Genomic DNA, 288358 nt, shown 5'->3' on the forward strand with positions numbered 1-288358 from the left:
TTTCTCTGCCAGTAGAGATTAACTGATTTGTTAACTCCTGTGTGTGTTACTAAGCAGCATGTGAGCAAGAACGGCTTGTAGCCAACAGCTTGGTATTTTGGCATCTGACCTTGTTGAGAAAGAGAGTGGATTGTCAAAGACATTAAACTTGAGCACAGTGTAACAATAGGAACAGTTGAAATCCACTGATGGCACAGGATGAAATTCTGGTCTTCACCCACGAATATGAATCCATGCCAGAGACAAGGGTCAGATCTCTCTCTCTCCCCATCTTTTTTTGTTTGTTTGGTTGGGGTTTTTTAGCCAGAACAGTAGGAATAGCAAGTTTGTGATTAGACGTTCAGAAATGTGCAAATACGATGTACTGCAGGGAGCTGGCCTGATCCCATGTACCTGTGCAGCAACACCAAGCAGCCAGGCTCATTAAGGATGCATAGGAAACTGCAGTCCCTCCTCTGTGATCCCTCCTAGAACCTGGTGGTTCACCTCAGAGCACCCATGTAACACCAGTGAGCTGCAGCCCCCAGTCACTGCCCAGACATGCTCTGGTTCTCTGCTCACTGGCCAAGGCTCTGCCTGTCCAAAGAACCTCTGGCAAATCATGCATGCAAGAGGAATGCCCTACCAAAAACTGGGCCTTCATATTTAAAGCATATGTGCATATATTGGAGAAAGGAGAAAATCACAGAACTAATGAGCTCTGATTAAGCTCAGAAATAATGGTTTCCTGCTCAAACACTGAGCTCTGTCTCTTCTTAGGACAATACCTCATCCCCAATTGTGTCTATTAAAGACAATTACTGGGGGAGACAGATATGTGTAACCAGATGTGGAAATAACAGTCAGTGCCATATGCAGTTTAAATTCTTTGGGCCTGAACAAGTTACATAAAAAAAAATTGGGTATGTGTGTTTGTGCATTGTGGAGCAGCTGTCAATGGGGAAATCCCCTTAGCCCACTTTAATCCTACGTTCCACAATCCCCAGGGATTAAACAAATGCACTAACATTATTTACTGTAATGCTCCCTCCCTGGGGGGCTTCAGTCCATGAAATCCACTCCAGCATTTGCAAGTTCCAGTTGTGAAATAGGCTGTGCACATTCTATATTTGGTAGCTCACAAGTACTCTGTCAGTTGGGCCCAGAGTGATGAAAGGACAGGAGTCAGGAATTCAGCCCAAGCAAGTCTCAAAGGGACCAGGCTCAGGCTTGGAGCTCATTTCTCACTGTGCAGGTCTTGCACAGGCACTGAGGCATTGCAGTGACTGCTGAGAGGGGACAGTGATCACAGGAATCTACAAGATGCTTCCCTAAAATTAAAGATGCTGCCACAGTATGAGTCCTCCTATCTATACTCTGGACATATGAAATGAGGCTTTAAACCCAGAGTCACCAGTAAGGCCTCACACACCTCCCACTTTCCTTTTCCTTTGATGAAATCAGTGCTCAAACTTGGGTACAATCCCTGTGAAATTAGTGACAGGGATTCCCCTGATCCAGATGCATAATCCTCACAGTCCCAATAAGGCTGTGACAGTGCAAACTGCACACCACTGAACTCTTGTAACCATCTGGGTTCAATTGATAGCCACAATGCCCAGCAATAACACAGACAAGATTCAGGCTCCCAAAGACCCTCTGACATACTTGCAAGGCCAGCTGATTGCTCCATCTCTTGCTTAAGCTTCCTGTCCAAGTTTATTACAGCTTCTTCAAAGACAGTAAACATCACATTCTATATTAGGCTGTCCTTGCCTTGAATTCATATACAGTTTAAATTCTTTAACTTGGGTGATTGTACCTACTCAGCACTAGTTTGAAGCACCACTGCCACAAATGAGCTGGCAAGGCAGAGCCCCAGAGAGCACCCTCTGAGGGAGCCACTCCTCTTAGTGCAGGGGATGGTTTGGCCCCGTGTCCTTCAGACACAGCAAACAGTAAAACTTTAGAGGCAAAGAAGTTTTACAGAGTAGCTGAGGCTGAACCTCTGGAGGTCACCTGGTCCCACCACCTGCTCAAGCAGGGTCACCTAGAGAAGGCTGCCCAGGGCTGTGTCTGGATGGCTTTTGAATTTCTCCAAGGATGGAGACTGCACAACCTATTCCAACATCAGTCCTGCTCACCTGGAAAACTCTTCCCTTAATTTCGAATGGAACCTCCTGTGCTTCAGTGTGTGCCCTTTGTCTCATCCTGTTTGTTGCTGAAGCTTTTGCACTGACCTGGTGTCTCAGGCTGGCCTCTGAGCCTGGCTTTGTCACTGTAATCACCAGGCCTGTGCAGCTGCACTGTGCAGAGTGCAAAGGCAATTCCTCTCCATGACATTCAGAGAATTGCTTAGGTTGGAAAAGACCTTTCAGAGTCCAACATTAACCCAGCACTGTTAAGTGCCCCACTAAGCCATGTCCCTAAGCAACACATCTTTTAAATCCCTTCAGGGAGGGTGACTCAAACATTTCCCTGGGCAGCTCTTTCCAAGGCTTGGCATCCTTTGGGTGAAGAAATTTTTCCTACTATCCAACCTAAGCCCTCCCTGGTGCAACTTGAGGCCATTTCCTCTTGTCCTATTGCTATATTAATCCAACACCTGACTCTGCTCCCATGGCACTGCATTTACAAACATATCATTTCATCAGCTCAAATAGATTTTTTTTTCCCAATTTACAGAAAGATCATCACAATAAAAGCTATGCTCATGTTACTGCTCTTCATCCTGCAACAGCTTGCTCACTACAGTGAACTTCCTTCAGTGGTAAAGGCAAGCGTGTATACAGATAAAGAGAACCCTGCACACAAACCTTCCAGGCCTAGGCTCTGATACTCTTTCTAATTTTTTCTCATATATTTTACAGCCAGGAACATAAGAAAGTGCCTGAGAGGGAGTCAGGGAGAAGAGCAGGGCTTCTGTGAGCAGCAGGCCCTGTGCTGCTGAGGTTAAACAGGCTGCAAAGAAGGGATTAGTAATCTCCCATCCATCCATCTTGCTCCTCCTTCCCTGCATAATTGCAGGTCATTTGAGACACACTGCCTGCAGTGTCAGCTGGCATTTTCTGGGTTCCCCAGAAGCAGTAGCTGCCATTCAGCACCACTTTCTTAATCTAAAATCTGTTTCACAGGTTCTCTGGGGAAGCTGAGCACTGCTCTGCCCTACACCAGCATGGCACTGAGGACTCCCAGTCCCTCTCGTGGGTGCCCTCGGAGCTCATTCACAAAATCCTGCGGCTGTCATTCCCACTGGCACCCCAGGCTCTCAGAGGAGCAGCAGCATTGCTGTGCTGGGCCCTCCATCCTTCCTGGTCAGGTAGGAACACCTTGACCTGTCCATTAATATCGAATTACAGATGACAATAGCAACCTTGGGGACCTGTGTAAGAGCTGCTACTCCTGTAGTAAAGCAAAAGTACAACTGGGTTCCTCACAGGGGAGCTTCCCAACTGCTCCCCTCACACTTCTGGAGAAGAGGACACCAGTAGCTCTGTCCCTTGAACACAGAACAAGGATTGTCACTCTGTCTTTCCTACAGTGACATAAACAGAGTTTTCAAGGGGAAAAAATAATTCTTATTTCCTAACTGACTGTCATTTTTAAAATTACTGAATTCTGCAGCATTCAAAGGATTACTATTCACATACACGTACCTGCTCCTCTGGCAGAACAAATCGAGTAATTTCTGTTTCTGCTGGAGCTTTCAGCATGCAGACAAAAACATTTTTTATTCATCAGTGGTAAAAGGCTACAGCCATTTGACTTTAAACACAGACATGCTTCTGGGCTCTCTTCCAGGAAGTCTGTGTCACCCAGGCTTTAGATCGATATGTTTGTCTGCAAAGTCACCCTTTTGATCTGTAATTTTTCATTTTGACACAAGAAATGCCTTTTGGTCAAACTTCAGCAGTCCATTAAATTCCAGGCATAATAGAAATGAGAATCACATTCCTGTAGCCATGTGAAGATTTCCACAGTTTGGGGTTTATTTACTCATGGGTTAATTTACTCTGCCATATATTTGGGACTCAGACAATACTGCAAATACTGTTCTGTGCATCATCTGAGCTCACTGCTTCCTGCCCAGTCTGGGGTGGTCTCACTGGCACTGGCAGCTTTATAAAACCCTTTGTGTGTTTAGTTGTCCAGCTTGCAGGAAATGTTGTTGAGGTTTTGGACTCAGCACATGGAGCATCCTCCCACCCTGGTTGTGCTGTTCTCCTTACAAAGAGGGGTCTGGGCTGCAGGGACAGCCCCCCACAATGGGAAGGCAACTGTGCCAGCCCATGGCCCAGCTGGCTCAGCCTGCTCACCCCTGGCACACCATGCTCTGTTTGCACAACCCAGCACAGGCCTTTTCTTTCCAAGGTCAAGGTTTCAGGGTTTGGGTGGCTGGGTTTTTTTCCTCTCTCTTCTCCCTCCCCCCTGTTTTTTTTTTTTTTTTTTTTTTTAAGGTGACAGCCATCCCATGGAAGAATAACCCAAAAAGCAGAGAGGTGGAAAATCAATCCAACACATTATTAATGGGAGAAGAGGGTCTGCCCAGCTTTTGGGCCAATCCCCCTGCCTGGCTCCACTCAGCAAGGTCCAAGCAAGGCTTTCCAATGATCTCAGTGCTATTTCTGACCCAGACACAGCTCCTGCCATGTTCCTAACACCCTGTCTTTGGTTGCTGAAGTTTGACCCAAGGGAGGATGCAACAGACACTCAGGAGAGTTGCAAAGTGCTGAAAATGTTCATATAATCCAAACAAACCCCATTACTTTCAATGCCCATTCACATCTTACCTTTAAAAAGCAAACATTTTCTGTCAGCCTATTAAAAATACATAACTCAGAAATACTGCTAAAATTGAAAGTTTACAAGAAATACTGTTAAAATTGATTAATTTTTATACTTATTTTAAAGCAGTCAGGAAAAGGTCTGGATTCTGAATAACTGGTTTGTCAAGCAAGAGAGGACAGGGAATTCTGTTTTTAAATGTGGCCAAGATTTCCAGCAGTAACACATCTTTTAAGTACTTTAATTGTAATATGGTTTTATTAGGTAATTAACAGGGGCTTCATTTTAATCCTCATTTAATAGCTCCTCATTTCATAGAGGTGTTATATTCAGAGAAAGGCAGTTCAGTATTTTCTGGAAAAAAAAAATCAAAGATGTTAAAGCAACTCAAAAAGGCCACCTAAAAAATTTTATGTTTTCAGTCAGGACTTGTGTCCAAAATAAACAACTTTTTCCTCAACCCACCAAAAAACCCTAAGCCAAGCCCATCCCCAGCACAGCTATGATCAGATCATAAATGCCTTGATTAAAGTTCATTGGCTGGCACTTCAGGACTTTAGCTACTAATTAAAGCCAAAATCAAATTTATTGCCTGAGTGAGAAGAGGGGGTGGGAATTTGGGAGGTGAGCAAACACGTGACCTGCCCAACACAACCCTGCCCTGGAGACACCAACAAGGGCAGGATGGCCCACACAGAACTGCCTGTCCCTGAACAGAAAGGATCCTGCTGTGGTGTTGTTCCAGAAGTGAAGATGCACAACAGCAATCCTGGGCCAAGGCTTTCCCATGGGCCTCTCCCTGGGAATTCAGCAGGAGCCTGTGCAGGACCTTCCTCACAGACACCTGGGAGCTAGAAGGGAATATTCCAGTTCTGCAGAGACTGAAGTTAAGCAACTGGTGAGCTGCCTGGATGTGTTATGGCCACAGAGAACAGCGATGCCAGAGCTTTATTAAAATACCTGGTTCACAGTCCTGGGTTCGTGGCACACGTTTGGGCAGGACCTGACTGCTCGACTTTACAGGATGGGAAACCTGCTCCAGGGAGAACCTCAGTTTCACAACTGGTTTCGACCAGAAACAAACCCACAGAATTCTGAAAATCTCTGCAAAAGCAGCAAGATGGCTTTTGAACCAGTAGAAACATTTTGGTTTGACATTCCGCTGTGAAATGATGTAGGGGGAAAAAATAAATCAAAAGAAGGTGTTTCAAAGCTGGAACTTTCGTCCTCAAAAACCTCCAACAAAGGTGATGGGATTTGACAGCACTCTATTTTGCAAGTAAAATAGTGTCTGCATTTTTCTAAACAAGTTCTAAACTGCATTTCCTGCCTTTATATCAAAACACACTACAGCTTGTTTTGTGGCTTGCTAATAACATCCTGCACAACCATTTTGTACAGACCTCCCCAAACACCTCATGCACACACACTTCCAGTCCCTGCTGAGAAAGGCAGACAGCCTCCTGCTCAGTCAGGTCCTGGCCAAGTGTGGCACGGGAAACAGCAGAACCAGCTTTTTCTTAAGCATCAAAGGAAGCAGCAAGTTGTTTCAAAGAGGCTCCTCTGCTCTGCCCAGATATCTGGCTATTGCTGATTTTGCAATACAATAACTCTACTCTTTACATATTTCAAGCTCTCTAAAAGCAGCAATAACCAAAGTGATGTTCTACAGAGGCAGCAGAAATGCCCTTGCACATGTGTCACGCTTTGCACAGACTGATCAGGAACCAAGCAATTAGGGTAAATTCTGGCATAAATGGTACAATCTCATGGAAAGGGTGGTCAGACATTAGAACAGGCTGCCCTGAGAAGTGGTGGAATCACCATCTCTGAAAGGGTTAAAAGTTGTGGATGTGGCAGTTGAGGACACGTTTTAGGGGTGAACATGGCAGTGCTGGGTTAATGGCTGGACTCGATGATCTTACAGGGCTTACCAATCGCATGATTTTAACTGCACTAAGCACTTCCTTATTCCAGGATTCAGCCCGTGTGTCTGTGAGAAGTGAATCAAACCCAGCACGTACAGAGAAAGCACCAGCAGGAGGACTCCTCACATCGAGCGCACCTAACACCTGCCCTGCAGCATCACAGCGCAAACATCTGCTTTGTTTCAGCTGTGATTCACCCAGTCCAGGACACAGGTCCCGAGGCAAAACGCCGAGAAGTGTCTGCAAGGATCTGGGGTGCCGGGGGTGACACCGGGGCCCCGGGGACTGCTCAGCCACGGGCTGCCCGGTGCCACCCGCAGGCTCCCGCCCTATTCTGCAGCACAGACACGCGGGACTCGGGGACCGGACCCGGCCGGCCGCACGCTGAAACCCCCCCCGTAGATCCGGAGCTTCCTCGCGGGGATCCGGGGCCGGATCACCGACACTGACAGCAAAAATGAGCCGCAAACGAGGCGGCGTCCGCGGCCTCCCCGCGGCGGGGCTGCCAGCGCACCGCGCTGCCTCGGCAGGCACGGACGGGGTTCGAACCCGCGATCTTCGGTTTACGAGACCGACGCCTTACCACTTGGCCACCGCGCCCGACGGGCTGGCTGCACCCGCGCGCCGCCAGTGGAAGGCAGCGAGCGGCGCGGCCGGGCCGGGCGGGGACGGGACGGGACGGGACGGGACAGGCCGGGCCGGGAGGGCGGCCCGGGGCGGTGGGACCGGGGCGGGGCGGGGCGGCCGCGCCGTGCGGGGGCTCCCGCGGGCACGTGCGGGCGCGGGGCGGAGCGCCGGGAACGGGAGCGCGGGCGGGCCCTGCCCCGCCTGCAGAGCTCGGCATCCCCTGCCCCGTGTCGCTGCGGCGGCGCTCCTCGGAAAGCCCTTCCCGCTGCCGCCACCCCCGCCGTGTCCCCGGTGTCCCCGAGCGCCGCTGCTCCGACACCGCGGAATCCCCGGTGAAGCTTTGCTTTCCTTCCTCCCGGTGTTTCTCACGGCAGAGGAACGCGGAGCATCACTGCGAAATCACAGAGCTGCCTCGGGAGACAAACAGCCGCTGTTCGGAACGAGGAAAGTCCTGCCAAGCTCGCACACACCTCCGGCGCTGCCGCTCGGTGTTCCGGGCCCTGCTCCCGGTTTGGGGCCGGGGAGGATCCCCCGGGGCAGGAGGCAGCCCGGCGGCACCGGCCCGGTGGGACACAGCTGCCCGGGCACGGTGGGGACTGTCCCGGCACAGCGCGGCTCCGTTCCGGCACTGCCACCGCCTCCTCCCTGAGAGCCAAACAGCGGCGTTTCCACCCCTTCCCTTGAGACAGTATCAGGCAGTCTATGTTTCCTGATATTCAAGCTGAATTTTCACGTTTTATTTCAAACCCATTATGTTCTGTTTACATAGTCAAATCATAATAGCATAAATCATAAATACAATACTGGATTATTAATATTTCCTCCTTTGGGTTTCCAGCTACCAAATATTTAGTCTTATGGCTAACACTTGGTTAAAGCTCAAGAAATGAATCAGCTCTCGTTTTTATCACCACTAGCTGTAGGGCAGGAGGGAAGAATTTGAAGGTTGTGGTTTTGAACTATTATTTAGCTTTGCATTGAAATTTTTCATCCTGGTTTCTAATTTTGAACCAATGTTGGGCAGCAGAAAGTAATCTGGTATTTTTTTGGCTTACATACTCCTCCTGAAAACTACAAGCCAAACCAAACAAACAAAAAGCAAAAAAATCCAGGCACAGTTAGAACCAATCTGACATAGTAAAATCACTATTTTCACTTTATGAATTTGTAACCAGGCCCCACTCTCTGCTGAATCAGATGAGTTACACAACCTTTATTACAGGGATGCATCCTGTATTCACAGTGTGCTCCGTGCTCGAATAAACCAACCACATGAGGCCTGATTAACTCATTCCAAAGAGAAACAGTTGCTTTCCTGAGGGTCCCATTTTTAGGTCTTCAAATAAATACTGCAACAAGCCTATCCAAAAAAAGTAAGGTTTACTTTTTGAGGCTACAGTCATTTGGGAAGTCAGGGTTCCAGAGATATTCAGATCCTGAAAACAGCAGGGTGGCAGGAGCTGCTGAGGTTGCAGAACTTGCAGATGTTTTGCACCCTCTGGCCCTGGACTTTGCATTTCAGGGCAGTGAAAGATTCCTGAGCACAGGACAGCCCTGGCAAGGCTCCTCCTCTCTCCTCTGCTCTGGCAGAGTGATGGGAAGAGCCCGGCTGTTTTCTGCTGCTCTGCTGTGCCCATGGCCCGGCGCTGCTCCTCCCTGCAATGGGGCCACTGAGAAGGGGCTTCAGGACTGCACCTTTAATCCAGATTTACACAATATTTCCTAGAATGAAAGCAAACCCCTCTGCTGCTGCTGCTGCTTTTCTTCAGGGCACCCCCCATTCCCTGCTGTGCACAGCCAGAGCTAAGGGACAGGCTTGGGCAGGGTTATTGCTCTGTCAGGTGGGACAAGTGCTCAGGCTGACCAGAGGATTCCTAAAGGGCTGAGAGTATCTCTGCCCAGTGATAGCTCAGGTTTCAAATAAAGGCCTGAGCACGTTAAGAAAAGCCACAGGATGGCCAAGAGAGACAGTGCTTCACAAAAGAGAGCCAGCAATTTTCTCCAGTACAGCAGGGAGAGACAAGCACAGCCTTTCAGCAGCTGAGTTCCATCATCTGTTGGTGCCACAGCCCAACTCCTCTGTCTTTTCAGCAACGGTTTGTACTTGAGTCATAACGCCTGTTACACACTATCACATCAAAATACAAACTGCATCCTCATCTGCTAAGGCACAAAGGTCCCAGTGTGATGGAAATTCAGATTTAAGCACCATCCCGGAGGACATGTTGACATATGATCATTGCAAAGTCATTTAAAAAACACCAATAACCCAAATAGTTCTAGTTATATATCTGGGACAGTCTTCAATTTACTGGTCATATGCATCCAAAAAGCAGTTGGCTCTCAGGACAAATTTCACCCTGAGTTACGCAAGCCACAAGAGCCCCTGCTGCACTGCATGTGTCAAAAGGCATTTAGGGTGGAGTGACACACTCCAGATCCCAGTCTGCCATCAGAGATTCAGGACAACATTGAAACATGGGCCATCACGAACAGTGAACAGAGCAAGGGAAAACATCAAAGTCAGGGCCTTGAGACTGTTATGCTGAAGAAAATGTGTCAGCCAAGACAACCTGAGCAGATCAGAGCCTGCTGCCAGACTACAGGAGCTGGCTGATGTACTCCCTTGGTGCTCCCATGAGATGTATTTTCTCTTTGTGACAGTCCTCCTTGTCACTCCCCAATTCTCTTGCAATCTCTTTCCAACTCTGCTACCACCCCAGTTAGCCTCTGTCTGCCTCCAAACCCGCTTTTCCTCCCCGATGATCAGAGCAAGGCAACAATCACCTCCCAGGAGTTCTGAGCTTTAATTCCTGACTGTAAAATGACCAAAGGGTCTTGTGTCTCACCAGCCCAGTGAGAACAGCAAAACTTGCTAGAAACTATTACAGACTTTGTGGTACAAGGTGGGGATGATTCCTGCCCCCAGAGTAACACGTGATTTGCTTTCCCACTGTGTCTGTCTCATGTACTAGCAAGTAACTGCTGTGCAAGTAGGTCAGTAGCACAGCACATTAGACTGAGGTGCTGAGGTTTGGGAACAAAACTGCTCCCTGTCTCTCTGGTGAAGTCGTTTAGCATACACAGTAGGGAGCTTTCTTTGAGCCTGCTGTTATAAATCTGAATATCCAACATCTCATTGCTGGGAGGAATCTGGGAACAGGGAGCCTGAGAAGATAACACATGGGTACATTGCTCCATGGATTATTCGTACAGTATCTTTGCTCTCATTCCCCAAATAGTCCCCAAATATCTGTGCCCACTGTGAGAAAAGCTACCTCACAGCCTCATGGGATGATACTCTAAAAGACATATACTACATTTAGAGACTATTGTCAGTCAAATGAAAGCTGTTTGGTAGAGTATAATCACTTGAAGACCATAAAAATGTTTTTGAAAGGAAAAAATTTGCCCTGCAAGGCTTGAACTGACTAGTGAAGTCTTTTCAAAACTCCCTTTCCTCTTCTGCCTTGCCCCAAGCCCAGCTGGAGGCAGAGATCTTACCACCTTAAACTCTGCTTTGTATTTTAAATAACATGCCATAGGCTTGGTTCCCTGGCTACCTTCACTATCTTTCACACAGGTGCAAAATGGTCACATTTTGTTAGCCCAAGGACATGAGGTGGCACTGGAGGTGCAGGCTGGGGGTGGGAGCAGCAGCTTCTCAGGAGTCAAACCTCAAACCTACGAAACCCCTGTGGAAACACATCCCTGACCCACCTGCACCCCGTGGCTGTGTCAGGGTGGGCTTTGCTGACATTCCCAGGCCAGCCCTGGTGGTTTCATCCGAGATGCTGCTGGGCAGCTAGGACAGGGCAAGGAACTGCGCTGGGCTGCTTGAGGGGACACCTCACCCTGGAGTGTCCCCAGCACATAACAAAAAGGCTCCATTTTTCCCTAGTAAGGAGCATCCAGCATTTCTCTGGGCTGACAGTGTCTGCCCCTCTATCAGCAGCATTTTCCCAGAGCACTGGACCCCTCTGTTGGGCAATGTGCCCACAGACACCAGCTCAGGACTGGCTGCCCACAGGGACCTGCCCATGGCGCACTCCCCCCCCTCCACACAGATCTTGCAAAAAGCAGCCTGGAACCTAAGCTGCTCCTCACTTGTCATTCTTTTGACTCCAGCATTAAAATAAAGCCCAGAGAAGAAGCCAGCAGGTCTGATGGCTCAAACTGAAGATTAAAAGAAAAAATTACCTCAGAGTGTGGGTCGAGCAGGCCCTGGGTGTGTCCTCCACCATCGCACCTCATGCAGAGCCTGTTCCGCCTGCTCGGGACGTGGGGAGTCCTGGCCTGAGCCCACATCAGGCTGAGGGTCCCCCCTGGTCTGTACAGCTGGCACCTGTGACAGGTCCTGGCTCCCAGTCACAGCCAGAGGTGTCCCAGCACTGTCCCGGTCCCTCACGAAGGGACAAAGCCTGTGGTGCTGCTCCCAGGATGGCCCCCCAGGAGCCTCGGCCTCTCCAGGGGCCGCCCATGGCAGAGTTTTCCCTCAGGACTCTCCCGGGGGAGCTGCTGCCTTTGGCTGAGGTGTGAAAGTCCCCTCAGCACGTGCCCTGGGGTGGGCACTGCTGGCCGTGCCAGGCCAGGCTGCCCCAGCCCCGGCTCCCCCAGGACGCAGCTCCAGGCTGTGCCCTCCCCACAAACAGCTCACTGCTCCTCAGGGAGCGAGCCACAGCACAGCAGTGCTCATTAGCTACGGTGGGTCAGTAAATAATTGTATTTAAGTCACATAAAAAAGCTGCAAACAGCTCCCAGCTGGAGTTCCCATCAATTGAGAAGGGCAGCACTGTTGGTGGAAACATTAATGGGTTGGTCCTGTGAAGCTTGGGCTTCCACAACTGTGGATGTCAGGTAAGGCATGTACTGAGCAAACATCTTCCCTGGTGCCATCTGTGTAACTTATGCAAAGTGAATGAAGCTGGTGTTTGGGCAGGTGAGAACAGAACTGGGCAATCTTTCTTTAAATGAAGCACAGAAATAGAGGTGGAGCAGGGAGGAAGGCAAGGAGGGACATTGAATCAGCCACCCGCCACAGACAATGCTTTAGTCATGCAGGGAAAGCAAATAATTTATTTACACATCTGATTGTACATTACAGCTACCTGAAGGATCCACATCAGCAAGGACAGCTTTATTGTCCCCAAAAAGTATTTCAAGAAAATACAGAGAAAATAGTGTAATGGCACATTGCAACAGTACTGACATCACTTCACTGATGTTATAAATTACAGAATGAGATTAAAAATAGTCATATGCCACTTTTGCTGGCTGCTTTTTTTCAGTAACAATGGAGCAAGTGAACTTTGCTCATTTTCATACCAAGCAGCCTTTGAAATAAAAACAACACCTCCTTGCTTCTAAGGCAGCTTTTTTTTCTGTGAAATGGGTGTCAAATTCAGTAAAAAAAATTTGCTCTGTGAGAATGGAACATATTCTTTTATAGATAAAAACTTTGTTTTTTGGAAGATTTAGGGGATATTGATGATTTTTTCCTCGAGACTTACCACAGTTTATTATCTCACTGTCTGGGGGCTGGTGAGTGGGGTATTGATAAACAACAAGGTTTGAGAGAGGGAACAATTTGAGGATCTCATCAGATGAGCAGGGTCAACACTCCAGAAATGAAACCACCAGCTCAAGAAGAGGTTGGAGGGAGGGAAGGACACTTCTAGGACCAGGGCCCTTGCTGCCAGTTACAGATGTCCAGGTTCACAATGCATCTACACAGCTTCCCAAATGCTGTGGGAGAATGCTGTGCTACAAACCCCAAGGGAAGGAGTTTGTTCAGCATCTGCCAAAATGTGAAGAGCAAGACACCCAGTCTCTCACATCTGCAAGAGGAATGCAGACCCAGGGTCTGTCCTTAGGAAATGCTGCCACAGAAGCCAGGCAGGGAAGACAAGGAGTAACTAAAACATTTTAGGCACTCTAAGATGGAGAGTCTATCAATTGGTAATGCTATTTCTTTTTCCATTTCAATGGTCAAAGTAAATCACTTGCCTGATCCCACAAAAATAATCCCAGAATGGAAGTTAACCTGAAATGGGCAATGTGTTCAAATGAGGTTTTGGTCTGGTGCCCATTTCAAGTATGAAAGGAAGCAAATTTGCTTTAATGGAAATAAAAACTATAATCACCAAGTCAGGACTGTAACATTTAATTAAGTGTTTTATTATTTTGAATTAACTTAAGCCAACAAGTGGATAGAATTGGTCTCAAAACAATACTAAAACAATAAATCTGCAGAGTGTGTGTGACATTGCCTTACAAGAGACCAACCACCTGACACAACATTCCTAAAAGAAGACAAAGAACTGCTAATTATGTTAAATTTCATTTGCTACGTAATTTAGACCATGACCTAGTGCTTCTAAAAAAACCTGTACAAAATGAATATTTTTTACATCTCAGAGGCACATGAATACAAATCTGATCTATTTTATATATACACATGTACATTACAAGAAACCAGATGATTAAAGAAGTGTATATAAAAAGTGTCCAAAACCAGATGATAAAATGTGAAAATAAAATGTATCCTCACAACAGAGAAGTAAAAGGCACAAGTACTAAAATATGTAACCATGCAAAAAAAGTGACTAGTCTGTGCAACAGAGAAAAACAAATGGCTCTCACAACTGATTTTACAGTAATTCTGAAAATGTCTCGGCATTTAAATATATATCAGTGCAACATTTACTGCCCTGTAGTGTACTGAAGTGTTCACAGGATACTAAATTCTTGGTTCTCCTTCTGATGTCCTTTCTCCAAAGCCAGAATAATTTAGCTATGGATAAGGTGGTAAATAAATCAGGGCTGATGCTGGGGAGTGTGAGTTCATCACTGGGAGGAGGAGTGTCTGCAGCCCCCTGACCCCTGCACACATGTGTCCCCCAGAACAGTCACCTGCCACCCCTCACTGGGGCACAGCGGCTCTGAGGGGTTTCCGGGGTGTCACTGTGCCCAGAGCAGTGACAGCCAAGCTGACGGCTCAGGTGTCACAGCTGCTCCACTCACAGCACCTCCATTCCAGGGCTAGGTGTACAAATTACACTGCAGAAGCCCATGTTTGTTAATGTTTTCATTAGGTTTAAAGTCAAGTAAAACCAGATCTCTCTAACAGGATGTTTGACCAGGTACTGCTTTTGCAGTTGAACAAAAGCCGCAGACTGAAGCCAGCAGGCTGAAGCCCGGGGTGCAGAGAACAGCAGAGCCCTGGCAGGTGGCTCCACACTGTGGCAAACTGGGGTAGCGTGGCCCTGCCTGCAGATTCTGCCTGCAGATCCTCAGGGGCTGCTGCTGTCACCTCTGTGATGTGCTGGCCTCGCTGAGCTGCAGGCCTGAGCCTCCAGAGTGTGCAGTGGGACACCTGCACAGAACCGAGGCACATCCCAGGGATCCCTCACCTGGATCACCTTCAGCTTTACTCACCCCACCTGCCTGTATATCATGAGAACCAGCTACAGTTTTGTCATGTACACGGGACACAACCAGTTTTCACAACCACAAAAAAGGCAAGGACAGGACTGGCCTGCTAGAAAGACAGGACTGAAATTCTTGCCTTGGTAGCTAAAGTCACACTAAAGCCAAGAATATTGAATTTGTCCCTCCCATCTGCTGAAAGTGCTGCCCCAAGGCACACAGACACCTGATGGGGACAAGACCAAGAATGGAAATGTCAACAGAACGCTGAGGAAGAGTCCCAGAAAGAAACAACTCTCTTGCACATCAGACCAATTCCCAGTGCATTATGCAGAATGACAGGATTCAGACCCAGCACTGACTGCAATCTTCATCAAACTCTAAAGCTACATGCAGAGTTTCATTAACTAGAAACCCATGCATGATTTAACAACAAATTGCTCCTAGGACCAATATTTTGTATTCAAAAATACTGAAATGCAAAGGAACAAAATGTCAGAACTGTGGTACTATGTCCTTTAAAACTAACCAGTCATGACTTTTTGGCAATGTTTCTTGAGTAACAAATGACTTGACAAGAATATGAGCATTGCTGCTTACACCAGGAGCTGCTCAGTTAAAGTCTGAGTCAAGTTTTCACTTAAATCAGTATAAGCCAAGCCACTGATTTGGCAAGTGTTTGATCAGCTGCTACTTCCTTCCTTCCTTGGAAAAAAATCCCTCAGATCACACCATACAGCATTTGTTTTAAGAGAAAACCATTGCATATTCACTGCCATTAAAGAATGTAAAAAAAGCATTCTTTTATTTGTAAATTCTAGTTCTTAGACTCATCACATGTCACAGGAACTGTGATGCACAGACCAGTGAGCAGTGCCTCGTGTAGCAGCCCACAATATGTGTTTATATATTAGCTTCCAAGCCCTCATTTACAAACCAGATTAGGGAGCCTAAATACTGCCCTAGATCCTCTCTGGAGAGCAATGCAGTTCTACCAAAGTAAATGGAGCATTGCTGCACTCAGACAGCAAAATATTTGTTGATACACATCTTTGAGAATTAATAATGCTGTGTTCAACTCCCTACAGAGCTGGCTGAGAAATATCTGAATTTTTCCCAAAGACCGTGAAAGGAAAGTTGGCAACAAAAGTTCATTGGATGCTGGGTTTCTTTGAAACTTCCTACATATTTGCATATTTAAAATTCCTTAAAAATGGGATAGTTACAATTCATCAATGTCGCACTTCAAGAAAAATTCTTTAACAGCTTCAGTCTTAAATAGAAGCTATTCAAAATGCTGAAAAATTTTCTTTTGATGTCAAAGCAGTTTTGAATCAGCATCATTCTGAAATCAGAACTAGGCAGCAGCTGAAGACTGAAGTCTGGAGGGAAGCAGCCAACACCAGAAAAATCTTGAGAGACTGCATTTCAGGTACTCTTTAAGTGCAAGTTTTGAAAGAGGTAATTTTTCTGCAGTACCTTGCGTGGGATTAGCCTGACCAAGGGCAGCTTCTAGCCAAAAGCCAGTCTTATTTTCCACTGTCCAGAAATACCTGTAGTAGTTTGCAACAGGTTTGACCAGAATATCATTTAGCTTTTCAGAATCTAAGGTCAAGACACAATACCTGGGATTGTGTTTGCACCCCCAAGGCTTAAAGAGAACCATGGGTTTGACACAGGAGTGTTTACTGCATCTGTGTATTGCTAGAGAGATGACAGCACATTTCTGTGTCTGAAGTGAGTTACCCAGGGAAGGGAGGCCCTTGGTCCACCAACAGTAACACTGACAGAGGCAGGCTGTACTTTCCTGGCCAGCCTGGGAATACAAAGGATGTCCACAGCAAAGAAGTAAGAAATTTATCAGAGAACAGACAGCAGAGTTAGTGTCTCCCCATTTGTAACATCTCCTGTCTGTTCTGCCAGTGTCTGTCTGACACTTATCAAAATATGCACTCTCTGCAACACTGGTATCAGATTACTCTTCTCCCTGCCCCAGTGAGCCACCAAGTGATCCTTTATTACCAAATTACCTGCCTGTCATAAAACACAATGACTTCTTTTCTGGGATAAAAGGGTTCTCCAGGGCTTGAGCTGCAAGATGAGTTGCTCTAATATCTGTAGTTACTCAGTCTAAGAATGCAATTGCTAATTAGTATTTTTAGAGGTGGATACCTTAGAGGAAAATATATTTGCCAGTGAAATGCCTCTCCCACCTCCAACTCACATTATTTGTCAAACATAGTAAGTATCTGGATATGATTTCCACAGTAACAGATGGCAGTACCACACTGAGGGCCCCACAGGAGCAGAAGGATACCTCCTTTACACAATAAAACACAGCTACAAACACCACCAACATGGTGGTAAGACATCTCTTCAAATGCAAACACTGGAGCAAGGAAGAGTTTCTAAATACTTACACAGCTGGGTACAGAACTGAACAAGAAGTCCTGCAAGATTCAAGAAATTTCCACTGCTGAGTACCCTTGGCTAGAGCATTCCTTTTGGGATATCAGCCAGATTTGGTGACTACATGTCACTACTAGTGACTGTTCACCTCCTACATATAATTATCTGCACAAAAACTTGGCTCTCACTACAACGTCTTCTGTTCAAGTCCATGGGCTTTGCTTTCAGTGCAACAGTCCTCAACACTTCCACCCTAATGGGACTGGGCTTTAGATTACTGAAATTTTGAAGCCAAGTCCAGTTTACTTAAAAATAATTAGGGGAAAACATTCAGTCACCAGCCTAAGCTGCAAGAGCTTCACTCTAACTGAAATGCTCTGCATGAGAGCAGGACAGCAGTGCAACACAGCTCCAGAATCAGGGCTGCTGGGTCACCCAGCCCTGCTGGTCACAGCAGGTTTGCAACAGCCCCCTGACACTGGGGAAGAGTTCTCTGTGGCCTACAAAGAGTGAAGTCTCTGGCAGAACCCACAAACAGCACCAGGCAGAGGGAAATGCCATCACCAAAGTGCAAGTGAGGAGTCCTGTAGGCAGGAAGCACCGAGCTGGCTGAACTGCTTCTCTCCCACCTTCTGGGCAGCACATCCAGAAGCAGCAGCAGGTGGGAAAGGTGGATGTGTGGGGTTTCCATGGGGTTCCACCTACTTCTAAACAAACAGAAGCTGCTGCAGTGTTACATCTTACACCATTCCCAGGTGGCAAAGGAGTGGTCTTTAAATCCTTTCCTCCAGATTACCCCAGAGCCTCAGGAACCCAGCCCTGTGACATGACAGACTGAACCAGACTGCCCCATTTCTCCCAGAGCACTGCAGACCTGTGTACACTGGGGTGTTGTGTCTCAGTCATTCCTCTGGTTCCTCTCTCCTTCCATTACTTTACACCTGCTATGCAGATACATAGAAACAAACTGTTTTTATTTTCTTGCCTTCAAGAAAGCCTGATTTCAGCACGCCCCCTGCTTCCCATCACTCCAGTAACACATCACTGAAGGCAAGAGCACAGAGATTGCAGAAAAAGAATTATATATATTTACATCCCTAACTGAATACAGTTTTATGTATTCAAATTCAGGAAAAATGCATCACATATACACACCAAGATACATCAAGAGAATACTAGGGGCAAGACACTGCCAACAGCAAGAAATACACAGAAAAGCACAGTCATTGCTACTGTAACATTCTCCTGGGGAGTGTATTTAATAGAGGAAACATCTCTGCACTGGGGAAAGCCAAATACTCTGGCTAATTTTTCTGTGCCAGTTGGTGTGAATCAAAAGTGTGAAACTTTTACTTTAAAAAAAAAGTGCATGGAATAAAATTTGTTTTTAGCATTCAACTACCCAAACAATTCCATAAGCTCCTTATATAAGCTACATTATTAATTAAAAATGTCCTAGCCCTACAGTATAGATCCAGCTCTGGAGAACACAGGCACATGTTGAAGTCATCCCTATTTAAGGCAGCATTTAAGCATACACTCAACTTTAAAGCTTAATGTTCTGTCCCACTGACGTCCATGAGCAGATGCAGCACACACCTAAAGTCAAGCACAACTGCTCATCTAAACTGGGATGTGCTCCCTACTCAGAGCTTTAGATATGCACGTGTGTGCTCAGTCTGGCCTGGCAACTCCTGCAAGATGAAGCTCTTTTTCTTTTTCCTGTCCTATAGGTAGAAGCCACTCTGTCCCAGACTGTCCTCCACTGCTGCGCCAGGAACCAGCTGTTCCTCTGCACAGCCTGCCCAGAAAATGCCATTCTCAAAGGAGTGCAGCTGTCTGGGGTGAGAAAGCAACTCAGCACATCATGTGGAGGGCTGGTCCTCCTCCTCCCCCTAAGGTGAGATATTTCATGCAAATATTTTCTTGTTCTGTTTCTTTTTTTTGGTAAGAACTGGAATGTGTTCCTTCAGTGAAATCTTTAAAATCAGGGTGAGGGAAAGGGGCAGAATCCCAGAATTCATTTTAATGGCCCATAATATACCCCTGAAAATAGGGGAACAGATTTGAAACCTCTTTGCCTCAATGCTACAGGGACCCTGACATAAAAAAACACACATGCACACACACTAGAGAGCAGGCTCAGAGCATCTGAAAGCAAGTTCCAAAGTGATCTTACATGAAAAACACTTTGTGCTGACAGTGGCAAACAAATGGATGGTGATTTTTTATAAATAGCAAAAATTCTGCAGTATCTTCCTTTCCTTCCCATTTACTTTGTGTATTTTCCCAAATTTTGTGGGTTTTTGTTGTGTTTTTGTGGGGTTTTTTGTTTGTTTGTTTTTTTGGTTTTGTTTTTTTTTTTAATCTGATGTGTGGTTTAAGTACTAAAACTAAATCAAATAGGAAACTACAGTCAGCACCAGTCAGGAACTGAACCTGGGTATGTCAATTGGTTTGTGGTACCCAAATTCCTGGAAGAACAAAGAAAACAATTCTTGCTCCTAAAGTTAGGGCCACATCCATATGTTTCCATTGTCTATTTTTACAACTAGAGGTAGAGTCATTTTGTCCAGTATCTAAAACAGCATGATCCAGTTATATTGTTATTACATTAATATACAGTGTCCATCTCATCACAGGTATTGAAAGTGCATGGAGAAAGTCTAACCAAGCCAATTCAATGACAAATAACAGTGTACCAAACATCATATAAACACACCCACGCACCCACACTCACACCTAGTGTGTATTATATCATTTATAGATTCATTTACAGTATCAGAGTGCTGCTTAGATCCAGTGGCATGTGCAGAAATATCAGGCAGTTGCTGCTTTTCCTTCTCATATTCTCTTCAATTCTTTATTTCCAAGATAGATGGATTGTGGTCCAGGATTGCCAAAATTATCTTGTCCATATACTGTCGCAATCTGTAATTTATCTCTTCCTGTTCTTTGAGGGCTTCCATGAGCTAAAACACAACATTTCCAAGTTACTCCTGAAATATTCTCAGTACTTTATGTAACAGCCTGAAATTGAGACAGGTGAGAGACCAGTGCCTGCTCAGGATCACCAATTCCTTTTGTGACAGGTTTTCTAACTCCAGCTCCTCCCTGTATCTGTACTAGAAACAATTCTGTATGTTACAGATCTTTGCTATCAAAGAAAGCGGTGAACAGTCATCTCCAGGGATCTTCTGGCAGGTCATTTGAAACAAGTTCCCCATCTAACGTGCCAAACCATCCTGCATCCATACCACTGCTTCATCTCAGAGCAAGAGCTTCATGATACTCAATTTTTTTCATTACTACTGAAATCTAAAGGTGTTTGCATGAAAGGCTGCTGAACCGAACAAATATTTCAGTGTTTTGCACCAGGAAAAATATGTGCTTCCTCTGGAATTCCTCTGGATTTCTTTGAGAGATGTGCATACTCTCTCTCAAAAAAATCCCCAAAACAACCACTACATACTCCACAAGAAAAACCCACTTGCTACTCAATGTTCTGTATTAAATACATGTGTTTCACCAGATTTTTGGGCTGCAAAAGGCCCCTCAACCTCTCTAAAGATGAAGACTGGTTTGCTTTTCATCTCTGAATGTTTAATGCCAAACTGAAAAAACTGCCAAGGCATGTCAGAGCTCCAGATCCTCCTAAAGCTCATATTATTTGCCTGTCCATTTTCATAAGACTTCACAGAAGTCCCACCCTGAATCTGCAGATTGTTACCTTTGTTCTGATCATACAGGAGAATGGCACAAGGGGAACAGTTTATGCAGGTCTGTGAGGTTTTGCTGAGTCTGGGCCACAGCTTTCAGGCACTTTCCTCCTTTAAAGGGGGAGTGCTGGATACTCCCCACATGAGCCAGAGCCACGAGATTGAAAGGGACAAAGTCAGATTTTTCTTGACAATAGCAAAAGCCAGTTTGCTTTTACCTAATTACAGCTCTACAAGTAAACAACCTTTTTTCACAGTGCTCTGGTTCAGAAAGAAATTAAGTTCTCAAATATGTAATTCAAGGGCCTTCACTTCAAGGGCCTGCCCAGGAGCTAAGGCTGACAGGTCAGTTCAGTACAGACTGGGTAAAAAGGACTTTTCTGTCTCACAACTTTTCTTGATGAAGAAATGGGAAGTTCTGTCTGGAAGAGATAGAGCATCAAGGACAAACAATTCCTTTGATCTCCTTCACCACTAACCTGTCTTCTTCCCTGGGAGCTCTCATGTATCCATTGGCCTGATCTCACAATCTGTCCTGGAGCTCAGAGGAAGCTTCACCAGCTGCACTCAGCCCACATACAAACGGGTTCCCCAGAATATTTTTCAAAGCATTACCAAGCTATTATTTGCACAGAAGTTACTTTCTCCAAGAATTCAGCTCTGCTACAGGGAATATATAGCTCAAATATATAAGTAAGAGCTTGTTAGTGAAGTAACATGAACTAAATCTAGAACAGAAAGTAAAAATTAAAGTAACTAGCAATGACCATTTTTGTATGAAAATAATGTCATACTCTCACATTACTCTGCAAGATACAAAATGTTAGAACTGCAAAACAGTTCATTGAGATCTTAATAATTCAATTTTTTTGACAGAAAAATGGGAGAGTTATAATATAAGGATACCAAAACAGTGTGAGATTTAAGGCAATCTTCTAACACCCTTGAACTCTTAGCAGAGCAAAATTTTCTGTCGTTCATTTGTCAGCTTCAGAGAGTTCAACCTTGACAGTTAATTACATTGAAAATTGCACATTCTTGGAAGTAGTACCTGATTAGAAAAGCACATTACCTCATCTCTCGATGCAGAATCGATTTCAGCAGCCAGTGACTGGGCCTTTGTTTGCGTTGCAAAGAGGTTTTTAGCTTCATAAAGACTGAGGCTTAGAATCTGTCCATTCAGATCATCATTTTGGTCACGAAGTTTCTGATTCTCCTATTTAAGGATGAAAAGACATTGTTTTTTAAGTTCTTTTTACAAGGTTTCATTAAAAAAATATTTTAACATCACAGGTAGCTTGGATGACATACAGTGAGGCTGCAGCTGACAGCAACTCTCACCTCCAGTGACAAGGCCTCCCTGCCTGAGTTTTCCTGGGGCATAATTTATATCACCAGTGCAAAGAAGTCCTGCACAGATGCACTGAGGCTCTTGTGCTTGTGTGAGAAAGGGGGGGACAAAATCTAAAGGCAGAGTGCTTGGGCTTGCATTTTTCAAGGTATTCCTGTGCATTTGATGTGGATTGAGAGGCCCTTCCCTGCTCACCTGCTTCAGCCGTTTTATTTCATGCTCCATTTCCACCTCTCTGGTTTTGGCATTGAATTCACTCAGGCTGGAGGAAGAGCTTCTGCCACGTCCAGGACGCTCACATTCCAGCTTGTACAGCTGCAGGTGCTCCAGCTCCTTCCGCAGGTCTTCGATGAGCTGTGGGCAGCAAACAGGCCCTGTCTGTGCAGCCCTCCCTGCAAACAGCCCCCTCTGTACTCCAGCAAAAGCACTCCCTGAGCCTGGCTGAGGCCAGTCCTACAACACAGCCTCTTCCTCTTCCTTTGCAAGCACAGGTCCCCTAAACTGCCCCAGAGCTGGCAATGGCTGTGATTGCTAAGCTTCATGCATAATTTCCCTTACAAACAGAGGGAAATGTTAGGGCACACAGTTCTCCAAGAGCTGTAAGCCCTTTGGGTCAGGGATTGGCACTTCTTAAGTATTCTTGCAGCATTCATTGCTCTGTGGGCACCTTTCCCACAGAAACACAATCCAGCAATAGCTTCACTGGATATGGTGCTCTCAGTGCTCATCCTGCCCATTCCTTCTCCCCAGGGCTTCCATGCAGGTGATATGAGACTGCCTGGTCTTACATCCCTCTTCACACTTGCCTCCTGTGTGGCTTCCCTCTCCTTGTTGAATTCCAGCCTGTTCTGCCGCAGCTTGTCCATCATCCTCTTGTACAAATCCATCTCATCCTTCAGTCGCAGACTCGTGTCCTCCAGCCTGTCTGACATGCGCTGCCTCTCCTGGAACCAACAGGGAACTTCAGAACAGGCTGGCAAGAGCAGGACACAGCTCAGCTTCACAACAGGAACCTACAGACACAGCTGGCCATAAACTGCCTTGTGTCTCAGGATGTTCCTGCCCCTACAGGTGACCAATGTTCCAATTCCATCAATAATCTGGTTTATGGAAGGAAAATTTAAGAAGCTAGGCCAAGCAAGAGTTTGCTCTTACATAAACTGCTGTTAAATTGCTTGAGGACTCAGGAGTTTTGTTACCTCATCCAATCTCTCTGTTTGGGATTTCAGCCGTGTGACAGTGCTTTTCAGATCACCATTTTCTTCTTCCAGTTGCTGAACCCTGTGTTAATAACAAAAGTCTTACAGCAAATACCTCTTCAAGAACGTAGACATGCACAATAGTGTGCTCTAAAAGGCCATCTCACTTGAACTGATAGAAAGACCAAATAGGGAAAATCTTTCTAATCATAGCACTTTTTAACATGCATTTTTGCTTGTTCAGTTCTAAGGCCCAAAATGCTACCCTGACCCTCAGGTTCTTGTGCTCCTAACAACAGGTAGCTGAAGAAATCTAGTTTGGAAAAAACAAACGCAGGCACAAACATTTGCTAGAACTCATCACAATTCCCTCCTTGAATGTGTGCCAAATATCCAGTTAAGCTGTCTACATGGGCCACGTGGATTAAAGCATTAATGTAAAGCATCCTCCAAGCTTTTGGGCATTAGACATGTGACTGCAGAGCTACTCTACAGAGCTGCCAACCTGCCACCATCTGTGCACTGTTGCTGGTGAACAGCCTACATTTACAACCAAAGTAAAAACAAAGAAAAGAAGACCTTTTGCCCTGTTCAGGGCAGCACCAAGATGTTTGTTACCTTGTATTTAGCAGTTCAATTTCAGTGCCTTTCTCTTTTTCATACTTGCTGTAAGCTTCTCTGTGTCTCTTTATCTCTTCTTCCAGAGTCTGTTCTGCTGATGTTTCTTGGTCTTTCAATAATTCCTCTAGTTCATGAACTCTAAGGAAATCAGATCTCATTTCAGTAACAGCTTCAGAAGCAAATTCATTGCCTCTCTCTTTCCTGCCTACTCCTTGTTTCATTCTAATTCACCATCTATTTTGGCATTTAACATCTCCCAGTATCTCTCATATTTACTAATAAACACAGAATTAATTTCTGTAGCATCAGTTCATCTAGTATTCTTTCAGTCTCATGAAGCTGGGACTAAGACCCAGCCTTCTACTCTTGCTACAAGGAAGGAAAAAACCCCAACCTTCAGGGGTAACCTCTCTTACAGCAGAAGCATTTTCTCTGTACAAGTCAGTAACATCTCTGTCAAAAACACTTGTCTGCAGGCCTCTTCTTGCTGAAAATTCAGCAAGGCAGTCCTATTCCACCTGGACTTCTCAGATGAAGCCTTATTTCATCTGTCAGCATTAAGGAAGAAGACTTGATCATACTCTAGAGGTAGAAATATTCCTTCCCCACAACTGTGCTGGTTGTGGGGAAGGAATATTTGTGCTGAAGAGACCTGGCTCTGTGCTTTGTTACCTGTGAACCAGCTGGGTGTTCTCTTGTTTCAGTTTGCTCTTCAGGTCACCATTTGTCAGGCTATCGTTCTCCAGTTCTGTCACCTTCTTCTCTAGGTAGGTGACCTGGAAGGACAAGCAAAACAGACTGAGTTTGAGTCTCTCTTCAAACACTCCCTCACTGTTCTAACTGGCATTTAGCTACTCTACCATTTTAAAAGGGGACATATTTCTCTGCAAAGCCAGCAGCAAAATTAAGCGCCTCAATTCTGAGTTCTCCAGACCCTGCATGTTCCTTGAAGGTGATCACTGCAAATACACCATAAAGAAGTCCTAACACAATGCCTAGAGCTGTGCTTGCTCAGTTCTTGCATTAAGCCTGAAAAGTTGTAATAGTAATGGAACATGAAGGACATTTTGAAATAAGCTACTTCAGGTCATGGGTAATTCTGAGCAAGATCTTGATCCCCTGATGCTGGGCTGCAGCAGGATTTGGCTGGGTACATTACTCACGGGGCACAGAGATTCTCACCTTTTCAGTGATATCATTATCACAGGAGTCTATACTGTCTCTGAACAAGTCTTCTGTGCTGCCATTACTGCTGCTGAAGTTACTGTTGTGGAAGAGTTGTCTGAAAGATCAGAAGGATCATTACTTTGCTTGATGAGGAGGGAGGACAAAGAGTCTGGCTTCAGACTTTGAACACCCATGGTAAAATCTGTGCAATCTTTTCAGTTACAATTACAACTGTTTAAGCCCAAGCCTTACAAGAGACTGGTAGCTAAATGAAGTCATACTGAGCACAGTCGATGACATTAGTTCTATGGAATGAGTTCTTTGTTGCTTTTGATAGGATCTGCCACTAGCATTAACATAGTTTTAAAAATACTTAAGTCTTATTCACACTATGCACTGAATTGTATTTGCCTCATTACAAATTTAAAATAAGGTCACCACTGCACATTGGTTGGTACAGTTAAGCTAGAAAATTTCATACTTAAATGAAGTAAGTAAGAACTTAAAAAAAACAGAAAAAAAAAGAAATATCAAGCAGTTTCCACTGCAGAATAGTGTCAGAATATGTAACACAGGAGATTATCTAAAATGTCTTTGAACCTTACAGCCCTCCCCAGACCAGGGCTGGTTCACTCAGTCAAAGGAAGATGACAATTCTGTATGTCCTTTTTAAAGGGCTGCTCTTGCTTTCCTCCATATTTTAGCAACAGCAGCAAGGCCCACATTATGAGGGTTAAAGAAGCAGCAGCTGGACTGATTAAATAGCAGTACAAAGGAATACATTTGGCAGACAAGGAAGCAAAAACTATCTATATTTTTAACAGAGCTGTTTCCAGTTCAGGGGCCTGCTCCAAGAGTAACAGGGGCAACATTCATACCCAAACACAGGCCCCTTCCCTTAAAAACTTATTTTGGTACATTTTTGTTTTTCTAAAATTATTCCTACTTTTGTCTCCCACTCCCACTTATGGAATTGTTATGGCTGATTCCACAAATATTCATACAAAACTTGAAGACTCTTACCTTCCAAACGCTGTGCTTGATATTTTCCTGTTAGGGCTACATGGAAACAGAAGGAATGATATAGGAATTTAACACTTATTTGCTTCAATTTCAATTGCACAATGAAATATAATGGACTTTTTTAGCCTACTCAAAAGATGATTCTGTGAACAATATTCTTTAACAACTGAATCAAAAGCTGCAATTACTAAGAACACAAAGATGAGTGAAGCCACAAATTACTGTGATCATTAATAAGTCAATTTGCAGATACTGTTACATGTAGCAGAGATTTGTCAGTGTAAATCAGAGTGAAACTAACATTAGAAACACCACAAAGGGACACCAAGTTAGTGATGGACATTTATTCTGGATTTCCAGTTTTTAGATGATTTTATGAACAGTTAGTTTATCCTTCCCCATAATGCTTCCCAGTTCAGCACAGGAAGTGAGGTCTTTCTATTTTTACAGTTCCCTTGTGCAGCCAGAGACTGGTGCTATCTAAATGAAGACCCCTTTGCTGCAGACAGCACTGGAACTAGATCAAAAATATCCTGCTGCATCTCTTGGTAAGAGGATGTCACAGCTCTGTGTGCACAGACACAGCTCTTGGTCAGGCATATCCAGCCTCTCTCAGAAAATTCCCAAAGCCCTGGCTGGTCGTGGTCTGGATGTTGGCAGACCCTTGCAGGGCAGGAATATTGTTCATGGCAGGTTCCACACTGCTGTGCACAGTGAAGAGCAGCAGGGCAGCGCTGCGTCCCAGGGATTACACTGACAGGCAGGACTCATATCCAGTTCTAGGGGGAGCTAAAATCCCACCAAATAATTCCCTTCAAAAACTCTAGGTGATTGCTAGAAGCACTTTTTAAGTGCTCAGCACAGCTTAAGAGTGATCGAGTGGCAGAGAAAGAAATGTAAGGAAAAGGCTGAAATTGCAAAGAACTCCAAAAATAACTTCTGCCACAGGATTTATCATTTTTCCAAGTTCTGTTGACATCACAAAAAAAATCCCAGAGAAGCCAAGTACCTCTGCTGACCAGTAGCTTTAGGAGAGGTGTATGTAAGGTTATGTGCATTAGCCAAGGATCTGGAGATCCCTCCTTCCCACCTGGAGAAAGCAGGAGCTAACTGTAGATCTGCACTAAGCAGCACAGCAGATCCCACTTCCTGGGAAAAATTCCTTGAAATATCACTCTCACTCTGCAATCAAAGAGCTCATTGGTTAAAATATTTGAGTTTAGCAATGATGTCTGCACCTTAAATCAGAAAAAATATTTAAGAGCTGATGAAGAACAGCATTTTGGTTTGGGCTAAATATCCAAGTCTAAATTTCTTACTGTTTTGTAAGAACAACGCACGTGTAAGATGAAATGGGATACAGAAGGGAGAGGGCTTGCTCTCCCTCTCCTCCTGCTATAAGCCAGTCCCATGTCAAGGGGGCATTGCCAAAAGCAGTGCAATGGGCTGCTTACCTGTTTGCTTTCAAGTTTTTCAGCCTGGCTTCCAAATCGTTGAGGAGATTTATCTTTTTGCAGCACTGTGAGCAGTAAACATCCAGTAATTCGCTGTTATAAACATGTCTCATTTTTCGGGGGGTTTGGCCAGCACTGTTTGCAGGAAAGGAGAGATGTTACTGGCTGTAGTAACCAACCCACAACAGGTTTTCCTTGTGTCTGTGTGTCAGAATCACAGATGAGGGACTCGAAGAACCATCTCTAACTACAGTCATCTATGTCAGAGCTGATGATGGCCAGTGCTACTCTTAGGGCAAGTCCACCAGTCTGAGCTGAGGCCTTCCAGAGGATGTGGATGTCTCTGGGTGGCAGTGGAAAGAATCAGTTTGGGTGACCAAAAGAAAAGCAAAAGGTACATGTGGTCCACTGTGATGCACATAGCAAAGGGAGCTACATGAGTATATTCAACCTCAGCAATGTCCCCCTCTCATCTTGCCCATCTTCCCACTAGAGCCTGGCATGCAACCTGAAGAATCTTCTCTCCAAGAGAAAGGCAGGAAGATGAAAAACAGAGTGGTCTGGTAGGAAGTCACATGAACCCCCTCAGATGGTAGGATGATAGGAACCCTAGAATGAGGAGGAAGGGAGAAGTGGACCCAGGTCTATAGAGGAGATAGCAGTACCTCTTGGCATGATAAAGAGAAAATAAACTCAAATAAAAGACAGCAATCATGGCATGATGTGCACTGAGCCCCAGGAATGAGAATGGAAAGTGCTGCATAAACCTGAGGAAAGAGGGGATGAAAGACAGGAGCCATCACCATGAAGGGGCAGTGGAGAGGGGTCTGGCTCTGCATGCATGAGAGACATGGCCAGGCAGGACTGCAGAAATGCTGCACACACGGGGAGCACAGGGGGGCTGCATGCAGAACAGAAGGATGCAGTGAGCTTGTCCTGTGTCAGCAATGAAGACAAGACCTCCATGTGCTATTGATCCAAGCAGACTAATCCTACAGAATCTTCCTTCAGCTCTTCCCAGCCCTGCTCACCCATTCCCTTGCCTGGGGGAAGGACTGCACAATCTGGACCTGCCTTGGCCACAAGATGTAAGAGCTGCAGAGACTGAGGATACATGCAGGAGGCAAGGGCACTGCTGTGGATTTGTAGCACCTAACAGACAGCAGCTCCTTGCTTATGTTTCCCAAGACATTCCAAGTCAATAGGATGCTTGTTTCAAATAACCCCCTGAACATATTGCAGCAGTTCCCCTCACAGATTAGTGCTAAGGATTTGTAGTATCAGAATGCTAAACAGAAACAGCTCTCTCTTGTAAGTCTTCACTATACCAGAGTGGGTACATAATGTGAAGTTGGTTTCCTTTGCAGCAAATCCCTTCCAATACTAGCCCTGAACTGTGGAATTATTGTCTGCAATAGAAAGAAATCTCTACAAGTGAAATAGACCATTTATTTCAACAGAACCCAACAGAGGTTACCAGAAACAACATATTTGCTATAGCTCTTATTATTTCATGCAGTCTGTCAATTAAAAGGCAGGAAATGAACTCATCGTATTTTGCTTATAAGGTAAGTCTACCTAACCAGTGTAAACTCTGCTATGGTCAGAGAAGAATAAAAATGAAAAATTGTTTGTTAATGAATAAGGAGCAACCTGGAAGATACAGATGAGCCAAGGTCAGAGTAGGCGTTGGTTCTGGTCTCATCATCAGGACATGGGCTACTGGGAGTAAAATCCACATCATCTCCTTCCCCATAGTCTTCAAACTGTTCTTCATTACTGATCAGGGAGGCGGTGGAATAAGTGGAGAGGTCAGATGCTGCAGAAGGGTTGTGAGGACTTGACCTGAAACAAGAGGTCAAAACATCTCGAAGGCCGACTTTGATAGCACCTCACCTCATATGGAACCTTCCACCTTCACAGGCTGTCCCCTCTTTGAAGCTGTAACCCACTTCTGTGCTAAAGCCCTGAAGTGCTCAATGTACCTGATGTGCAGCTGACAGAGTGCCTTGAGAGACAAGAGCATGAGAATCTATGAACAAGGTCCCTATGTGACAAGTTTGGATCAACACAAACCATTTTGCTTTAAAGAGCACACTTTGATGATCCTCAGCCACCACGTCCATGTGAAGACCACATGGGGATTTCTGCTCTGAATGCAGGAACCATGCAGACAGCTCTGAAATGCATGGGATAGTGAGAGGAACATGTATAAGACAGAGGCTGTCACTCTATTCCACAATAGAGAGTTTACCAGCAATCCAGATACACCCTCTCCCACACCCCAGGAATTTCAGCCACTCTCCTCTGTGTGGTCAGAAAGAAACCTCTGCTCACCACTTACCAGAGTCACTAAAGCTACTTAAGTGACTAATGGAGGCTGGGTTCCTGCCCCTCCTTCCATCAGGACAAATTCTGTCTTGCAGAGGATATATGGACCACAAGAAAAGGCTGTCTAACTACCAGAAAAGTACCTAAAATGATGTTAAATGGGTAGGGAGTGGCAGGACCCTGTGACTTCAGAGAAAGAGAGCACATAGGTAAACAGATCAGCAGAGTCAGGCACCACAGGAAAGCAGCTGGCAGAGCAGTTTTGAGCGCATCCAATCTAATAAAACAGAGCAAGGTGGCTGCAGAGGGTGCACAGGGTTCACCTGCCCAGACTCCAGACTGCCCTGTGCAGTGCACCTGCAGAGTGCAGGTGTTTTACACAGGTTTACTCAGCTCCCACCTTGGTGAGGCAGTCAGACAAGCCAGTAAATTCACAAAAAAGTTCTAACAAACAAACTTCTCCCTCCAGAAAACGCACCTGGAAAACCTAACATGGACGCTCAATTGTGAGGCCCTGGCATTGCCCAGCTGTTCCCTCTCCAGCAGAATCCAAGGCCTCTGCAGTACAGACCAAGCACTAATGGAATCTGCTGGCACTTCATGCAGATCAGGTTAAGATTTTCTCTCCCTCTGCTTCAGTGCACGGTGCTTGTATCTCCAGCTCCACCAGCTGAGCCATGGGACAGCAGCTCCCAGGTGACATTGTTCTCCAGCAGCTCAACAATATTTCCCCCTAAACTTCTTCTGAGTCTACCTTGAGCCTCTCAACCTCTCTACAGGGAGAGTCCTCTTCCTGTAATACTCCACTTTGAGCTGTAAACAAGAGATGCACCAGTGTTCCTTTGGCGGATGGTGCAAGCGTCATTTGCATATCCCTTCCCTCCAAAAGCAATTAGTAGAAGAGGAAGCCTGCCAACATTTCAGATGTATGCTCTTTTGTTTCTCCTGTTTTGATGAGATCCATTTATAACCTGCAACTCATTTATCTAACTCACATTAACAGAAATTAGGGCAAGTCAAGCCAGGCACACTATTGAAGGATAAAGATAGGAATACTCATACAAGAAATAGATGAAACTTATCTAACAAGGCTCCTTGGCTGAGGGATTAGTGAGAAGCTCAACATATCACACTAACATTTATTCATGAAGTGTGCCACAGACATACTGTGTATTGGTAAGTTTTTGGGAGATCCTACAATCCTACTGCTCTTTGCATCTCAACTGCAGTTACACCAAGTGAGTTTGGGAAGAAGCTCCTTGTAACACTTCCTCCAGCATTAGAGGAAGTGACTGATTTTCCTCATTCTAACACTTTCTGAAGGGAACTTTCAAGTGTTTGGTGCTTTTTTTTTTTTTTGTTTGGGTTTTTTTTTGTTTGTTTTCAAAGGTAATCTGTTCTTCTCCAGAGCAAGATTTCAGAGGCCTGATACACCTGATAACAACCCACCTGCTTCTTCAGCAAGCAGCAAAGTAAATCTCTCTATTGCCCAAATAAATAGCTCTATTTCCTCTTTTAACACAAATGCATGAAGCTTCTCATGTTTTTTCTCCCCAAAAGATTTACCAAAGCTGAGGAGGTCTCAGAGGATAAATCAAGGTCTATCTGAGCACAGTAGCTCTTGGTAGCTCCTGCCTGGCCTAGAAGAAGGGTACAGGAGGCACAATGCCTTGCCCACCCCCTTCACAAGAGCCTGACTGGCAAAGCTGAGAAGGAAAACATTTCAAATACAGCATGGGAAAAAGTCAGTCACCAGAAGGATGGGGCTTTGGAGAACCGGGAATGGCAAGCAGAGGAGACAAGCTTGATAAAGAGCTGATGGAAACTGTAATTATCTTGATAAAGTCTCTGAGGTTGCTTGGGCAGATGGGAGAAGGCCAAAACTCAGCTAGCTGAGAAATTCAGGAGGAGGGCAGGAATGAGGCAGCACAGGGAGCACCCGAGGAGGCCCAGGAGAGAGAAGAAAGGCTGCCTTAGCAACAAACAAAGCTCAAGAAGCACAAATCAAGATGACAGGCCCAAAATAGGGAAGACAAGGCAGAGGCTTACAAAGCAAGCCCAGCTGAGCTCTGTCTGGTGGTGACTGCATTAATTCAATTCAAAGCAGGATTAAGCCAAATTAGGTTCTTTTCCCCCACAACCATCTTTAACCAGCACTCCCAGGTACACACCTGGGAACAGTCAAGTTAGGGTTACAGAGACACTGGTGTTAACAGCAAACTATGGTTACACACACATATGCCAGGACACCCCGTGTTAAACACAATTTACTGTTGCACAATAAAGGTTATGGAAAATTAGAAACACAGAGAATTAACTTGGTACATGAAGTAGCAAAGCAAATCAGCAGAGCCCACAATACCAGGCACACAACTAGATGTACAAAAGACTGCAGCAGTATTCCCCATACTGAACTGCTTCGCAGGAAGTATTGTTTAAATTCCAGCATATAAAGCTTATGGCAGCAGAGAAGCATCCCCCCCCTATGTTTTGGGGGATGTTATTGCAGTGATCTGTTCTGGGGATACCCAATGCTTTGACTTCAACACACAACATGCAAGTCCTGTGAGTGCTCACAGAACGTGCCAGAAGGAGCCAGGACCAAGACTATCTAAGCCATTTAGAGGACCTGGACCTCCATCCCCCTTATGTTGTAAATGGATGTTAAGTTTCTAAATCCATCAGCCATCCTCAGCCTCCCCCAGGAGGGATTAGCCACATAAAGGCTCCTTCCTCCCTGGCACCACTCACTTGTCCCCAGGCAGGAAGAGGCCACCGAGCCCGCCGTCCTTGTCCTCGCTCCGACACACGTCCGAGGCCTCGGAGCTCTGGGCGCTCTCGATGGCACTGTCCATGTCAGACTCATGGTGAACCTCCTGCTGGGCCAGAGTCATCCCCTCCTCATCAGGAAACAGCTCTGACTCGCTGTAGGTGCTTTCGCTGTCCAAGTAGGCGCAGTCCTGGATTTCACTGCCCTGGCACAAGGAAAATCAGGAGTCAGTGCAGATCAACCCTGAAGGCAGTTCAGCAGACACAGGAGAAGCAACAAGACAGTCTCTGGATGCCCTGGTAAGCAAGAGTGATACTGAATAAAAGCCATGAAACAAAAAGCTGACCTGCTTTACAAAGCCAGCTCCTGCAAGCCAATAAAGTAGCCTGTACCTTCCAGAGGGGCTCATGTACTGCCTCTGACTTCACAGGAGAGAAGGATACAACACCCAGCTCTAAAATGCAGTCAGTTTTACCCTAATTCACTACATTAAATAATATGTAATAAAATGCACTTGAAGTAATAAATATCCTCAAAGTTTTATAAAAATTTAGGCATCTTTTGAGAGATGGCAATATATTAGTCACCAAGAGTTAGTCCTCTAATTAATATTACAGATTAAACGAAAGCAAATCAGATAAGCCCTGATCTGCTTATCAGTTTACCCTGTCTTTGAGGATGGACAAAAATTTGTAAGATGAAAAAATAATTGGCAGGCATTAAATTGTTTAGAGGAGGTCTTGGTGATAATCAAAGATATATGAGAGCAGAAAAAAAAGGGCAAAATCATCTCTTCCTGCTTCCTGGAGCCACATGTCTTGATTAAGCATCAACTAAAATAAGACATCATTCTCATTACTGCAGCTCCTTGCTCTTGCTGTTTGCCCTCTCCCTCCCCTTCCTGCCCCACAAATACTAAGAATAGCCAAGACAAGCTGGGTTCTATTTGCTTGTCCCTGAGGCACAAATAAAAATTCTTAATTGAAAAAATAAAGGCTAAGATTTTACTCTATCCTTTGATAAGCAGCCACACAATGCAGCTTTGACAATTCCCATCCAGCATGACACAAATAACTCAGAGCTGCAGAGCAAGTCCTGACTCAGAGCTCTACTCCAAAGCTCATCTGGAAGCTCCACAGGCATCCTGACCATTGAGCTACTGCTAGCAAGTGAAGCTTTTAGAGCTGAGTTCATTGGCACAAGGAATGGAGCATTCCATTCATGGATATACCTCGTGTTTAGGCACAACTGTCATCCCACCCAGGAATCCCAAGGCACTGCCACTACCACCAGCACTCCCTGCCCTGCTGGTGAGCACGTTTGACACTGGCCCAGTGACACCACTCAGCTCCAAGTCCATCCTCACAGCCTTTGGACACTCTTCTGCTGGAGCCAAGGAGGCTCAAACCCACTTTTGCAGAACCAGTGATGTTCTGTGCTGATGACACCATTTGTCTTTTCCACTTCAACGGGAAAAGAGTCAGGCAGCAGCTGCAGCTTTTCAAGATTTGCAGAAACTCCTGTTAGAAATGCAGGTCTCACCATCCACCTTTTTCCTGAAATACCAATTTATATAACTCTGAAATCTCCTAGCATATGGAGGCTGAAGAAATTCCAAACAACCCCACCTGCTCAAATCTCATTAACTAATGAATACCCCAGCAGGGAAAAGGACAGCACTGCCTGCTGTGTTTGAAACTCCAGGTACACTCTCAGAGCAGACACCTGGATGCTTTTCTAGCTGAGCTTTCAACAAGCCTTCCAGATTAACAAGCACTGGCAGTGAAACACCTGGCACTATTAAAAAAGCCTTTTCCCACTTTTCTGTGTCAGGTTTATTATGCCTGAAACTTTCCTGAGGTATTGCTTCAAGAGGTGTCCCAAAGGATTTATCCTTGGTCTATACCACACAGTACTTATTGAAGCCACGCTGCCTTGTGCAATCAGATTTACAGTTCTGAGCCCCAGCCCCTCATCCCCAGCCAGCCCAGGTCTGGCAGGTCAGATACCAGCCCTGGAACCTGCCCTGCCTTAGCCCCAGGTTCCTCAGCACACCTGACCTGCACCCTCCCAAAGCCAGCAGGGACAACGCCACTGCTGCTCTTTGCAAATTACCTTGGGAGCTACAAATAGCAGTAAATCCTTTTTAGTAGGTGTTGAAAAAGCAAAGATTGCAAAGAGCAATTACAATGTTTCAGAAGTACTCAGAAGTGTTTATTTATCTAACATTTGCCCGAAGTTTCCTCCCCCACGCTGAGCCCCACAGGCACAGACATTATTTTCTTAGCAAATTTAATGCAATAAAGCCTGACTGCTATTATAGAATTGCACCAGCTGGTAAAAGTCTGATCCAGGAGGGAAAGAGAGGGGCAAGCAGTACACAGTGGATCCCTGAAGCTCCCAATAAGCACCTCTTTTTCAGAGATCTTGGAGAAGTCTCTGCTTAAGCAAGTTTTTACAGCAGGAAAATCTCTCTGGTATTAAACATATTAACACAAGAAAGTAAAGGTCAAGAAGATCACGAAAGACTCCCTTTTTGCTCCCTGTAGGTAACACCACACATTGGCTTGTTCTAATAATAGCAGCTGAGGTGCTCTCTGAAGAGTCCATTAGCAATTAAATGTGCAGTGTCATCTCTATGGGCTGAGGGCTCACTTCTCTCTGTCCCATTCTGGCAACCTTCACAGCTTACTTGTATGGGAGAGCTGATCTACACCTACAGCACACACTCCACTGTCCCCAGCCTGCTCAGTGCCACGGATTCTTTTCTAAAGTGTTATTCCTCTATTCCTGCACTTTAAAGCCTCCTGGGGAAAAAAAAATATGCATATGTGTATATATATATAAATAGATATAAATATAAATATATAAAAATATAAATATAAATATAAATATAAATATAAATATAAATATAAATATAAATATAAATATAAATATATATATATATATATTTATTTATTTATTTATATATATAAGAGAAAGAAAAAGGAAGAATAAAAGAAATGAGGCTTTGGAGGCAATGGTCCATCATAAGCCTCCACACCTGCTTTGCAGCTCCTGAAATGCCTCACTGCCAGACTTGGAACCCCTTCTGGAAGCAGGCCCTCCCTTCTGCTGATCCCACCCTCGAGCAGTGGGAGCTCAGGAACTGATGGGGACTGGATAAATGGAGAACAGGGCCCAGCCCAGCTCCTTGGAGGAGCTCCCCCTCAGCGGCTCCCCCTCAGAGGAAGAGCAGATGCCACACCCCAGGTTGCCACGGCACCTCTTCACAAACCTGGCCCGACCCACTGCCGATGCAAACAAAGTGGATGTTTAGGAAGCACATCTCAGCTGCTCCCTGAGCAACTGGCAGCCAAATCACTCACTGAAGACCTCAGTCCTTCCAAAGCCAGCAGCACCACGAATGACTCTGTCAGGAGCAGGAGGCTCAGCTGCAGTAGCTGTCAATTCCCACTTTTAGGTGCTCAAGGTCCACCTCCAGTGGGTGCTAACACAATTCCAGGTGATGCACAGCAGCCAGGATCAGCCCACCGTGCTCCAGTCTGTTCCCTGTGGGCAGAACCACACACTGTACCGCTGAGCTTTGAGAGCTCAGGGGTGTGGAATCCCTGCCCCCTGATAATACAACATTCCTGGCACATGGGGACCCCTCGTGCAGATCCTGTAAAGCATGGAACTCAGCTAACACCACTCTGGTGTCTCTTCAGCTCCCTGGGTGAAACCAGCCTCCAGTGCAACTGTCACAATCACACATTGAATTAAAGCTTTTCCTTCTGTGGCATAAATAATGAGTAGGAGAACACAGACAAAGCATCTTTAAAACAACTTATACAGGTTTAAGTAAGCTATTACAAGACAACAGAATCAGGTCTTGTCACTGGTAAACAATATACAGGCATCCACACCTTACTGAGTAAAGCTGTAAGTTATTTGAAGCTGTAATTGTTCAGTGATCATGGTTTCTCACAGAACTGTACTTCCAATGATGACATCTAGCGCAAACTGCTTACAAACCACACCTAAGGAAATTAAAGTGAAAAAAAAGGCTGATTGCACACATTAGCCTCTCAGATTATTCCTTCATAGTTTAGGTATCTACAGTATTTCATGTACCAAATTAGAGGCTGGCAAGAACAAGTGTTATTCAGGTAGCCTCAAGAGAGCTAACTTGAGATTAAGGAGAGTTTAAGAAGTTTAAAGATGAATAGACACTTCTAGCCTGAGTCATTTGTTTCCAGTGCACATGTCATTAGCAGAAACCAGCCAAGAGAATGAGGTTCTGACGACTTGAATATGAATCACTGGGGTTGTCATTCTCCTAGCAGCTCCCTTCTTTGTTGGCTGAATCAAAAGAGATAAAGCTGCTGCTGCTTATGATCTTGGAAGATTCTCATAAAAAGAAACCCAACCCTGAAAGTTAAAACACCACCAACACAACATAGCTGCGGGTATCTTTAAAAGCCCTAAGTGGTTTGCACTTTATCCCATCGGATGCTCAAGATAACTCCAAGTGCTTCACAGGCAGCCAGCCAGACGCTTGTATAGCAACTGTTGAATATTCAGCAACAGTTTGCTCTATAGGAGCACCTGCTGCCCACAGATCCAAGGCCACTTCACAGAAACTAATGAATTCCCTTCCTCGAAAGAGGCTTTGTGTGGCTGCATTGAAGGCAGATGAGTAAGCCCAGCCTGCCTTTGCAACAGCCACCCCAAACAGAAGCAGGAGCCAGAAGACAGCGATTCCCATGGATTCCTTCTGATCCTTGTGGGGCAGGAAAGCAGTGTCAGCATTAGGTGGGTATGGGAATACAGCTCTGCCTTGCCCTGCAGTGACCCGACTGGGCTTTCCCAGGTTGGAAGCAATCTCCAAAATATGCATATAAAGCAGCTGAAAGCTAGAAACTTGGCTGACAGACAGGCTACATGACATGCCTACATTAATACATTCATGCTGAAGAGCAAGCCTCGTTAAAATTCACTCCCATCACAGCCAAATCACCAGTACCCCTGACATTTAGACAGCCTCACAGTATGCCAGAGGAGACAGGGAAGAAAAGAGGATCCAAGTATCCCACCACTCTGCAATCTGATTAGGAAGAGCTGGACACATCACACATGACCAGAAACAAGAAATACCACATGCAGACGAGCCATGGCCTTTCCTTCACCAGGACCTTGTCTCTCACCCCTCTGACAAGCTGGATCTGCTGTGGGATACAAGCCTGAGCCCCCTGCACCTTCCCCACAGTCACTTTCTTCCCAGCAAAAGCACAGGAAAAGTCACCTCACCACAACTGGAAGAGGTGCCATGTGGAGGTGTGCCAGGCTTGGTCTCAGATGAAAGTTACTTACTGTTGCACTCCATCATAAGAGAAAATCCAGGCTCTCTCATCTTTATTTAAGCAGCCACTGCATTGGAAGGCAAGTATTCTCTTAATTACTGACTGACAAAGAAGGGTGTGAAGCATTTCTCCCTAATGTGTTTTAGAAACAGCCACTCCTCTACAAACATTTGCATATTTACACCAAGTGGGATACATATTTTAAAGCACAGGTTTTCCCCAGCGTATTTCCTTTCCTTTTCAGTTGTCAGGCAGAGGTGGGGAGGTGCTGATCTGCCCTTTGATCTGACGGGAACAGGAGAGACGAGGAAGAAGCAGAAGAGGAAAATGTAGGAGCGCTAAGTGAGACCACCCATGTGCCTCCGTGTCCATGACGTGAGTGACTCTCCCCCACGGCTGGCTCCCTCCTGCCCACATCTGGCTCTCGCCCACCTCCTTCTCTCTCTCTCTCACCCAGTTTGCTGTGCCTGTGCACAGGGGAGGGCAGGCTGCTCACAGGTAGGCTGATGGGGGAGGGAGGAAGTCACAGAAACCACTTCCATCTCAGGCTGCAGCACATGGAAGAACACCCAGCCTCCTCGTATAACTGGGAATATAAAATCTCTCCAAGTTCAAGATCAGCATGCAGAGCACTAATATTCTACTAAGCTGTTCAAATATGAAGTTATTTAGAGCCAAAAGTTAGTTTGGTCAACACAACAGCTTCCTGAGATTGTTTAGTTACTCAAATCTAAAATTTGAAGCTCTGTTTAAGGCAAAGCTTCACACATTGTTGTGAGTATTGGAAGGAACTTCTAGGGGCAAGATTATTCCTAAAATCCAGATCTTGGATTGAGTGCTGGACAGCATCCTGGAAAGGCAGTGAAGAGACCCCAGAGAGAGGGCAAGCCCGTGCTGCAGTGCACTGCCAGTCTCCCTCCCTCTGCAGGATAACATCTGTCTCTCGTACAATTGTGCAATTCAAGGACAACAGGTTCTGACTGGAAGACCAAGCTTCAGCTTCTGGGCTGTTCCTGCTGAACCACCCGAGGAGAGGGCACAGAGGTTCTGAAAGGCTGCTCTGTGCTCTGGCTGGGAAGTTCTAAGTGACATCGTGCCTCTTCCAAGGCAGAGGAGAAAGGCCATGTGCAGCCAGGAGAAGGAGTCAGGAGTGTTTACACTCTGCTGTCACTTTAATTGGCCATAATGGAGATGCCAGACTTCATCATATGCAGGGTCCAGATCCAAGCACTCCTTTTCACAGGTCATTGTTTATGCTCTGGAAGTTTAGCATTAAAAGGCTTTAGCAGACTGCTAATTTGATCCTCTAAAGAAAGTAAAAAAGTAAAAAGCTCTTCCTTTTACTTTGAAGTTGTGTCCCATCACTCCCTGGGCTGCTCCCCACTACTGGACTATCATGCACTCATCAGCCATCAATGGAGGGTCATCAAAGCAAGGAAAATCCCTTTGCCGATGAAAAAAACATCCTAATTTGCAGTGTTAGGAAGAAGACTGCATTACCCTCAGCATGGACGGGGCCAGCACATAAACCAGAGTTCAGATTTAAACCCACCACATCGTTTGGCACTTTGTTCCAGCATTGCTTAAGGTACTTGTACCTCTGAACTGCAAGACAGTTTCCTTTTTCTTTCACATATCTAGAAAAAGTGGTGTGAAGTGGCAACAAGCTGACACACCACAAACATGACACAGGAAACTTCCAAGTTTCCACTGCCCACTCCAGTAAGAGCAGAAACGAGATCTAACTACTTGAAAAGTCTCTGGTAACATTTCTAGAGTGAAATGCTTGTGACTGTGCAAGCTGCCAGAGCTCCTCAGAGTGGTAATACAGCTCTTCCCACAGAGTGAACTGCTGGGACAGCCCACAGCAGGTACCCCCTGCCACCCCCTCCTCCTGGACAGGGCACCCTGCTCAGGCAGCTGTATGTAAAATGAGCTGTGGGAAACTCAGCATCACCTTCGTGCTGTGTGTGGGAGTGCTGCAGACATTGGTTTATAAAAGCTGGTATACAACTTAAAAAAAAACCAACAAAACTCATATTTGCCTAAAAAGATCTGCAGAGCAGATAATACATGTGACATAATGAACCCTCTTGAGAAGCCTTTGCCTTGAGATGAGACAATCTCATTCTATTTTTAAAGTCAGAACAGCAGTATCAGGGAGGGAGGACAGAAAATGTCAAACTCTCAGCAGGGTTTGCTGCCTGGGTCTGTGGCTCAGCCCCCGCTGAACCTGCCAGCAGGGCATGAGGGCAGCTCTGGCACACTGGGGGCAGCAGCATTCACCATTCCTTTGGCAGCAACACTTGGTGGCAAAACTGTGCCCTGGGTTGTGTCCTGGGTGCCCTGGCCAGATGTCACAGCGTTCCTCACACAGCAAACACAGAGCTGCAGCTCATGGTCAAAGGCACCCCAAAGACTCCCCAGTACAGACCAGTCTTAAGACCAAGGGTCACAGGAATGGTCAGATTGTGTTACTTTGAAGCAATGGTACCAGCGAACACCTCTGCTGACAAAGAGCTGGAGACTGCTTTCAAAAAAATGTCCTTATGCCTGAGGCACAGTTCAGCACTCACTTCTCAGCTCAGACCCCTAATTATCCAGCTCCAAGTTACAAGATGCTCTTTGCCAGTGGTGGCTGCTCGGGGGACAGCTGAGCTCACACCCAACATGTTTTCCTTAACCAGCCTCAAGGTCAGCCGGCGGGGCCTCAATAAATAACAAAACCCTTGCATCACACTTGCCCGTGGGTGCTGCAGGCACATCGGGAAAGAGCTCCCTGAGCTGAGTGCTGCCCCAGCCCCTGGGTGAGGAGGAGGAGGAGGAGGAGGAGGAGGAGGAGGAGGAGGAGGAGGAGGAGCAGGCACCTCCTGGCACCTCCACAGCACCATTAGGTACAAACAGCGTGAAGAACAGGAAGAAGCTGTCCCAGGCAGGAACAGTTCTGCCTGTGTCTAAGCTAATTATTCACAGAAACACTGGTCAAACTCCCTTCCACCAAGGAATTTGGAAACTATAATTTTTGCATTTATTTTCTATACTACTGCAAGTCTGGTCTCCAGACTTGGAGCAAACACAAGGAAATAAAGCCATTTAAAGAAAAACAAAGAAAAAAAAAAGATTTTTGTCTCACAACTCATACTTCTGTCTTGCCACCCACCCGGGTTAGATTACATTGCAGTCTCCAGCAGGGAGGGATGCTTGGGAAATGGGAGCAATTTCAGACCCCAAGAAGTAGAGAAACATCTCGACTTTCTCCACCACAGTAAGAAGTCCAGCCATGCCTGATGAGGAGTAGTTTATGTTGGCAAGCAGAGGGAAAGCATTAAGGATGTGGCTTTGCTGTAGTTTATACAGAAACACTTCCCAGAGCTCATTGGTCACTCTGAATGTAGACAAGCCTAAAAGGTAATTTACTTCATGTTTAAGAAATACTGAAGTAGCTCTGAAGAGCTCCTCATTAGGAGAAGAAAGGAGCTGCAGGACCTTGGCTGCTCTTCAGCTGGTGGCTGGGCAAACCACAGGTTAAGGCATTTCTGCTGCAGGAATAACTGGAATTGCAGCCTTTACCCAGCAAAGATTGCAACTGCTGAATTTAAAAAAAAATATTAGTCTCCCCATCTATTTATAAGACATTTTATTTATTTTTAAACAAAGTCTCTCGCATACCTGCTCTTTTTTTTCAGTGAAAAAGTCCTTGTTTTCCAGGGTTTTTTCCCCTTTTTTTCAGTTTCTACAGTGAAGTTAAAGCACTTAATTGCAGAAGGGCTCCACGCACATCATCGAGCTTCACACAGGACAAACACAAACTAAGAACCCACTGATCATAGACCCTGGCTTGGTCAATAAGCTATTTTTTTTTTTTTATTTACACAGTCAATACACATAGGCAGGAGATACCTTTGAACCTGCACAGACAAAGCAGATAGGAACTAAGAAGAAATCCTTTATAAGATTAGGCTGCAAACTGAAAACACAGTTCAAAGCAGAGTCATATGCAGAGACCCCCTACTACTAACCAGCAGTATTCAGTATTAGCTGCAACACAGTGCCCAAAGCACTGTTCTGTGCTGTCAGGAAGCACTTACAGAGCCCGTCCTGTGTTTGGTGCAGCAATCAACCTAAATGACTAAAGAAAGTACAAAAGGAGTGACATTATTATGCTGCATTTCAGAATTTTAAGGGTCAGCTACATAAACATGGTGAGCATTTGAAGATATTAATATTTGGATAATGGTTAATTCAGAAACAACCTATGATTAGTTTAATAACCTAGTTATTAAATATTTAATAAATTCATACACTATTAAAATTAATAAACTACTAATAGTTTTATAAATTTATAAAATTAATAAACTATTAAATAGTTTTCCTTAAAGTGTTCCACTAAAACACTACTCTAAAGAAAAAGTTAAGATCAAGCTATGCTCGACAAATGTAACAGTACTGGTTAATCAATAACTGGAGCAAAGCAATTCCATTATCCCTGCTATTCTGGCATGGGAAGTGTTTTGTTTTGCACATGGCAAAGATTCCCCAACTACCCTGGTGGTAAGAGCCCTCTCAAGACAACCACAGCTGAGAAACATCTGCACATCAGGTGGCTTCTGGGAGATTTGCGGCTGTGTGCAGTAATTCTTCAAATAACAAACTTAAAAGAAATCCATTACAAATGGTTTTAAAACTGCTTGGACGCTGCCACATCTTGTGTTGGGTACGGCTCACACTCCTCTCAGTTTGGGCAAACAAACAGCCAATAGAAATTCCACCCTCCTTCTGTGCCCAGTTGTAAGAACAATATTCCACACTACTGGTGGAATACTACTTGGTGGTGACACCAAGTCATTCCCCACCTCCCCCAAAAACCAGAGGGATCACAGGCAGAAAAATAACTTCTGTTGGGAAAGGGCAATCCAGTCCCATCACTGGAGCAATCCCCCCATTCACATGTCATCTGAATGGAATAAAACTATTTTCAACAGAAGTAGTTATGATAACATAGCAAAAGGGATCAAGATAATCACAAATTATACTGGCATATAGGTAATAATATAATACACTGGATACAGGTACCATTGAGTTTACATTTAGGGAGTATATTCTGAACCCATTTCAGAAGTTTTCTCCCATCTGTGCCTCCTCCTTACCCACAGTAGATAAATCAGCCAAATACCATGAGAATAAATAATTCTCTATGCCCCCAAAGCCACCAACCTTAAAAATCTGCCACAAACAATGAAAATACTGCTACTACCAAAGCAGCAACATTAAAATTCCACCTCAAAATCAGCACAGCACACAGCAATGAGGGCGCCTGCCTGCCCTGGGATCTCTAACCACACGTCACTTCTGCCTAACAGAAAAGCACAATTGCCCTTCTCCATTTCAGGGACACGACGAACTCCAGGCCAGGAACTGCTCACATCTACAAGATCTCTGCTGTGAGCTGCTTTCAAATGCTGCCAAACGCACCTCGCACAGGCCCATCGGGGGCAGAACCACCTCACCCACCGCACCAGGGCAGGGCTGGTCCCACACCAGGGCTACAGGCAGCATCTGTAGTTCCAGCACAGGCTGTCGTGACAGCCACACACCAACCACAAATCATATTTTTCTGCCTATGTCACTAGCATCCCAGAGCCAGCAAATGCATTCAGAACCACATTTGGGTATTAAAAACATTCAACAATAAGTAATGGCAATCCAAACACATTGCCAGCGCCACAGAAAATAATTACAGAGCAAGCCCCCTGCTTGCATTCATCCTTAAAAAGTACTCGGTTTTCCTCCTCTTCCCCTTTTAAAGGTTTAAATCCCAGGTATTTGGGCACCTCCAGGTTACAGAGCTGAGAGCTGTAAGAGGCTCAGCTATGCAGGAAGACATCTGCTTCTTCCCCTACATCCCCATTTCACCCCACACAGCTGCTGACAGACAGACGTTTTTAGATTTTCCCGTGTAACAACATCCCCAGGACCCGCTCACTTCCATAGCGAGCCCAACCTTCTAGCACACACAACTCCGGAGCGAAAATCCCCTCCTTCAGCAAACAAGAAAAAACCCCAGCAGGTTTCGCTCCACCTGCAATTTCATGCATTTCACGAGAACGCCGATACCGCACCAAAACCCCCAGCGATGCTTTTCCCCCTCGCTTCTGGATCCCCAGCGGAGCAGAGCGGCGGCCTCATGGATCCCCCTTCCCTCACGGATCCCCCTCTCCTCACGCCGCAGCCCCGGCGCGGGTTCCCCGTAGGGGAAAGCGAGAGCCCGCGCCGGAGCTGCGGCGTGGAAAACCCCCAGAATCCCGGCGCAAACTTCCTCCTCACCCCGCAGGAGCCACCGGCCGCTTCCCGCCTTCTCCTCCTCCTCCTCCTCCTGCCGGGCTGCCCGTACCTGGCTCGGCGCCGGGAGGTCGCTGCCGTCCCCACGCCCCGTCCCCGCCCGCAGAGAGGGCGGGCGGCACTGGAGCCTCCCCGCCCCGCCGTTGCCGGGCGACGCGGAGGGGCCGGGCCGGGCCTCGGGGACCCGAGAGCCGCCACCGCCACCGCCGCGGGTCTGGCCGTGGGCGGATGGACAGCGGCGGGAAGGGCCCCGCAGCACGGGCTGTGTGCGGCTCCGTGTTGTGCTCCGCTGGGTGTGAGTGACGCGCGCCCGACCCCGCTCCTGGGTTTAGTCGTAGTCACTCGGTTTTGCTCAAAAATAATGCGGTATTGCTCAAAATTATCTGTAATTAAAATTATGCGCAATTGCTGGTGAGAGGGGAAGATGCGGAGGGTTCCTGAGGAATGAAATGTGGCTTAAAACCCGATTAAAACCCGATTAATTCTCTCTATATTATATAATGATATATTATATAACTTTGTATAACATATATAATAAAAATTGATGTAATTATATGTTTATTATTTATATATTTACATATTTATATGTAATTTATATGGGTTTATATAATTATATGTGTGTGTAAATGGCACAGGTTGCCCAGAGAAGCTGTGGATGCCCCATCCACAAGTGTTCAAGGCCAGGTTGACAGGGCCTCCCCACCCCAGGGTTATTGACAATCTTCCTGCAGGTGGTGAGTGTGCAGGAACACATCTGAGATGGAACAGAAGAATTTTTAGAGACTGATTTTGGATATCTGATACTTCATAAGTGAAAGGATTGCAGTAGCAGGCGCTGAGGGCTGTCAGGTCCCCAGGCAGGGACAATCTCTGGGGACATCAGGGTTCCCAGGGGACAGCCTCACCTGCCCGGTTACCCCCATTCCTACAACAGAGTCACAACTGAACACGCGTACGTACGTACGGCCTCCCTGCGATGGTGACAGCCTAAAGCACCCTCAGTGTGCTCAAAGCAAAACAGATCCTGTTAGGAAGTGATGTCTGTTTTGTCCTTGATTTTAATCCCATTAGTTACAAGATAATGAGAAGCAAAACAAAAAGACTGAGAACAGTCACACTGACTTTGTTATTTTATATTCACTTTACTTCTTGGAAGTTGTGTAACTTCCTTTTTTGCAACACCTCGTAAGAGCTGTTTACTGTGCTGTATGTGCTAATAAAGGAAAAGGAAAGGAAGAAAGGAAGAAAGGAGGAAAGAAAAAGAAAATCTGTTTCCATGGCTCTGCAGCATTAGACTACAAGGCAGAAAGGGGAATACAAAAAAAAAACATTTTTCCATAAAATTTCTATCTGGGAGCCAAACCCTGCCCTTATTGACTGTCACAGTTGTCACTGCTGTGTCACACATGGAAGGAAACACCATCCTGCAGATTCAGCCAGCAAACAAACACCTCCCTTCCAACTGTAATGGCACTGAAAATCTCGGAAAAGGAAAGAATCCCCAGCCATTACTCTGCCATTTGACCTGGCCATATTCCAAAGCCTGTCTTTAATGTCACCTCCAGGTATTTCTGAAGGGGCAAAGCTCTTTGGGGTGTACTTCTGAAACAGTGTTCACACATGGAATTACAAAGATGCTGGAAATGTAAATCACTGAAAGATCACTTAAGTACTTTATACTTCTAAAATATTTTGGACTTTATTGTGTCCAAAGACAAGGCACTTTCCAGAGAGGCCCAAACGTTACTTGAAGCAAGGGATAAGGAAATTCTCAGAAAACAGAGCAGAGCAGGCAGACACAGACCCATTTACCAGTGTAACATCTCATGGCCCATGTATTCCCTGAACCTACCCTCATTTTCATCACAGCCAGTGAGTCCTAAGTGTAAACACTGCTGTTCAAAAGGAAAAGAAGAGAAAGAAATTAATCAGCCCAAATTCTTATAAATATGCAATGCTTAAAGCAATTCACCGAACTTCACCCTTTTTGCAGTTCATTGAAAGAAAATGAAAAGAATTCCATCTCTGCTGAGCACAGAAGTTTTGGAAGGGTGGGGGATGCCTGAGGTTTAGTGTAACAAAGTGTAACAGCAAGAGATGAAAGCCAAGTGCAGCTTCAGCCAGCACAGACTGCCGTCCCCACGCGTGCAAGGAGGTCACTGGGACTCGCAGGGACTCGGGGCAGGTCCCTGCACATGGGGACCCTGCAGACCCTGGGCTCCCTGAGGTGGCAGTGGGACCCCAGACCCTTCCTGTTCGAGGGCTCTCCCGGGAAGCTGAGAAGCTGATCATGAACAGTGCAACAGGAATCAAAAACTCTCCCCAACATCCTCCTATTCATGGATCTAAATGAATGGCAAAGCAATTTCTACAAGACAGATTCAGGGACAGACAACTTCACTGCTTTTTAAATAGGACACTTCTAAAATCTGCTTTTCCTTTCAGTATTTAATTTGAGAGAGACAGTTGTATGTCAGGGGCTCACTGCAGAATAAACAACAATCACACATGAAATAATTACCTGCATGGTACATTTTGTAATTGTTTCCTGAAAGATGCAAGTCAGAAGTGTTAGTATTGTTACACAGATCAGGCACTACTATGCACATTATGAAACCTGACAATTACAGAACCATTACCCAACACAGATCTACTTTCAACAGCTTGTGATGAGAAAAACATAAAATAAGCATTAAACAGATAAAGCAGCAATAATTAAAATGAATATTGTAATAGAAATGTTAAGAACATATGCACAACTGCGTGGTACACCTGCTGAACACCCTACTCAGTTTGCTACCCAGGGCTTTGATATTTATTACACAGTAATAATTGAGAAGGCACAAATCTCTCATTGATAGATGCATTTCTCATAAAAGTCCTGGACAATGTATGGACCTTAGACAATCACTCCTCATTAAGGAGCGACTGTATAAAATCTTTATTAAGTAATAACCCTAGCTATGATACAGGTTTATTTCTCACTTCATTAAAGCTAAGCCTGATTAAGTAGAGATTTTTATAAGCTGCCTTTGATCTCCATTGAGACAAACCCCTTATTTTTACACATTTCATGGTAAAGTGATAATTTTCTGTTTAATTTGATTTAAGATTTGTTTCCTACAAAGGGAAAAGCAGAGCACGCTGTCATGGCTGAGGTTGGGCAGGTGACCATCACTGGCTTCTCTTGAAGGAATGAGGATTAATTTTGGGAGTGCCACAGGCCTTTAAGTGCTTCATGCCTAAGAGCAGCAGGGGTGCAGAGGAAGGGTGTCTGCGTGTCTGCTGGGACAGCAGCTTCCGCTTGGTGCAGCTGCAGCTCAACTGAGTCAGCGCCACGGAAGGAGAGCTCATGTGATGCATTTCTCCCATTTGAGACTGGAATCTATTCTCCTGTCATGATTTCAGGCAGCTGAGGAATTTGTGCAGGTTAGTGACTGCTCAGATGACCAGAGACACTGAAATACACTCCAGGATTTGTGTGTGGTTGCACGAGCAGGCTCTGCACACTGAGACCCTCCTGAGCACAGTATTTGTGACCCCATCAGCAGCAGACTTGCTGCCTTTCAGAGGAAAGCCCTTCAATGCCTACACTCATCCATAACTGCTGCACTCAGGGCATCCCTTCACACTCAGGTTCCCCCTTAATTCATCTGGTTTTTTCCTAAGTCCCACCCTCCATATGCCACTTGTATTAAGCAAAGTACCTGTGCTGAGTCCTGTCCAGGGTTTGAGCATGGTGACAAGTAGCTGTCAACGGAGAGTAAATTTTATCCTCATTACCACAGGAAAGAAAAGAGATTGGCAAAAGGATGCTTGGCTCTGTGAGATCCCACAGATCTCCCAAACCAACACTATACATCCTGAAAAAGGTGCTTGCAGAAGCAGGCCAGATAAAATCTGAGGAAAATATTCATTATTTGGGTGATTAGAAGAAGATTGCTGAATAGATAACTGAGATATATTCACTGAGAGCCTAAATCAAAATCACTGCTGTCCCCTTCCCTTTGCAGGAGGTGAGGCACGGCAGGGAGCTGGAATGAGATGATCTTTAAGGTCCCTTCCACCCCAAACCATTCTATGATTCTATGATTTCCAGTAGCACCCAGAGTGCCGGGTGAAACCAGGGGCTCCTGGCCAGGAAACACCGAGCAGGGCACATCACTGAAAGGGTTGATGGCAGGGAAACCTGCTGATCTGGTACAAAGCACTGCAGTTTCTCTGGAGCAGTTCTGAACAAAGGCTGGCACCTCCTCTGCTGTTCCAGAGGCAGAATCCTTCCTCTGCATCTCACTAAGGCATCGCTCACAGGCGAGTCACCCTAATGACAAGAAACTGGAGCTGAAATGTGAAGAACAGAGACTAATTAATAATGAAGGTAATGAGATCACCAGAATATATATACACCAAACCTGCATCTTAATTATCTCATGAAAACTGGCAACTCCAATCATGTTTCAAAAGCCTTTAATCATGCTCTCTCTGAAGAATATTGGTGGCTATTTTACAGAGACTTACATAAAAATACCTTTTGTGTAGGTTTTTCCCCTACAATAAGAGCTAGCCAAGTTACTACTGTGTGTAACTGCTCTGCTCCAAAATGAGATATCTCAGACTTGTAATTACAGCTGGTCTGACCTTCATCTCATCTACTCTCATCTTATTTTGGAGTGCTTCCTTTGAAGGAAATGCAGTAAGACTGGCATGAGTTACTGCAGTATTATTACGAATCCCTTTTATTATGACAGAACAAACCAAAAACAATCCCTAATTAAGGCAGTTTCTGCCAAAACAGAGGGAGCGTACAGTCCCTGCCCCAAAGACCTTGCAATCACAACAAAGGCAAAGACATTTGAGGTAGGGAAAAGAGGACAGAATGAACTTGCTCCCAACTACAACTTGTTCTCATGATTTAAGGGGAAGTCAGGAGGAGGCTGAGATAGGATGAACACAGGACAAGTGCAGAGCATGGGAGCTGAAGACTGCAGAGGAGGCAGAAACAGGCTGCATTTACAGCTGGCAGAGCCTTTCCAGAACTTTCTGCAGTTTCTTCCCTGCCCTCCCCATCCCTTCATCCCTGAACAGGGTAAGGAGGTCAACTCCAAACTACAGCTGCAGGGGAACACTGCTCTGGGTGCAGCAGGCATAGCTCAACCCCTGGTCCCACTCGCAAAAAACAAAACCCCAAGTGCCTGCAGAGAGGCTTATTTTAGTAATTAAGGAGGCAGCAATTGAAACTCTGCACCACAGGGGTCTGCTCTCCCCATGACCCCCAGAGCAGAGAGCTTGCTCGTGTCCTGCCCCCAGGAAGAGCCAGGCACATCAAACAGCTCTGGCTGAGCACAGGGCTCGTCTCTGTGCAAGGTGAGAGCACCAAAGGCGGGACAGGCTGAGGGCCACCAGCACCCATTCCTTGGGCCTGTAATGAACTTGGGCCCGACTCTGGGACATGCAATTACAGCATGAAGACATTTCAGGAGACTCACCCACTGCTCTCTCCAGAGATGAGCTACTTGTAACCTCTCTGCCATCAGTAGTTTATATACTTTGGCTGCTTAATGAGGCGTTTGGAGGGATTTTCTGTGTTCCTCTCCAAAACCCCTCATGAGGGACAAGTAGTCAAGAGCTGTGAGTGCAAAGGCCAGATGATGGCACAGGATATACATCCCCCTCATCAGTGCAACTGTACCATTAGGTTTTTCATGTCAAGCTCTGAAGGCATCTCAGAATTGTAGCTGTGAATCCATGATTAAAGGACCTTTGTCAAAAGCATTACAAAAATATGCCAGACACAAAATCTATTCTATTTAACCTTTGTCAAAATGATCAGTAATAAAAAAATAAAACAAAACAGGCTACATCAGCAAATTCAAGTGAAAAATATGTAGCTTGTCCTTTAGAAATGAGCTGGGAGGACTCTGGAAGGCTTGGACACATTCACTTTGCTGACAAGAGCATAGAAGGGAAAGGGAAGTGTGAGCATTCCTCAGCCACCCCAGAGCTTAAACCAAAGTGGAGGCAAGCAGCTCCATATTGTACCAGAAAGATGGAATCACATTTACTTACCTCTCTCCACTGTGGCTGTAGGGAGAGGAGGCTTCAGTGCTTTTTTCCTAGCCAAACAAGCAACTGGCCAGGGCTCAGGTGAGCCTGGGGCTGCAGATGGAGCAGGGGATTCTGACAGCCCTTCTGACACATGAATCTGCTGGATTATGCTTTGCATGATCTGTAGAAGACAGGCTGCTGCCAGAAAGAACCTTTTTGGAAGTTTCAGTTCTGAGCATGTTCTCATGACATGTTTTTAAGCTTTTAGTCCCTTCTCTGTGTAACACAACTGGTTAGCAGAGGAAAGGAAAAGAAAAAGAATCAGTTGGCCAGGATAAGACTAATTCATGCTCACCAGGGGCTAGTATTTCTCTCATGGCACACAGCAAGGCTGCAGAACAGAACATCCAAAAGCAAGAACAAACCTGCACTGAGTTCATGGGTGCATCTTCACTTTGGTCCTATTGCTCCTTTGCATCACCACATCTCTTTAATCACACAGTTACACACTACTTCCCACTGGTCTGGAAGTGTTCAGGACCCTGGCTGGCTGGTGCTTGGCTTATCAGCAACTATTCAATATCTGCTTTAGTCTCTTGATCAAAGTGCAGCTTCATGTCTTATTTATGGCTACTACTAACAGCCTGCTCTGCAGACAGAACTATTTATTTCCCCCCTAAGCTTTTCTGTGGTGTTCATCACTCTGACATCTGAGTGCTCTGCAACGATTAATTTATCTTCATAAAGTCTCTTCAAAATGAGAGAAGATGGTATTCCCATTTTACAGATCAGGAGCTGCTGCACAGACAGATTGAGGTCAAACATTTCCATTCATGATAGGTCCTAGTATGAAATGTCTCAGATCTAAATTTTTTTAGATACCTTCAAATATAATGCCAAAAAAATGAAAACAAACAAGGTTTGAGTGTTCAAATAAAACTCTGGCTTCTTAGAAAGTCAGGTACAAGAACAGGAGAGGATTAGGGACTGTAAATGTTGGTTACCAGGAAGAAGGATGAAAACTTTCTGACCACCAGTCACAGGAACACTAAAAACCAGTTCAGACAACCCATGTGAATGTAAAATGCGTTATGAGCCTTTGACGAAGCAGCAGAGTATACTTAAAAAAATAAACACATAGGGATGTCCTCAGCAGCTTAGAACACAGGACCAGATCCTGAGAGCACAGTTTAAGATAGGAGGAATTGCAGGTTCTCTCCACTTCTTGGCCCATTGAGCATGGAAAAACCAGAAAGCTTTGTAGTGTAGAAGACCACCCTGGGAAGGAAAGGTTTTGTTTTATCACTGTGTAAAAGCATCTGTGGATCAAATGTGCCAGTATCACTTTACAGCATGAAAATGCCGCCCAGGGGACTCTCAAGACTCATCTTTTTAAATGCTGATACCTCTTTGTCAGTTTTAATAAAAGACAGCTACAAAAACAAAGTGGGCCATGTGGTCTCAATGAAGCAGAGACTGTGGCAATCAATAACAGAAACAATCTGCACTTACTCTCTGGGAGAATTTGCTTTTAGCAGCAACATTTCTATAATAAGACATCATTCAAGAGCTCCCTTCAATTTTTCTTGGGACAATGAGCCCACTGTGCCCAAAGCACATCTGTGCTTATGGAAATTTGCAAACCAGGACAGTGTTTAGACTGATAACTTGACCATGTACCATATGATGATAGATCACAGCTTGCAGGATGTTTGATCCTTCCTTTTCTGCCCTCAAATGGACAGTTTTCTATCTCAAAAGAAAACTTCTCTGTCAAAATGTTGACTTTTAATGCAACATAGGCGTTAGTTTCTGCTTCACCTCATGATCTCTTTCACAGAAGGCCTCACAAGTGCTCACAGGTCTGCCCAATACAAGCTCCTGTCTCCAGCCCTGTTTTTTAGCAGATGAATAAGGTTAGGAAAGACAACAAAACCTGGGGAGAAGAGGGACATGGAAGTTAAAAGAAAATGTTTTTCATTTGCTATGCCTGAAAGACACCAAACTGTGCCACAGGAAATGCTTTTTAGTTGAGAATCCTGATACATCGCAGGCCCCAGACTGTGTCGGATTTAGATAATCTAAATTACATTGCAGATCAAAGTTTTATTTGTTTGGAAAATTGCATCTGAGACCATTAATCTTTTCTGTCTTATCAATCCAGCACTGTCTTCATGTAGCACATACCTAGTAATGGGACTCCTGAAGCAGCTGGTCAACTATCCCAGTGCCACCAGTACACCAGTGTCACCAGGGAAAAAACACTCATGGGCACGAGGTGGCCTTGGCTCAGCCCCTGGCACTGACAGCTGTGGCCTCTCCATCCAGGCTGAGTGGAGAGTTGTTTGTCAGAGGGATGAGAAGGTTGCAAAGTGCAGGAGCTGAACTGTTTGCTGTGTTTGGCCATTTCCACCAGGTCATGGTGTGGCTCTGCCTGGGCTCTGCTGTCTCACAGGGACCTGTGACTCCTGCAGGGCCCTCCCTGCCAGCTGAGCTTCATCTTCCTGTCACCTGTGGGCACGTGGTGACAGCAGTGTCACAGCCCCCAGCCCCTGCAGTCCTGGGGTCTCCATGGATACAAGAGAGACGGGAACTGCGCTGGTTCTGTGGCTCTGCACTTCAGTGACATTGTGGCACTCGGCTGCTGCACCCCTTTTCTTTCACTTTTGGCTCTTTGCTTCACCAAATAAGGAACCAGATGTTTCCAGTTCCCTCTGATGGAGAGACACTGCCACAGTGTGAGCAGGGAGCTGGACTGTCAGGCTAAACCTGTTTCAGTAAGTAATGCTCATAAAATCATTTCAGTCTGAGCTGCAACTGCAGCAAATTCATACATGCCTGGTTCAGGATTACTTTTGTGTTTAGGATCTTGGATCATGCAGAATGTCTGGAATGGGCTCAATCGCCAGTTCCATCCACAAACAGAATTCTCATTCTTGGATATGGCTAAAAAATAGCAACCACTAAAATATTAACATGCAGATGGAAAACCCCCACTACTTCCTATAAGTATTGCCTACAAAGCATTTCAGAGGCATGGTTGGATATTACCAAGGGAAGTCCAATCTCAGTAAGAAACATACAGATTCTGATTTAAAAGTTACACAGGGACAGTCTTATCATCTGGAACATGAATTCTAGCCTTAACAATTCAGTACAGACATCAAAATGATCCAATTTCCAACCTGGGCCATCCCTAGCACATTCCTTTACCTTTGTGATTTGTGGATCCTATTTACCACCCATCTCCATTCACACTGAAATCCAGCAAGCCAGGTACTTCCATGGGCTCTGCACTGCAGCAAGACACAGGAAGTCAATTTTCTGTGGCACCAGAGAATGGCAACTCAATGCTTTCCATGACATCTCATTTTGGTGGATTTTAATCTTGTCCCTGAGAGACAAGAGCTGTTGTGGCCACTGCTGGTTTGAGGCTCTTTTTTGCAACTCATGGATATATAATAGGCAGAAGTTCAGTGGGGAGAGAGAAAGGAAACAAGATTTTTGCATGGTGAAAGTGGTGCTTTGGCAAAAGCTTCCACAACTCCAGTGAGACAAAAACACAGAATAAAAGAGAAAAGTTAAATTTGTATCAAATCTTGCAACCAGAAGAACACCCTCTTCCTCCACGCCACCCTTGCCCAGCCAGATCCAGTCAGATCACTCAGTATTTTGCTCTGGTCTGAGCCAAGACCCAGATTTGAGGCTCTCAGGGGCACAGCCCTGTACAGAGATAAGCCAGCTGTGTAAAAACATGGAGTTAAGTCAACAGAGCTCAATGAGCATTGAGAGAGTGAGCAGCAGAGGGGATTTACCTAGAAATGGAACATCTGTGAACCACCAGTTGTTTATAGGGACTAATGGACTTGCCTTGCTCCCCAGGTATTTTTACTTCAAAGGTACATAATAATGCTTAGAAAACTCTGCCTTGATACTACAGCAAACAGTCCTACAATGACTTTGACAAACTAACACCTAATGCAGATGAGAAAGCAACAAGGATTTTTCTTGTACAGTCACTCCATGTTCTGCCCTTTGCTCTGGCCCAGCCAGCTGGAGCCTCTCAGGGCACAAAAACCCCCAAGATCCCAGACCATAAGACATAAAAACATTTCTGTGCACTGATTGCCTCCTCACAATAACCTCATTATCACAGCTGTCAGTCACCAGGACAAACCAGTCACTAGCATGGGAACCACTGATAAGGGATGCTCACCCTGAAATGCACTTGCTGCCTGGAACAACACAAGGGATGGCAGCTTTAGCACCACACGAGGCTCCTCCAGGCCAACGTTGCAGGAGGTGTCCCCCTGCAAGGCACTGGAGGGGTCACATGAAGAGATTCCCTCTGGCTCAGTGTGGAACTGTTCAGCCCCTTCATTTCCACACTGAGCCAGCACTCACATGGAGATAATTGTTTATATCTTCTAGATTTATATCCCACAACGGTGATGTCCTGTATCAGGCTGGAAAATGTAAGGGCCTTTTTTCTTACAGATTTCCCAGCACGTAAATCTTGTATCCATGTGCTATCCTGTCTTAAGTGGCTACCCAAAACCACCATCACTAATCATTCACCTGGTGCATGATCTTTATTTTATCCAAGTCCTTGATGTACTGATAAGGGGTGGCTACAGTCCTGACCATGCCAACATAAGGCTGGATCACTCATATCCAGTTCTGACCTCAATACTCCTCAGCCACTGCTCAATACAGTGGTGCTATAGTGAGAATTTGATCATGATTTATAAACCTGAGTAAGTAAAACATTTTTATCAAATTTCAGAAAAATGCTGTTAACATTTTAAAGTCAGCAAAAAATCTTTCCCAAGGCAGGAATTTTCAAAAACTTACCCTGAACATACATTGCCTGAGCCAGACACTTTAACAGATGGACTCAGAAAGCTTTTTTAATATTGGCTATTAATAAGTGCAAATGTTCACAATGACAAATGCAATGTATTTTTAGTCTGTACTGGGACAGGAGCCTGGTCTTCATCAGCACTTTTTGTCAAACTTTCCTCTTTCACACAAACCCCACCTGTAAGCCTGAATATACAGCACACAATCATGAGCTCTTTCCAGCCTCACCTCCCTGTTTCACAGTAAGGTCTGTAAACACTCACACTGCTCTGACTGCCTGCCAGGTGTGCCTGTGCTTCCTTCTTGTCTTATTTCTCTCCCAGCACTCAAGAATGTTCTTATAACTGGGATTGCTCAGTGACTGTAGCTTAGTTAACCTGGAATTATCCAGTGTAAATCAACTCAGCATCAGGCTTTGCAGCTGAAATGAATGGATTAACTCATGATACAGTTAAGTAAGAGGAACAGGCTCTGTACTATAAACATCACAAATGCAAATGTCTTTCATAAAGTCGTTTTGTTGTTATTTGTCAGAGTATAAACTGAGCAGCAGTGAGGAGGGAAGGGGTGGCTGTGAGCCATCTGTCCTCAGCAGCACATGTACAGAGTCCCAGTCACCTTCTGCCCTTGTTGTGTCTTTAATTCCCAGCTCAATACCTGGGGCACAGCTACACCAACACCTCCAAAATCCAGCACCATGAACTGCCCTTGCCACGCTGTGAAGCCTGGCTGCAAGCAATGCAAATATTTTGAGTTGGATTCCTGTGGCCTTTTCCCTGGGTGACACACACAGTCTTAATGGTTCCCAAAAGAACACTGTGGTAACCATAAACTGATAAGTTTGACAAATGCCAGCTGACGTAAAATGGACCCATTGTGTGTGTTTAACTGGAAGCAGTCAGAAACTCTCATCTCGAGTTTGTGGTTTCTTCTGGGATCATTGCAATAGTTTCTACATGTCACAAGTTAATTCCAATAGAGAGTCATTTTTAGATAGAGAGCACCAGAAAGAACATGAGGAAACCTGGGGTTATTGCAGAGGGAGCCTGCACAGGTGGCTCAATGCTGCTCACCTGCAATGCTGCTGTTTTGTGAACAAACAGCTGCACTCATTTCCCCAGATGGCCCAGGAGAAGCTTTTCTCACTCACTGGCCTTTTGGAGGTGATGTTGTGTGCTGCAGGGCAGACATGGAACAAGGAAGAAAGTTCCAGGCAACACAGCTGGGATACCACCAGAGTAATTTCCTAACACCTGCATGAAAAGAAAGAGTGGTTGCTGCCATTTCACTGCAATCTGACAGAGACAGGCTGTGCCTTTAAAGGTGGTCAGACACCTACTTCCCACCCTTTAATTGCTTCTCTTCCATATTTGTGTGATAAAAGCTCAAAGAAATACAGGCTTTGCTGAACAGCAGAATACAGCCTAGATGGTCTCCAGCCCTAAAACTATTCTCAAGTGACTTCTCCAAGCTCAGACAAGAAAAGTGATAAAGTCAGGACTTAGATGCTTCTTTCCCCATTCTTGCAATGCCACCCCCAGGACTCAGTGCAGTGCCCTGCTAGGATGGATACTGCACAGGACTGGAACTACCCTCATCCTGGAAACATTTTCCTGAAATATTTGGCTCCACTCCTTCCCTCCTCCCTGAGTAATGGGCAAGGGTGGGGCGAGAATATTTCACAATTAATTTTCTGCTGTGGAAGAGAGGATGCATTTCCTTCTTCATCTCTGCTTTTGTTCACTGGTGCTCAGACAAATGGCTGAGCCCTGGGCAGCAACCTGGAGCAACAGCAGTGCTCTGGCTCCCCAGCAGTCTGGACACAGCTGTTTGTGAGGCTGCCTCACTGGATCAATTGTCTCTCCTTCCCAAGTCATGCTGCCATTTTATCATTAAATCACTATTAATATCAAAACTGGAAGTCTCCCCAAGCCCTGAATGAAGTCCATCGCAGAGTTCTCCAGCTGAAACCAATATTCCAGCTGCTGCTCCTGGGAAAAGCAATGTGTTTTTTTGACATCCAACTATGCTAAAAGAAGCTGGCCACCAGATAAAGGCAGCCCACAATGACTCAGTGAGCACCAGCACTTTTGCCCAAGCCTGGTCTGAAAGCCACTGACATCAGTAGCAAACCTTTATTTCAACAGAGATACATTTGGCATTAGCCCTCAAAACCCTCATTCAGGGTCCCAGCTACACTTCATGAACATCTCTGCTGCTTTCATCTCCCTGTTAGGTGCTGTTGTGCCCTGCCTGGGGACAATGTTGATCCCCTGAGTGCCTCTAGGCAGGCCAAGGCTTCCCAGGGCCAGGACACAATATGGAAATTTCTGGTGCCCTTCATCCACCAAGCTTAAAAGGGGACAAGACAGGAAGTGTGTCCTACCAGACTGCTCTGCTCCTATACCTTCCCAAATGCTGCCAGCCCCTCCTTGCCAGGAAAAAGTTCTATCTTCCAGGCTCACAGAGAATAAATTCTGCATTTTGGCACTTTCATGCACTTGTAGGTAGCAACTGATACGAAGTAAATGCTTCAGATACATGGCTGAGTGGCAGCTCTGCCAGGAGTTTGCATTTGTACCTGTCCTGCAGACACAACTGCTCTGCCTGCAAACAGCATGGATGCTGCAGGTGTGGTTTAAAGCTTCATGCAAGTCTTGGGGGAAAAGTGCCCTTCACCCCAGAGATAAACCTGCCCTCCTTCTCTTCCACCCCCTTTGCAGAGCTGGCTCTGAACAGATCCAGATCCATCTTCCAGGTCTTTTCACTTCTCCCATGTTTTAATTGCTTCTGTTTTACATCTGGGTGACCAAAGCTCAAGAGAAACAAGTTCAAAGGCTTTCTCAAATCACAGTACAACAGTAGGTGGTCACCCCTATGGCAATCACACATCTTAAAACCAGGAAAAAAGAAAATGAAGGAAATAATTGCAGTGTCTGCACAGGCCCCATGCTGTCAGTTATCCCTGATGGGGAGTGTCTGCTCCCTGTTTCCTTCCTGCTGGCTCAGCCCCAGGCAGGCAGAGGCAGCACTGACAGCCCAGGGATGGATCAGCACCATCAGTAACTCCTACCTGGTGTCCAGAGTGACTGAATATTGCCTTCAGCTGCCTGAATACAGACATTTAATGCCACTTCAAAACCTCAAAGTATTCAAGGCATTCACATGGATGTGACACAGCCTCTCCAGGAGCCCACACCACAAAGGGTAGGCAGAGGCACCCAGGAGAGAGGGTGAGAAGAGCCACAGCCTCCATGGGGCCTGGCTCCTCATCTCATGTGTTGAGCTGTGAACACCAATTCACTACCCAGCTGCAGTTTGCTGGGCTTCTTAGGCTGCCTGTGTGGCTGGAGCTAAAGATACCCCAGGCAGAGCCATCAGCCTTTCTATCACCTGAGCAGCCCTGAGCTGTGTGAGCCTTCCTTCCCTCAATCCCTTCTGCAAAGTGCAAACGCCCACACTCAGAGGAATGCACAAGACCCAGGGGATTGTCCTTTGAGGCTGCAGACACTGCAGGGACTCACCTGGGAACACCCCAAAGGCTACACAGGCTCCTCTCAGGACAGTTATTGGATTACTGCTTCAATGCTTTGTGCTTTAGGCTCTGCCAGACGGCTTTAATCAGCTGGTAATGTGACACTTCCTTCTATAAAGACCTGAGACCTACTTCCCTGGCAGCATGCCTTTTCCTCCAGGAGGTCAGTCTGCATCCCTGATTTCTCAGGTGTTGCAACAGACAGATGAAGGAGAAAAATAAAATTATCAAGGCAGTTGTAATTTCGATGTAAACCTGACAGGACATCCTGCTCAAAAAGGATATCTCAAGGAGCTCTTGAGGCTGGCTCATTTCAGCTTCAGACAGCAGGAGAGACTCAGCTCAAAACTCTTGACTTACTCCAAACTCCCACTGGGTTTAAGTGCTTGACGTGATTAAGGAATGAGAAGTGAATCTCAAAAGAAATCAGAGGTGACACAACAAACCATGGATACAAATTTGAGCAGAAGTGCACTGCCAAAGAGATGTTATCTACTAGTCCAGAAAGTTTACTGAATAACCTACCTTATGAGATTTCTGGAGACAGGAGTGGAGCTCAGACCTGGTGCTCAGATCCTAACTGCCCCAAATCTGCCCTCTAGTTCTTACTTCCTTTACTTTATATGTAGTTTTCTTGTCCAACTCCCATCTTTCATCACTCTCCACTCTTTTGCTAAGCCACATTTAGCAAGCAATGTCAAAAAATATCACAGGAAAAAAAGCCAGCCAAGGTGGTGCCTCTACAGCCATATGTGATCTTCACTTTGAAAAGTGTTACAAAACATCCTGAGTGAAACACTTAGGACTCAGGCTAAAAACTTGGACACCCCCATCTCACCTGGATGCACGGGTACCTTGCTTGGAGAAGGAGTTGGAAGCACTCCTGCCCCTCTTTTCACCCAGCAGACAACAGGATGAAAATTTCTGGACAGTCTCTTAGGCCACATGTGACCAGGCAAAGCCAGTCTTGTTACTGCTAGCATGCAAACTTTGTTGTCACTGCTTGCTATAAAAAAGCTTTAGTTGGGCATGAATGAAAGCCAATGACTAAAACATTGTATGAAATTGATTTAATAAGGTTCAATGATTGAAACAGGAAAGATTTTCCTTGACAAATTGTTACAGGCCAGATTCAGCCTTCTGTGACCAGCTCTGCTGTCAGCCTAATTGAAATTTGTGCAGTAAAGGGGCAACAGCCTTTGCTCTCAATTAACTCAGAAGAAAAGTAGAAATCTTTTCAATCCTTCTAAGTTATCAGCCCTTCTTTCATCTGTTTGGGTTGTTGGTTTTTGGTTGTTTTTTTTTTTTTTCCCCTGAGTATTAATACAGCTATTAAGAATATTTGGGGATACCATAATTCACAACCATAATTTAGGACCATTAAAAAAAAGCTTTAAAATCTAGGATTAGAGAACAGGAGAAAAATGGTATTTTGTTTTGAGGAAGGAGGTAGCAATTTGCTACAAATACCACTTATAAGGGCTGCATCTGGTCACAGCTCATTCTGTCCCAGACTTCTGGCTGCAGATTGATTTGGATGTATCGAGTGTTTCCTAGATTTTGGTTACAGATATAAAAAATCCAATTCTGCCACTCTTGATTATACTGACCAGCACATCCTTTGGAATTACTCCTTAAGGCTTAACTGAACTTTGTTTGTGGGGAAAAGTAACATCTCATGGTAAATGAGTCCTTGAATCTGGATACGAGAAAATTTGGGGCCAGCCCCACCTTGGATTAGGTCTGTTTCACACGAGCTAAAGGCCACACTCCCAGGAATGTCTCGACATGCTGCTGACCCCTGCTTGCCCTGAAAGCAGCAACGCGTGTGTTGTTACCCTGATGGGGATCCTGACATCTTGAGCAAGCAGGAGGCATTATCTGGGCTCCAGGGAGGAGCAGCCACCGAAGCTGCAGGCAACTTTCTGTGAGAATCTCCTTCTCAGGAAAATATCCTTATTAATAAAACAGTAGGGAATGCGGAAAAGCAGACTGATCTCAGAGTAAAATGTTTCTTGGGGAGTTCCCTGAGGAGTCAGTAGCAGCTTGTTATGGAACTAACAAGGCTTTTACTGCTGCAGCCATGTGAATGAGAAATATTTCAGCGTTAGGAGCAGCTAATAGAGGCACAAAGCAGGAAAGCTGGGCAAGCAGAACCAGTGCCTTGAATAACAAAACTCACAGCTACTGGAAAACCTCCTGAAAGCTTCTGAGTATGAAACAATCCATGACCTAATTAGGTGGCACTGTTGCTGAAAAATAGAGGAAGGAACAGAAAGAAAGCAGAGGGAAGATTAAAGTGAGAGAGACAGAGAGTCCTTAATACTCAGGAGATGAGTCCAAGCTGGAGCTGACCAAGCCTGATGCTTTATTTAACACACACAAACACTCCATGAGGGAGGAGGGAGGCAGAGATGAAAGAGACTTGCTCCTCGCTCATGGAAAGTCTCCTCACATTTTACACACTGAGATGAATGAGGGAAACAGACAGGAAACACAACAATATGTTGGGATCTGGAATTAACTAATATCCATGCTGGTTTCTGCTACGAAAAGACCACATTTTTCTCCAAAGGGAAAAAATGGGTTAGGTATCCCTAAGCAGCCTTGTAGGGAACAAGTATTACAGTGAACTGGGCCACAACATGATAAGGATGTGATCTATTCTGCATCTTTCCCACAATAATTCCCCATCAGCCATGGCAGAAGCACAGTTCAGAGGCAAACTGGCACCTCTGAGCCAGACAGAGCACAGCTCATGTGCACAGGTTACTTGGGTGACACAGAGGAGTTCTCTGCAGGAACAGGCTCAGCCAAAGCTACACTAAACCCTTGAGGCCATCACATGAGGCTGCAGGGGAGTAATCAGAAATATCCATATGGATACTGCTGTGGAGTGCTCGGCCTTTTCCAAGGCAAGAGGAAACCCCAAACCATCTAATCAACAGCAGACTACACCCAAGGAGACTACACACCACCCCAAGCACCAAGGGAGCACAGGACACACTTCTCACTCAGCAGGGCTGTCAGATTCTTTCTGAAGAAATGATAGGCCAGACTGTTAATTAGGGTGCACAGTCCCAGTGCTGATTTCAGTGAGCTCTGCTGATTTAAATGGCAAGGTTCTGGTATCTCCCATGTGCTACTAGAAGTGGAGAAGAGCGGGGCCAGCCAAATCCTTGTCACCTCTCAGCCCAAGAGCTCCCTGGCTCTGTTGCAGCTGGCTTCCCACAGACACTGCTGTGAGCAGCTCTGGGCCAAGGAGAGCTGATGAGGTGCAGCAGCCTCATCTGGCTGCCAGTCAAGTATGACAGCCTGCATTTGAACTACACACTCATTCCAACAGGGAACCAAAGCTACAGGGATTTGGCCTGAGCATCAGATGTGTGAAGTCTTTGAACTAAGTTCCTTTAAACTCAGTCCTCCCCAAAGAAAGCATTTGTACAACTGCCTGATCAAAAAGCATCGATAAATCGAGTCATGACTCCCCTTCCTCTCACTGCAGTGTTCACTATTCCCAAAGGATCAGGTCTGAGTCCTTCACTCACTGCACTCTGTGACTGATCTGCTTCATCTCCACACCAGGAGCTGCTGCAAAGTGCTGCTGTTTTGGGGTGGGTGGCACAGAGGGTCCCTGTCCCTGGCTGAAGGACAAGCAGACACACCCAGCTCCTGGCAGCAGCCTGAGTTACCACCCAGCACTGATGGGAGCTGTGCTCCTCATGATCCAGCTTTAGGCAGCTGAGCTGTGAGAGAACTGCCTATGAGGAGCTGTGCCACTGCCCTGGCCTTTCCCCAGAGCAGTACAGGTACCACTGCAGGGAGCTGGGCCAGCCCAGCCCTGTGCTGTGCTGTGAGTGCCACAGCTCTACCCTACATGTACCTCATAGGAACGAGCAACCTCACAGGATGTGCCACTGTCTGTGCACAGCTGTGCCCCAAAATGCTTCAACCAGGAGTGCAGACATCCCTGAGCCACTGCTGTTTGCATCACAGGCACAGGGAGAGGTTGCCATGAGCACCAGCAGCAGTCATGCCCACCCACGCCAGTGCAGCCCACGCAGGGACATCACATGCCAGGGAGAAAGGCTCTGTGTGGGCTCACTCAGTGCTCAGGGAGAGCAGCTCCTTCCCTGAGGCCACACTGAGCCTGTGACAGAGGCCAGAGATGGATGCAGACACCCCTATCCTAAACCAGCCATACAACCACAATCATATCCTCTCCTCTGATTTGGGATAAATCTCCAGGTTTTCTACAATCAGTTCATACTCCACTAAAAGCAAACACAGACATTTCAGAAAGCAGAAAAGCTTGGTGAGAATGAAACCTCACAATACATTCCAGTTCTGCCTAAGAAAATAGACACCTTAGAAACCAGGGAACAGCTCAGCTCAGTCTTTCTCTTCCAGCCTCTTCATCACAGTCTCTGCCTCCAGTGCCCAAGGATGGGAATGGCTCCTGTGCACTGCAGGGCTCCTGTTGCATCAGCCGTGCAGGGGGAGATGAGCAGAGCCCGGGGCTGTCCCTGCTCTGCTGTAGGTACCACTGCGCACACAATGCCACGGGCTCACCCTGAAAACAACAGGCTGACAAAGGGGGAAGGGTCAGGCTCTGCTTTCCCACTCTCTAAGGTTTTCTAAGACCCGGCTCCTTCAGTCCCACAGCACTCAGTGAATGACTGGTTAAAGCAGTTCCACACTAACTGAAAGGAGGCTGCTGTATATTTTAACTGCGGGTTTTAGCCTGATTTTTATCCCTGAACTACAGCACGCTTAACAAAGATGACTTCAGAGGGAAAAAACCATCCCTTAATTTAAAATTGTACTTACTGAGAGTGCCTGTGAAAGTCTCTACGGGAAGTGCAGTGTCTCTGAAGCCCGTCTCGGCAGCAGCAAAGTTTCTCTCCCGCCTTGCACACGCGGGATGTGAAGGCAGAGCCGGGACACGCTCTGTGCTGAGCTGTGCTGCTGCGGGCTCTCCTGTGTATCGTTGCCAAGGCTCCCGGGGCAGACTCCAAAGCTCCCAGATTGGCCCTGGCCGAGGCATTCCTAATCAAATGCTCCTTTCAGCGCGGCCACGGGCATCACACAGGGCTGGGAACAGCAGCGTTTGCTTTAACTCAGGTAAAGATAAACTTCCATTAAGCGCTCTCGTCAGTTTGAAATATGGCTTATTAGCGAAACATTTTCTATCTGGAATTGTAACATGTTAAAAACGATGTTACTTTTTTTTTGAAATAAATAAACTTTCTGCCTCACCCCCCTGCTTTGAGCTGCTCCAAGATCTCGGAAACAATGTCAGGATTGAAGTCTGCCCCCAGGTTTGATGCTAAAATCTGCAGTTGAATCAGCTATTTCTGAACAACTGTAAAAATCTGCTATGCCAAAATGTCATGATCTGCAGGTAAATGATTCTTGATGGAAACATGGAATTCATAAAATCAACTGCTGCAGAAACACAGAATTAAACTTTTGCATTATGGCAACAGGTCCTGGACACTCGGCTCTTGTGGTGCCAAGGTTTTTCTCAAAGATATCACAGTCCAAAATACAAGATGTGTGAAGTTTCAGAGAGCAAGAAATAGTCAGATAAGAGGAAGACAGAAGTCTCAAGTGCAGCAGAAACCAAACTTGTCTATCTGAAGAAAATATGACCTCTCTGCTACCTCTCAAATCAGTATTACAGGTGGTCTGTAATACCCAGAGTATTACAGGAGTATTTTGGGCTCTCATCCTTTTGAATTTGTTGTCCCTTCATAATGTGTTAATTGTGTTAATGGCTATTCCGTGCTTAGTGGTGGCTAAGATGGAAAAGGTTCACAGAGCTCATGGAAGCCTGTGCAAAACCAGAAGAGGTGAACAGACATTTAAAAATCTAATTTTCCAGTGTTACAGCTGATCCTAAATGCACTCCAGCTTCCTTGTTCAACATTAATATGTGTTTCTACTGGTGAGTCAACTACAATAAGAATGTTTACATTATGGAAGTCAGATCAAAGCATTTTATAATTATCAGTATGACTGATCTGACATGTTTTTTTCTTTTTTTCCCTATTGCTCACAAACAGGCCTGAAAATTACTTCTTGAGTTAGGGTAGGCAACATTTTTCAGTATCTTTCAAATTTTAATGGTATAGAAAACACACTTCCTGCCCTTTTCTATAATTTAATCATAAACTAGACCAACATCTATAATTCAGATTTCTGCAACAATGGAAATTTTTGAATGGTGAATTTTGCTGACAGGGGTTGCTCAAAGTGGAAAATATCAAATATTCCCAATATTTAAGTTTTCAGGGAGGATATACTTTAATCCTCTTCTTTCTTCCTACAGTTACCATTATGGGTGTGTAAGTAACTTAAAATGAACTCCTTGTACAAGACCACGTGTAGTATGGTTGGATCAAACCGGTTGAATGTCCCCTCCCAGAAGGCCTCAGTTCCTGACTTCAAATAATAGGGTTGAAAAGGAGAGTGGTCAAGAAAGTACCACGGGAAGGTAACTCTGGTTTTGCATCTGAGTTTTTACACTTCACTGTACGCCCAGACACATTCTGGAAGAAGAATAAACTGCTCTTCTGCCAGCTCCTGGCACTGCATTTACACTGAGCCCTGGAGTGCTCTGCCTCCAACCAGCTTCATCACTCAGCCCAAAAGAGATTAAGCGTGAATAGTTCTGCCAAAAGGATGATCATCTGTTAATGGAGCTACTTCTGGACACCCCAGGGAGCGAGGCACCTGAGACAGCTCATGCTCTTTGCACACAGATGCTGAAGGCACATCACTCTCAGGCAGGCAAGGCTCTGTTTCTAGGTCAAACCACTGCACAGCTGGGCCTGATGCCTGGAACATTTAAGAATACAGAGCCAAGGGTTCAGGGCAGAGGGTGAAGACAGTTTTCCAGCAGTTAGGATGTCCTAGGATATGAACTGAGAGGGAAGGGCTCCACACATCACAGCAAAGACTGGCAAATATTACACTTAAATAAACCAAGCATGTTTAAAAATGTATCTCTCCCATTCACAATTTCCATGAATTTTTCAGAAGGTCTATAAGAAGGTCTAATTCTGAAAGGGTAAATTAACTCCTTATCTCTTCATACTTAAAGCTTTTTAAAAAGCAGGCCTGAAGTCTGGAATAAATTCAGCAGGCAGCAATGTCTTGACCTTACATAGGAATATTTGCTTAATAAAACTATGGCTTTATCAGACCGTTTCCTTCTGTTTCCTTTCTGGTGGATAATGGAAGGTACACCCACCACTTCACTTTGACGGGTGTAACCCAGAAAAGCCTCAGCTCGCTGTAAAAACGCCAAGTGATACGTTTCTTTGTTAGAAGATGCCTCGGGGCTCTTGTCGCATTCTTCTAAACACGTCAGGAAAAACGAAATGCATTGTTAACAGCTAGTAGAAAAGCACTACACATTAGTCATTCTTCTCCTGAATGGAAAAGAACAATTTCTCATGAAATATCGTTCCCATTATATTCCTAGATTGCTTTGTTGGGTAGCTGCCCTGTCTTTCACAAGCCTCAGGCTGAAAATAGGAATTCTGAAAGAGAAATTTTGATACTCCTGAAAAGAATTAAAGGAAAATATGAAAGTTCTCACTAGAAGAATTTTGTAAAGACTAGTGCCAATCAGTTTCTTGAAGTATTCTTAAGGATTAAACAAATAAAAATCAAGTTAAAATGAAAAACTGAAGCTTCTACTCTTGAAAGACATCAAAATGAGAAACTCTGAAATTCACAAATAATTTCCTTTTTCCCGAGCCAAAATGTTGTCAAAATCAGCATTTTATGGACATTTCAACTTTGAGAGGAAACAGCTTTACCATTGAATTTGACACATCCAGCATCTCAGCCAGAAATGCCAATGCAAAAAGAGAAGTTGCAAGACACACAGAGAAGAAACACACCCAGCTGGCAGAGCAGAGGTGCAGGTGTGTTAAAAATAGGTTAGAAACTGCTGTAAAATAGTTGATAGATCATTAAGCATGTACTGTTAGTTTGGTTATTATATTGTAAAAGGTACTCAATGTACCATATTACACCTCAGTAAAGTGCACCAAGCGAAACGAGCCAGCCGGGACACAACTGTAATGGGCCAATCAAGCGCCTTCAATCTTCATGCACATGAAGGATCCAAAAAGAAACCAATCCAAAGGGACAAAAAAACAGGATAAAAAGAGGCTTCTGACCCACTGAATTTGTGCTGCTCCATCTGGGACATCGCTGCTGAGCAGCCCCAGCGCCGGCGCTGCAGCATCCTCGACAGGAACGCTCCTGCTCGGCCCGGGCCCCCTTGCTTTAGGCCTTTCTTTTTCTTATAATAAATGATGAAATCACTTTAGTACCGGGGGTCTGCTCTCGTTTTTAACAGGTGCAGTGTCTGTGTGTCCAGGGCTCCTCCACTGCCCTGTGCCAGCTCAGTGCCCGCTCCTGGCACAGCAGCGTGGCCATGGCAGCGCTGTCCTGTCCCAGGGGCTCTGCTGGGGATCCCTCTGCAATCAGCTTTTCCTGCCTGGCCAGGGCTGCTGGCCCCAATGCTGCTGGCCCCAATGCTGCAGGCCCCAATGCTGCAGGCCCCAATGCTGCTGGCCCTACTGCAGCTGGCCCCAATGCTGCAGGCCCCAATGCTGCAGGCCCCAATGCTGCTGGCCCTACTGCTGCTGGCCCCAATGCTGCAGGCCCCAATGCTGCTGGCCCTACTGCTGCTGGCCCCAATGCTGCTGGCCCTACTGCTGCTGGCCCCAATGCTGCAGGCCCCAATGCTGCAGGCCCCAGTGCTGCTGGCCCTACTGCTGCTGGCCCCAATGCTGCAGGCCCCAATGCTGCAGGCCCCAATGCTGCAGGCCCCAATGCTGCTGGCCCTACTGCTGCTGGCCCCAATGCTGCAGGCCCCAATGCTGCAGGCCCCAATGCTGCTGGCCCCAATGCTGCTGGCCCTAATGCTGCTGGCCCCAATGCTGCAGGCCCCAGTGCTGCAGGCCCCAGTGCTGCTGGCCCTAATGCTGCTGGCCCCAATGCTGCAGGCCCCAATGCTGCAGGCCCTACTGCTGCAGGCCCCAATGCTGCTGGCCCCAATGCTGCTGGCCCCAATGCTGCTGGCCCTACTGCTGCTGGCCCTACTGCTGCAGGCCCCAATGCTGCAGGCCCTACTGCTGCTGGCCCCAATGCTGCTGGCCCTACTGCTGCTGGCCCCAATGCTGCTGGCCCTACTGCTGCTGGCCCTACTGCTGCTGGCCCCACTGCTGCTTTTGTGGCCCAGCATTGTCCTGCAGAAAGGCTTCAGCCGCTCCTCAATGCCTGTCAGAGCACACCAGGGCTGCTCTATGGCTGAGCTTTCTCCTGGTGCCACAGCAGAACCGCGGCTATTTATGGCTACTTATCCTCTGCCTTATTTCCAGTTCCGAGCAGGGCACACAAAGACATGGATAAATGGCAATTAAATCAGCCACAATGGGTTGTGTTAACTAATGGTAACTAAGAAGCCACCTTGATCCCTCTCTGCATCTAAGATATTCACCACACGACACTGAGGCCCCAGCGCACAAAGACTTTTCAATTTCGGATTAAAGGCGTTGCGTTGGAAATAGCTCTGGTAAAGCCCAGCAGCAGATTACAACAGGCAAAGAGGGACAAATGAATGGCTGAGAGAAGCCAGTGGGGATAAGCATTTGCACTGGAAGAAGGGGTGCAACCAAACCCACTATTTTTTAAGAAGTTTTACCACCTTCCCATGGTTCTGGCACCTGCAAACTGCCTGGAGGAGAGAGAAATTCTGTGGACTGGCTGTTGTAAAAAAGCCTGATTCCACTTGCTGGAGTTCTGGTTCTTTAGGATCAAAATCTGGGAAAAAAATATGCCAGTCCTTGGGAGACTTAACCAAAAGCTGCACCAGTAAGAATGAGACTGAGCCCCAGCACAACTGGAGAAGCCAGACCCAGGGCAGGGTGTGAGCTGTCTCCAAGAGCACATGTTGGAAGTTGCAGTTTTTCATAGGAAGACTTTATTTGTTTCCAGCTTGCATGATTGCTTCTGAAAGCATGGCTTCCTCCTTTCAGGATTTTCCTGCAGAAAATTTTGTGAGTTGCTCTCCAGATGATTCACATTTAGTCCTAGAGACTATTTTTAGCTGCTTTTATTTCAGCACACGTTCTTGGAGAGCCCCTGCTATTTATGTGGTCGACATTTCCCTCCTCTTGGCTCCTCTGGGGAGAAGCTCCACGAGGCAGTTTTTGGGAGCACAGCCTGCAGATCATTCCTCCTTTTGTGTGTTCCACACAGCAGAGCTGGAGCACTCCTGAGGTTGGCAGCAGCACTTTTTATCGCCATGAAGACACATAATGGAAAGCAAATAAGCCAAGGAAAATCAAACACACTCCAGCTCCTCAGAATGTTTGCAAGGCCATTCTCAGGCTGGTTTGGGCAAAGGTCTGATGATCTGGACATTGAAGGCGTAACCATGCAGCAAATACAGAGACAGTTGTGTACAACTGAGCAATAAAAAACATGAGAAAATTGCTGCAATATGACTGGGGTAAACCTGACACCAGGACATGAAGTCACCTCTTTGTTAGGGTCACAGAGCTTTGAAAAAATGGGAGATATTAAATTATCAGTGGGTCCACAGCCAACATCAAGGTAGGCGTACATATGCTGTTCAAGCTGGACGCTGATGTCTTAGGGATTAGTTTTATAGTGTTGACACAGATATAATGGGATATAGCTAGCAACAGCCCAAATCACACACACCTAAATAATGTTTCCAGCCCAAGAGGCAGCTCTGCAATTTGGAAACTGCCTTGCATCAGCTTTCACTGATTTCTTTCACATATGGGAATAGTGCTGAAGTATGAAACCATTTTTGCACTGGAAAAGTCCCACGGATGAAGGTCTGTCTTGCTTTAATGAAACCCATAAAAAAGGCTCTTTTTATGACACACCAAAGATTAATATTGTAAAGTTTCTGCTGCTCTTCCAAGTGTGGTTAAATTTTTTGAATGAGTCTAAATTTTTGGCTGGATAGAATTTGGATTCATGCATGCACACACAGAGTCAGGACACATCACAAACACTGGGAAACCCAACTAAACCAGAAAGGAATGAGCTGGAGGCAAAGACAAAAAGCAATTTCAAGCTATACATGTTAAGCAATTGTAATTTTTATCTTTGCTGTCTTCCCTGGTTTACAAGTAAATCTCTATCATGGTGACATTCAGCACACTCTAATATACAACCCCATCTTTGAAGAGCATCCTGTATATTGATCCCCAAAGTATGGCTCAAGCTCATTATCTTATAATCTGCTAGGTTAGGAAGAGCTCCTGGGGAGCCAACATATGGATGCACTGTGAGCACATTATCAGCAGCTCAGCCCATTGCACTGAGCAGTGGAGCTGGGCACACTCTTTCCTTGTGGCCAATATGGTAACAATTAGGGCTGCTCTGTGGTTCAGTAGACTAAAAGATTTGACAGACCAAATTTATCCCAGGAGTATTTCAAAGAAGATGGAGGAGTTACACCAGGAGTCATGGCCCACTGTACTCCTCTCCTTGAAACCCCTGCTTGAAAATATGAGTTATTTGCACAGTGAAGTCTGGGCTACTAAACAGTAATTAGACAGCTACATGGGAAAGAATTACCTGATTGTGAGATGATTAATTAGTATGCTGTCAGATATGATTATCCTGGATCTAGGGAATGCAGCACATTTGTTCTTTGCTCCTTACAAGATGATGATGGCAACATGAAGCACTTCTGCCCTAAATCCCTGAATGCACAGCACAAGAGCACAGGCAGTAACACTCAGCACCCAGGGCTTTAATAAAGGTAGGAATAATCAGGACAGACTGACACAGCTCTGTCCTGTGATAGGAGGTCAAAAACAGACAAGGAAACAGCTTCACAAAGACCATACCATACTTCACCTGCACCATACCTCAAATGCACTCAATGCACCACTCCTGACATCAAGTGCAGCCTTCCAGCAGGAGAGAAGCAATTTCTGACCACCTCTGTTTGGCAGTGTAGGCACCATGCTTCAAGACCATCAGCTCCAAATTTTAGCATTGCAAATTTTTTTCAGCCTTGTAAATTTTAAAAATGCCTGTAGGGACTGGAGGATAAACAGCACACTCACCTGTGGCTCCTGAGACACCAGGGAAAGGCAGGAAGGCTGATGTGGTAGGGAGAAGCAAGATTTCCAAAACTGGCTGCTTCCAGCAAAACACAGCCTGACCTAATCAACTGAACATGCCTTTTGTACAACGGTGCAGCAAACTTATAATGCCACCCTTGTGCAGTTTTTTAAAGTAGATTTGACACCTAGCAATCTCCCTGGACCAGCAGCTTCATAGACTAGTGCAGGTAAGCAAGACAGGCATGTGCCTTCAGCACCATCCTGGGCTTTGATCCTTTCCCTGGCTGAGGCAAAGGAGCCCTGCTTTGCTCTGCCTTTCATTTGGGAAGGTTCTGCAGACAGAGGAACAAGGAAAAGCACTCTGGAAAATTATTAGCCTTTGAAATTCAGTATCAAATTCCACCTACATGCACAGAAGTACTGCTGTTATAGATGCTCAGATAGAAAAGCAGACAGGGCACTAGCTGAGCCCCAGGTACCTGTCCTCACTCATGATGGAATCTTCTGTGACCTCAGTGGTATGCAGGCACCTGGCTTATCTGGAAACCAATCTGACTCTGCCACCAACCGGGGCCTTATCCCTGAACAGCTCAATTTATCTTCAGACTTGGATGAATAACAATTTTCTAGCTCCCAGAGAAGCTGCAACAGGAATTTATTAGAGCCTGTGAAGCACTTTGATAGTATAATAATGGAATAAGTATTGTAAATAGTTTTTATGCTAATTCCTTCATCTACATAAATCTGGCCTCAGCCTCCAGGAATTTAACTGATATATGGGAGGTGGAATAAATCTCTCTGAAGTTACAAGCCTCTGTACCAAGCTTGCAGATCATTTCCACATCTCTCCACCCGTGTAGGGCCACCCCACAGTTGTCTCTGCAGGATAAGGGAAAGCAGCTGCTGTGAGATGATAATGAGTGATAGCCCCAGTGCATTGGGAATTGTGCTGCTTCCCTCAGCTTTGGCAGCGGCCTTCAGGGGAAACAAGAAGGATGGCAACCCCTTTAAAATCCCCCAATGACTAAGGCCATGCCCACCCAGCTCTCTGGGATGGAGGTGTGTGGGCAGCTTTTCCTGGCTGTTCCATTGTTCCAGCTGGGGTCTCCCCACTCCTGTAAGTAAATGTCATTAGCACTTCTCACATTCCAACTCTCCTGTTGGGGCAGCTCCTGGCAAATTCTTAATTCCAGATAAAGCAAAGCACCAAGGTGCTTCAGAACCAGCCCCTTCGGAAGCATCAGGAATAATGTCCCTGTGCACACTGGTGACACAAGGCCTCCCAGCCACCACCTCCCTGGGAGCCCTCAGCATCACCACCAGGGTGCTGAGCACACCGTGCTGAACTTGGCCTCTGTGTCACCCCTCAGCTAGACAGTCCCAATTAACAACCTTGTGTGGGCCCAACCAGCTCTAGACAATATTTTCAAATGTGACCACTGTGAAAGGAAAAAAAAAATAGGTCAAGGGGATTATGCAGGGTGACTAATGATTGCTGCATGCTGGGCTGAGATGTGAAGTCTGGCTGTGTTTTCAAAGGTGAATAATAATATGTCCTTGTCTGACCTGTGTTGCTGTTGACATTTTTTCTGAGTTGATGCCTCCAAAAATCCCCATTAGGCTGGAAGCTTGAACACCCACCATGAATGATGGCAGTGGAAGGACTGCCAAAATGGAAGGACTATCAAACTTTGCAGAACTCCCGTTTAAGTTTCACTTAATTTCTTAAAAGCCAGGCAGCAGAGGCAATTATTTAACTGTCAAGCCCTTTTGGAGTTGTTTGCTGAGGGATGTGGCTGCTGTTCCCAGACTTGGGGCAGCACATGTTAATTCCATGACAGTTCTCTGGAGCTGGACAAGAGATAAGAGGAGGGGGCTACTCTGCTCAGTACAGCTGGCAACTACAGTCATGTGAATGTGCCCTGCCAGCCAGCTTGCCATCCAGACAGTCAGAACTTATAGTTTTATCCTTATTTTACTGATAGGGAGGACAGCATGGTATATGGAGGGCATGGTTCAGCTGCTCGTCCCAAAAATCATGGGAGGTTTGTAGTAATAAGAAAATGAATTCAGCTGTTTTCTCTCCTGGTCCTGTGTTTAGCATTAGAGTCCCTCCAAATACACCTTTCATTAGCAGTGAAGGTAGAATTAATTTTTCTTGGCTGACAAATGTTCATTAGCCAAGTATTTGTATCAACTTCTCTGCCCTGGTCACAGAAATACTCCCTTTTCTAGCTACAGAAATTGGAAGAAAAAGCAACCCAGCTATAGCTCAGCCAAACCTCCAGCTCCCCACAGGAACTCTGGGCAACAAGTGCTGCAGCAGCCTGAGAGAATGACAGAACAGCCTTTTGTTTCTGTTATGGTCCCTTCACAGGCACTAAGACTATAAATATCAGCAGAACGAAGTTTCCTCGACAAACACAGACATCCCAGGAAAAACATAACCCCTGTTCAGTCTCACTGTGAACAGGAACTGGGAGACATTTGGTGTCAGACAGCAAGGCCTTCACATGGCTGCTGGCAGCCTGGCAAGAGCAGGGTGTGATGATGCCAGACTGGGTGTGCTGGGCTGAGCCTGGAGCAGGGAACAGCAGGTGCAGATCTGCTGTAGGAAGCAAGACACCTTCAATTCATACATTTATTTCAGGATGCCTCAGGGAAAACTCCCAGCTTCAGCAGAAATGTACAGCTGCCCAACAAAGCTCACGAGTGTGGGCAAGGCTGTAACAATATTAACACTATCCAGACCTTTCAGACTGATTTGCACCTTTTGGGTGGTATTTGCATTTTTACAAGGCATGAGGAAGGGCAGCACCTAGGTACTTCCCCTAGCTGCCTTTAGATTAGATCAGTTTTAACTCCCAGGTGATTCTACACTGACCAAAGGACAGAAATTCCTTGCTATAGCAACAGCAGAGCTCTGTGACTGAACAGGTATGGCCCAGGCAAGGTCTTTCAATGGGGTCCCACTGAGGCATTGCTAAGTCCAGGCTTGAGTTCCTCACTCCTGAGGTACAGTACAGAATGCAGCAGAGGATCCACTTCTGCCCCATTGTTGGGTCTCTGCAATCACAGGCTGAGAAGAATAATTTTGTACAAATTCCCTGATTTAAATCAATCCCAAAGTGACTTTTTTAAAGAAAAGTCTGCTGGAGCTAACAGTCTGATTGTTCCATAAATCAATTTCTTTCCCAAGTGTAAAATCTCCGCTTGCTCATTCCATGTCTTTCATCCTAATTAAATAGTGATGTGAAGTAATCAGCAGTATTGTCAATGGCCTGGTGCTGCACAGATACTTCTGAATATACAATATTAGAGGGAAATGAAGCTAATGAAGAAGATTCCCAGCCAGCACCTGCACCATGACCTACAGTGCAGACTGGAATCATCCACTGAAAACCAAGATACCCCATGGCTGTGGGCTGAGTCCAGCCAAGGGCCTGCAGTGCCCCATGTGCTGTAAAGAACAGGTCATGGAAAGGGCCCTCCCTGTGCTAAATATGACCTTTCTTTACCATTTCAGCGGGGAGCAAAATATCTCTAGTTACTTTTCACATTCTATTTCCATAATCTGCTCAAATTAAAACACTGAACTGCTCTTAAACACTGATCCCTGCCCTTGACACTCACCTCTCCCTTCTAATTAATCATGTAAAGTGTGGAAGTGTTGGGATGCCATGAGAATTGAGGCAGTGAGCTGTCAGCACAGGGGAAACTCTGAGAGCCCCTGAGTCATCCAAGAAGCAGTTACAGATGTGAAGTGCCTCAGGAAGCAGGAAGGTGTGTGCTCCACGTGGTTCTTGTTATCCAGGGGCTCTCATGGAAGCCTCAGGGGTGCCAGGGCAGCTCCAGCCCCAGGGCAGCCCCAGCCTCCTGGAAGTGGGACGTGGTGCCTCCCCAGGCAGACCTGCCATGCCAGCCCCAGGGAGCCATGCTAACAGAGGTGAGAGGGGATGTCCTTACCCAGTCTGAACCCCTGGGAGCTTATTCAGGAGAGTCCCTCCTCTCTTGGGTATCAGTTCCCCCACAGGAAAGAAGACCTTGCATAGGAAGGCGAGTCCATGCACAATGCAAGTATCTAAGTCAAACTAAATATGACCACTCAGTAAATCTTGAAATACTCCTACTAGTGCTGCTTTCTTCCCTTTCCAATGTCTTCCTTCTAAAACGAAGTGATCCTGTTCTCCCAGGAGAGAGGCAAAGGAACATAAGACAGGCACTATAAAAATACAATCAAGAGAGTCTGTCTCTTCCTGTGAAGGTTTTTGATTTAGTAAGACTAGACACAAGCTAGAGGAAAAGCATGGCCCTCAACAGTACAGCAAGTAATGCCCTGGCTCTAAGTCAGGAAGCATCTGATGATTTTGTTTATGGGGGAAATTTAGTGACCTTCAATAACTGCAGAGAAAGTGCTCCAGGACATTCCCCAGCCCTAGGACCTTGCCCCACAAAGCACATGGGGCTGTGTTATTCAGTACATTTCACTGCTAAAACTTTTCTTTGTAAACCAGCAGGGTATCAGTCACTCTTGGCAGGGCACCTTCTGCAGTATCTGAGCACAAACTCCTTCCCCTTTGATATGAGAACCACACCATGACACAGGATGTCTCCTGATGGCAGTATTTTCTCAGGGTGCAGTAATCTGAGAAGGCTTCCTCAGAGTTCTTTTATAGGCAAGGAATTGTAGTAGAGAACAGTTGAACTCTGAATTTACTGCACAAAACTCCCTTTTATAATTCCCCATAATATCTCACTATTGCTTGGCAGTGAGACAAACAGAAACATTTAAGTGCAGTTTCAAAACACAGTGTAAGGAGAAAGCTGATGATTTACTCTGCCACTTGACTAACAACTTCCCAGGTGACAAACCTGTGGCAGCTCTCACAGGCAGATAACCCTGCAAAGTGTGATTCATAGTGGGATGGTTGTTGATCCTCGTGCTGAACAGTTCAGAGGAAAACAAATATCTGTGAAAGGCAATATTTATCTATTAGTCTCATAAAATATTCTGCATTACTGATTTCCATAAAAATCAGATCTCAGAGGTGCAGTGAAATACTGACTTCATTCATTATTCAGGTCTCCTCACTTTTTCACAATAATAACTAGTTTGTGAAATATTCTGAGGAGTGACAAGCCATTTAAATTCTGAAACTCTGAAAACCCAAAGAGAACCCTGCCAAAGGTGGAGCTGTAAGAGTTGGAAGGAGGGATATATATGGGTAAAGCTCCTACTGTAACAGTCTCCAAAGCTTACAAGGTGGGAAAAAAACTCCCAACCAGCTCAGCAGGAACACAGACTTGTTTCTCTTATGTTCTTAAATTGATTTTTATCATCTAAGAATCTGACAAACAATTCTTCATGGCTCCCCTCTCCATTCTGGACAGGTTCCCACCTTGCATGCACTAGACCTTTCCATGATTGTGCCTCGGGGCATTGTAACCATATGTCCATCACCTGATGAAAGACACATGCCCCAGTTACCCACAGAAATGTTCCCCAATGGCATTAGACTTCAAGGACACAATGATTAAGAACTCACTGAAGCAACAAACACCAATACTTTTTTCAACATGCATATGGCAGTAATAAATGCAGAACAGTTACAGATATAGGAAACTTCTTGCGGAGAATATACAAAAATACACAAGGTTCTGTCTGTTATTCTGTCACCAAAATAAGACAAACATCCTCTCTGTCAGTTGAAGAAGGTGGCAGCACAGCCAAGTCAGTTGAGAAGCTCTCCCCGTTTTAAATGAGGTCAGGCTTTGTTAGAGTGCTATGAATAAATTTCTACTGTGGGCAAGACAATTTACCTAAATATTGCACTATTCTATACAAATGGGTAGCCAAAACTCTATGATGTATTTATACCATATTTATGTATTTGCTGTACCTATTAAAGGGTGCAGAGCCTGCAAACTTTCTCTCCTCCAGTCATGATCCTGCTTGGCTCTAGTGGTATTGCACAAACACACTCTGAGAAAGCCTCTTCCCCAGACAATCTGTGGAGTGACCAGAGACTGATGCCCAGAGGTAACAAAGGAGCAGGATTCACACCAGGGCTGTCTCCTCACCGACTCTCAGGCTCCACAGCTCAGGACAAATCAAAACCTCTTGCAAAGTCAAACACTTTGTTATCCCAGGCTGGCACAAGCTCCAAGGAATCACCCTTTTTGATATGCCTTTTCTGAGTTGTGCATTCCCTTTCCAAACCCTTCCTAGCCCTGGTGGTCCAGACTGAGCCACCAGATTTACACTGTCAGCCCAAAATACTCATCAGCATTTGCGTCAGCTCTGTGTCAACACTGCCATGGTTATATTATTGTTATTATTCCAACTTACACTTTCCAGCAGCTTATCATAACCCAGTTCCAAAACAAGCCTGGGATCAGGGTACACATCCACCCCAACAGGCTGCTCTGCCTCAGGGTCTGTTCCCCAGCTGATGCTGGAGTCAGCTGGGCATTTACACTAACAGCCTGGGTAAAAAGGTGAGCCAAATAGCAAGTTTGGCAAATTAAATCCTAATTAACACAGCCTCTCAGGGGCCTAATTAATCCTGCCTAGCTTTCTGTAAACTCAGAAAATGTAACAATTGACAGTTTCTTTCCTATTTCTCACCTGTAGCTGTTGGAGCAAGGACAGTTTCTCTCCACTTTAACCAGCGCTGAAACTGGTTCTGCAAGGAAAGAAATGATCTCCCTGTTCCATGGAGCTTAGGATGAACCTCAGCAGCCTCTTGCTGGCACATAATTGCTCAACAGAAGCTGCATTTCAGTGATTCCCATCCTAGCAAGGCCTCTGTGTCCCTGACTGAAAGAAGGTCAAATAGCCCGTATCTCTTCTTAATTTTTAATCGCAATTTCATGCTGTTATTTCAGCTGCTGGAGGCAGTGTAGCACAAATCCCTCAGGAGTAATTCCTAGATACTCTCTTGTAGGCTGGCCTACTTTTTCTTCCTGTTCAGTCACAAATTGCTTCTCTGAGCCCAGATGTGTGACAGTGCTGGCAAAGCTGCCTCCACCCAGACAAAGACATTCTACACTGCAGCATGTAAAAAAAAAAAAATTAAAAAAAAAATTACCTTTTGATTCTTCTCCAGTTTCTAAAAACAGATAGGATAATCAAGATCTCATTTTCGCTCCATCAGCCCAGCTGAGTACTGGTTTAATTGTAAACAGTTCTGCTGCCTCTGATGCAGGACATTGCCATGGTGGCACTTGTGTGACACTTTGCTGTGGCAGATCCCACAGCAGGACCAGGTAACAGCCATGCCTGGAGAACCTGGGGGACACCTGAGAGAGCAGGACAAAGACCATGTGCTTTTGTGGGGACTTTGGATGTGGCAAGAGCTGGGACTGACGTGAAAGACAAAGGACGTGGGAAAGGTGTCCTGGAGCTTTCCTAACTGGGAAAAGAATTGGGCAATTTCATGAACTGTCTGGGTCACTTTGGTGGCAATTCTTGAGGCAACTGGAATAATGAACCCTGAAACACTGTCTCAGCACAGCAACAGCTGTGTGACAGAAATGACTCCTGTAAGATTTCACCCATGGAAGAATGTTTTTATTTTAGTGGGAAAGTTTCTAGCAGTATGTGCAGCTATTGTTTTGAAAAATGAAAGAAGCTACTTTCAAAAAATGACACTGCTCTCAGGTTTGTCAGAGAAATTCAAAGGGAGAAAAGAAGCAGTCAGATCCTTTTTGTTTGCTTGTGCAATGAGGTATTTTGCTGGTTTTATCAGCTAGAACATCCCTCTGTGGTTGACTTTCTCTTTACAGTTTCATAGTAACCTGGAATCTTGGTTTTATCATCCAGCTTTTACACATTTACATAGAAATTTCTTGTTCTGAAAAAAAACAATAACCAAACCCACAAACAAATAAAAAAATACAACTAATTTAAACCAATGTTATTTACTAAAAAAAACCTCCTATACTTCAATTTCACAGCCTTATCACTGTAAATATTCCAAGAAGAAGACAACTGTGCATTGTCCCACAATCTTCCATAAATGAAGCAGAAATTTCCCCAAGCAGCAAGGAGAAATGATACAAAGTAGAATAAGAAATTAAAAAAAAACCCAACAAAACAAGTAAACAAGTAAGAAAGAACCAGTGTCAATTTATAGAGTGGAGGACAAAGGTTTCCCTGTCAAGCAAGTGTCAAGAAAGCCAGTGAATGCTCTGTGCCCTGCCCTCATAGAGCTACTTTTATTACAGATATTTTGTATTTGCGTATCAGGCAGGAGTTGCTCACCACCCTCTGACCAAGCAGTTGCATTTCTTTCACAGGAACACAAAGCAAGGCAAGTGCTGCCATAATATTTCTTTGCTTTTGTGGCTAAGAATGCTGTACTCAGGACACACCACAAATTGGACAGATTTTCAGCGCATCAAACAAAAGGAAAAAGGCACAAAACCACAAAGCCATATTTACCTGAAGGACTAAATCAATAGGGATGAGACCTCCTCAATAAAAGAGACCAACTTTTAGCTTTCAGTCATTTCACAGCTTCTACCTAAAGACTGTGCCACAGCCTAAATTGGTTTATCCAAGGATGGGAGGAATATTTTGCCATGGCAACTGACAATTTCAGAAAAAACACCCCCAAAACTGTGCTCTGTCAGAAAATCAGCAGATTAAAAGGTTGAAGATAATGACTCAGAAAGAAAATTCAGGTTGATACAGAAAATGTCTATTAAGTGGTTCTGCCAAAGAGAGGTGTGACAGGCTTCAAAATGATAAAGCTCTGAATGCTATACAAAACTCTACCTGGGTCACAGAAAAGAAATACTCAAAAAAAAAAAAAAAAAAGAGAGATCTATAGATAACAATAAGTGTACAAAATGGCTTTGCTATGGATGCCTGGAAGGATGCTCCAGTTGGAGCCGAGTCACAGCTGTGACGTCTGAACCAGGCAGTCACACTTCCCCCTGTCTCAAACCACCCAGCCAAATTTAGCCCTAAAAACCAGTAAAATTTAACTCAGACACAACCCTGTGGGGAAGCAAACAATCTTTGGCCCCTCACTGATTTATGCTTCTATTACAGTGGCTCACCTGCAAGAGCAGGTGCTTAAAATTTAAACCAGCTAACTGGCAGAATTTGTACAAAAGCACTGTCACAGATTCAGCCCAGATGCTGGATTCTCACAGGGCCCTACCTGAATCAACACTTTGCACTGAGACACTCCATTCTGAGGGCTGTGCCTTCTCTGCCCAGCCCTGCTGGCCTCAGACACTGGGGCTGCATTTGGGGTGCTGTGCCAAGAACTTCACAGGAAAAGATTTCTCCAGCCTACAGGCTCTAAGATCTCAGAGTATTTTTGTTGACCTAGCCCAGGATGAGAAAGTCAAAAACTCAGATTTCTCTCTAAAGAAAACCCAAAATACATTTTGAGAAAGAGAATAATTATTTTTGACCAGACCAGAGTGTGTTATTTCTTTTGAGTTATTTTATGTGTATTTTATACCACAACTGAGCAAAAATGAGTCAGGGGCGAAGTAATTTCCCCTTTAAAAATGTCAGTGTGTGATGTTCCACCAAATCAAAAATTCAAGCTGGTTTTAAAAAAAGAAAATAATCTTCAATCTCGTTTATGGCTGTGTTTGGAGGAGTTGGCATTTATTTTGTTGAAAGGTGCCTGCCTTGCCCCAAGTGCAGAACTGCTCATTCTCAGTACAGCAGTTCTTCAGGGCAACATTTCAGAATCAGCTTGAGCAGCCAGAGAGGCAGGTTATTTTTATGCAGGTGTTTTGACCAAGGACAGTTATTTTTGCATGTATGCACAAACCTAAAAAATAAAATTCAGAATATCACCAGGTGAAAGCAGGCAATTTCCCTGTAAATGAATGCCAAATGGTGGCACACCATGCTCTTCACTGCTCTGGGTAATTGCTCACTGGGGGTTTCTCAGCAGCTGTAGTTAATGTTGCTTTTTGATGCTCAAAAAAAAAAAGGATAAATGAATTGCTTAGAGTACTGCCTGCAGAGGTTACAATAAACTTCTCACTGGTGCAGACAGTGCACACTGCCTGTGTCAAATCCTGCCCAGGAACAGGCACTTCTTTCTCTCTATAACTGTATGGCTGTACTTAGCAAGCTTTTCTCCCACCTTACCCCTCCAGAAAGGATTCAGACAACGACCTTGGGAACAAGCCCAGAGGTTGATCTAACACCTGCCAGGGTCTAAGAAGCGTTTCTACCAATTTCAGCTGGGGCTGGGATCAATCCTGAGGCTGGGCCTCTCAAAAGGCCATCTCTGGAGATGCTGAACATATTTATTTCCCAGGGGATGCAGCAGGAGCTAAGGGGAAGGAGAACCTGGCAGACTTAGGAGCACTAGATCTAACACAGACCTCTGGATGTGCCAGGTCCCATAGGGGCAGCAGGACACAGGAGCCCCCCAGCAGCTTGGCAAGGGGAGCAACTTGCAAACATGCACTGTGTGATCCCAGGGGGGCAGAAACACCCCAGGTCCTGAGCACAGGGAGGGGAATCCTCACACACAGACACTGAGCATCTGCAGGGCTGAAAACGCAATGGGAGCCAACAGGGACTGAGAGCGTGTGGGTGGTGCAGAAAACTGGAGGATGATAAGAAAGAGGGGAAAAAAGCTTCAGTTTGATGTGTTTAATACTGCTTGTCCTTACCACGCTGACCGGCTTCTTCTCTTGGCCATTGCTTGAAAAGGCATTTCCACCTTGACCCTTGTGTGCTTTTTGTTAAGATAGGAAGGAGTGTCTCCACTATTGCTGCCACAGAAGGTGGAAGGAAAGGTGGATTTCACATTAAGATTGGAAACATTTGTGTTTGATGTTAGGAAAAACATTATCAAGAAAAACCTTCTAACAAATGAGGTCAGTTATTCTCTCCAAAAACACTGGCAACTTGATGGTCATGGTGGAGTCATTGTTTCTAAACACAGAATATATGAGATTGAAATTCAAAATACTCTGGTTTCAGGCCCTCCTGCTACCTTCTTCCACAGCCTAGTGAAAAACCCATTTGTATCACAGTGTCTTCATAAGGTCCCCTCTGCTCTGACACAGGTGTCTGGAGATATCCTCAAGCAGCTAGTGGGGGAAAAAACTTTATTCAGAAGCTGGTGAGGGACTCCTAATTGCTACTGAAAATATTTTCAAAGCAGCAGATCAGCCAGCAGTCCCAGCTCCATCCCAGAGGCAAACACAATTTATTTGTCATGTTTCAACAATTTTTCTGCTGTTCATACAGTGTAATTAATCACTTGGCAGGCAGGGGAACACACAGAGGACTGAAAAGACAGCTCATCCTTTGATATGCAGCGATCATCCTGTACTTTGGGAAGAGACAAACTCACTCTTATTTACAGATGGGAACAGAAAAAAAAAAAAGGTATGTGGCAACTCAATACAGCAACAAATAATAAGAAACAAACAGCTTTGATTGAAACAAGGACCCTGCCATTATTGTTCCTTACAACATGCTCTTCCACTGGGTTTGCACATATGGCTTCTGGCCATTGATTCCAGATGAAAAGGCAACAACTGACATGTAAAAAGAGCCTGTCCCTTCACAAGGAGCACTCAGAAGTGCCCTGCTAGCTGATGGTGAGAGGCTCCAAGATCTGTCAGTCAGCCCCTCTTCTGTCACCTGTTGGGGTGGTCTAGATTCAGGCTCCCTTCAAATCTGAACAGCCAAAATCCACCAGGTGAAGAGCTGACAAAGGAGCTCCTGTTCTGATTTCCATTTCCCTAAACTTAGGTGTTTAGACAGAAGAGCACCTAGACCCACACCAGTGCTTCTCAGGGCCTGCAGTGCAAACCTTGGCCAGAGAGCTGCAGATGCAGCCAGCCCAGCTCCCTGTGAGTCCTGTGGCCAGTGCTCCCAGCTGGCTGCGTGCCCGGGAAGGCTCCGAGCCAGCCATTTGGAAATTTGAGACACAGGCACTCTGCTTTGTTTGAGCTGGCTCAATCTGGGCCTGCCTTTTCACACACAAGCTTCAGCTGTGGATTTTGTGTTGGTTACCATCTCCAAAAGGCTATCCAAGGGCTCTGAAGTGCTACTAGATGCCTGCCACAAAGCAAACTGGACTAGGGAGACTTTTGTCTCACTTCAAACTGAAGCCACAACAAGAGTTGAGGCCATAGCAGCAAACACTGGGAAAGGAATTTGGGATTGACAAATTGGCTTCTGGCAAATTCTGAATATTTCTATTACCTCTCTAAAGGCTGTGAGAGACAGAAATTATACTAATGAACAGCACTTGACTGAAGCAGTGCCTCAAATGGAGCACAATTCAGACTTTAACCAAATCAACAGACTCAACTCACAGACAGAGAGAAAAGGTTTATTTCTATGTCCCAAAGCTGAAGGGCTCTAGAACTGCCATCTCCTAACTGCAATCCCATCCTCCTAAGTTTCTTTGGACCAGCTGTCTCTGGTCCAAAGAGAAAACACAGTCTGCAGCCTGAATCAATGCTGATGGAAGTCAGTGGGACATCCTCTAGTAACCCATAAAAGTTCCACTCTTTATGTTCTGCCTGTCACACCTTAACAGCCTTGAACTCAACAGCAGAGCTCACCATTTGCCTGTGGTATCACTCACACAGCCTCCCAATGCAGGCCATTAAAAAACTTCCATGGAATGGCCCTTACATTTTGAAATGCATACACAATAGGATTTTTTCCCTGCCTTTTTTTTTTTTTTTGACAAAGTTTTCAGACATTAAAAGCTTGTTGGCTTTTGCTCTTTGTTTACACTGAAGAAAAACAAAAAGTAAAATCAGACCATTTAAAAAATGTCAAATGAAATGCCCCAAGCTCCTGTTATCAAGGGGTTTTATGTATCCCTTTAAATTAATTGCACTCAGTTGATTTTAATTAAAGGCTGGAGGCTTGGCAGTTTCTTCTTCCCCATTTGACTCAACATATGCAAACAGCTGGACCAGTTCAGCACTTCACAGTGGCTCCTGTCACTTCATCCCACCTCTTGGAATTACCTTTACCTCCTCAGTTTGCTGCCTTTGGGCTTCAGAAAGCTACAGTACAGGGAGGGGGCTCTTGGGAGGGGAAGTAAAAGTGAAAGCAGAGGACAGGGGAAACTTCCTTTCAAGTGATCAGTGCAGAGACAGCATAACAATGAACCAGCTCAGTATTTGCCTTTGTGTAACTACCTGCCTTTTTATTCCAGCCCCTTGGATGGAATAAAAAAGATGCATTCCCTTTTAAAGTATCTATTTGTACCATCATAGCAGTTGTGTCCTTCTCCGGCCTGGGAATTTGAGGGCACCTGAGAATTAGAGACATGCAAAGGGCATACTGGGCTGAAAATGAGATTAGACAGGCCACTACATTTGTGCCAATGGGAGCTGCCCACAAACTTGATTACAGCACCAAGAATTCACACTCATGAAGGTCTGGGAGATGCAAGGACAGTGTATGTGTTTGCCATATGTTCTTCTTTGGGAACGGGGAACAAACACCATGAACGGTGACAGCCTCAAATCTGCTGACCCTCAGTTCTCCTCTGCTTCATCAGCTGGAAAATTCCAACTTCCTGCCACAGCAGAGGATCCTCGAGGCGGGAGCCGAGGCTGCTCACGCCCTTTCCCAGTCTTTAGCTGACATCTAGCGAACAGTTTCCAAACTGCACCTGGAGGACCTGGAGATGGGAGATGGAACCAGCCCCTCTGGAGAGCAGTGTGCAGAAGAGCTGTGGGATAAGTGTGGGATGTACAACAGTGCACACCATTCCCTGTTCTCTCCCCACCGCGACAGCTCACCTGGCCTGGGCAGGTGTGGAAGGACCTGGTTCTGCTCTCAGGCTGCACAAATCCCACACTGTGTCTATTATAGTGGACAAACACTGTGCAGGACCCCACTGCAGTGATGCCACCCCCTGCAGGGACCATCCAGGGGGCTGGTGGACATCAGGAGTGACCAGCAAGGCTTCCAGCACAGCAGGGTCAGATCAGCTCTTTCTGAACAGGGAGGGCCACCCTCTGCCCCCTCCCTCTCCAGAGGCACAAATTCAGCACTCAAATGGGAAACTCAGCAGCTGTTACCAGGATTAGCAACTGCAATTCCAACCCTAAGGCTCTCCTGGAGGATGGATGGCAGAAGAGGTGCAGTTTGCAGAGTTCTGCAGTTTGTCTTCAAAAGCTCCCCCCAGCACATCTTTGCATGACAGCAGATGTGAAATCTCTAAGGAATACAGACCCAACTGTCACCTGCATTCTAAGAGTGTCAGAACCAGCCTGACACATCTGCGTAGCAACAGGGGAACACTGACTGTGCAGATCCTGTTTGCATTTTGTAGCCTCTATCAGCTACTGCAAACCAAGGAGTTTGGTTTATGGCATCTATTAAGGTAACCAAGCAACAGCATGGTGGGTATCTGTGTCATCAGGTACAAAAACCAGGGGTTTAGAAACAAGGAGAGTGGTGATGGGCACTGAGGTGCAGGAAACGTCTCTGTATTTTTTGTATGGACAGTGAAACCAACTGCAGCTCACCAGCACACTTATCACATCCTTCATCAACACATGAGAATTGTCCTCACACTTCACTACCTGTGAAGGCAAAATGCTTTTCCTGTTGATTTCTGTATCATTTGCAGTCTGTAAGACCACTGACACACAATCCTTCTCTGAATGCATGATGCTCACTGCACCTTTAATCTTTACATGGGTGGAGGTGATTAAAACCAAAGTGAAGAAGGGACAAAGAGATGCTAAAAGGAAAATTTAGCAGTGCTCTACTTCTTAGACCAAAGACACTGGCAAATTCAGGATAAAAATGAGGACCTTTAATGGTTTAAAAATATGCTATACCCACCAGCCAAAATACTAGCAAAGATTTCCAATGGTATATTGTTTCTGCTTCCCAACAGCTGCTGACGCCCTGTTTATTATCTGCAGAAGGTCCCTAAGGACTTGTTCACCTACAAAGTTTGACTGATTAAATTAGATACAAACCAGTGTTTTCCACTTGTGAGGTGCCAGGGAGCTTGTACAGGGATCTCCCTTCACAGCCAGGTGAATACTGAGGCTTGTAAGAGGAACATTACCTAAATGCTAAATACTTTCCCACCAGTTAACCCGTGTTAAATGCAGTTAAACAGTATGGATGGCTTGCTGACAGCCATGAACCTAGGAAGGAAGAGTCAATAGGCCAAGTAAAACAGCAACATTTGCAATGATCCAGCTACACATCACTCCAGAGGCTTCCTCAGCCCACTAACATGAGACAGAAACAGTGCTTCTCTTACCTGGTAATAGTAATCAACATATTGTGGCTGGTAGTGCTGGGGCTCTGAGTTTTCAGGAGACAGGACATCTTTTAGTAATTCTTCACAGCCTGGCAAAGAGAAACAAGACAAAATGGTCAGGCCAAGAGCTTATCTTCTGTTACATGGACAATGGAGGAAGAAACACTGGTTTCTAGCCAGTCTGTATGCACAAAACCTTGGAAGGCAGCTTTGGGATTTATTTAAATAGATGTAACACAACTCTGACTTCAGAGTTCTGCCCAGCACACATTTAACGTGTGGAACTTGAAAAGTGCAATTATCTCAGCATGGATACACTAGCCTGCAATGAAACTGAAAGCTGAGCATGGCTTGGCTCAGTAAACTACCCTGTGGGGTACCAACCCACCTCTAACCAAACCCAGGCTCTGGAGTCAAACACTGGATTTGCAGGCTTGGCATGAGCTACCAACTACTGCACATCAGTGTCAGATGGAGCTGCTTCTAATTTTCTCTGGTCAAAATAACAAAGGGACAATGCCTAAGTGTCACAAATCCCCCTTCAAAAAAAACTTCTGTCACAGAGTGTTTCACAAGCAAGTATCTATGCACTGCAACCAGAGACTTGAAGCTTGTGTGTTTGCTTTTGTTAACAACCACATTAAGAGCTGGAAAAATCAATGTCTGTATTTCCCTCAGTCTTTCTCTCATCTGAAAACCTGAGACAAATATAGAAACACTGAAATCACCAGATGCCTTGTTCCTCATTGATTTCCAGTGACCCCACTTGGCAGGGTGAGCTGCAGAAGGCAGTGATGTCAGGCCAGGTTATTTCAGAGCACCCAGCTCACAGCCTTGGGCCCAGGCTGTGTGAAACCTTCTCAGCATTGCTGTGCACTATCCTACTTGGAAGCTGCAATTGCCCAGCAGTTATTCCTCCCTTCCATCCCAGCACTAATACAATATATTTGGCTGTGATATTACACATGGATCCCAAAGCAGGTGAGCCAGAGGAAACAGGGGGATGGAAGGAAGTGTGAACTGAACAGGTTTATACCATTAGCTGACCTTTTCTCCTGGTTTTGCATGAAGGAATAACATCTGTAGGGATGAAGACATGTTGTGGTTATGGAGAGGAGTCCCTTGCAAAGGAAAGGAGTACTTTAGAAACCAGAAAAAATTACCAGATGGAAAAGCCTAACAGGGGGATCACTGTGCTGTCCCTGTCTGCCACACACAGGTACATGTTGAGGCAGCACCTGCTGGATGGAGACATCACTAGGACTTCAGAAATGTCACATGGACAAAGGCAGCAAGACTTGTTTCCCTTTTTCAGCTTCTGCGGCAAAGTGAGAGTCTCAGGTGGTACTGGCAGTTAAATGAGGATAAATGAAGCTGTTAAATACCCACTTTGCTGGAGAAGTGAGTGGGCAAGAATGTGTGGTAGGGTCACCTCCCAAAGAGGAGTTTATCTGGGATTAACAATCAAAAACATAATCTACTGACTGACAGAGGAAAGATGTTAAACTTGTTTGCCTGGAGAGAGCATCTTTCTATACAACTTGCCCTACCTGTAACTGTCACATTTCCCACCCAGCCATAATCCTTTTCTTCCTCTTGGTTTTAACTTAAAGTGCTCTGTGCTTGCCTAAGGTTATTTGCTAGTCCTCTCACAGAGGAAAATTCCATTTATTTTTTCTACCTTTTGACATTAACAATTAAAGCTTATTGCTCATCAAACTGCCTCGTGCCAGCACCCACTGTGAGACTCATCACACGTATGAACTGCTTTGCTAAAAGGTCTCTGCATGAGATGGAGCAACCACTCCTTAAAGTGAATTACCTCCAGCCAAAAAGGAAATAAATACCCAAGTGCTACACAGTAATGGATGCAGGTTAGTGTAATGAACAGAGCATGTTTACAGTGTTCTAAAATTTCTCAACAACAATAGTTTACACCATAATTCCAAGCTTTACTTTCCTAATACAGTTGTGCTCACAACAGTGCTCTTCCAATTTTCTTTTTTTTTTTTTTTTGTGGGGAAAAGTCACAAAAGTTGTGGATCTTCAAATAAGGATTTAACTGCCCAAAACAAGGGTGTGAGAAATGTTTCTACCTTGCCTCCTTTCAAAAGGCCAGCCAGACTGGTCTGTTAGAGCTAGAGTCACAAACAGCTCCCAGATCTCCAGGGTCTGAAATGTAGAATCTTCTGTGTCTCCTCTCCTGAACACATTCTTTGATTTCCCTTGTCCATTAGGGAGAACCACTTCATGATAGCTCTTGGCCTGTCATTTATTCAGTAAAAACACTGGGGAGAAAAGCATTGCCTCCTTTGCATCCAACTGACTCAGTGCAGCCCTCACCACTTCTTCACCAGAGCACCTGACCCAGGCTTTTACAGCCTGATCCAGAACCTGGCCAAGCCCCAAATCCATTTCCAGAACATCAGCAGCCATTTGATCCAATTTGATTACCAAACTCCATAGCTTAAAATGGAAAACAAAGCCAAATCTTGCTTTTATTGTAGTCACAGGCCAAGTTTCCATTGGTGCTGGCAGATTCAGGGTGTAAGTTCATCTGAGCCAGTCTCCTTCTGCCAAGGTGAGTTGTTAGTGGGGAGGTGTCTGGGTGTGCAGCAGGCAGTATCCCCTGTGCCCTGCTCTGCATGCAAGCTGGCCTCACAGCCTGCCTCTCTTCATCCTCCTGGAATATCTGCATGTCATTCTATTCCATTAAAAAGGGAAGAAGAGAAGGAAATGCTGAGAGACCATTTTCCTCTGAGATTCCTAAACCACATCACCACTACCTTGCAGACATCTGAACCTGTTCCAACATCCAGCAAATCAATGAAAAAATATCCAGTGGTTTCAAGAATCTCAAGATTGTGCCACTTTTTTATCCCTGTTAAGAACTGAGTTTTAATAGTAAGTTCTCTGTTTTCCTCTTCCCTGTGGGGACTCAAATTGGAATCTCTTCCCTCTGGAAGAGGACTGATGCTGAAGGTCTTTTCCTTGTACCACCCCTTCTCACCAGGAAGGTGATGCACAGTCATGTGATGAATCAGCTTTCTTATTCAGTGTTTTTCTGCAACAGTGCCAATACAATCTCACCTTTTGCTCCCCTCATCTAAATATAATTTGAAATTTTCAGGTAGTCCAGAGGGTTACACAAAGGTGTAACATAAAGAGAGAACACTGGAGTGGCTCCAATGCTGTGCCATGTGTGCTCTTATCACCTAGGACATGTTCTTACTGGAACACAGCCTGGGAAGTGCAGTGAGCTAAATTAGTGTGTCACAGTCCAGACAGAAAAAACCAACAAATCAAGGTTTGTCCTGGCAAATCTCAATATGGAAATAGGAAGGTACTGGACAAAGATTTGTTCTTTGCTAGCAGAACCACTCCTGAGCAGAACCCCACGTGCTGAGGTCTGCAGAACTGCCATGGTGGATTTTTCAAGCTGTGCAGCAGTGTGCACCCAAGGCTAGAATCTGTCCAAAAATAACCCATTGCAATGAAGCAAAGGAATAATTCCTGGCTACTTTAAGGGCCTCTTGCACTAGAGATGTCCTATTATTGCTATAAATTCATTTTCCTGGAAAAGGTAGAACTGAAAGCCACTCACATGGCTGATTAGAGATATTTCATTTGGATGTCTACTTGTATCTTAAGATATTAATGTGCTCAATGTTCTCTTTCCTTTGCTGCAGTTGGGAAAATTTCATCTACATTTCTGGGCAGCACTTGGCAAGAAGATCTATCTGCACTGCAATAACAGTGAGGAAGCAAAGAGAGGAAAGAGTAAGGCAGGAATAGCTCCAGGTCCTTGTGCAGCCACTGCTGCAGCTCCACTGAAGGCTGCCCTTTATGGAGAAACAGTGTGAAAGGCTGTGCTCAGAGTAAATCACTGTGACACAGACTGGCAGCAAGCTTGTGTCTGAAAAAAGGACTAAACAATCAGATCACAAAATGGGAGTGGCCAGAAGCTGCTGAAATTTCTTTCCTGGCTAAAACCACCTGATAAGCCAGCACAGAAGCAGCTTCTCTGTCCACTCAAGAGACTCTTTGAAACATGGATGTGTATGAGTTCTAGTTTAACAAAGCACTGAGTCACTCTCTAGCCTGGTCTGACAAAATTATCTGAGTTTAAAATATTTATCCTAATACTACAAATGAAAAAGCAAACACAATTCATTTGGCCAGAACAGGGTCATCTCCATTCCTAAGCAAAGAGGATGAAAGTAATTTACAAGTCACTGAAGGGGAAGACATGAACTTTTAACTTTTTCAGTTCACTCAGGTACTAGACATGATATCCCTTATGAGATAATTTTAAGAATTTACAACCAGTTTTATTTATAAATGGTTTTCCCACCCTAACAAAAATTCAATTTGCAAACAGACATTCTGGCCACAAATAAACTCAATTTTAGCAAAGCTCTTTCCTGCAAATGCTCCAAGAAGGAGATTTAACCCATAACACATCAGACAATTTTCACAGGCAATTAAGCAATTTTAATGCTATAGGAAATCAAATCTGGTTACCTAATTGAATGTAGTTGGTCTCTGGCATTTTTCCTAACAGCAAGAGCTTTTCACTTTATCTGCCCTTGGATCTTTAGTGGTGTATTAGACTAATTTATGGTTTCAGAGTGTATTTAGTGAAGTCTTCGAAAACTCTCAAGTTCTTTCAGGAGTAGCCAATTTCAGTTCATTGAGCAGCCATGAGTAATTAATTCCAGGAGAGCTCAGCTCTTCACATTCACTGACAGTCCTTGTCCCTGGAGCCATCCCAAGCACCACCCCTGTCAGTAAGTTATTCTTACCAGAACAGATAGATCCATCAGATCAGCTCCAGTTACAGCCTCATTGAAGTTTGAGATCTACAGCTACAAACCTAAATGGGTTCATGTAGACTTTGGGCTTTTCTGATGTGCTTTACTGAAATTCCCATGCTGGTGCAACTGTCCTGGTCCTAGATATTATAGGCAAATAAACTCCCTTTTACATGACTGCAACACACCCATCTCTTAGTCCGTGCTGGATCTTCAGGGCACAGCTGGCACAACACTTTTCTCAGCTATGGGACTGCAAATTAGATTTTATAATTAGTTGAAGGAGATGGCCAAAACTTGACACTGGTTTTGTGAGAAATATGTTTGCTTGGAGCATCTGAATGAGACTCTAAAAGCCATTAAGGAAAAAAAAAATAATCTCCAGTGAAACAGAAGGCCACAAATATTCTGCTTTGGAAAACTTTGTTATGAAAAAACACCATCAAATTTCATACTCTATTATTTTCATATTATTTCACAGTCCAAATAACCTGTCATAGTCTGAGCTAGCAGAACAGCCAACATCCCTTTTGGAACATTTCTTTGAAACATTGGGTAAATTTGTACTCTTGAAATTTTCATTAAACAGTGCTAGGAACTCATAGAGAAACATATCTCCTTTTTAACTTTTAGGTGCTTACATATAAGCTTGCTTCTAGAAGCTTTCCAACCAACTGCAGTAATTAGATGCTTCAGGATCTAGGGAAGCACTGAGATGGATTTTTGAAGGCACATAATGGTCTGTGTTACTTTTTTGAAGATTCAAAGGTTGCTATTGCTGCAGGTGGGGAAGTGTATAAATTCGCAGCTGTGCTTCTTCCATGCTGTTAATGAATATGAAGGAGATCCTACAACTCTCCATTTTCAAATTCCATAACCAAGCATAACTAAAATGTCCTTAAAACTTCTACAACATGAAGGAAAGACTCCCTTGCTCCAGGAGACAACAGGCTGTATGATTTCATCTGAACAAAACAGTGATTCTGCTAAAGCACAGAGATTCAGAAATGCAGAAATGCTCTGTGCTGACGTGGCTCAGTCTCTCCCGTTTATAAAAGCCATGACCCTCCAAACACTGCACAGCAGTCAGCACTGTTTTCATGGTTAAAATAAGCTATAAAGTCAGAATACATCTGCCTTTGTATTTTAATTCTGTATTAATCCGTGTTCATACAGTACCCTCTTATCACGGTGAGCTGTAACACCGAGGGCAGTAGGGGGAGCTCCCCCTTTATTAGTCGGGGTTTGGGTACTTTTAACCAGAATATCAAAGTAAAGAGACTATTGGAAAGACAACAGAAATCTTAGAATACAAGGAACAGGTCAGACTCAATTAGAGCCTGGTCCTGCAAACATATCTGACTGTGGAACCCACCAGCCTGCAGAGCACAGGGAATTAACAGCTCCACTCAAGCTTTTAAGTATTACAAGTGGCAGAAAATATTTACTGGATCAGTACAATATAAATTCAGAGCAGCAAAAACACTCATTGGCTCTGCTGAGCAAACAGTAATGGTTCTCATGCTGACCCTGCTGAAATTAATGGGAATTCAGCCTTTGAGTGATATTCTGGCTGCTCTCAGTGTCTCTGAGCAGTGCCACAAAGCACTTAGGTAAGAGGCTACAGGTGTTATTTCATGGCAATTGCTCTACAGGCAGACAGTTATTAAAGCCCTGCAGGCAGCAGATAGAGAGGGCAGCTTGAGCACAAGTAAAACCTTCATACTCTGGCATTCCAATGAAATTGCTGCAAAGCTTTAAATTTGATGGCAAGCCTATCCCTGGCTCTGGCAAAGCCTAATTGCATGGGGAAAGCAGCCTGGACAGCAGGGACTCAGCACAGATGCTGAGGCAAAGTCCTTTAATCCACAAAAGACCAGCAGAAAAAGCAAAGCTTTCTATAAATAGCAAGCACCATACCTGTCCAGTATTCCACCCCAGAGACAAAGTGGGAAGGAGCTCCTTCAGCACCTTCAGCCCTCCAGAATACTCACCTCCATTTACACAAATCTTCTCCACCACTTCCCAAGGTCCTACTGTCAGTGAGATTTCTCATCCTTACCCACAGCTCCTGCTACTCACCAGCTGGAGGAAATGAACTGTTTTCCACCTGATAGTCCCAGCAGCTGCTGCAGAGATACATGACCCATGTGTCATGAGGTTTATGCAGCTCCAGGAGGAAACAAGTCCAACAATGGACTTGATGTCCATTTGTAGAGGAACACAACACTTCTCATGTGTACCATGCAAGACTAAACAATGCCCTGGTTTATGGAGGAGAGAGGCCAAGCTGCAGATTTTAGATCCAGGGATAGGAGTTTCTCTATCAACCAGTTACAGAGCATTAAAGACTTAGATGTTTGGGATTTTTTCAAGTTCCAGTATTTAGCTTTTCACAGAAATCCAACCCTGGATATGAAATACTCAAACCAACATCATCAGAGGTCAACTCTGATTTGAATCTGTTGCTCTTAGATGTCTGAAACCTCATGATTTAAATAAATTCAAGGCACTGAACCACTAAAAAACCTTGACACTATATCACCTATGTGCAGCAAACAATTTCATCACCATACTATAAAGGCAAGCATCTTTAAGACAAATTAATTTGAAATCTCATAAATAAGAAATATAGTAAGGCATTAGGATTGTAAAGCTTGAATTTAAACATTTGGCTTCCATTGCTAAGAATAGCATAACTTCATACTCTATTACTGAAAACCCCAGTGGATTTATAGTAGCATCTCATTTTGCTCTATTAATCTGACTGCCCCAAGCAATTGTAATAGGCTGAGATGTCAAAGAATCATATTTATAATCTGTTGCTGCCAAGACAAATTGCTTTTGTTAGATAATAAGCCTGCTACTCCCCTTGGGATGTGGCTGCACTAAAACAACATGGTGGAGGCTTTCCATTCTGAAAGGCAGACATGCCCTTTCTGAACTTTAACATAACCAATTTAATTTTTAAGGAAAATATGGCAGGTAGCCAAAGATGAATAAAATTTCCATGCTGTGAGGTGAGCAATAGAAGCAGTTTTTCTAAAGAAATGCTGTGAAAACATGCAGCACAGTGTCTTATCAGAAATAGATACAGCTGCTGCTGCTTAAATGATAAACACTTAGCACTGAGTCTGTGTAAGTGTTGAAATGCTAATGATGTGCTAAGGCAGCTCTAGGTGATGCTGCAGAACTGGGTGATTTCTCTGCATCTGTTCACAGCTACATCCTAACAACCATCACACAAATGATCTGGACCCTACATGCTCCACACCTGGGCTTTAAGCTGCTCATAAACTTGGAGTGCAAGGTACACCAGTTTGTCCTGGTCACATCTTTGCAGGATTAAACCTTAGGATATGAACACAAGAATTAGTTCCCATAAGGTGAGCAGGGATGAAAACCCCCAAGACCTCATGCCTGATAACTCAATATTCTCATGCTGTCCCCACAGTAAAGGAGATGCAGCTGCCCACTCCATCACTGAGGGTACATGGACAAGGGGACAGTTACCACGGAAGAGATGTTCTGGGTCATTTCTATCCCTTCCTGATCATATTTTGTGCATTTGTGGAATCTTTAGACTGTGAATTACGGAAGACACCAGATGATTTACAGAGCTTGTGTCTTAAACTAGAACTGAAGTTTGCTACAGCATTTTCTGCTCAAGGAAAACCCCAAGGAGAGACTTTAGGGTCTGGGCACAAATGGAATAGCTTTCTTCCTGGGCTTTCTCTTGCCTTCTCTTCACACATTGGTGTCACCTTGGATGGTGTCTCCAAAAATATTGATGAGAGCAGCTTCTCACTATAATTTTACCTAATTATACACTGTCTTTGGCTGCCACAAACTTTAATTAAAAGTACGGTGGTTTTACGTTTTTGCATCGTTGTATCTTCAAAATAATCTCATCATAGCAGACTCCCCAGCTTCTCCTGGAACCACACCACGATCACTGTGACATTCACCCTGTCCCTGAAGTGAAGCCTCTGGGCTGTGACATCACTGCAACACTTTAGAAAGAACACACCACGTGTCCAGAAAAGATGGATTATTTCACTATGGGAAGTTAGAAAAGCAATCAGCAGCAAATCAACTGAAGTCCCTCCTCACTGTTTTTTATTTGTTGCCTTTAGGCTAAGCTCTAAAGCATAACAATGTCAAGGACTGTTTCCTTGGAAAGAAGGTGGTTGGATCCACCTGATCTTAATCTTCAAGGTTTGCATCACCAACCTGTAATTAACTTATTTCCTTCCAATACATGACCCCAAGTACCCTAACAACTTGAATTAATTATACCTTTCAGATATCTCAAGAGGAATTTAACAGTCTTAAATTTCCTAGCAGAGAACTGAAAGCCCAAGGGCTCCCTAACTCCCTGAGGTAAATCAGTGGCAGCACCAGATCAGAATCTGGAAGTATCAAACCTGGGCCCTGTCGGTTAACTACAAAGCTACTCTTTATTCTGCTGTATTTGTCTTTAAACCACAACACATTTATTCTGATAAAAATTAGCAGTAAACCAATGTCCAAGCGCCTATGGATGCAGAAACTCTAGCATTGCTCACCATTAATGCATGATGAGATGCACAAAAAGGAAAAATATCCTGGCTCTGTTCCCAGAGCTGCTCTACTGTCACTACGAATAACCAGAGTTAAAAGAGAGGATGTCTTTGATCATTACATTTTCTGCAACCAGAGAAACATTAGTGGAACTGAACAGGATTATTTTTAAGAAATATGCACATACCTTTGATAGCAAAAACTCCGTGACAGAAGTCCTTAAAATTGATTCTTCCCAAATCATTCGGGTCCAAGTACTTTGCCAGTTTTTCCACCTAAAATAAAAGATGATAAAATAAAATATGTGTTGAGCTTGGTGTATTGTCTGTTGCTCTGATACAGTCTGTATCTTCTACTGAAGACTTCAAGTTGAAGAATACTCATACTGTTCACTTGAACCAGCCAATAAATGGTTCTGCAAGGAGAACTCATGTCTTATACGACCTTGGTGTTGACCAAAACTTTTTCAGCTGGGACACATCAATCCTGTCCTATGGGGATCTCAAGAGCTTAATAAGGAGAGAATCTGTGACTTATCCTCTCACCATAGAGGAGGGTGGTAACAGAATCTCTTCTCTGGGAGCTCTTGCCATGCATTCAGCTCAGAGGAATTTAAAACCTTAGTGATTCTCCACCCCTCTATCACAAGTTCTCAGGGACAGGGAAAGGACAGACCAAGATGTGCACAGCCCATAGCAGTCTCATTTCCTAAATAATCTGGATAATAGGAGAGAAAACCCATTGGGCACTTGGAATGAAACCAAACTTCCTTGACATGGCAGAGAATAAAATTTTTGTACAGGAAAATTAACAGTATGAAAATATATTAATGTGATGAGAGGATGGTTGTGCCTAGTACACTGTCACAGAGACATTTTATGAAAAATCCTTTCCTTAGGATTTTTTTTCTCCTGAGAAGCTGAAAAGCCTCAGGAACAAAATGTAAACAATGGTTATCTGCTGCTGTGGAAAGCAACAGGTGCATCTGTGATTGGTCTCATGTGGTTGTTTCTAATTAATGGCCAATCACAGTCAGCTGGCTCAGATTCTCTGAGACACAAGCCTTTGTTATTCATTCCTTCTTTTTCTATTCTTAGCTAGCCTTCAGATGAAATCCTTTCTTCTATTCTTTTAGTATAGTTTTAATATAAAATATATCATAAAATAATAAATCAAGCCTTCTGAAACATGGAGTCAGATCCTCATCTCTTCCCTCATCCTAAGACCCCTGTGAACACCATCACAGTACCCTGTGCAAAAAAGCAATGTACTTACTTCTTACAATCTCAGCTTCACAGTTTAGTCTTTCTGATCATTATTCACCAATAGAATGAGATTATACTGAATTTAAACACAGTCACCAAATTAGTACTTGCCCCAAAAATGATCTGGCAAATTTTTCGGGAAGGTTTTGGGATAGAGGAAGAAAAGCAGCCTAGACTGGAGAGGCTCTTGTGCTGTCTTGAAAAAAAAAGGAATGGAGGAACAAGCAGCCAAAGAAGAATAAAGTGAGCAGCAGACCAGTCCAGGGAGGTGAGTGCACACCTGGACCCACAGCTGGCTGCTCTTTTTGACAACCACTCTGCTGGAGCTTGTGTACATCCCCTTGTGTGCCAGTGCCTTTCCCTGTAGCACCTTGCAGGGACCCTCACTGAGGCAGAGGCAGCCTCTTACTGCTCCTAAGAGCTCACAGGCAGCTCCACAAAGCCCTGCCCTTGGCTGGGCCCTCTAGACACTGAGGAGTTTGAACAAGCTGAGTGCAGGGACAGCAGGCGTGGAGGAGGGCACAGAATCCTGCTGCAGCACAGTCTGTGTGAGCTCAGATATGTCAGCCTGAGCAGCAACAAAAGCCCAGCTGCAAAGACGCAGCAAATGAATCCAGATGACCTAGTTTCTCAATTTTCTGGTGTGGCTTTTTCCCACGTGCTAGCAAAACCCCAGCAGCTTCCCAAAGCCCTGCAGATAATTCACTCATGTGTGCCCATGACACTTCTTCTTACAGGCACTTCTCAGAGCCTATAAATTCCCACTGTACCAATAACTGCCATGATAAGCCAAAGGGCTCATTTAGAACATGCAAATCTGGATGAAAAAAATGAAAAAAATTTTACTCATTTGCAAAATTCTATACTGAATGAGAAATGCACAATTTGATCCTTACATTAAATCCTTTCCCCTCTCATTTTCCTAGGGAAAATAAAAAACGAGCTTGTATAGGCAGGGCAAGTAAGGAGCTATATGATGAGTTCAGAGCCCATGACAAGTTAGACATTTTCTGAAAACTTTCATATTGCAGAAGGCTTCCAGAGCTCCAGTCCTGCCAGCTGGGCAGCAGAGCCCAAATGTCAACTATGGTGTGACTCATGATCAAATTTCCACCCTGGCATCACAAGGAATTACTGTAACCCCACTAATTTAGAGCATCAGAACACACATCTGTGTTTCAAAAAAAAAAAAAAAAAGCTGCTTCACCAGAAACCAGAGTGTGTGGTTAATGCACCCCAGACTAGCTGAAAATCCTGACTGAAACCAATTAAGTAGAGACATGCTTGATATGGAAAATCCGGGTTGGTGTTATCCCTGTCACCTTCACAAACAACAATTGTGTTTTAAATTTTAATGCACAGATTCCTGCAGCCAGCTGGGAAGCCTCTAGTCTATTTAATATTGTGCTATAACAAGTGGTGTCACTGGGTGTTCCCAGTGAATCTGGCCCTTTATTTCTCAAAGTTGATCCAATAATTTTTGTCCACCAGCTGCTCAGACATTTAAAATTACACTTTTAAAACAAATTAAATGAGATGTTACATGCCTGGGAGTGTGTATTATGGAGGAACAGAGGATATGTTCACATTTAGGTCTAAGCAATGTCTTAAGAGTAAATGAAATTATCACCTGAGCAAAGTGCTTCAGTGTCCAGTTTCCCCTAAATCTAATTTGCAGGTTTTCAGTTGGGTATTACAATGCAAATAACTGACATCAGTGCAGGAGATGACAAAGAATTTACAGAACAGCCTGATGGAATTAATGCCAGCAGTGCTCACATCTTCAGCCAGGAATAAACACAGCTCCCATCGCAGGTCAGGGGATAAAAGGATTTTGATCACCAGGGACTCTGTTTGGGTGGATACTTGCACAGGGTTTGTGCATTAATATACACACATATTTGGTACATAAATTCCTCCATATTTGCACACAGTTTTCAAGAGCCTGCAGTGCATTGGTCATGCTTTTTTACCAATAGCTTTCTGGAATAAGGCAAGAAGCTCTTCCTCATTAATTCCAGACTGAAGGCATTGCTTTAAGTTAAATTTCAATCTGTGGCCAAATAAACTACAGCTAGCCCTAAATCTTCTCTGGTGTCCACACTGCATAAACCACCCTTCTGCCTCACTTTGTAAAGAAATAAAGTCCTTTCCTCCTTCTCAGAAAGGGTTGGCTCCCCACAGTGAATCAAAAGTTGTTTTATTTATTCATTGCCTTGGGAACCTCATGGATTTGTCAGCCTACCTGGCAGGCTGGGGGACACTGAAACACTTTTTGCAATCAAAAACCCCCTGGACTGGGGGAGTGCACAGCCCCTGCCAGGGAATGAGGGACAGCAGCTCTGTCCTTGGTAATGGAACAGGTGGCACAGCCCAGGTGCACACGGGGGACACGCAGCATGGGCCAGTCCTGGGCACATTCAGACTCCTGGGCCCCACATCTCTGGGCTCTGCTGGGCTCTGCTGATCCTCTGGCAAGGGACACAGGACCACAAAACCAACTGCTGCCAAAATTCAGTGTGAAATTAGTGTGTGATTGTTGTGGGACCTACAGGCAGCACAGGGAGCAAGGTGTGCTCCAGAGTTTAACATCAGAAGTCATCACAATGAGATGGGGCAGTGTTTTGGGCTGGGGACAGACACTCTCTGCACAGAGCAGTCCCCCACCATGTGGGATAGACAGCACAAACAAGGATTGCAAACTAGTTCTTCACTGTAGGAAGTGAACAAAGGCAGAAAAAATGAGCTGCAGGCTCAATAATCCAGCTGGTTCTTTTGGCAGCTGCAAGGGTGTCTCTAATGAACTCTTCAGCAGACATCCAATAGTCAGAGAGAAGACATAAATATAAGAGAGAAGAAATAAATCATTTTTCTTTGGGAAACAACTGGAGAAAAGCAAACCTCTGTCCCTATTGTTTAACTGGCCTGGATGAATGGGTGATTACCCTTTCAATGCAAACATGTTTCTCCACTGTAACAAACAAGGTGCTGCCTCCTGTCCCTTGGGTGTCCCAGCCATCCTGACTGCCCTGCAAGGGGATGTTTGCCCTGTGCTGCTTTCTGACACACAATAAGAGGCTGGGAACACTTGAAGAAGCAGAATGGAAAGGAGGTTTATAGCAGAGAGAGTGGATGAAGGGGAGAAAAGAGAACAAATTACTGACAGTCATCAGAAGATATTTCTTGAAACTGATCTTTTCTTGCAAGTGAGTTCAATACAGGGGCACCTGCACAGAATAGCCAAGAACCCTCTCCAGAGCCCTGGCCAGCTCTTGTACTGAAGCTGCCAAGACAGCATCAGTACTTTTTCCAGCAAAGATTTTCTGTCTGGAACTGAATCCTGCTTCCATTTGCAGGCAAGAAGAAACTCGTACCTCTATTGACCTCACTTAATTTTCTTCAAAAAGGAAGATATTTTGTTAACACAAAAAACATTTGTAAGATTTAGAAGTAATTGAGTTCAGAGGGACCCCACACCAGCTCTATCCACAGAAATCTTGCAGCAGGATCCAAATCACAGCCAGAAGATGCCATTTGATATAAACAACTTGTCTCAGTAATTTGCCTTCATACTGCAGGAGTCTGTGAGCATGTCTCACCCTGAAGTGCAAGCAGGGAGCACCTGGGAGCTGTGACAAAGGCAACACAAGCATTTGCAGGAAAAGGTCAGGCTGTGCTGTGGCAGTGACATTTGGGCAACATCTCCTGAGGCAGCAGCATTTGTGAGAAACCTCAAAAAAAAACAGCTAAAGGAGATTAAACATGTAAATGCCGCAGGGTGGAATTAGAGAGCTTCCCACATGACTTATAAAAGGAGCAGCAGAACTGCACTTGCCCTGGTTTCAACAGACTGGCCTTTCCCATATTGGAAAGGGTATGAGTTTACACTGGACAGTTGGAAATGCTGCTCTGGCTGCAGGGCTGGGCAATGAGACCACCCCATGTGTGAGAGCCACCCCTGTTCTTTTCACCAGCCCCTGGGTTCAGGTGTTCTTGGCACTGATGTGGTCCCAGATGTTGGAGCTCTTCAGTCAGAAGGGCTGTCTTTGATGAGATGGGATTTATAGATGGAGGGGAAAGTAATGAGATTTTTGTCTCTGATATTGTGGCATTTCAGGGAAGCAACACAAGAAGAGGGAAATTATTTTACATTGCATTGGAGAAAATAGCACTCACACAATTGTGGTACCCACTGCCATATGAGATGCTGAATACACAGACGTGTTGCAGAGAACTGACATACAATTAAAACATCTCATGCAACCAAAAAAAGGTAATTTTCTTCTGTTTAATTTGGCAAAAGGGAAATCAAGTGATGATTTGTTACTATGTATAAAGATTTCTGCAAGCAGGGAACTACAGGTTCAAAAAGATTGTAGCAGAGGGAAGACACAAAGAACCATAATCTGCAAAATAAAACTGAACAGACTCCAGTTAAAAGCAAAGCACAATTGTTTTATCAGCACCATTGTTTACCCACCAGAACTATAAATTAGGAACGGTCTGGAACTATAAAAAGCAACCAGAGTCCCTCATCTGAGGCCTTTTGAGAAGGTGAGACACGCCTAGAAAATTTACCTAGGCTAGAATAAGTGGGTTACAATCTGAGCTGTCATCATTTCAGGATGTCACATGAGCTGGTGCTCTCCCTGAGCCTGACCCTACAGCACACAGGACCATGTTCCCAGTCACACATGGAAGGAGTGGAGGGACAGCATTTCAGAGTCATGAGTCCAACAAAGTGCCAGCCCACTCAGTCCTGGCAGACTGTGCATTGTAAATAATTCATGCCACTGCAAACAGCATCATGAATTTCCATCAGCTGCTGTCTGATCCCAAAGCATGCAGGGACATACATCACTGCTGGAAACAATGGCTTTGAATTTGCTTTGAATTTTGATTTCAAGCATCACTCATTGCCCCTTTATCTGCGGGCTTCAAGCCTGAAAGTTGGCTTCTCTGTGAGCTGTCTGTAAATAGAAAGGATTGTTTCAGTTTCTGCTTTAACTGTGCACACCCAATTTACCAGCTAGAAGGCAGATCTTGGGACTGTGTCCTAAATGACATAAGCAAATCTGTTGAGTAATCATGGCCTCAACTTTGAGCAAATTCCTAAATCTGTCAAATCCATCATTTACTAATGGCTGCAATGCAAAAAGTCTAATCAAATCCAAGGGAGCCCATTCACTTGTCTTCCCTGGGTTTAGCATAACACATGGAATTGCATCTTCTTTCAAATAAGATCTGAGTCCATGGGGCCTCAGTCCAAGGGGAGAAAAATATCCACCAGTTATCCAGATGGAGAAAACATCCACCGTGTGGAGGATGTGAAATGTATCCATGAATCACAAAGGCACAGAAAGAAAGAGGTGGCTCCAGAAGCACTGCAGGTGGCTGAGTGCATTCAGAGGCAAAGGAAGCTTCCAGTGCTGATGTGTTATGAATGCTCTGTGCAAGCACAAGCACCTGGGCTCAGGTGGGTGACAGATGGCGAGCACAGCAGAGCCACTGAGGCGGGAGTGGCTGCGGAGCTGCGGCACACACACGGCAGGGCAGCTGCTGCCCTTCCCCAAGGCAGGGACACACAGCTCCAACCTGCTGAGCGCTGCACACAGGGACAGGGAGCAGAGCAGGGCAGGAACAGCCTCCTCTCATCTTCTGGAGGAGCTGTAGGATCCATACCACAGCCCCCGGGGCAGGCGGATTTATCCTGACTGGGAGATCCCTCTTGTGGGGAAGGACACCGCACCCAGTGGCCATGGGGCTGGCACCCAGTGGCCATGGGGCTGGCAGCCAGTGGCATTGGGGCTGGCATCCAGTGGCCATGGGCCCGGCATCCAGTGGCCATGGGGCTGGCATCCAGGGGCATTGGGGCTGGCATCCAGGGGCATTGGGGCTGGCATCCAGTGGCTGTGGGCCCAGCATCCAGTGGCTGTGGGGCTGGCATCCAGTGGCCATGGGGCTGGCATCCAGTGGCATTGGGGCTGGCATCCAGTGGCATTGGGGCTGGCATCCAGGGGCATTGGGACTGGCATCCAGGGGCATTGGGGCTGGCATCCAGGGGCATTGGGGCTGGCATCCAGTGGCTGTGGGCCCAGCATCCAGTGGCATTGGGGCTGGCATCCAGTGGCTGTGAGGCTGGCATCCAGTGGCATTGGGGCTGGCATCCAGTGGCATTGGGGCTGGCATCCAGTGGCCATGGGGCTGTGGCACACAGGGCAGAACAGCAAATCTTCCAGTAGCATGATGCTACCAGCAAAGTATTTCATCTGCCTTGGCTTTCCCTTCTTTAAAGTGGTGATGGCAATACTGACCCCACACTCAGAGTGCCCCATAAAGGCAGTGATGCTGCAGGCAGCAGTGGAAGCTGCCTGGAGCTGGGCCATGCTGTAGCTTGTGGGGTTTCTTACCCTGTCTCACTTGCTCAGGGGCTGGTGTCTGTCATCTCTGAATACACCTCCTCAACTGGACAATGGAGCAGCAGGCATGCTGGTGATCTGACACAACACACAGGTATTTCTAAACTGTGCTCTGCTGCAATGAAGTCTGCCCCACTGGGCAGACCCTTGTCATCATCTCGTTTTCAGCATTTTGTTATGCTAATAGCATTTTTTAATCTTCTGATGGGAAAAGAGTAGCCACACAGTACTGCTGAGAGAAGATATTAGGGATGGACTTGTTCAAAACATTCTAATATGCAAATGAGCTATTAAGAGAACATAATACTCCATGAACTCAATAAATGTGTATAACAGAAATACAGGCAGTGTTAGGAAAATTGATGCTCTGATTTCTGTTCCAGAATGAGAAACTACTTGCAGTCTTTAACACACGATGACACAAATCTAATTTAGGATAACAACAAATACAATTCTTGCCATACATACCACAATTTTCTAGGTATCATCCTTACAGTTAGAATGTCTAACCATAGCTGAGATCCAAAAGTCATTACTCTTATGGAACCCCTTCTCTCACACCATACATCTACCTGGTTAACCTCTCTACTTACAACAAAACGTTTTACAGCCACAAAGAATCACCAATGAAGTTTGAAACAAGAGTGCATGTGAATAGCTCTGAATCTTACCTCACCTGAGAAAGGATCATTGCCTCAAATTAAGAAGTTTCAGAACTTCCTCAGAGTACACATCCTAAAGAGACAGTTCACAGCTACAAAAACTACCCTCCCCCATTTTATCTTCAAGACAGAAACCAGCAAAATCCTGGTGAGCTTTTCCTCTGCCAATCTATACCTCTGGATGTATCAATTTTTTATACACACAACAGCCCTAGAAAAATAATTCACGTTTATTTGATCCCTCTTAATGCAATGTAGCAGCTGACAATGAGCAAGTGCCAGAATCGTAAGACCATCCTCTCTCTCCAGTCTCCCCCACAATCTATGGATATGTGAGAACTGAGAACCTTTCATTTAGTTATTTAAACAGCTGATTTAAACGGGATTCCGTTTCCCTCCTTCCCTCTGATGCTGTGTTGCAAAACAAGATATTTGGCTGGGCCCACCAATCTTACAACAGTCTATGGGGAATCCCACACAGTCTGGAATACCATGGGAACAGAGAGCAAGGCTAAAAATATGCCGAGCCATCTGTTCACTCCACAGTGATTTTTTTGTATTGTTCTGGAAACAAAGGGTTAATGTGTTGAACTGTTTTCCTAAAACCACTGATTCACTCACTTGCTAAAATAAGCAGAGCTACATTAACACCTTCTCCTCCACAGTTATCAGAACTGAAGCCAAGGCTGCCTGGGAAAACAAGGCTGCTAGCAAAAGCTGTGACAAGCTGAAACGAGGCGCAGCCCATTATCGTCCCCATTAGCATAAGTCAAATACAGCAGAAAATAGTCAGATCACAAGAGATACATGAGGCAATTGGTCATGTGGGTGCAGCATATTTTCCTTTAAACAAGGAGCAGGAAAATGTTTCCATATCATCAGGGCTTATCTACAAGTGCTGCAGCATGGATTGATTTTCAGTGAAAATATTCTTCCTCTCTGCAGCTTGTAGTGTGTGTGTGATCGTTCTCATCAGTACATAAAGGGAACTTACATAGAATAATGTTTTTCATGGCTTTCAGTTGTGAGACATCAGCCAAGCAGGATCTACTCTCAGAATAATGATCGTGTTTTGTAGTAGTAAAACTGGGGAGAGAGGTGGGGCCCGTAGTGCCAGAAAACACTTTCTTGGTGCCTTCCTTGCTGACACATCTGCAATTTAATTGAGGTGTTATGGTTTGCAAAGAACAAATTAAATACCAAAGGCTAGCAGGAAGGAGCTGGAGAGGGTGGGGAGAGCAGAGCAAGTCAGGTAGGTTGTTACAGGGAGCAGTTCAGACATCAGGGCCAGGGATACACAGCGTTCAGAGTCAAGCAGGAGCTTCAGAAAATTCATCAAACCAGAGCCAAAAGCCAGTGCTGAAATCCAGGCAGTGGCTCCAGACTTCATGGCTGACACAAATCAGAACAAGGCACTTTTGTGCCAGCCCTGCGATGGCACTTCACTCGTTCATCTCTGATTCCCAGGTCAAGAACAGGGCTAAGTGCAACAGCACTCACAAGATATTGTATCACCCAGTTTAGTCAGCAAATTCTCACGAGGCTGGATTTCTAGCCTCAAAGTTACAAAGCAAGTGTTACACTTCAGACAGCCACTTCTCTTGACTGTGTGCTTTATTGTTATATTCTCTCCTTAACACACAAAGCTAACCCAACAATATATGTAGTATATGGTAGAGATAATTCATGCTATTTATGTATAAAATATTGTAAAATCCAAGCTATGTCTCTGACCACCCCCGCCGGGAGCAGAGCCTTATTTTTATTCAATTAGTTCCCGGACAACGTTAAGAAAATATCAAGCCTGTTAACGTATGAATGGAACCTCCCTGGGCCATGATCACTGACTTCCCTGGAACGCCCGGGCCACTCAAGAGTGCTCTGCTCATCGGAGATTGCATCCACTACCAGCGCCACCCTGTTACCTGTGAATACTGACTTCTCCTGAGCGCTCTGACATCATCGGGACACCCGGAACCGGACTTTTGTCTACCCCTGCACGTGTAAGGCCTCGGTTCTGCATGTGAAGGGACACAAAGGAACATTCGGCCATCCCTGCCTCAGGCAGAATAAACTGGATATAAGCTCGCTGCGAGAAGCAGTCGGGATGAACCCGGGGGAAACCCCGACACTTTGTCGGGTCGGATCCGGGTTCACCCAGCGCCGATCCCGGGTTCGACGCTGCCCGAGGCTGTGGTGGTTTTGTTTGGGTTTTTTTTTTTTTTTTTCTCTGATCGAAACTCTGTTTTGCTGAAAATCTAACAAATCATTGCTAAATTTTCTTATAAATTTGGCTCTCGATTTGATCATTTATAACAACATACAACCAGCACACAGAGCTATGCTTCACACACATCTGCTTGCAGAAAGAATTTAGATTTTGGTCTGAGAGCCAGCCAGAAGCCCACTCAGAGCAGCATAATTTGGGCATCCTCAGGTGTCTCAGCCTGGTCTCCTGAAATCAGTTTTGAACTGTTTAAAGGGAATGTGGCTGGCTTTTGGCATGCTCACAGATATAGAGCACAAAATGTAGGCCTTGAGATCTGATCTCAAATGAAAAAGCCTGAGCAGCAGTCATGAGATTAAACTGAATGAAAGAAATTTCATGGCAAATGAATGCTTTGACACAAAAATGAGTATGGGAGGAATGAGGATGGGATGAATCCAGCTCAGGGAGACACATTAGTTAAGATGACAAACATCAGGTAGAAAGGTATGATTAAAGGAACAATATTCCACTTAGCTGAAGGGAAAGATCTTAACCTTTAGAAAAGTGTGGCTGGGAGATAATGTCCTTCCCGTCCTTCCCCGAGGACCAGAGAAGGAAATGAGCAGTGCCACTCATTGTGGTGGGATAATTACCAAGTCTGGAATTGGTTTGAACAGGTTTGAGCAGCAGCTGTGACGTTAAGACCAGGGAAGCAGGATGAGCAGGCAGTGACAGCCAGGGATGAGCACAGTCCGCACTGTCAGCGTTGACAGGGGGTAGCAAGGAACCCCCCAGCCAACAGCAAAACTACCCGGGGCTGAGGGGAGCAGGGAGCCCTTCCTGCCCAGCTCGCACAAGCAGCCAGAGCCCTGAGCAGAGCACTCACACCCTGTTAATCTTTCCTAATTCCCCCGTGCCTTGCTGCAGGCTCCAGGCAATGCAACAGCCCAGGAGCCACCGCAGCCCTCACGTTCCCATGCCATGAGCAATCCCCCTGTGGAGAAATGTGTCACTCAAACTGCAGTGGAGGAAACTTTGTATAAAATCACACAAAGAAATCCACACTGCTCTTTGATCTACACCGGGGAAAGCCATTAGAGGGAATGATAATCAGCCAGCATTTCTGTGTGGAAACGGTCAGAAATACAAAGCCTGAATGCACAGAAAAGGAATGCTCCTTACAGCCTTAGAAGCTGTACAAGGGTGCCTCATGTTACAGGACTGCCTGCACTGTGCATCCTCATTAGCCATCACAGCCTGGTCAACATTACTACTTCTAAATGATTACAAGGCTGAATGGAAGAAAGATCCAAAATGCAATAGAAAAATCCCAAAAAGAGATGAAGGTGAACAGCTACAATGGGATTGTACTTTTGTGTTTCAGCAGTGTGCCCAATGAATCTGCTATCAGTTAGTCTTGGTATTGTAAGAAGCTCCATGAGGGACTGGACCCAGCATTCCTGGCTCACTGCACACACTATTGGAAAGATAGTATCTGACACAAAGGTAATTTTCTCAACTGACACGTGATTTCACCTTTTCTTCTTATCCAGAAACAGATGGACTGCAAAGTGTGCTGGGCCTGGGGACTAAGTAGGAAAAGGCAGATTTTGAAAAAGTGATTTAGGTAATGATGTGGTGACTTCCATCAGCTGGAAAATCACATCTCTCAGGCTCAGGTAAGCAGGTCACTGTTCCCAGTCCAGCTGTCACTCAGGATAAGAGTCACTGGAGAGGCATTTCTGTGCAGGTGTGTGGCACTGGACTGTTCATGCCCGTATGTACAGCACAGAGGTTCACAGGGCTGTTCCTGTTCTGTGAAATTGTTTCCTTCTAAAGCCTTTTAAGAAGTTACTGTTTTGATCTAGCTCATTTCTACAGGTGCCTTTTCCAACTGCCTTTTAGTAGGGATGTAGCTTGCCTTCTCTGTCAACATGTGTATATTTATCATCTCCCAGTGGTATATGCTAATTTATTTTTGATATCTGTTGATGCTTTGTGTATCAGTATGTGAATTCATTTTTTCCTACATTAAAATCAAACCAAACAGCCTGACCAAAAAATTGTCATTTTGATTTTTCCAGCAAATGTAAGTTCCCTGTAGTTATTATGACAACATGTCACCACAGGGTCACAGACAGTGAAAATGAATTGCTTGGAAAGCAAAACCAACCAACCTTTCAGTGTAAAAACAAACAGGCACTGTTTAAGGAGAGCTTCTCCTAGATGGACCCTAGAAATAAGGTAACAAATGGTCACTGGACCTCAAATTATTATCTCTGGTGAAGAACATCCCCTACAAACACCAATCAGATTATGTGCAGCTCTGCTTTGGAACACCTGTACAAGAGGTGAGTGGACTGGTTTATCCTTCCCATTGCACCTCACCACAATTCCAGGTACAACATATAGAGTAAAATACTATTTCTATACTAGCTGAGTCCCTTTAAAAGTCAGAGAAGGAACTTTGACCCCAGTCTTGTTCTTTCAGTTCACAGGCTCTCCTTCATTTCAGTTACCAGTTTAAACACCCTTCACAATTTATTGATTGCCTGTGAAATCCCTAAATAGGTAAAAACTGATCACTGTGTGTTTGCCAGACCTTCCACAGTGCAACTTCTCCCAGCCTGCCAAAACTGTGCTTGCATCTATTTTCCTCCAACATAAAGGTGCCTTGTAGGAGTTACAATCAAGAGGTGAGAGCATGCAGAAATCACAATAGATCTATGCTGCAAGGCCCTCACCCAGCTGCATTTCACTGCAGTGCTGGATAGGAGAAGCCAGTTCACTGCTAATAGCTGAACATGTACCAGCCCCCCCAAAAACACAGGTTTTTGTGCTGTCCCAGTCTCTGCTGTGTGTTACCTGCTCAGAACATACCTGGTACAGTAACAAGGATGTAGTTTACCCTTCAGTGATAAGGCTCAGCAAACCTCTGTAGCAAAGGCACATGTATGAAACATGATGTGGAATGCTGAGAGCTTACATCAAAAGGAGCCTTCTGAGAGCACCTTTCACTGGACCAGTTCAACAAAGGAATTCTCACTGGGCATGGTGAGGTTTCCTCACCATGGACTAAAGCAGTTTCATGGTTTGTAACCATCTTCAGTTGAAGTGACATTTTTACATCTGTCTCTCTGCCACTGCTGACTGTGGTCTCAGCCTGGAGGGCTCCCCACAGAGAGGGCTGATGGACTGAGTCTGCCTAATGTGCTCATGGACCAGGTGCCTTTTTGTCCATGTTTTCTTAAAATCTCTCTATGAAGAGTCTGCCTGCGGGAGGAGGTGAACCTCAGGGCTGCAGCTCGGTCAGTGCATAGGGGGAAATGCTGAGGAAAAATGAGCTGGTGCCAAACAAAATGCAGGAGCCTCAGCAGCAGCAGAGATGTTCCCTCCCCACTGCAAACCACACCCTGCTCACCCTGAAGAGCCAACAGCTCCCATATCTCTTAATCCTCCTGGTTTGGACAGGATCCATGCAATTCCTGTACAATTAGGAATAACAACCTCGTGGGCAAGGTTACAGCTATTGTGGAGATGGGCACCCTGCCAGCAGCGACTCTGGGATGGACCAGAGACAAACACAATGTCCTAGCTGGATGGCACCATGTCCCCCTCAGCTGGACAGCTCTCTGCAGGTCCCTGTGTGACTGCAGTGGGCTGGAGCTGCACAGCCTGCCAAGGATGGAGAAGGTGGAAGTGGTCCTGAAGATGCTTTGTCATGCTATGTGAGCCACCTGGATGAATGTGACTGGAACAGGGCACTTGCCATTCCAATACACACACCTAAGCTGAGTTACAGTGAAATGTTACACCTGATGGCAGCTCGTCCTTGCTGCTCCTTCCAGGTGTGCATTCACATTTCTCACAAATAAAGGTTGATGCATTTTTATTAAATGACCAAGCCCTGCCCACACAGAGAGGCAGTGAGGTGGGTATCGAGGTAGTGAGGCAGCCAAAGAACCATCACATCATCAAAAGTTCACAGGACAGGGCTCACAAGGCGGGGGAATCGACAGGAGAGGGAAACAATTCCCTTAGCACCATTCTAAACCTGACCTTGAGCAAAGCCAGAAGCAAGAACCTGACGCAGGAACCACTTGTACTGTATTATACAATGAAAGTCATGCTAGAAGAACTTAATGGCCATAAAATCTGGCCATAAATCACCAAAACCACTGGCAGATTTTTAACTCTAAAAAGTGCTTTTGCAATAAATTTCTAAACCTTGGCAAACAACACTTACCCCCTTATTGAAGAGATGCTGGAAGGCATCATTATGATGTGGACTTAAATCAGATTTGTCTCAGACCAATACTTTGACTTTATCCAGGTGGATGTCACTTCCCAGCAGGCACCATAACTCAGAAATGGTCCAGCAGTCAGGACTCCCTATAGCACAGCACATCCTCCACCTTCACTGGTCCAGAACAAATCTCTTCATAGCCAGGTCTGTAAAGCCTCATTTGGCAGGATCAGTGCAAATGTGAAGTCTTGAGGATTACAAACAAGGAGAGCTTTGAATTTACACACCTGCTGGTCTCAGCAGCTGTGGGTTTTTGGCCAGTGCACTCTTGGGCTGTCTATCATGATATAGTTCAGAAATGCTGGTACAGACTCTTGTTCCAAACCTGCCTACAAAGGGTCACTTTCCACATGTCTCATGTGGGGAATTCATCACAGGAATTCATCACTTCCATTGCTTTGCAGACTCTGATGTGGTGAAGAGCCACAGAACAGAATACATTGCTTCTTGCCCAGAGTTTACAAAATGTTTTTTCTCTTCACTGTAACAGGAAATAGGAATAGGTGGTCCCTTTCAAGACCACCAGATCCACCTGCCTTGCAAATGCCTCTCAAGACACTGCAACCAAACCAGAGCCTGCCCAACTCTGTGAAGATATCCTTGGTCTCTTATTGAATGGAGCCTACAGGGGGGTTCCATGTCTCTCTGAAGAGCACAGAACAGCTCTTTCATGTAGTTTGCATCCAGCAGTGAGATCAGGGAAAGCACCAAGCCTCCACAAAAAGGAATATTTTGTCAGTGAAAAAAAAAAGGGCATCGTGTATTTGGCCAACAGTCAGGCTGTGAGCTGGCAGAGGAGGCAATTTCCCTGCTCCAGGGTGCTTTGCCTCTTGATGATAAACTCTTGTGGTTAAATTGCTTCTGGCTCTCACCATGTGTCTCTCTGCTCACTGTGTATTTATGCTGCTGCACTGGTGAGAATTAGGGAAAGGTACAATAACTGAATTACTGCTGCCCTTGCAGATAACAATGGCAAGGCCTTATAAAGGCTGCACATGCTTTGTCTGGGATGAAAATGAATAAATAATAATAGTTAAACAAAAGAATCTAAGAGCATAGTACCCATTGAATGGTGCACCAGGGAATGGCAGCATCAGCTCCAGCCAGAGGTCAGTCTGCCAAGGAAACAGAAGGCAACACTCATACAAAGGGATGAAATATCAGGAGGTGATGTTTCTGTCCTTGTTGCTGTCAATTTTATGGAATGTGGGTGTACAAAGGACACGGGAAGATGAACAGCAAGTGCTGAACTCAGGGGAAGCTGCAGAGTTTTACTCTGACAGCCTTCAACAACAGACCTCAGCCTAAAGCTGCACAGGAGCTCACTGGGGAGGTTGGCATTGGCTGAAACAAAGCAGGTGCTGCCCACCTCACCAGTGTTTTGGTGTTTTGGTGTCAGGTGGCCAAACCTCCTGTGGGCTGAGATCCCCACTGAGCCTTGCCCACCTTGCTGAGGGGTTCCACAGCAGACAGGACATGCTTCAGGGACAGCCCTGAGTCCTGAGACATGATGAGAGGCCAACAGCCAGGACAGTCACTGGAACACAGGTGTAACCCTGACCCAACTGTGGTGCGGGGCCAAAGCTCAGAGAAGTGCCCAGGATCCTTTCCACTGACCCCAACACCTCCTGGTTCGGGTGCAGAACTGGCAGCGAGGAGAAGACAATGACCAGCAAGGCTTCTCATCCCTGGTCAAACTTCTCACAAGCAGCAGCACTCAGCAAGAGAAGTGAAACTTGCCACGGGATTTGACAGAGATCAGCAGCTTTTTGGAGCTCTGTCAGAAGTGTATGCAGGGAAAAGCTGCAAACTGCAAGTGTCAGACTCCTGGAAAATCTTTTCTCTGTTCACCATTTTCTGTTGTTTCTCTTGGCAGTGGAAAAAACTTTACATATAACATGGAATATTCTTTCTCTAGGACATTTCCTTTCTGCACTACATCTCTAAGTAATTTTTCATTCTTGATCTTTCAGAGTTATCTCTAGCCTTTCTCATCTGGTTCTGAAGCATTTTCCTGTGCTTGTATTCCAGGATCAACTTCTTGCCTGATTCAAACAGGAAACCCTCCACTTGCTCCAAAAGACATTTGCTATGCAGGCTATTAATATCCTGCTGAACATTTAATAAAGATATAAACTCAGTGCTAATACAGAGTGCTGAATTAAAGCTTTGCAGACCAAAGCCTTTAAGAGGACCTGTGAATCAGGTGCAGCCAAAGGCTTTTCAAGGTTTCTCACCCTGGCCAATCCAACTTAAGACAGAACCTGAGCTGTGGTCTGATGGCTCATTTTATGCTTGGATACACTGCATATTGACAGCAAAGAGAATCTGTGGAAACCACAGCTAAATCTGGGTTGCAGGCTAGTGCCTCAGACAGACAAGACAATCTGTCACCCCTTGAATAAATTATCTGCTCAAAGAAGAATGTAATACAATGCTATTCTCAAAAAAATCACTATTTTTCTGTTGTACTTGGTACTTTAAGCTGCATCCACTGACTGCTCACCTGTGGAATTTTGCAAACACAGCTGAGGCATTTACTACCCCAGGGTCCTTCTTTATCATTCAAACACCAGCACCTTCTCACACCAGAGACAAGAAGCATGACTCAAGCCCATAATGCCACAAAGCTGCCTCTGGAGAGAAGGTGAGACTCTGAAGCTTTAAGAGCAAATGGATGGAAAATAAAAGTGGGAAGAGGAGAGGGATTTCCTGTTCTAATAACACAGTGACACAAAGTGCAGTGAGATCTCATCTGCACTCTGCACCAAGCAAGTGTCCATGCAGCAGAGTGCTCCAAGATTATTCAGTCTGTGACACTGGAAAAATATCTCCAGACAGTAAGTGTTTTCTGTACAGTTTTTATGTGGTTTTCTCTAGTCCCTGCTGAACTTACAACAAACTTCCATCTTTTACAAAACCAGATCTTTTATTGGATTCTGCTCTTGTCCTCACTGAAAGCAAAACTCTCCAGGTGCTTTTAAAGCATCTAATGGCAAGTATGAAAAAAAACTGTGCCTTGTCTGAAAGGCCCTGGTTTAGCCCGAGCAGGAGCTGCTGGCCCTGTTCCAGAGTGAGCATAACTGGTATAAAGATAATTCTGCCGGAATAAAGTGCTGAGGACTGAACTCCTTGGGAAAGTCATTTCAGACTGTTTGAGTATGTTAAAAGGGGTCAGATATTAAGTAAATACTCAATTAAGGAAGGAGGGCAAGTAATTAGTAAGGCTAATTCTCTGCTGAAATGGTCTGGATGGTATGCAAAACTCACCCCAGCACCACCTTCCATACAAAATAAGTCTCAGCTCTTGAAAGAGTAGCTCAGCTTTGAGCAGACCTGGGTTAAATTACCAACTCAGGCACAGATTCAGTTTTGGACATGGACAGGTCATCAGTTTCTTTTTGTGTCCACTCCCAAATCCCAGAACAGTGACAGTAAGTACACCCTGAGACACTCAGACACACAGCGATGACCCCAAACCTGTGTGCATACACAGCTTTGGACACATTAAAGCAAGTACTTGTGCCAATTACAGCACTCCAACAACTCTGAGACCAAGTGAATGCTTCTGTATCCATAGATTTCTTCTTGAAATAAGTCTTATGTGAAGGAATCTCATTTCTGAAAAACAGAATGTTATTCCACTTCAGGCACTGGAGCAATGCTCCAGTGGGGAGCTGGCATATAGCATGGACATATGAAAAGAAGCAAACATCTATATAAAAACCATGTATACAACCAGTGTTATATAAAAACCATTAGAAACACCAAGCCTGGCTGGTTTGAACTTACTTGGCCTCTGCTCTAATCTACTGCAACACAGCTCCACAACTGACATGCAGAGGTGGAGAGATTCTAAAAATAACCAATGCAGGGAGAGGGACAGAAGCATGAGGAGGAAAATGTTTCTTTGGCCTGGCTGACAGATTGGGCAGCAGCTCCCAGTGCCCAAGGAACACCTGGTTCAATTTCTGCTCTGTGAGCAGCCCTGCACACCATTTCTAGAATCTAAACATGGCCCAAATTCATACATAAGACATGCAAGAAGGGATTTTTTAAGTCTGAGGATAAGCCAGAAATTGTCAAATTCTCAAATCAGCCAAAAGAGAGCTCTGATGTACGACAAAATTTAGTTGTCAGTGAACTGATGTAGGACATCACCCTAATGCTAAATCAAACACACAGAGCTCTAATTCAGTAATAGGGATTTAATCTCCAGCCTGGGTGGTTTGAGCTCTCTTATATGAGGTGTAAAATTGGAACAATTAAACCCAAAAAATCCTCTGGTTCCCCAGAACAGACCACCAAGCCAATCCAAAATCCTGTTCTTGTATGTAAGGTTTCCTCCTCTGCAGGACTATTCCAGGGCTCAGATTTGAGTCACAGCATCCCATCACAAGTTTATGGCAAGCTGGAAGAAATATTGTTCTTCCCCCCTTCCCAATCCCATTCTCATTTGACTACAGCATGTTCCAATTCTTGCACAACTGGTGCTGCATAGCTGGTGCTGGGAAAAGCAGTGAAAGCACTGCAATTGTTTGTGCAGGTTTATGTCCCAGCACACACAGCCCATTTCATTCAGTCACAGAGCTATGCTTATCCAGTACCTGGGAACAATTTGCAAGGAGACATAACACCCAGATTTCATCTAACACTTTCAACAACTTTTATTTTATCATTGACATTGGCTTTGGGTTACTGCTGAGAGATGGGCAGATATGGTGAGAGTAGGAGATTAGGCATGAGATCCCACTAAAGCTGGCACATTTGGGATGTGCTGCATCCCAAATTCTGCTCTTGCAAACTGGAAGTGTGTCCTGAGAGCTAAAACCAGAGACAGAAGTCTGCCTAGATGTGCAGATCTTCCCCAGCCACCCACTAGAGTAAGATCTGAAACACAACAGCAACACGCCCAACACTGTGCAACTATCCAGCTGTAAGATTTAACATTGGCTGGAGATGATAGGAGCAAGCAACAACAAGAACAAATCCTACTTCCTTCTGTATAATCAAAGGTTTTCTTGCATTCCTTGTGCTGCTTTCCCCTACTGAAAGTAAGAGAGGACAGACAGCCTGTAGCTCTCATATAATTATCAGTTGTCAACTCATCTGAAAGACACCCAGTCAGCTCCTGCTGTGTCAGATGTACAATTAACTTGTTCTGCTCTAGCAAGGGCACTGAATGAGTGAGAGGGCTTGGAGGCTCCTCTTTCTCCCAGCAAACACACGACAAAACTCTGCTCTCAGTTCAAGCCTGGCTCCAGCCATTTTTACCTCAGTACTAGTCTCAGTCCTTCACTGCACTGTCATTGATTTGGATGGAAAAAATCAGTTGTTATCCCACAGCCTCAGACTGTGGTTAGTGCTGCAGCTCTGCGTCCTGCTCTGTGGATGCCATTTGCACACACTTCAGCCCAAGCCTTGCAGGTAAACTGCTTCTCCCATATCCAACATGTGCATGGTCCAGTCAGGCTTACAGCTTTGCAGCACCCCATTCACAAGAGACACTTTCAAGGACACAGAAAAGCTTGGAATCCTGCAGCAGACATGCTGGCATTACAGAATTTCATTTAACCTCACCTCACTATGGTGTACAATGAGCATAATCTGTCTTATTTGATATAACAAACACAATCTCTGCTGCTTCAGCTGATCAGATCTATGCTGTCATTTCATGGGCTCCTAAAAAGTCCCCTTGGGCTTAGATGTCACTTAGTGCTCTCCAGAGTATCACACCGCATGGCAGACTAATGCTCCATATTCATCCAAAACATTAGACCAACATCCATAGGCAGTGTCAGGACTGCTCAATGCAAGCCCTGAATATGGGCTCAGCACTGAGCCCATATGTGTGGATTTTGTCCTTTACAGCTTTTGGAATTAAGGGAGGGAAGCAGAGGCACAGGATATTGCAAACTCATGGCCTGTTTAGAGCAAGTAATGAGGGGTGCAGTGTAAGAAACCGAGGAGAATGGAGGATTCAGAGTGCTGAATGTGTGTGAATATTCACATGCTGTCATGTGGCAGCAATAAAACATCACATTCTCCATTACTATTGAACAGAACACTTTACCAGATACTCTCAGTAAACTGCAACAGTGGTTCCACCTGCCCACCCCAGAAATAAGCTTGTGTCACACACCAATTGCTGAGCAGAGAGGTGTCTGCAGCCAGGGCCAAAACCATCATACATCAACTGCTCCTGGTCTCAAAAGGGCAAGATTTACACACTAGACAATGTCAAGATAAAGCACTAATTAAATAAAAGTGAAAGTCACTGGAAATTCTGCTTGGCGTTGTTCACTTCATAAAGATAATGGAATAAACTTAGGACCTGCCAAAAGAAGAAAGGAAATATGCCAAAGAAATCACCATCCAGCACACAACACACAGCCAGTGAGCTCAAATTCCAACAGCAGAAAAAAGGCAGCAGCAAACCCTGTGCAAATAACTCACCAATAAAGATTTGGAATGAGGGAAAACACTTTAAGGATGAGCTGCTGAAGTCAATCACAAACAGGGATCAGTGACACTAAAATCATGGAACTAATCTAAAGTATTTACTCTCAGAAGTGGAAAAATCTTACAAATAGAGCTTTGAAAGTGCTGTGTATTTCTAAAGCACTGGATTGCTGATGCAGTCTGAATACTGAGAGAGCACTGAACACCTGCCACTGTCCCTTATTGAGATGTTTCTGCTCCTGCTCATCCACCACTAGAGCTGATCCCACCAGCATCCCCACTCCCCACTGCAGGGCTGAGAAGCATACCATAATACTCAAGTCTAGAAGCCTGTGAGCAGCCAGGGAGCTGCAATGTGCATGGGAAAGGTCTGTCAGAAGTGATGGGAGTCCATCAGCCTCCCACCCCTGGCACAGAGCCCTAACCCCTGGGTAGTAGCAAGGGATGGAGATCACAAACAATGGCAGGAACCACTCTGCCCATACCTGGGAAGAAATCCCCAGGAGCTGCTGTTTTCATGTGCAGCCAGAAAAGCCAGAGTGTGAGTGAAGTAAAGCTCCCAGTTAGGGAGGAGGCAGGCCAGGATGTGACCAAGACAAAAGGGATCACTGCAGGCCTCCAAAGGATGACTGACACAGACACAGCTTTACCCTGTGCAGGGCTGTGGGGCTGGAGCTGGATGGGTAAGGAATCCTGCACAGCACTGCAGTCAGGCATCTACCCCTGTGACTGCATCCTGTGCACAAAAATAGGGAAAATCCCAGTCAGGCAGAGAGACTGGGCAGTTTTTCCACAACAGCTGTTCATACCTCATCTCTAAGAAGCAAGACAGACCTGTAAATATTTAAAATAGCATTTATTAATCACTTCCTTGTTTCTTCTGCATAAATGCTACTTAACTGCTTTGGGAATAGGGCTCCTGATTTTAAAGTATAGACTGGAACAGCTGCTGTTTCTGTAGGAGAACCATTACAGGTCTGTTCCATCAATCAGCATTTGATTAATGCTCAGTTATACCAATGCTGAAGTAATGGAGAACAGAGTTAGACCCTTGAAATGTTCTTCAATCAAAGGAATAAAATTCCTAAAGAGAATTCACTCATTTATTCACAGGAAAGAAGAAATTCTTTTTTTTTTCTAGGTGGTTTTCCACTAGCTCACTAAAGCCTCTGTTTTCTTTTGTTCATGTTCCAGTGTTTTTAAGAGTGACAGAGGACACATAGGTTCTCCCTCTTGTTATCTCTTTCATGCCAGTAAAAAACAGAGTATGAGACTTCTGGGGTTTCCAGCAGCAAAGACCAAAGATAGTCAGTCTAAGATGAAACACCTTTGTTTTTGTTTGAAAAGATCAATCTTACCACAAGGACAAAGACATGGAAAACACTTAAACAAGTGCTCTGCTTGCATTGAAAACTTTTAATTCAAAGGTCCAGGTTTGGCTAAGCCCAGTTCAGGCAAAATTATGAATCTTGGATACAATCAGAACTGTACTACCTTCCTTCACTGCCACAGACACAGCAACCCTGTCTGTAAAGATGCAGACTTGAACTAGGTATAAGTTTTTGTTCTTCCTGAGCAAGAACAAGATCTGTCTTTAAGCAGTCAGTAGAGGTTCCAGATCACAGCTGTCACTGGTAAGAAAAAGTAAACACTGCAGAAGGATGTACAGTAAGTGCAGTGGTCACAGTGTTCAGCCACTGCTCTTTAGTCTTTTGCATTTAGCAATGCAGAGAAATCTGCTGATATCCTTTGAGACTATTTCCATCCTTCTCCCTTCTGCATTCACTACAGCTCATCCATTAACATTTCTGCTGAGTGCCCTTTAGTTGATTTGAAAGTGCCAGGACTGATTGTTTGCTGAGTCTGTCCCGTAATTTTAAAATCCAAGCACAATTTAAACACACTGAACACGCACCAGGAGAGGTACCTTATTCTCTTCCACTCTATCTCAATGATTCTGACACTTATTAATTTTCCTTGCATCTATTTTTAGCTCTGTCCTAACCATGGTCCTTGGTAAAGGATGCTCTTCTAAATACATAGCTGACCCTCTTCCCACTCTCTTCAAGGTATTTGTGACAAATAGATTCATCTCTGCTCTGGCCATCCTCTGTGGACACAGGGAACCCTCCTAAAGTCAGAGGAGCTCCACCTAGACTTTGGCAGATGACCACAGCATCTTTCTCTAACTTTACAGATTGGTTTCCAGGCAGTTGGTCAAGCTCTGGTCATGAACACTCATGGCAGAGAATGAAATGGAAAAGCAACTTATGTCAACTTCATCAATGCACATTCAGTCTTTTTACACCAGGAGAAAGTGAGATGCCACATTTCAGGTGTTAGCTTCTGACAACACCCCACCTTTGATTTAGGAAGAAGATGGGATGGGGAAAATTCACATAAGGAAAAAGCCATTTAGAGACAACAAGAGCCCTGAAAATTATGAGTAATTTGGCCAATTTCCTGACAGATGTGACACTTTCACATGAGGTCTGCTGTGCTCACTAATGCACCAAACTGTCACAATGTGTCGACAGACCTTCCCTAGTGAGGAGGAACCTGTTTATTTATTGTTAATCCTCCTACTGTAAATCGGCTTCATGGACTGGCATAAATCCTTTTGTTCCCAATGCACAGCTTACCCAAGATGCAGACTGTACTGCATAGGTAGTGCACACAATCTGTACACCTGGAGATTTTCCTGCATATCATTTCCTGTTTCTCAGTTACTCTGACTAACCTGATTGCTCTTCACTGCAAACAGCAGGGCTCTCTGGAAGCCAGGAAGTGTACTTGAAGATCACCTTAGGTGTGATGTATTCCAGCATGTTTTCTGCACCTGGGTTATTTTAAAAGGTCAGATACAATTGCAAAGTATAGATGGAGGGCACCTATATCAAAAACCTTCTCTTTAACATTTTATTTTGTGGCATGTGTATGTGAGCTTTCTCACTGCTGTCTGTGCCTCAGGTAGAGCTCAGAGAGCTTTAATAAAGTGTTATAGCAGTTAAATTTTCCAAATAAAAAGATGATTCTTATAATTCACATGATTTTATTTAAACATTGGAATATATTATGCCCAACAAGAGTCAATGGCTTGAGTCACAGTGGCTAGCACAGGGCTGTTGGCAACCAGAGTCTCCAGTTTAATCAGAAATCACTGGAAAGGAACAGACAGTGTTCTCTTCCAGACTAAGTAGGTTGTCAGAATATTTCGTGTTATCATCTAGTCTGACAGCATTATCTCAAAGTGTTTACTCAGACCTGTCTTGAAGATGCACCTTGGAACATCTTGATCAGCAAGCTCCTTTCCTTCCCAGTCCTGCTCTGCTATTCAGACTCCCACCTTGCAAGAATGCTGAGCACTTTAGCCCCAATTCAGCACAACCACAAAGCTGAACTGCCAGTTCAGAATGCTGCAGGTTCAAACCCTCTGTCTGTCAAAAAAACTTCCTGGTTCTCCATTTTCTGTTTGCTATGCCCTTAGAGCTGTCTCTCAAAGATGTGGCCCTTGTCTCATCAGGAATATGATGAGACATCATATGCTATATGCTATAGCTTAATATTGACTGATAGGACTGATTCAGTAATACCCAGGCATTCAACTCAAGTATCTTAAACATTTTACATCTACTCTCAGTAGCTTCTTCCACTGCTTAGCTCTTACAGATAACAGAATCAAACAATAAATTAAGCACCTTATTGAAGAAAACCGGTGGTAGTGAATGGAAATGGCAGATTTTTACTCTGCTTTTAGAAGTCAAGAATGAGCTGTACTTTTGCTACAGAATTCTATAGATGGTTAAACCCCAGAAAACTGTAAATTTTTACATCCCTCATGCTTTCAGATTAAATTCCTGTCAATCCTGTTAAAACGGATGCCCCAAATCATAAAGGACTTTTTGAGGAGAAAGAAATATGGTTTAAATTCAACAAATCACAGCTATATGCATTCAATTTGAGCCTTGTACTCAACCCTGCTCCTATTCAACAGAAACCACCAATGCTTTTATCTCAACACACTCAAACCCTACTAACATCCCAAGCAGCACCATCTCAGTGCTTGGCACAGCTGAGCCCTGGTTTTTCCTCTCCTTCATTGTCTTTACCAATGGTATAAACACTGTCACGTGTTTCAGACTATCCACCAGTGCCTGGCTACACTCAGGCAGAGGAGAAGCTGTGCAGGTTATACCAGACTTCCTTGCAATAATGCTGTTTTTTAAGATCTTCCCCTGCCTTTCAGAAACCTGACACCTTTTATTTTGTTTTATTTGGTTGTCTTTGAGTTGATCAATTTTCAGCAGAAGTAAGGAAGTTTATCAAGCTTGTCAGCATCACAAACTCTGGAACTGCATGCTGTAATTTCAGTGGAACACCAGAAGGTCCTGGTTGCACATGGATCATAAGCTCAGCTTTGGTAAGAAATGTGTTCCTCCTTTTTCCCCACTTCAGGAAGTGGTGACCGTCCCCAGGGCTGTCCATACACCAAGTTCCTGTGCAGGTTAACACACACCACACCTACACCAGACACATTCCAGATCAGCCCTGTCACCTCTCCCGCTTCGTCATCAGCTGTGATCCAGTCTTGGCACATGCAAAGCAGTGAAAGGCTGTGCCCAGGAGAACTTTGCTGAGGTGATGGATAGACCCTTTTTGATTAAAGATTTTCACAGAACTGCCAAATCCTTTTTTCTTATCCAGCTACCTCGAGCTCAGATTTTCAAACTAATTCCACAAAGAGCTCAGGCAAGAAATCTCTACTGCAAGCAAAAATATCGAATGCAAAACACTTGATAGTCACATTGTAGGCTATTCTTAACTTGGGTAACTTTGCACCAGCAGCTTTATTTCCCTTCCCCACCACTCTTGTGAATAGTATTAAAAAAACTAAGAAAATAGGAATTATTACAGGATGCTGAGTTTCTCAAGAGGGCCCAGGAAAGTCATGCATTTCTTGTCTGTTCCTACATGAGCACAGGCTCTGCAGTGCAAATCAATGCCATGACTCTCCCTGAAACAGGGTTTTACCACCTCAAACCTCGTGTCGCTTCAGAAGAACCCAGGGGAGCCACTTTCTTCAGCATGAACTTAGTTGGTAAGTGCTCCACCAAACACTTGCTGTAACTGCTCAGATTTGAGCGTTTTACCCTAAATTAAAATGGAGCCTGGTGCTGCCACCCTGCCTACAGGGCTGGGGTGAGCAACTGCTCCCAGACTGCTCTGCAGGCTGCTGGGAGATCTCAAATCCCCATCAACACCTGTTCAACTCCATCTGATGTCCACAAATGGTGATAACAGGACAAGTTCTGAGCATCAATACAGCATGGCAAAACCTGTCTTCTAAAGCCACCAGTTGCATGTTTGGTGTATCACACTGTTGCATTCCTATTAGCAACAGCAAAGAGGAAAAAAAGCAGGGATGAGAGCAGCACTGCTCTCTACCACCCCAAGACACTCTTTTTGTAACACTTGCTGACTGAGAGCCAGGCCTGCTGGAATCTAAGCCTTTTTTTCAGTTCTCCTACCATGTGGTAGACCCTGAATATTCATTACCTATTAAAAGCTTTGAAAGTGTAAATTCATCCCACAATCAAGTGAACTGATTTATTCACACAGCTGAGTCACACTCATTTACAGTCTGTGGCCTAAATCTATTAATCTGGCACCAAAAAACCCCCGTCTATTTTATTATTTTATTTTGGTCATATTAGTTGAGCAAAGATGAATATTTTAAAATTGTGTGGGGTTTTCCTTTCAAGCAGTGCTGACACACAGCCTGTACTGAGCCTGCTTTCCTTGCTGGTCCCAAGAAATGGTGCAGACATTGCTCATGTTATCTGGCATGGAGTGACCCATTTAACAGAGAGAGCACAAAATCTTCATGGGAATCACATCAGCTCTTTAGTAAGAGTCTCTGAAGTGCAGATAACATGGAAACCTCTCCTAAAGAGAACTATAACTCCCTCATTAATAACAGAAAGCACAACAGCCAGTTCTGACAGAGGGGAAAATTGCTCTGTGGAGAGCAATGAGTTATTGTGTCTAGCACCTCCCGAGTCTTTTCCTAGGGCCAAAGCAAAATTTTACCAAGTCTGTGCTGTACTTGGGGAAATAAAATCACATTATCAAAAATGACTGGAGTATTTTAGAGCCACTGATTTTTAGAAGAACTAGAGAATCATTAAATACAGTGTAGGGGGTAACATTTAATATGCTGTCAAAATTTAATCTTTTGACAGCCTCTCCTTTCCTCCCCATTTGATAGCTGTGATATTCCTTGAGTCCATTGCTGATATCATAGATAAGCTTCTGAAGAAAGATGGAGTTTTTAAAAGGTTGAAGTTCAGTGCTGTGCTGAAATTGCCATCACAATCTAATTACAGTGTGCACTGAGCACACACTTTGGGTCTTAAAATCCATTTCCAGTGCAGGCTGGCAGTTTACTCCTAGAAATCAATTCTTGCTTGTGGGTATTATGATACACACAGGTACTCCCTCAAACAGTGGCACTCTGTTTCACAGGGTGCAGTTCACCAGTTATTTCCTTTGCATTCATTCACTGCTGTCCATAAGTCTGCAATCCTTTAGAAGGGAACTTCTTCCCTTCTTCCCTTCCTTCTTCCCCCTTCCCAACGAGATCCTTCTGCCCAGCTGATTTAGGGAAACCACAGGTTGGAGCTGATGGTGGCACAGTGCAACTGACAGCAGGTTCACCAAAGTTAAGCAGAAGTGATGATTAACAGACTGATTGTAAAATGGGAATGTTTCTATCAGCAGCAAGAGTGGGAGAGAGAACACAGGGGAAAAAGAAGAGAAATTAAAGTCGAAATAGTATTTGGTTAATTAAAGAAATACCTTCTGTGACTGGCACACGTGTTATTCAATGAATGAACCTTCTAAGGCACTGTGAGCTATAGTTACACAGTGTGAAAAGGGAAGGGAGGTACCAGCTCAGCGAGGTTCCACTTCACTGGCACTTCAAAGGACTGAGAACACGCCTCTTTATCCAAAATCCCCGCTCCCTAAAGGCCGGCTCTGCAGCTTTGCTCTGCAGAGGGCGCTCAGCCTGGTGTCCCTGTGGGCTCAGAAAACATCTCTGGAAGCCAACAAGAGTAACTGCCTGTGTCTCTTCAGCCATCCTCTGCCATCCAGAGGTCTGGAAGACAAATCTGATGCTCATGGTCCTTCCAGAACAAAGTCAAACAGGGCAGGGGGTGGCAGGTGTGGTGTGATGTTAATGTTTCACAGCTGTTATCCATGGCAATCCTTTCCCCCTGTAAAAAGGTATTTGAAATGTGCCTCTTTACACTTCTTCCCTAAAATAGAGAAGACATCAGCCATTTCTTGCCATGGGAGGAGTCTACCCTCCTACTCTCTTCACCCTGTACCACAAATCCAGGGAAGCAGCTCTACAGAATAGTGCAACATCTACAAAATGCAAGCAGTGTCAGGCACTGAATTAGGAGCAGTGCCACCAAACAGAATGTATTGCTAAAGACCCACTGCAGCAGCCAACTGCAATAAACCCAAAGGTAATTTATAGCCACATTATGCCACCAACTCAATCAAGCAAGCTTTTCACCTGAAATGTTGTGTAAATCATTTGTGTTTACGACCACTTAGACCAATCCCTCCAAAGCTCCCTTCCCTTCCAAACAGGTGCTACTTTGCTGTAACACAACCAGAGCTTAACAATGACCCTCACTTAAACAGGAGCACCCACCAAAACGCCATGGTGAGTCCAGAATTGAAGCTGTCCCTGAAGAAGGAAGGAATAAATCCAGAGAGTAACACAGTGAGGCCAGAACATCACATTACTTTAGAGAGTCTCCAGCAGAAGCAGTGCCCAAGCAGGGCTGTGATGCTGCAGAGTGACAGTGGGGATTGCAGTCTGTTCATGATACCTCCCTTGAGGCATCATCCATCCTCCTGCATTAAATTTCCCTGCTGCCTGGTGCCCTCCTCCTCCTCCTCAAACCATTCTGTGGCCCCAGGCAGCAGACTGAGAGCAGCAGTTTGGCCCTGCTGTGCCAATGCACCGAATATGCAGTGCCCACCCCAAAGAAACAGCTGATACAGAGCATCACCAACCCCCACCACCCACTCAGGGAGAACAAGACAGGAGAACCATGAGGATGCTGCCACATGCCAGGGTTGTCAGGCTTCTGAAAACATATTTAGAATGCCACAGGGGAAAAAAAAATATTTCTCTGAAAAGAAGTGCAGTTGGCAGTAGTGAGGGCAAGAGTACAAGAAAAATATAGTAAGAGAAATCACCTGGGCTTACACACAGAGAAAAAGCAATCTGTGCCATAACCTCTGGCAAAATGCAAGTAATTTGTGAATATTTGACCTTTTCCAGAGGTTACCTGGGTGACTATCTAAATCAAGAAACAAATTATCTGAATCTGCCAGCATTTGCACCACAACAGTAACCTGACCTGTGCCAAATTCTCAGTACATAGCAAATTGTCTTTTCAGCCATTGGAAAGACATTGTGAGCTTGGTTAGGGCCCAAGCTTCCAATCCTGCTGAAAGATGTCCAGAAATCCTCTCCAGTACCAGCAGAGTCACCAGCCAAGGTGACTACAGGACACAAGAGAGGTGGTAGATTATTGATAAAGATCATAATCTGCCACCCCAAAGTCACACTGGCAGATACAGATGCACTGACCTTCAAATTTAGACCTTCCCAAATGACAGCTGTCATCAGCAGACTGCTCATACCAATTTCACTCTCTCTCTAAACAAGCCACATTTGACTGTCTGATTGGAAGCAAATATCACAGCACTTCCCAGTGAAATGCAGCCGACTGTGCAGAGCAGTTTGTGTTTGGCAAAGAGCGCTCAATTCCCAGGTGAGGAGGCAAGATGCAGTTTTCCTCAGTGGAAACTTCCAGGCCTTGTAATTGCTCAGCAGGAAAAGCAAAACTGACATTATCAAAGCTCCTTTGAAGATGTGTCCCAAAGCACTCCTCAATTCTTTATTTTCAAGCAATCCCAGAGAGAACTGAGGAATGAAAGACACAATTCACTCTTCAGGCTGGAGGCGAAAATTCACAAGTTTCCCCCATATCTGGCTGCAATAAATGAATCATAGCCAAACAAACATTCATGGACCATAATCCTGAATTCTCTTGTAGCACACTTTAAAGCTGTTCCTACTTCCTGCACAAACTCACTGATTTTCTTTTCATGCAGATTACATTGTCTAGTCTCTTACATGGCTTGGTGTTATTCATGGTTTTGCTTTACCTGTTGCTTTATTTTCCCCACAGCTCTGGACAACTGCAGCCTGAACACAACTCCATTAGGCAGAGAACTGAACAACATACTGTCCCTTCCTCCAACATCCAGAAAGCCTCTGCACTTGCTCAATACATAACTTGGTAAAAAATTGATTTTTCAGCTTTCTTACCAAGTAAAGGAAATCAAACCCATTTATTCTTTTTCATGTATTCTGATTTAAATTTCGTCAATAAAAAGCTAGCTTCAAATGAAATCCATCAAGATAGCATACTTATAAGAAACCCCAAAAGGTGAAGTTAATTACAGTCCTACCTCTTTAAGGCAAAAATAATGTGCCAGGCTCATAAAGCAATTGTTAAAGGATCTGCATAAAGTGTGCAGCAAAATTCTCCTACAGGTTTCTCCTGTTCCCTGTAGGTTAAAACACTGAGAAAAGTGGCCTTAGAACATATCCCAACATACACATCCTATATTAGGCTTAAAACTGCCCATATAGTCACTTACTACTAAACTAGCAGTCACTAATATTTTAGGACAGTTTTTCAAATCTATTAATACCATGCAAACACATGGACAAAGCTGTTTGCATGTTTGTTTGGATATTTTATCATAACAACAGAAGTGCCACTGGAAAATAATATCCCATATTCCAGAAGCCATCTGGATCCCATCAGGGAGAGTCAGCTCATCAGGAGGTGATGGAACCACCAGAATGTCCCCCAAAGGAGAAAAAACCAAGTTTGACAATGCATATGTGATGTTATGAAATACTTGAAAAAACACATATATAAGTTCTGAAATGTAGATCATTCAGAAAAACCCCTCATTTCACCAGGCCAATATCCTCTGTATTTCAGAGCACACCATTCCAGTACCCTTCTTCCTAATGTCAGGAATCCTAACAGAGAAAAGTCTCACCTGTTTCTAAGCTTTTCACTTGACCCCCCAAAACCACAATACTTCACCCAAACTAAACTGTCAACGCAGCTTTAGAATCCCAGGAGCACACTGCAGTTTTTCCTGCATTTTGTGCCCTGTGCATTGACCCTGTTTCCCTTGTTGTATTTTGACCCCACAGCTCAGTCCTGTCTCTCATTCTGAGGCTGAACATCCTTCAGAACTGAAATGGATTCAAGGCTTAGGAAGGAGACCTGCTATTATTTATGACTTTAACTGCACACAAAACCTGAAACCAGCACACACAACTACAGAAACACCTGCAATCTCTCCAAGTGAGGCCCTTCAATTGTATCTTGAGTAAAAGGGTATCATACAGTGCTTGGTTTGCACTCACACTGCTGTTGTAAAACCATATGTTGGAGTAGTAGTGATTGTGTCTGACACGCTCTTTTATCATTCATGTGCTTAATCACAGCCTGCACTGAGTTAACCACGTTCAGGGATGGGTTTACTCAGCAGCCTGTGCCAGGATCTGGGTCTGAGATCACGTGTGTTCCCAAATCCCGCATATTTTAAGAATAGCTAGAACTCCTGAGCAAACAGTCTGATGCAAAAATCAGATCAAGGATTTTAAAATGTTTGTGACTATCAGCATTAAAATCAGGTAAAATTAATAGGAAACTATAATGTCAACGGCACAGGGAATAAAAACATTAAACATTATAAGGCCTTTTACTTGTTTCCACTTCATTGCTACAAAAGCACTGCTGTTGAGTATGAGACAATTATGCTAAACTTCAGGTAACAATGCAATTTAGAAGCCAAAAAAATTTCTGTATTGGGGATCACCCCCACCAATAGTGGATGGCAGTGGTTTTTTCTCCCTCCAAGACTTACTCTCCCTTCCAGCAATTTTGTTTAATTTGCTTTTCAGAGCTTAATCATATTAGAGGAAGAAAATCAATACATGTAAGAAATCCAAAATCCTCCATAGGATTTGCAAGAGCAAATTTCTGGAGAACATGCAGGCATAACACAGACAAAGAACATCAATTTTACAACTTAACAGCATGGACTGAATCAGGATGGAGGGTAGAATAATTTGCATAGAAAATATCTGGCCCTCTCTGGCAGCTAAATGTTTTAACACACCACTTACATATGCTACTTTCTATACTGTACTGTCTTCTATGCTTCATTCATGCATTTTTTACTTTTGCATTTAATGATATGTCAACACAATATCACTGTACCTGTGCTAAATGCAAACACTGTGGTAGTGATAAAATACAGTCATTTAAATATCAAGAATTGCTATCAAAATTGATTGCCTTTCCTTCAGGCATTAAGAATTTACTGTTTCAGATCACTGACTTGTATTGCAAAACACAGCAATAATCAATTCATAGCTGTACATGCATCAGTTCTTACCCCTCAGAGCTCTCACCTTTGAAATGCAAACATTACATAACGAATTAAACTCATGAGTGCACAGCAAACCCACAGCTCCTCTCTGCACCACAGTGCTTTGGCAAACGTTTCATTAACACTAAATACCAAGCTTGCTTTATGTCAGCTCTTCAGAAATACATGCTTAGTTTCAGCATTTTTCAAAAGGCTATTTTAAACATATTCACTGCTAGTTCATATTGAATTAGGGAGGCTACAGTGCTGTACCTTTACTAACCCATAAACTGAGTAGCCCACTGTTTCACTTCAGAACTCTATTTTTTCCATTGTAAATTACATTAAATGTCTGGATCATTAGCAAATAGAGTTTTAAGGAATCTGAATGCATAGCAGCCTTTCTGCTGCCTAGAAAACACTCTCACATGGGACTGCTCTTTGTATCTTTGATACTGTCTAGGCAAATATTTTATTTTTTCTTTCAATAATTATTTCCAGGAAAAGCAAAGAAAAAGTATGCCCTTATAAGAATGGCAGTATCCCTTGATAACACCCTTTTGTTTCCATGTTTCACTGCCAAAGTCTCTTTTTTCTCCTTTTCTCATGGCTGCAGACTCATATTACCAAGAAGATATGAGCTATTCTGTCATGGTGCACACTGACAGGAATTTTGGTTCCTTTAATTTCTGGGTGCAACTCTGAGCTGCAACACTACAGCCAGGAGCCTGAAATTCACCCAGACTCCTCAGAAAGATTCTAGATTGTCAGGCAGTGAAATCACAGTGCTGAATTACAGGAGAAGCTACTTCTGGAGTTAGAGCAGAAGGGCTGTTTGGAGTACCACAGCCTCAGCTCCTGGGACACATCTGAAAGCAAGTCAAAAGGAAGATCCAGGAGTGCCATTAAACTCAGCCACAGCCACAATCCACTGCTGGGGCAGCACTTGAGGTTGATGCCTTTAATTTCAGCCCTGACTGGGGCTGATGACTGAAATTAGCAACAAACATTTTCCTATAGCACTTTTTTTGGCCAGAAATTTTCATCTCTTCATGAGAAATATGTGAACTCATTTTTAGCTATTTCTGTTCTACACCACTAGTAAACCATTGTCTAAGTGAGTTACTGTCCACTCATGTGAGTAATTGATATTGGCCTATACATTTTATTAGCTGCTGTAGCTCCCTTTCAATTGTGACACTGCTCAAGTCGATGAGCAGATCTCACCATGACAAAGATGACTGTGTGAGCACCTGCACGGTTTGCACCTCCAAAAGGCGTTTACCTGCCTCAGAAAAAAGTTGTCAACACGCTCAGCTTACTTCACTTGTTGCTGAAAACTGAGTGTGGAGTTTAAGTAGAATCTGGCATAATGAAACATCAACTGGCACTACCCTGAAATACACATTCACACAATCCTCTGCCAGAACTGGGGCTTGCTGAACGTGTCACTCACAATGCTCCCAGACACTTGGCTGTACTGCAACTCTTTTCCAGTGAAAGGGAACCAGATGGTGAGCGACTCTTGGCATTTCTCAGTGTTATGTGAAGTGTTTCTTTAGCTAGTGAGCACATGCCATCCAGTCAAGTAGCTTTGGAAACAGCCCTTGGTGCCTTTCTTCAGATTTCTACACAAACGGCAAACGCCCCATTCACCAGGAAAGTCAGACCCAAGCACGGAACCAAAAGTCTCAGCTAGGAATTTCTGTTGTCCTGGAGACAAAGAAGCATCTCTGAGGGATTTATTTCATCCTTTGGTCCTGTTACAGCCTCTGAGTGTTCAACTGCTCATCAATGTCCACGGAGAAAGATTGATGGAGACTCAGTTAAATGCCCACAGTCAGATGGGATGAGCAGAGGCCAGAATGCTCAACTGCCTAAAGGTACGAGTTCCACAACTGTGTGTATATGCAAGCAGTGCTTGACAGCCAGTCAGGTCTGCTGTAAATTCAGGAATTTGGACACCTGGTTCTGTTCCTGGCTCTGCCAAATCAATGCAACCAAATCCTTTTTTCCTCTAGTTGAACCACACGCTTTGCAGGGCAAAGTAAAAGCTTGCAAGCAAACTTGCTAGAACCTATTAGAAGCAGAGATTTCAAAAGCCTATTAAAATAAAATAGAAAAAGTTAACCAGAAACAGTACAGTTTATTATTTTGACTGTGCAGGTAAGGAGTGCTTTGCTTGAAGGGAAAGCTGCTGCCTTGCTGCAACGATTTTGCCTTGAGGCAGTTTTCAGAGAGTTGTTATCTTTCAGGAATAATAAAATTCAGCATGTTGACTACACACCACACACAAGAAAAAAAAAGAAAACAGAAAGAAGAAGAAAAAAACCACAAAAGGCTAAATGCCCTAAAAACCCTACTAAAGTTAGTATAAAGAATTTGTAGACTGCAAACTTTGGATAATGGTGGCTCTGAGGAGGTAGAGAAGAGATGGATATCTGTGTGGCCTTCATAGATACTCTCTCATTTCATAGACATGACCCCAGGCTACTGTTGATAAGTATCAGAATTACTCAGTACACAGTGCTACAAAATAGGACCCTTCCTGTGGCCAGATGAACTCTATAAAGAGAATAATACGCTGTTTATATTTCATTGCACATGAGGGCAAATCAATCTTTCACTGATGCTCATGGAAAGATTTCTTTTGAAAGTAAAGGGAGCCCAGATGGATGAGGCCCAAGAAGTTTAGCATAATCAAAAATACATTGACAGTAAATATGTTCTAATGTGTTAAAGAGAACTGCTCCCTAAGTCTCCTCAGTTTAATTTAATGAGATGCATTTCCACACAGAACATGTGATGTTCCTGCAGATGCAAGGTAGAAAGCACTGTGTTCCTTGGGAGAGTAGATTCTCACCATCTCCAAACATCAACTGTGATTCATCACACAAAAAGTTCACCTTCAACAAGCCTTTAAACTACAGTCCTTCACCTACACTGGTTGCTCTGGAGTAAATCTGCACTTGGAAAATTGATTCTGTATTTCACTAGCAAACCTCTTTGGGTGATTTACAAATCCCATTTACTCAGCTGCTCCTTTGAAGTCAAGGGACTTCCAACACCAACTACACCTGGCATGGGGAAGTAAACCAGAACAAGTTATATTATAACACTGATAAATAAAGAAGTATGATATGTAGATAAGACTTCTCTGTCCCAGTTTTACAAATATCTTATCAAACACTGCCAGTTACAACTGAAAGAAATACAAAGCAAGCATTTCTCAGCACTGGCACTTTCTCCTGTGCCTGGCCAGCAAGGCAGCCCATCCTGAAACTATCACTGACAACTGGTACTTTCCTAGCCCTGTCTTTACTGGGATTTCCAGTTTTCTCTTTCTCTCCATTTAAATATTTTTCTACTAATATATTCCAATTCACTCTAAGCTTATGAGATCATCACCTGAACCCCCTGTCACATCTTACAGAACCCACTCCACTCTCACAACCTGAAAGATTTCTAAAACCAAAAAGAATTGTTATGACCATAAGTGTCATCCTGCTGCAGAACAGCAAGTGGAATTTTGTCAGCCTTCCTCAGTGCTGCACAAGAAAGCCCCTGATCTGCCTCCAAATAAACACAGCAGTGCAAAAAGCAATTTGGATGCAGTTTATCTGGCAATAAGGATTTTAAAATACTTCTATTAGCTTATATAAAATTATACAAGAGACAAATCCAAAATGAATAAAACTTGTTACAATTACTCATTTCTCCTTATTTTGCTAGTTAAAACCACAAACTGCAGCTTCTCATTAAGAAAATGTTTAAGACCTGTGACTATCTGTAAGTAATAAGCCTTCTGTCTCCTGATTTCCTGATTTAATTCACAAGCTGTGTTTCATTATGAGTGGCAAGCTAGAAATAAGAGATTTGCTCCAACAATTACTTGAATTTACTCTGGCTTTGCTTCCTCTTTGGCATGCCTCTATAAATCACTGTTTTATTAGCTCCTCACATTAATTTGTTTTATTGTACTCTAAAAGGTTGTTTGACACTGGTTTTCTGAACCTCATCATAGTCCCAACTTCACTCCTCCTCCCGGGCACCCCAAGTTGCTGGGGCGCACCGTGAAGCATTGAACAGTAAAGTGTAACATCCCAAGAGGATGGAATTGAACAGTAAAGTGTAACATCCCAAGAGGATGGAATTGAACAGTAAAGTGTAACGTCCCAAGAGCTCTCCTAGGAAAGCGTTTCTTGCTGGTTCATTTCGCTGGAGCTGCAGCCCTTGACTGAATCACTGAAGGGAACTGTCTCCAACCAGCGCATGGCGTTGCCCTCACTGCCTCTGGCCCGAATCCCACTCCCATCTCCACTGATGTCACGATTTACACCGGTCCCACTGACGCAACGCTCTGCCGAGACCGGTGGCGCGACTCCAGATTTACGCAGTGTCACCGAAGGGCTGGGGGAGGCAGGGATGAACGGAGCCCTCGCTCCCAGCCCATGCCCGGGCGGTTTGCGGTTCCTGCACAGGTGCTTCCCTGACTACCCAGACACTGCCGGCACCGCACCGGCTCCGCTCCCAGTGCCCCACCGAGCTCAGCTCAACCAGGACGGACAAAACCCGGAATAAAAACAGCCCTCGAAAGGAGCCGCGACCGGCCCCGCTACCCGAGGGGTCTAAGGCTGCCCCGAGGGATGGGGGATGCTCCTGGGGAAAGAGGGAGCCGGGCTGGTTTTGGGGAGGGCTCCACGGGAAAGGGGGAAGGCAGCTGATGGCCCTGAGGGCGGGGGGCTCCAGGCCGCCAAGGGGAGGGCTCTGGCACCCCCGAGGAACGGAGAGAGCCCGAGCCACCCCGAAAGGAGCGGGACCGGGCTGCCCCGCGGCACGAACCCGGGGCTCCCGAAGGGACGGGGAGCGCGGTGAGGACAGGCGGGTGACGGGCGGCCCGGGCGGGGTCTGGCCACACACAGCAGGTGAAAGTTGCGCGGGGCCCGGGAGTCGCCGCACTCACCTCATCCCCCTGGCCGAACTGCAGCCCCAGGGCCACGAAGTGCTCCACTCGGATGAACCCGTCCGCATCCTCATCGCACACATCGAAAACCTCCTTGAGCTTCCGCAGGAACCGCAGCAGGCTGGCCGGCTCCATCGCGGGCATTAGCTGGAGGCCGGCGGCACGGCCGCGGCCGCAGCAGCCATGATCGCCCGCGCCTTCAGCGGGTGCGTGACATCAGCTCCGGGGAGCGGGGCGGGAGCGACGGCGAGAAGGAGGAGGAAGGGATGGAGGGAGGGATGGAGGAGAGCGGAGGGAGGACGCGAGCCCCGGCGGAGGGAGGGAGCGAGCGACGGGCGGGAGAACAATAGGGCAGAGCTGGAGGATGGCGCTGAGGGAGGCGCGGCCGCCGCCAGGGGGCGCCGCGGGCAGCAGGGAGGCCCCGGCAGGGCCGGGCGGGACGGGGACACAGAGACGGGGGAACAGCGGGACCGGGGACAGGGGGACTGGGGACACGGAGAGCGGGGGGACAGCGGGACGGGGGACACGGAGAGCGGGGGGACATCGGGACCGGGGACACGGAGAGCGGGGGGACAGCGGGACCGGGGACAGGGGGACTGGGGACACGGAGAGCGGGGGGACAGCAGGACCGGGGTGACAGAGAAAGGCGGGACAGCGGGACCGGGGACACAGAGACCAGGGGGACAGCGGGACCGGGGACACGGAGAGCGGGGGGACCGGGGGGACAGCGGGACCGGGGATAGGGGGACTGGGGACACGGAGAGCGGGGGGACAGCGGGACCGGGGACAGGGGGACTGGGGACACGGAGAGCGGGGGGACAGCGGGACCGGGGATAGGGCGACTGGGGACAGCGGGACCGGGGGGACAGCGGGACGGGAGCAGCAGCGATGGCAGGGAAGCTGCGGGGAACGGGCAGGGAGCGAGGCAGGGTGCACAGGAGGACAGCAGCAGCCCGGGACGCAGCCGGCCTGGCATCACCCGGGCTCTGCGGCAGCGCACGGACCCGTTTGCAGCCCCTTCACTGCTCCATACCTCAGTCCGACACCCCAAATAAAACACCAGTCACACTGCAATTTTTTTTTTTTTCTTAGAAAAAGCCTGGTCTGAATAGTTCCAGGGTAGAGGGGGAAAGCCGACTGTAGAGAGTTAAGGGGCACTTAAGGCAAGGCAGGACAAGCGCCGCTCCCCGCGTTCCGCTGCGCTCAAGCGAGCAGGCAGAGCCGGGGAGGGATCCCCGCTTGGCTGGGCACTGCCACTGCCCACCCCCGCTTTAATCAGACAGAGCGGGAACGAAAGGAGGTCCCTGTCTTTGCAGGATTCCTCATTAAAGCCGCCTGCAACTGCTGTGCTCCATGGCTGGGTTTTAATTTGACCTCTCTGCTCTGCCTCTTTTCTTTCTCTCAGGAGTGTTTTGGGCTGCCTTTGAAGCCCACAGCTGTGAGCTGCCAGAGGGGAGACTGGGGATGGTTCTGGTTTCTGCACTAGACCAGGCATGATGAGTCCAGCTCCTGAGGAGGAAGGAGCTCAGGAGATCAGGCTCAGGTACTCAGTGCCTCTGCCAGCACTCCTTTCCTGCTGTAGATGCTGAGTGCAGGTGACCATCAATCACTGAGTGACGTCCTGTTGGTGATTGATAAAGCTGTCCAACTAAAATGACCATGTAAGTGCAGCAGGTTTTGAATTGAGACAGTATCCATTCATTTGCTTCTTGCAGTAGGAGAGGTCCATATGGCCCTTAACAACCCTGAAAATTCCATGATTAGAGCAATCTGCTCAAATTTATCTCTTTTGTAGAAACCAGTGTGTTCTCAGGAAGTTTTATTTCTTTGAGCATGAGTCTCTAATCACTTTTATGTGCAAATTCACGGTTTGGAAAGAAGCTGGCTTGGCAGCCCTGTAGCCTGCAAATCAGTTGTCAATCAACAACACAGTGACAGCAATACAATTCCCCACATATCCACCCTCAGAGAGATAAGCAGCTGGTTCCAGAGCCTCTGCCACTTTGATCTTCCTTTATTTTTTACAAAAAAAAAAAAAAAAAAAAAGAAAAAGAAAAAAAAAAATCACAGAAGAGTTCTCCTTTCCCTCACTGATGTACTAAATGGTCTTTTCAGTCTGGGGGGGAAAAAAAAAATCAAAGTGCAGAGATCAGATATGAACCTTGGGAAGCAAAGAATTTCTGAAGAGGTATGAGGAGATGTGAAAGGAAAAAGGGAAGCAGAATATTTGATCAGCAGTCTTCTCTGAAGCTGTCTAGTTAGTGCAGGATTCTTGAGATGTGGGATGTTTAGCTTTTATCTTGAGACCCTTGAACCCTTCAGGTTATATGGGGATTGAGCTCAGCACACCTTGGGGACACCTATTCAAAAATCTGTGAGCTGGTAGCCCTTGGAGTTCTGGGAAGACACCAGGAATCAGCTCCTGTTAGTCTAACTGCTCTGAAGTCAGTTCAACCCCTTCAAAGGCTCAGAGCACATCAGTGTCACTGTCCCACCTCATTTGCTGATTGTCTCAGTGACTCCTTGCTCTGACTCCCCTCCCTGTGTGCAGGTGGGCAACTGTGCCCAGACTGGGAAGTGGAGTCACAATAGATATTGTGGTAGGAAAACATTTTAAAAAAGGAATATTCCTGTCTGTTGTGAGCAGAGGAAGAGTTCCCACACCTCAGAGGGGTTGTGCTCAATTTCATGAAATCCAGATAATTTCCACTGACTCTCCTTTACCTTCTGCTGGAAGATGAAGGAACTTGGTCTAGATACCCAAGTAAGGGGAACAGTCAAAACTGTCATCATTAAAATCTGGGTCATTCTTGCACTAACTTGGAATGGGTGGATTCAGGGGACAAAGATTTGGGTTTAGACACTGTGGTTTGGGGAATTAGCGCTGAAGTCCAGGGACTGCCACAGACAGCCTGATTGACAGCAAACACTGGAATTAAGCTGATAAGAGAGCTGGAAAGGTTGTAGAAGCTGTCATTGCAGACAGCTGAATATGTGGAGCAAGTATCTGACAGCTGGGAGATGATTTGATAGCACTGAACACGGGAGAATTGGGATGAGAGATGCTGTCAGTAAGGGTCTGTGATCTTAAAGCTGGGGGTGTCCCATGGGGACTGAAATCAGGACAGTGAACCAAACACTTGCCACCCGCCTGCTCTGCCAAGGTGGAGTTTTTAGGGCTGAATCCAGAAGGTTGTTTTTTATTTCCAGTGGTGGAGCTGGCATTGCTCCTTGCTCATCCCTGCTTCTCCATTTCTAGGTAGGACGTGCGCCATTGGGCTATTTTCCCTATTGGTATATCTAACTACCTGTTTAATCAGAGATAATTGGCAACTTCTCCATTTGACTCATGAACTATGTGAAATAAATATTTTACATACTGCCACTCTAGTTTCCTTCTAGAACTTGAAATATGACTAGTGGTGGTGCTACCATATTTGCATGCTAAGAACAAATAGCTCAAGAGGAAATATTTCATTGCATACCACAGGCCATGGATGTCATTTGCAGGATTTCTTTACAATCAGCTGCTTTTCCATCAATGTCAGTTCCACTCACATAGCAAATTGTAATCTGGTGTCAGAAACACTGTCTAAGGAGGGCACTCCCCAGGGCTGATGGCCCTATCTACAATTCTGGTTGTGTTCCAGCCACATCCAGAGACCAGCCCCTAACAACAGCTTCACAGTACAATTTCTCTTTATAGTACACACAATATATCCCTCCTTGAATTTGGCTTCTCATAGTCTTACTGTTTCCCATTAACTGCTCTGGTTAACCACAGATAATATATGTACTTTATCAACTGGACATTCTCTTTAAATGTCACAAACAACAGGTAACAGGCAGAAATAATCAGCTTATTAATACTCTTGCCCCTGAGAACTTAAAAATACTTAAGAGGTAATGGAGTTTTCTCAGACTAGCTTAATTAAGTTTGGAACAGAAGCAAGATACTTGATTTTTTTTACTGCCTTTCCTCAAATCTATTTTTTTTATTAGAAAAAGTTAAGCAGCAAGAACGAAATTTAAAAATTTTGGAGAAATGTTTCTATAAGCAAGGATCTTCCTTTGAAATTTTCTTGATGCTATAGGACCTCACCTTGTAAGAGTTTTACTGGTTTAATTTTACACAGTATGAATGCTCTTGCTTGATTTCAACAGCATTCTTACCAGATTATGAATTAGGCATGAGCAAAACTCTGTCAGAGGAGCCCAGCTAGAGAGCAACTGCACTAAATGCAAACCCATTAATGCCTTACTTGTTTCTTCTTACAGCACACATACTGCACAAAGACCAAACTACCTGTTCTCCCGAAGTTACAGCTAAAACCCATATCGAGGTTCCCATAAAGCCGATTCCACTGGGAATTCACAGGATCAAAGGAATATTCCCCGGTGTTCCCAGGGACAGCAGCAGGGCTGCAGATGCCGAGGCCAGCGTGTCCCCCTGGCATTGCGAGGTCTCCTGACTCCACCGAGTGGCCGGTCACTCCACTGCACGTCTGTCCCCACCCAACCTGCCGAGGCTGGCAAGAAGAATCACCCATAAAGCCGAGCTGAATGGACAAGATTTCTCCTTCCTCCACATCCCACAGTCCTCCAGGTGCCCTGGGGCCAAGCCTCTCTTGGTACATTCCAGAAACCTGCCTGCTGCCTCAGGGAAAGGACAGCACCTGCCCACTTGTCTCTGACCAGCTCCAAGTAATTGGGCAAGCTTACATTTCCCTCTGATTATAACATACAATTGCATCTGGCAACCTCTTGAAAGCAATAAAATGTTTAAAGCTCCAGGAAAACTCTGTGAAAAGCAGACCCAGTGTAGTAGCAGCAGTCATGCTCTTTTCAACTTCTACCCCAAATTGGGCTGTTACGTGACACACAGACATTCCTCTCTGGCTCTAACAAGGAAATCACATTAATAGACCTAAGCCCCAGATTCCCAAAGACTTTTACTCTTTTCCTTCCCTCTAGTTAAAAAAAAAATCAAAAAATAATTCTAAAAAAAGAGAATAATCTAGAAAATAATTTAGCAGCTGTAACAGACTGAGGATGCACCAGCCAATGTATTTTTTCAGCCTAACTCACCCATAACACAACATATATAAACTTGAAAGTCATCTTTTAGTGCTTCAAATTAAGTTTCTACAACTTTGTTTATTTTGTCCTATCCAAGATGGACTATACACATCTGAATACATACATTCCATCTGCAGTTTTAGTAGAGCTGACTACAGGAATTTTATTCCCAGATATTGCTGTATTCAGCAAGGAGAAATGGGAGAGAATAATAAAATTAGAACATGGTATACCATACTGATACTAATGTCAGTCATCACTTGTGTTGTCTCCAAACAGATGGAGGGAGATGAGTCCAAGCTGGCTGATAATGGGAGATAAAGGACAGAACAAATTTATTCAGGAGAATGTAGGTGCAGCATCTTTATTGCTGTGACCATCCACAGGCCAAGTGGGGCTGGATCTGGTTCAAAGACACTCTGCAAACAGCTTGTAGAGAAATAGCCCTAAAAAGGACACTTCAGGACCAGAGAAGCAATAGAAAAGCAGCTTAACCAGGCTGGTTCTAGCACCTTTATACCTTTATAGATGAACTTTATACCTTTATAGCTGCCTTCAGAAATGACTGGTAGGCATTGTCAAGTCTAGGCACTACAGCTTGCAGATGGAATGATTCCAGCTGTCTCTTAAGAGGATTCACAGCATTTAAAAACTGGTACAGCCCTACTCAGAACAGAATCTGCCTATAAATGTTAGTGTTGAAACTGGAGGATAAAAACTAGGGGAGAAGAGGAATGAGTTCTTGGATTTGAACCAGCTTCAGTAGAAGTGTGATGTTTGCCTCTGCTGTACAGTCACTCTGGCCTTGTTTTTTTCAAGTCCCCTGTGAATCTGTCCTTGTATTTGCCAACGTGACATCCAAGTGAAATTTGGACAAGTCCTACATCCTAAAGCTTGCCTTACCACAAGTGTACTTTGCATCCAGAATTGTGCAATAATGAGATGGAAATACTGAACAGCAGAGCTGACACATTAGCTGGAATCTGTATGTTTTTGGTCTTCTGAGACACAGTGCTGTGCCCTTATAGTGCCTTATTTTCCAGCCTCAAGTAGGTTAGGAGGAGTGAATAAAAAAAGGCATGTCCTGAAGATTACAGCTTTAGGAGCATTTCAGACCAATGCTGGAAGTTCTGAAGTCCCCTATGGGTGGGACATGGCTTAGCAGTATTCCCAGCTGGTTTAGACCATTGCTATAGTTATTTCACTAATCAATTCTGCTAATGTTTGCCACTGAATAACTTAAACACAGTTAAGACTAATGGTCAATACATAAAATATGTAAGGATGCTTTGCTTTCCTTGGCAGTGTTTTAGGTGACTGGTTGAAAACTGCTGCATTAGGCTGTTCATGCTAACACACCCCTTCTCCTTCAACATGGTTCTTTCCCTCAATCACCCACCACAAAGGAAAAAAATCCTCTCCAAGCAATGACCAAATGGTTCAATTGTTCCTTCACAGGACCTGTAACTACTCCTTAACTATCAAATCTATCATACAGCAAATGCTAAAAGCAGGTTCAGAGAAACTTTGTGAAGGTGAACTCTGCTCTATTGAAGTTCTTACTGTTTCTGCATCAGTTTGTGGGCCAGATAAATTGCTACTCCATTCTTGAATCCCTTCTGGAAAATCATTAATATGTCTCAGAGTTCAGAAGTGACACATAAAAATTGTGCTGCCATACATAGGAATACTTACAGGATAATAGACACAACATGACAATGAAGAAGTGCACCAAGATTTCCATCTTGCTTCAGTACACAGACATTCTTCTTTTGTTGTGGCTTTGAAAGAAACTCTTAAGTTTCTTTCTCTGACTTGGAGAAGGTAGATTGTTATAGAAAGCCACACCTGTTCATGCTGAAGCAGCATGCTGAATTACTGATTTTTAACAGAGATCTGTTTCTGTGAAAATTAAACTTAAACTGATGGTGAGCAAAATAAGTCAGTGGCTGTCAGGCTACCTATGCAATCAGACCCTGCAGCTGCAGAGGACGAAATACAAACACTGGGCTGTTTTCTTCAGACTGATCCGGCATCTGTAAAATATCGTATTAATATTTAGAATGAATCACTCTAATGGATTTGCCAAGTGACTGCTCTTATCTGGAAAAGGCACAGTGCATGAATTCAAAGTGGACAAATGATGTCACTGCCAATCAGATACACAGCAGGACCTGAACTCCTTTCAAAGCAACTGATTTTTTACAGCATCTGCTGGCAGGTGACCTACCTTTGTGAGGATCTAGAGCTGTGACATACCCATGACAAAGCCTTTACTGGAGTAAAACAAATTTTCCTTGATGCTAATGGATTGCTGCTTTGTTGTTTGCATTTAAATGAACCCTTGTCTCCATAGGCAAGTGTTTTTATTCTAGCACATTTAGATTTGGCATGGCCCCTAAAACCAAAAAATCGTTACCACCAGCCTTCTTGACACCATCTTTTTTCATCACAAGCTGTCTCTGCCAACAGAAAAACCTGCTGAAGCTAAAACAAAGCAGGAAAAGGAACAGATGCCTCAAGCCCGTGAATGAGCACCAGCCCATGGCAAATGAATCAATGTTCCATTTGATAACAAGAGGTGAGAACAGCACTAAATGCTGCTTTCTGAAGAGATCACCTTCTCAGTTATTTTCCTCTCTCAGGCCCTACAGTATTTAGGATTAATGCAGAATGTTGTATATAACAGGACTGAGGACCAATCAAACTGCTGTCGTGGTCTAACTCCAAGCAGCAAACAAACACCACAGAGCTGCACACTTACTTTCCCCCTGAGACAGATGGGGGAAGAGACTGAAGGGTAAAAGTGAGAAAACTCATGTGTTGAAATAAGGACAGTTTGATGGGCAACAAGGAAATCAAAAGAAGGAGTTCATTCCCCATTCCCATGGGCAGGCAGGTGTGCAGCTGTCTCCAAGGAAGCAGGGCTCTAGCACATGCAGCAGTCGCTTGGGAAGACAAACAGCATCAGCCCCAGTGTCCCCCCTTCCTTCTTCTCCCTCAGCTGAGCATGACACCCCTGGCCTGGGACACCCCTTGGGTCAGCTGTCCTGGCTGTGTCCCCTCCAACTCCTTGTGCTCCCAAAAGGCCCCTCACTGGTGGGGTCTGGTGAGGGCAGAAAAGGCCTTGTCAGAACTGCTCAGCCACAACTAGAACACAGCTGTGTTATCAACAATCTCCAGCACAAATCCAAAACATAGCCTATACTACCTACTAGGAAGAAAATTAACTCTATCCCAATCCAAACCAGCACATTACCCAGGCAAAAACATACTGATTTGCTAGGGAAATTATTTTAAAATATTCAAAGAATGCAGATATGCAAACTTACACACTGGTAGCAACCTCCTCTTGTTCACCTAAAAGCCAAAGCAGAAAATAATGTCCTTTTCAAGCAGTGAAATCAATGTGATGCTGAAGAGAGATGAATTAGACCTATTTATTGAAAAAAGTATTTCAAAAAACAAATCTGAATCTGCATTGCTAAAGGTCTCAAGAATACAAGGGAACATGAAAAAGGAAAGCAATTATTAGGTTCCAATAGTGCAGCTGCTGGGTGACTGCACGTGTGCTCACAGAGCCTTGGGCATGCCCTAGGGTTACTTTATGATGCTGAATTGTATCCCCATTTGTCTATTCAGCCCTTTTGCACCTTTAAAACTAGATCTGAGAGTGAAGTGAGGGGAGAAGGAGAAGCAGAGAAATGTCTGAGGTGGTTGTTTTCAAAACACAGACAGAGAGCTTCAGCATTTTTCTCTGCTGAACTGTGTTGTCTACAGCACGGACAGCAGAAGGGAGCTCTCCTTTGCTTTTTAGTTACTTTTATTTTTTTAGCTAGCTGAGGCAGTGAAGTTCCCTGGACTGTGTGTTATTTTTTTTTTTTCTTGGAACTGTTCAAATCTGCTCTGGACTGAAAACCCAGGAAACCCTGGGAGCTCACACCTGTGGCCCACCTGGGCCTGGGTTACAGCCTTTTCCAGCACCAGAGGGACTGATAAGAGACTGAGCAAGCCAAGCTATACCCCACGACAAGGACTTCCTGAATTTGCCATCTCTTCAGAACAGAGAGAGGTTTTATTGTTTAATATTACTCATTTTTTATGCTTGTGAATACTTTGCTTGTTAAATAAACAGTTTTTCCCCCACTCTTCTCCAACGAAATCTTTTCCCAAACCAGCAGAGGGAAGGGCTTGAATCTGCTTTCTAGAGGGACCCCTTTTGGAGTTTCCTCACAAATTTGCCCTAAACCAGGACAGTGCCTCAGTTCTTGCTAAGACAATGCTATCAGGTATTTCATGACAGTTTCAGTGGCTGGAGTGAGTTTCTGACAGCTGGAAGGAGCTGTTGTGTCTCCTATCAGACACCAATAAAAAACAACTACTTCATGTTCCATAGCAAAAGTCAAATGTCTGACCAGTCTCTTCTTGACTATGTATTAAAAAAAAATGTTTCAAAATAATAGGTCTCTGCAAGACTTAAAAAATCTCCAAAAGACATGGATCAAGATTTTGTATATCCTTCTTTTAAACACTCCTATAATATTTCAGAACTATGCTGTTATTGCTCAAATAATGCTCCTTTCCTTCTGGCTAAACCCAGAAGGTTTTAAGAAGCTTCTGTCTGTCGGGACTCTTTGGTACAAGAGGGTATTAAAAGGCCTTCTGCTTCAGGATACAGAAAAGCAGGAATTCCTGCTGGATGTGCTTCAGGTGTTGAGGATAAAGGCAAAGTTTGAGCAGTAGGCATAAAGAAGAATGGAAACAAGAAACCAATGGTCAGATGAAAAGGGACAAATCCTCCTCTGTGGGATGTTTTTCTCTCTCCATAGCACAGGAAGTCTGAAGAATCCTGGATCCTAATTCAGGCACCTCAGCAAGATGAGATGGACTGTGATTCCTCTAGGGCAGGTCCTCTGTCCTGGCATTTCCATGGCTTCATCTTGAATCCAGCCAGGTGACTCAAGCCTGGGGACAAAGGAAGGAACATTCCACAGCCTCATGAAGCAGGTCAGCTCTCCCAGAGGAACACAAAGCAAATCAAGTCAAATCAGTTTTACTCTTGGTGTGCAAACAGACAAGGGAGCATTCAGGGAAGGGCAAGAGCACAAAATCCTTCCAAGGCAAAGGTTCAGGGCTTGTTCTTTATGACAGGGAACTTCCTCTGGAAGAGTCATTTATGAACAATGTTAAGGCAGCAAATCACAGCTTAAAAATTCAAAAGCAATAACTCATTCAAGAAAAAAAAAATCTTTCCACAAGCACTTGTGCACAGTATCAGCAAGATGGGGGAGGCTGTGTGCCCAAACAGCCACTGTGCCTCCTTTGGCTTAGGATCCAGATTCACACTCCTCCAGAGCCCTGCTGCTGGACAGGAAGCCAGACCAGATGACCTCCCCTCCCTAGTGCTGCTGCTGAGTCACCATCCTGAGCATTTTGAGAGCCATCTCTCCTTGGTCAGCTGGTACCTAGCACAGAGAAAAGCACAGGATAAGCAACTGCTATGAGGAAGGAAACAGCAGCTACACACACATCTTCAGCCTTCTTGCTGATTCCACCCCAAGGACTTTATTATTTACCATGTGCCCAGCCTTGAGAATCCAGAAGAAAGCAAAGTTCTTATAGGCCTTGTGGAAAGCAGCAGTCTCAGTGGATTCTGGAGACACATAGAGTGCCTTCCACCTTTTCTGGCTGAACTGCTCCAAATCAGGCCACTTCAGCTTCCGGATCCATGCCTCCTGGCCTGTTGGAAATAACAGACAGCATTGATTACCAATACTTGGTTCCACAGCAGCTTGGGAGTCCAGTTCAGCTGGACACCACCTGAACTGGATACCAGTACAGCAGAGTTAGCACAGAGTCTGTGTGTTCAGATCCTAAAACCAATTTTCTTATGCCTAGGAAAATTCAGGACAAACTGAAACAAACCAATGGAGAGGAGAAGGGAATAAGTAAACAGTGAAGGTGTGTATGAAATGGATTTAGGATTGTACAAGTTGAACATGTGCTTCTTGGAGGCTCTGCAGCCCTAGAAATTCCAACATATTTCACTTTGCACCTCAAACACCTTGAATGTCCTGCCATGGAGAGGGATCAGCCATACCAAGTCCCCCTTCTGGAAATCAGAAGGGGCACTGTTTCTCTGTTTGTTGGACACATTGAGAGGAGACTGAAAAGGCTTTCTGTTTCAGGTGCTGCTAGAGAAGGTGGAGGTCAAGACAGCAACAAGATCAATTCTAGGACTCCAAGGGGTTCAAAACTTTAGCCTACCTGTGAACTAGGAAGAATTTACATGTTAACTACAGCTCAATTTTAGATGAAAATGTGATAAACTGGAGCATCACTAACTGCTAATCTGTTTTGACAGCCTAAATACCCTGCTTCCTGGATTTATTGATTGCTGTGCTGTTCATGAAGGCCATCTGAATATCTAAGTGGACAGGGACATACAAGGAGTAAAGCCTTTCACAGCATAGGAGGGTGTTTGTGGAGTCTGTGACTGCAGATTCTTTAACTCAGTGAGAAAAGACAAGCAGAAGGGAGCACAGCAGCCTTGTGAGGCATTTCAGCAGCACTTGGCCTGGGTCCCAAACTGCCCCTGGACCAAAGCAGCATCTTGCAAGCAGCAAACAAAGCCCAAGGTGTGCAGGAGCCTACACTGAGAGCAGGTGTGATCACCCTTCCACTGCACCCTCCCTCATTAATTACCAGCATTCTTTGCCTATGAATGAGCATACACACATACACATCTATGTGCTTATTCAGGAGGATTAAGTGAATTATTAGCTTCACTGAAACAAACAATTACTGATGTGGCAGATCCATTTCTCAACAATATAATGGAGGTAAAGGATTTGCCTCTCTCAGAGGGATATAAACAAAATATCCTAAGTGCTGCTCATTTATGACTGTAGTATTTAAACACTTCTAGTTAGGTAAGAGGTTTGCACAGGAGATTGGAGAAATCTGGGTACCAATATACTGACAGCTCCACATTCTACTCATCACATGTTCTGTTTCCACCCCCAGTGAAAAGGTTCCTCACCCATGGTGTCAACAATGAGGTCCAGCTGCCCATTATAGACTGTAACACTGATATTGGCTGCCAAAAGCTGATCAACAATATCGATGACAGGTTTCATGAAGTCCTCAGCCATGTTCTCAAAGACCTGTTTGGACTGACCTGGTTGGAACCAGAAAGACAAATTTTAAGTGATGAAGGATGTATCCCCAAGCTGGGACAGAAGCAGGGGTTAAAGGCTTTAAAATGAAGTTCACAGCTGCACAAAAAACAATCCTAGCCAAAAGTGGCAGTGATTTATCAGTCTGAGGAGCAGGAGGAGCAGACAGCAGCTGTGCTCCCACTGGAGCTCACAGACAGTGCTGTAATTTCTGGCTCCTATTTACACACACAGAGTGCTGACATCAGCCTTTTAAGCCTGTTTTACACCCCCTCCTCCATAAGATGCATCATTATATGATACCAGACTTCTGGCACAGAAAAACTGACAGGAGTTTCAGCAAGACTGCATGAGAGACAGAAACCAGTTCCTGAAATACAGAGGATCTTCCTCCCTCCCCCTGTATTTTTAGTTACTTGGCTAAGGATAGATACGAGCAGCAGAATCAGAACCACATCTGCTCCCACAGGCCTGCCCCACAACATCTCCATTTCTGAGAAGAAATCCCCTCCTTAGCCCCATGGACAACGACAACTGAATGTGACCAGCTGACAGAGTATTCTCCTACAGGATGCAATACTGTAAAACAGTGGTAATGAACTCATCAGGTGAGCAGACAGGAAAGTACCTCCCCACTTCACACAGTCAGGAATGATCATCAGCTTCTTTCTGATGGGCCCATTCATCAGCTCATCGAGGCTGCTCTGATGCATTTTTCTGACATGGCGCTGGTAAAGCCGCACTGAAAAAAGGCGAACAGGCTTTGATCAGTGGCACACTGAACACACCATCCTGCACAGATAACAATCTTCAGTGTCAATCATGGCCAACAAACCCTTTTCTAATGAAATTGCAGCACCACAGAGAGAGATTTGCTTACTTTTACTAGAAACCACTGAAGTCAAGCCTTATTTAGGACAGGATGATACAAGAAGAACCCATCCATTCCTACTTTTAGCTAAGACTGCACTTTTTCTGGGCATCAGCTTCTGCTTTAACCACTTGGCTCTTCTCAACAGACCAATTATTTTTGAGCTGCAATGTTTTACTTTCAGGAGTTTATTTCACCTTCCCTTATGAAGCCAACAGAAAAAGAGTTTGAAAGAAGTTCTACACGTGTGTTTTTCACATTGATGCACAAAAATCACAGAGCAAGAATTTAATCTGACTGTTTCTACTGATGAGACACTTTGGTGTCCTGTCTTAAAGACAGAAATGAAAGACAGTAAGAGGAAGTAAGTTAAAAGGTCACGAAACAATGTTGCAATTATACTGACTGCTTCCTTGCTGTAATTTGTGCAGGATGTATAGGTGGAGGTGTCATCTATAGGGTTGTTCCACATTCCTATCTGTCCCTACTTATGCAACAGCAAACAAGTTCTGCTCGAGAGAATATCAACATCCATTTTAAGGATGTGCTACACTGAGACTCTTTCCACTGTCAGAGCTGAAAGTATGTGAATGGAAACACAGGGCCTCAGAAGTTCAAGTATTTAAATACAACTTACTGAGATGGAGATTTTGTTGATCATCTGATTTCACTTCTGGAACCTCCTTAGTCAAGATGTTATAAAAGTTCACATTGTCTGTGTTCTGAAAACACAAGATAATTTCAGTAACCTAATAAAAACATTTCTCAGAGACATAGAACAGCCTTTCCTGAAAAGAAAAAAAAAAGTAAATCCTAAATAAAGGACCCTGTGACCTGTCACTTTACCTGCACACCAGGAAGATACTTGTGGAAAAACTTCAGTTCTACATTTGCTTTGAGAAATGGGAAAGAGATTCCTCAAGCCTGTGTTGTTCACACATGGGTTGTGCCAGAGATGCTATTTACCCTCTGAAGCAGATGTGAAGCTACAGGAAGTCTTACCCTGCATTACTCATGGCACAGAGCTGCAATGCCAGATGATGCTTTTAGACAGCCCCTTCTGCCAGGTCTGGTGTGGTGCTGCTCTTGCTCAACATCCTTCCAACCTACAATCCTCCAAAATCTAAAAGCTTCCTCGAACATGTGATGCTGGGTATGAGCCACCCCTGTTCTGGAGCTGCTGACAGCTGGATGTGCCCAGGCACTGCAGACTGGCAGCTCTGATGCAGCTGACAGAGGCTGCCTGCACCCAAGGACAAACGTGAGCCATTAGAGAAGTTACTCCAGATTCTTGAAGACCTGCTTCACTTGATTTTTAAGTTTTTAAAGTTCTGATGCTTAGGTCAGAAATCAGCTCACAACAACTGCACAAGAACTGCAGTGCCTTCACCTGCCAGCACCATCACAACTGAGAGGGGAAGCCAAGTAGATTTGAAAAGTAAAACAGGAACCAAAAGTTCATTCTGAACAGCAAGAAGTGAAACCAACTATATGCAAGGCACTGTCAGTTATGAATCACAGAAAAGAAAAAAACAAAACAAAAAACCAAAAAGTGGCTCCAGATTAGCCTTTCTGTCCAAGGAAGCCAGAGCCTCACATCTCATTCTTTAGTACATGTAGCATAGAATGAGATTTTGGAGCAACCTTTTAAGGAGAAACCAAAGCAAAACTTTACCAGTCTTTTATGCGGGAACTTTCTAAGTACAAGATGCAGTGACCCACAGTAACAGACCATAACTTGAGATTCCTTTCCATCCTGTCCACCTATTGTAGTTCTTCAAATAGAGAGGTGTGCTTAACTTCAAGTTTGTGTCTTGGTGGATGCAGGTTTCAATATTCAAAGCTTTCCAGGAGATATAGTTTATTTAAATGGAAACTGTGGAATCAAGAAGACTAGTTGTATGCTGAAACCCCAGTGCAATTCTGGAAGACTACAAGGGCTGTCCTGCCCACTTTCTCTGTCACTCTCCAAGCAGGGCATAGCAAACACTCCTTTATATCAGCACTGTGATACAACAAATCCTGGCAAAAATGACTGGGCAGAGGGTTGAAGAATTCATGCCAGCTCAGCACTCATAGAAAGGATAACTGGAAATCATGTGCCTCCCCAGGCAGCAGTTAGTTCTTAATGTTAGTCAAAGATCTCACCTCTTCAATGACAGCTTCAGCCTTGCCCCAGAGCTCAGTAGCCAGCCCATATTGATTTTTATTTATTGCATCCATTATTTCTTTGGCAACAGCAGTCACCTCTGCTAGACCATTATCATCAAGGAGAGACTGGAAGACAAACACAAAGAAGGAGAGCTTCAATTACAACCCCACATCCACTTATTGCTAACAGCCTCCATGCTTTCAAGGTTTTATTCAGGCCAAGAGGTAATCTTAAAATTCAACATCCATTTGTACTGTATGGCAGCACAAGGGATCAGGTGAGCACCAAGAGTTTAAGAAGGTACTTACAGTGCTGTAAAGGTAGGGCCCCCAGGACAGCACAGAGTCTAAACAAACAGAACAGATTTCAAACATCAAACTGACAATCAATCGTAGATGTAAGATTTAACTTCTCCTTCACTGGGGCAACAATATTTATGAGAAAAATAAATGGAGATTAATTAATCAGTAAAAATGAATCAGTAAGCTCTGTTTAACCCTAAGGTTATGTACCACAGAGCAGGTTCTTTAAAATCCTGCAACATCATTAACCCCCTATGAGTTAACCAGTGAAATTTATTTAAAGCAACCAACATGTTTCTACCAAAATGTTCCCCCCCCCAGCACTGCAGCACATTGCCAGAGGTCTAACAAGAGGATGGGAATTATCTAAACTGATCTGTTTGAAAAGTCACAAGGAAAAAACTGAGTTATAAACCAAATCTGTTTTATAACAACTTTGCTTGTAAATTCTGAAGGATCAGCTGATGGCAGACGGATAAGAGTTTGCTTGGTGCTGTTCTGTGCTGCAGAGAATCTGTGAAGCCTGCCCCTGCCTATAGCACTGAAAGACCAAGAGCCCTTTAATTTGCTTTTTATCCTCCACCAGACACAAATCTCACTTGCAGCCTTGTGAATCACTTGGTGGTCACATTTCAGCACAGGACTCTTACAAAGCACCTCAGAGGCTGTGGAGATGTGTAGGGACATTTTACCATCCCTCCACTTCAGACACAAGTGTGCTCCTCGCTGATCTTGCTCTCTGACTTTTCCTAATCTAGATACATTCTAAAGAGAGATTCTTCAGTCACAAGAAGACTTGCAAGGCTGCAGTATTTATTTTTGATTTACCAGACTCACTGGAGAGTTAATTCACTTAATTCAGGCACTCATGCAATGATTCCAACACCCAACAAAAACAAAACAACAACAAATCATCCACAGTTTGAGGAATTTAAACATACCCAAAGGAGAAATCCATGAGTCTCCAAGAGCAGTTCCCATAAAATTGCACTTTATGGTCCCTTTTTGAACAGCCTTCGTTAATAAGAGGAAAAACAAAACAAAACACCAAGAATTGAATTTTAGCTATTCATGACTCTAGAATTAGTTTTCATTAAGTGAAAAAAGTAAGTAGCTCTGTGAATTAGGCAATAGGGACAGTGTATTCCAGAAAATAAAAGTACTTGTAGAACCCCTGTTTTGAAGTGAAAAGTGAACTGTATCCTCCAAGTACTTACCTTGTGCAGCTCTAAAGCAACCCCAGCAGCCATTTTACCTCCATAAGATTCAGAAAATATGTAGAATGGGATGGTCTGGGGAGAGAAAAACCACACAAGAAACTCATTGCATGGAGGGCGGAAGATGTCTCCAACCATCTCCCACATCCCACAGGACCCAGGCACTGGCTGTTCACCTCTCATCATCAAACATTTAATGTTTTTCTTATTTTAAGCTGTACATTAGGTTTCCATAACATCCTGGTGGTTTGCTGGGGTTGGTTCTGAAGCATTTTGGAACTGTAAGTAGCTGTGATCCTATATATGCTGCTCAGATCACTCAACAGACAATGATCCACCCCAATGCTTATCTAACTAACCCCAAAATCAAGATCCAACTCTGACATGTGGAAAATAAGAGACAGCAGTTTTACCTGCACCACACACTACCTAGCAGCAAAACACTGCTTATGTGGAAGTCTGTTCCCTAATTCTTTTTGCATTATATTGAAAAGCAGAGAAAAACACAACAATAAACAAGAATTCAATTCACTTACCTGGAATTCTGTTCTACACTTGAAGAATTCTCCAAGAAAAACCATCATATCAGAAACTACTGTGGTAAGGTTTTGGGCAAACAAGCTACAATCATCCACATAACTGAATCCAGTGCCCACAGGATTATCCACAAACAAGACACTGGCTGCCTGCAACTGTAGAAGCAGAAAGAAGGTTTGTATAAACCTCAGTTCAGCACCAGCAAAAAAACTTAGTTTTGATGGCACAAATGATTAACTGAGCCAGCAAATCCCTGGACCTGAAAAAACTTGCAGAAAAATTAGGTGCTCAACATAAAGTCCTTCAATTTGCCCAATTTGTAATGAGAAATACACCCAAAAACTCCCAGTGATCCAGAGGCAGGTCACCTAGGGGAACTCCAGAGTACTTCAGACTATTACTAACTCAGAGCACAAATATATTGCTCTAATTAAACTTCCACCTTCACAGGCAGCTGTAATTTGTTTTCTCTTGAAGGACATACTGGACCTGTAATTATAAGCCATAGGTTTTACACTGCCAGCCACCCAGAAAAAGCTCTGTGACTGCACACAATGAAGCTGTGATCTGAAAGAACACTTTCTACAATTTCCCTCCTCTCTGCTTCCCAGACATCTGCATTTCACAGTTCCATGGAATACTTCATTAAATTAAATTAATGTCTACCCCTCAGTTCTAAACAAGGCTATTCCTATGAGCTAATTTAATAACCACAATATTTTAACTTGAAATAGTATAGTTCTACTGAACTTTAAATGAAAAATTGTTCTGTGGTTTTTTGTGTAGCGATCATCTGCTTATATAAGCAAACAAACATTTGTAATTAGTAGTTAGAAGCTGAACTCTACTGTACCCAGGTTGTATTTCTTGGTTTCATTTCTTTGTCTAATGGACCAATCTCTTCAAAGTTCCCATACCCACAGCCTGAAGATCCTGGACCTCCCTGCAGGGAAATATCAAATGACACAGATGTTAAAAGGCAGCATGGCATAGATATGACAGATGGAAGAAAAATACAAGCCAGCCAGACAGATTGTAAATTTTTAGAAATAGCTTTTTCACTACAAGTTAATTTGCAGAGCAGGCTCTGTTCCTCATGGTCTTGGACTACGCACACACACACCATCTCTGAAAGCAAGAATTCAACAGAGAAGCAGTCACCCACTTGAGAGAGCTTCTGGTGAGCTGCCTGGTGAGCTATGTGAGCACAGTTTGAAAACCTTATTCCCCAAATATGGAGTGCAAAAGTCAACTATCTGCTAACTGGAGCTTTGCAAGTCATTAGCTTAATCAGCATGTATACAGCTTGTGGGTTTCACACTGATTAAATAACCCAGAAAGAATTAAAACAAGTCCTCAAGTGATTCTATTCAGCATTAACTTCTGAAATGTACTGTGGACGACACACCACCACTTTTATCAAATTGGGATTGTTTTCATTTAGAAATCATCCTCAATCTCTGATTATTTTATTTACTCTCTCTCCCTGAACATTGTCTAGACGTCAGACTCTCCAGGAAAGGAGCGGTGAAATTACAATGCACAAAAATCACTACTGTTGCATAAGAGATAAGAACAACCTCTGTTATTGCAATCAAACTTGATGGAAGGCAGGCACTTGAGGACACCCCACAACTGCAGAATGAAATCACCCTTATTTTTCCCCAACCCCAACTCCTCATTCACAAGGCAAGGCATTTAGAACCAGGCAGTTTTGAATTCTGTTTCTGTAGAACTGCACAATATCCGATATCAGACTGAACCAGGCAGAGATGGAAAGAATTATTGCTTAGGTGTCTCTCACCAAACCTTACCTGAAGCCACAAGACAAGAGGCAACTCTGTGAAGTCTTTGGTTGGGTTGTCTGCATAGTAGAGCCACCAGAACATGTGGGCCTTGCTCCGAACCTCCACATATCCCCACACCTCTTTGGACTCCTGGGGCTGCCTCAGAACTACACCTTGAGGGGAATAACAATAACAATCAGCTAGGTAACAAGGCTCAGCTTTGGACTTTCCACCAGAATTGCTCCAAAACATTACATTTCAATCTTGGATGTGATAATTAGAAGTGCTACTACTATGAAAAGAAATTACCATAAGGAACTTGCCTATACCTACACCCCCACCCACAGCTGAGTTATTGTCAATGAATGAAGTGTGTAATTAAGTGCTGCCTTATCAGAGCCTGGCATTAGAGCTGCCGCCGGAATAACAGCCCCATCGCTGGAATAATTTGTTCTTGAAGTGTTTTCAAGGCCTGGGCTGAAAGCACAGCCCCAGTGTAACAACTCCCATAACCAGCTGCAATGTCGACAAGGATCACAGAATATTGTGAGTTGAAATGGACCTAAAAAGACCGATCCAACCGTTTAGTGAACGGCCCGGGCGGGGATCGAACCCGCAGCCTTTGAGTTATTGGCGCCATGACCCGAGCATCCCAGCACTGTGAGCCGGGGGTTGCGGGGACCGCTCCGCTTCAGTCCCCAGGGAGAGCAGATGCAGACACACAGAGGGTCACTTCTAAAGGAGTCCAAAATATAATTTAAGTCAGTAAAGTCTGGTCACCTAATGCAGTTAGTCTACTGTCGATCTCGGACACGGAACTGATCTTTGACACTCCATCCGCTAATTTCAGGGATCAGGGCAGAAGGCAGCAGCGCACTGGAGCGGGAGCAATAAGGCTTTTCCAAGCCACGGTGGACAGGCTTCGCTGCTCCCCCGGGACTGCCGCTACCCTCTCCGTCCCTCCCGACCGCCACCCCAGCAAGCGGAATTTCGCGCGGCTCAGCCCAGGCCCTGCCCTGCACGGCAGCGGGACACAGGAGCGCTTTGCCCGGAGGCCCCGGCCCCGCTTCCGTCCCGCCCAGCCCGGCCCGTACCTGCCGCCAGCAGCAGCACGGAGAGCGCGGTCACGGCCCGGAGCAGCCCCATCGCTCCCTCAGCTCCCGCGGTCACGGGACCGGCCGACCCGGCCCGCCCTGAGGCACCGCCCCCCGCGCCCGCCTCCTCCGCCCCTTCCTCCTCCTCCTCCATGATGGCGGCTGGCGGCGGCGGCGGCGGCCCGGTGCGGCTGCGGCTGGTGTTCGACCACCCTCCGCCGGCCAGCCCGGGCTGCGCGCTGTGCTGGCTGCTGCTGGAGCCGGGCCAGGCGCGGCTGGTCACCGACCTGCTCAGCCTCATCCGCCATCGCTTCGGCTTCAGCCGCCGCGCCCGCCTCAGCCTCTTCCTCGAGGGGGCGCTGCTGCCGCCCGCCGAGAGCGCGCGCCTTGTGCGGGACAACGACTCGCTGCGGTACGGACCGGGACAGAGGGACCGTGACAGCGGGATGGGGACAGCGGGATGGGAACCGGAACAGCGGGATGGGGACAGCGGGACCGGGACTGGGACGGCGGGATGGGGACCGGGACAGGGGGACCGGGACCGGCACAGCGGGATGGGGATCGGGACAGCGGGATTGGGACAGCGGGATCCGGACCGGGACCAGGATAGGGACAGTGGGACTGTTATAGGGACAGCGGGACCGGGACAGGGACCAGGATAGGGACAGTGGGAGCGGTATAGGGACAGCGGGATCCGGACCGGGACAGCGGGCTCGGGGGTCAGTCACACGCACACCATCAGTGTCCATCAGTAGCTAAAGGCGGTGCCAAGGCGGGACCAGGTTCTGCCCGGTGGTGCCGAGCCGTGGGACAAAAGGCAGCGGGCAGGAACTGATGCCCAGGAAATTCCACCTGACCATGAGGTGCAGGGCCTGCACGCTGGGACAGAGAGCATGTGGAGTTTCCCTCACTGGGGATATTCCAGTGTTCCACTGGACACAACCCTGTGCCCTGTGCTCTGGGATGACCCTGCTTAGGCAGCGAGGTGGGACCAGATGACCCCACTGTGGTCCCTTCCTGACCAGTCCTGGGATTCTGTGAATCTCCACGTGGTTTTGGTGGGATGGGGATGGGGCTTCCCTGGGGTCTGAGCTGTTCCTTCCTGGGCAGTGGAGCGGGAGCCGGGTGCCCACAGGCACTGAGTGCCAGCACCTGAGACACCCCAGCATGTCCAAAAGGATGGAGGGAGCCAAGCCATTGGAAATGTTCCCGAAGATGGAAGGAGAGCAGGGGAAGGTTATGGACTGTCCAGGGAAGAGCTGGAGCATCTTCACACTAGGGGAACTTGCCTAAGCTGCTCACATGTGGGGGAAAGTGTTCATTCTGCTGAACGGTTGGTTTTGTTTGTTTGTTTTAACAGAGTAAAATTGGAAGAGATAGTTGCAGATGATTATGAAGAGATAGATGATGGCTTTATTTACACAACAAAAGAAGACAAAAAAAGGCACAGACACAAGGAGGATGAGGAAGAATTGTCTAGGAATGAAGGCAAGCATAAAAGGAAAAAGAAAAAGGAGAAGCATAACCTTGAGTATTCCTCCTGTAGGGAAGAGACCTCTGTAGATACTTGGAACTCTCAGAAAAGGTATACAAAAAGAAAAAGAAAGGAAGAAGTTAGGGGAAGAAATAAACTCGCAGAAGGTAAGGAAGAGAGCTCTACTTCCCATTCTAAAAAGATGAAAAAAACAGAGAGGGAGAAGCAGTTGGCAACAAAAAAGAAGGATGAAAAGCAGACAAAGGTTGCTGCAGCAAAGATGGCTTTAGAAGGGGCAAATGAGAGCTTTTCTCTAAATTCTGGTAAAAATAGCACCAAAAAGATCACAACACAGTCCAGGAAAAAGAGGGTGGGAACTTCAGATTCCTCCAGCACATCGTCTGACAGTGACAGCAGTGAATTAAATGTGAAGGAAAATAAATCTTCCCATAAACCTGTAGTGGTGACACTTCCCAAAGACAAATCCCAAGCTGCTTCAGAATCTGATGTGAAAACTGATAAAGTGACTGTTAAGTCTAACACTGAAAAGACTAAGACTGCAATTAGTAAAAATGCTAAAAAATCCCTGTCTTCTAGTTCAGATTCTGACTCGAGTACAGACGATGAGAAGGTGACACCAGCACAAGACAGCACTGCAAAGGAAAAATCAGTGCCAAACCACGTGGTGGCTGTAAAAGCCAGCACCAAGGCTCCCAAAGCACAGAGCTCCTCTTCAGACTCTGATAGTTCAGATTCAGAAACACTGGTCATTAAAAAATCTGCAGCAGGTGCTGGACTGGGTAATTCCATAGTAAGGAACTGCATTAGACAGTTGCCAGCCAGTGTCCAAGGATCCTTTGCCAGCCCAAGCCGTGGAAGGGGGCGTGGAACAGGAGAGGATAACTTCTGGAGAGGCCCTAGGGGCCGTGGGTTTCGTGGGATGATGAGGGGCCATGGGAGAGGAGCAAACCCTGGCTTCTTCTATAACTACAGCAGTGAAGGCCAGAAACAGAGGCAGTTAAATGAAGCTGCGACAAACACTTCTGTCCTTGTCCAGGTGAGTGGCTGACACAGGCAGAGGTCACCTTTCTTTGGCAGCTTGGACTGTACAAAGAACCTACAGGATGAGAGTAATTCATAATAGCAGAAATAGATTAGTGGGATAAAGGCTGATCTTTTATTTACTGCAATTCCATTTGTCAGCCTGAGGATGTGTTTGTGAAACAATAAAGTGATTGTATTCTATATCTAAAAACAAAACATGTACCTTGCTCTTCTCAGTGATTCTTGCAATCCAAACAGCATGAACATTGTCTTCTGTTTTCACTGATACAGGAATTTAATCAGTGGGTTACTCTTTGTTTCACAGAATCCTGTGGAGTTTCCCAAGAGAGACTATAGTGTGTTACCTCTTCTAGCTGCTCCACCCCAAGTGGGAGAAAGAATTGCCTTTAAGGTAAACTCTGGAAATGATGAATGTTAGTAGGTTTAAATCGCTTCATTTGGGCCACTCTTAAGTTTCTGACCTAACAGTTTCTCTAAAAAATTAACTTGTTGTAAAGCCTGGCTTTGATTTTTGACAAAGTTTGGAGCAAATACAGAAGTTAAGTGCATTTCTTTAGACTTTCTGTATTTGTAGAACACAAGAAATGCTGTCTCTGCTGTCATTGTAGTGTAATTTTCCATGTAAATGTTATTGCAAATCTTACCATACAAATAATTACACTGCACTGCAAAATAAAAAAGTAAATGAAAATTAAATCTCTGCAGCTGAGGAGACTGGGATCCATCTCCCTGATCTCCTCACACAGCCTGACCTGAACATAAATCCTTTGGAGCAGCAAATCCTGGAAGTCTACCTGGGACCATGACTGGCTCTGGGTTCCAGGAGTAGGAGACTTGGCTCTTGCACTTTTCTGTTGCTGAGGAAACTGTGTCTGGATGTAGGTGGAATCATCAAAGATTGGGAAAAGTTACAATTTGTTACTTGTATTTCTTTCAACAGCGCCTGGAACTAAATGAAAATTACAGTCCTGAAATTTCAGACTATAAGGTACTGGTTTTCTTTCCTCCCTTCATTCACAGAACTATGATAGGTGAGGTATGGCTTAAATATTTTGATGCTGTGCAGTGTTTTTCCTTGCATCCAGTTCACTCCAAAGGCTATTCCTGGTGCAGCAGTAAAAATCAAAACTCTAGAAGCCAAAACTAATTCAAAATTTTAGAAGTGTAGCTGTTATTAAAAAAAAAAAAACAAAAAAAAAAAAACCAAAAACCAAACAACCACCAACTACAAGGATTATTAATAACCATTAATATTTTAGAGATGACAAAAAATGCAGACCCTCAAGTAGAAAAATGTAGCTGTATTTGAGTCTAGTGCTATTTGAAGTTAGGGCAAGTTCTTAAAACTCTTGCAAGTAAAATTTTGTTGCTACTTCAAATAACTTGGTTTCTGGGTAAGTACTGATTTAAACTGCAAAGTTAGTGACAATGAGTAACTTTGGTTTATTGATGCCAGTAGTTACAGATTGCTCAACATTAATTCTTTGCAGATTTTATACATGGAGACTAGAAAATGTGATAGCCAAATACACTTATTTCCTCTGGCAGCAATCAAGTAGTGCACTGGTTGTAAATATGGAAGAGTTATCCAGTGCTCAAGTGTGTCTTACCTGATTCCTTTCTTGTTGCTTTGTGAAGGAGGCAAAAATAATCAGTTGGAATGATGAAAAAAAGGAGATTGAACTGGAGATCCTTTCAACATCAGCAGGACAATGTACGTACCTAGGGACACCAAGGGCTTGTTGTCATGTGCTGTCACCTGGAAAACCAGAAGTCTAAGGAACACTTAATCTTTCAGGAGTATTCCAAATTTCATTGGGATCATTCTCAACACACCCCTCCCCTCCTCATTCCTTCCCCAAAACGTCTATTTACATTGAGAAGCTCTAACCCTTGCTAGTTGAGCTGAAAGATGCTCATGGGTATTTACAAAATAATTTTTTTCAGTCAGTTTGAGTGGTCAGTAACTCACCTCTACTGTGGTTTCATTTTCTGAAAGAAATTATTTTAGAAAGGAAGAAAATACATTATTATTTTAGAAAGAAAGTGTGAGATCATAATGTTGTATCTTCAGTGGGTGTGGAAGTGAGTCCCTGTAATGACAAGGTGCAGTTCCTAAGACCTGAAATGATTAATGTTTCTCAAACTGTGTATCCTGCAGTTGCCATGTAAGCCAGAATTAATGAATTGTCATATGAGCATTTTTGTCAAATTTCAGCAACATATATTTGTTGACTTTCTCGTGTGAGTAGTCAGATAATTACCTTAATTTTGGTGTGTAGTACTCAATTTTTCCTCGAGATTTTTGGTTACAATTATGAACCCGGACACTGAGCACAAAAACACCCCAAAACAAATCCCAAAACCAAACTGATTTTCATCGGCTTTTGTGGTAGACATTTAAAATTCCTTTGGTTTGTAGCTGGTTGAGCTGTTTGTTTGGTTTTCCAGTTGCTAAGGAGCCAGGGAAGTTCGACCTGGTGTACCAGTCTGCAGATGGAGTGGAGCTGATCGAGTACGCCGTGCCTCAGGACACCAAGGTACGTGGGGCCTGCTCTGAGTCCTGCCACCAGCTCTGCAGGGCTGGCACCTGCCCTGCTTCCTGCCTTTCCTCACCTCAGGGACATTCCCTTTGTAATCATGCATCTGATTTCAATCAATGGAAGCAAAACCAATTGTTTCTTTCTAGCAAGAACATGCGTGTTTACATCATAATTATCAGTTCTTGTGTGGTACTCAGTTAACTGGGGTCACAGCCACTCATCTAAGTTCTTGTTTTGGCTAATAAACAACATCATGTCTCATAGAGATCCTTTCTCACCAGCTTTTCCTTTCATCACTGTTGTTCTTACCTGCACCTTTCCTTACCCAGGACATCAGGCAGGTTGAGGTTCACCAGTGGGATCAGTGACTCACAGGAGGGGCTGTGACCTCGGTTCAGTGGTTCTGTTGTTCAGGTCTAGGCAAAAGCATAACAGCACAGAAATTGTGCCTGCTGGTGCTGCTGGCACCTGCCAAGTGCTGCCTGTGGTTTGTTTTCAGATAACTGAAAGCTGGGATGCACTGATAGAGCCAAGACTGATTGTGGAGCCTCCAGTTAATGGATCCAGCCTTGAAAATGGAACATCTAGGATGTGAAAAGATGTGAACAATTGTACAGATCTGTTCTGTGAAATGCTGCCTTCTGGTTCTGAGGGTGGTAGGTGCACTGCTGGATGTTACTGTCTTAAAAAGAAGTAGGCCAAAAGAAAAACAGTTTTTTCCCTTAGGCTATGTTTTTATGTAATACATGAAAACTTTGTTTATTACAGGAAGTCTAATATTGTTCTGTTGGGTTTGAATATTTATATCCTACTGTAGCAAGCTGCAGAACTGGAATGGTTTGATTAAAAGATAAAACACAACCCTGTACTGTGAGTAACTGTTTAAATGTCTGGGTTTGGCTAAGCTTTATAACTGCCAGAGGTCACGTTCATTAAAAAAATTATTATAAATATTGTTGCTGTGCAGAACTGTCCCTCTGCTGCTGCCACAGGATACAAATGCTGTGACTTTGCAGTTACTCAAAGAGTTCACCTAAACATATCCAGAAAAGCCTGTGGATTTCAAGCTTCTGTAGTTTTGAGGCAGATAAATAGCACTGGTAACTGTCAACTTTTCCTAGAATCAGTGAAATATAACATGAACCCCTGGGACAATTGTGTCCCACTGTGTTAATCCATGTAGGCTCTGAAAGCCTTTGTTGTTGGTTTTAGAGCAAACCCTCTTGCCCTAAAGTGCTGAAGTTTCTGTGCGGCCTTTCTTCTTCCCTTTCCAGCAGCAGAATGGGTCAGCAGGTGCTGGCAAGGCACTGCACTGACAGCTCTAGTAATTATTAGCATTGAGGGGGCACCTTGTACCTCTGGAGCCTTGGCAAGTCTTACACTTTCAGATAATCCCTGTGCTAGGTAGTTAACTCCTACAGAGAAGACATGGGAGAAAACAAACCCTAGATACAAACACCTGAAAATTTGTCCATTAAGGTTTAGCTGTCATGTACTCTGACCTAGTGCATGAATCCATTAAAGTACTGATTTTTGCATCAGCCCTACTAAAATGTCTTGTTTGTGAAGGAATCGTTTTTATAAAAAGTAAAAGGAGTTTGTGTTTTGTGGTTCATTTCAGATACCATTAATTCATGCTAGGATTTTTTTCTTTAGAGAAAAGTTCAGTTAGATTTGTGTGGCTGTTCTTGCAGTCTGGATGAAAAGAAGATGCCAGACACGAGCACAGTCATGCTCAGACAGTGGGGATTAATGGAAGGATTGTTTTCCTAAGGGAAATTGTTACTTGTTGATTCTTAGGAAGTTGCAAAAGCTAAATGCAAGTGTTTCACAGTACCTCTTGTTCCATTGTCTACTGTGCATTTTTGGCATGAATTAAATGGATGCAGAGTCACTCTGGCTGTGCCAAACAGATGATGCTTGAAAACAAATACACCCCTGAGAAAGGGTATTTTGAAGGTAAAATCTTGAGTTTTATTTACCCATTGTTACCAAGTTTGCATGAAGCTACTGCTTCACTGCTCAATTCAAATCAGACCAAGGGCCGGCAGCCCAAGGGAACTGCCAAGAGCCCTCCCTGTCCCATCCAGGTCCTGCTCTGAGGAATCCGGGATGGGACAATGTGCACATAAATCCTACAAGGAGGTGGTGAAATGCTGAACAAACCCTCACTGCTGCCTTCCTGCCCCCTGAGGCTCTCCCATCTCTCACCAGCCCCTTTGCTGGGGGCAGGAATGGGAGGTACAATTTATCCCACTGTGCTTCCAAAGCCCTGCTTGGGCTCTGTGGGGCAGTTTGAATGTGCAGTGTCTGGGCAAAGGGTTAGATTTAGTTCAGAACCACAGGAAGTTCTCAAGTATTTGCAAGCAAAAGTGAGTAATAACTTAAGTAGCTATTTAAATGGTAGCAGTAATATTTTTATATTAAAACTTTATTGTCTGATAGACAACAGGAGGGGTTGGGCTTCCTCCAAACCAGAATTTCAAGCCCTCTTTGACAATGTAGAACTTAAATTGCTCATCTGAGCTCTAAACATCCTGTGCTATGCTCCGGAAGCAGAAGCTGCAATTGCGAGAGTTTATATTTACCCTTTTTATTTGCATACCTTTGTCTATATCAGTTGATACCACTTGAGTGCCACAGAAAATACAGTGAAGGTGCTGAGTCTTTGAAAGATGACTTACTTAGTCTGGATAAGCCCAGGGTGTTCATTCACCTATGGAAAAATAAAAAATGCAGACATTAAGAGCTGCTCTTTTGTCCCATCTCATGCACAGCACAGCTCTCCAAGAGCATTCCTTTGCAGTCACTGTCAGCCACCCCCTGTCAGGTGTTTGCATTTCCTCTGACAGCAGTTACAAAGTCCTGCTCAGCACATCCCAACCACGCTGGTAAACCTGTGGCACCATGCCCATCTCCTAGAAACTCCTCCACCCTCCAGCACATGACAGAGCTGATCCCTGAACTTTTGCTCCTGTCACAGCCCTGCAGCCCCAAATGCCTCCATTGTCCTTTCTGCACCTGCACCTGTTACTGAGCAGTGACTCAGAGCCCTGTGACACACAACCCCTCGGCAGCTTATCCTGAAGGAGTGTTAAAAGGCTGGAGGGATAACTGATGTAGGTACAAGTTCATGTTTTCTGTGCAACATAGCTTTACAGTGATTCTCCAGATTTAATTTAATAGTCCAAAAGAACTGGCTAGGAGCAGATTTCCCTTGTAACAGACCACCCAACATTGATTCTTTTGAGTGCTTTATACAGTGAGCATGAACATGAGCTAGCATGTTGCTGTGATGGCCCAGATGGCCGTATGCCCAGATGGCCAAAAAGGCCAACAGCCCCTGGCCTGGAGCAGGAACAGTGGCCAGCAGGACCAGGGAAGTCATTCTTCCCCTGTACTCAGCACTGGTGAGGGCACACCTCGAGTGCTGTGTCCAGTTCTGGGCCCTCAGTTTGGGGAGGACATTGAGATGCTTGAACATGTCCAGAGGGGGCAATGAGGCTGGAGAGGGGCTGGGAACACAAACCCTGTGAGGAACCACTGAGGGAGCTGGGGGTGCTCAGCCTGGAGAAAAGGAGACTCAGGGGAGATCTTATCACTCTCTAAAAGGTGGCTGTGGCCAGGTGGGGCTGGGCTCCCAGGCAGCACTGACAGAATGAGAGGACACAATCCTAAGCTGTGCCAAGGCAAGTTTTGGTTAGATGTTAGAAAGAAATTCTTCACTGAAAGAGTGGTTGGGCACTCGAATCGTCTGCCCAGGGAGGTGGTGGAATCACCATCCCTGTAGTTTAAAAACCAGACTGGATGTGGCAGTCAGTGCCATGGTTTAGTTGATGAGGAGATGTTAGTTTAGGTCATAGCTTGGACTGGATGATCTTAAAGGTCTTTTTCAACCAAGTTCATTCTGTGATTCTGTGTAACTCCTGAACATTCTTGGAAGTCCCCAAGGACTAACACCAACAAGATTGCCTGCTAATACTTTTAAATTACATTAAAGGGAACCTCAGCAGTTCTCCCCACAAAGTGTTCTTTGCCCAGTGGACAAGAGTTGAGACCACACGGCTCCTTCTGCTGCAGCCCATCAGGTTCTGTTCAAATTATTGCAGGGCCACAGACTTTGTGCCAAGCTGCTCCTTTTATCCCTGCTGCCAGCATGGGTGGAGAAATACAGAGGGCGCCAAGGAAGTCCCTGGGACACCCGCAGACAGGGCAGAAGAGGAGGAGATCAGTGGAACAATTTGCAGTCAAGTTAGTTGAGACAGGAATACTTGCCATGTTGCTATTCAGCATCAATGTTCCTGTTATTATTGAACAGTTCCAGTGATTATTGAACAGTTCGACTGAGAAAAAGAAATTTGAGGAAGCATCTTCTGTTAAGACGGTTTCCACAATCACAAAGCAGTAATCTGTGTGCTTTAAAAACATTGCACTGATATCACTTGTTGCAAACAGATTATTTTTAAAGTCCTTTCAAACCCAATGAGTCCGTAGAATCTCCAGCATCCAGGTTACCCTCAGCTCGGAGCAGCTGGGGCGGTGCTCGGGGGGATTTGGGGTTCACACCCTGCCTGAGCCCCGGGCGGACAGCGCTGGTCTGTCCCGAGTTCTCTTGAGCCGCCCCGGCGGGGAGCGGGGCGGGCAGCGCGGGTGGCACCGCACCCAAACGCCCCCGGAACCGACCCCGAGGCCTCCGGGCACCGCCGGGTGACGCAGCCCCGACCCCGGCTCGGAGCCCCCGGCCCGGCCCGGCCCGGCCCGGCCCGGTCCGCCCGCAGCCCCGCGGGTCCCGTCCCCGCCCCGGGGTCCCGTTCCGCAGGGCAGAGCCCCCGCATCCCGGGGCTGCCCGGCTCCCACATGGGCGGGCGCCTCAGGGTTCGTCCCCTGGCTGCCGCCCCTCCCGTCGGGGCGGGGATCGGACACGTAATTTTCCGGAAAGCCCCAGCCATAGTTTCGTTTCTCGGATCCCAGATTTCTTTCGGTCCTTGGGACAGCTGCGGACGGGGCGATGGCGGCGCTGGAGTCGGAGCCGGGCCTGTCGGGGCTGGAGGAGGAGCTCACCTGCTCCATCTGCCTCTGCCTCTTCAGCAGCCCCGTGACGGTGCCCTGCGGGCACAACTTCTGCGCCTCCTGCCTGGAGCTCACCTGGGCCGGCCTCACGGGGGGCTTCAGCTGCCCGCAGTGCCGGGCCACCTTCGCGGGCCGCCCGCAGCTGCAGAAGAACACGGTGCTGTGCCGGGTGGTGGAGCAGCTCCAGGGCCGCTCCGGGGCCAAGGGCGAGGAAGAGGAGGAGAATGAAGATGGGGATGGGGAGGTGGGGGGGTGCTGGGCGGAGGAGCCCCCCGTGTTCTGCGACAGCTGCCAGGAGGCGCCGGCCGTGCAGACCTGCCTGACCTGCACCGCGTCCTTCTGCGTCGAGCACCTGCGGCCGCACCGCGACAGCCCCGCCTTCCGCGACCACCAGCTCTGCCCGACCGTGCGCGACCTGCAGCTGCGCAAGTGCCCCCAGCACAACAGGCTCTTCGAGTTCTTCTGCGGCAAGCACGGCGTCTGCATCTGCTCCCTCTGCCTGCTCGGGCACAAGCTGTGCCCCACCAGCCCCTTGGAGCAGGCAAAAGCCTCTGCCCAGGTGAGCAGCCGGGCTGGGCGGGGGTGGCCGATGGCCCCCGGGGCTGGAACCCCCTCCCAAGGGCACCCCGGGGCGCCCCTTGGCTCCCTCGGTGCCGGGGGAGCCGCTCTGGAGTGCGGGGAGGAGGCCGGAACAAGCCGTCGATTGTAAATCTCGTGTCTGGCACTGGTGAACAGTTATCTGCCCTCCAACATGTGCTCAGGCACGTCCCCAGAGCCATTCCTCTCGTTTTCCTCGTCTCTCCAAGATGTTGCTCAAGAGCAGGGGCCTGGGAAGGCGCTGTCAGGGAGCTGCATTGTCTGGGCTGGGCTCAGCAGTGAGGCCTCCCATATTCTGTGGCGTCACCCAGAACTCTGAGCCTCCTCTGCTGCCCTGCTCCCTGCCAGGGCTTGGCACTGCCTGAGGGGCCGACAGTCCGCTGCAGATATAAGAATTAAGAAGAATTATAAAGCTATATAAAGCTATCCTAGACCTCAAGTGTGTAGATGAAAGACAGAAGGAGGTTCACAGAGTAAAAGGGAAGGAAGCCTGGCCTTCAAATTTTCCAGCACAGCTGAAAATCAGTGTGCATGAGTAAAGTATGCTGAAAAGGTTTAGGTGGTCAAACTCCCATCTGTTCAGTTGGTGTGTACACAGCTTAGCTGCAGAATTTAGCCCTGACTGAATTTAGCAGAATCTTCAACTAAAGGAACAGGTAAATCACATCTGAGGGAGAACGTTCTCAAAAGGAGTGGGGTGAGCAGTAGCATCAATTTAGTGCTGGAAGTCCAACCTGAGAGCTAATAACATTTATTCTTAGCATGGGAAGTGCTGTGCTGATGAAAGCAGCGGGTCCTTTGCGAAGGGACTGTCTGCAATGGTATCCTGCTCTTGGGAGAGGTGGGGAGGGTGTGGGTGCCACAAGCCACACATGTGCAGGATGATACTTTTACACCCCCTAAGGTTCAAGGGAAGGTAGGTTTTAAGCTGAGAGTAATAAATGCTTACAAGAGTATTTAAATCTGAGAGCAGACATGACAACTGCTTCTCTGAAATGCTTTCTGGTCTCTCCTGTTGCAGTCACTGCTGAAGAAAAAACTTGCGGAGCTGCATAACCAGAGTGAAAGAACTGCCCGGGCAATGAGCACGGTGAAAACAAAACAGAGCCAATCTGCTGTAAGTGGGGAACTGCTCAGAGTGCTCTCAGGTTGCCTGGCACCCGCTGGCCACTGCATGGTGTTGGTCATTGTACCCTTGTGACAAGGGCTGTGGTGCTGAGGCTGCATTGGCAGGAGAAGGTGTTACTAGGAAGAAACAGAAAAGAGGAGTTTTGGCAGGGCCAGGCAGCTGTGTGGGAGATGGGAGTGAACCTGGCACTGCTCAAGGTTTTACACCCTCGCGTGAGGGTGACACTGAGAATGGGCTCCATTCCTTGTCAGTGAAGGAATTTTCTTTCCAAACCACATAGAAATTGACAGCTCTTCTGCTTGTTTCAAGGAAAAGAAGCCCACGTTTCTCAGAGGCTTTCATTTGGTAGCACTTAAGAGTATCTTGTTTATAAACTGTTCTTTTGAAATCAGTGCCTATCTGTTCTTGTCTGCCCCAGGAGACAGCTTCAAGAAAGAAGGAATTGATCAGAAATGAGTTTTCAGAAGTTAAAGCTGTAATTGAAGAAAGAGAAAATGAGATCATGAAAGCAATTACAGAGGAAGAAAAGAGAGTTTGGAATAAGTTTGATTATATTTACAGTGTTCTGGGAAATAAGAAGAACGAAATTCAGTCTCTGAAAGATCAGATTGAGATGGCACTGACTGAAAGTGATGATATTCTCTTTTTGAAGGTAATGTGTCATTTAAGTGTGAATCCAGTTCTTCATTCTAGAATGCAGAATGACAAAAAACCTGCTGTGGCCTTGCTCTCCAGAGACTTCCAGTCAAATGGAAATGCGGTGGTGTGCAAGAACCTGCTATCAAAGGATGTCCTGAAAAGTACACAAATATCAGTGAAAGAATGCTGAAGGGGTGTCTGGTAACTGTCCCAGTTCAGCCACAGCCTCTGCCACAGGCAGAGGGGTCACTGGGCAGGAGTCACCTCTGTGAGGTGTGGCAGCTCTGTGCTGGGACCTGGTCATTGGTTACCAGTGGGAATTAATGTGTCTGAGCTGCTGCTGGAATTTTGCCATGAGCTGTGTCTGACTGTGGCCTTTGTTCCCTTGAATTTGAGATGAATGCACAAACTGCATCCCATTTAAAGTAAGTTGGTTGTATTTTTCTCTGTGTGCTACACAAGGTGGTCTCTCATTTGCCGTTTCAGAGAGCAACAGCACTGCAACGAACATCAACAAAAGAGGCTTTTGTTCCTGTAGTTGAAATGGACCAAAATGTGATGCATTCCACTTACCAGTCTGCCATTACCCTCAAAGACATAGTGAAACTTTCAATAATTCAGAGTCAGGAGAAAAAAGAAGAAGGTACCACGTCACTGGGTAAATTGGCATTTTCTACTTTTGCTTTGAGCTGAAATGAGGGATCTTTCCAATCCAAATACAATTTTTTAAAAGAGTGCAACAAATACAGTTGCTTAATATAAATTGTGTCTTCCAATCTCTGCAGTGCTCCATTTCCACACAAAAACATCACAGTCTGGGCTAAATTGGAAGACAAAATGTGCCAGTGTTTCTTCACTATTATCTGTACTTGGATAAGCTGATGAGTATCATGATATTACACCCTTCTGGCACAGCTCAGCCTTTCTTCCTTGGAGTAATTTATGGTGTAACTATGTAGCAGGGTTGGATGTGGTTAGGATGTGGATTTGAGGCAGATTGGAAAGGCTTTAGAGTGACAGGACTCCACCTGCCATAAGGCAGGAAAGATGGATAAGATGGAAAAATGTCCTCACTAATGCATGAGTGTTCCTGACCATACAAACCATAATGTAAATTATCACCATTGCAGCCAAACCTGTGAAAATTCAGATCCCTTCAGCAGCTCATCCAAGCAAAGCCGCTGTTGGAAAAAAGCCTCGCGGACCACGTAAGTGCTATAGAACACCATCCTGTCCCAGCTATGGCCTCACTGTTAAATAGGAGTTGAGGCAGTTACCTAAGAGCTGTTTGCTGTGGTGGTGATGCAGTGATGAGCTGCACCTTGGCACAGGGAAGGGAGGGTGCTTTGGGGTATTTGGGGATGCATGCCTTGTGAGCTGGACAGGTGAACTGCACAGGTACACAGCTGCATCAGCTGTAGTGGTGTCAGTGTGGGCTGTAAAGCAAAGCAGAGCCTCTCCACCCTCTTGTTGGTGCAGTTTTTTTTTTTAATTTGTGCCAAACACCTTTTGGTTTGTTTGATAGATTTGTATGTGTTGAGTTCTGCTTAGGATCTGTTCATGTTCTGGTTTTTTTCTTCCTCCCTCACAGACCAGACCCTCAAAGAGAAAACTGTTCCCCCAGCTCAAAACACTTCACAGGGGGAGACAGATACCACCAGTAAGTGGGGATAAAAGGAGCCTTACTCAAACATTTTGCTGCCTCCAGTCTAGGGCTGGGGTGATGGTCTTTGTGGCAGGTTATACTGGGGCCTTTAAGTTCTGTTTTGTCCAGATACCAGAATTAATGGGCACTGTAGCCTGTTTGGTTGATCTTCCATGTTTTCTTTTTGACATAAATATAAGTGTTAAGAAGCAGCTTCTGTTACTTCCAGGGAGTTCTTGACACATGGTCCAAGTGCTGGGTGTGGGGCAGTCAGGGGGTGTGCTGGGGAAGCAGGACTGCAGTGGAGCTGCAGCTCCTGTTGCTGCACTGAAAGCTCTGTGGTAAAGAGGAAAGGAATAGTCAGTGTTCCTCACGGGAACAGGAGCATTCCACGTGCCTGGACACACTGCTCCTGGAGGGGAGATCAAGCTCCTTCCAGGCTTATGACCCTGTGAAATAGGAAGCAAATGGAAGGTTGTGCTTGATGTGCAGCTTTCCAGTGTGAGGGTATTTGTACTTGTATTCCAGTGTGAGGGTATTTGTATTTGTCCAGCTTCAGCCTGCTGGACTCTCTGTACTGCTGCAGTTTCAGGAGAGCCATGGTGATGATATTACAGCTGACACAGTCTTACCAGTGGCTCTTGCCTCCCAGAAGAACTCACAGTTTACTTTTTTCTTTTTCCCCCTTCAGAAGAGAAAAAGAAAGCTGCTAAAGTTGGTGAGTCCAAACTTTCATCATGTGTATTATAATTTTCATTGACTGCTCTTAAAATGATAAGATAGTCTTTAGTGTTTGTGTATTGAAAAAAAGTTCAGCTCTTGCTGGGCCAATGTGGGAGCAATCAAACACTGAGAGAAGCTGTCCAGAGAGTGGGATTTTTAAAACTTGACATGACAGTGAACAGCGTGGGCTAATATTGAAGTTAACCCTGCATGGAGCAGGAGGCTAAACCAGATCAGCTCCAGCCTGAGTGTCTGATGGGGTGTTAAACATGTGAGGGCTCTTCCCAGCTGGCCAAACTCTCTGTTCTTCTGTTGACACAGCACCACCCACCACACCAACTGCCCCAGCTGCTGCTGCTAAAGTGCTGATTGACAGCTTCCTGAAGAAACCCAGAGAGGAGCTCTTGCAGTGTAAGACACCCAACATTGCACTTCTTAAAGATGAACCTTGCTCTTGTCGTACTGGTGCTATGTGTCCTCTCTATTGTCCTGACAAAATTACATCTGAGGGGTTTTGTTAGCTTAATAGGTTGTTAAAAATGAAGGAAATTTCTGGAGAAAAAGAGGGGCAGGAGGTTCTTTTGCTGGATGAATCAAATTAATCTTCAGCACCTGTGAATCTTTATGAAGATAAATGAAGTTTTTTAAGTAAGGATCTTGGTTTCCCCCCAAAAGACAGCATTAGGGTAGCCTGGAAACACATTGTAATGCACTGGATTGTTTTAAAATAAAATGCAGGCTTTCATGTGAGCCCATGATGGCTTGTTAAGATGCTATACAACATGGCATACCTTTTGCTGCCAGATCAGCCATTGCCTTTTTTTGGGGTGTTTGGGTGATAAAGGGATCCTGTGAGGCTGCAGGAAGGAAGAAAACTCTCCCTCCATTTGCCTGTTGTGTGACATTGAGCTGCAGTTGAACCCAGCAGTTTGCACTGTAGCCCTAAGAGCTGGCTGTGCTGAGGAGGAGAGCAGAGCTGGCAGATACACATGGCAGCAAGTGCTGAGGTGGGACAGGATAAACAGAAGTGCTTTGTTCTTCAGCACCTCCGAGTGACTCTTGTCATTGCAGATGCTGCCAACATCACCCTGGATTACAACACGGCCCACAACACCATGGTTCTGGCTGAGAACTACACCAGGATGTCCATCTCAGACACCTTCCCAGGCCACAAGCACCACCCTCAGCGCTTCACCGATTACCGCCAGGTGCTGGGCTTCCAGTGCTTCAAGAGGGGCATCCACTACTGGGAGGTGGAGCTGCAGCAGAGCAGCTTCTGCGGCCTCGGCGTCTGCTACGGCAGCATGGAGCGCCAGGGCCCCCAGAGCCGCCTGGGCAGGAACAGCAAATCCTGGTGCATCGAGTGGCTCAACTCCAGATTGTCCTCCTGGCACAACGACGTGGAAAAGATCCTGCCCAACACAAAGGCTACCAAGATCGGGGTGCTGCTCCACTGCGATGGGGGCTTTCTGATTTTCATGGCAGTGGGGGAGAAGAATAACCTGATCTATAAATTCAAAGCGCAGTTCACTGAAGCCTTGTACCCAGCCTTCTGGCTGTTCTCCAGTGATGCTGTTCTCTCTCTCTGTCACATGAAAGAGTAAGGTCTGGTATCTCAGTTTAGTTAATTTACAGCACAGATAATCTGTCTCAAAGATTAATTATTTGACAGCAAAATTATCATCTCTTTTAAGCAGTTTAGAAAATCTGCCAATTCTTTGGTCTGAATTGCTAAAGCCTTTAGATAGTGATTTAGCAAAATGTTGGTGATGGTACAAACTACAAGAGTTTGCAAAGGTCTTGATTGCCCTGAAATCAAAGTTATGATGCAAATCCTTGTTAAATATATTCAGTGGCGCCTGTGGCTTCTGTGGTTTCCTGTAAAGGAGCAACAGCATTAATATGTTCATGGGTAACAATGACCCCTTTGAGAAAGAAACAGGAAGAATTCCTTGACAAATTCAAGCTTTGAGGGAGGTCTCACTGTTGCCTTTTGGCCTGTGCACAGACTGTTGTCCATACAGGTGTTCTCAGTGTAGGACTCCACCAGATGCTACAGAAAGAGCTGTTGAAATCCCTAAGTTCAGGCTGTAAGTTATAAAAGCCACTATGACATATCTCATCAGAATGGAACTGCAGAGACTTCTAGAATTGATGGGAAATAAATGGTATTAGAATCACCAGGAAACAAATGGCATCAGCCCAGACACTGGGGATACAGCAGAGAGTTGTCAGGAAGACATCCTGCAGAGCAGTGGTGTGCATCCTGTGGTGAAGATTGTGGGATGAAGCATTCTGTGTCATCTTCTGACCCAAAACATGCCTCACATCTTTACGCTGAAGGCTCTTCAGTGCTGGGTTTTTGTGTGTGCTGAGGAGTTCAGAGGGTCCATTCCTGCTCTCAGGTTCTCCTGTTCTAATGGTTTTCCTCTTTATGAGGTGGGATATTCTCTGCTGGTGTATCTTTTGTTGTTCAGGTGGTAGAAACTGGATTTCTTGCATGTTTTTGGGACTCCAGTTTGAGGAGTCTCAAGACAGAGTGCAAGTACTTGGAAAATGGTTCCTCTCTGCTGGTTCCTCTCTGCATGAAGCCTGTGGGCAGACAGGGTGAGTCTTTTGACATACAGGCAATTAGAACAAAGGAGAGTATACATCCATTCTTCCTGGGATGGATTTTTAATTCTCCTGGTGTTCTTTGGGTTGTGGTATGTCTTCAGAAGTTCTCACCAGGTACAGAGAAATCTGTACTTCTTCCTTACAACTTTAAAACAGTCTGTAGGCAATCAAGGTGTTTGGATCTCATAGGGTCTGTACTTTGTTGCTGCCTCTGGACTTTTGTGCCGGCTTTTATTTCTTGTGGCCCATGGGAAGCTCACACGAGAGCCTTCCTGGACTTGGATTTCTAAAACTGCCCTTACAGGACTTGGTGAAATAGAACACAAAGCCACTGCTGGCAGTTTGGCAGGGAATTGTTAGAAGGCTTAAAAGAACCTCTGTGACTACACTCCACATTAGCCAAAGTGCTTTGGAGAGAGGCTTTCAGGAATTCAGGCTTGGTGTCTATTTTTACTTGGTTTGTAAACTCTTAGTACTTTGTCAAGGATAGCACAAGTCTCATTTCTTCCAATTTTTTGGTCAGAATAGGATATGGATTGGATGGTGGATGTGAAAGTGCCATGGCTGTCTTTGGAGCAGTTCTGCTCTCTGAAGGGTCTCCCCCTTTCCAAAGCACAGTCAGCACTAAAACTCCCAGCCTGAGCAGAATGCTGCAAAAGGTGCAGAAGGAAGGAGGCTGTGTCCTGCTGGGAGCCAGGAATGGGTGACAAACTGGGTTTTCCGCCCTTCCGGTTTTTCAGCAGTGAAAGATAAGAGCAGTTCCCTCTGAGAAATCCTTTTGCTCCTTAGCTGTGCCCAGGGCTGCAGATGCACTCAGCAGCGTGCTGAAGGAGTTCTCTGTCCCCTTGGTTGTGGGCAAAAACGTGCTCCAGCAGTCTGTGCAGTGGAGAAAGTCCCCATCCTCTGTTCCCTGCTTCTTGACTTTAAAGAGGTGTCAGTGCTGGCCTCTGAGTCTGTGGCCATGGTCTGGAGGGACACCCAGACAAAGTCAAGAGCAGCTTCTATTCTGCCTTGTTGGACAGAGTGGGATCCTTGGCATGGGACACTGGTGTAGGACCAAGCATGTGGAACACATGAGGTGTCCTGCATTTCCAGGCAGCGAAACAAGCCTTCTACTGGGCCCCTGATCCTCTGTTCTCTTTCTTTTGTGCTATGAATGACTAGAAGTCATAGAGTGAAGTTCTGTTAATTTGGAATTCACAGAATCACAGAATGTTCTGAGTTGGAAGGGATTCACAAGGATCCCTGAGTCCAGCTCTTGAGTGAATGATCCATATGGGGATGGAAATGGGGACCTTGGCATTACTGGGACCAATCTCTGGGCATCTGAGAAATCTTTTGGTTAGCTTCAGGTCTCTTGCATTTTTTGGAACATTAGTGTGATATAACTTTAATAACTAATAATAAATATTAGTGTGTTTAGGAGAAATACTAATTACTGCATGATAAATGATCATTTTAAAGCCTACCTGTAAGAGCTGCACTGGTTTTAAATAAGGCATTTATAGGAGCACATATTTTATTGGTAATTCTATTTTTAGTATTAAAATGAAAGCAACTTAGTCTAGAAAAAGAACTAATTCTGGTGTTAACACCATGAGAATGTGCATTGGTTTGCATTTTAATACACAAATTAGAGTAAATCAAAAAAACAGTTGCTGAATGAAAATAAATGAATATTTACTCTTTTCTTCAGTTAAAAGCATCAGTAAAGCAGTGTACTTAGAAAAAGATACGCAGTTATAAACCTGTTGATTATACTGATATATCAGCCCTGTACTTCAGTCTGTATAATGTGTGTTATTGTTTGTAGCTGTGCCAGCCACACACAGGCAGGGCCACCACCATGGCCTTTGTGCCACCTGGTCCCTGTGCCTGTGCCCACTCCAGGGGCTGGATGGTGGTCTGGTGATGGCTTGAATTCAATAAAAACTCACAGTAAACCCTAACTCTGGATGTTTTGTTCTCTGCTCAGGGTGGAAGCAGGGAGGGAGGCAGAAGTGAAGACACCACAAAAGCTCTTCTAGGGCATCACTCACTGGGCTGTGGGGAGTTGGGGAAGGGGCAGGCAGAGCTGTGGTGTCCTCTGGACTGGTCCTGAACTGCCTCCTTCCCACATCCATGATCAGTGACGCTGCCTCCTCACTGGGAATGAGGAGATCATCCTTCCTAGGAAACAAAACTGGAGACTGTGGTGGTGTTCACAGGGGTCCCAGGACGAGGGAAGAGATGAGAATCTTGACTCCATGTTTCAGAAGGCTGATTTATTATTTTATGATATATATTATATTAAAAGAAAATGATATATTAAAACTATACTAAAGAATAGAAGAAAGTATTTCTTCAGAAGGCTAGAAAGGAAAGGAATGGAATGATAATAAAATCTTGTGACTACTCCCAGCCTTGACACAGGTGGCTGTCATTGTTCATCAAGTAAAAACAATTTCACATGCTGGGTAAACAATTCTCCAAATCACATTCCAAAGCAGCAAAACATGGAGAAGCTGAAGCTTCTCAGGAGAAAAGATCCTGGCAAAAGGATTTTTCATAAAATATGTCTGTGTCAGGAGGCAACCAGGCACAACCATGGTCATCAGCTGGGGGAAGTTGGACAATTAAAGACACAGTGTGGAATTGCTCTAAAAAGCCTTGGGTGAGATCCAGCATCTGCCAGCCTAACTTACACCTGGAAGCAGCAAGAAGTGATGATTCCTGATGATTTCACCCAGTGAAATTGCAAGCTGCTGCCTCCCCGCATGGTCAGTGGAAAACAATTCATCAGGGAGCTGCTCTGGTGCCTCAACAGATTTAAAAATCAGCCCAAACAAAGCATCCATGGAGCAAGTTGAACATTTCCACCTCAAGTTCTCCAAGTGAGTTGGGCTGAGGAAGGTTTTGGGGAAGGAAATCTCTGAAGAGTTTGCAGACTCACAGTGTTGAGCAGTGTGATAGGTACTACAGAAACCAAGGGGGGGAAAATCCTCATCTTCACTATTTGTCCCGTGCTGTCCCTGGGACCAGGAGGTCAATTAGGTCTGCCAGAACTTTGCCTCAGTTTCCAAAGACAGATAAAGAGATATTTTAAGCCTGTGTAAGCTTGACTATGACTACAGCCAGAGGCCTGAGCAGTACTGAGGCCCCAGGGAAGTCAGCATGATCATATTCACACAAGGTCTGTTTTCTTCCTTGCTAATGGCATTTGCTCCTGATTTAGCTTTGTGAATACTTTTTCACAGCAAAAAAGAACAACCAACTTAGACTCCAGATCAAACTGTGAATATATGTAAAAATGTTTATCAAGACATTCCCCATTTTAGTAAAATTGTCTTGGTTAGTGTTTAACAATTTATATTTCTGTACCCAGGCCTCTGACTCCTTCCCATTTCTTCCCCCCTTTCCTAATTCCCTCCCAATTAAGTGGCTGCTACTTCTCAAATAATCAATGTCAGTTAAAAACATGTCACAGTGTGGTCATTGTATGACTTCCATTCAAAGCTCATGTCATTTAGACTTTCATTGGCAGCTATTTTGTCCCATAAAAAAGTTCAAGACAGCAATTTGTGAATCTTGCTCAGCCAAGTAGAACTGTGGAAAAGAGGAGTCATTCCAAAAGTCAATTAATTGTGGCCTGTCAGAGTTCTCCTCATTCAGTTTTCTCCAGGCCCTCACATCTGTCAGCCCCGTGTTGCCCAGGCTGCAATCAGCTGCCATTACATGGGAATAATGGGTTTATTCACACCATTTATTGGCTTCTGTGTGGTAGACACATTTGTATATCATTTTACGGTGTAGCAATTCCATTTACATAAAATACGGGCAATTGTGTGAGTCTGGCTAAAGCACTAAGGGAGGGTGGGAGGAGCCACCAATCAAATAATAAAAGCTAATTGAAAAGAGGCAGATAATTTAGGTGAAAATATCATCATGAGCAATTCTTGATCCTAAATTAGTTCAACAGAACTTTAAGGAGGCAACTTAGTTGCATTTTGTTTGTGCTGGTATTAAACTCCCTAATTTTTTCAATGTCAGAAAAGAACATGCACTTTTTACAGCACCTACATTCCATTTTAAAAATCAAGTAATTCTTGGTGAAGAAAGGGCTTTTTTTGCTTTTGAGGTAGTTTTTTCCTCCCAGGTTAGAGAGGGTTTTCACATTTGCCTTTAAAGGAAGAGAAATCAAGCAGAGAATGGGGAGGGGAGAAAAATACCTAAAGAAAAAGCACATAACATTTACATAGAGCAAGAGATGTTAGAGAGACTTTTCTAGTACTGAGCACAGGCTGCTTTCTAACCTTCCCCAACAGACTCTTTCCAAAATCCAGAGTTATTTTGTGAGGCAAAGAAAATGTAATGAATGTAATGAAATGATGAAAGAGAAATTAATGTGAATTTAAAAAGTCAGTTCACAGGGCTCACAGAGCCATTATTCTTCAGGAAATCCTCCAGGTCCCAGTTTGGATGGAATTGTTAACTTTAGTCCTTGGTTTTACCTCTGCTCCAGATTCAGTACCCAAAGATTGGGCTGAAGGTTTTCAACTCTCAGTGTCTCTCATGTCAGTTGAGCTCAAACTCACAGGGGTTGGCTCCCCTTTCTCTGGCAGCCTGGTAAACCAGCATGAAATCCTTGAGCCGAGGGGCACAGCCCAGCCAGGCTTCCCCAAAGTGTTCATTCCCAGTGAAGAGGAAATCTCCCCCTCCCTTCTTCACCTGGCACTGCAGGAGGGTTCGGATGGGGCCTCGCCACTCCCCACTCCCTTCCTCCTGCTGGAAAATCTGGTTTTTCTGCCTGTAGACCTTCTGGGCTCTGACATCCACCTGGGACATGTGGTTCTCTGAGTCGTGGGAGACACCTCGGATGGATCCTTTTACCACTGGATGTGAAGGAGACAGGAGGTGGTTATGGAGCAGCAGGAGAACAGTGCAGGTACTATGAACTCATGGAATGAAAGAACTGAGAGCAGCTTTGCTGGGCAGTTTTGACACCTACCACCTGCACATGGACACATTTCTGAGCTTACATTGCATCCTTTGCCCAGGGGATCCCCATGCAGCTCTGCTACATCCTTGGAATTGTGCTTTATGACTGCTCAAACCAGCTACACCAGGGAAAAAAGCTTGATAATGCAAAGTAGTGGAGGATAAAAAAGCACATGACAAGAGGTCAGCTCAGGGATTAATTTTTTTCAGTCTGTGTTCCAAGACTACGACTACCACAGATGCCTCCTGCCTGACTCCAGGGGACTCTGGAGCTTTTCCTTTCACAGCACTAACAGAGGCTGATCCAAGAAGAATCAAAATATTATTTGGCCAGAAAAAAATGAGAGCTTGTTAAATGTTTTTAATTTAAACATTTAGTGGGATTTTTCCCTCTCAAAAGACAATGTCATCCATCCACCAAAAGACACTTTGGGAGATGATGAACAACACTAAAACTCTTAAAGCGACTTTATTTAAAGCCTTATTTAAAAATCACTTTGCATACATGTACCTTCTTCTCCCAGAAGGATTCTAGCTGGAATGAAAGCATAAGAAGCCATTGCCTCTGTTTGAAAGCATTCTTTGCATCCATCATATGGAGAATGAAGCATCCCATCTGACAGGTGTTTGTTGTCCTGAAGCCACCTTTATCATTGTCACTGCCCCCATTTTCCACAACAATCAATTATTCTTCTACTAATTAATTTCAATCCCACATCCATGAAGGCTCAGAAACATTCACCATTTGAGAGGTTACAAAACCACCCTCCTGCCACTAAACTCTTTCACTCTTATACAGAAAACTCAACAATCCAAGATGCAGAAAAACCTTATCTCAGAAATTTTCAAGAACTTCCTCATTCATTTAGATTTCCAAGAGAATCCAGAATTTTGTGTAACAGATGTCTCTGCTCTCTGTCTTCCTCTTTGTGTGACCATTTTTAATCAGATGCAGTCAAGTCTATTGACAAGCTATAATGCCCTTGTTCCTGGTGCTCCAGGCTGCTCCTGCACTGCTCGGGGGGCAGTGGCTGCAGACCCCCATGCTCAGGACAACCATAAAGCCCACATTCACTGCAGTGTCGTTTACACTTTCATTAGCAGCTATTTTCTCTAATCAAAACAGCTGATGAGAGCGATTTGTGAGCGGCAGGGCAAGGAAGTCAGGCCATAAACAGAGTCAGTTCAAAGGGCTGTTCCTTCTGGGCTGTGGCTGCTGTGAGTGTCCCCTTTGTGTGCCCGGGCCCCCACATCTGTCAGTCTCCACTGGGGACAGCGCTGGCTTGGGAACCGCACCTTCCTCCAGGACAGACAACAACCCCAACAGGGCTGGATGGCACCGCTTAGTTCAGAAGAAGAATAAAAATTACCAGTCCTTCCTTCCTCCAGGACAGAAAATGGGCTGGATAGCACCAGTTAGTTCAGAAGAATAAAAATTACCAGATGTGGAGCACTCTTAAGGAAGCATGCTTTGCACTGGTTTTGTATTTGCACCGTGATGCTGGTGCCGGATTTTAAAAGCTTTAAAGTATGGTGAGCCCTGGTGGGAAAGCAGTGATTTGGTGAGGTTTTTAAATGTTGAATACAGAGTTTGTAGTTTTATGTCTTTATGCAGGTACATTTACAGCAATAGAATTGTGGCTATGTGGAGAGGTAACTCTACAGCTTTAGCTATTTGAGCTAATCAAAGAGGTACAAATCTGCGTGTGGAAAAATGTGGCAATAAAATGAACAAATTACAATTGAAAGAAAAAAATCTATTGCATTAGAGAGAAAATAGAATTTTTTTAATGTATTATCAGATGACTATATCTTATTATTTCTTTTCTTATGAACTAATAACTGTGCTGTTCTCTCATAAGGGATGAAACCTAACCAGGATGTCACTGGAAGAAAGTTTAAATCACATGAAATCTTTAGCTAAGTTGCAAACAACTCACTGCCTCTACAATAAAAAACTGGGGAGTGTCAAACTGGGGAGAGAGAAGGCAGATTCATAACTGGGATAAAAAAAATACAGAGAGAGGGAATAAAAATGACCACACCAAGCATGTTCAACCTGAGTGTACATCTACACACGTGAATCAGCTACACCTGTGAGCATTACTCACAGTTCAGTTTTAGTTCATAACCTTTCTGCCTGCAGGAAATTAGGACCTTGGCAGCAAAGCTTCTCCCTTCTGGGTTTCACTTGGTGTCCCCCCATTCATATTCTTTTCCACAGTTTCTTTCCCAGATCAGAGAGCACAGCCATGTTATTTTAAGAAAAACAGCAAATAAATCCAAATAATCAATATCAATTAAAGGCAGAATGACTCCTCTTTAGTCAGCTTACCAAAATCACTGCTGCAGATGGCCATAAGGAGTTCCATGTTGTCACAAGGACGGCACATAGCTGGAAAAAACAGAGCAGTTACTGTAACACTCTAGTACATCCCATTGCAAAAGGACTGGTGAATTCAGAGGGGAAATGGGGCAGAACAACCACCTTGAAGAGCACTGTGATCAGATGCAAACCAAAATTCTTGTTATGCAAATACACCACAGCAAAGCAATAGGCGCAGAGGATGTTCTCAGCGAGGGCACTGCGGGGCAGAAGGGCCTCCTTGGCAATGCCAGAGCAGCCTCTGTCACCAGGCATCCAGGCATGCACCAGCTCAGTGGCACCAGCTGCCACCTTAGATCTGCCCAGCAGTGGAGCCCCTGTTCTTTACCTTCAGCCAGGGCCATCTTTTTGAAGTCGGGGCCGGCCGTGCTCTGCTTGCCCAGCAGCTCGTACTGGAAGCTGGCGGTGCGGCGGCTGATGTCCCTGTGCGGGCTGGCCTGCAGGAACAGGGCCACTCGCTGCGGGCTCTGGGCACTGAAGCAGGACACGTGGCGGGGCCGAGGCCCCTCTGCCTCGCCCACCACCAGGTGCAGCTGCCCAGCACGTTCCACGTAGATGCTGGCGCCCTGGAAGTCGCTGGAGGGTTTGATGCAGAGCGTGGTGTGCTGGGCGCCGGCCACGTTGGGCTCCAGCAGCACACGCAGGGCTCGGGCCGGGTACATCCACTCCAGGGAGCCCTCGGTGCAGCGCAGGTGAACCTGCTCCACAGCACGGGAACGGGGCTCCCGGCCCAAACCACTGCAGGAAACAGCACTGTCAGTAACGGGGAGGGGAGGGGAAGCCACTGCACCACGCACCATCTGGACATCCAGATCTTATTCCTAACTCTCCTAATGACCCTTAAATTGGTTTCCTCCGGCTGGACTGGGTACCTTCTCTCCCACCCCTCGGATCTGAACTGCAGCACCACACAGGAGCCATAGAGGACAGGGAATGCTCACAGCTGGGTGCATGGGAAGGAGCCTCAGTCCCTTTCACCAAATCCATGCTTGAATGTCTGCAGCACCCAGAGAAATGTCAGAGGGCAATTTCTCACTGCTAAATAGCTCAAAACTTTTCCTTGTGGTATAACTGGCCACTGCTCAGCTGTCCAGAAAAACCCACCTGCAAGTGCATGGATGGGGGTGAGAGCCACTGACTCGCAGCAGGAGCTGCACAGCAATGTTATGCCTGAAAAATTTGGTTTAAAGATCTACTTTCTAGAATTACTTTTAATATTTCCAATATAAACTCATCAAGACAATGTTTTTGATAAAAAGGGTGGTGCTGGCCCTGTTCCTGAGCTCTCGCTCAAGCCTGTGCAACTCCACTGCCTTCAGAACAGTTACTTTTGCTGAGGTCACTTATGAAAGTCAAATCCCTACCAGCATAATTAGTTAAAAGAAAAGTAAAAAGGCAACAAAAGACAGTGGGAAAGGATGTAATATTTGAGAATATCGAGAACATTTGTGGCCTATTTCCCTGCCGGTGACTGAAGTAAACCCAGCAGCACGGCGGCACCGCAGCTCCCTCCCCGCGATCCCGGATCCCGCTGCCCCCGGGCCCGGCCGTGCTCACCCACCTGCCCCTCCAGCTGCAGCGGTCGGCGCTGCCCGGCCGGGATCCCCCTGCCAGCAGCAGCAGCAGCAGCGGCAGCAGCAGGGCCGGCAGCCCGGGCGAGCCCCGCTCCGTGGCCATGGGCCGGCGGCTCGGCCGGGCGCGGGCCGGGCTTTAAGGGCGGCGGGAGGGAAAGGGGTGGGCTGGGGGTCGGGGGGCGGCGGCCGCGCCTGGCACCGACCCCTTCCCCCTTCCCCCTTCCCCCTTCCCCCTTCCCGCGGGGAGAGCCCCCCAGCGCTGGGGACAGCAGGGACACCCCGCCGTCACCCTTCCCTCTGCCCACCGCTGTCCCCTTCGCCCCGGCCGGGCAGCCCCCCTTTGTCTCTGAAATATTTCGAAGTGATTAATAACAGTTACTCATCGCGGTGTAGGAACAAACAAAAATCGTGTCAACATAATCAAAGCGAATTTTGAATGAATGATGGAAATTCAATAGTTTTAACTTCTGCTTTCATGATTATCTTTCAGGGGTCCGTGCACAAAAAAAGCTCCGGGGCCCACGATTATCATGCTAAAAGCCGGGCTGTGCCTGCCAATAATTAGATTTCTATATGCATTGCCCTTTCCATATTTTCAATGAACGACATGGGGAGATGCTCTTTTGCAGGTCTGGGAGAGCGAGGCTCTTTTCTGCAGCTCTTAAGCGTGGAATCGGGATTTCGCGGCCGGGCGGGGACAATGGCGCTCGGCACGGCTGGGTGGCACATCCCGGGATCCGCAGGGCATTGTTCGCACGCAGCGCCCGCGGTCACCGGGACCCTCCGGCCATCTGTTCCCTTGCGGTTACCAGCGTGTTCTCACATTGCCCACAGATGCACAGGCAGGGGCTGCCTGCAGCCCTTCTGCAAGGAGGGATTTTCCCGAAGAGGAAAAAAAAATTGTTAGAGGAGATACCCTGAAACCAGAGCTTTAGTCCTCAAGTGGCTGATACCAGACTCCTTGAATCCTACTTCGACCCACTTTACTGTTCATTCACAAAAACTTTGAATTTTTACTGTTATTATCAAAAACAGAAACAATCTCAATCTTGACTTGCACTTTGCTAATGTCCCGTGTTCTTCCCCACACATGCCTGTGCTATGACTCCTTGCATAATTTTTGGCTAAAATTTGGCTCACGTGGGTGCTCTGCATAGCTCCAGCAATTCTAAAAACATTTAAAGATGCATCAAACCTTGATGGTTATTAGCATTAGTGCCAGTGATCCTGAAAGCTCTGTGAAACTATTGTCTTACTCATCTAAGAAAAAACCTGCTGAATATCTATGCTCTGACCCCATCCTGAATGGGAAACAACACACAAATAGTCTTTAAAAGGTTTGATTGTGGCATAATACAAGAGCTGAGAGGCCAGAGCCCTTCTCTCTTTTGTGCAAATGAGACCAGGGAACAGAGGAGAGGACTTGGGGAGGGAACTGACACTATGATAAAGTGGCCCCACAGGAGGATTTATTCACTTCCAAAGGCCCAAACGAACCCATCTGCTGCCATCAGGGGAAAGCATTGAGCCACTTGATCCCTGAACGTCTCCCGGCAGCAGCGTTTCCCCTCGCTGGGGAAAGCCCCGTGGGAGTTTTGCTGATTTGCTCTCAGCAGCACCTCCTGCCCCATCTCCAGTTTCTACTGATACCAAAACATCTCCTCGTTCTTGAAACTGCTCATCACAGCTAAGGAATTTGGAGGGCTCCTTCCCCTCTTCGAGTAAATACTGTGCAGCATCAGAAGCTGTTTTAAGATCCCCAAATCAGTGGCACCAGAGGTGAGAAGGCAGAATATGGACACTTCACATTACTGTTGAAGCCTGGGAATTCAAACCATTTTTCACACCTATTGAAAATCCACACAACTTCAGCTCCTCCCCAAGGTAGAGAAGAATGAACCAGGAGCAGACAAACAGCTGCTGAGAGATCCTTGCAGGTTACCAGTGTTAGTTTTACCTCCAGATGACATTACCATGCTGTCTAGAATTTTTCCCATATGTTGAGGTTTGAGATACTCAAATTTTGCAGCAGGAATTTCGGGCAGTAGCACGGCCACAGAGTTCAACAAAATACAACTTAGTTATCAAAATACCTAAGCTCATCCAGCTGCAGCCCTCCCAGAGTCAGGCAGTAATCCTCATCCCAGGGCTGTTGCACAGTTGAAGACTCACATTTATTTTTATGCATAGCGAGGAAAAGGAAAAGCTGAGTTTAAATACTTTAATCCACACCCTTAAATCTACAGAGAAATACAGTACAAATAACGAGACAAACAGACGCATTAGGAAATTCAGTAACAGAGCCAGTGCTGGGAAAAATCTGTATTTACAAATTATTATGAAGAATATGGGACAGATGTTTCTGTATAGAGAATTTTATGGAGTGTAAGTCACAGAGAGAGGCCATGGTACAACCAACTGAAGCTCTCAGTTTCCCCGTGTTAATGTGCAGTAACCACAGAGGGGAAGTTCTGTGGCTCCACTGAAGCTGCAGCTTCTCAGGCAGAACCTGGCCCAAATCACACATTGTGCCCATGTAACCACTGCACCAACCATGACAAATTTGTATGAGACAAAAGCACACTCACTGTGCTTCTGCAGCAAATAAAACTAGACATCTCTGCTTTTCTAACAACGACTTTTACAGGATTACCTCCTTACCCTTCTATTTCAGCCTGCCTCTCTTCAAAACCAAAGGAAAACCAGTTTGAGGTCTGAAAGCATGGCTTGATGGCAAGGAAAAATTTGCAAATTTTGATTAAAACTTTTATTCTGGAGGTCCAAGATCATGCTAACTGTTTTTTTCATGGCAAGCAAGACCTTACATCCTGTACAGCTGCGAGCTGTGGGGTTGCTCTGGGGTTTTGCTCTCTGAGGGGCAGGAATGGTGGAGTCAGTGTCTGCTCACGTTTGGGCACTAAATACACATCTCAAACTACACCACAGGGAAACAAGTGATCTGCCAAGAGTCCACTGATCACTCCTTACTGCTCTGTGGGAAATGAAAAATACTGACTCCCAACTGCCACCTTTCTCACTTGAAAACTGCCTAAAATGTTATGAATTCTATTTTGTGAGCTATTTCTTGCACTTGAGGCTCATATTTTCCTTGTTTAGTGCCACTTCAGAACATATAGACAAACATTCAATATAAATCCCATGTGGCAGCATCACAGCATGTGTAGCTAATTATATATATTTTTTTAAACTGTTAACATGCTGACATTTTCTTGTGAGGAGTAATTACTAATTAAAAGTTACAGCTCTTAAAAGCAACATTTTACAGTATTCTGATCACTACTTACTAATCAACTACTATACATACTGAAGTTACAAGCTACAAAAATAAAAATCCATTCTGTTTAACTACAAAAATCCTAGAAAGAGAAGATGGCTGGAGGTATTCAAAGGATTACAGCAGTTTGTAGCAGACAAAATGGCTTTTGAAGGATGTAAACCTTGAAGGTACAGAATGCAATAAACTCACATACAATTTTTATGCTGAAATCTACAAACAAGTTGCAAATTAAACAATGCAAAGAATCAATTACATACAGCATCAGGGGGACACAGCACAGGACACAGGGCAGTATTAGAGTACAGTTTTGAGCACATTCATACTTTTGAACAGTTAAGGGCCAGATCCTTAGCCAAGGTCAGTCTGCACAACATAACTAGGTTTAGTCAAGGCATGTGGCTTTATTCCAGCTTGAAGTATCTCCCTGAGATGCCCAAAGCCTGAATTGGGTATTCAGCACTTTTAGATTATAAAATCGTGCTTTAGAACTTGGCTTCAACACTGCTGAAATAAAGAATGTGTAAATTCTCTCCATTCACCTAATTACCACAGGAAGAAGTGGTCTCTGCTGTCTCACCCTGTGTTCAAGAAGTACCTCTCATTTCTCAGAAGAAACCAGCATTTTAAATTAAGTGGTTGACATTCAAAAGAATCAGTTACATCCTCGTATTTTTGAAGACAGTCTAATTTAATTCCAACTGAAGACTTTTTTTTTTTATTTTCCAAAAGGAATAAAACTGCTAGTAGTCAGTACAGTTAGAACATATGCAGATTTTTAAGTGTCCTGCTCTTCCCCAGAGACTAACTGGGTTACAGTGCTGCTCTACCAAAAGCATTTGTTGCCAGGTAAAAACCAGTAACTACTCTAACACTGATGCTATTGTGCTGAGCACAGCTAAAGGTGCACAGCTTTTTATTTAACCAGTGAGATACAGTAGCACACACTGTAAAAGCTTCAGTGCAATGTAGCACAGAACCAGAAGGAATTGGCCAGACTGAAACCAAACCCTTTAAGGATCAGTTCTCAGAACCTGTGGAGAAAAGGGATGTTCCTCCCCAGCAGCAATGAGAACAAAGATTGTACTTTCAATACAGGCCAGGGGTATTGGGGAACCTTTGGAGTCCTGGTAGTGATGGTGACTGGAAAAGCCAACCAGGTGGGTCACTGGGCCAAGAACAGCTGTGTGAAGCCATTCCAATTTTCCTGTCTGACAAAGCCTTTGACAGGAGGTTCTGTGCACATAAAAATACCCAGCACATCCCCTCAACGTGAGTGAACAGTGCACTGTGAGCCAGGCAAGGAGCTGACCCACAGAAAGGCTCTCCATGCAGATTTATGCTTTTTCTATTGCCTGTCACAGGACTGAGAACCTATATTAAAGAAAATTATCAGAAACTGACCAAACTTGCTACTGGATGCAGCAATACAATTTAAAAATAAACTTCATGAACTCACTTTGAAGTGCTTGACAATCAGTGTTACTGTTTACCCTGTACATTTTACACAAAGCAATAATATACAGACTGGCAGAAGAAACAGTTTGTTATTTGGCTTTTTGAAATATTGTTTTCTCTATTTTCCCAATGTTTATGATTAACAGGGTAAGGGACTCTTCAGGGCAGGACAGGAGCTCCAGCTGCAGAGTCCCCTCTCCCAGAGAGAGAACATAGTGTGGGGATTTCCAGGGCTCCAACCTCCAAGGAGTAACTCCTTGGATGGAGGAGCTGCTTGAAATGGTGCTCTATGCACCTACAACATTTAAAAAGCATGGAGCACTTTACATTGACAATGCACACTGGGCAGCTCCAGCTCTGGTACAAATCAGCCAAGTCCATTCCTGCTGCCAGACAATCTGGGAGCCCATTGCTGAGGCCAAACTGGGGCTAAAACTGGAAACAGCTCCATCAAAGTCATTCCAAACAGGCTTTAACCCAATTTGCAACACACCAGAAAGGAGGAAGCATTGAAACCAAAGAACAGCTGGAAACAGCAAGGCTTCCCACAGACTCCAGGACTAACTATATAAAGGTTTTACAAGACCTTTTTTTGCCACACAAATGACAGCTACAGAGTCACAATGGACACTTCAGCCTTACATAATGTTCTCTAAACATAAGTACAATTTCACAAGAGGCTTCCCCAGGGCCACATTTGCTGCCATCATCACTTACAGTCCATTGGTGAGACATAAACTTCTTCACCTCCAAAACCAAGACCATTTAGCAGGGGTTGTCCCAAACAAGCACCCAGTTAGATGCTGCTTTCACTTTGTTTCTCCAGCAGGAATGATGGATTTACCCCTCCCAGAGGATTTCACACATGTTGGGCTGGACTCATGGCAAGCTGCAGTGGGACACAAACGGCCCCACTGGGGCACAGGTGGAGAAGCCCATTCACCTGTGGGAACACAGGGAGACTTCCAACCTTGGCATCAATTATTTCTTTTCTAGATGTCAGGAGTCAAAAGAGTGAAGTTTTTCAACAATTCAAGGTTCTTGGGCTATAAACCAATATTATTCAAATTGATTATTCAAACCAATTTGAATAATCATCTGATCAACTTCAGGGAAATCTAAACTGCATTATGTACAGTTTAAAGTAGCCAGTGGTGTCATTTCAAATACTGCTTTTTAGAGCACATACCCTGCTTTTCCACAGATTCCTCATTTGTTTGTAAACAACAGTTACATAAGAACTACAGCATAGAACTTAAATACTTTTAGGGTGCTGATGGTTACAAGTAATTAAAAAAATAATAACTGGTAAGATTTTTGAAGCTAATACAAATTAAAGCTCAAAACTAAAAAAAAACCCAAGGTAATGGATTAATCTAGCATAGCATACTTAGGATATTTTAAACACTTTTTACATATATTTTACTATTATTTTTCATCTATATTTACATACAATAAAATAAAGTTATGCATATAAGGCTAATGAATATGGAATTTACAAATGGCTTCTCTGCTTTACAGTTCATTACACTCTAATCACATTTTCAGACTGCTATAAATTCACTGAGAATCAGTAGTATTGAAGTTCTAGTACATACACTTTCTACAAGGAATACCATCAAGTTAAAAATGCTTTCCAAAGAGGATTACAGTTGAAGGTTTTAAAAATACTGACTTTGCCAAGTTTCAATAAATTATTTTAAAATATAAATAGATCATTCACTGTTAATGCAAACATCATTTTACAGGTTTTTGAAAAATGCTTTCATTTTAAAAAACCTAGAAACACAGCCTACTCTACCCAATGGTCTCATTTTCAGTCAGCATAAAGAAAAAAAATTAAAAACTGGGGGATCATGACAAAAGCAGCAACATTCAAAGTTCAGACCAAAGCCTTCACCTTCTTATAATCTTGGCTTACACAGGATAAATTCTCTTCCTACTTGGAAGAGCATCTTCAGTAACTAAACTGAATTTACTCAGTGAGATATTTTAAACCTCAACTCAGTTCTCACTTGCTACAGGCTTAAAATTCTTACAACAAAAAGAACAGGAATAAGATCTTTTACTTTTGTTAACTATGAAGATGTTTTCACCTGAGAAGCTTTTAACCTGAGAAGCTTCAGACATGCCTGACAGTCCCTGTGTACTCTTGTAGGTGTTCTGAGCCTCCACTACCAGGATCAACCACTCATCTTTTCCCCCACTTTATATCCATAAATGAAATGAGGGTAACCAACAAGGTATCTCTTACCACCTAAGAGCCAGTCAGAAAACAAATGCTTCCATGCTTTTTTCCACAATCAAATCCTACACATGAAAGTCACCTCTGCAAACTTAGCTCTCAACCTCCACACTTACAATTGGAAGTTAACAGACTGACTACTACCAGTTTTTAAAAAATACCCCACATTTGACAATCATAATTTCTTTAAAACCCTTCTCTCTAAACAGCTAAAAAAGATGCTCCTTTGTCCAAGTTTTCCTCCAAAAAGCCTGCCCAAAAACTATGATGTTGCTATTTACAAAAACTAGAATTAGTCTCTCACTGAACTGAAGCAAAGTCAAGTCACAGGATCATTCAGTGCAATTCATGGTACAAGTATTTTGAATTGTATGTTGGGGACTCAAGACCTCAGGGTACTCTTTGGCTTACAAAGCCACTGAAAAAAGACATTTCCTAAATAACATTTCCAGAAACCTTTGGTCCAAAAGCAATTTTCTTGCTGAGTACCTTCCCCAGAGCTCCCAGATCCTCTACTCTCCCAGTGAAGCTTATCAGAAATGCACTGCATGAGCAGGTGCACAGAGTTACTGCTCTTGCTCCCAAGCAGAGATGGCAGCCAGGAGCAGGCTGCTGTCAGAACATCAACCCATATTCTGCTTGGTCTGGTTTTCTGCTCTGGGGGAGGTGGAAGCAGGTCAAACCCCCAGCTGTTCCCCTTTCCAAGGGTATGAAACATCTCTCTGAAACACTGTGCTGTGTATGTGCAGAGACCTGACTGCACAGCAAGGAAGGGCTGCAGCATCCATCCCTTTCCAGCCATGAGAGGAGCATGCCACAGCTGGAAAGGCTGGAGGGCATCCCCACCAAGCTAAAAGCAAACCAGTTGTGGTAATTCAGCTGTGAAAGTTTCCATGAGTGCAGAAGCATGGCTTTTTCCTCAGCTCTAGTTCATTCACAAGTATGAACCTTAGTTGATAAACCTCAGTCCAGATCAGACATCGGTGTTTTAATGAGCTGAAGTTCCTGGCTGCCGCACGTGAAATCCCAATTCCACAAAATCTCCAGGTCTCGATCCAGCTGCTCCCTGCCCTGGTGTCACTCTGACAGGCTGGAGGCATCATCATCATCTGTCTGCTCCCCAGAGTGGTACAACATCAGAGCATGGGTCTTGTGAGTGATGGTGACAGTGCAGGGCCCCTGTGCCCAGGGCTCCCCATCCACCTGCATCGGCATCTTGGAGCTCTTCAGGATCAGCTGGTACCAAACAACAACACAACCACAGCAATCAAAACAGCTGCCACCAAACACAGCAACACAACCACAGCAGTTCAAAGGGGCTGAAATCACCTTTTACAACTGCAATACACATTCACAGCCTGGCCAGGGAGAAACTGTGAGTGCCACTCACAGGCCACCAACCACAGCAACAAAGGTCTGTGTATTATGACATAATAAATTTTTACTAAGCAAGAGAAATATCCATCTCAACTTCAAACTGCAACTTCAGATCTGATTCAAGCAGTTGAGTGCTTGAGATTCTGTATTGTGTATTAAAAAAATTTAGGAGAAGAGGTGCCTAAGCAGCACTTACCCTCACTGTGTGTGCCTGCCCTAGGCGAACAGGATTTGCCAGTTTCACCTGGATCTGGGCACAGTGGAAAGAACCATGAACACCAACAACTTCCAGAAGTCCATCATCATGTCTATGAAATAAAAAAATGAGACTCCTTTCAGTGATGCTGATGAGCTCCAGCACATATGCCCAAATATTACGTCCTCTTACTGCTATTCCCAGAGAGAAGACAAATGTTGTGCTACCAATACATTTATGATTTTGTGCTGGAGCACAAATCCCACTGAGCAGCAAAGAAAGCCATCAAACAGCTATGGAGCAATTCACCAGTCAGCACACCCAGGCTGGCCTCTGGAAACCATGGTTTGACTTTCCAAGGCTTATTGTGCACATTTAAGGCTCACAGTGGATTTCTCTTCCATAAACTTGTACAATTTTCTGTCTTTTTACTCAGATATTCATTAAAAGAAAAATCTTTTAATGGCTTAAATTTCTAGATCTGGGTAAAGGACCTTGCCCAAGTATTTTTTAAAAATTCAGGATTGTAAGCCTTGTAACAAAACTATGGGTATATTTATATAAATGCCTTCTGAAGAATGAAGTCACAACAGGGAATAATTAATGTTTGAATTTTTTTTTCTCTTTGGTATTGCTCCCAACACGGGAGTCAAAATTTTGGACATGTTTTGTTTTTACTTTCCATTTTAACCTCTAATGAGATGTGGTATTTTAGATTCTGAAATGAATCTATCTTCTACTTTTTGAAGGCTCACTTTATTGTTAATAGCCTCTCTCTCCAATGCTTCTGCTGTCTGTCATGCCAGACATTTTGAGATAGTCTTAAAACCCCCTAAGTCTCCAATTCAAGGAAAATAAACAAATGTGAGATAGCCTGTCCCAAGGAACCCTTGCAGCCTGCAGACAAGCCTGGCTACTAAAGCACAGGCTGCTGAGGGAATTTCTTATACTGCAAGAACTGTTAAAGGAAAAAACAAAGCAAAAAATGCCCTCTGTACCTTGCCAAAGGATAAGGTTCATCCCCCATTCCTTCCCAGAGCCTGCAGCCACCTCCCCAGTATCCAATATTCAGCACAATGATGCCTTCCAAATTGGGCAACTCAATCCTCTCACCATCCAACTCTAGCTTTAAAAGACAAGCAGAAGTTAATTACTGTGGATCAAATTCAGTACTTCAATAGAACTTACTCACTTTATGTATTTAATAGGTTTCCAGTTAGAGAAAAATTGGCCCTGCACCAAGAAAATGTGTTTTCTTTCCATATTTAAAAAAAAAATCATTAAGAAATCAGATAGTAAATTTCTATTAGTAGAGAAAAGAAAAAAAGGAACTCTTGCTTATGTAAGCCTCTAGTGCTACGGCAAATTACAGCTGAATATCAGTGCTTACACTCAAAGAACTGAGTCAAGGCCAGGAAAAAAGTCAGGAATTTGCAGTAAGCCCAAAGACATGAATTCCATGAAGTAAGCTGCAGATAGCAAAGGAACACAAAAATACTCCAAGGCCATAGCCACCCTCACACAAATATCATTAAGTGCAAATATGGTAAGAGCAAAGCTTCTCTCCTTTTTTTTCACAAGATAAGTTTTTACACTTCACTGACTGTCCAGAGAATAAGCAAGTTAAAAAACTTACCTCAACCTTTTTGTTAAGATCTTTACATTCTTGTACTAAGCAGTCTTTGGTTCCATAAAAAAAATAAACAGCCTACAAAAAACAAAACAAAACCAAAAAAAGAAAAACCAAAAAACAAAAAACCAAACAAAACAGGGAGAAAAGAAAATATTGTTAGAAAAAGATAATACATAGGAAGACTATTTGAAATATTTATGTATAGTTATGGCTGTGCAAACCTTATCTAAAACATACACATAAGGCAGAACACTCATGAGTGGGCTTGCCAACATGTTTTACCCATGGAATCCCTTTCCCTAAGAAAAGTTAATTCGAATTCTTAAAATGGCAAGAAAGATGTAGTGGTAAAGGAATGTGAACCTAAAAATAGCCTGAAGTCAAATCAACAACTCCAAGGAGGAAATGTCCCTTTAGCAAACACACCTTATTGATGATTCTGCTGGAAAACAGAGAGGGAGTTTTCTCACGATGGGCATGGAAATTCAAAGCCATAAGAGCATCAGGTCCTACAGAGAAGTAGTTGTTCATTGTGAATACCTGTAAGACAGAACTTCCAATTATGCCTTGTTAAAAATCATTATTAGGGTTTAAAATTCAGAGTGCTTAATGGGAAGTTGATAAAAACAACAAAAAAATGACAAACATACAGCATTTAATAGAATTCATATTATACTTGCAAACAATACCTTTGGTTTCCTTAAGTTGTAGTATCCTTTGTTTGTTACTTGAACTTTCCATCTGAAAAACAACAGTTGGTACTTAGACTTGAGACAGACAGTCCTCAGTATCAAAGCTGTAGTTAGGAATCTCTTATCTATACTGGGATTAAGGCAAAACACTCAAATTTAGTTAAATTAATAAAGAGTTAAACCCTGTAGAACAACTAAAAGACTAAATTCAGACCTCAGTTAGGTTGTAGCTCCTTCTGGCAATACTTGTGTTTCTGTAAAGAAACTGCTGCAATGGAGCATCAGTAGAGCTACAGCAGTGTTTGGTTCTGTACATTTTATCTTTTCACTGTTCCTTACCTGTCTAGTTTGATTCCATCTGCCTCCATGACATTTCGTAAGATCTGCTCTACAGGGACTTCTCCAGCATAACCTGCACCCCAGCCCAGTGTATTAGACAGGTCATTCCCTGTTCCCAGAGGTAAAACTGCCACTTGTGGAATATATCGTTCTTGCCCCTAGGACACAAAACCACTGCAGATTAGCTCCTGCTTCAGCACTCATTGTCTCCCTTCCATCCCCAATGCTCAGATTAGATCAATTCACCTTCCCAGCAGCCTGTTCCACAGAGCAGAGCTCTGGGGCTGGCAGAGCAGGTGGCACATTGAGCTACTTACCCAGACATAAGGTAAAGGAAGGAAATGTTAAACCATTGTGAGAAGGAAAGAGATACAAACACAATATGGGAACAACACATTATGAATACTGAGCAGAGTATTCCTTCCCAGGAATGATGTTTTGGATCTAGGAAGTGACATGAACACTGAGAGATGTAACATACATGGCTGTGAACTGCAACAAGACACCAAAATGCTCCTACAAGACTGAGTGAGGTTAAGTCTAAACAACAGATGCACAGAGTACCAGTGTTCAACCACACAGAGAAACACAGACACTCAAAGGAGCACAGTCAGTGTCTCAGTTTCAGGCTGTCACCCACAGATGGAGCAGGTGAAGATCAGCTCTGCAGAGCACAGTGACAGGAGCTGTTCAGAACAGCCACCTTAGCAAAGGCCTTGGCTCTCCTGTCCACAGAAGGGTGAACAATTATTTCAGCTGTACTATGGCCTTTGCAATTCAGCTGTGAAAAGCACTTGTAGTAAACTGGCACTTTGGTTACTGTTTTATCCAGAAAGGTTATCAGCCAGGTATCAACCTGTATTTGAGAGTCAAGATAAATGAAGGGAGCAAATAACCTACTGCTGATAAGAAAAAGGTTTTGCTGATAAACCTCTACAGTTTACCTAATACCAATGACTCAATTTGAACAGGATAAAGAAAAACCCAGATTTCATCAACTATATCAGCACTGAGGGACAATATATCAAGTGCCCAGAACCACACAACCATATACTAATATTCATTAACCTTAAGAGTTACTTTATTTCTACTTTATCAGCACACAATAATTCTCAAAGAGGTTGTTGGACTATGCATGAAGTTGTAATAATGGCCTTCAGCTACAACATTTTATGTATTAACAAGAAAGCTGCAGTAAAAAACTTTGATATAAAAACTTTTTCTCTTTCAGCACTAGAGAAAAAGTTTATTAGGTAAAGCACTAAAGCTTATTAAAATTATTTTCCATTCTTAATTTTCTCAGGAGTTCTTAGGAGCATCCCATAAACAAGAGTATCTTCCATTTCAAATCCACAGTAAACAGTTTGTTTTTTTCTCCTCTATTTGCAGCTAATAGGCAAAGCTGCAGACAGACAGACTCTTCAGAACATATGACAAGGAGCAGAAGCAAATGACTGCACTCACTCATGCACTGGCAACATAACCAGAATAGCTGGCAAAATGATGAGGTTATTATAAAAGATTGAGTGTGCTGGGAGAAGGGAGCAGTCAGAGCACACCAGCCAATATCAGCAATACCATTTATGACAATATAAATCTGTTCAGACAAAGAGGAAATAACAATGCAGAAAATATCCAGCAGCTTGTTCTCTCCTTGTTTTGCAGAAAAGAACTACTATCAATATAATTTAAAATCTAAAGTGTTCATATTTTCCCTGAACTACAAGGAATAACAAGATGCATTTCCCACACCCTTTCCCAAAATGAATAAGCAATTATGCAAATATTCCTCTGTAAGCCTATGCAGGAAGATGAAAGCAATAAATGCAGGTAAGAGATGAGAGGTAGAACTTTAGCAACATCAAAACTCATTTCACCTTTTAATTTAAAACACAATACCTTTATCTTCATTTCATCAATTGCATCCAGGACCCAGCCCACTGTGCCATCCCCACCACAGACCAGAACCCTGACAGCATTGCAAGGCAGCCAAGTGCAGAGCTGGAGAGCTTTAGCAGGTGCAATTTTGCTGAGATCAAAAACCTAGAAAAAAGGAAAATAAGGAATTCTGTAAGTTCACAGAACAGGACTCAGGATTTGCCTCACAGATAAATGACTTCAAGAAGTTAACTCTAATGCAAAACAAAGATTCTCCATTTGCAATATTACATTAGCAAATGAGTTGTCTTGACTTTCATGAGCAGGATTTGTTTCCCAAATTCACAACAGAGCACCAGCTGCCTCCCTAGGATTAAATGGCATTGATAAACTGAGCTGACAGAACCCTTGGAAAAGTCTGCATCTAGAAGCATGAAGATGAATTCTGTAAAGATGAAAGACTTCAGATAAAAGTAATTTTAAAATACTCAGCACACAAAGAGGTTTATTCTTTAAAGCCTTATTGGGATGCATTTGAAACAAAAACACAGTGATTTCTCTTGGGCTGTATTTTACAGCTGGGTTTTGAACTTCAAAGGAAGAGTATTAAGGTGCAGCCAGGAAATCCAAGAACAACTGCCTGCCTTATGCAACATCCTGAGCCATCCCAGGGGATTTTAAGGGGAAAGCAACTACACAAAGCAAAACTGTCAAGACTGACATTTCCACACATAAAGCGAGGATTCAAATACAGGTTTTCTATATAAAGAAGATTTAAATGGCTCATTTTCTAAAAAGTGTACACTGATTGAATTCTGATTGAATTACTGCATGTATTACCATAAGCAAAAAAAAAAAAAAAAAAAAAAAAGGACTGGTATTAGAATCCTAACAAACTTGGGGCTGGGAGAAGCCTCTGCACATTTTGTTGCTCTCTGTGAAGCTCTTCCTTGCTAAAAGAACAAACTGCATGAATTTGTTTCCTTTACTGATCTTCCACACAACCCTATTGCCATTGTGTAAACAAGATGATAGCTATTCTGATCTAAACCTTGGTTTTGTTATGGTGGCTTTGCACTGTAAATACCTGAACGGGGTTCAGCAGCATTTTAAATTCTCCTAGAAATATTTCACCCATGTTGTTTCCACTGCGAGTATTGGCCAGCACCATTACTGGTATCCAGTGTTTACTGCAGTAAGGGACCACCTGCAAAAGGTAAAAACCAGTCAGTCACACAAATACTGCACATTTGAAAATGTTTACAGCCTTGCTCCGAGCCCCATCCCCTGCAAGGGCTGAAATGAGAAAGTCACCAGTTAGTCTGAAGTAGACGAAACACAAATACTTCTGATACATCAAGGCTGAAGATTCTGCAGTGCTCAGGACAATGAATACTGCAATGCTATGAACAAAGCAGTAAAAAACTCACAAAAGTTCAAGGAAGTAAGGCAGACAAATCCACATCTGCTTGTATTTCAACAACCACGTTAGTAAAATGACAAACACCTCTGAATTAACACAGCAAGTACTTAACAGATCTTGAAACTTCTACCTGACAGTTGTTACTGTCACAATGTATTGAGTTCAAATTTCAAGGTCTGTCTGTGGGTTTATTTGCTTGTTTTTTTGGTATATTCTAAACCCAAGAAGCAGCAGGCCATTACCTTTTCATAGCTGGTTCTTTTCTCTTTACGCATCTGGTTGATTGCAGACAAATAGTAGGGTGGAATAATTAAGTCTTTGAATTCTCCAAACGTACAATTCTCAGTCCTCAAACAATCCACCATGCATTCATCATGCACAGTGTACTGACACCACACACACCTGAAAAAAGACCAAAACACATGAAAACAATCTTCAAACAGGCACATTGATTTTGCTCATTTATTTTAGACTTTTATCAAAATATTTATGCTCACGTGCACCATTATAAGTAATATTTTCATTCCCTGGAAGCTTATGTATTGGCTATAGAAAATTACATGTGCTTGCAGGTCTAGGAAAGCATTTGAATTCTGCTGGGAAAAAAATCCAACAGTTTTAAATTAATTCAGTTGTTTTTAATTAAAAAAATAGGTGCCATAAATATGCTCCTGTTTGTGCTATTAACAGTTACACTGAAAGCCTGTAAAAGAACCTGAACCCCTCAGCATCTTAGAGAGCACAGATAAAATACTGGAGCTCAATTACTGGAGCTCAATACAGTGAGACAAGTAATGAATGAATGCATTCCTTAAGATTGATAATACCCCTTCAAACCTGAAACCTAAAAGGTTACACAGAACTGTACAAGGCTGATGGGATTTAGTTATGCAAAACTGCTTTGCTTTATGACCTATTCTAAAAGCTGTCCTGGAAAACAAGACTAGAACAAGAGGAAATACTGCAATATCCACTTCCAGCCTCTGCAGAATGTTAATCCTCATTTACTACATCCAAAGCCTTGATTTAAGCAGCTGGGAAAGCTATTTTTGGAGTCCTCCTGACTAATCCAACACACAACCAGAGTATCAATGACACTTGGCCTATGCTCTGACTCTCTTTTCCTCTTCTTCCTTCCTTTCCCATTTGCCTCCAAATTCCTGCCCTTCCCTCTCCTACACACACTCTCAAGGTTTTGTTTCTGATAATCTGTTCCTTTTCTCTGTAATTCTGCTTACTTCCCAAGCAGTTTGACAGGATCACATAGAAGCAAAGCAAAAGCTGGCAGAATCTAGGCTGAAAAGATCCTCTGAGTAGGCTGAAGTAACACACCAGGGCACCTTTCACTGCATTTTGGCACTGACAACTTTGCAAGCAACCTTACTAATGACAATGCAAGTCCATTTAATGGTTCATTGTATTTTTAAAATACTCTTAACACAATCTTTATCAATATATTGCGGTAGCTTATAATACTTCTCTTTAGCTTTTTTGAGCATCCTTAAAAATGAACCTGAAACCTCTACAGAACATTGTTTGCTCTACTTACACTGAGCAGATGCCAATTTTGAGATGCACACTTTGGTTCTTTGAACTGTGAGCTGTGCCAGTCAAACTGCTCAGGCTATCCACTGTACAACCAACAAATTTATTAGAAACTTCCTAATATCATCCCCATAAATACAAACTCCCTTGGACACTGAGAGTCTCTTGTATGTAATTATAAGCAGCCTGCACATCATGCTGGAGTAATGCAATTAAGAGAACGAGTGGACGTGAGATACAACACCACACTCTTAATCTATGACTCACAAGCATCCATTTTAATTTTAGGTTCTTTGACGCTGTTTTTTTTTAACAGTATCTTATCTGACTACTGCAGGATCTCTTTTGGGGTGTGGTCTCCCAACAACCCTGTAGAAAACACAACACTGACATGGCACTGCAGTGCTCCTACACTGTCAGACCGCCTTGCAGTACCTGTAGTCGCAGAGCTTGGGCTGTGTGCCGCACTGTTGTTTGCAGACCATGCAGCAGCTGCAGAGAGGGACATTGCCCCTGATCCAGTGGTGCGGCATGGAGCTGGGGGCTCCGGCGGTGCCCCTCATCATGATCTCCTTGCAGAGGAAGCGCCGGTCCGCCTTCTTCAGGCAGGGCTCGCAGACGCGCAGCCCGCAGCAGCTGCAGAAGGCGCCGCGCAGGATGTGCTGGGCGCACACGCAGCAGTACGAGGGCGACCCGAACAGGTCCGTGTAGTGCCAGTCGTGCTTGCTCTTGCGGAAGATGTCCCGGATCAGCAGCTGCCGCCGCGACCGCTGGAAGCTGCACCACGCCGTGATGAGCACGGGCAGCAGCACGGAGCACAGGGTCCACAGGACCAGGCGCCAGTCGGCCCCGGCGGGGGAGGCATCGCCCGAGCCCTCCATCCCTGCGCCTCCCCGGCCTAACCCCTCGCACCTCCCGGGCAGGCGGCGGGGCGAGCCCCGGAACGGCCCCTTCGCTCAGGGAGCCAGGGCGCAGCTTCACGCACCATCTTCCAATCCCTCCTCAGGGCTCGGCACCGACCTGCGCCGCATCGGGCCGACGGCAGCGTTCCGGCCGGGGCTCCTCCGCCGCCCGCCCGGGCCTTGCGCAGCGCCGGCCGTCCCCGGGCTCCTCCTGCCGCTGTCCCCGGCGCCGGCAGGGCGCGAACGCACGGCCCCGGCCGCCCCTCGCCGCTGCCCCGGGCCCCTCCGCGGGACACAGGGGGCGGAGCGGACAGCGAGCTCCGGCCCTCGGCCCGCCCGGGAGCTGCCGGCGGAGCCGGGGCCGGGGCGCTCGGCGGGCTCGGAGCGGCGCCGCGGGATGCGCGGGGCGGCGGAAGCGGAAACGGCCCGGGGCCGTTGCCAGGACACGGGCGCCGCCCTCCCTCCGTCTGTCGCGACAGCGGGGATGTCGCCAGCGGCGCTCAGCGGCCGCGACAGTTCCTGGCCGAGCGGCTCCGCTCCGGCTCCGGCTCCGGCTCCAGCTCCAGCTCCGGTTCCGGCTCCAGCTCCAGCTCCGGTTCCGGCTCCGGCTCCGGCTCCGGCTCCGGCTCCGGCTCCGGCTCCGGCTCCGGCTCTAGCTCCAGTTCGCCGGGCCCAGACCCGAGGCGAAGGCCGCGCTGGCTTCGGGCGGAGTGACCGCCGTGTTTGTACCTGTATTGCCCAACCATAAATGTTTTCCCTCATAATTTCGTTCTGCCCTAGAATGGTGGAGTCATCAGAGTTGGAAGAGGCCTTTACTGTCACCCGGTCCGACCGGCACTGCCACTGTAACACTAAACCACAGCACCCACGCCAGGTCCAGATCCTCCTGAGCAGCCCCAGCGATGGGGACTCTACCACCTCCCTGGGCAGCCCTTCCCAAAGCCTGACCACACCAAACGATGATAATCTTCAATCTGAATCTCCCCCGTCTCAGATTGAGGCCATTTCCCCTGGTCCTCTGTCGGCCCAGCAGAAAAGCCCAATCCCCACCTCACTACAACATTTCAGGTTCAGCAGTGAGGTCCCCCAAAGTCGTGCCTTCGTGCTGTATTTGTCCGCCCCACGATTGTGCTTTATTGCCCAACCATAAATGCCTTCCCCTCATAATTTCATTCTGTCATTACATGTTTGTTTCCCTGGAGCAATTCTAAAAATATTGGCTGCCATTAGAACCTACAGGTTTTTGCTCTTTCAAAACAGTATAGTGAGCAATGATGTAAATTCATACAGCATATACAAAATTGATTGGATTCTAGGGTCTTGGTATCTTTAAAAAAACACCGAAAAATGCACATACTGCACAGTTGGGCAACACTCAGATTTACAGGGAAATTCCTCACTTCCCTCATGTAAAACCAATGATGAACTCCAAGTATCTATTTTATATGTTATAGTTGAAGGGATGCATTTCATGCCCTACAAATTGGTGATGCTGGTACCACGTGTTCAGCATGGCACTGCCCAGAATACCTCTAGACATTTCTCAAAGCTAAAACTACCTCTTTGCAGTGACATTTGCTAACCTACATCCTTACTTAACACTATGCTTAATATGCTTTATAATCCTGTTTTCTGCTAACTTGTCCTGAAAGGAGGAGAATTATGTGGGTTTTCATTTCTATTGGTTCTCTTAATTTGATAGAAAACTCTGCTGTTTTTCTCAGCAGTCATAATTTGGCTTTGCTAGAGTTAAACCCCATTAGTAAGTACTTCTCTGCTGGAGCAAAGTTAGAGACAATCTTTGAGAAAGGGGCCCCTTTGCAGCTGCCTCTGAGATTAACAGTACTGGGCAGTTGTTTCTTTTAAAAAACAATAGTTTACCTTGGGCACCAAAAACCTTTGCTTGCCATGCTAAATATAAGGGGATAGACTTTATTTTCACAAGTTTATTTAAAATACCCAGTGTAGCTCTGAAGCCTGAGGTGGAAAAAAAGGCCTTCTATTTTCTTTCCCTCAGGAAAAAGAGTTATGCAGAGAATGTGTGAGCAGATAATAGACTAATTCAAACCTTCAGACCAGATGTCTTCAGAATCGTACTATCACTGACATTAAAACACAAACAAACATTTGGGTCTGACGTAGCTCCTTCAAATAGGAGGATGCCTCGGTCAGGGTTGCTCATTTTGGAACAGACTGAGAGAAAGCAGAATCAAAATGAAGAAGTTTCTTGTGTTGGTCTCCTTTCTGGTCCTGCTGACCACTGTTACAGGTAGGAGTTTATATCAACAAACCTGTATATGTGTAGAGCTGCAGATCATATAAGTAGTATTAGTTTGTCAACCTTCTATTTTAGTATTAATTTTTCATATATTTTAATATATTTAATTTTAACACTCAACCATTTTTATATTTTTATATTGCAGGTTTCCATGATTTGATTTTTAACAATCATGATTTTGTATTTGATATTTAACTCTCTGCATTACCACACTGTAGTCATTTGTTATAAACCCCAAAGTTTTAGTTTTACTTGTTTACTATTTTAGTAGTAAAAAGTTTACAAAGGTCCTGCAAGTGAAATGTTCAATGCAATCTCTTCTTTGCAATGTATCTAACTCATTACTTTGAAAAAAATCCTGTAAAGCAACACAGAAAAGAACCAAGAGTTGTAAGAGCAACTAATGCCAGTGGTTTGATGGTGCTGTTGTATTTGCTCATTTTATAGTACCATGTGAATATGTGGCCTTTGCGTCATACTAGTAGGACAAGAGAAAACACAAGTATAAAAATGGTTTAAAATTCCACTCCTATCTCTTGGAATGAAATATTCCCTGGGAAGGGGCTGTAATGAAAGGACACTTTGTTTAGAGAAAAAAAATCAGGTTTGGGGACATTTCATTTCACAACTGATAGATAAAATACTAACTTTTTGATAATTTCAGAATTAATTTCTGCTGTTCTGTGTGTCTTTAGACACTTCACCAATTTTGTCTGAAAAAGATGCCAAACAGATGCTGAGGACTCGTCGTGAAGAGAGACCAAGAAAAGCTGGTTTCCCTGATGAACCAATGAGGGTGATTTATGTTATTTACTCTTAAATTGCATTAACTGAAAAAACCCAACACCAAAACCCCCAAACTGTTTGAGCTTAGTATTAAATTTCTGTTGCTTCCAGGCATTATGTTATGTATATCACCCTTCAAAGCAGCTGAGTTCTTCCATGAAATATTAAAAAAACCTTTAAATTCTTTCAATTACAGTTAAAAACATTCTGTAAGTGCTGAGTATGGCTCAGGAAATGTTCACTTGCAAAATGAGGAGATTATTTATCTTGGTTCAAAAATACCAATCAAATTTTTGAGAAGAAAATGGCTTTTAATTTTTAGAGATGTGGATTTCATCAGCTTGTGCCTGAAGTAAGTAACAGGAAAGGTCTTCTGCTTACAGTACATTCTGCACTGCAGGCAGAGAGGAGATGGAGTGTCAGTGGTCAGTGTGGAGGCTGAGGTAGTTCTCAACCAGCTTTAAAAATCACTTCCTTTCATTGACTTATTTATGAATGCTACAGATGGGATGTTTTTTATGATATTGGAAGAGTTTTTCTTTGCTGGCTTAATGCAACTGTTTTGGGCTTGCATGCAATATCTACATTTATTTCTTTCTAAACCCTATTACAACAAAAGAAAAAGTAACAGAATTAAAGAGCCTTCTGTTTTCCTTGCTTTGACAAGACCTAACACATAATCCTGCACTCATCAAGGGTACTTAAGGTATTTTAAAACTACTGCCTATTTCTTTCCAAAGTAAATAAACTGAGCTAAAATCACATGGTGCTGAAGAGGCAAAGCCACAGAAGCCAGGAGCACACAGGGGATTGTGCACGTGAGGAGCACAGGGGGCTCAGTTTAGCAAGGTGCTGAACACTTCTGGACTCCACAGGACATGAAGAGCACTATGTGCCTTGCAGGATTGTAGAAACAGCTTCTGGTTTTTTCCCTTTCCAGTGGGTAATGTACACCAGCCAAAAAGAATCCACCTGCCCAACACTGGGTGAACACACAACAAACCAAAGCTGTCCCAGATATTGCTCCATGCTTGTTGACAACCCTGTACACTGAAAATTGCACAACACAGCCAAAAACCAGAAGGCTGCACTGCTGCCCACAACACTCAGGACTGGGTTGGTTTCTAAGTTGTTAAATAAGCCTAAGTTTCTAAGTTGTTAAATAAGTAGTTTTTGCAAATGAGCAGGAATACAGCTCCCATCTGGGCTTATGCTTAATATACCACCATGATTAAGGTTATGTGGTAAATATAACAATGTTGAATACAGAATAAATGAAGCAGCACAACAGTTGGATTGAGGTAATTCCTGTATGGCAAGAAGCTACATGCATGCATGCAACTTTTAATCTGTGGTTTAGTTTTAGCTGGTCCTGTGAGGAGCAGGGAGTTGGATGTGGTGATCCTTATGAATTCTAGGACTCTGTGTGGGGAGAGGAGGGATTCAGGGCTAAAGAAATGTTGAATTTCTGACTCTGCTGCTCTGTCCTTGACATTTTCTGTCCTACCACGATTAGGAGCAGACACTTTCTGAGAATTTCCAACCTTCTTTTATTTATTTTCTTTTGTTTTTCATCTAGAAAGCAAAGCTGACCCTCTGTAAGAAAATCCAAACATAAGAGTATTTGTTTTGCTTTCTAAATGTCAAGGTTTTCAGTAGAAAAGGAAAAAACTCCTGATAAAAAAACAGCCCTCATTGCCCTGTGGAATGTGGAGATTTTCCATGTGAATGAAGGTGCATGGCTGCTGCATCCCTGGGCACAGCTTGTGCACATGGACTCAAGGAGAAAAACTGATTTTGTATGGATGCTTTGTAGCAGAATGAAATGAATTCTGGGATGAACCCACCTCTGTTCATCTGTTTTAAGCAAAAGCTGTTTGTACTGGGCCAGATCATGCTGAGCTGGGGAATGTAATTTGCAATTCTTTGTGACACTCTTTGACTTCCACAGTGCTACTTGAGTCAGGAACCTGTTCAGCTACAGACAGAAAGATCAGCCCTGTTTGATTATTAAAAGAAAATGTAATTTATGCTATCAGCATGTTTTAGACTTAATTTGACTGAGATGCTGCTTCTGACAATGTGGCATCCTGTCAGTCACACAGCTGTGTTCCCTGCTGCTTCCTAAGGCATCTCTCCCCTGAGATCTGTGCCAAGGCTCTGGTGCTGTGAGCAGAGGAAGCCCAGTGAAAGGCAGGATCCTGATGCTGGAACACTTGGCCAGTGCAAAGGCTTTAGGCTACAGCTTCCATTCCAACAGTGCCCACTCGGCAAAGCAATGGGGGATCATTTTCAATGAATGCATCTGGTGTTCACAGAGCTTATGAGCCACTGGGACTGGGACTTTTAAAAAGTAAATTTTGTCCTGATGGAGGTCAAGCTTTTGGTACACAGCCTGCTTTATTTCAATACATTTTTTGCTGAGACCAAAGCCTGTCTCTATAAATTAGTAGAAAATTCACTTTATTTTATTTATCACCAGTCAGCACTGGTGATAAATAAAATAAATATAAACATTTTAACTTATTTTGATATTATGAGCACAAAAGGTATTGAACAACCTGTGCTTAAAATAAAGCCAGAATGATTTTGTTGTAGGAATTACAAATGGGGTTTGATAAAGCCATTGTAACTTTATAAGATATAGATTTGGCATAGATAAGAGCTTAAATTTGATTGCTGCAAGTATTTTTAGATTTGTAAATGTTTAGAGTAATGGAAATAAACCAGCTGCAGCACTAGAATAGCTTGTGGCTTGGGAAATGTGTAGGTAGTGTGTGCTACCTACTAGAACCCTTCAGTCCTGCCACATGATCCTGCAAGGGGTTAATGTTCTTTAAGCAGCAGGAACCAGTTTTCAAAAGGGGCTATAACAAATCTGTTTGTGAGAATCCTTTGTACCCTCAGGCCCAACAAAGGCTCCTGTGTTGATATGCAAATAAGAAATGTGTATACAGAATTCCTAATTTATGAATATTGTTGTATAATTCTTGCTCAACACCTTTGCTGTTCTGCAGATGAAGTCATTCACTAAATATTGCTAGGCTGGGGCAAGCTGACCAGCAATACATTTCATTATATTTGATTATTTTAAGGGATAAATTAATGGCTCTTCCATCAGCTGTGAAATTATCCTGGGTCCCTGGCCTGACATTAGAATTGGGTGATGACACAATTAAATTACTTTTGCTTTTGTTTAAATAGGAGTATATGCTTCACCTCCAGCGCTTGGAGCAGAGATCAGAAGAGCAATTTCTTGAACATTGGCTGAATCCTCATTGCCTCCCACACTGCAACAGGGATCTGGTGCACCCAATCTAATGGGATTGCCTACCCTGCAACTGGTATATATACATATATATTTATATATATATCTTCTACAGTGCATCTTTTTTTCTCCATAATGAAAGGCAGAGCCAAACACTGGGAGAGAGGGGAATAACCAAAGGCTGGGGGGAAGCACCTTGTGCTGGAAGGTGTTGGGGAGCTGAGCAGGGGCAGGGAACAGAAGTGTCCCAGGCATCAACTCTGTCACTCTGTTCTGTTAATAAAACTCTGGTTATGCATTTCTCTGCTATGTGGGTGTAAGCTGGTGACTGCAGAACATTCTTATTAATGTGGCTTCAGATTGCTCCTGTTTCCCTCCTGTCTGCCCGTGTTCTTTTTCCAACTGTTCTGTTTAAGTCTCGTACTTGTTCACTTAGCTCTCAGTGGGACTGGGGCAGGATTAAACTCAGTTGTCGTCCTGGAGATATTCAGGATGCAGTCTGACTTGCAAGGAGGTTTTTTAAACAGACATGAAATTTGTCAACTGAGATAATTTTGAATCATCACTATAAAAGTGAAGCTATATCGCTCCCAGTTAACTTTTTAATATAAGAGGTGCAGATTTAGCTTCAGATTTCAAAAGTTTTAAGCAGTAGAATACAGAGATGGTATCTGCCACAGCTGATCTGTTTCAAAAGATAGAAAGTTCATCTGCTTAAAATTCTTTTATCTATTTGTACATCTCTGAATACCTTTAAAAATTGGGACATTGTGGTAGACTTCAGTGGGGCTCTATTAATCCACAATGAGACAAAGATCTGAAACTCATTTAAAAATGAAAACATAACATTCTCAAACTTCAGCCTTAGGAGGTAAGTTGGCAGTTTCAAAAAAAATCTTCCAGCTGAGACACAGTTGGAAGCTGGCTCACTTTAGCTACAGGAATTCTTCCCAACAGCTGCTCCCAGGCCACTGTGCAGAATTAATGTTAGAAAAGTGTTTATATTATTTGAAGTCCTTAAGATGTCATTAGTATGGCCCATGTCAGCATGGATTTTGATATTCTGGGTTCTTTTTTCTGCAGATCTCCACATGGATTTATACATGATTAAGGAGGACAAGTTTATTCCTGCATTGGCTCCTTGTGCTCACTGTAGAGCAGAACCTCTCTGCAATCCTCGTGGTACAGCAGAACTTCCAGCTCTGAGTGGCCTGGACCACCATGTATTTTCTACCAGCAATGATTGCATGCATGAATAACTGAATTAAGGGTTTCCACAGTTTCTGAGGTATGAGCAACTTATTAGCAAGGGCACAGGTAGACTGTCTGAAGCAAAAGGAACTTGGAGGGACAGGTCAATAGAAAATTGCAGAATAACAACATGAAGAGAAGGCCAGCTTTCTGGGCTTTGGAGGAAATCTTTAATTACAGTTTTCTAGGTTAAATAACAATATTTCATGAAGACACAACATTTATGTAACACTATTTCCTACTGCTTGATTAGTATTTCATGTATTGTTTCATAATAAAAGCTTTACTCAAATTTCATTTGCAGATGATTTTGTTCCCTTAGTCTCCCATACTATATTCTGACAAAACTCACTGGAAGTGAGGCTTAGTTTTGTGAAGTACTAAGGCAACATCAGAGGACTTTGTAGGACCAGCAGCTGGGAAGCCCAATGGTGCAGACTAATAATTGTGTAGTTTCTCTGCACAATTATCCTTTTCCCTTGTAATTCTGCCAGGAGGGGCAAATCAATCCAGCCAGCCCTTTCCTGCCTGTGTGTCTTTATAACTTATAAGTTATATAGAAGTCTTTTTTCTTGGAAAAGAATATCTTGTACAGTCAGATGGGAAACATATGATACCTGCAAAACAACATAAAAAATTGCTTGATGGCTCTTAAATGACTGCTGTGATCTGTAATGGCAACAGAATTAGTTACAAATGGAGCAAAGTAACTTTCAGAGCTCCTCACTGCAGTCACACTTGAAGCCTGAGGACTGGGAGCAAAATAAAACACAATTTAATGAATAGCTATAAGGTAATTAGTGCTACAGAGCTCTTGACAGGCTGGACTAGATCAACAGTTTTTCTGGTATACTTTTCTTCCACTTCTTTCTTCTTTCTCCTAGATGACTCCAAGGAAATAATTTAAATCTCAAAGCATCAAAGGCTTGCTTTCCCCTACTGTCAAGATAAATCATAGATTAAATCTGGGAGTGTGAAAAAGTATAATCAGGCTGCTATTGTGTGCTTCATTCATAACTCTCTCAATACAGAGATCTAAATTTGCATATCTCTTTGAGTTAAAGTCACTAGGTGAAATCCTGGCTCTGTTTTTATTTGCACAGTGAAAAATTCATTTAATGACAATTATGTCAACTGTCACCCTGTGAAAGTAGTTTTTCAAGTGCTTCTTTGAAATGAAAGAACTCCCACCTAGTTGTACTCAGTCATTTTGAAGGTGACCAGGAAGGTTGAGCAGAAGGTTCTGCTCAGTTCTTCTCAGTAACACTGAGCTAATCCTAAGGCAAATGTGGAATATTGTTCATTGCTTTGCAGTTTGCTTTTCCACATGAGGGCCAAAGGGTCTCATGTAGGGATCTCCAACCAAAAGTGAAGTATTATTAAATCTAATTAACAAGGAGAAAACTAGAAACATAGAAAAGTGAAGTACTTCCTGATCACTGATCCACATTCTCTCCCACTTCACAAGGGAAGGAATGATGGTGTCGTGCTGAGAGCCTTTAGCCCATGCTGGTGTCAGGCTGATGGCAAAAGGAGCCAACTCATATTTGCACTCATGTTCAAACCAAACCCATCTCTCTTATAAATATCTACACCTCTGTCCTGGGCTAGAACTGACCACTGAAGAACCTCCTGGTGCCTCAAGGCAAGAAAAGCAGCAGACACCATAAAGGAGAGTTTGAAACATAGGGAATAAAGGGGGAAAAAAAAGTATGAAGGAAAGGAGAATGAAATAAAAATGTTGAAGTTAAAAACAATAAAAGAAACCTAGACTAAAGCCTAAGAGTGCCTCTGGAATCCTGTGATCATGAAGAACATAGCCAAGTTACTGCTTTTTAAGACATTCATCTCTTCTGCCAGATTTAAGAAGCCAAGTCATCCCTTCATACAAATTAATTTTGCAAGTAAACACAGAAACACCCTCCAGCCTATGGGAGAGGCAGCCAGAGAAGAGGAGGCCAGCACAGCACAGCAGACTTTCATAAGTTTGCTCATCACTGGCAAACACTGAAAGCTGAAGAGAGAGTGAAGGCATATGACTGCTTTTAACTCTTGCCATGGTGCAGCAACCCCTCATCCTGCTTATTGTGTATTTCTATATGTCTATAAAATATACACAGTGTTTTACACAGAATCCAGTGAACTAACAAGAGAACAGGATCTTAGGATCAGGAATAAATAAATTAGCTCAAGCATTTATTGTGACTCAGCAGTGAGAAAACTTATAGATAATTAGCATAAAAAGAAAACACTGCATAATTATACTTAGCTATAGCTACAGAATTATGTAATTAAGCTTTTTTTCAGAGTCCTTCAGGGTTTTTTTTTTCTCTTCCTCTACATAGATCTTTCCTTCAAAGCTCTGCTGTGCTTGAATTCCTCTCTATAGTTGAACTAGACCAAGTGTGTTCAAGGATTAGTTGCAGGTTTGTTTTTCTCCATGTCTAAAATCTTGGGGGAAAATGCTGGACTTTCCTACATGCCTGCAAAGAAGAAGAACAAGCATTCTGAAAGGTGAATACTCAAGGTGGGAAAGCTGGAAAAATAGTTGTTTTCCAAATGCTTTTAAAGAGAGGGATTCAAACAGACCTGGGAAAATCTTCCATCCATGATAAACATGATCATAAGCTCCAGTCATTGACCTGTTTTACACCAAGTGCCTTTCCCGAGCTGAGCAGCTGCCCACTAGATGCCACTGTTTCTGCACTCAACCAGGATCCAGCCCACTGAAAGCACCACATCCCCTCATCCTGCTGCTTGTTTTTCACTCCTTTTCTTAAAACACCCAGCTCAATGGATCAAAATCAAAAGTCACCTCTTTCCCATAAAATAAAGACCTTCAGCAAATGGCAAATGGCTGATTTTCCCCCTCTGGATTGCAGACTGCTCTGAGTGTGGGTGTAGGTGTGGTTCTGCTTCATTATGCCAGAAAGAAATGGTTGAAAGTTCCTACAAGCACATTGTAGTGGTTTGTGGGTTTTTACTGCCTGCCATCCACACAGAGAAAATTTTTGCTAACAGATTTTGTGTATTTGCAGAAGCTGTTCCCTCTCAGAGTAGATAATTTCATCCATGTTCACTTTCCCCAAATTAAGCTGCAGACTGATCAATTGGTGAAAGCATCACTCTTCAAGGCATGACATTATCTTCCTACATTTATTATCTTTAGCAGCATAGGGAGCTATGTGTTAGGTGCTGTACAAAGTGTACTGAAAAGGCACACTGTGCCCAGGGCCAGAAATGTAGTGTCTCTCTATAAAAAGCAGATACATAATATCTGCTCTAATTTTAAATACACAAGAATCCATTGAAAAAAAGCAAAGGCTGGGATTTTTGAAAGCATCAACTTTTTCAGCAAGGCCAAAAGATTTTATCACAGACAGATAAATAGGACATGAAGTAGTTACACTAATGCCACTAAGCACTTTGGCAGTTCAACTAATTGGCTCTTTCTACCAGACTTACCTTGCAGGAAAACATGCACCAGAAGTTCTTATTTACCAAGACAGGAATTTCCAGAAAGCTCCCTGAAAGCAAGTCAGTCACTTGCTTTATTTGAAATTCATTTTCACAGTGATGAAGGTAATGAAAAATGCAAAACTAAATCTAACAATTTGCAGTTTAGATGATTCAGTCTTTGTCTGCTTGTCAGGGAGGCTGAGCAGGTGAGCACATTCTCCCACTCACAATGACAGGACAGCTGCTCTGGAACATTACTGAAACATGAATATGAAAAAGAGTTACAAAGAAAATGCCTATAACCATCTGAAATTATGATATAATGTGTATGGAAATGTTGGAAATGTTTCCCTGCAGTACTCCAGGGCTTTTTTTTTTCTTTTTTTTTTCTGTTTCAATTGTCAGAATATTGTTTTGAATGAAGACTTCTGTTGCTCCCAGTGAATGAATGCATAAATAATTTCTGAAGCAGTGGAGTGAAATTGGATTGATTGAATGTGATCACTGCAGTAGGAGCCTACTTTAGATTCTCAGTGAGAACCTATTTTTTAATGACTAAAGAGATCAGAGTGGATTTTAGAAGGTTATCTGAGCCTTTTATGGTCTACAAAGAGTAGAAAATCTTGTGAGAACTATGTGTCTTGAGATTTCTGATGCGTGATTAGAAATGCTGAGTGATCTGTCTCCTATCTGGCATTTTAATCCTTTTTCAGGTCTGGGGGTAGAGATGTGCACTAAAATAAAAAACAGTAAAAAGCAGAAAATGTTCAGTGAACTCTGAGTTAATAAAATTCTCCTTATTCTATCAAAGCAGCAGGGCCAGTGTCAGCTCAGCATGAAACCAAAAGTTTGGAGCACTAATGTTATTCCAAATATCAAGCTCAACTTCATAATTTGTTTTTTTCAGTAAGAGATGATCAGTTGAAGTGCATTTGTTTTTTCCACATTTGGGGAGATTTGGATCTAAAGATCCATTTGAGCATCTTTCTATATAACACAAGCATCATGCACATACATTTATTAAATTGAGTGAGCCAGCCTTAAACACAGGAGATCTTAGACCAAAGTGAGGCAGAACATTGCTTCATCTTGTATTTGTCAGAATAAACAGCAACTACTGAATGATTTCAAGAAATGAATTCAGCAAAGCGCTTCAGATGTTCAGAATCTACCTGGCTTAGAGATTTGCTAAGAACCTTTGGTGTGACTCTGAAAATGTGCCTGTAGTGTCCATAAAACTGAGACCAGTCCTCAAAATGGACTGGAATGTCAGATTCACAGCACTTCTCCTGGCAGATATCAACAGAGCTCAATATCAGTGCAGGATATACTTCTATCTGCTTCCCATGCCCTCTATGGGATTACTTCCAGCATCAGTAATAAACTCCTGTGCTTCTATTACCAAAATGTGGTTTATAAGCACACAAGTAATTAGCAGAACACTTTTTTTTTTTCTCCCTGGCAAATACTTTGATTAAGGTTCTGGGGAAAAAAAAACAGTGAAAAAGAAAGAGCAACACTAAGTGGCAGCCCCAGGAAAAGCCACAAAAAGGGGTTTGTACTCAATTTATTGGTGCCATGGTCCACACAGGAGCAGCACTGGGCTCTCCCCTGTAGGGAATGGAACACTCCAACAAAACAGGGTCAGGCTGTTTCTGCAATCATAGAATAATGCTGGGACAATAAATTTAAAGGTCCAGTGGAAGACTCTTTAATTTACTGGGAAATGACAATGCATCTGAGGCCAACCTATATAAAATTTACTCCTTAATTTCTTAGTTCCCTGCTGCTGAACATCTTCTCTGAGGCTGCAGATGTAGTCACCATTCATGGACCATCCCAGCCTGTCAGACCCCTACTCAGAGTAGGGTATGTTGATTCCTCACCTTGCTAAAAATGCAACTACAATGACTTAAAAGAGATAAAATACATCTTTTTCAAATGTTATGTTCACAGAGCAAATTCTTCCTGGAAGCAGGGATGGATCAAGGCTGAACTACTACTGGTCATCTCCTAGAGTTCCATGAAGGAACCAGAATTTCATTTTTCACTTAGAAAATGTGGTTCTACTCTGCTGGGTATGAAGAAAAACTTGAAATACAAATTGTGTACAGCAGATTCTATGTCTTTAGGGAGGACCAGTTCCAAGGCATGTGACATCTTGTTCTTCCCATTTCTGACATTTACTGGCCATTCTCAGGTGGGCCAGGTTCAAGTCTGAGCAGGAGCCTCATGGTAGAGCCATAGCTGTGCCTTCACTCAGCCCTGCCAACTATGCAAATACATTTATTCATTTCCCAGTTGTGAAAACCATGATTTTAGGCTCATTTATATGCAAAAGCAAAACAAATAAATGAAGTGGATCTGTGTCTATATTTATTTTTACATGCATATATATTTATGAATATTTTAATGTGCTCTAAATTATAGAAATGTAGCTTAGGTTTCAACAGTGGATGGATCTGAACTGCATTTCATCATTCCAACTGCAGAAATTAAGGTTTTCAGGAACATTTTCTGCCCAGAGTAATTTATTTTTAAGTCCTCAATATTTGAGTGCATTTCAGTGATACACAAAGTTTTGCTAAGATCAAATCTATAGCACCAGAGGAGGGTTGGGGGTGAGTTGTCAGTATTTGGTATTTTATATAAGAGTCATAGCAGAAAAAAAAATTTCCCCTTCTTCAGTTACCATTTGATACTTTAGAGCTGCTCAGGGAAAGACAGAAAAATGTCTTTATTTCACATCACACAGCTGTTGCACTGCTTGAGAACAACAGTTTAAATATTAATATGACTTTGGGGCTAAAAGCTTTACTTAAGAGACACTTTGATGCAATGAGTTTCAGCCAAGTGAACAATCACAAAAATAGAGTCAAAGACCAAAATCCCTCCAGCTGATAAGAAGCCCGTTTATTTATTTATTGGTGTGTGCTTACAGAACTCATCTGTGTGATTGCACCAGCTACAGCTTTCCAGCCCAGACTCAGGGAAGAATTGCTCATGGATGAGACCATGACCTCTGCAGTCACAAGTCTTCCTTTTCTCACCCCAGGCTTTCAGAGGGAATTGAACCTGCTCAGGTCACCTCACCAGCTTTGGTGAACTGAGGATAATTCTGTGCAGTTCAGGCTGCTTTTACCAGCTGCACATCCTCCTCAGCAGCTGTGCCCAAACTGCCCAGGGAGGTTAAAGCTTTCTTACCCACTGCTACTGCTGTGTCTGAGGGTGAATATTGTGGTTGTCTCATTTAGCTCTGCCCCTGACCAGCCTCTGAATTCATCATTCCAGCAGCACCTAGGGCTGACTCACGCCAGAGGAGCTCAGGGCAGCTCATCCACCCAGGAACAAAGAGGAATTTCCCTCAAACCAACTGCTCTGACAGTGGATTTCAGAGTGCCCTGAACAGAGGGCATTGCTGTAACTCTGGCTGGGATCCATCCCCAGGAGCATGGATGATGAACTGACTGGGCTAACTGAGGTCTGCAGCATTATTTACACCCTGAGACTGCTGAAACATCTTCAGCCCTGCTTAGGAAAGGAATCATCCTGCACAGTCTGAAATCCATGGCTGCCAAGGGCTAGGAGGATGCTACTTCCATCAATTCACTTGCCCATCTATTTCCTGATTACCAGGGATGACAAATGTTCAAGCCATCTAACTAATTTATTCCCAAACTTTAAATTCTGCTCCATGTGCATCAACATCTTTGCTGCTGAATCACAAGCCACACTCCCACACAAGCAGGTTTATGGACACATGTGTGCCCAGAAGGATTTGCCTGAGCAGAGGGAAAAGTGGATTCCAGCTCTGGGCTGCACACAGTAAATCACCAGCACACAGAGAGAAGCTCAGGGACCACAGAAACACCAAAACGTGCTTCTTTAGAACATAAGTCCTTAAATTAAACAAGACAAGAAAATATATGAAAAGACAGCAAGGTCACTTTTTCCTTAACTGTTGCCCCAATTTATTCCCACACATGAGTCTCATTTGTTTTCAGCTGTGCTCATCTGCTATCTCTATCCTGCAGGAGATGGATACAGTCAAGAAGGACTACAAAAGATGCCAAGTTTTTATTAGCCTATGCACTTTTTGGTAGCTTCCTTTTATTTTTGGAATCCAGTTACAGAAGTACCTAGTGTTCCCTGTCCAACTCCCATGGCAAACAGAGTGCAAACACCTCCCCATACAGTGTTGTGGATATTATGTAGACAAACTCACTAAAGTTGGACTGCAATGGTTGTGTCCACCCTGTGGTGACAGAGCTGATTGATGTTGAAAGGAGCTGTGGTGGTAACAGAAAATCAGGGAGATCAGCATTTAGCATAATGTTATCACTCAGACATTGTTCACTTCATTTGCCTCATGAGCAGAGTTTATTGCCTGCAAACTTCACCTCCTGGTCTCTATCACATGGACAATTTGGCCTTTGCCCAAATTGATTGGTATTAGGGTGGGGCACTTAAGAACAATAAATTCATCACCTTGACTGTCCTACAGTTTTTGGGGTGGAATAATGGACTACATGCTCTGAGGAAATCTTTAAATAAAGTAGCTTAATTCTGCTTAAGAGTTTGCATTTAACTCTGTAACTGTGTGTTATTATTTACTAAGAGCCACACTTTCAATAGAAGCTCACTCTAAACCTGAAGATTTAATGGTTGCAAAAATACAAGATTACCTTAAGAAACTGTGCATTGCTTGGTTAATGGAGAGCCAGCCTCCCCAAACCCAGGAATAAGACAGGCTGCATGGATGTGGGCATGGAAAATTGCTCCAAATTTTATATAAGGAAAATAGGATCCACTGTGTTAGAGGCAGTATCATAAAGTTTGATGTGCCTATTTTAAAAGCATTTGGAACAGATATTCCCTCTCTCTGACCAGACAGAAATGTCTTTCCTTCCAGCGTTAATGCCAGCTCCAGAGGGGAAAAAAAGAAAGAAATTGACTTTCCTGGCATTTTGGAGCATAAGTATTTTGTGCAAAGTTGGAAGAAGTCTGAGTGGGAAGAAGGCTGATGGGGGGTGTGATGGGAAGGCTCTGGGGCTGGGACAGCAGACCTTGGGCTGTGCTTTGATTGAATCAGGTGAGGCCAGCAGGGACAAACACAGGACTGGTCTCCCACAGCAGGAAGCCCCAGTGTATGCTCTGTGTGGAAACTGTCCCAGCTTTGCTCTTTGATCCTGCAGCTTAATTCAATCCAGGGGCAGATCAGAGCAGAACTGGGTGTGTGGAGGTGCAGGTGTGCACGTAGCTTTGGGGGATGGAGGGTGGAAGGATGGAGACAAAGGGCAGTTGGTGCTGCCCTTCCCAGCATGTACCATCCCTGCAGTACCTAGATGAGCTCCCATTCCTGTCACCACTTTCCAGGGCCCAGCTCTGACACTCAGAGGGCCTTTTATTTTTTTTTTTTCTCCCACAAACCCAAGAGTTTATAGAAGCAGAGATTTCAGTTATGAGAGCTGATCTTTGGGCTGCCAGATTGCCTTGTGAGGTTGCAGCCTCACAAGGGGCTGCACACTCCAGTCCCTCAGGAAGCTGCTGGCTCTGGAGCTGCCCAGCACCCCTGTCTGCAGGCTGTCAGCCAGGCAGCACATCCCTCAGGCTGTCAGTCAGGCTGTCAGTCAGTCTGTCAGCCCCCCAGCATTGCCAGAAATGTGGCAGCTCCTCTCACCCAGCCATGGCTGCAGCCCTGCCTGGCTTGTGCTGCTGCAGAAGTCTGAAACACCGAGCAGGTCTGAGCAGATCTGTTCAAACTTGCAAATGTACCCCTAGAAAGCTGCAGCTGCTGCTGCCAGCCAAACCAAACCTGCCTATGGGACAAACACTTTCTGCAGTGAGACTCTGCCAGAGCCAGAGCAACCCAAGGCAGCATAAAGTGCTTCTTTCTCCCTTACTCTGAGCATCTCCTGGCCTGCAGTGGTGATGCCTCAGGGATGATTGTTGGCTCAGTCCTTTCACTCTGATCCACAGAGTGAATTGTCCTGTGCTGACCAAGAAAGATTCTCTCATCTCCCAAAGAGGAGAGCAGATGAGCTGCCAGAGAAGGGGCAGTGGATGCTGACCTGAAGGCATCTCCACTGCCTCTGTCACCTACAGGACAAGTTGCCCCTCTGCTGAAGTCCCAGGCTCAAGGGCCCCTGAGAAATGACCTACAAATATATAACAGGTAGTGTAGCAACCCCTGCTTTAGTCCATATCATGAAAAATGAGAGACCAATGCAAGTTCTGTCTAAATAGAAACTTCTTTTTTCTGTCCCTAAAACGAGTCTCTCAGGATTACATACAAATGCCAGAAGGCTGTTGCAAGGGAAACCGAGAACACTGAGTTTGTTGGCCAGTTTTGCCTTGTGGAAAACTACATTGTGTTGAAGTTCTTCAGTTTGGTACTGCTCTACTGCACAAACTGGGAGCTGTGCTTAAAAGAAAAGTGGTTATTTTAAACTAATTGAGACTTTAGTTGTGTTTCATGTGCTGTGTCCACTTAGCTCCACTGTCTGTGTGTCCTTTGTGCTTTGATATATGGCAATGATACAGAATTACTGCATTGTGGGATGGGAAGTGGCTCAGGGGAGGAGGATATAAACCAGATGTGCATTCAGTGTACTTCCTGTAACCTGTCTGGAGATGATACAAATGCAATCAGTTTTTGAGACAAAGAAAGAGAAATTAGCTCCAAGAGCAGGGAGGAAAAACAGCAGACTAGAGCAATTCAAAAAATAAGAAATCATTTCAAGCAAGCTACCAAAAAAGAAAAAAAAAGGAAAAGAAAAAAAAGGCAAGAAAGAGAACATTTCTTCTAAAAATTTGTATATATAAAAAAAGAAGCTAAGAACATTTCCCTTGTGTTTTTACTAAAACCACAAAGACAATTCTCTGCAGAAAACTCCAGTTTGTTTCATAGAACCTCTTGTTAAATTGTGTATAATTCATCTCAGAGGATAATTACATAAAGCTTTAAGCCTTACTGTCATGTTCAGTTTTATCCTCACAGTGCAAGTATTTCAAACCAGTAGCAGAATGGCAGAACTCCTCATGGCAAGCTGACTTTGTAGGTTCCACCTAAAACTAAAACCTTGTTTCAGCATAGCTTTTTTCCTCCAAGAAGGGATTTTAATGGGCAGACCCTCATTTGTTGTAAGCTGGACAGATCACTGACTCCATGGACATCACCACATGGCACCCTGCACTGTGGCAGGGAAAAACTGTGACACACCAGGGTAACAATTCACACCCAAATCCTGCTACTCTTTGGAATGGGCAGATTTTGTGGGATACGAGTCCCAGACTCTCCCCAGTACAATTGAAACAGTGGCACAGGATGAAGCTTGTGGAGTTTAGGGTGTTTTTGCACCAGACAACTTGATTCAGAAGGTGCAACCAGCACTAATTACCACCAGCTTTGTGATAAAACTGAAACGAGGATGGGGAAATGCAAAACACTGATCTGGAAGATTTCTCTCTTTCCAGAATAATCCTATATTTTTTCTTGTTCTGTTACTAGGTTTTATGCTTCCCTTTTCCAGCATGTTCTGGTGTCAAGTCTTGTGCAAATGTGCCACACACAGGGGCTTTTTCCATCACGGTAAAGAAAAGCCACAGATGCTACAAAGGCTCCCATTGCTGTGGGTTTGAACCTGCCCAGCCCCAGCAGTGGATACAAGAATTTCTCTCTTGTGGCAGAGTTTGGCAGTGGGAATTTCCCCTTTCTTCTCCTACCTTGGCTGCTGGTGTGGCAGGTCCCAGCAGTGGCCTCCCTGTTCCCCCACAGCCGGGTGGGGCAGGGTGGGCTGGGAAGGGGAGCTCAGGAATTCTGGTTTGGCTCCTCTCACATGGCTCGGCAGCCAGGAGGGGAACGAGCACAATGCCAACATGGATTGCTGCTTTTGGAAAGGAGGGAACCCAGGAGCCACAACCAAAGCACTGCTTTGCTCTTGGGACTACTCAACTGTGTGCTGCCCCTGAGCCCAACAGAACTAGGAGAGTATTTCACTGAACTGGGAAATGGACTTTGGGATGTGTGTCAGAAATGAAATGCTCATTGTCTGGATAATTTGGAAAAATACCTTGTTTTTCTTTGGTTGACTGGTCTCTGGAAAAGTTTAGGATGGCATGCACATTGTGGTAAAAGGAAAATAAAAAAGAGAACAACAAGAAATTTGAATTAATTTGACATGCTGGGAGTAGTGCTGGTGGGGGATAGTAGACATTACAAATGGAAAAAAGAAGGCAACACAGATAACTGTGTTTACTGCTAAAGAGATTCCTGGGACAAAAAGTGCTTGCAAACCTCAGTGCCCAGTGGCTACTGAGAAATGGGAAGGTGCTTATGAGAAAAGAGAAGAGAAGTTGCCAAGAAATGTGAGAAGTTCACAGCCTTGCCTGGGTAGTTTCATTTTTGTGGGTTGGATGCTGCTGGTGTAATCAGGCCATCATTAAATGGCCTTTTGGGCTGCTACTGTTATGCCTTGTGAAGGCTGACCTAGAACAGAGACTAGATGGAGCTAAAGAATAAAGTAGGGATTTATTAAGAGGCCTCAATGGATCCACCTTGGGCAAATGGATGACCAGTGATGGGATCTCACACTTTTATCATTTCTGCTCCATTTGCATATTGGAGCTAATTGTCCATTTACAGCTCTAGCCCGTGAAGTTCCATCCTTCTTGTTTTTCTCTCTTCAGTCCATGTTGTTTGTGCTCTTGGGTCTGAGATCTGGATCGGTTGTCCTTGGTCCCCAGCTAGAGAAAGAATTGTTTTGTCTCCCTACTCTGTGAAGAGAGCTCACCATCCCCTAATATGAAGCCTAGACTTACACACTAAAGCAGCACAGAATCTGAAAAATATAAAAGGTTAACCTGAGGCATCAACTGGAGAACCATTCTCTGTTCTCCCAGACACCCATCTGTGCACATTGATACCACAGCACAAGCATTCATGTGCCTCTACTACCCCAAGAAACTGACTTTTAAAAATAATATTCAAGTAATAGAGTTGAACTCAGCTGGATCCAGTGGTCCAACACATTGCACAGCCAGGCAGACACTGGTGCCAGACAGGAGTGGGTGAAAGAAGTGACTTGGTGCAGGGGAAGGGGGAGAGGGCTGGAACAGCCCCTTTCAGCAGCAGCCGGATTTATGCCAGGTTAAAGTGACCGTGCAACCACGACCTCTTTGAGTAGCCCCCTTAATTTCATTTTGGGCACGTGAAGAATCAGCTTTTACTCCTACTGAGTTAAGAGCAGCACAAACAGGCTTTTATCATCCACTCCTCTCACATTTGCTGAACTTGTGATGTGCTCTGCCAGAATTTCTGGGACGATCTGTGGCAATTATAGGGAAACCCACCTAGGGACAATATCATTCCAGTGTAAGAAGGCTGGTATGTGTGCAGCTACTTTAGCAGCTCTGTCTGCTGTGAAAGCAAATGAACTCAAGAGCAGACAAGAACTGATATGTGAAGTCAGAGTATAAATCTGACTGCATAAATTAAAAGGACGGGAATGCAATGGATTTTGAATAGGTTCTTTCACATGACAGTGTTCTCCTGGAATCAGAGAGCAGACACTGTAGGAAAAAAAAGCTTTACAGTGCTCTGAAATAAATATTAGTGTTTCTCTTAGCACAGAGGAGTTAAATGAAGTGGCAAATCAAAACATGCATGTGTATGCATATACATTAGTTACAGATAGAAAATGGGGACTGCAGGGGAAAGGGGCTGATGTGGAACATTGACTGACACAGAATATGGACAAAATATTGTCTGATACAGAATATGCACAAAATATTGACTGTGTGTTGCAAGTTTTGTACTCTCCCTAAGGTATCTTCTCTCTGGGTTGCAGCTGGAAGATACAGGAAGGTCTGAGCCTCCACCATGGAATTTCATCTTCACTTAGCAATTCCCTGCACAGAGCTATGGAAAGAGTCACAAAATTGTGGGCCAGTGCTACCCTGAAGCAGCTGAAAGCCTGCAGTTCAAGGCCCAAGGGAAGAATTGAGCTCTTCAGCCAATATGGTTGCAGAAAGTATAGAAGCAGAAGAAATCAGGGTATGTTGAGATCCAAGGTCTCTTACAGGGTGCCCAAGAGCAGCATCATTATTATTTTATTATTTTAAGTCAACACCAATTCCAGCGCTGGTGATAGTAATTCCATGTCTGGTCCACAAGTGATTTATGGCTATTTATAAAACTCCTCTCTGTATACAACCATGAAAGTAATCATGTCCCAGATAGTTTACAGTAAGCATTATTTTTTGCCATTTTCTTAAATATTTTATTAGAATTTGTATAGTTCATCTGCAAGTTAAATGAAATTATTTAGTTCTTCTAACAATCTTTTATAAGTCCTGGGTTTAATCTTGTAGGTGTTAGTTTGATATTGAGCAACTGAATACTTCAGGCTTCAGTTGTCTTACATTAGTATAATTTCAGTGGTAACTTCTTGGGTTTGTTTTTTCACATTTACTAATTCCAATGCATTCATGAAAATTCTGAGCTGTTTTTCTTTCAAAAATTGCATAGACAAAAACCACTGAAAAAATGAGAAAAATGTGGTTTTCTTGTTAAAACTGAATTAATGAAGCAAGGTTTTCACTGAAGTGGTACTTCTAATTCCCTATAAGCTCAATGTTTATTATTACACTGCAAAAAAAGGACATTTCTGGTACTAACAGGGCTTGATTACAGCTGTTTTTTGCCCAAGAAATTACAAGTGAAGCATTACAATGTCCTCTGGAAAGCTGTCCTCTCCCAGCTGGCCAGTTCTTCTTCTTACTTGCCTGATCCAGAGCCTGCTGAGGTTGATTTCCAGTCCTTTGACTCAGACCTACTATCCATGTCTCCTGATCTTCTGTGATACTGGAAATCATTCACCCTCTAACTCTTATGAAATTTCAGCTGCCCTTGGCTGCTCCAATGGTTGCTTTGTCAGGATGCTTATTTACCCTTCACCAAAACACCACAAGTTGTTTAAAACTGAAAACATTACAGTGAGGAGTTTCATGCAAAACATTCAGACATTATAAGTGAAAAGAATGATTGAAAAGAAAAAACCAAAACTCTGCTACAGTTTGTGTGTTTCTGCCACCAGAAAAGGCTTCAGGTCAGTCATTCAAAACCAAATATGCAGTTTCCCTAATTACTCTCCCTGATCAGACCACCAAAGCACTTAGTATGTCTCTTTTGCTCACCAAACATTTTATAATTTTCCATAAGAAATAGCCAGGCCAGATGCTAATAACCACTCTGAGAGGATGGGAGTACATCATGTCTCCAGACACCATGAAAATAAAATAAATCATCAGAGGAACAAAATTGTATATGGCTTGTTTTTTTTTAATTATAAAGAAATGATGAATAGAAGCATGCACCAAAGTAAAGAGAAAAAAAGCCATTCTTGCCCAGACGTTGGAGTGCTGCTATTGTCAGAAAAAAATCACCAGTCTTTGGCAGGGCAGCCAAGAGGTTTAAGAGCACCAGCCATGGTCTTTAGAAACCCCTTCCCTTTCAGATCAGAATGTCAACATTAGGGACAGTGTCTATACCAAGAAATAACAGGCACAAATTTAACAATGAGGGCAGTTCATCACTGTGGTATCTTATCTAGGATTGAACAAGATTCCTGTTGCTTTCAGTCTTTAAATCAAGACTTGGTGCATGTCTGGGTGTTGCACTGAGATGTAAAGCAGAGACAGGAGCCCCCTTTGGAAATCACTGAGCTCACAGAGCTACAGGAGTCCAGCAGGAAAAGGCAGAGTAGTGCTGGTCAGGCAAATGATCCCGTGCTGAGTATAGCTGGACTGATCTCTGTCCTCCCCAGCTATTTAAAATTACCCTGTGTAGCTTTACTCTTCCCTGTGTAGATACTCAGGTGTGTATATCTACACCTCAGTGTAGATACAGCATGGTTAACTTTCTGTGCAAAGTATTAAAGCTCATACAGAATTTATGGAGAGATCCCTGGATGATACTCAAGTCCTGCCAGACAGCCCCTCTTGAAAGCGTGTGCAGGTAAAATAAACCCATTTTCAGAGATAAGCCCTTTAAGAGATCACTCAGCATTATGGATAAAAAATTTCTTCCTCTGGGATTGGCTGGCTCTGGCCCTCTCTGACCCCCTGTTCTTGTCTCTGAGGTTCAGGCTACATGGGGAGTCAAAGACTGGGACCTGCTGGTTTGCAATGCTGTCAACATTCACCCAGAAGCAGCTTAGAAACCAGTGAGCTGCACTAACACTGGTGTTTGGTGCTTTATTGCACTGCCAGGCAAACCCAGAGCATCCACCAGTGCCTGAGAAGATTCTTTCTGCCTGTGTTCCCATCCCATGCCTCAGAACAAACTCCTGTACCAATATCTGTTTCTAATATTAAACTCTGGATATTCCCTCCAGCATTCTCCTAATCTTGTCCTTGGCTCCCCTTATAGACCTGCCTGGCAAACATTTCTGCCTCTGCTGTGAGGGGCTGAGCCCAAAATTGTGCCTTGCTGGCACAGCAGCCATGACTGAGTGGCAACATTTCAATCCCACTTTGTGCCTGGCCACCAGAAATCCAGGCACACACACACACACACACACACACACACACTGAAAGGCTGCCCGTGCATTACCACAGTGTCTTCTATAAGAAAACATGGATTTCTGCCACCAGACAGACACAGAAACTAGTAAGCTATTCCCTGCATTCTTCTATCCCCCTGGGCACCCTGTGTAAGGGAAGCCATTGATGCTTGCCATCAGATAGACACACAGACTAGTAATAAAATACCCATGATTCACTGCACTTTTATTCCTTAGGGTGCCTCTGAAGAGGGAGCTACTGATTTCTTACTTATGTTTAAATGATTTGTGAAGGGGGAAAAAAAATCTATTTTATAGCTTGTGCCTTTAGCCATAGGGGAAACTGTTTTCTGTGAGTTCTGGTTTGTTTGTTTTTTTTTTTTTTTTAGATGGCCTTTCTCTAGTTACTTATCTTTACTCTGGTTGTTTTATAGGAAGCTGAAGTTTTCCCTAATCTGTTTTCCCTAATCTTGTAATTTTAATCAGTTAAAAGTGATCTATTAGGTGAAACATCAAACTGTGCCAGTTTCTGGATTTACTCATTTCAATGTGAGATTTTCCAGCTTGAAGAACATGACTTTTAATGCCTCAGCATTCCTAACCTTGTAGCTCCTCTCTAGAAGAAGCAATTATATCCCTAAAGACTGTGTAAAAGGCAAAAAAGGTGAAGAGAAGTGGACATGCCAAGGAGTTTTCCCAAAGCCGCACAGAAAATCAGGGAGAACCCAGAGTTCTCTGTATTTGGGGTCACTGGATGTGCTGCCTCTGAGCCCCTGCCCAGCACCTGGAGAGAGCAGCCCCTGCACATGTGCATTGTCAGGGGAAGAGCAGCCAGGACCTCCCAGCCCTAGGGAAGGTCACAGGGCTCCTTCTTGCTCTTTGGGATGGGTTTGGGCACCATGGAGCACAGCACAACAACTGAAATAAAGACACAGGTCCCCACATTCAGCAAGCAAAGGGAATCCTTATCCCCAGGACAGGCTGGAGCCACATAATTTCCTAACACTGCAGAAAGCAGAACCTCCCTTGGAAGTCACAGGCAGGATCCTTGACACAGGGTGGATTTTGGGGAGGGGTGTGAACATGGCCTTTCCTCACCATTTCCTTTCCCTGTTGGTCACACTGAGCCTCCCTCCACTTTCTGCCTTGGAAGCCCAGCAGGAATGCTGCCTCAGGTCAGGGAGAAGGCAAGCACAGCATTTTCTGCAGGGCAGGATCCACAGCTCCAAACCACCTAATAACAGGTCTCAGTTCCTCCTGACTTGGTAGTGTCTGCCTTGGGGAGGCCAAGGCTTGGAAGAGAAGGCATTGGCCAGGACAAAAGTGCATTGGGAAAGCTCTGTGGAGGCACTCCTGTAAATCCTGCCCACACTGCCCTGGATCCCTCCAGTGCTTTCAGGAGGACTGGGTCTGAGAATCTCTTTTCAAAAGCAAAGAATCAATAAGGGTATTTAAAAAAAATTAAATAACTGCTTGGCCTGGAACTTGTTGCTGCTCAAGGACTTCCCACACTGTGCTAAGTGAGAAGTTTCTCTTTTGGAGTCCAATTCACACCCAAGCTCAGCCTCAGCCACATCTGTTTGTCCAGGGATGCTCCAATGTGTGGCTGGTGAGCTCCAAAAGTTGGTTGGGCCAAACAAGCAGAATTTATGGCTGAGCTGGCTGGGAGATATGCTGATCCTGTGTATTTCTTAGGGAAAGGTTGTTAAGAGAGTCCTTAAGGACCCCAAGCTGGTAAATAAAGCTCTTTGCAAAGGGAAGTCCTTCTGAACATGAGCAGCTTGCAGTCCAGCAAGGGGAATGTCTCCACTTGGACCTGCACATGTGGAACTCATGTTCCCTTTCCTAATATCCACTGATGCCACTGCCTCTGCAAAGTGCAGCCCTAAAATCAGCATCCACAACCTAACAGGTGAGGAAGGAGCTTATGGGAACTCAAGGGTTGTTCGTGCATTTTCTCCTCACCTGCACAGGCAACAAACATCCAGACTCCAGTTCTGCTAGTCTGTCTTAAATCCCCTTATTTGGCTGAAGTAATCCAGAGACTAACTTATAAACCACCTGTGTTGTCCTAACCTTTTCCTTTTGTCTAGAAAGCAAGATTTTGTGTTTATTCCTTTGTCTCAGGAGGATGAATCTCCATCTGAGTTATTTGCACACAGAAAGATCTCAAAGGTCCTGCTTTAGGACTCAGACATACAAGCAGACACAATAACTTGCCTATTAGGTTTCCTGGTGAAGGTGAAGATACAAACTTGTGGAAGAAGACATTCACTGGATGAAATAGAAAATATCTAATATTCACAGAAATAGTTCTTCCATAACAAAATATTGCTTGCCCTTGAGCATTACTGCCAACAGTTCACTATCATTTAGTGGCAACTGCCTTGTCTGCAGGAGATGTAATCCATTTGTCCTTATGGAAACTGGACATTACAATAGGCAAACTTCTGGAGATGACCTGCAAATTATTAACTCAAGGTAAAGATCTAGAATCATCCAAGAGACACAGAGACTGCCTGAAGCAAAGGTAAAGAAGGAGCTGCTCTGGAAGGAGCAGCTAAACACCTCATTAACTGAGCTTCATGCCGTTCAGTCTGAGTGACTGAATATTTCCAACACAATTGAAACTGTGGTTCTGTGAATTAATGTTATTTTTAATAAAAGGAGGCGTTAAGTTGCCTTCTTTGGTGAGCAGTGAGGAATGTTTCTAACTTCCCTACCAGACATGGCTGTGTTTGGGTGATATTTGTCAGGCACTTGGAGAAGAAATGTGCTATATAAAATTAAAGATTATGCCAAACCTCAGTGTTGGATTAATATGTCTGTGTGAATTTAGAGGATGAAAAGTCACCTTCCATTTGATGGCAACGTGTCAAATTCCACGTTAGTGTAAACTGATGCAGACAGTTATAAAGAAGCTATTCCAGTTGTACTGACAAAGAATCTGACCTTGGTCCCTTTGCTTGAAATGAAGAAATCAGAATTCTGGCAGGTCCTGCCAGTAGTTTGTATGAAAACTGATGTCTAGAAATGGCTTTGCCTTTTGGGCCTTTTTAAAATGCATAGTGATGATCTATGGCTATATTAGAAGCAAATGCCAGTAAAGAAGTTTTAAATCAGTTTTAAAAAGATGCTTTATAAATGACAGAATTTTGAGAGAGTTGTTTTTTCAGACATTTTGTGGATTCACCTGAAATTGCAGATCAAGAGTAAGTTTCTGTTCAAAACTAAGGAATGAATTTTGTGTCCTCCCAAACTCTGTATGTGCCTGCAATGTGGTAAATGGTACTTTGTGAAAACTCTGTGCTGGTGCATGAAATTGGGGTGCTGCAGCCCCATCCAACAGCACTGACTCCTTTGACTCAAAGCACTGCAGCAGCAGCAGCAGCAGCAATATCCCAGCCAGATCCCCACTGCTCCAGAGGACACAGCCACAGACTACAGCAAACAGATCTGCAGGACCACTTTCAAAGCAGTTTCAGTGTCTCACTGGGAGATTTTTGCTGGCTAAATTTGCAAAATTCAGAGCATACATTAAGTCTGTGACTCCAGTTAATGAGTCCTTTGTTTTATTACCTGAATTGGTAAGGAGGGTGATTTTCTAATACATCTTTCCCAGCAGAGTAAAATACCCACCAGTGAAAACAGCCATAGGCAATCCATTATTTTTATATTACCCATGTAAGCTGCTCCTTACAAATAATGAACACTCCTAACTAAACACTGCTCAGAAGAATAAATGACTAACCAGATTTTATCAGTACACAAGCTAAATTCAATGATTTATGAAGAAATCTTGGTCCCGTCTAATGGAATTTTCCCAAAATAAATTCATGTAAACAACTTGCCACAAAGAGGCAGTCAGTGCTGGTTGGTATGTGTAAACAGCTTTAACAGTTGAGAATATAATCTCCTTGACTGCTGGGCAGTCTGGGGAGATTCATGCAGAGTCTCCGTTCAGAAAACCACCTTTGGCTCTGCTCCTCCTGACATCATAATGCCACCCATTTCATTAGCTTTTAGTAGATGTTAATATCATCACAGATGGTTAGAATCATTTTGCTTTTCAAAGCCAACACATGAGTTTTTACAGTGCTCACCAGAATGCCAGGATGAGAGTCACAGGTAGAACGAGTGGGAGGAGGTAAAAGAGCCTGAAATGAGCAAAATCCAACTTCTGAATAAATGTATCACACTGTATTCAGTTCCAGCAGTGGAGTTTCCAACACCTTTTTACACATCTGACAGTACAGTGGGGTTGTATTAACATGCTACAGTCATTCTTAACATGTTTCCAGGGTAACTCTTATTTACGTGGTCTGTAACTGCAAAGTGAAGTCAAATATCTAATAAATTATCTCTCAGATGTTAATTAGGCCTGTTAGGAGGTGCCACTGAGAGCAAAGTGTGTAAACTGATCTGTGTGAGTGGCTCTAGCCCATTTGGGCTGATTCCCAAACAACCTAGACTAGAGTTCTAAAGCAAACCAAGCCCTTTTCAGTTTGCATCATTATCAGAAATATTTCCTTCTCTGCCTTAATTCATCCTCAAGAGCAACACAGCACAGTCAGCAGCAGTTCTAGGAGAATAAGGGCAAATGGGCAGGCTGGCTGAGCACCAAAACTGCAAAGACAGTTCGCTTTTTCTAATGGCTATTCATAAATACAGCATATTAACAGTTTCATGGGCATGGGAGCTAAGGACAGCATGTTCTACTGCTCAGTGGAAGAAGAAATCCTGCACTGTACACACAGATTTTACAAGCACTAATAAGTACTTTTTTCAGATTTGCAGAACTTTCAAGGCTTTTCACAGTTAATATTTCTACATTAGCCTGATTTTCCAATCTGCCTGCTGCAGATGAAGACTGATGGTTTTTAAAAGGGGCTAGTGATTTTGCATGCCCGTTCTGGGGTGCCTGACTTGAGCCAGCCCTGAGAACAGCATGATAGTTTGAGGATTTCCAAAAATCAGTTCCTTTGAGGTGTCTCAGCCTAACACCTCATCAGTGTCCCCTCGACTTTGGTCAGTGACAAAAAACAATCCCCAAATACTCCTTGCTGCTGAAGTCCCTGCTGCAGTTGGGCAGGGTGCTTGCTTGCAGAGAAGATGTGAGGTTTAATTTGCAGCCACATGCTGCTGTTCCATAGCTGGTGATTATGAGCTCAGCCTGGAGCTGATAGAAGGGGTTCCTAGGACTTTCATCATGTAGCTCTTAGTTCAGAGCAGTGTGAATGAGATCAGTATTTACTTCCACTGTCTCAGACATCTGCCTGATTAGCTCTCTGTAAATTGTGAGCTATTTTGGACTACGCTTTCTTGACTGTCAAAACTTTTGTTTCCATTTTAGGTTAATTTGCTTAAAACAAAAGAAGTGTCTTGGGCCAGCTGAATTAAAGGATATTATCCATCCAGGGCTTTTACATTAGAATGGTTTCATTTTGAAATAAGAACAGAATAGTTTAATTGGCACAAAAATACCAGTATCAGATAATAGAGACTTCCTAGGAAAGATATACCTGATGTCAGACAGCCTCCTAAGCAGGCTGGCAGCCAGTTCTAATGGAAAAACAGTCTGTGAAGAATTCCCAGCATATTATATTCCCAGGCTTTTTGGAAGCTATTTTCTGGCTAATCAGAAACCAGAAGCTATGTCTTCAGCAGATATAAAATAACATCCTTGCTGAAATACAGCAGCTCAAGATCTGGCCCCAGCATGCATTTAAGATGTTTAGCTACACTTGAAGCCCAATCTTTTTGTACCCACCTAGCTTTAATTAGGTGTGACAGCACTCCAGGTCAGGGTGTTCAGGGCAGCAGGAATGAAGTGGGATATCAAACCAGAGCAGAATGATGGTGATTTACAATGACTGTGCAGAAATTGATCTCTCATGAATAAGGCAACAGGGAAGTCATGTCTGTCCCTTTTCCACATCGATGTGCATGTGCCTGCTGGCCAGCTCCCATCCTGTGGGTCCCAGAACTGCAGATGGGGTGGGATGATGCAGCCCTCAGCTGCACAGTGTGTGGGGAATCCATGGGATCAGTGCAGACAGGTTTAAAGCATTCCACACAAACATGGATTCATCTACAAAAGAAGTTAATGGGCTCTGAGTGGTATTTATGCAGCATCTGGGCTAAGGACCTAAAACTGTGGTAGCTTGGCCCCCTTCTCAGAATACTCTTTTCCTACTCTCCTCTTCATAAAACATGAATTGAGGTCACCCAGCTGAAGGCACTGAGTCCTGTTTAGAGCTGCTAGGGATATGCAATAACTGAGTCTACCAATACAAGCATTTCAAGTCTCTAATGGCCTATTTGCCAATCTTAATAAAGTCCTTGAAGAGGAAATCTATAACTAATTTAATGCATAAGATATATGCAGAAATAGTACCAGTCTATCAATCCTGTGGGATGCTGCTTCAACAAGTCATGGATTTTCAGTGTTGGGCACCACTTTGGTCATTGCATTCCTGCAAGATATTTTCCTGCTTTTCCCTTCTGCTTTCACTCACTCTGTCAATCTAGAAAAATTGTTTAATCTCCTTACACATTTTTCTGGTAATCTGTAAAGGAGCAATTCTGAAGCTTAAATACTATTTGTAAGCACACAAAAATTTCAAATGAAGAGTGACATGGAAATACAAAGTATTGTTGCCTGTTCCTTTGAAACTTTGGGGCTCTTCATTATCCATCAAGCAGGTCCAATTCTCCTTTTAATTACTTCCACTTTATATCACTACAAGTCTCCAAAGTAATTATTTGCGTTGTTGTAATAGAACAGATTCAGGTTGAGCTATCCTCATTTCAGAACCAAGTAAAGATCTTTGAGGATAGTTCAATTTTAGCTTAAACACACAGGGTGTTTCCTTGGCTGGTTATTCCACCCCTTTTCCCTTCCTCCCCAGATATTTGCTCTGCTCCCTTTTTCATCCAGATTGTTGCAGCACTTCACCTTCCTACAGTATATGTCACATAGTCTGAGTTTATAACACTTGCAAAAGATCAGTAACATTTCTCACATCTGGAAGTGGTCAGTGACAGGGAAACAATTCTTAGCAAAACATAAACTTAAATTTTGCATAGTATGGTTTATATCAGGTAGTCTAAAAGTTTGAAGTACAGTTCCAATATTCATCTGTAAATGGGATCCTTGCATTCCATGGTGGGAGAGATCTTCATGATGATTAACACCTCTCTGGGGCAAGCTGAGATTTTTGCATTTTCTACTCAACCACCATTCAGATGTGCCTGGCATTTGTGTCTCCAGCTGCTCAAGATCTTTTGACATCTCCAGGGTAAGCATGAATGACACCTCCACATCCTTCAGCGCAGTCAGCTTGAAAACCTGACAGTCCTTGGCCACTGCTGCCCCTGGCCACAGTGCATGAATAACTTCACAGTGAAACCACTTCTCTCTAGAACACAAATGCCTTTATTTTTGCTCTTTCCGTCATAACTTGGCCTGCAGCTGAGCAGACTCATGAGCAGCAATACAGAACTCTTTTAGGAGAAATCCTCCTGTTCATCCTCCCTAGCAGCCGCTCCTGTCTCTGCAGAACTCACCCTGGGGCTGTTGGTTTGGAACCAGCTGACAGCTCCATGCAGCTCACTGCTCGGTGTGTTAGCTGATTATGTTTGACATGTGAGGTCAACAAGATCATTGGAAATGTCCCATTGCTGATCTTCTAAGGATCCTCAGAGTTCTCTCTGACAGCTGCTAAAGTGCCTGCCACAGATGCTATAACCAGACAGGAAAGAAATATATTCCCAAAAAGGTGGTTCCTGTGACTGCTACTTTGTGTAATTGTTCCTTACACATGCACATGAAATGTCTTGTTTGTCTAATTATTGGGATGGCATGAAAAACTGTCAATAGCTACAAACTTACAAACTTGACTCTTTCTGAGCTAGTGAGATCATAGCTGCTGTGTTTTATTTGGAAATACACTACCATCACTGAAAAGGGGGAAAAAGGGTCTAAAAAGGGATGATTAATAGGAAATGGGAAGAATTTATTGCCATACCCATGCTATTGTATTAAGGAAATTTAGGTCAAATCCTAAGACACTGAAGATGGTTAAATTTCATTTCAACTCAGCTAATAAAGAAGCCACCAGGGCCTCCAGAATAATGAGGCTATTTTGAAAGTTTGAAAGTATAGCAGAGAACTCATGTGGATTTCTTCCCCTTTTTATATTATTTTTTTTTTTTTGTCCCATCTGCCTCCAGATATTTAAGTCCTCACAGAGTGCTGGGTCACATTATCAAGCTTTTCCCCATAAGGACAAAGCTTTCTGGAAACGAAAACCAAGATTTTTATGCATCCATGTGAGATAAGACTCGGGGCTCTAAGCAATGCACCAAATATTGCCAGACTTCCAATAACACCACAAGATATCCCAGCACTGTATTGATTTCAGCTGAGTGATGGTGATTTACACCAGGCCAGACAGTGGTCCCTGCTTTGGCCATGAAGCTGTAAATTTGGTTCTGCTCTGCAGTGGTGTGGGCCAGACCCTGCTCACAGCTGCTCTGTGCTCACAGCTGTTGTGGCACATGGAATGACACTCACACTCCTGATGTCCTCAGGCCCTCACTGCCCACCTGTGCCAGCTCTCTCTCACACATCACAGCCTGTGCTCTGGGGCAGGGCTGCAGTGTGCCAGAGACACTCCAGCACTGGGAATAACCTGGAAATCCTCCATGCCCGGCCACAGCCGGAGCTCTCGGGGACACCGCAAAGCAGAGGCTGCTCTGAGCCTCACACAGGGGCTGCTCAGAGCTCAGCGTGGCACATCCCCGCATGGCAGAGTGGGACAAGCCAGAGCATTGTCACCTACACGGTCCAAGCCCGAGCACGGTCACCCCGAGGTACAGAAGCCAGCGAGGCCAGGGCAGCCAGGCGGCTCCCGCTGACCACGGGGTGTCGCTGTTACCCAAACTTTGGAGCTGCTCACGCACTTTCCGTCACAGCGCGATGAGGATGGGAACACAAAAAACCTGTCCCTTTAAACAGGAGGGGGAAAAAAAAATCAATGTGGTATCATCTCTTTCTCGCTCCTTCAAAATGCTCAACTTCTCCCCGTCCTCCCCTCCTCTTTTCTCCTGGGAATCAGGATTCCTAAACTCTGTTTGGAATCAAAGTTCAGATTTTTTGGCAGTGCAAAGAAACTCAAATGAGAGCTAAATTAAACCTTTTCAAAACCTCCCAAGCCAGCCGAGTAGCAGACAAGAGGCACATTCCAGGACCGTGTGGGAGATGTGCGGGTGGAGGCAGACAGCAAAGGCAAAGGTGATGCTTTTGCAGGGATGCCAACCCGTCTGTGCTGGCCCTGGCGCCGCCGAACCAGGGCCAGGGCTGCCGTCCCCACAGAAACAAAAACCCCTCCCAGATATTCTCCTGGCCAGGCTAAACATTTGTTGTTAATTCCAAAGAGGACAGTCAGCAGTGGAGCACCACGCTGGGATGATGGTGAGGATTTACAGAAGTTTAGCACAGAGGAGGGTGAGTGGAGGCAGGAGTGGCTCAGGGCAAGGCTTCAGTCTGGCTTTGGGGGTAACAAGGCCACAAAGGAGAGCCCAGGAGAATGAGGCACTCCTAATCCTCCTCAGATTTTCTGTTCATGACTGCTACAGAGTGAACAGAAGGCAATGGGAAGGTTTCCTGCTGGCTTTACTGACAGTGACATTCACTCACCATTTCTTTCCTTGTCCTTCTGAAGCAGCTTTGAAAGAGAAGCACATCCAGTAGAACAGGGATGGGCAAAGGAAACTGTATAAAATTCCCCTTCCAGCACCATGCTGACCTCCTGCTAGGAATGCTTGGACAACTTCAGTTTTGAGGAATTCTGCATTTTGTCACAATTTCATAACTGTAGGACATTTCTTTGAAAAAACTAGAAAGTACTGACTTTTCCAAGCTTTAAACCAAGATTTTCCCCAAGATAAGGGAAAGAAGCTTATTGAAACCATTTTTTACCTCCATCATTTTGTATAAACTCTTTCATTTAATTTTTTTTTTAACAGCAAAATGGAAACATTTAATCCAAGAAAGATCTGGTTTCATTGTGCATGGGCCACAGACACTGTGGTGTACACATGAGGTACCTCTGAGTGTGTGTACCAAAAGAGCTGGTCTGAGTAGTTTCCATTTTCTAGGTATTTTTCTATGAACATTGAGGGAAAATCACCATTACTGGTCTCTAAAACAGGCCAGACAAGCATCTGATTAGAAGGGATTTAGGTGGAGTTCATTTTGTTTAGAGCAAGCAGAGGGACTGAACCAGACTCTTTAGGTCTATGATTCTATGGCAACACCACAATCTCTGCAAAACTGTATGGTTTGTTCCCAGAACCATAAATCTAGCCTGGCATCACTGGAAACTCAGTATTGGAAAGCTCAGTTTAATTTCAGATTTATTGCAGTAATCAAAACTGAACAAAATCAGCCCAGGACCAAGTCTCCTACCTGAACCTGTGACTTGTGGAATGAAAGTTGCTTGAATTTTCTGGTACTTACAAATTCCTGCTGGATCAGAAATGTCACATTCATTTTATGTCTTGGCTTTCAGTAGAATTGCAATCAGAGTGGTTGCCCCAGACAAACAAAACAAACCCCTGTGTCTCAGTCTGTTGGTGGCTGAGGAAGGCATAGCGCACACTATATTAATTCTTAAAAAAATTATATAATATCCTCATGCAAATGAAAAATTGCAATGTCAGGCAGTGACTGAGCCATCCCTTCTGTCTACATTAACTCCTACTCTGTGGTTCATTGTTTTCCTGGGTGGTCCCTACCAAAGTCAGGGAGGGGAAAACCAGATGGAATTGAATGACTGACCCCCAATCTATGGAACTGTTGTCCAGTGTTTGTAAGGCTAACATTCTGTTGAGTAGCAGACCCTTGAATTAATAAAAATGGGTTTACTTATTTTGCCCAAATTCACTGATCTATCTGCAACTGACATCATAATCAAGTCCACAAACCATCACTGAAATTTTTACTGTTGGGGCACCCACACACTAAAAAGGGACCCAATCAGCAGGTCCCAACTAAAGAGCACCACAACACTGGCTAGTCAAAACTGACACATCACTGTTTTGTCATAAAGCCACTTAAATTTTTAAATTGCATTTTAAAATCTAGATGTTTGAATTTCACTGCACTTAGAGCAGACAACTGAACCATTTGCTGTAAAATATATCCAAAGAGTTTATACCTTTCACTGAAAAACTACTGGCCAACCTCTTAGCAAGATAAGAATCTAATTATATACTTTTAAAGTGACATTTAGAGGCCTCAGTACTTTTCATATTTGATCTCAGATCTTAGAACTGGCATCTGTTTCTCCTTTTAGTTAGAAATGGAAAGACTATTTACATATTCTTAGGAGTATATTTCCAATTAAATCTTTTTCAGAACTGCACTCTCAACATTTCATATTAGGTTTCTTGGCAGACAACTATCTTTTTTTAAAGAGATTTATTTATTCAGTTGGATAGTTTTTTTTCATCCTTTGCCTGGGCACTGGAGTCTTCGGCCTCACCATCCTATAATTAGAAAAATGACCCTACTTAGAAGTTTTACAGTTCTGCTCCAAAACATCATCTTCCCTGTCCATTTATTTATCCACCTTTTTACTGATGTGCCTTCATCTAGTAACTGCCTTTCTCCTGCAATCTGCAGCAGAGTAAATTTAAGTGGGCATTTAGAAACTTGTTATCGAAGACCAACATCCAAACCAAGAAATCAGCTCTTTGAATGATAATAAAATATTTCTATAGTCAATGAGAAGAGGTGGGTGGGGAAGACAAGAGAAACACAGGGAAAATACAGACTCTTATATTTTACATAAGATTTTATAAACAATTCCTTCTGTCCCAAGTGTCAAAATTGTTCCTATCCCAAACCATAGGTAGAAGTCCCTATTATAGTTTTCCTCATGGGCCAATATACATTTGCTATTTAGTTTTCAGGTAATGAAGTTGTCTGCCCAAGAGTCCCAGCACAGACTAAATAACCAGAAATCAACTCCCCAGCATTTCAACCCCACTCCAGGGCAGAGGAGCAGAGCCATGTCCTTGTCCTCTCTGGGGATCTGACAATGGATGTCTTCTGCAACATGCCTGCAAAGTCACCAAATTTGGGCTCCTTTGGACTGGGGTGGGAAGCAGATTCCAGAATATTTCCAATGCCTCATAAAAGATACCCTACCAGCACCCTCTGTGTCATGGAGCAGGGCAGGTCCTCCCCCCAGCACTGCTGTGACAACAGCAGGGTTCACTGGACACGTCCTTGGTGGCACCACTGGGAATCCCACTGACCTCCCAGTTATTCTTCTGCTCCCCACTGCAATTCAGTTTACCAGAAACAGATATTCAGGATTTAGTATCCAAATACAAGAATAATAAATAGAAGGAGCTTTGGCCTGTTAGATCTTAATGGTGTTTCCTTACTTGCTATAATAAAAGATTAAATCTAAGCCTAGTATGAGTAAACCTTAACTGGTATCTAGTGCAGTTATCTAAGGAACACACAAGTGACACCACCTGCACTTTCTGACAGAGAAATAGGTGGGCTACAAGATTCTTCAGAAGCATTTTGTGGGCCCAGGTTCAGGTGTGCATCATACATAGCTGTGTCCCCATGGGGGCCACCAGAGCTGAAGAGAAACCCTCCAAGGCTGCAGCAGGGGCACAGGAGTCAGTTGTGTCACCTGTTCCTGGTATGCAACTCATAGCTTGACCATCTCATCTGCATTTTACTCAGTTTTTGTTCTATATTGTCATCTTTAGGAACCTCTCTCTGCTCAGAGTACAGTTAAACAACCATTTTAGTCCTAAGTTAGGCAAAGTGGCAACTTCCAGCCACTCCCCAGCTCCCTCTCCATGGCAGCAAGGCAATCTTTGGGGTGATCAAGGACAATCCAGACTAAAAAATCAACTTAAACAAGATATTTGTCTGTAAAAATCAGACAAAAGACTTATAAACAAAATATTATTTTGCTCCAGTTTGTAATTTGTTTTGAATAATCTGTGATCTGTTTGAAGGACTTTGGGAACTATTGTGTGATAAAGCACATCGATGGGCTGCCTAGAGGCAGGAGGCCTGGAAATTGAGAACTATGAGCCACCAGTGCTGTAACTCCTCTTTCTTCCACCAGTGCCAGTCCAGAACAACTCCATGGCCTTCAGGGCAATTTCTTCTGCATGAAGAGCCAGATGAGACTCTGGTCTCCATAAGATGGAAAGATGGAGGTTGTAATTCCATCCGGGGATGGGGTGTGGTTTGCAGACATCAATAAGCCACAGCACATCCCCTCTTGTGGTTCCTGATGTCATTGGAATGACTCAATAGAATTACAGCCTTATGTCGAGCTGGGTGTATATTATTCTACTGAAATTAAAGCTTTTGAAATAGGAGCTTATTGTTTTTAATAACTTCAGTTATGTAATGCCTTTCTCATGTTAGTGCTTCAATAAACATTTCTTATGTTAAATTTTACTCCAGATCCATCCTTGCCAGTTTTAGGCTCAGAACTGATATATTGGAATAATCCTCTTCGTTTTAAGTCCCACAGACACTGTGCTGTTCACATGATGTCATTCTGTGTATATTCCTTCATTTACTACTGGTGAGTCATTATTATCGTAGTTAATAGAAAGAGGATTATCTCTTTATTAAATCAAAGGCATGGCATTTTGTTGGTTGTGCTTTGCATCCTTGATTTTTAACCCTTTAAATTAGATGTGTCAGGATTTTTCAGCACTGGCTGTTGTTGGTGAGAGGCACAGAGCTTCTGCTAGAAAGCCACCACAAAGAGCTCAGGGAAATTAGGACGGTTAATTCCTCACCAGAGATCTTACAGGAGTACCATAATAGAGCAAGTCAGAACCAAAACAGTGTGAGAGTCTTTGAGAGCCTGGATATTGGCTTCTCACCTTTTTAAATCAATAAATTAAAATGTCACCTTTTTAATTCATAGAAGAAAATCGATCTCTACCCCAACATCAGTGCTTATAATCACAGCTGTGATTACAATATATTGCAAAGACAGTAGCAGCAGTTATGAGTATTTATATAAATTAAGGGATCAGTATTGTGAGAAAAGGTCTGTAGGAAACAGGGCTACCTTCCTGGGAAGATGAAGAAATGCAGCTCTAGAGTTTAGAAAGGCAAATATTTATCATAATATTTTCTGAGGAAATGCTCTCATGCAATACAAGTTTTTGCAGACGCTGCAGAGCTACGAAGAATTAAAAGAACAGCTAGAGAAATTAATGTCTGCATTTGCTACACAAACTATGCAGAAACCAGCATTTCTTCTAGTAGGAAATTTCAGCATTTAGAATCTGTTTTCATTCTCAATTGAAATTTCCATTTTCCCCCACAACCCAGCATTTCTAAGACTTTCCAAGTTTCAGAATTAGCTAAACCTCTTTATTACAATCATGTAGAAACTATGAAATCTACCAATGCAACTTTATGGTATTAAATACCTATCTTTGTAAGCATAGTAGAAAAATGAAAATCTAGAAAGCAATTAAAATTATGGAGTTAAACCAAAATACTTCAACTTCATGACATTCCTCTCAAAAAAGCCAAGATGCCTCTTTTTAACTTTCCCATGGAAAATTTTTCCAAAACTGATGTTCTCCCTGGAGAAACACTTCAGTTTTAGTTGAGCTGCATTTATCAATAGAAAAGTGCTCTGTCAAAAAGAATTTCAAAGAGCTCTATTTCATAGAAACAGTGATCATTGCTGCAATAGAAACAAAAGCTGGCCGACTGCATTATGGCAAGAGGAATGATTCCAGAAACAGCCCCTAGACCTGGGATATCTCTTTGCAGCAAAGTCTCTACAAGGGGCTGGTAAGAAAGGCCTTAAAGAGCCTGTCATCAGTCCTGGCTTTCTCTGCTTTAAAGCAGAAGATGCCAAGCCAGCCACCACCCAGAGGAAGCAGCAGCTGCAGGTAGAGTGTACAAGACTGAATGAAATCTTCCTGGCACGTTTCCTCCTCTTATCTCCCTGGTCACCCATTATCAGACAGCAGATTATAGTAAAGAACACAAGGCTGAAACACAATTATTATGGACATGTTGGAGGACTCACAAATCTGCTAATGTTACTAACAAGCCAAGTTCCCCACTGCAGAACCTATCAGCACTCCAGACGGAGGCTTAACTGTTGATGAAACCTAAACCTCAGCGCCAGAGATACATTTCAAGCTTGTTGTGGCTTAACCCTGGAACCCAATACATCACAGAAACTTTTAAGAATTACCTAAAGAACAAGCAGTGTTGGTAAATCACCATAATTAAATCTTAGCTGATTTCACATCTGAGGTCCCTAAGCAGCAAGACATTGTCATTGAAATTACATCTTGTGTTTTTGTTGCTGCTTGTCACAATGCACCATTGAAACACTGCAACAATGGGATCAGGACTAGGGTATCAATGCCTTTAACAAGAAGGAATATGCTTCTGGATTCACAATCCTAACACAGCAGCCAGGGTTAATCTGGTGCTGAGAAAGTCAACAGCATTACAGACATGGGTCCCTCACACAGCACCACTTCTGTAACCAGAAGCACAGAAATCCAGTGCAAAGTTATGCTATTATAGTATTCTTTACTGTTAATGACACTATTTGGAAAGAGATGCTTATCTTGGATTATCTTGCCCTTTTCCTTCAAATAAGTATGTCCCATTTTCAGAGGAGCATAAGCTAAATGGGGAAAGAGTGGGGGAAAGAAGGAATTCTTATTCCAAAATAATTATCCAGGCATAGATCTGAAATGGGATAACTGCAGTGGTACAGACAAGCTTTAAGTCAAACACAGACAAGATTTATGAAACACCTTGGGCACAGGCCACAAAATACCTTGAGGATTAGAGTCCAGACCTTGAACTTGACTCAATATTCTTGGAAAGGACAATTTGGAATTCTCATTGTAGCAGCTACTGAGGAAGTATATTAGAGACAATGCAGTCTACAACAAAATCTCTGTCCTTCAGCACTTCAGATGTACAACAGGGATACTAAGTGAGGATAATACACATTGTACATCTCACCATGTGTTAGAAGAGCTTTTTGTCAATAGTTCCTATTTAGATTGGAAATATATAAGGATTGATAAGAAACTGTGTATTACAGAACCACTTACAAAGAGAGCTTGATAGAAACATGACAGGAAACTGAGATAAAAGATGCTTTGTTTTCATTGACAAATCAACTGCACTGCACTGAAAGAACCACAAAATCACCACACTTGTGTTTACCAATCATGAGGAGCTATTTTCCCCAATCTCCTTATTTTATATATTAACGTAAAGATTTGTATGGATGACTACAAAATGTGCTAAAACACAAGCTTCCACTGACCCAAGCTGCTCCCCACTAGAGGGGAGAGAAGAGCAGTTGCTTTGGCTAAATGCATGAAACATAACAAAATCAAAACCACAGTCAGGAGAGTAACATACAATTCTAAATGGAACTTGAAAACTTGAGAAGTCATTTAAGGGAACCACATTAAATGCTAAATGTTTAATGGGACCCATGTGTCTCAGGCAGAGAAAGAGAGTGAGAGAAATGTAACAGAGGAAATCAAGGAGACAATATGTCTGTGCGACTTGTTCTAATTAGGGGCACAGTGCTGGTGAGGATCATTCATTATAATTTAGTTAAATCTTTAGCATGGCAAAGGCACCTCTGTAGAGTGGTATAAAACCAAAGACCCCCAGTCATAAAGTGAGTTAAGGCCCATAGAAGAGAGGTTAATTTCAGTCATTTGTGACTGCTAAAGGCAGCACATCCCAGGAATACCAGCCCTTCTTTCCTGCCGCAGCGCCGTGCTCCAGCTCGCAGATGTCTGCAAATTTGGCATGTGGGGGGTGGTACTGGGAGGGCACTGGCGCGTTGTCTCCAACTTGTCTGTCGCTAAACCGAGTGGATCTGTTTCTTTTAGCAGGGGTGGGAAAGGAGTTCAAAGAAAGAATCAAAACAATCCATCCATCCAAGCTTTGGAATATCTGAACTGAGCCCAAATATCACCAAGCACTTCCCAATCTCTGCTTTGAAACAGGAGAACGGACGATGATTTGCGGCAGTTTGAGATGATTTACACACACACACCATGTGTAACGCTCCAGTGTTATTTTAAAACTTACAAAGCATCACAAGAGTGAGTGGGGGTCAGGTTCAGGTTTGTGACACCAGCTTGGTTTGTTGCACACCAGAGCAGCAGAACCAGCTTCAGCTGTGTTTCCCCACAGCAAATCAGGGGCACAGGGGACCTAATTCACATTGCATTTGCTATTGTGTATTTTAGGAGTAATTCTATTTAAATGTGGGTCAGATTCTTAGCTGGTGTAAAGCAGCTGAGCTGCCTGCATTCCAGTGCAGATAAACTAATTCACACCAGCTGAAGGCTGGGCCAGTGGAATTACATTGCTGTAAATCCAGCGTCAGATCAGAACGGTGTTAACCTGTGTTAGCACTGGTGGAACTGAGAACAGAATTTAACCCACAACATTTTGACACCATTCCAAATATTCGTAAAACCCATAATAATTTTAAGTGTAAATGTGCCAAATTCACCCTGGTGTCATTCAGAGTCCAAAAAAACTACACCCTAGGGATAAATTTGGCTCTGCATATTTAATCTGAGTACACGGCATCATCCCAGCAAGGAAAGCAAATGAGCAATAAACATAAGTTTGCTGTTAAATGTTGTCTCCTTGCTCCTCAGCTTCCTAGTACGTTTTGTTTTTGGAGCTTATTTAAACGAGCAGTTTATGGTTTGATCAAGTCCTAAACAGGAAACCTAAAGGGTTTGTAAAACGTTGAGTGTTCTAATTACAACTAACCTAAAAAAACCCTGCATCATGGCAATCTTCATTTCTATTATACCTGCTGTTCCTGTGATGGGATTGTTTCCTAGTGGTTAACACAGACATCAGGGAGTTGGGATTCTTGAGGTCTAACTCTCAGCTTTGCCATGGACTTGTTGTGTGGGCTTGGGGGAATTATTTAAGTTCTCTGTGCTTGAGTTCACTTATGGTGTGGGACAATTAATGATCACCAAAGGGCTCTGGGTTCCTCAGATGGAAACAGAAGGGGTAGTGTTCAGAAGTATGACAGGAATGCCCTCCCCTTTTCTATGTGATATTATGGTAACATACTAATCAAATTACACCATAAAATAGCCATAATAAACATTACAGTACCATAAAAATAACAATACTAGTACTAAGACATAAAGATAATAATACAGAGTTATTTATAAAGCTGCTCATTACCACGTTGCCAGGCACCTCATACACAAATCAGAGTGCATCTCCAACCAAAATTGCTTTGGATACTAGCAGAAGTCCACTGAATTCCAGAGAGACCATGCCCAGTCCATGCCAATCGATGTGGCCCTGCTCAAATTACAGGGAATTTTAGCAGCTTTCACCAGAGAAAGTCCTGACCACTTACACAACTTCTTTGTATACTTCAGCAATAATAAATTATGATAAAGCATGCTAAAAAAAAAAAAAAAAAAAGGAAAATTGAAGGCCTAGCTGAATTGCCTTTCCCTGACTCCAAAGCTTGAACTCCCATAAAATTTCTGAAGTAATATTTTGGGGAAGTGCTCCTCATTGCCCTCTCCCTCAAATACACCGAACATAATTTTCCTTCTATTTCTGTTGGTGTGAGATAGTAAGATTCATTTTATCAGGGATTGAAGAAATCATATGACAAAGAACAGGAACAATCCAGGTCACCAATTCCCAATTTAGTTTTTTTTTTCCCAGTTTCTCCCAGTATGGAGGTTTCCAGCTCAAGCTGGCAGACCTGCCCAGGACAAGGAGCACAGGACAGGGTCACCATGCCAGAGGGGGAACTGGGTGCACAGTAACAGGACTGAAGAGCCTGGCCTCATGTTGCATCTGCCAGTGGCTTAATACAGGCTCTTGGACAAGGCACAGCACAGGCTATTTTAAGCCAACTCTGTCTCTGTGTGCCTTTGAAAGAGGGATTATGAGGACTAATGTTCATGGAGTATTTCAGTGATGGACACCAGTACATGATGTGTGACTTTCCACTAACAGCCACACACTCAGCACTTCACACTGCTGTGACTCCAGGTGCCTGTGTTTCCTCAGTTTCAGGCAGAAACCCTATGCTTTTTGGCTGATTATGTTAATTTTTAACAATCAATGAAAGGAACAGCATGGGCTTTTCCCGGAATTGTTACATAATGTATAGGATACATATTACACTGCCTAAACATCACTAAAGTGGATGGTTAGATACCAGTCTCAGGTTCATCTACAGGTGTATCTAGATGAAGATGTTCACCTGCTGTCTGAGTTGCAAAATAGAAAAATTTGAACTGGAAATTACTGAATTTGAACTGACTTGGTAACAAAAGTGATTTCAGTCCAATAAGATCTCACAAACATCTCATATGAGGGGCAAAGTAGGTGGCACCAACATGAACTCTGTGATTCAAAACAGCATAAGCACCAGGGACTAGGAGGAGTCAATTTATCTGGCTATTCCTTAACAGAGTAGAGGAAGGACATAAAAACTGAATTACTAAAAACTCCCTTTTCCACATGAAGGGAATATGCATTTAAAAAATTTTAATTTGGATCACTGGGTAGCAGATCACTGTTTCAAGAAGTGAGTTTAATTTTTAGGCTTCCTGTCAGACTACTGCATAAGCAGCTTCTGTCTGTATGTCTCCAAATCCCCACTGATACAGATTTAATTCTGAACATTCCAACAGCCTATGTTTCAGACAGAGGAGGAAAAGAACAAGATTAGCATTAGTTGATCACTCTTTCTATCTCCCTACCGTGAAGAAAAAAGAACTGCAGTAAAAGAGCCAGATGAACACTTGCCCAGCTTCCATGTGTTTGAAACAACTGGGCTGGCTGCTCCACAAGGAATATGGGGCTGTGAGCTCACCAGGCACTGCCCTTGAGCTGCCTGAGCAAGGAGAGCAGGGCAGACCCCAGGCAGCACCAGCCTCAGCCAAGCACCCACATCAGGGAAGTCCCTGGTGACAAGGTCGAGTTGAGGAGTCACATCAGGGTCAGCTCTGGTGACAGAAACCAGGGCCAGGTGCTGCCCTGCCCATGGCAATAAGTCCAAGACCAAGCAGTGAGAACAGGTTGCAAGCAGGGCCACAGTGTGGGAGCCACAGCCAAAGAGAGCCACAAGAGAGCTGCAAAGAGGCACCTCAACAGCTTTGACCAAACAAGAGCTCAGAGCCCAGAGCTGAGCTTAAACAGAGCTCCTGGACCCATGGGCACAGCATGGGGAGGCCACAGGTGAAGGGCAGTTAAGGCCATTAGTGCCCACCAGGCCCTAAACCAAGGAACATCTGTCATTTTTTTTGCTGTGCAAAGAAACAGAAATGAGAGATCAAAGAAAAACAAGATTAGAAGTTTTGTGTTGGCAAAAAAAAAGTATGGTTTTTTTTCCCTTAAAATTGAGTGATATTTTTCAACTCCACAAGTGGCTAAGGAACAGCAAAAAAAAATCTCAAGTTGCTCATAAAAAACCTCCTGGTATTAAAGTGATAAGGACTCCATAACCAATTATTCAGAATTAAAAATAAATCGCTAACATCCCTGAAACTGTATTTTTAAAACAATCTCTTCCTGAAGTGGGAAAGGAGAAGAATTGTACTGGCTCCTGTGATAAAAGGCATGCTTTGGTCAGTGGCCTCTGAATTCGGTGTGGGGCTTCTTGTGTAGCTCCTGCAAGACTGGGAATTGTTCTGAACTTAGAGTTCAGTTCCTCAACCTGCTTCATCAATAAACTGGCTGAAAATAAGAGAAGAACATCAAGGGAAGGAATAATAAGCCCTAAAATAGAGAAATTGTGAATGAAGATAATAAAGCTTCAATGTAAAAACATCAACACACACAGAGTACGAAGAGTGAGAAGATCTGAACCACCCCAAAGCAAATGTTATGTTTTCCAGTGTGCAAAAGAATCCAAGTAACATTTTCCATCTTGGCTGCTCTCAGTGAGATAGTCAATATACAAAGTGATTCAGTATCCCAAACATCTGAGAAGAGACATGTCAGTGGGAATCACTAAAAAGACATCACTGCAGACTCTGCTGCCTCACCACAGTGAGAACCTCACTTTGGGTGTGGCCCCTGGAGTTCCGTGCGTACACTCAGAGCATGAGTGGGAGGTTATCTGGCCTCTTGCAACTATGGAGAATACACAAAACCCCCAGCATGGCTGACTGAAGCTCCTGCACAGCTAAATACCATTCCTTTTAGTAAGACCTTGCTCCCTCACAAGGCCAGGAAACACTTTATAAGCGTATATGAAAACTGAGGTATGAGGAAAACTGAGTTGTAGAATGGCTTGAGTTGGAATGCTATGATTTAACCATTTTTAGACATTATGAAAGTACCTAAACTGGAAATATAGGTTAGGCACTTATGCTCATTGGCTCTAACCAAAGAAAGGCTGAGATGAGCCCTTCAGTCCCCTTTCAGCTACTTAATCTTTTATTTTGGACCATAACCTCTTGGGATTGATGGTGTAATGCTGCACTGTCACCACTCAGAAAGATCCAATTGTTCCAGTTTTCAATTCTGCGTCTCAACTAGATTTCAAACTGAGGCCAAACACCACTGTCCATGGAACAACCACCACTCTACCATCTTAAGACACAAATTTGCCTGGGCAGGCCAGAAGAAAGTGCCAGTTCTGTCTGATAAGCCACGACTGAGAGTCCCCGGGCCTGGCTCCAGCCCGCAAAGGACGCGCTGTGTGAACCGAGGCTGCACCATCCATCCCTCCTTCTGTTCTCCGTCCATTGGCTGATCCTCCCGCTGAAATCCAAGGGAGTCTGAAAGCATTTAACAGCCTCTCAAAGATATGTCATGCGATCTAACATTCTGAGCACAGAACTGGGAGCCAGGAACTTTTAATTGTGCCTGTAGGAATTGAAGCCAAATCACTTAACCTCTTTGCTTCTCAGCTTCTCATCCATAAAAAGAAAACTATGTTCATGCTGCTGGCTGGGGTTTTATGAGAGTTAATTCATAGACCTGTATGGAAAATGACTCCTCCTCTGCTGCAGAAATGCAAACTTTGTGTTAAAAAAAATTATATATGAGTAATTTCAACAGAAACTAAGAGCAGACAGAAGTTGAAAATTCAGGCTGAATTCTTCTTGAGGGAAACACATTTCTTCTGCAAAAGCAGATCTCCATTGTGAAAAAGATGTTTCTGGGGGTTTTGTTTTGTTTTCTTTGTTGTGATGCTGTTGTTTGTTTTTTGTTTTATTTTGTTTTGGTTTTTGTTTGTTTGTTTGAATTCAATTTTCCATTGAAAAACAGCCTTGACAAAATATTGGTGGCCAGCCCTACCAACAGTGAGACATATTGCCTTTCCAAGGTGCTGCGCTGGCGGCGATGCCCACGGACAGCGCTCGGGAGAGACCCCGCACACGCGGAGCCGGTGCGGCGGGGCCGGTGCGGCGGGGCCCTGCCCGAGCACCGGGGACCCTGGGCCGGGGAGCGGCGGCGCTGGGCCGGCACCGCTAGAGGGCAGCGGCGGAGCGGCCACGGCCGGGGGCCCGGCCCGGCTCGGCTCGGCTCGGCTCGGCTCGGCTCGGGCAGCTCGGCTCGGCCCGGCTCGGCTCGGCTCAGCCCCGGGCTGCCGCGGAGCGGTGCCGGGGTCCCGGGCAGCTGCAGCGCCTTGGGGCTGTCCGAAGGTTCCGCTGCCGCGGGGACACCGCGCGTTCCTCGCCCGCCCGCGCCGGGGATGCGGTGGCAGCGAGTCCCGAGCGCTCCCGGCGCCGCTCCCGCTGCTCTCCCGGTGGCGATGCGGGCTCAGCGCCTCCTTCCCACCCCGCGAGCTCCGCTGATGAAAGCGCAGAGCTTCGGTCACTGCTGATCTCACTGAAGAAATCGCTACGCTCCCGCCGACTCCTGGCTGCTTACGCACGCCTATCCCATCGAAGTTAACTCGGAGAGAATTAGCCCGGAACCGGCGTAAGTGCCGGGATGACTGATGTACTGAGCCGCTGATGTGAATAACGCATTCACGATCCAGCGTCGAATTAGAAGATGCTTGGCTACTTGGGAAGAAAAGGAGCAAGATTTGTCTGTTCAGGAGAGAAAGTGTGCTTAGTTACAGGGTGTTTTCTGCCATTCTTCACAGAGTAGCAAAGAAGACGAAGATTTTGCTAAAGTCTTCCCTACATATGGACAGTGACTTTTAGCTAATAGTCAAGGGGAAAGAAAAATAAACCCCAAACTACCTGACACTAAATGCAGTATTTTAGATCTATATATTCACAAATACATATTCAAGTTCAGCGAAGCCAACCAGAGCATGGTGGGCTGTTACAAACTTGGCTGCACAGGTAAAGGGCAAACTGGAGCCTGGGCTGTGCACTTTAGGCAAGCAGAGCCTGAGCCCAAGCACAAGGGCCACAGACTTCACCTGGTGGCCATCCAGTGCCAGAGTCTCCCAGGCACTGCCTGGGGAGCTGCAGCAGTGACTGGACTGTGTCTTTGCTGTGGCCCATGGTCTCTCCTGATGCTGATCCCTAAATTCAATTCATGAGCATTCAATTAATTGTATGCTCCAGCACAGAGCGTGTGACTGACTGTCCTCTGCCTGCTCAGGGGGCTCAAGGTTATCCTGCCAAACTAAAGGCAGTAACATCCATTCCCTCCCTCCCAAAGAAAGGCACTGTGAAACACAGATCCTGGAAAAGACATGGCCAGACACATGCAAAATATACTTGAGATGAAATAGGTGGGGTCATGTTCCACCAGCTCTGTTGGCCACCAGTGACAAACCCAGCGAGAAGATGACTGGAATGTGGATGTGGTGCACAAGACTGTGGCATGTACACACTGTGGTGGCTGTCACTCCTCCTTGCCACTTCAGCAGCCTGGCACAAGGCAACTACCACTAAGGCTCATTTGAATAATTCCCACATACATTCCAGATGTTGACCACATGGCTTGTCTTTGTAAGGCTTCAAAATAAGGGGGGGAAAGGATAAAGGGTGGAATTATTTTTTTTTCCTTCAGTGTCCATATTTGTTTTCTACACAGATGTTTGTAGTTGTACAGAGGAAATAAGCATAAATCAGCACCCCCCCCCTTTTTTTTTTTTTTAGTTCACTATATGATTCATATTTATAGGACATGCATGGAACTCAATGAAGCTGACAGATCTAAGTTGTGGGCTGTTGTGCCACTTATTGTAGAACATATATACTGGTTTTAGGGACATGAAAATCTTAAAATAACCCCACTGATCAAAAGCATAAACATCAATGTTGCTGCTCTACTCATCCCTTTTCACACCATGGGCCTGACCCTGGCAGCTTCTGTTCTTGCTCTCTGAGCAAGGTGTCTCTCCTTCCTGGGGTGGGATTGTATCAGGTTCTGGGGCACCAGGAGCAGCCCTGTGGGGCCAGGAGGCAGAGGAATGAGGGCTGGACCCCATCCCTGTGCACAGCTCCTGCTCCAGGAGGTGAGTCCAGGCTGGATGTGTTGCTGCAGGACTGCACAGCAAGTGCTGGAGATGAGGTGGGTTTGGGTGAATGCTGGTTCTCCCAGGAGCTGGGACAGTGCTTTAGTGCTGCTGCCAAAGACTGGCTGTTATCAGAGTAAATAACTTCAGCTCAAATAAAGATGAGCTATGGGCTCCCTTGTTTCAGAGTTTTTTCTTTTCCTGCCTAATTCAAGCTTTTTGTAAGTCAAACATGCAAGCCCAGATGAAAAGTTTAAGACTGTGGAGGGGAAATAATTTCCTTTGAGACTGCAATTCTGCATCTTAACCTGGAGAGGGTGGAGTGGAATATGACAAGATCACCTCCCCAGAAGTTCCGTGTCTTCAACATTTTAAGTACAGGAAGCCCCAAAGGGTCTTCTCAGCAAGGCACAAATACTATTTGCTGTGTATCAGTTTTTCACAGTCCAGCAGTGTCACAAAAATGCTTTGGCCTTGGGAGAAGCAGCTTTCAGGGGAAATCCTTTTTCTCCACAGCAGTGGCTGAGCCAGCGGCAGCTGACAGAAACAGGGGCAGGGAGCTAAGAACAACACTGGAGCCGTTCTCTGAATTCCTCCTGAAGTTGGTAATGTGACTTTTATGCTGAGCTGTAGCTGCTGAGGGCAGAAAATGGATTAGGTAACTGTGCCATGAAGATGAAGGCTGGAGACACTGCACCATTTCAGCCCCTCCACCATGGACAAGGCAATGCCCACAGGGCTCACAGGCAATGGCTAGATTGCCACTCTCATTCTTCTAGGGATCCATGAGCTTCCAACACTAACAGCAAGCAGCCAACACTATGAGCAAGAGCACAGTATTTTTACTAAAAAAATACCTGTTTTGTTAAAAGTACGTGTTGTTGACCAAAGTGTAACGTGTTGTTGAACAGCTAGAGAAGATTTTAAGTTCTCACCCCATTTCTCTCTGCTACTTAATTAATTTGCTTTGAAAGCAGAAAAGGTTAAGGAGATGCTACTGAGACCTGGATTGTGTGTCCTAAGCAGGCTTAGAAAAGCCAATGCCTGTGCTGCTAATGCAGCCCTTCAGTCCTGCTGAGCCCAGCAAATAAGCTACACCTCATCATCCTCACTGTGAGAGTCCTCTTTTGCATAACAACATCAACCACAACTTCTCTCAAGATGTTTTACCAGGGGGAAACTACAAAATACAACCAAGACCACAACTTCTGTCAGCACATTAGGAAATAAAGGTCATAAAACTGGTGATTTTTAAAATATGTGAATCATAGACTCAAGGTCTTTCCATGAATCATAACAGAAATATGAAGAGTGAGATAGCATATTAGAACAAAAAAAAAAAAAAAAGAAGAGAAGAGGTATATGAAGGAAGTATATTTTTAGTTACTGCTGGTTTATATGACGAATAAACTTTAGAGGGTCCCAATGTCTCAATCCAGAACTAACACCTAAAGGCAAAATGGGTCAGAAAGATTTCCTGAGGTGCTCAGTGTGATGTATGGAGCAGTGGAGCAGTAGGTCCAGGGGAAGGGGTTGTCAGACAGGCCTTTCTCTAGACTGAGAGCTGTTCTCTCCCTTTTGCCATAGATACAACCTGGAGAGATGCAGTCAGGCCTGGAGAACACAACACTGTCAGAGTTAGGCTGGTACATGGGAACAAACCTCTGCTGATACATGGATGGTTCTAAACATAGTTCTTCATTCACTGAGGGGGGTTTCTGCCATAACTAACACTCAGCTGTACCTAAATTAACCGTACCAAGCTCCTTAGCCTGGGTTTGAAGCATGTCTGAGAAGAGTTAAAAAAAAAAATTAGGCATCTTCTGCCAAAAGTTTCAGGTCTCCTTATTTCTCAAAAGTGTCCTCTGCTAAAGGCTGACTTGTACTACTCACATTCACCACCCAGACTCTGGGATCAACACTGATGTTACTCAATCCAGCACCAATCCCAGCTCAGATCCATGTTCATCATGTAAGGAATATTGTACCCTTAGGCACAGCCCCCAACAGGGGTTGAGTGTTAATCACAGCATCTTGAAGATAAACCCCAGGCTGTTTGTGACTCACAGACACACCTCTGAGTCACTATTCTCATTACTTTCTCTTGGGGGGTAGAGAGTTACTGCTGGTTTACACCAGCAGCAAACTACATCTTCCTGCTATGCTGACCTTGCTGTTTTGGCTCCTGACTCTTCATGTAGAGCCAACATTCCTTCCTTGCTCTACCTACTGGAATAAGGAAGTCACTTGATGAGTGACTCTTCATCCCATCACACCCAGATCTGAAGCTGAAGGGTAAATTTTCTGAGTAGCCCAATTCACTGCAATGGAATTATCTGTTGAGTGATGCAATACCCAGTCTGAGGCAGGTTGGCAAAACACAGTTTAGAGCTTGAGATCATTGGAATGAGATGACAGGAAAACACTTTAGTGTTGCCAGGTAGAATGAGGGCCTAGGAAAAGTTGGGTAAAAAAATCCATTGAATCCTTTGGTTTGCAGTTCACATTGTCTATAGAAAGTACTATCAATCATTACATCAATTGAAAATAAGCTTCTTGCTCTGAAACAGTTGAAATCCAGAGTAGCTCAGAATGACAGGAATCCTCACTGGATCTGAGATCGGATCTCCATCAGGTACCAGTCTCTTGGTACCTAGGATTTAGTCTTATTTAGCCAGGACTGAGAGCAAAAAGACATCTTTCTATGTCACAGAATATCACCACTTTAGCAGATGCCACTGAATCTATTTCCTTCAAAGTAATGAAGTGAGATTGTTTATGTGAATGTTTTCAAAGAGCTGAACCTGCAAGGTCCTGCTCACAGTTCAGGAAATGGCAGAATATAAATCTGTCCAAATTAACCAAGCTCCTACAATATTCAATACAGGAACACAGCGACAGCAGCAACATCTTGTTCTTTTGGTGTAATGACTGTTGATGCTGGGATTTAGAAGGATTATGTTGATCTAGGAAAAAGTGGGGAATATTAATATACAAAATTGTTAAATGTCAAATCAAATCCTTTAATAACCTGTGTGTCTGGTTGAGGATGGGAGTGCTTTCAAAACTAGCTACAAATATTCAAGAAATCCATTTGGCAAGTTCAAACAAATAGCCCAAATCAATTACACACAGAGCTTTCTTTAGGGGGCACATTTTCAGCACAGTCAGTGGAGAATTAAGCCCTCTGCTCCCATTATTCTTAATGGGATTGGCACACCCAATTCCTCATACACATGGTTGTGAGTTTAAAGCCAGGAGATAAAATAAGACTTTGAAAGAATAAGAACGTTTCTATATTGTCTAGTCTTTCCTGTACAGTGTAATGTCTGTGTTTGCTAAGAAATCTCAGTCCACAGGAGTAGAGCTCCCTGGCCCAAAACAGACTCAAAGCTGAAACTGAGATGGAAGAGTGCAGAAATCCTTCTTGACAGCTTTGTGAGAGCTTCAGGGATAAATCCAGGCTATGAAATAAGAACTGTACTTTGTAGGAATTGCTGAATTTTAGCACTTACTCTCAAGCCTTTCCCAAAGAACAAAACAACTTTGTCTCATGCCCAAAAATCAGAGAAGAAGCCAACAAGGTAAAAATTTCACAGTAATAGTTAGTGTACAGCTGCTGTATAAGCTTTAAATTTCTGAATCAGAGGGACTAGAAGCCAGTCAACTCATGTTCTAAGTAACTGTCCCAGTTGCCACCTTCTTCTCTATTTTGAAATGGATGGAAGTAGCAGCTTCTTTCACTCTTTATTTTTCTCTGATTTTGATCCAAATTTCTTCCTTAATATCAGAATGTTGAATTAAAATTCAAAATCTGTTTTGATAAGCTGGTATTTTTCTGTGGAAAAATAATAGGACAGTTGCAGTTAGTGCTCGTCATTGCTTATTTTTCAAAGCACCAGTGCCACACACTGAGTCGGGAACCCCTGAAATCTTTCCACTGACTGTAGCTCACTCTGTTGTTGTGCCCCTTTCCATGGGCTAAAAACACCTTAAGTGCAGATAGAGATCCTTATCACAGCAATGCTTGGGCAAAGTTAAGAATTAAACTCTCAAAATCTGTTTTTAAAATAAGCAGATTTGGAATGCTCTCATCTGCCCCACTGCAATTACTTGTAAGAAGATGGATTAAATTCTCCTGACCAGAATCCAGTGATATTCAGCAACAAAGTCACCAACAAAGTCACCACAACTCTCGAATACTTCCAGTTGCTGTGTTGGACAGCTGCAGTTCTGTGCACTAATAGCTGTGTATTTGTCTAGAGTTTATCTCTGTAGGTGCACAATTGCTCAAGGTATAAAAAGGAATTGTCTGTTTGTACCTGGAGGCTGGAGCCAGTTCACTTCAAAGTCAGGTGCTCTACATGCAAAGGACTCCAGAACTGCTCTGTGAACTTGGTGAAAGAGCCCTTCCAATTCCAACAACTAAGTTTTGTGCCTGATATTCTGGCTAGCTCTCCTCTGCTGTGTTTCCATGGATTTAGTTTACAACTGAATTCAGCCTCTGAATTACACACCCATTAGTCCAGTGACACTAAGAGAACACTGGAAAACATAGCTGCTACTTCTGGCTTTAGAGTTTACTTGCTCTGTGCTGGTATATTCCTTACTCCCTCCTCTTTCTTCCTTAGGTGTGGTCTTCAGCAAAGATTCTCATTTTTTTGTAGCCAGGTGGGTTACATTGCTCCTGATTTTCTGTGGTGTTAATCAGCAGCAGACTGGGCCTTGACAAAAAATGCTGTACTTAGACAGGAATTACTGAAACAGCAATGACTCCTTTCTGATGCATGAAGCATTGACTGAACACATCTTCTGGAGCTCACAATGATGGAAGGCAAGGCTAAAACAAGGATATCTTGGATATGGATCCAGAAGCACATCCAGAAATTACTTAAATTCCATGAACCCTTGTACTTTGGTTCTGACTCAGAATGTTTAAGAACAGGGTGTAAAACTAAGGACTGGTTCCACAGCTGGTGTAAATTGGCATAAATCCATTCACTTCAATCTAAAATGTGCTTCTTAAAGGTCACAATACTGGAGAGTGTAAATAATTAGGTCTGCAGGTCAACAAAACCTGCCAGCTTGAATTAGGTGTTGGGCCACTTGAGTTGAAGCCAAACATTGACTATTCATTGGAAAATGCTCTTCAAAGTTACTGAGACATCAATGCAGGTAAATATTTTCTCTGCAAAGTCCTATCTGATGGTCACTCTTTACACTTTCCCAAGGAACAAGTGTTAAATTCTTTTGTGAAGATCCTTCTTCGTTTACCAGGTTTTAGATTGGATTTACAGCAGCGAAAGCCAGGAGGAGGAGAGATGGAAAGTTCTTTTTGGAGCTCTGCAAAAAGTGTACCTACAATTCAGTGCAGACAGCATGATTTTAACCAGGAAAAACCCCATTCTATGATCAATCAAGATTTGTTTTGATTTGATTTTGATTTTTAAAAAATTTAATCAGATTTTTGCATAATATATTCAGCTGGCATTTTATTTGCCTAGTAGAACATTCTTCATAAGCAATTTCCATAATAACAGCCTTGCAAAACATGGTGTGAATAAATTAAAAACAATGTGCAATAAAGTTTCATCATAAAGAGATAGGTTATTTCAAGCAGTATATGAAAATAATTTATATAAGGTCCTAGAAACAAAAATCCTGCTTGGTATCCTGGGTTTAAAAGGCTAAATTTTTGAAAGGGGAAAGAAAATGTGAGTGCAATGTACACATACTTATTTATTTATAAAACAAATATGTTTATAAGTGGCAGTTTTGGTAGCCACTCTGCTCCTAGATATCTACTTGGCCTAACATTAACTGTTTATGGTAAGGAAGACATTGCTGGATTTTCCACCTCTAAGTAGCCACTAGCCTATGAAATGGCCTAAAATCTGTTCTGAAAATAATGCAGGAAGCAGATCCCAGAGTGTAGCAGGGGTCCAATGGAGTTCTGCAATCCAAGAGCCTCTGCTCAGTTTTAGGAGTGTAGGTGCAGTCCATCCATCAAATTCCATTATCACCCTGCAAAAGCTGATTCCATGTGCAACCTCCAGCTCTATCAGCATTGATTCTGGTGTCCAGGGAATACCTGTCAATTATTCCAATGTTATTGGGTCAACTGCTGTTTTCTAAAAACTTCTCAGCAACCATCCTTGGTCTCACCTCACAGTATTAACCAGCATTACTTTAAATCTTCACTGACTCTCATTAGTCTTACATTAGACTTTTCATTGGACTCTTCTGGACTGCCAGAACTCTCTCTGGGAGAAAAATTAAAACCACAAATAGCATTATCAGATGAGTTGTGTGAGGCTTGGCTAATTCTGGTCAAGCAGCACACATATTATTTACACACTGCAGTTAATTACTCTTCATATAACTGTAGCATCATTTCATTCTGTCCAGAGCCCTTTTTGCCTCCAGATGGTAATTCATATCAATTACAACATTAGAAAATGTTTGAAGAAATGATGTAGCAGACTCAGAATTATAATGGGTTTTTTTTAGAAAACAAATAACCTCTTATGACAGTTTGTAAATATTTATTGGCCTCTGTTTGCCTTCTTGTCCTAAAAGAAGTGTCCAAGCTTCATACCCACAGCAGTGAGAGATATATTTTTAAGTATAAAACTTGAAAATTATTATTCTAATGTCTTCTGTTGTTCTAAGTTTCAAGCGGGCTGGGAATACTGTTAATAGAAAATATGTAGTGAAGAGAGGGTCTATTCTATAAAAATGTAAAGAGAATATGGTAAAGACTGTCAGAGTTAAAATGTATTTGAAAGAAATGTTTAAAGCATTGGGACTAAACTGTTGCTACTGAAAATTTACATTTAACTCACAGTGCTACTTGGGATTATATCAGATGAGTGATGTGACCACTGTCTAAAAATAGGAAGGGAAAGCCTGGAACAGCTGTCACAGGGAATTCTGCTTTCTAGAAGTGCTCTGTTGTGACAGTCATTGTAAAGATAAGATTCCTTTCCAGAGGAATAAAAGGGATTTCTGTGAGACAGCAAGTGTCAAAGCACAAGTTATACTCAAGACTATGTTCTCAAAAATCCTGCTGAGTAAAGCTCAGACCTGCACCTTTCAGAGCTGGTATAATTTCATGTCTTCGGTATCAACAGGATTTGTGAAGACGCCCAAGTGTGAGCTCAGAATTGTATTAAAGCTGCGAAAATCAATGTGCATTTCAGGATTGGGAAGGATTCTGTGAGAAACCCACTGGGCACTACAAGCTTTTGGAGATGGAGCTATTCCTGTAGTTCAGGTCATGTTGCCATAAATGCCTAGTACTTGCCTGAGTTGTTCTGAACACACAAAAAATATGGGATTCTCAAGGAACAGCAAGTAAGGACTAATAAGGGAATCTTGTTTATTAACTGCCTTTCTCAGTTATGCTTTAATAGAGACAGATAAGTGATATGCTGATTTCTGATTTGTAATGACTTGAACTCAAGGCTTTGTAATTCTTATCTCCCCTGTCTTATGGATTCTGCTGCTTTTAGACCTTCACAGGCAAGAAATTACTTCAGCATGTGCTTGACTTCAGAAAGATGACTCTTCTCCTAAAGGCACTAAATATTTATATCCTTGACATTATTCAGGTCCTGAAGTTTCAGCCTCTCTGTGAGGGACAGGGATTTTGGTCTCCTCTGTGCCTCCATGGGAGCCAAGCACAAAGCTCCCAGACAGTTCTCCTGTAGTTACCAGTGCCAGCACCACAGATGGCACCAGCAGAAACTACAGGACCATGCCAGCCACTGATACTCCAGAGGGAAATTCTTCCTTGGTGGCACGTGATGAAAGAGCCAGGCCACGTGCCCCAACTATCACACAACTGGCCAGCCCCACTCTCCAGGGTAAAAGTGGTCCAGAGATGCTCTGGCAGAGCCATGCAGGGAAGTTTGCACAATGCCTACCCCACCACATCTGGCTCGAGCCACTATTATTTATCATTCACTTTCATGAGCAGTAAATTAATCCACAAAATTTAATTAGAAAGAAATCTGTAAATGCATTTTTAAAATATGGCATAAAATAGAAATGCCCATTAAAGGAGTGACATGGACACTCACTTGGTGCTTTACTGGGGAGCCATGGAGGAGGGTTTCTTTGTTGTTGTTTTTGTTCTGTAGTAAGTTTTAAGATACAATAAAAAAATAAGCATCAAGAAGCATTGTTTTGAAGGGGTGCATTATATGCCCTCTGAAAGATATCTCTGTCAGCTCAGTACTCAAAATTGCATATGCTATTAGCAGATAAAACAGTAGCACAGCATAACCTTGTATCACTGGAGACCTCCCATACATTTGCCTAGAAGGGAATACTCTGTGTTGACTAAGCCTTTTTCCTTCTGTGCTAAACAATAATTACATTTCTAGAAGAATTCAGCCCCAAATATTAAGCATTCCTGCCCATCATTCCAAAAGCAGAGGGAGCAGTTGCTAATATATGAATACTGATGCACTCAGCAGAGGTGAGCTCTGCAAGAGTCACTCTGCATTGATGCCAACCCTCTGCAAATCCCTGCTGGCAGAAAGGGAATAATTTGGGATTGTGTCACAGGGGTGTAAGGGAGTGCTGCTGTGACAAGGATGAAGCACATTAAGAGACCTTTTTGGCCAACTTGCCACCCACCCCCAAATCACTGAACTTTGTATTGCTTGTTTGTACTGCTCAAGACGTTTGCAAAATAAACTTTTTCATAGATGATTTATATGCAGAGAAGCTAAAAACAAACTGACCTTTCTCACCCATCAAATAGTCCAAGCTTGTTCTTGTATCCGATTGCCTACTTAAACCATCTGAGATTGCTCTTTGTAATGCACAGATCTGCTTTTGTGTGTGCCCCCTTGCAGGAGTTCTGGGAGGGAAAGCAGTGAGGGGGTTTTGCAAGATGTTAGTCCATTTAGCAGATGGAACCGCTGAGAAAAATCACCTATTTTTTCTGGAAAAACAATGTTACATAAGCACTTCTGTAACTTTTTCTGTTTCATAAGTAACCTGGCAAGTTGAGTAATTCACATTCTGGGTATCATTCTAAAGAAATATTTCTAATAATCCTCTCTGTGTACAAAGCTGTATTGCCTCATCCTGGTTTGGCATTTAATCTACAACTTACTATTTTCAGAAAGGCTATTTCCCAATTCAAATAAAAACAACAATCTCACACTTATATTGGGCCTTTCTTCCTAGAAGATTCCAAAGAGCTCTGCAGAATTAAAACAAAACAGACATGTTGGACACAGGGTGGCTTCATTCATCATGGAAATGTGGCCAGCCCTGGGGTGAAGTGTGTTCAGCAGCAGCAGCAGCCCAGAGCAACACCACAGAGCAGCTTCCAGTAGAGAGCATGCAGAGCCTGATTCTCTTCCTATCTTACTGCAGTTACTGGGAATTCTGTGTGGTTATTTCTGATTTACACATGATGTTAAGCATTCTAGGCTGTAGCTCAAGAGAGAACAGAAGGAAAACTCAGCCGCCTGCCCCCTTTGCCATCCTGAGAGCCAGGGATGTGACTGTGTTAAAAACTGTAAGAGGTGGAAGAGGGGGAGAGCAGCAGTGACTCAACAGGCTCCTAAGAAAAAAAAGGATGGAACATAGATATCAGTGCCACGAAAGTCCCATACAAAATAAAAATTCACCCAGCCTGCAACTCTTTTTCAAACATTGAAGGTCAGAACTGGGAAAGGTCTACTGACCTCAGAGCCAATACAACAACTGCACAGCCCCATCTTCAGCTGGATCAGAAAGCTCTGGGATAGTCCTTGAAAGCTCCTTGTCATGGGAGCAGCGTGGGAGTGTTTGGGAGGCAACCACCCCTGATGGTCACCACAGGTTTAGTGCAGCCTGCTGAGATTTGCCCTGAGCACCTGCAGAGCCAGCTGGAGTATCAGGGATCCCAGCTCTGGAACAGCCCTTTGTAATCTGGAACTGAAGGTCCATTTTCTTCCCTGCCCTGTACACACACACACACACACTTTTACCAACTTGATATGAAATATTTTGTCAAGTTTTTTTTTCCAGGCTGTTTTTCTGCTGCCTCTAAGTGTCACAGCATAACTCAGGCAGGCTGTACCAGGATCCAGAGCTGGCCATATTATAATCTCATTTAAAGATACGAAGCAATAATTAGTGAACTCTGAATAACCATTCTGTATTATGATGTTTAATACTTGTCTTGGCTAATGCAAATACAGGGGAAAGGGTATAATCTTATTTATATGTATCGATGTACTGAATATATGTCTTTACAAAACCCGCAGTACTTTTGCCTGCACAATTTAATCTGTGGCACCAAAACTGCACATTAACTGCTTATAACAACCTGTGCCTTGATTTAAAAAAAAAAAAAAAGAAAGGAAGGGAAGCAAAGCACCAAACTTGTTAACCCTCTTACCAGCCTAATACTTAATTGAAAATCCCCTTGGTTGTAATGGATTTTTCTCTTTATACGTACTTTATACAGCACTGTATTAAAGTGGCTTTTTATAAACACAACACATGAGGTTAATAGCTGTAGCCTGGGTTAGGGGGTTTTTGTACCCTAAATCTCTACCAAGACTGTTATATAAATGCTACTATTCTAAAAATAACCCCCCAAATAATCAGGGAAATGTTACATTATCACTCCCCATATCAGGCTACTAATGTTGGCAAACCAGGGCAGGCTATTCATGGGTGAAATAATCCTGTTTTATAAAAAGAACCCATCCTTACCTGCTCAGAACTACCTACCTGAGTATAGGAAATCTTTGAAGGGCATCTTTAAATACATGCTGGTTGCATCAACAGGTCTTTAAGGTGATATATTTGCAAAAATTCACTGACTAAATGGAATAGCTGCTTTTTTACAGTAATGTATGCACTATACAAAGGAATGTCTGCACTCCAACAAAGGAAGCAAAGAGAGATCAGTAATTTTTTTTCAGATTTTTAGGCCAGAAGATTATTAAAAATCTCATCTATTTTAAACCACAGTCCAGCTGACTGAAAAGACATTAGCAGTGTTTGTAGAAGCCTCAAGGATATTTTACTGCTTCTGATGTAGAAGTCCTGGTATATCCTCCCAGGGAAGCTGGCTACCCCACCTCCTCCCCCCCATCCCCATTTTATGGAAATTTGCTTGGGCTCTGTTTTGTCAGGTACTCAGAGTAATTGTGATGAGAAAAAAAGGTGTAATTTAGAGCTATAAAAATCAAACATCATAAATTAGTACACCTTGATCTGCATTTCATCATTTAAACAGAGTGTGTTTGCTCCAGGCTTTGACCTTCAGGAAGTGCAAAGGAACAGCCAGAGGCTCCTTTTCTCTTTTCCTGTGTGATCACTGTTGATCCAGAGGATCCCTCCCATGGTGGAGTGATGTGCTCTGGGCCAGGATGCTTTGCTGTCCTCTGACAGCAGGGTCTGTGCCACTCTTGTTTTCACTGTGAAAATGTTGCACTGCACTGCATCCTACAGGGCAAAGGCAAGGGTTTCTCTGCTCTTGGTACAGCTTTTCTGAGGTGTCTCCCCAGACCAGGATTTACCCAGAAAATTTCCAGCTCACTGTGCTGGTGGTTTTGGGTCACACATTAGATTTTACTGGCTTGCAGCAAAGTTCTGGGTGGATACACAGGAACACGTACTGTAACATGTACCCCAAACTTTTGGGCATAAATTCTGTCCTAGTTGCTTTTTAAAAAATGAAAGATATGATTTCAATCCTTACATATGATGTAGTCTTTAGCACTTCTAGACTGGCACCTCACTCAGAGCCCTTGTAAATAAAGACTTGCAGTACACAAGTTTGTCTGACTTTTGGAGACACTGAAGAGTTCTGCTTTGTGTTGTTGATATCTGTCACAAGCTGTTTCATAATCTCTCTTCAGAATGGTGAAGTGGATATTTCCATTCCAGAGTGGGATGTGGCTCAATGGGAAGAGCTTCTGGCCTTTCCTTGCTCTGTGACCTCTGACTAACAACAGGCTTTGGTGTCTTATTGATTCTTCTGCAAATGTCTAGAATTATGTCTGCTTTATAATAGTAACATGATCAGGAGCTTGAAAAGTACTTCAAAACCTCCATACATGTTCAACCAAAGATTTTCAGAGCTTTTCCCTACTATGTGACTTTGCAACTTTACCACTCAACATGCCACAAGTATTGAGAACACTGCATTCCATAGAGATAATTTAATTGTATAAGTTGGTGATCAATAGGCTCTATGTTCAGTCCCACCAAAGACTCAAAGTCCCATTTCACTGGGCACTTTATGAAAACACAGAACCAGGCCTGACCATTTCAATGAAAGAAGAGTTGCCCAAGGAAGCTTGTGGCAGAGATGAAAATTTAACTGGGCTGTCCCCAAAGCCCAGATCCTTTTTCTGATGGAAAAGTGTGTCCCTTCTCATCAGTGCTGAGTCTGATACCACAGGCCCATCTGCACTGGGATCTGAGTGCAAGCTCCTAACTGCTCTGGGAACTGACAGACCACAGCAGATAATTTTCTCTTTTTATGGGAAATAAGAAATATTTTCAGTGCTTGTGGATCTTTCCACAGGCTGAGATAGTCTATCTAAGCAGCTTTTATTCTAGCAGAAAATACTCTAGGCATTTTCTTAATAATTTTAGCATTGCTCACTCGTTTTTCTTTTTTCTCTCTTCAGTTCCTCTCTGTCATGAGAATAAAAAAGAAAAATTCCATTTCAAATGGAACATTTTCCTTAATCCTATAAAGAAAGAGTATAATTGATTCAACTATAAAATTTATAGGCATGGAATCAATGCTTATTATAGTCAAAACATGCCAGGTCACTTCTTTGTGGCTGGTTTAAAGCTGTTCCGTTAAGTGTACTGTTAAATGAAAGTGCTTTAGTCTAAACATGAAAAGGTTAGATTGTGTTACATCTGCACAGCTCTGTGTGCCTGTTAGGATCTGGTTTCAGGGTTTCATGCAGAAGACCTTCCATTGTTTCCTTTGTACCTTCTCTCTGGGGTAAAACTAATTTTTGACAGTCACAGTAGTAGCTGCTATAATGTAGATATTAATTTAATCTGGAGCTGCATCAGTCCTTAAATAGTTCAGACTTTACCTTTATGTTTTTGGGGTCTGGAAAACACTGAGAAATTGAGTATGAATGGGGCTTAATCACGGCATTGATGGAAATCTTTTCAGTCTCTTAATTTTTCTGTTCTCAGACGTCTACCTTCAGGGCTAATTGAAAAGATTCAAGTGCTATGCAGGCACAGTCACTCCTACAGCTCTACTCTTCTGGCTATTAAACATTTCTACACACTTTGCAATTAAGCTACTAAACTTTTCAGCAGATGTTTTTTCTAAGCAGCAAAGTGTTTCTAGCTTTTCTGTTGGCACAGAGCAATGCCATCACAGAGATCTAATGGTGGAACATTTAGGGAGGGTATTTATTAGGGCTGGAGCCAGTCAAACTGACTGGAGAACCTCAGATTGAGCAGATTTCCCATTTTCTTACTATTTGTGATTCCATCTTCGTGGTGTGCCTGGTGTTGGTGCAGTACTTGTGAGACACGACAGTGTCGCGATTGTGACTGCTTGGGGCGGCTGTGTCCTGGTGCAACAGCATCTTTAAATTTCAGTGCCTGGGCCAAAGTTTGCCTTTGGCTGAACAGGTGTAATTCCTGTTGAACCAAGCGGGAATTCCACAGTTTTAAATAAAAACAGCTCTTGGCCCATTATCCACTTACATGCACTGTGCCCAGGGGCCAAGATACACAGCATTGACAAGTGATTGGGGGTTCCTCAAGAGCTTGAAGCTTTACTACACAGGGCTCAAACAAAGCCGTATTTCAGACAGCAGGGAGCACATGCCAGTTTCATTTGTCTGAATTTCGTCACTCAGAATAAAGGCCTTTAAAATCACCAGTTACTTTCCAAAAAACCACCCCCACCCCTCCCAGCCCCCCAGTTATAAATCCTGGCAGTGTAAAAGCCTAAATAAATACATACGTCAGCTGCCAGGATCCTGCATGACACTTTTCAAGGCGTATATTGCCCCAGACTAGCCTGTAAATAATTTTTATTTTTATTCATGACTTTAAAACCACATCACTAGTGGGCTGGACTTATGGTTCTTCATTTGCATAGTATATGTTTTGACCTAAACTGAGTTAAATGCAGAGGGAGAACAAATGAAGGTCAAATTTCATTAACAAAATAAAGCAGCTCGTGAAATTGACGTCTAGTGATGGAAAAATATGCAACTGAACTGAGTCTTTCACTGGTTATTTAACCAAAACAAGGTCTCTGTAATGACAAACATTCCCATCTTCAACTGCATCACAGACACTAACAGAAAAACTTGGCATTCTCTCATTGTATGGGAATATGAGGCAGAACTGGTGAGGGCTTTTTCCTGCCATCCCCTTGCCAACTGTACATTCCATCTGACTGAGGATTACTGATAATTTTTGGCACCTTTGTGGCTACAGAGGACTCTTCTGTACAGTATTTATTTATCCAGGACTTCTAGAATTTATTTTTAACAGGACTTTTAAAAATGCTGTAAACACAAAATATGTATTAATTGTATTAACAAAAGGATTTCTACATCAAAAGTTTACTTTTTCCTCCCAAGCACACTTAGGGGCCAAGCTCTTCAGTTGGTGTAAGTTGGTAGAGCTGCTCTCACTTTGGTGGACACCTTCCAAATTTAAAATGGTTGAGGATCTTTCCTAGTTAAGCAAAATGCTTATAAAAATTTGAACAAAAGGGAGTATTTAGACATATATTCTTTCCTTAGCAGTACTACTAGGAGCCTTTAACAGTCATGTGTCTGCAGCTACAAATGGGACCTGATCTGCCAAGAGACACGGACCCTGTCAGAGAGCACCAACTGAAGAGAGAAAAGAGGTCAAGAATATTATTCCCATTTTACAGAAGAAAAACTGAGGCAGAAAAGCATTAAGTGACTATTTTGTACCAAACTAGACATAACTGACTCCAGCAGAGCCCTGAGTCACCTCTGTCAGGGCATGTGGACATACCCAAAGAGATAGTCAGAAAGCTCTGACAAAGCTGAGAACTGGCTTTCTGTGTCCCCATCCAGAGCATAGCTTGCTATTCCCTAAATGTCCTGGAAAATCTCAGAACTAGATTAGAAACTATTACTTTCACCACAAAAAATCCAATGACAACTTTTTGGTTTTCAGTGACAGAAAGCTGAAATGTTTAAGTTTTGAACAAAGTTCTTCCCCTCCGCTTTTGGGTACTGAAATCCAAAGAATTTTTACAAGCAAACCTGACTTTTTTCCTGGTTTTAACAGAAGGTTTTCTACCGAATCAAAGCCTCTCAATTTTTTCAGAACCTGAACATTTTAAGATGCATTAGCAAAAGGAAAAAATCCAATTTTTCGACAAGACCGACTTTCCACTAAAAGAATCACAGCACAAGGGGCAATTTTCTACATTTTCTTCCTCTTCTTCTTCCTTATCTTTCAGGGACTTGTGAGCTGATTTTGCTGTTATTATAATGCCTGTGTGAAAATTCTGATGGTGCTTTAGAGCAAATAAGGCAGTAAATAGGCTGAGAACTGTGCTCTGAAGGCTCCAGTGGAACCCAGGACACAAATTGCTAACTTAGGAATCTAACTCATGTACCTGGCACAACTAAAGCTGGGCAGTGGAGCTGGCTTTGGATTAAACCTCCTGTGCTTGGTTTTCTGGCTAAGTCAGCATTGCCCTGCCTTGAATTAAGAGTACCTGCACAGAGCCTGGCCAAAGCCAGGCACAGTAACTCACTGAGCTCCAGCTCATGCCTCAGGGCTGAGCAGCACTGAGGATGGCACACAAGAAGCTGGGGAGCTGTGAAGCAGGGACAGCATTATTTGACAAAAATAAAAAAAAAAAAAAGAAAGAAAGAACAAAAAAGGAAAGAGAAAATTTCTGCTCTAAAACATTTAATTATTTTTAAATGTAAAATTAAATATCCATAAAGTAGTGCAAAGAAGTTAAACATTTACTTCAAGGGAATATTTTCATTTTAAAATGATCCCTTTTTCTAATAAACTAGTAATTTATATAATCCATATAAAACCACTAACACTCTTTCTTCTATTTTTAAGTAACACTGGAGAGCTTTCCCAAGGCTTATTTTATTTTTCTGAGAAGGATTAAAAATTGTGATGGTCCAGATCCTTCCATACTTTTATCTGCTGACAAGCACCACACTCCTGCCATAACCCCAGTGAGCAGCAGCTGGGGATGTGTTGTGTGGAATTTTCAGCACTCCACTGGCTGCAGTGGAGCAGTGCCAGGCTGACAGATTCACTGCTCTGAATGCAACACCATCTGATTTGGAGCTGGTTGAACAAGTCATAAATCAAGCAATCTTTATGTTTCTAGACAAACATTTCAAGGAAAACAAGGATAAAGGGTCTCTATATGGAGCTATTTGTTCTATCCAGCCTCTTATCCAGCTTAATATTTTTGTTGCTTCACAACGAGCATATTGTGACTTGCCTGGGCTGCACAGGAGGATGCTTTATCCTTTCAAAGTAACTCCAGGCTGCATTCCTGTTTTTCACCCAGAAGAGGACCATGGGAAGAAACTATAGCTGAGCCACCATCCTTCCTTGGGCTTGCTGTGCTGGGGATGCTGCTCCAACCCAGACCTAAAACATGCAGAAAGAATATTTTACTCTTAAGTAAGTCACGGTGCTTTAATTTTGGATCCAGTTTCAGGCTAGACATGGCACAGTACCTCAGATGGCACTGCAGACACAGCCTGAGGGGACACACTCCTCTCACCACTCAAAGGAGCATGGGGTGAAGTCTACTCAAAGAAAATCCTGCCTGCTCTCCCATACCTCCCCTCTACCCCCTATTTCTTTCTCAAATAATTCCAATATTTTAGCCCTTCCAGACAAAAACTGGAGCCTTAAATTAAAATGTCATCTGTTAGTAAAGAAACTAAGCTATGTTTTTCATTCCTGAGAAAGGACTCACTTATGCTTATAACTATAAGTTGCTAGTGATTAAGCAACTGGTATATTTTCACACTCATTAAAAGAAACATGGTGTGTTCGCCTTTCTAAGAAAAGGCATCTTGTTTGTAATACTGTAATACATTGGGAACACCTTCTAATTGGCTTCTAGTGCCCCTTGCCAAAATTCAGACACAAGTTTGTTTATTTACACAAGGAAAAAAATAAAACATTGTATAATTAGTCGAGTAATGGACTCCTAAATTCAGAAACTCAGAGGTATGCAAAACTGACAAACTTTTTAAGATTCCATTTTGGTTTATGAAATATCTCAATAGGTAGCTCAGACTGCATCATGGCTATTGTAGCAATGTGCTGCTCAATGTGGTGTTTGTGTCGAGATGGAAAACTTTGACATGTTTGATTTTTATGCAAGTCAATTAACCTGTTTTTTAAAACTGTAAGGGCATGCTTTGCAAATAAGATTACTTACTATAAATTATGAGAACATAGGGCTCCATTCAGACAAAAATGTTACACACCCCTTACACATGCATAAGTCTGCAGAATATAGTTCTGCACCCTGACAACTTATTCAGCTAGGGGTAGGAGCTTATTTTGGTCTATTCCACGGGGGCTTTCCTAAAAAGATATGAACAAAAGGGGATAGAGACTTAATTAGAATGTCTCTCTACACCCCACCTTCCTTTGCACCACCCAGGCAATTCCAACAGGCCAAAACCTCTCCTTATGTGGTGAGGGAAAATTCCTTTTCTCAGTTAAGTCAGCCCAGAGCAGAATTAGCAATGGTATGTCCCCCTAACCACAGTACAGGACAGACATTTGGCCATTCCCACCTGTGAGTTCTGCTCTCACACTCAGGCACGCTCTATTGAGAACTGGCCTGTCCATCTGTTCACACAACCTTCCTTGTGCTTGGCCCCAGCTCAGCTGGGACCCTCACTCCAGGGCTTCAGGGTGAAGCTGGCCTGGAAGAAATGACACTGAACACCAGAACTGACACACCACCAGCACAAATGAAGATGCCAGGGGCATTTCAGACAGCACAAATAATTTTCCTTTCATGCAACAGACATTTGGTCAAGACTTCTTGCTTCCAAAAGGCAGATCTTTCTATGGGTGCATGAGAAATGCAGGATGTCTGCTTGGCACTCAAAATCCAACCTAAAGAGCTGCAGAGATGTACTTGGGGCTTGGATGCAATGGCAGTGCCAATACACACACAAAGGAAATCCAGAGACAAGTATGAGTCAGAGAAAGAAAAACTGTGGAATTTAGTCCAGGTCCTTTCCACTTATACACATGCAGAGAAACTTTACCTAAGCAAACCATCCCATTGATTACATATGTGAGCAAGAATTGCTCACATGAAGAGAGGTCACTGGATCTAGTCCCTGCTTTATGCATGCTGTGATATAAAGCCAATTCTTTCTATGTCCAAGACTTGTTAGGTTAAAGCACAAGAGACCACAACAGAGCATTTTGTCTTCCTTGCCAGCTTCAGTCTAGGTAATGAAGTCATTCTTATTTGAGCAGGACATTAGATTAATTGTTGGTTCTGATTTGAAGTCTGCAGCAGAGATAGTCTGTATTGCAGATTACTCATTGCTTGAGATGTCTTTTACTCAGACAAAAAGGTTAAAATGAGAAGAGATGACTGAGAAGATTAAGGGAAAAACTGCTTTTCTGGTTCCCTGGCCATATCCTGGACAACCTCTTCTACAGACTATTTGCTACCAGAACTAACTTTCAGCTTGGAGCAGCAAACTCATACTCATGGAAATAGTTACAGACATGCAGAGAAACATCTGTGCACTGACACATTCAGAAAAGGCATTTCAGGCACAAGACCTTCCAGGGTAAGATTCCCATCACTGGGAATAAGGGAAGATGTCAGTGTGATCAGGAATCAGCCATGCCACTTACTGGAACTGGCCTGCCACATGTGGAAAGCCCCTCCCATTGCTCAGGAGAACCAGTGTGGCTTCATGTCCCCCAGCCTCCCAACACCAGGTCAGCTGCTGTTCCTGGCAGGACACGGCTGTGGAAAGCCTGCAACAGAACCAGGGACTCATCACTACCAGTATGGGTTGCTATGGACACCACTGAAGAAAAGCAAAATCATTTGAGAAGGAAATAAAAGACTCTTTTCCACCAATAGTGACAGACACTCCAATAGGTTAGTGATCCTGATGGAATGCTAATCAACAGCTCATAGAAAGACTTGGAGGTTATGCAACTTTTAATATTCCCAGTGAAGGAGTGTGGAAGGGAATTAATGTAATACTGGCCATGCACACACTTAGTACACAAACATCACATTTAAGTGCCACAGGTAAGTCAGATAGTATTTTTGTCTTGCAAGTCTTTCCTCTCAAGATCTCAGCTCCAAGCCACAGCCACCTGAAGAGTCCATCTACAGATTCCTACTGAGCCAAATATTTAAATGGAGATGGATTCCTTGCTGGCATCAAACCACCCAGCTCACCCGACATCAGCACAGCTATGCTGATTTACTGCAGCCATGCATCTGGCATCTGGTTTGAGCTCTGAGACAATCTAAATTTTCCATTCCTCACAGCTCTGGTGAATAATTTAAATACATGCTTTGAGCTCAAAAATAATACATTTTCAAACTTTTTGGTGTGCTGAAAAATAAGAAATACTGTCTCAGAATCACATGGAATGATCTGTTCCATCTTCACCCCATGTTCCATCTTACTGAGTATAGTTTTGATTGAAATGGGATTTCAGTTTATGCAGGCTAAAAAGGAATGGATTTTTGTAACAGAATTGAATGAGGACTTCTAAAATGAAAAAACACACTCAGTTAAAAAAATCAACAGGTATTACCCTGAAAAGATCAGAAAAAAATCTTTTATTAAAAAAAAATAGTTTATTGTTTTCAAAGCTCAAAGTGGCCAGATTTTTCAGCTGATGGGAATCTATAAAATGCTATGCTGCCAATGAGTCACCATTTTTGCCCCAGAAAAACTGCTAAAATATTTTCCTCAGAGTGTACCAGTAGAGAAATTTATTTACCTTAGTAAGACAATTTGGACACGTAGGGCCAGGAGCATTTACTGTCTTACAGAACCTAAACCATTTTGAGCAATTTACAGCAGAAACACTTATATGAATCCAAAATATTATGAGGGAAAAGGGTTACAGAATAAACGACAGAATTATTCAGTAAGGCTGGAAGGCATACTTTGAAATAAATAACATATTTGACTCACACATTTCAAATGGCATTGCAGAAATGATGCTCAAGAGCATCTGGGGAAGGAGGAGATTTGGGGATGATTTGTAATGGGGCAATTTAATACTCACAGTAGAGCTACTCACGATTCAGATCTATCATTCAGTGCTACAGCAATTTTTTAAACACATTTTGTTTTCAATTGAAATTAGGGTGGTTGGACCATGCTGTCTATATGGTAGACTGTATTAATCTCTATGTTCTCCCAGTTATGAACATTTAAATCCATCTTTTGCTCTGGTTTTCCAGAAAGTGAAAGAAATTCCACAAAGCTAAACTTGCAAGACAAAACGTGCAATTTCACAGAACACCTACTATTTGGTAAAAAAATATTTTAATCACAATATTAGGACAACCTTCAGGGAAAATATAACAGGCAAAGTGAAACTTCATTGACAAGTAATTACTGTACCAAAGACAGAAAGATTCTAGGCAATAAGAAATAGAAAAAGAGATCTCTGAAAATACTTCATATTTTTTAAAAGCAGATGAAGATCTTTGATTGGCATAAAATAATTGCATTGAAGTCAGTATGTTTATCCATCGCATCTGCAGGGGCTGTTGTAGAGCTGAAATGAAGGAGGGAGGGGACTCTACCACTCCTTCAGCATATGACACCATCAGCCATGCTGATGGAAGGCAGGAAGAGGGAAAAAAGTGAAAAGAGGATAATGCTGCCTTAGCTCTTCTTCCCCCATCCTCCCTTCGCCCCTATAAATCCACCCTGGCAGAAGATAGGGCTTAGAATCCAATTGTTTTGCTTTGGGATTTCTCTTGTCTGTGAGAAACTGCAAGTCCACGTCTTTTTCTCATTACTTTAGAGTGAGAAGATTTGGAAATGGGGTTTTCTGCAGCTCCTAGGAATGTTATATTCCTAAATGCCCCATTTTAAAGCATGTGCATCGATTAGCTCTTTTGAAAACAAAACAAAACAAAACACCTTACAATAACCAATTACAAAATTTACCATTTCACCGTATCAGATGGAGTCTGGTACATAGCAGTAAATCTACATCTGCTGTTTTTCACAGTGTGGTGTATTATCATTGTCTCCCACTGAGAGTGGTGAATTTCTGCATCCAAAAATTCAAACCAAAGGTTTTTCCTGCCATAGATGTCATCTCATTGAACAAGATGCCTAATCTCAGGCACTCAGGACTGAAAATGTTAACTTTAAACTTTGTTGGCATCTCTCAGAAGCTTAGGAGTACTAGGAACCTAGTCTGCCTAGTCGGAAAAGTTTCTTTCAGATTGCCTAAAATATTTCGTGGATGATTACAGTCTGAACATTTGACTACATGCCACTTCATTAGACTTACTCATTTTTTTGTTCTTACCATAGATGGGAAATTAGGAGTGATCTCTGATATTTGATTTCCCATAAGATATGAGAGATATTCAAGGCAGTGTCTGGAAAAAAATTAGGATAATAAGGTGTATAAATCTCTGCTTCATTTGAAACAACGCATAAAAGCCAACCCCACATTAATTTTTTTGCTGAAAGAACTTCAATAAGTTTTAAAGTAAGTGTTTCATTTACTGCCACATGCCACACATACATGGCAAACAGTTTATACAAACCACAACACTCAGCTGTTCCTGGTTAGGTAGAACAGCCCTCCCCTGAACACCCAAGCTGCTCCCCCGGTTCCCTCGGGACTCCCCTACAGGGTGCTCTGAGGTTTCAGCTGCTCAAGTGAGAACGTTTGGACTCTGGGGTGAGCAGTGAGTCCTTCTGTGGATGTGCTTGCGAAGCCTTGACTGAGTTGTGCTCAAGGTTTTGCTGGCTCAGAGCACAATGCTGTGCACTTCTGAAGACAGCTTAAGTACAGTGTAACTATTCCCAACCTGGTGGTCCAGCTTTAATGCCTTCTTCATGTAATGCTCAGGGAGCTTTATTAGACTTCCCAGCTCACCAGAAACTCCACTGTGCACACACAAAACGGTGCTGGCTTTGTGTGGCCGGGTTTGGGCAGCTGGTGGGGCTGCAGGGATGCCTTCACTGAAAAGCTTCCCCCATGTCCCACGGAGCCAATTCCAGCTGGCTCCAAGGTGGACCAAGGTTGAGTCCATCAACCCTGATGGGAGAGGCTCTGGGCAAAGGTATTTAGAAATGGAAACAAAAAAATCCAGCTCCTTCAGCCAGAGAGAGGAGTGAGATACTGGAGAGAAACAACTCTGCAGACAGCCAGGCCAGTGCAGAAGGAGGGAAAGGAGGTGCTCCAGGCTCCTCCAGGAGCAGAGATTTCTCTGCAGCCCCTGGTGAACACCATGGTCAGGAAGGCTGTCCCTGGGTCCCCCGTGGAGCACACATCCACCTGCAGCCCTGGAGGAGCCCACACCAAGCTGCCCTATGGGAAGCCCAAGCTGGACCGGCAGGACCTGTGGCCCCATGGAGAGAGGAGCCCACCCGGGAGCAGGGAAGAGTGTGAGGAATTCTCTCGCTCTGCAGGGAGGAACAACAGAATGACACGTGATGATCTGACCCCAGCCCCCATTTCCAAGCCTCTGTGCTGCTGGTGGGGAGGAAGCAGAGAAAATCAGGAGTGCATTTAAGCCTGGAAAGAAGGGAGGGGTGGAGGGGAGGTGTTTTAAGGTTTGGTTTTGTTTCTCAGTACTCTGATTTGATTGGTAATAAATAAATTTCCCCAAGCTAAGTCTGTTTTGCCTGTTATGGTAATTGGTGAGGGATTTTCCCTGCCTTTATTTTGACCCAAGAACCTCTTGTTGTGTTTTCTTCCCCCTCCCGTCCAGATGAGGAGTGATAGAGCAGCGTTGGTGGGCACCTGGAGTGCTGCCAGGGTGAACCCCCCACAGACCCCGTGAACTGCTGGGTGAAAAGGGCTCCTCATCCTCATGAAGGCAGGAGCAGATACAATGAGAGAGAGGAGAGACACCTGGGTGTTTCTAAGGCCAGGAGATGTAGCACTGAGACTTAATTTAGGCATTGCCTCTAACTGAAGCTTATTTACAAGAGCTTCAAGGTTCAGGTCAATGACCTCATTTATTGTGCAAGTATTACCTACAAAACAAAAATTTACCCACTTATTCCAAAAGGACATGATGAACTTGGAAGTCCACCCGATTTTAAAAGATAGTATTTCAGCTCCTCTCACCAGGCTATGAAATCTCTCTAGTAATTTATGCATGTTTACAATAATATCTGTGCAATATTATTCAACATTCTGTTGCTGTGTGAAAAATGGAATGCCCTTAGAGAATAAATCCACGCAAAAAGCAAATAAACCTGGCTAGATATGCAGTGCCTAAATGTCCAAAGCAAACTAGGAGAGGGAGTGAGGGAAAATTATTTTCTGTCCATTTTTCACTCCCAGACAATATTATGAAGTGCCTGGAATACCAGAAGGTTCATTTTAAAACAGAGGACTGATGTTTACACTGGCCCTTATATAAATATATATTGGTTCTATGTACTTGTTTTCCCTAATACTTCAAGTTAAACTCAGCTTATTTATTACTGAGAAAGGTACTGCATTTTTTTTTTTAATTGCACAGGTACAACACAGCAGCCTGGCAAGGATATTCTGTAATTGTTTAGAGAAGTGTGTGCTCAGAGCTGTGTGATTGGGAATCCTATGGAAGGGTAACCTCTACCCTGAGCCTTGGAAAGTTGCACTTCTGTAAATAAGGTATTTGCACCGGTAGGTGTAAGATGCACTTATTATGAAGTTATTTACACCACCCAGTGCAGGAGGCACTTCATTTAACACAGCAGTGCCTGGCCCTTCTGTTTGCTCCATCTTCCTCTGGACCATGTGTTTGCATCCAAGCCAGGTAGGAAGTTGCCAGGTGTAGGCCAAAAATAAAGGCATTACTATGCCAGAAGGAAAATGCTATTAGGATTGTATCAATACAAGGGGCTATATTGGTTACCTTCTCCTAATTTAATCCTGCCCCCACAAAACAAAAAATACCCAACAACAATATAGTCTTCACAATCACAATCACAATCACAATCACAAACTGCTAAGCTACTAACCACAAACACAGATCAAACATCCTCATTCCTGTTTCATTTTGCACTTTGGATTGAGAATCCCTGCAAGCATGACAGTTCTGGTGGTGGCTTTGTGATCTGGATCCTGCTTGGTAGGATCTATGCAGAGACCAACAACTCATTCTACAGAGCCCACTCTGCAGGCATCAGATGACTGTGGCTTTCAGTTACTACCTCTGGACCAGAGCCAGAAGCCTAGTGGTGAAAAGCTCTTTATACCATTACCAATCCCTCGAGCCACCCAGTCCTTCTCCATTGCATACAGGTTTTTAGTGTTGTGCCTAAGATCTGTTCTGGTTCTGAGTAACGTTCTTTGTGATGGGAGCCTTGCCACTCCCCCTCTCATGAGGGAAAGAAAACAACGAGGAGGGAGTGTGAAACCTATTTTCAAACTCTGTTATGATTATCTGATGCAGGGACTACTCTGGGATTCTCCACAGGAGAGATCTGATGTCTGTCCTGGGTGAAGAGCAGACCCCAGACCAGTCAGTGCCAGGATCTGTGTGCCTTCAGTCGGTGCCACTGCCTTCAGCTGGGCTCTGGGATGGGAGCACCCACACAGAGCCAGAGGCCCCCACAGGGATGGCTCCAAAGCTTTCCAGGACATCTCCAAGCTGACAGGAGCTCAGTGCATGTACAGATTTGTCTGGCATTGAGAGCTGACTCAGAAGGATGCTCGAAGGCCCATGAATATAACCCAGAGAGGGCAGAACTACAATTAGTGAGCTCCCACAGCATCAGCTCTCAGGTGGTTTCCATCTAAGCCATCCACTAACAGAGTCAGAGGCTAAATTGTGGCATCTCTGCACTCCTGTCCCACAGTTCAGCAGGGAAAAGTGACTCACTGTGACATTACACCTGAGCAGATTTTTCTGCAGCAGCTTTTCTCCCAGACTCTTCAGAAGCACATCACACAGGGCAGCTGCTTTCCCCTCAGGGAACAGGCTGCAGGGGACTTAGCAGTAATACACTGGTACCCAGGATTCACAAAGAGGGCTGTAAGCTGCTGATCCTGCAATAACACCTCTAAGGATTTAGAGTCTTTAATGTTGATTGCTGAATATTTCTGTTCCCGTCTGAACCATTCCAACAGTTGTTTCAAGTGAATGCATTCATTCCCTTCCTTTTAACCATTGGAGCTTCTTGCTTGGTCTGGGAGCAGGGAAGAGGGAATGAAAAGGTCTCTTCAAATTTGCTGGAGCTGCTCTCTTAAAAGAGAGCATTGACACAGATCCTGCAGCTCCCACGTGCAGCAAGGCTCCCACTGGACCTGCAGGCACAGAGAGACTGCAGGATCCTTGTGGGCACTCAGGGAAGAGAGTGGCTGTTCTCCTCCCCTCTGTATGAGGGTATCATATCTATTCCTAGCATGGATCTACCAGGTGGCAACATTCCCCTGCCAGCATACCTTTGGTTTGGCTCACCTTGAAGGCTATGATGTTACATTATATGATGACGTCATTATATTTATTTCAGTTTCAATGAAGATTCCTGGCAAATCTCCAAGCTGGAATATCTTCTCTTTAATGTGTCCAAGATCCAGCCAATGTGGTGCAGATTACATTTGTATAACACAGCCCAGTGAAGTGAACTGCTGGGAATTTTTTTCAAGATGTTGATGTAACTAAATTAAGATTATTTCTCTATTAAAACTATGGAAGAAGAAAAACTTGTCCAGTATTTACCCAAATACTACTGCTCTAACTTCTAGCTGTGGTTATTTTGGTGATGACTCCATGGTACCCTCATGCAATCTCAAAAACTCATCTTTGTGGTGGTATTTTGAAAATGATAAAAGGAATCAATAACTAATTTTGAATTAGTTAATTTGGACAAGTTACTCTGGTTTACTTTTTTGTGCTTTTATTGACTGTGTTCCTCTTAGCACTTTCAAATTAGCCATCATCACAACTTTGGTTAAAAGTCACGTTTTCCCCGATAATCAGAAGTATAAAGCATTGGAGAATGATACATAGAATACTGCTCTGCACTGACAAAGACAATGGCTTGGATGCTAAATGCAATGTCATAGAGGAACCTCCCTTGAACACCAGGCCTTAACTTTATTAGATTTTGAATAAACACATGGTGTGAGAGAACAGATTATTCTGATAACAACTGACTACAGTGGCAAAGAAGATGAAGTCCTGTGCTCCTCACAAGCAACTGCAGCACACAGGTTAAATGACTCAGCTGGGCCTATGGCAGACACAGAAATAATTGAAATTCCCATTATAATGCTTTAAGACACTAAAATTGCAAAATAAGAAACTGCAGAGTATCTAAAAGCAAACTTTAAACTTTTCCCTTAATTCTTCCCCACAGTGGTCTTTGTGCAGTCTTATGATGCCACTACAAAGATCAGCAAAGAAAAACTGTCTGTGTTATGAATTGATTTTTATTTAAAAGAGCTATAATTCAATTTTGCTATAAAAACATATTACAAAATCTAATATTAAATAGATTTGCATAGAAACATTCATCAGAAAGATATTTTATTTGTTTGGCTTGAACCACTTCCACTACAAGCCAAACATTTCAACACTAGGGCAGGAGGACCAGAAAGTGGACCTGACCAGAAACAACAGTGAAGACTACTAGTTTACTTTTGATCTACCAGCTGACAAAATTTAGCTATTTATTAAAAAAAACCCAAAAAAACAAAAAAACAAAAAAAACCACCCATGGGCCTTATGAATGGTGAAACTTGATTTTTTAAAACCCAAAATATTCTCATAAATTTATTAACAGGGTGTTATTGGTTGAGAAGGCATGTATGTAACACATGACTCTCTGATGACAATGACCCTTGGATTAAGACAGATATGATGATAAATATTTAGACTACATTAATGGCACACTTCTTTCACACTCACATAACAGTCACCAGTACACACTCAGCTCTGCACGCATAAAAATTTTTAAATCTTGAAGCCAGCAGTCAGAGGTGGTTTCCAGATGAAGTCCCTGTTTGCCCCATTGCTGGGATCACAGACAGATAAATCACTGGGTGAGCCCCTTTGCTAAGTAGTGGGAATATTACTTTAGCAAAGTTTGCTAATGGGGCAAAGGACCTTGTATTGTAATCCAGTGACATTTTCAACCTTCGGAGAACTTTTGTTGACATTCCCGAGTCCCTGGCTGCCATCCCAGCATGAAATAGTTTCTGTTCACATAATTCTCGTGTTTACCAGTCATGAAAAACTCTTGCTTTTTTTTTTTAAATAAACTTTTTTTTTTTTGCAAGTGAAACTCTGTCTAAAAAAATATTGGCCCCAGGCATACAAGGTTTTGCATAAATTCATATGTGATGAATGGCTGATTTTAATGTTATTTGGGTATTTGTCAGAACCTAACAAATATACATGGTAATGGTGGTTCATAAACTTAAACATCTCAATATACCCTTTCTTCTGGAAATAAATTACGTTTGTTTGCCCTGCCTGGAGTCCTAAGGTAGCCGACATTAGGAATATTTTAAATGTGATCATCCATCCAGCATGTCTTTCAGGCGCCACGAAGATTAAATGAAAGAATCATAAGATGAAGGTCTTTAACTTTTAATCCTTTTACAATGAACCCTTAGATAGACATGGGGGCAGGGTGCCTTCTATGTGAGTAATAATGCCTCTGTTCCTCTTCACTAGGTTAATGAATACCCTAAATGTCCCAAGATCTGATTTTCTTCCCCCCTCCCAAAACTATTGAAATTAGAGCAAAGAGACGGGCGGTAAAACGCACCGAGAGACTGAGCGAGGGAATGAATATGCATTCGGAGATACCGAACTAAGCGTTAGAGAAAGCAGGGCTGGCTCGTCTCGATGAAAGACCCACGGGTTTAAAATGATTAGCATAGATTCCCTCCGAGTTTTGAAGGAGAAATTAAAAAAAAAAAAAGTTTTTTTGGCTCCAAGATAAATATGGAAACGGCTTTCTGCACTGTCAGGGAGCCTTTGAAGAACACGTGGAGAGTTTGTTTTCGCAGTTGGTATCTATGAGATACGAACCGCCGGCTCTCCCAGCACGTAAAAGTCAAACACGTCCCTAATTGGGCCGGGTCCCGAGGAGCCGTGGGACAGCTGCGGGCCGGGCCGGGCCGGGCCGGGCCGGGCCGTTCCGTTCCGTTCCGCAGCGCCGAGGGCGGCGGGCAGCGGGCGGGGGCGGCCCCGGGGGGCGGGCCGGGAGCGGGCGGCGGCGGGGCTCGGGCACCCCGCGGCAGCACGGGCGGCACGGGGCGCTGCTCCCTGGCGGCGGAGCTCGCTGTTCCCCGGCGGCGGAGCTCGCTGTCCCGCCGCTGCGGGCTCGGTGCTCCCCGGCGGCGGAGCTCGCTGTCCCGCCGCTGCGGGCTCGGTGCTCCCCGGCGGCGGAGCTCGCTGTCCCGCCGCTGCCTGGGGAGAGGAGGCTCGCGGGAGGGGGTGCAGTCCCCGAGCCCCGCCGTCCGGGCAGCCCGGCAGGGGGGCGATGGCCCGGCGCTGGCGGGAGCCCAAAGAGTTAACCGGGCCGGGCCGGGCGGTGTGCCGGGCTGTCACAGGATCAGGCTAATAACGTGTCTGCGCTGAAACCCCCCAAAGCCCAGGGGTCAAGTTTCAGCAGTGTCCCACCACAATGGTAGGTGTGAAAGACACGTGTCCCGTTGTAAATGAAATGTCAAGCGGTTAAAAGAAAAATCCCCGAGCAGCTGCCACCGAGCTCGCCGGGGCTGCGCGGCCGCGGGAGCGGCTCCGCGGGGGACAGCGCGGAGCGGAGCGGAGGGACCCCCCCGCCAGCCGCCCCCTTCCTGCGGGGCCGGAGCCCGCGGCACTCCGGCGGTGTAGGTGCCGCAGAGCCCCTCTAACAGAGTCGTGAGCAGGTTCCCACCTCCCCCTGCCACCACGAAACGTCCTGCTGAGCGTGGAGAACGAGGAAGAGAGAGAAGAAAGCCCCCCCGACGGCGGCCAAACCAAAAAGCAAACAGAATCCAAACGGCTCGTGTTTTAGTGGTTGACTTTAATTCTGCACTGCACTTTTACTACAAGGATATAAAGAATAAATAGCAGATACTCTTCATTTACATAGGATTAAGTCATTCGAACTGTTCTCTCTATTTACAATAACATTGTGCTCTAGGCGTTTATTCATTTTTATTTTAAATCTGAAGTCCGTAAGGAAAAAGAAAAAAAAACCCTCACACACACGCTTTCCGAATAATGGAAAATATTATCAAAGTTTTCTTATCAAAAAGTTTGGTTTGTATTTTTTAATCCTTTTATTAAAAAAAACACCCAACAAAAAAACCTACTTCGCCAAAGCGAAGCAACTTCTCTCTGAAATATAAATACAAAAAAAAAAAAAAAGAAAAAAAAGAATACGTTAGCAACGATCAGGGTAATAGTCTTGAAAATACAGTAGACGCTGATTATTTCACGTATAATACTGACCTTTTAATAGTATATTAAACCGGTGCCATATATACACACACAATATACATTCTCCTACACGTTACAGTGCATTACAACGTTAACCAGAAAGCAAATGTCTTTTATTTCTGTTGCAGCAAAGGTCCACGTGAGTCCGCTGGAGAAGGGGCGCGAAGGGAAGTGCCAGCCCTAGCAAGAGCACTTACACTCCGAAATGATGGGGTACTGGATGGGTATCCATGTGCATCTCTGCCCGCCCCGGCGCTGGCACCTCCACCTCAGGATCGTTAAATGCACGGACTTGGCAGGTTTGCAAACCATGCCTTCGGGGACTGAACAAGACCTTTTACTGTAGCAGCTGCCCACTTTGACATACCGGGGCCAAAAGCGGCTGCCGAGATCGTTCCACGTGTATAGGACCGGGCAGAAGGTCTGGGACCAAAGCCACATCTGCAGCTTCCTGCGCAGCTTCTTGCTCAGCCTGTGCTTCTTGCCCGGCTGCAGCCCGTCGTAGAACTCCAGCCCTTTGATTTCGCTGGGCATCGCTCCCGAGGGTCTCTGCCTGAGCAGCAAGTCCAGCTCAGCTAGATCGTCCACTCCGAGCCGGTCCTCGGGCAAAGAAACAGCCATAAAGTTGGGGTCGAAGTGTCCGCCCATGAGGTTCCTTAGCAAGGTCTCGTTAAGATCCTTCTCCTTGGGGTCAAAGATAGGGTCCGGGTGCTCGATTAGATCCACCAAGGGCAAGTTGTCGCTGGGAGCCGGTCGGATGTGCAGATAGTGCTGGCAGGCGCCCTGCTCTAGCCGGAGACCCAGCAGAACCACCAAGGCGTATATAGTCACAAGGCACTGGGAATGATCCATCCTTGGGAGACCGGTGGGGGGGGGAGGGGGAAAGGGGGGCTGGATTCACCAAACAGCAAGGGAAGAAGGTGCAAGCAAATACATCAGAAAACTTGTACGGGGATATCCAAAATAGCTCGTCTTTGAAGGGGATCACGATCTCCACTCGCCGCACCACCAGCAAAGACAGCCCCCTGATAAGCGTGGAGAACAAGCCCCCTGCAAACACTCTTCTCTTCCAGGCTTCTCTATAAAATTTCTCCTGGTGAAGCCGCTCCAAAATTCTGCTGCTGCTGCTGCTTCTTCTCGCCCTTCCCGGGAACGGGAGATGCCTCTTTTTGTTGCGAATTCTGCTTGTTGCTGCCGCTCCTCGTTGTCTGCCTGTGCGCGTGGAAGAAGTAGCTGCCGGTTCTTCCTCCCCGCTCCTCTCCGCCGTTTGCAAAGCAGCCTCCTCAGCAGCAACAGCAGCCACGCACGTTGGCACCAGTTTGTCTGCTTTGCAAGGACCCAAAGCCTTTAAATTTCCTGCACTTTCAGCTTCATCTCCATGGAAACCACAGACTCTCTCCTAACCCACCCCACCCCCCTTAAAACCCACACACACAACACAACCCCCACTCCCACAAAAGTCCAGGAGAGCGCGGCTTCCCCCTTCCCACCGGCAGGCACCCTCTGCTGGGGAAGGCTGAGGCGGGAGCCGCCGCCTCCCCCCGCCCTCCGCACGCCGCCGCTCACGCGAGCCGCCGCGCCCCGGGAGATGCTGCCCTGCCCGGGGCAGCCGCCGGCAGCTCCGCCCGGCCGGGCGCCCGCTCGTCGGGCCGGGGCCGCCGCCTCCGGGCTCGGCCTCGCCCCGCCGCTCTCCTCGTGGGCGCGGAGCGCGGCCTCTCCCGCCCGCCCCGCGCAGGAGCGCGGCCCGGCCGCCCGCGGAGAGCCGCGGCTGTCCCGGTGCTCCGCGGGCTGCCCGCGCCCTCCCGGCCCGGCCTGCGCTGCGCGGCCGCCGGGGGCCGCCTGCCCGGGCGCGCACATGGGCGCGGGGAGCGCTGCCCGCCCGCGGGGCCGCTGCGGACGCTGTGCCCGCGGCGCCGGGGCCGCCGGGCGCCTTCCCGGGCGGAGCGAGCCCTCTGCTGGCGGCGCCGCGCCGGGCCGGGGGCTGCCCGCCCGCGGGCCGGGGGGCACCGGGACGGCGCGGAGCGGCGGGATGCCCTCGGCGCCGGGGAAACTCGGGAAGAGGCTCCCGCGCCCCGCGGGTGAGCGCGGGCAGAGCCCCGGGGGTGCTGCGGGTGGGAGGAGGCGGCTCCCGCGGACTCCGCGCGCACCTCGGGGGCTGCGGCCGGGTGGGACCCCGCGTACGGACCTGCGGTCCCCCGAGACGAGCCCGGGTGCTCGGCTCCCATGGCGGATGCTCCGGGAGACTGCCCGGCCCCGCTGCTCTCTCCGGAGCACTTGCTTAGCGATTTTCTAGGGAGCTCGCTAAGACTTCTTCATCAGAAACGCAATTTCCAGTTATGCCCTCAATACATACAGGAAAGATGGAAAGTGCCTCAATGGAAATACATAAAACAATTTAAAATTTGATACTAAATGCCACTTCCTTGGCAGAATTACTGTCTTGCAAAGAGCACTTACACGGCGTGGCGGGCAGTATGGCTGCATGGCTGTAAGGCTTTATTATGGTTTGAGTAAAATTTCCTGAAGTGCTTGAATCCCATTCCTGCAGGCTATTTAGGCACTTAGGAGCCTAAGTTTAATGGGACTGAAGCTAAGCCATTTTACCTAAATTATTTATGCATTTGTTTAAATCTTAACCTTCAAAATTAGGTTCATTATGAAAGTAGTACATAGATCATATTACCAATATTGGGTGTTTTTTATAAAAATGATATTTTTTCAACTATTTTCATTTACAATTTTCAATTTAAAAGAACTCTTAACTTTGCTTTATTCCTGAACATCTAGGGCATTTTATAAATAATATATAAGTGAAAAAAGATTACATGAAAAAGATGGAAAACTAATCTAAGGTCAATATTGTGAAAGAGCCTCACAGTGACACTTGCTGCTACAATGTCAGTCAAAGATCTGCTGGAGTTTGATTACAATTTTTTTCGTCTGCAAGTTGAGGTCTCTACCTTCACCCAGACCCTGGTAAACTTTAATTACTGAAATTTGGCACGAAAGTTGTCCCTTGATATAAGCGAGAAGCCACACCTCAGAACCAGAACAGAAGCAAAAATTCAGAAGTTACATCATATTGCTTGTATTTTTTTTAAATAATAAATTAAGTTTCAGTCAGCTGGTATTTGAAACCAGTTCTTTAATCTTAAATCTAAAAAGCAAAGCTAATAAGGCCTATATACCATCTATTCCATGCCAGATGTTTAAGATTCCACATTCAAAATTGTGACTCTAAACAAGGACTGGAAGGCAAGACCTTTCCCTCCTCAAGTGAGTTACCTGCACAATGAAATGTTTCTGGAACGAGTCTCTTTAAGCCTCTCTGTCCCTCTTTAAGCCCCAGATGTGTTCTGAGCAGAGCAGGCTGGGGCTCAGTAATTCCTCAAGCACGGGTGTCTGCCTTGCCTCAGGTGCACTGGGCTCCTGGAGAGGCCATGAAAGCTTGAGGAATGTAGAAGTGACAGAAGTCACTTGTGGCCCAAGAATTTCTTGGTGGAGTGGCTGAAAGCAGGACTGGGAAAGAGCTGCCAGTAACTCTGCCAGAGGCCTTTGGGTCAGAGGGAAAAGAAACTGGTTTATTCCAAGGCTGGCTGAAAACAGCAGTAAATGAAACCTGGAGGTAAAGGGCATGATCCAGGGTCTGTGTATGATGCCAGCCCTTCCTGGGATAGGGAGAGAGGCCAGCAGCTCATAGAGGCCTTAGCTGGTCATTCTACTGGCAATGATGCATGAAGCAGAGTAGAACAACTCCCTTTGCCTCAGTTTTATTGGTTCTGGAGTGCTGTCAGTACTAAAAATGTGTTTTTTCAGTTGACAAAGCAAATACAACCTTCAAGGCACACAGGAAGCCAGTGTGGGCAAGAGTAAGATGCTACTTCTTCAGGGTGACATCGCTGATGAGGAGAGAAGAGGAATGCAGCCTGCACGGCTCTGGAGGCACAGCTCTGCAAACACATTATGTAAGCAGCTGACTTCAGTCCACAGCAGCGAGGATGCACAGGAACAATTCAGAATAGATTTGTTTCCTGTTAAATCTACTAACAGAAAATGGCCTGACCTACTTCACCCAACTCAGGGCTCAGGGACATCCCTCTGAATTCAGCCCATGGTTTCAAATCAGCCTGGTCCTCAAGCAGTGGTCTCATGCACCACTCTAAACTGCAGAGGGAACCTCACAGAAGGTAATAAAATGCTGGAAAACTGGGATGAAGAAGAACGATGCCAGGTGTGATTGGCAAAGCTGTGGCTTCCTTAGGAGTGGAGGCTTCCTTAGAACTATTCCTGCTTCCCTTTACACTTAAAGATTATTTAAATCATGCTCTCATTGCCTTTTGCTTCTTGTTTTAAAAAAATCCATTGGCATGAAATGATTGTTAAGGAAAGGAAGGGAAAAGCAACAGCATAACCAAATGAGTTCTTTGCTCTGCTGTCATGCAAATTTCTCATATGGCTTTGGGCAGCACATTTCATAGCTCTGCCTTTCCTTATCTGTAGAGCAGGAATGCTAATCCTTGCCTCCTTCATGGAAGTGTTGGAGAGTTTGATGAGATGCTACCAGTATCAAAGGAACAAAGCAGAGGGAAGAGTCTCCTGTTCTACTAAAATTGTAGAGGAAACCTGTGTTTGAAAGAGCAGACAACCAAATTAAAACCATTTCAATTTTAGTCTTAGGTCCTAGCAAGCTGCTAGTTTCCTCTTCCTTTATACACCTGTGTAAATTTTATAAGGAACTTCTTTTCTACCTTTTCTTTAAAAACTGAATCCCTAAAGAAATTCTAAAGGAGATGCACAGCTTGCAGCCATTTTACATAGTCCTTAAATATATCAGATGACAAATTTACATTATGAGCTATCAAGGGTCATGTATGACCTTCCCTGGAATCCATGTACCACAGGTAGAAAATCACCATTCTGTACTTTGAAACTACATTCTTTAGTGTGGAAAGATTCAGGGAGATCCTGCTGGATCTTTGAAATGTGGTGCTCTGTCCCTTTTCCCTCATGAGGAAGGTACCTCATCAATTTCCCTGCCCCTTTCCTGATACACAGAATAAGGATTGTGCTGAGGATGACAATGTTAGCAGGTGATCAGCTGCTCTGAAGTAAAGAGTTTTGAATGAAAAACTTTGGAAGGTAAAACATATGTTGAGAGAGAAAAGTTCTACCTTGAAATCCCAACAGAATGGAGACAGGGAAGGATACATTTGGCCAAGAACATGTACCTACAGTGATAAATAATATATAAATAATATATATTGAAACTAAGCTCTGGGATGAGTGTTTTATAGTGAAGTAAATTCTAAGATGACTAATGCATTAAAACAATGAAGAAAAAAAACACCCCAAAAAAAGGATACCCCACAAATAAAAACCAGCTATTTCTTAGTCTTTAAATACAGCTATACATGGATGTATCCACTGCCTTAAGAAAAATGTCCTTAAAGAATTGCTGTGTTTTTCTGATTACATGTCATTCTTTCTCCTAAAATACTGTGCCTCCTTGATTCTCAGCCCACTCTCTTCTTGCTTCTGCATTTTTCCTAAGGTATAGACTTGTGTCTTTAGACCAGAGCTTGTGCATTCATCTGCTGATAAACTGTTTATCTTAGCTTTTATGAGGGCGCCTTGCTGCAAGCCAGCCAGAGACAGGATCCTGGGTGTTTGTCTTTTTTTTTGAAGAGGGTCCGGGAAGTGACGGGTATTTATACCTCCCTTGGCTCTATATATCATGGGAGGTGGAACTCCACTGTCTCTGTTTCTTGCTTTTTCTCTCAGCAGTGTCTTCTGCCATAAATCTGAATCTCTCAGAACAGAGTTTTCTTGGCTACAACCCCACTTGGAGGAATTAGTTTCATTTATTTATTTATTTATTTATTTACGCAAAAGGTTTGCAACAGAGGAAACCCAAAGTTCTTCTAAATCTTCCCCCTCCTCTACCCCACCTAAACATCCTACTTTTTGTGCCAAATCCCAACATCTCAGCAGTCAAGAGACCAGCATCTCACAGTGTGCAGACCAATTCATTACAGGCAGGGAAGCCGGTGGGAGAATTGGAAAAGATGAAACAGAAACCAAGGCATTTTTTATGTTTAAAAATGACACTTATATTTACAAGCAATGGCTCCTGAAGGAGATCTGAATCTCCACACAGGCAATATTGTTTATCCAAACAAACTCCCTGTGGCAGCGTATATTACATTTATACTCACATGGCAAGTAGGAATGTATTTATTCATTTTAGCCAGCCTGGTCATTAAGAGAAACATCTATTGAGATAAACCAAGTTTTTACTATTCCTTTTTATAAAATGCTAAAGACAACTGAGGGACAAGGATTCAATGAAGCGAAAAATACAGCAACCTCCCCCAGTCAAGCCCTGTGTGCATGGGAGTGATTCATTGATGCCAGCTACTGAATAACCCTGATACATAACATTTCTCACCTCTGATATTTAAAAAGACCCCCTCGCCCTTTTAGCACCAATGGAGCCCTTCAAATGTTTTATTGCTAATTGTCTAATGCTATGTGATGAATGACTGCTTGACTGAAAATGACAACCCCTTTTCTCTCAACTACTTCATTTTCCTGGCTCCAGTGGGGGTGAAGAGGAAAATAAATCCAATTACATCATATTTACCGGATTGGTTATGAACGAAGGAAAAGTGAAACTTATTTTAAAAGTACTTCTATCAACTCAGTCCTGAGCCTCCAGGTCCCCTGCACTCTGTAAATGTTGCCTCAGACTCTGGTGTAAAAGGTTCCAAGAGACTCACGGGTTTTGTGGAAGTACAAAGTCCAAGAGGCAGGGTCTAATCCTGATCAGAGAGCCAGAGGGACAGGATCCCAAATATAACTGACTCAGAAATCCTGGACTAAGTGTAGAATGGCTGCACTTTATGCTCACAAGAAGTATCCTGGCTACAGTGTAATAAAAGAGCAGAATTTAGCCTATATATAAACCAACTTCTGACTAGGGTTTTGCCTCAAGAATCAGTGCAACATCAGAAGGTCCCACAAATTCAGAACCACTGCTTTATTAGAAATTCTTTAAATTTGCTCCAGCTAGAAAATGTACAAGGATGAAGGAGCTTTAGTAACTAGAAAAAGATTAAACTGCATGCCATTCCCCAGCATTTTGTATTATCACTCCATTCCAACTTCTTATGCTTCATCCCTTCAGGGAATCTGATCTCTTAAAAAAGAAGTGGATCACAATGATCAGCCAGAGTTGTGTGCATAGCATTATCTCTGCAGCCACTACAAAATGTCCCAAGATACAAACCCACAGTGGCTGGGCTGGCTGTGAAAAGCTCTATGTTCAATAGGAGACTTCTCAAAGAAACTTGTACCTTTAGTGGCACATGGAATGATTTCCCCTTTCTCTCACAAATGATGAAACAGGCACACTCGTGGGGTTATGGGATTAATTCAAATACAGAAACAGACATTTGTGTTGGAGAGTGATTCCAAATCTGCTGATGTTCAGTAGCAATCTCGGGTGTGTTTCTTTGGCTTGAGAATTTCAAGTCTTTGCGTCTAAAGGCAAAGGGACCCAGGCGAGTAAAATAATGAATCTAGGCTTCCCAGACACAGATCTGACATTTGCTCTCTCCCTCTGACTCAGGCTTTGACTGGGTTCAGGGATTAATAAGGCCATGCAAACGAGTTAGGTTCTCTCCTCTGGCAACCTGGTCACGTACGGAACCCCCACCCCTCCCCTTCCCCACACTCTCCTTGCCCATAATGAAGCATGACTGTAGTAAAACAAGTCTTTTGATGGTGACTCTTCTCATCACTTTCAAGACAAACAATGTCTCAGAAGCCCCCCAGCTGCTTTTATTTTTCTTATATCTACAGTTACATCTTGGGTGTGTTTACTCATCCTCATTAAATATGTTGGTCGTTCATTGTCCCCCGTCCCCCCCCCCCTTTTTTTTTAAATATCCTTACTTTATTGCAGTTTACACAAAACATCAATTACAGAATAGAGTTAAAAGCTTTTGGATATTGAGCAACATCCCACAACACCACAATCTCTAAAAGAGAATTGACAGGGGTATAGGAGGGTACAGCAGGAATATGAGACAAAAAGTACCACAGCACACAGAGAAGTCACAAATTACTGCTTTGCTCACAGCACAGCTTTGCTTATGTACAGTGAAGTTCCTCTGATAAACCTGAATAAGGACTTGGCATTATTTTTTCCAACAGAAAATTACCAAGTGACTGTTATCCTTCTCCTTTGAACACAGATACTCGGAAAGACCAGGATGGTACAGGAAGAAAAAAGCAACCCATCCCAGGACTAACAACCACCTAGGCTTTCCTGCATAGACGTGGGTCAGGATGATTTTCTTTCAAGCATCACTGAAATAACACTTCAACTGAGTATCTTTGCTGCCTAGAATGTGTCCTGAAGCTACATCACCTTTTGAAGTACTTGTTCTCATAATAAACACATCAGCAGTTCAATAACATGCCAGACACAATTACATATATTTTGACTATTATTTGTTCTCTACAAGTGTCTATCCATGTGCAATTGTTCCCATGCAGGAACAACCTTCCCTCTTCTCCCATTCTTGACAGAGTAGTGTTCCAAAGACACATGATCCTGTTCTGATTTACAAAAAGATCAAAATCAAACAAAAAAGAGCATTGCGCTGACCACTCTGGAAGTGCCACAAGAGTTCTCTCTACTTTGAACACAAGGGTTAACTTTGGTCAGCAAAATGAGCATTTCAACTCAAATATGAGGTATTGAAACAGGCTCAGGCAAGGGATTCAAAGAAGAGAGATGCCTTTGCAACAGAAAAAGAAGCAAAAGGAAGAATGCTGCATTTAAAGCATCTCATGGTAGGGGTAGCTTTTTATGCCACTTTCACTTAAGATCTCCCCACTTTTCTCATCAAAAAAGAAGGTGGGAATAACCTTGCTCAGCAGACCATAATCTAATCTGCTCTCCCTAGGGAGACAGATATTGGAGTTTGCCAGTCATCATTCTTGTGTGAGATCTCTTGAATAAAGAAAGAAATAAATAAACAAACAAATAACTAGCAGCCTTCCCTGAGGAGCCGAAGAGAGCCCTGGTGTGCTTAGGTTTAGGTCCTGCCTGGTGCTTACCGCTGCAGGACCTGAAGGGAGCAGGGAGGGGGGCGAGGTGGGGGCAATCACCCTCCAACACCGGGAACTGTTTGTAAATTACCCTAAGCTTCCCTTAGTCATTATTCCATTAACTGCCTCTTGGTAGATCTGTCAGTAACTAAGCTGGGAATTATTTGTAGAGAATCAGAGGCTATTTGCTGCACTAAGTGAGCCATGAGAGCGAAAGGGTTTGGGATTTATTTGTAATTACAGTCAGGATTTTTTTCTTCTCCTTGCCTGGACCCCACTGGTACTTTCATTCACATTCCCTAAGCTGAAGCTGGCGCCAGGATCACAGGCTGGCCCTGTGTTTATGTCATTGAGACTAGGACAATATTTCAGTGTGGAGCCAGACCGCAGGGATCCACTCTATAAAACCCTCACTAAAAATAGACAGCCGCCCTGCCCCCAGGCCCGCGGACCGCCGGCTCCCTGCGTGGAGAGAGAACAGCCCTGGGCCGGGCCCGGCTCAGCCCCGCCGGCCCCCGGCGCTGCCAGCCCCGGCCCTGCCAACCCCGGCGCTGCCAACCCCGGCCCTGCCATCCCCCGGCCCTGCCATCCCCCGGCCCTGCCAACCCCGGCCCTGCCAGCCCCGGCCCTGCCAACCCCGGCGCTGCCAACCCCGGCGCTGCCAACCCCCAACCCTGCCATCCCCAACCCTGCCATCCCCAACCCTGCCATCCCCCGGCCCTGCCATCCCCCGGCGCTGCCATCCCCCGGCCCTGCCATCCCCCGGCCCTGCCATCCCCCGGCCCTGCCATCCCCCGGCCCTGCCATCCCCCGGCCCTGCCATCCCCCGGCCCTGCCATCCCCGGCCCTGCCAACCCCGGCCCTGCCAACCCCGGCCCTGCCATCCCCCGGCGCTGCCATCCCCCGGCCCTGCCATCTCCCGGCCCTGCCATCCCCGGCCCTGCCATCCCCGGCCCTGCCATCCCCGACCCGCCCTGCGCTTCACGGCCGCGCTCCCTCTGAGCGGCTCCTGGAGCCGGCGGAGCCACTCGGGCTGCAGCCGGGGGCATCCTGAGGGATCCTCCGCTCCCTGAGCGCTCCCTGAACACTCCCTGAGTGTGGATGTGGTGCCTCGAGTGCCCGGCCTCCCCCTGCCCCGAGCCCTGCTCTGCAGCAATCCCTGAGCAGCCCTGCAACAACCCCTGCTCAGGCTGCAGCACCGTGCTGAGTTATCCTAAAATCCCACTGGCTGTAACTGGGAGAGCAAGAGACACCTGAAAATATCAGTGCTTGGGACCCCTCCTTTCCCTCTGTAGCTTGTACATAGAGACCCCAGTAGGACAAAACTGGGTCAAAGACTTCACCTCTGTCTGATAAATCTTTCCTGCAGCAAATTAAAACTCGAGCTGAACATTTCCATCTCATAGCTGTCAGTTTTATTCAGAAGCATGAACCGGGGCAAATCATTCAGCCTTTTCAATGTCAGTGGTGCATGATCTCTCAGCTTGGAAGGATAAATGTAAATAGTAGAATGTTCATTGATTAGTTCAACAGCTATACCAGGTAGATACAAGACACTTAATGCACAGATTTTAAAGGTAAGAACCTGAACCTGCAGCTTAGATCCTGACGTTGGAAGGGGTTTAATTCAAGAAGCCTGTGAAGTGACAGAAAAACCTCACATGCATTTTAATGGGCAACAGAGCCTTCCAAACACAGCAACAAAGAGCAATCGAGCCTCTCGATTCCCTGAGATCCCTGTTTGCCTAGCTGATGAAAAAGCAGCAGATGGGAGCTCATACACACAGGTATCCTTAGCAGGGGTGCTGCCAATGAATGTTCAAGGGGAACAAACCCCTCAGAACAGCTTCCTGTCACTGAACCACTGTCCTGGCATAAGTCCTGTTTATCAAGTTAGTGGAACCCTGATGTGCTCAAACCAGTGGCAAAACTACAGTGGGAAGAGGCAGATTTGGTTGGCTAAAGGAGTCCATCTCACCCTCTCTCCCAAGGCCCAGGACAACCTGACTGTTCTCTACCTGGGCTGCATGGCTCATTGCTGATAGAGGTGCAACCAGTCACCCCCTGAATTGAAGAGATGGTTGCACAAATCTATGATAGAACTGAAAACTGAGCTCTGACATGCCTGTCAGTGCTTTAAAATCCTGCAGTGCCATGTGCCGCTGCTCATAATAAAGGTTGACTTTGATTTGTTTGGTTGAAATTAAATCATTCACTAGGCAAAGAAGCCATTTTGTACAAGGAGATAAGGCTATTGTAATGTGGACTGAGAATGTTAGAAAAGGCTGCTTTGAAAATTTTCAAAACATCAAGAACACGTATACAGTAGTATACAAGGATAGCTATAGTCTTGTAAAGAGATTTATTATCAGAACCATTGGTAAGATAATCCAACAGATTTCATACAAGCCAGTCTTTTTTCTGCACCATGCTATGGGTACTCAGTGTTTGCTCAATGATTATTCTGTTGAGTTCAGTTCCTCCAGGTCCTTCTGCCACCATGCTCTTCCAGTGAAATGTATCAGGTGAATGTCAGTGCAGTGTAACCAGTGTAACCAGGATCTGGTTACAACCCACCTCTGCAGTGGGTGTTGGGCATGTGTTGAACAGCAGGGCAGGGTGTGCATTCTTGATCCTCTCAACAGATAGCACAGACAAAACTTGAGAACATAAAAGGAAGTAAAGTAGAAAATCAGCTTGTCCAGGGTCACAAAACAGAAAAACCAAGAAGAGGACCAGTTCCTATCTTTTGTAGAGTGTCATGTTGGCAGGGATAGACCACAGGGCCTCATGGATTTTATAGCATGTTCTGATTTAATTACAGTGGAAGTTACTCATGATTTAGAAATATATTGCTGCCTTTGTAATACTTCTCACTATTTTATCTCTGCTTTGCAAATACCCACCCTGGAGATAGAGGACCTTCAACTACCTTTAGTCAAAAGTGTGATATACAAAGGAAGGAAGCTGAACTGTCTTGGTGTGGAGGAAGCACATTTTTGATACTGGACCATGTTCTGCCATGTGCCATTATTGTTTGAGAAGCAGACCTGAATTTTCTCACACTTCCTGCTACAGTTTTTCATTATTTGAGCAAGCGCCATTTGTTGCCCACACTTCTTTCTACAGTCAGTGTGTGCATTCCTTTTTTACCTCTGTGCTAGTGTGGGTGCACCTGACAATGGATATACAGTGAAAGGAAACTGTTGCAGAAACAGGACTCCCTGATTTGTTACAGTAATTAGATGATCTGACCTAAGCAGAAGATTGCAGGAAGATAAAGGCAGCACTTGCAGGAACTGAACATCATCACAGAAACATGAATTGTCTCCCTGGGTGCTGCCACGAATCCCAGTGCAGTAGCATGAAAGCAACTGAAAACTTTCCACAGATGGCCACTTAATGTCTATGTTTCATTTTCAACAACACTTAAGCTATGCAGCCTCACTTGGGCTCCATTCATAGCAGGGCGTGCATTCACAACAGCTGCAGTGCAAACCAACTGGAACTGGGCTTTGAACACATAAAGTCCTGGTATGAAATACCAGCTCTTAGGTGGTTTGAATAAGCACAGCCATAATTAGGAGATACTTGATAACTTTGACTGGAGACCATCTATGTCTTGGTTCTCTAGCAACATCACACCCAAGACAATCACGGGATATAAAAAAATATATCCTTTCAAAGATTTAATTTTTATTTTATCATAGTACCTAAAAGCTTGGACATGTACCAGCCATGTCTGGTGTTGTGCAAATGTGTAAGAATTCTTGCTCCCTCAAAAATTTATAGCATAAATTAAACCTTTGAGGTAACAGATGGTAGGACAGAAGTTAGAGAATGAAACAGAACTATTTTCTGGTTTGCCTCAGCACACCTTTACCTCAGCACCTATGCTCAATTTTTGTTTCCAGATAAAACACAAAAAAAAAGCCTTTAAAAAAAAGGCTTAAAAACATCAGATTCTGTGATATGACCCAGGAGAAACTTCTGCACAGCCTCTGCACAATGCTATACAGACTGTGCTCCCTACATTTTGATGAACACAGTCTCTTTCAAAAAGTTAATGCTGCGAACTGCCAGAGAATTTAAAAGTTTTAAATAATGCTGAGAGCTGGAGGGGCTGTCTCCACACAGAAATGGTACCACAGTAAGAGGTAAAAAAACCTGTCTCTACATACTATTAGAAAGACACAGTGATTTGAGTTTTCCTCATAACCCCAAATAAAGTCTCTATTATAGTTACTTGTTTACACTTTG

At 44.3% G+C, this 288358-nt stretch overlaps 8 protein-coding genes and 1 non-coding gene across 13 annotated transcripts; 3 read left to right on the top strand and 6 right to left on the bottom strand.

Moving 5' to 3' along the window:
- Window positions 1-7220: 7220 nt before the first annotated feature.
- Window positions 7221-7292, bottom strand: TRNAT-CGU (transfer RNA threonine (anticodon CGU)). The gene has a single exon. It is a non-coding gene; the product is annotated as a tRNA-Thr (tRNA).
- Window positions 7293-12367: 5075 nt separating this feature from the next.
- RAB11FIP4 (RAB11 family interacting protein 4) lies at window positions 12368-133734 on the bottom strand. 5 transcript variants are annotated; one of them, XM_066566075.1, is made up of 15 exons: window positions 133544-133734; window positions 95889-95976; window positions 86325-86413; window positions 32773-32996; window positions 29344-29535; window positions 27691-27825; window positions 26237-26272; window positions 25229-25328; window positions 24719-24822; window positions 24044-24184; window positions 23426-23507; window positions 23033-23170; window positions 22422-22580; window positions 21948-22091; window positions 12368-20128 (listed from the first exon to the last, which is right to left on the bottom strand). In XM_066566075.1, exons 1-15 carry the CDS (start codon window positions 133685-133687, stop codon window positions 20012-20014), a joined length of 1893 nt encoding a protein of 630 aa, XP_066422172.1. In that variant the 5' UTR covers window positions 133688-133734; the 3' UTR covers window positions 12368-20011. The 5 variants fall into 5 exon arrangements, with proteins under 5 accessions (XP_066422172.1, XP_066422173.1, XP_066422174.1 ...); XM_066566076.1 differs by lacking the exon at window positions 29344-29535; XM_066566077.1 differs by lacking the exons at window positions 95889-95976; window positions 133544-133734 and having other exon boundaries at window positions 32773-32991; window positions 86325-86343.
- An 8314-nt stretch (window positions 133735-142048) lies between these two features.
- On the bottom strand, window positions 142049-153914 carry SCPEP1 (serine carboxypeptidase 1). The gene is made up of 13 exons (XM_066566048.1): window positions 153761-153914; window positions 152694-152839; window positions 151733-151822; window positions 150879-151034; window positions 150343-150417; window positions 150067-150139; window positions 149132-149169; window positions 148820-148948; window positions 147309-147393; window positions 146429-146542; window positions 145665-145802; window positions 144199-144362; window positions 142049-144087 (listed from the first exon to the last, which is right to left on the bottom strand). The coding sequence occupies exons 1-13, from the start codon at window positions 153912-153914 to the stop codon at window positions 144022-144024; spliced, it is 1428 nt and encodes a 475-aa protein (XP_066422145.1). The 3' UTR covers window positions 142049-144021.
- COIL (coilin) lies at window positions 153913-159703 on the top strand. The gene is made up of 7 exons (XM_066566047.1): window positions 153913-154172; window positions 155121-156291; window positions 156604-156690; window positions 157240-157287; window positions 157938-158013; window positions 158751-158839; window positions 159342-159703. The coding sequence occupies exons 1-7, from the start codon at window positions 153913-153915 to the stop codon at window positions 159435-159437; spliced, it is 1827 nt and encodes a 608-aa protein (XP_066422144.1). The 3' UTR covers window positions 159438-159703.
- A 4133-nt stretch (window positions 159704-163836) lies between these two features.
- Window positions 163837-173210, top strand: TRIM25 (tripartite motif containing 25). Its single transcript, XM_066566046.1, has 9 exons — window positions 163837-164471; window positions 165531-165626; window positions 166057-166290; window positions 166764-166935; window positions 167408-167485; window positions 167869-167937; window positions 168614-168640; window positions 168967-169056; window positions 169717-173210. Exons 1-9 carry the CDS (start codon window positions 163851-163853, stop codon window positions 170247-170249), a joined length of 1920 nt encoding a protein of 639 aa, XP_066422143.1. The 5' UTR covers window positions 163837-163850; the 3' UTR covers window positions 170250-173210.
- A 294-nt stretch (window positions 173211-173504) lies between these two features.
- LOC136566763 (meteorin-like protein) lies at window positions 173505-179314 on the bottom strand. The gene is made up of 3 exons (XM_066566049.1): window positions 178953-179314; window positions 178574-178633; window positions 173505-176132 (listed from the first exon to the last, which is right to left on the bottom strand). Exons 1-3 carry the CDS (start codon window positions 179284-179286, stop codon window positions 175816-175818), a joined length of 711 nt encoding a protein of 236 aa, XP_066422146.1. The 5' UTR covers window positions 179287-179314; the 3' UTR covers window positions 173505-175815.
- Window positions 179315-182405: 3091 nt separating this feature from the next.
- Window positions 182406-197379, bottom strand: DGKE (diacylglycerol kinase epsilon). The gene is made up of 11 exons (XM_066565902.1): window positions 196715-197379; window positions 194977-195136; window positions 194399-194518; window positions 193333-193476; window positions 191434-191591; window positions 191092-191143; window positions 190829-190942; window positions 190406-190477; window positions 189768-189895; window positions 188770-188881; window positions 182406-188432 (listed from the first exon to the last, which is right to left on the bottom strand). The coding sequence occupies exons 1-11, from the start codon at window positions 197158-197160 to the stop codon at window positions 188274-188276; spliced, it is 1665 nt and encodes a 554-aa protein (XP_066421999.1). The 5' UTR covers window positions 197161-197379; the 3' UTR covers window positions 182406-188273.
- Window positions 197380-199380: 2001 nt separating this feature from the next.
- On the top strand, window positions 199381-205056 carry C26H17orf67 (chromosome 26 C17orf67 homolog). The gene is made up of 4 exons (XM_066566031.1): window positions 199381-199450; window positions 200155-200255; window positions 203450-203589; window positions 204597-205056. Exons 1-3 carry the CDS (start codon window positions 199396-199398, stop codon window positions 203564-203566), a joined length of 273 nt encoding a protein of 90 aa, XP_066422128.1. The 5' UTR covers window positions 199381-199395; the 3' UTR covers window positions 203567-203589; window positions 204597-205056.
- Window positions 205057-274921: 69865 nt separating this feature from the next.
- Window positions 274922-276390, bottom strand: NOG (noggin). Its single transcript, XM_066565983.1, has one exon. It carries the CDS (start codon window positions 275828-275830, stop codon window positions 275159-275161), a length of 672 nt encoding a protein of 223 aa, XP_066422080.1. The 5' UTR covers window positions 275831-276390; the 3' UTR covers window positions 274922-275158.
- Between the last annotated feature and the right edge of the window lie 11968 nt (window positions 276391-288358).

Source organism: Molothrus aeneus, chromosome 26, assembly GCF_037042795.1.
Source record: "Molothrus aeneus isolate 106 chromosome 26, BPBGC_Maene_1.0, whole genome shotgun sequence".
NCBI lineage: Eukaryota > Metazoa > Chordata > Aves > Passeriformes > Icteridae > Molothrus > Molothrus aeneus.

Bases quoted from the DNA above. Each gene is read 5' to 3' on its own strand.
- C26H17orf67 (XM_066566031.1), top strand. From the start codon at position 199,396: ATGAAGAAGTTTCTTGTGTTGGTCTCCTTTCTGGTCCTGCTGACCACT. The intron at 199,451-200,154 runs GTAGGAGTTTAT...GTGTGTCTTTAG, and splicing joins CCTGCTGACCACTGTTACAG to ACACTTCACCAATTTTGTCT. The intron at 200,256-203,449 runs GTGATTTATGTT...TTGTTTAAATAG, and splicing joins TCCCTGATGAACCAATGAGG to GAGTATATGCTTCACCTCCA.
- SCPEP1 (XM_066566048.1), bottom strand. From the start codon at position 153,914: ATGGAGGAGGAGGAGGAAGGGGCGGAGGAGGCGGGCGCGGGGGGCGGT. The intron at 151,823-152,693 runs GTAAGGTTTGGT...ATTTCCCTGCAG, and splicing joins CTCTTGTCTTGTGGCTTCAG to GGAGGTCCAGGATCTTCAGG. The intron at 144,088-144,198 runs GTAAATAATAAA...TCTCTGTGCTAG, and splicing joins TTCTCAAGGCTGGGCACATG to GTACCAGCTGACCAAGGAGA.
- COIL (XM_066566047.1), top strand. From the start codon at position 153,913: ATGATGGCGGCTGGCGGCGGCGGCGGCGGCCCGGTGCGGCTGCGGCTG. The intron at 156,292-156,603 runs GTGAGTGGCTGA...TTTGTTTCACAG, and splicing joins ACACTTCTGTCCTTGTCCAG to AATCCTGTGGAGTTTCCCAA. The intron at 158,014-158,750 runs GTACGTACCTAG...TTGGTTTTCCAG, and splicing joins TTCAACATCAGCAGGACAAT to TTGCTAAGGAGCCAGGGAAG.
- RAB11FIP4 (XM_066566075.1), bottom strand. From the start codon at position 133,687: ATGCCCGCGATGGAGCCGGCCAGCCTGCTGCGGTTCCTGCGGAAGCTC. The intron at 24,185-24,718 runs GTAACAAAGCAC...TGATTTCCTTAG, and splicing joins AACACCCAGCTGGTTCACAG to AGTTCATGAACTAGAGGAAT. The intron at 23,508-24,043 runs GTAACAAACATC...TTATTAACACAG, and splicing joins ATTGAACTGCTAAATACAAG to GGTTCAGCAACTGGAAGAAG.
- TRIM25 (XM_066566046.1), top strand. From the start codon at position 163,851: ATGGCGGCGCTGGAGTCGGAGCCGGGCCTGTCGGGGCTGGAGGAGGAG. The intron at 167,486-167,868 runs GTAAGTGCTATA...CCTCCCTCACAG, and splicing joins AAAAAAGCCTCGCGGACCAC to ACCAGACCCTCAAAGAGAAA. The intron at 169,057-169,716 runs GTAAGACACCCA...TTGTCATTGCAG, and splicing joins CAGAGAGGAGCTCTTGCAGT to ATGCTGCCAACATCACCCTG.
- LOC136566763 (XM_066566049.1), bottom strand. From the start codon at position 179,286: ATGTACCCGGCCCGAGCCCTGCGTGTGCTGCTGGAGCCCAACGTGGCC. The intron at 178,634-178,952 runs GTAAAGAACAGG...TGTTTTTTCCAG, and splicing joins AAAGATGGCCCTGGCTGAAG to CTATGTGCCGTCCTTGTGAC. The intron at 176,133-178,573 runs GTAAGCTGACTA...CTTCACATCCAG, and splicing joins CATCTGCAGCAGTGATTTTG to TGGTAAAAGGATCCATCCGA.
- NOG (XM_066565983.1), bottom strand. From the start codon at position 275,830: ATGGATCATTCCCAGTGCCTTGTGACTATATACGCCTTGGTGGTTCTG.
- DGKE (XM_066565902.1), bottom strand. From the start codon at position 197,160: ATGGAGGGCTCGGGCGATGCCTCCCCCGCCGGGGCCGACTGGCGCCTG. The intron at 194,519-194,976 runs GTAATGGCCTGC...TACCTTTTGCAG, and splicing joins AAAGAACCAGCTATGAAAAG to GTGGTCCCTTACTGCAGTAA. The intron at 189,896-190,405 runs GTAAGTTTTTTA...TGTCTTTTAAAG, and splicing joins ATCTTAACAAAAAGGTTGAG to CTAGAGTTGGATGGTGAGAG.